General features: G+C 51.3%; 2 protein-coding genes and 1 long non-coding RNA gene across 9 annotated transcripts; 1 reads left to right on the forward strand and 2 right to left on the reverse strand.

Moving 5' to 3' along the window:
- Positions 1–4,826: 4,826 nt before the first annotated feature.
- DLG3 (discs large MAGUK scaffold protein 3) lies at positions 4,827–190,027 on the reverse strand. Of its 7 annotated transcripts, XM_050964919.1 has the most exons (24): positions 189,902–190,027; positions 186,381–186,512; positions 158,598–158,746; positions 152,951–153,109; positions 109,311–109,364; positions 93,127–93,177; positions 86,356–86,480; positions 84,663–84,832; positions 84,070–84,206; positions 81,358–81,502; positions 80,906–81,065; positions 68,016–68,172; positions 62,819–62,921; positions 45,051–45,165; positions 33,330–33,506; positions 31,816–31,891; positions 30,961–31,060; positions 25,898–25,939; positions 24,412–24,462; positions 23,130–23,231; positions 22,752–22,924; positions 22,049–22,158; positions 10,712–10,803; positions 4,827–8,530 (listed from the first exon to the last, which is right to left on the reverse strand). In XM_050964919.1, the coding sequence occupies exons 1-24, from the start codon at positions 189,915–189,917 to the stop codon at positions 8,424–8,426; spliced, it is 2,703 nt and encodes a 900-aa protein (XP_050820876.1). In that variant the 5' UTR covers positions 189,918–190,027; the 3' UTR covers positions 4,827–8,423. The 7 variants fall into 7 exon arrangements, with proteins under 7 accessions (XP_050820876.1, XP_050820875.1, XP_050820877.1 ...); XM_050964918.1 differs by lacking the exons at positions 186,381–186,512; positions 189,902–190,027 and having other exon boundaries at positions 158,598–158,960; XM_050964920.1 differs by lacking the exons at positions 30,961–31,060; positions 152,951–153,109; positions 158,598–158,746; positions 186,381–186,512; positions 189,902–190,027 and adding exons at positions 27,409–27,454; positions 127,533–127,934.
- Positions 190,028–195,037: 5,010 nt separating this feature from the next.
- GDPD2 (glycerophosphodiester phosphodiesterase domain containing 2) lies at positions 195,038–214,414 on the reverse strand. Its single transcript, XM_050964943.1, has 16 exons — positions 213,826–214,414; positions 210,148–210,309; positions 208,542–208,645; positions 208,226–208,319; positions 205,331–205,390; positions 204,196–204,294; positions 203,542–203,635; positions 202,565–202,710; positions 201,711–201,793; positions 199,453–199,603; positions 198,601–198,816; positions 197,199–197,350; positions 196,815–196,962; positions 196,568–196,650; positions 195,956–195,984; positions 195,038–195,481 (listed from the first exon to the last, which is right to left on the reverse strand). Exons 2-16 carry the CDS (start codon positions 210,262–210,264, stop codon positions 195,429–195,431), a joined length of 1,629 nt encoding a protein of 542 aa, XP_050820900.1. The 5' UTR covers positions 210,265–210,309; positions 213,826–214,414; the 3' UTR covers positions 195,038–195,428.
- A 24,002-nt stretch (positions 214,415–238,416) lies between these two features.
- On the forward strand, positions 238,417–246,651 carry LOC127056759 (uncharacterized). The gene is made up of 6 exons (XR_007775903.1): positions 238,417–239,405; positions 240,895–240,977; positions 241,052–241,364; positions 242,958–243,069; positions 244,160–245,092; positions 245,691–246,651. It is a non-coding gene; the product is annotated as an uncharacterized LOC127056759 (long non-coding RNA).
- The last annotated feature ends 39,778 nt before the right edge of the window (positions 246,652–286,429 follow it).

Here is a 286,429-nt window from a genome sequence, read left to right on the forward strand (position 1 = left end):
GGGGAGCCTTTGGGGATACACTGTCAATAGCTTTCAGCCAGGGCTGCCCTATGGTAAGCAGACATGAAGAACAATCAAGTAAATGGGCATTTCATGTGGGGTGGCCCACAGAGTTGTAGCCTCATTTATTTGCCTCCAGTGCAACTGCTCTTCATTATGTTAGGGCCCATTGGGTTGACAAGGGCAGGGGGTAGTTGCAGCACACTGCTATCTCATGCTGAACTAGGAGAGAGGCACTGACACTCAAGTGATCTCAAGATCTCGACCACTACCTCTACCCCAAATGCCCAGGAGGGACAGTAATTTTTTTTCAAGGTAATCTGAGAAAGCATATGGAGTTTAGAGCACTTACTTATAGTAGTGCTATTACCACTTAGAAAAGATCATGCCACCTTTACTGAAGGTTGTCAGTTTTGCTGCTCTTTGGAAGGAAAGGTGATAATCAGTGTCACAGCGCAATACTGGCAGATGACTTAATTCAGCTGTATGTGCACAAGATCAGCAGCTGGTGCTTAACTCCCACACTAGTGCACAATGGGCAGACCACAAGGAAAATGGCCAAGTCCAGGCACCACTGCACCCCCTCCTGCAATTGTTAAGTGCTGTATGAAAGGGCTTTATTAGCAGAGCCCTTGCTCATGGGCAGAGATGCTCCTGAATGTAAAAAGCAGGCTGCAGTGTTATTCTGTATAGTGAAAGTATTATTTCTGTAGGCCTGGCACAACAGGGTGCCTGTTCCCACTCAAACCTTGTTCTTCCCTCACTTCTGTCCCCCAAAAATCATTTAAGCCAAACACACACATTTTGGATTATTTGCCTTCTGATTTTTGAGGCTTAGGTTCACAGTTTCACACTTTTCTCTACAACAATCTGGGCAAAACCAGGTATTCACTTAGCTCCAGAAACTGCTTTCATTTAAAATAAAAAGATTACTGCCAGGAGGGCTTAGCATTTTAGAGAAGCTTAGACATGTGAAGCCTAAAGGCGCAACAAACGGAGGGCAAATTAAAAAGTCAACATTTAAAAATCGTGGCATAAAGCCAAGCTAATGGTTTTGGGGGCCTGATTAATGACCCATCTGCACTGTGACCCCCATCTCCACCGAGCAGCTGGAAGGCAACCCTTATCTAGGCCTCCTCCTGAGGTGTTCTACAGCTGGTAACTAGCTCATTTCATTTCCTGAAGACTGACACAAGCAGATGCCATTGCAGCATTCACAGAACCTGACTTGCGTTATATACATTGCACGAGATGCTTTTCAGTATGGCTCAGGTCAGCAGTGAGAGACTTTGTTTCAATGCTAGTTAGTCAGAATTTAATTGAAGTAGTAGACTTAGAAGAATTACTTACCCTAAAGTAACTGTGATTCTGTGATATGTCGTCAGTATGGATCCCCTCTTTGTATGTGAGATCTGTACAGTATTTCTTTGAATAGCAGTAGTTGGGGGGAGGGGGGACAGCACATGTGCCCTGGGCCACCTCATGCTCCCCTCTGAAGGCAGAAAGGGCAGAGTGACTCTGACCCCCTCATCAGTTCCCTTGCAATTCAAAGCCTGTAGTAGTTGTGAACTTGGAAAAATGACAATGGAGGGTGGGTTGTCGGATCTGCACTGACCTCTTGAAGAATCACAGTTACCTTAGAATAAGGAACCATCCTTGGAGTATGTGTCAACGCGGAGCTTTGGAGCAGTGTTCATTTCGTGCTCCCCATCAGTACCTGGCCCATGCCAAGGAAGCCAATGATCCAATCAGAAGACCAAATTCGGTGATGAATCCTGGTCATGAGGCACATTGTGCATGCACTAAGAAGCAGTGAGGAACTTACTGTTGGGGACTGGCAAACATTCTTCCCTGAATGGTGGGAGTGGCGTTCTAGCCATACCAAACAACAGTTGGAGTACTGCCCTGCCAAATGGGCATTTGCCCAGGTAGCCGTGTCAAGGGCAGTGTTCAACAAAATCCAGTGAGTTACTCCAAGCTGCAGCCTTACCGACCTGAGAGGTTGGACTGTTCCTGAAGCAGGTGGTCAATACACCCTGTGCCCTGCTGGAGAGTGCCTTGATTTTTGATGGGACAGGCTCACCCGTCAGCTACTAGTAGATGGACATGCACTGTAGATTAAGTTGGAGATTCTCTGTGAAATGACTGCATGACTGGAAAAGGCTTGGTCCAGTCAAGGTATTATAGCAAAGCCCTGCCAACATCCAGAGTCTGCAACATCTCCCTCAGTATCAAGAGTACGTCGTGAAGCCTGACGAGCTGAGCGACTGGGTCAGGTGGAAGTCAGACCATCTCAGGGATGAGCTTGGAATGTGTCCTGACCACTACTGTGTCCCAATGGAAGGGCATAACCTAGCTAACCTGAGGGCAAGAATGAAGGAGGACTTTAAGGTATTTAAATACTGTTAGATGAGCAAATGCCTCATGATTGTACCAGTGTGTGGCACACAGATATTGCTGCTAGGTTGATCTTGAGTTTGTTAAAGACGAATCCATCCTGTTTTAATACCAGCATATAATCAAGGATTGTCAATGTATATTCCTGTACTAGGTCCATGTTCTTTTAGACCACCCCTGTGGAAATTTTTTTTCCATTTGAAGAGGTAAATCTTCCTGGTGGATGGACTTCCTGCTTTGGATGAGAATTTTCTGAATGTCTCTCTTTTAGTAGTGGTCAATCAGCCACCCTCAAAGCAGTCAGATGCAGTGACTGCAGGTCCAGGTACAGGAGTTGACCTTAGTTTTCGGATATTACTTCTAGGTTGGCTGGGAGACAGGTTGCCACATGGACAGCTGTAGCAGGTCTGATGGCCAAAGCTGTCTTGGTCACTAAGGGACTATCAGGATGACTGTAGGTTTGTCCTGCCTGATTTTGTATAATAATTTTAGGGATCTGGGCAATTGCTAGAAAAGGAGATATGTATCCTTGAGCCCACCAAAGGAGAAAACGATCTGGCAACAAGCAGGGCTGGCTCTAGCAATTTTGCCACCCCAAGCACAGCGGCCTGCCCCGGGGGGGGCGCTCTGCCGCTCGCCGGTCCCGCGGCTCCGGTGGACCTCCCGCAGGCGTTTCTGCGGAGGGTCCGATGATCCCGCGGCTCCAGTGGACCTCCCGTGGGCGTTTCTGCACAGTCAGCTGGTCCCGCGGCTCCGGTGGATCTGCCGCAGGCGTGTCTGCGGAGGGTCCGATGATCCTGCGGCTCTGGTGGAGCTGCCGCAGGCGTTTCTGCGGAGGGTCCAATGATCCCGCGGCTCCGGTGGACCTGCCGCAGGCGTTTCTGCGGACGGTCAGCTGGTCCCGCGGCTCCGGTGGACCTGCCACAGGCGTTCTGCGGACGGTCAGCTGGTCCCGCGGCTCCGGTGGACCTGCCACAGGCGTTTCTGCGGACGGTCAGCTGGTCCCGCGGCTCCGGTGGACCTGCCGCAGGCGTTTCTGCGGACGGTCAGCTGGTCCCGCGGCTCCGGTGGACCTGCCGCAGGCGTTTCTGCGGACGGTCAGCTGGTCCCGTGGCTCCGGTGGACCTGCCACAGGCGTGTCTGCGGATGCTCCACTGGAGCCGTGGGAGCAGTGGACTGTCCGCAGGGACGCCTGCGGGAGGTCCACTGGAGCTGCCTGCCGCCCTCCCAGCCACCAGCAGTGCCGCCCCAAGGACGCGCTTGGCGCACTGTGGCCTGGAGCTGGCCCTGGCAACAGGACTAAGCTCACCCCTCTGCTTGAGCAGAAGTTTAAAGGACAGTTCCCTCCCACCCTGCCTCTCCCATGACAGACGTTAGCTGCCTGGCAGACCCAGTCAGTAACCATTTGTGAATGGTCACTGCATGTCTGCTTGAGAAATCTGCTCAGTCATTGCTGACTCCTGGTACCTGTAGAACCAGCAGGTTTATCCTGTGTTGGTGACAAGCTCTGGAAGCAGTGATTGCTTCCTGGCAAAGAGGGAATGCTTGAGTGCCTCGTTGTTTGTTTCCATAGTGAAGTGCAGCCCTGTCAATCAGAATTTGCACTGTGGAGTTTTGCAGAACAGGCAGAAATTCTAGCCAGGCTGGGCTGATGGCTCTCACTCTAGGACATTCATGTGTAGCTGTAAATTGTTCTGAAACAATCTCTTGTAGCTGCTTCAGGTGAGTACCCCAGCATGTCCCTGGAGCATCTGCGATAAGTGTCAGTTGGAGTGGGGGCAGAGAAAGGAACCACCTTTCCCTTCATTTACTAGGTCTTGTAGGACTTTAGTGTGACCCTTCTGTTCATGTTGTGTTCAGACGGGAAGACCCTTACACCACAGAGTAATTAAGCTGTGGAGCTTGCAGCCAGATGGTATTTTGGCGACGGAGTATTCAGTACGATTCAAGAAAGGCTTCAACACTTCTATGGTATCTGCGTTTAGAGCAGGCTTGGATATGTCTATGAGCTATGTGACACCCCATGCTTCAGGACATGAGCCAACCACTAAGGGCTCTGACTGAGGAAGAAATCTCTCCCCTGTCATGCTATTTCATTGTCTTTTCTGAAGCTTTTATGCCTGAAGGATCAGGCATATACACCACTGTCAGAAACCAGACTAGAGGGACTATTAATCTTTTCAGTCTGACAATCATTAATATGCTTAACAAAAAATTAAACATGGACTATAACCTGAGAATCATCAGTAAACTACGTTGTGCTTTCTGTTACCTGTTTTTCAAAAGCCACTTTATTCCTGCATCTCCAGCTTCTGAAGGGAAAACTGCAGGGTAAGAGCTTTCAGTCACTCCAACTAAATCAAAACTCATTTATTCAATTACACTTCTAAAGTGTCTGTAATAGAAATAACCATACAGGAAACCGCTTCTTTAAAAAATGGTTTATGAGCGTGTAGAATGGGGAAAGTTCAACTCATCTACATGACCTGGAAACGAGCTCCAACTTTTTATAAGTTTCAATTTAACAAGTTAAACCAACTATTAAATTAGGTCCTTTTTTAAATTAGGCTTTACTTTGAAACACTGATTTCCAGCCCTTTGCTGTGGGAGCTGATTTTTTTTTTTTGGATTCTGAGGCTGGGCCTACTACTGGGATTGTACAGCGATGCACTATTAAAATAGTAGCCTCTCCCCATGAGAGCACATAACCCATTCACACACTCAATGAGTACACTGGGCATTTCAAAAATAGGTTTTAACTACAATAAATTAAGACAACTCCACCACCACTGTTTTACTTTAGTGTAGCTGTGTCATTATAATGTCTGCCCATCAATAGTGTACAAATAGCATGTTTGACTAAGTTAAATTTTAGTATGACCCTCCCCTAGTTTCATATTCCTATCAGTGAAAAACAAGCCACGTCCCCTCCTTTGCAGTACAGGCAGGACCAGATGCAGCAGGGATTTCATAAAGGCACATAATTTCCACTGATAAAAAGTGGTACAGCTAATTCCCCACATTGCTTGCACGCCACAGATTCTCATGTCCTCAAGGGGCTTTGGTCCAACTGTGTATGCCAAATATATTATGATACAGTATTAGGGAAGGCCTGTAACCACAACCCCATCTCAAAGAGCTAGTGGCACTGGTAAAGCTGCAGAGGGGGCCTTCTTCTTGCTATGGTCACTAATCTAAACCCAACAACTGCTCTTCAGGATTGATTTTTAGGGGCCAGCCCCTCCCACCTGGAAACCTAAACATTTTCGGGCTTTGGCATGTTGAGCCTAACCCTTCGGTTCACTGCAGCCCAGCTAGACCCCACTCAGATGCCAGGATCAACCTTCAAATGGCAGGGATCCACTACACAATAAAAGGTTTTTACAAGAAGGTTTCTGAGTCAGAGTTCATTGCAACTCTCTGTTTATTAAAAATATATGTCTCCTTGGAAGAAATACTGGTAACCAACTAGTGTCATGACTGATTGGATACTTTCACTTATGCCATGGAGTACACTGGCCTTTTTCCCCATATGACTAGAAATGAGGGAGACAGGCTCTTAGGAAAAAAATAAAGGAACTGGAACCTTGTGACTAGCATCTTAGGACCTTGCTCCTATTTCACTTATGCCAGCTCTCTAGAGAATGGGGCTTGTGTCATCTGGAACAGAACCAACAGAGCAGGCAGTAGCTATAGCACTGGACATCAGTCCATGTCCAGAATCTACCCTTATTGAGAGAGGCTAGCTCAACAGCAGTCCTCTCTCCTTTAGCTCCACTTAACAGTAGTGGTTCCATCAATGAGCTTTCTGTGTCTCAGGATTGCTAAATCCCTTTTGGTCTCCTGTGACACTTGTCAATCACTGAAGGAATAGCTTCTCACTTACCAGAATGTATCTCTACAAACTTACAGCAGTTCTCACTCATATTTAAAACTGAGACCACTGCACAAAACACACTGACACAAACAGCTATCGATCACCTCAGGGAGTGGACAGTATTAGCATGGTGTTGTCTAGCCGGAAACAGCAGTGGTCTGATCCTATTAGGTTAGGTCAGGAACAGCTTGGTTTCCTTCTGTAATACCCAACTGTCACCACATGGAAGGAAGAAGACATACCTGCTCATATTTTTATGGTGACCTCCTTTGCTCTGGTATACAGGAATGTGGCATGGAGAAAGTTTTTACATTTTTCCTTGCAGAGGAGAGGGCTTTTGCATTAGAATTGGGGGTACTTGAAAAACAAAATCTAGATTGGAAAATCCACAAATCCTTTTGGAAGCTCTTTTCCTGAGGTGGAGCCACATTCAAACACACTTCTCAAAAGCAGCAGCCTCTCAGTCCAAGGAAGACTACATGTCTGTGGTCGTACACTGCTCACCTGGTCATAAGATCTCTCGATTATACAGCATGATGGTACAATTCTGTCTGCATTTCCATACCCAACAGACTGCAAAGCTCCTGAGACTTTCTAAAAGTGGATCCCAAACTTTAGAATAGGCTTTATGCAGACACTTGTCAATAGTAGAAATATTAAACAGAAGAGGTGAACAAGCACTATCTGCCAAGCTCTGAGTCCCAGGGACTCAGGAAGGGGCTCTGCTGCTCTGCATGCACAGCTGCTCCACAGCAAAGGTCCTCACCCCTTGCAGGGGACACAGCAGTTTTCACAGTTACTGGAATTCTGTATTAAAATTCCATTATTCATTTGTGACGTTGTGAGCTTCCATCCCAGGCACAGCTATGGTCTTCTCCCAGCAGCAGAGGGGAATTCCTGTGTGCTTTCATGAGGAAGACTGGAATTCCCTCACCATATCACACACCAGATTCAAATCCAGTCTAAGGTCCCCAGGGAGACCAGATGGATGGCATTTGCTGCATCCACATTGAAGCGTTCTGGCAGCAGCACAGATCAGCTGGCTTGCTCATTCCATATGGGCTGTAGATTATTTCCTAACTGTGACACCCTGGGTCTGGATTCTATTTACAATGTAACCATCTTAAAAAATAAGTTAAAAAACTGGATTTTATACCCATAGGTCATTATTAACATGAGAAAATTCTAATAAAAAAGCTAACACAGCAACACAATATGGTTTTGGTTTAACATCTGCTTAAAAAAATAGAACAAAAAGGAAACCTCTCATGCAAACAGATTAGGTGGTATGTAAAACAATGTGCAATTTAATAACGTCTTATCCATTCTCTCTCACTCTGCAGCCTCCTGCTCAGTCTGGGTCTTCCAGTTTCACTTAGATCAGCTGCTACAGGTTATTCTGGACCCTCGGCCCTCTCTGCACGCACACAGCATCCCAGTTTCTCTGCTTTACCCCAAAGATCTGGGCTTTGGTTCTCAGAAAACTGACCAGATGTGAGAAGCATCTGAAGCACTTGGTACCATTTCAATCTATTCTTGACCAGAGTGGGACTCCCAAGCCCAGTGACTGGGATACAACAAATTTTAAAAAATCCTTGCAATAATATAGTACCGTTTTAGGAGGTCCCTCAGGTTTTCTAGTCCACACATATATAATATATATATATATAATATATATATATATATATTATATATACACATTACATATACAGATAAATAAAATGCTTTCTGTTGCACTGTTCAGAGCTACAAGGCAGTGACACATGCTTGGAGAAATGCCCCCAGGAGCTCCAGTCCTAGCTCATATTAAAAAAAATCCATTATTTCAGTTGTTCTTTACATAAGTCCTCAGCTGCCTCCTCCCATCTTGCTTCTTGGGTTAAATTTTAATAATAATAAAAAAATGACTTGAATGGGATCTCATCTGTCTCTAATGGAGCAGCAGGAAGGTCCATGCAGGAATGGTGGGGACAGTCACGTGGTAAGTGAGATTGATTCATCCCAACAAAAAGAAACAGGACTAGAAAACTCAATCTTGCGACGATCTAAAAAAGGGGGCAGGAGAAGTATTCATGTCCCCCCGCCTTGGGGCATAGGTGAGGGAGGGATTTCAGACATCTGCTCACAAGGAAGTTGATGGGGGAAGTCTTCAGAGTTTCTCAGGGGACGGGACCCAGATGTAGTGCCCAGACTGGTCCTCAATGATCTGTTTGATTTTGTTGTATATCTCTTCCAGAGAGTCTCCTTGTACAATGGCTAAAAAGGGAAAGAAGAAGCCAGTGAGTCAACATCAGGCAACACTGCTCCACACCTGCCCACACCATGCAAAGGTCCCTTGCGCAGCTAGTGAGGCAAAGCAGCCAGAGGGGATGGGAGGGAACGGTGCGGCACAGCTACCAGCAGACCTGAGCAAATCCGGTAAGTAGTTCTGGATCTGCGCTAGGTGAACAGGCAAACCAGGGACATGGGGAGTTAAGGATACAGAGTACCTCCAAGCAGATTAATTCTAGGGAGAGCTCATGCTGATCTCAATGTTGGCATACTCTTTTCACGTGTACAAAGTACCAACTGGTCTCTCAACAAGGGACTGAGAATCAACTTCAGATAATTTCATTAACACACACTAGGTACAGAGCCTTTGGGAGTATTCAGTATTCATTACTTCATCCACCTTTGAGCAGGAGCTGCTGCACTTTCATAAAGACTGGCTCATTACAGCTTCCAGCAGGCCCAGGGACCTAGTTTAATTTCCAACTTCCAAGGGGAGAAGTTCTTGGGGCTTCCTGGGAGAGGATTCCCCAGCCAAGCGCATCTCACTGCCCAAAAGTTTCAAGTTCACACGTTTTCCCTTTTGCAATCCCATCTTATTTTTCCGGTAACACCTTGGGGGATCACAACCCCTTCCTGTTGTTGTCATTGCCTTCACTTAACGGTAGATGATTGGTTTTGTCCTACTGAGTTGGACTCAATGCTTAATGAAGCCAGGCAGATTTGGCTTTCTCTCTCCCCAGAACTCATTTGCTCCAGCCCCCAGATCATTTTGTTGCTTTTTGTTAGATTCCTCACAATTTGTCAAATTTTTCTGGCTCCCACAACACACCAGAGCCCTACAGACAGGCAGTCTATCCCCCCTCCATGATCCATGACACGAGGCCTTTGTACATGACGCCCAGAATCACAGTGGCTCTTTTGCAGCCATTTTACATTGCAAAATCATCCAATCTGTTCCCCCTTATTGCTGCAGGGCTCACTCTGCCATTCCTGCTCCCCCTGGTTTCCCTGCCCAGCAGAATCCCATTCCATTATTTCCTGCCCATGTTTCCAGCCTCCTCCCATTTAGTGTCACCTGGGAATGTTACCCATGTGCAGCTCACCCTGTCTCTATGATCACAAACATGTTAAATAAGGTCTGCCTCACCCCAGCTTCCAAAGAGGTCCCTCTCCCCCCTTGAGATGGTCCCAGTTACCAGCACCCTGTTTATGGGTTTTACCCACATTTTCAGCTCAAAGGAGCCAATTTGAACTTATTTTCCACATGAAACTGTCTGTTGGTAGCAAATAAAGACACAGTGTGCCTCGCCTGTTTCCCCAAGCTGTTGGCGTAAGCGTATCAAAAAGCACTGGGAATTCCTCGGGCTTCTCCTGCTCACCTTTGTGAAAGGACAATATTCTGGGGAGGGTTTTAACCTCCCAGAAACTGGCCCATTCTAGCCTGAACTCCTCTGCCAGGTGTTTTGGCTGGGAAAATTCCTAGGGTAGCAGTCTGGCATTTGAGATGGCAACTGGTGGGATCACTCCTTTCCTTTCAAGCTGGTAACACATTTGCTCCCCTTCAGCCTTGGTGCCTCCAAAGCTGCCCATTATTTTCCAGAATGCTGTGATACAGCATGCCCGCTATTTTCCTTAACGCGTGAGGACACCTGCTGTGCTGGCCAGCTGATATGTGGAGGCACAAGTTGCCAAGTACTCCCTTACCGGCCCTTCAGCAAATGCTGCTTCTCTTCCTAAGCAGCCAAGTGCCCATGCTTTTCTTGAAGACGGACTGTAAAACGCAGTTCAGTCTTCACCCGTCAAGTCACTAATTTCATCCTTGAACTCTTTTAAATGGTCCGTCTCTCTAGTGCTCCCTGCCCTCATGTGCTAAAATCCCTGGTCCCATGCAGCCCTTCAGCAGCATTCGTAAGTCTTGCTTTTCTATTGGCCCCTTTTCTCCTTGCTGCCTTCAGCAATTCAGAAGATCCTGTATGACTGCCTCCCTCTGCGTCTCCAGGGCAGGTTTGCCATTACCTCCGGATAGCTGAAGGGCCCCTGCATGAAGCCACATTGACAGACTCGAATCCATTTCTTGATTGTTTTTGGAGGGGTGGGACAATTTCCCATGACCCTGACCGCTAGGTGGTGCTGAAGGGGTCACTCCTGCCCATCCAGGACTCTTACCTGTAAAATACTCTCCAAACTCCTGCTCCAATTTCATGGCTTTGTCAAAGACCTTGTTGGCTTGTTCATACGTCTGTCTCCGGTTCATCTCCCTGCCAGGTATGGATGAGAACAGTCTGAATGTGTTTTTTTTTTTTTTTTAAACACTTAAAACAACAAGACAAAAGCTACCGCCACCACCAGTGCTGGGAACCCTCCATGCATCAGCGAGCTAGGCCCTGGTGCAACCCCTACAGACTTGTATTGCAAGCGACTGGGTCACATATCTAACTTCACATGCTTTCTTGCTGCCCTGTGCAATACAACTTCAGCTCCAGCAATTCCTTCCAGCACCAACATCTTTCCACTTCACCCAAAGAACAGAGGTGTGCTGGGAAGCCCAGGCAATCCCATGTCTTCTGCTGCAGTCCATGTGACCCCAGAACCTTGTAGTTCAAACTAGCAGAGGGCACAGAGGATTCACAGTTTTACAGAGATTCCATGCATTGGATATAATTCACAAAAGGGTGGAGTCTGAGGTCTCTGCAGAGAGCCAGTAGCCCACTGGTCATCAATCACTGAAATGGATGGATGGATCATATTTAAGAAGTTGCATGTCTATACTGAAAATTATGTTCTTAAGACAGGTAACCAGGAGGTAGCATGTTTCAGACAGGTTCCTTTCAGGCATGGGGTAAAAGATGCTTATCTCCTTATCTGGCCATTATGTAGTGTGTCCGCCAACATAGGCCTATTTTCACACTAAGCCAGATGCTGATTAAGAGATTTCACAATCTACTGGAAAGGAGTGTACAGGGAAAAGACAGCCAGCAGGGGTGTCCTGCTTAGACATAAGGGCAGTGGATTGTTCTATCTGGATGTGCAGACGAGCACCTGGGATCTTTCATCAAGGATGCAAGCGGACAGTGTGACTTATTTAAGAGCCCAAACAAGCCTGAGTATAAAACGCTGGAAGGACTTTGGGTGACCATTGCTCTGTAAGAGAGAAAAGCAGCTAGTGACGCAAGTGTAGGTTCTAGAATGCACATTATGATTTACTTTTATCTACAGCATTTGTTTCCAATACTTCTACTGCGGTCACTTGAATCTGCACTTTGTTAAATAAACTTACTGGTTTTCACTATATACATATAAAAGTGCTAGTTATAAGGGGGGTGGGGGGGGAAGGGGGTCCTCTGCCCCTGCATCCAAAGCTGGTCTTAAGGCTTGCTCCATCATCATCAGTTTAAACTTGGTCTCCCTATTTTTTCAGGATGTACCCTTGGGAAAAAAGTGCAGATCTTGCACTTACAGGGAATATGAGCGTCTCCCAAACAGCAGAGGCATTAAGAACGCCCGTCACTGGTCAGGCGAGCCTCGCAGTGAGAGAAGTGCCTTTTAAATCCCACAGAGCCTGGCATCCCTGAGCAAAATAACCAAAAATAAGGGAAGATTTTATATCTATAAAATACTTTTAAAAAATGGAAAGAAAAAAGGGAACAACTGTTCCAGGAACTATAAAACACTACCAAAGAACTAACCAGATACTAACTAACTGCTAAATTCACCATTAAAGAGAACAGGCATACAGCATACTGCCAGCCTGAAGCTGGCTGAAATGAAACTGATGGTTGTTCGACCATACAGCCCTTTATACTTTCCACCCAGGGCACAAAGGTGTGGGGGCATTGCTACCAAACATCTCTGATCAAAGGTACAGACGCACCTGGAGTGGAGTGCCCACAGGGACACTACTTGAAGGACAGATTTCATGATTCTAAGGAAAGGAAGGAGCGAGAGCAGCAGAATAAGCACATAGGACTTTAAAAAAGCAGACGAACTTAGACAACTGGTAGATAAGGTCCCATGGGAAAAAATAAGGGGACAAAGGAGTTGAGGAGAGCTGGCAGCTTATCAAGGAGACGATATTTAAGGCACAACAGCAGGCTATCCCAATGGGAAGGAAAGATAGAAAAAAAGTAAAAAGGTCATTATGACTCCATCAGGAGCGCCTTAATGACCCGAAAAGAGGAATCCTACAAAAAAAGGAAACACGGATAAATTGCTCTGGAGGAGTACAAAAGAATAGCACAAGCAGGTAGAGACAAAATCAGAAAGGCTAAGGCACAAAATGTGTTACACCTAGCAAGGGACATAAAAGGCAGTAAGGAGAGGTTCTTTAAATATGTTAGGAGCAAGAGAAAGGTGAAGGAAAGTGTAAGTTCTCTACTGAATGAGTAAGAAGAGCTAACCAATGATGATGTGAAGAAAGGCGAGGTATTAATTGCCTATTTTGCTTCACTAAAGAGGTAAATTATAACCAGATACTTAACACCATTAATATTAAAAACAATGGAGAAGGAACACAAGACAAAAAAGGAAAAGATCAGGTTAAAGAATATTTAGATAAGCTAGCTGTATTCAGGTCAGCAGGGCCTGATGAAATTCACCCTAGGGTACTTTAGGAACTAGCTAAAGCAAACTCGGAACCATTTGCAATTATTTTCTAGAATGCCTGGAGCACTTGTGAGATCCCAGATGTCTGGAGAAGGGCAAACGGAGTACCTATCTTTAAAAGGGGAACAAAGAGGACCCAGGGAATTACAGAGTAGTCAACCACCCTATCTTTGATACCGGGGTATATACAGGAAAAAATCAATTTGTAAGCACCTAGACAAAAATAGGTTATATTGTCAAGAACAAATCATGCTAAACCAACCTAATTTCCTTTGACAGAGTACCTGGCCTAGTGGATAGGGGAAAGAAGAAGAAGTAATGTATCTTGACTTTAGTATGGCTTTTGGCAGTGTCTCTCAGATGACATTCTCAAAAGCAAACTAGGGAAATATGGCATAAACAAAATTAAATATAAACTAGGCGTACAACTGGTTGAAACACTGCATTCAGTGGTTCACTGTCAAACTGGGAGGGACATATGTAGTGGAGTCCTGCAAGAAATCAGCCCTGGGTCTGGTACTATTCAATATTTTCATGAATGACTTGGATAATGGAGAGCGGAGTATGCTCATAAAATCTGCAGATGACACCAAGCGTGGAGGGGTTGCAAGCACTTTGACGGACAGGATTAGAATTCAAAAGGACCTTTGCAAATTGGAGAATTGGTCTGAAATCAACAAGAAAAATTCAGTAAAGACAAGTGCAAAGTATTACACTTAGGAAAAACCAAATGGACAACTACAAAATAGTTATAACTGGGTAGGTGGTATAACTGCTGAAAAGGATCTGGGGTTGGATCACTAACTGAACACAAGTCAATGCGATGCGGTTGTGAAAAAAGCCAATATGACATAAGACATGGTAGGCAACTGTCCTGGATTACGTGGCTCTGAAATCTTAACTGGAGTACTCTGCCCAGGTCTGGGCACAATACCTTAAAAAAATGTGGATAAATTAGAGTGTGTGTGTCCAGGGTAGAGCAACAAAATGATAAAAAGGCTAGAAAACCTGATCTGTGAGGAAAGATTAAACAAACTGGGTTTGTTTAATCTTAAGAAAAGATGACTAATGGGGATCCTGGTAACAATCTTCAAATGTGTGAAGGGATATTACAAAGAGGACGGTGATCAGTTGTTCTCCATGTCCATCGGTTAAGAAGTAATGGTCTTAAACGGCAGCAAGGAAAATTTCAGAAAAACTTTCAGAATGTACAAACATAAAGATGGCCGTATTGAGTCAGATCAGTGGTCCATCTAGCCCAGTATCCTGTCTTCTGAGAGTACCAGGTGCCAGATACTTCAGAGGGAATGAACAGAACAGGGCAATTTATTGAGTGGTCCATCCAGTCCCAACTTCTGGGAGTCAGAGACTAGGGACACGCAGACCATGGAGTTGCATCCCTGACCATCTTGGGCTAATAGCCATTGATTGATCTATCCTCCATGAATTTATCCAGTTCTTTTGTGAATTATACAAGTTATAGTTTTGGCCTTCACAACATCCCCTGGCAACGAGTTCCACAGGTTGAGAGTGCTTTGAGTGACGTACTTCCTTATGTTTGTTGTAAACCTGCTGCCTATTAACTCCATTAGTGACCCTTGGTTTGTGTGTTATGAGAAGGAGTAAATAATGCTTCCTGATTCACTTTCTCTACACCACTCATGATTTTATAGACCTCCATCACACCCCTCTTAGCCATCTCATTTCTGAGCTCAACAGTCCCAGTCTTAATCTCTCCTCATATAGAAGCTGTTCTTCTTCGAGTGATTGCTCACATCCATTCCAGTTAGGTGTGCGCGCCGCGCGTGCACGTTCGTCGGAAACTTTTTACCCTAGCAACTCCAGTGGGCCGGCAGGTCGCCCCCTGGAGTGGCGCCGCCATGGCGCCCAATATATATCCCTGCCGGCCCACCCGCTCCTCAGTTCCTTCTTACCGCCGTGTCGGTCGTTGGAACTGTGGAGCGCGGCATAGCTGTCCTCCACGTCCCTAGCTCTCCTTGTTTTTCTATCGTTATCTCTATTGTAGTTGTTAATTAGTCTGTTAGTTAGATAGTAGTAGTTAAGTGTTAAGTAGCTGTAAATAGTTTTTCGCCGGGGGCTTAGCCCTTCCCGGCACCCGGCACCGGGCTCATGCCTGGTTCGCCGGGCTTCAAGCAGTGTGCGGCCTGCAAGAAGCCTATGCCCACGAGCGACCCCCACGACGCGTGCCTGAAGTGCCTGGGGGAATCGCATAGATCCGACAAGTGCCGCATCTGCAAGGCTTTTAAGCCAAGGACTAAGAAGGAGAGGGATCAAAGGCTCCGGACTCTCCTCCTGGAGGCGGCACTTGACCCGGCGGCTTCGCAGGCCGTGATGTCGGCGCCGGCACCGGATCGCACCGGCACCGAGAAGACTCCCCGGCACCGACCTTCTCCGGCACCGGGGACAGAGCCTAGGCCGTCGAAGTCCACTACTCCGGCCAGGCACACCCGAGTGGAGCGCCCGGCCTCAGTATCGGCCGCGGCGCCGCCGGCACCGTCGACTCCGGGCCCGGCGGGTCCGTCGAGTCCGGTGCCGCCAAGCTCCCCCATGACATCTGGGGTTGAGATAGTGGTGCCATCTACACCAGAGGCCTTCGCCTCGGCACGGGACCTCATAGCCCTAACCGAGCCCACGCAGCTACCACCCCCGGTACCTCCGGTGCGGGTTGTGTCCAGAGGCAAGCCTATGATGTCGGCACCGTCCCGGGACTCTCGTTCTCGCTCCAGGTCCCGACGTCGAGGTCGCTCCAGATCCCGCCGCCGCTCGCAGTCCCGGCACCGCTCCCCTCAGCGGTACCGGTCGCACTCGCGGCGCCGGTCGACACCGAGACGATCGCGGTCGGACTCCAGCCGCCGTTACCGGCACCGCGAGTCCAGGAGCCGATCCAGACGTTCGCCGCACCGGTCGACCTCCCGGCGCCGAGCTGGTGGCAGGTCCCGGTCCCGGTCGACCTCCCGGTACCGAACCGGTGGCAGGTCCCGATCCCGGCACCGAAGCGACGCCCGGTACCGCTCCACGCGCGGACCATTACCATCCAGGGTCCGCTCCGCCATGGCCCTCGAGGCAGCCGTCCGTGTCTTCGCTGGCGGACAGTGGCTACGCGCTGGGCACCGGCCGGCAGGCGGAGCTGTTCAGCGAGCCTCCACAGCAGGACGCAGCCCCACAGCAATGGGGTTTCTGGACACCCTGGGCGTATCATCAGGCCCAGGGCCCCCAACAGCTCCCTGCTAGACCGCCGACTGCAGAGCGCAGGGCACCTGAGGCCTCGTTGTCTCGCCCCCCTCCCTCCCCGGATGGGGAGGAAGGATCCAAGCAACAGGACTCCACGTTGGCTCCTGAGGCAGAGGCGAGGGCCGAGGGAGACCCCCCTTTGGACACCCTCTTGCCAGGGGTCTCCTCATCTTCTTCCCCTGATGAAGCGGTGGCTGGGACCTCCTCCAACAGCCCCCCCCCGCTGGACCTCAGGGCACACCAGGACCTCCTCCGGCGAGTAGCCCAAAACCTGAGTCTACAAGCCGAGGAGGTCTCGGAGGTAGAGGACCCTATTGTCACCATCCTCTCCGCAGACGCTCCCACCAGGGTCGCCCTGCCGTTCATACGGACCATCCAGGCCAACGCCAACACCATCTGGCAGTCTCCGGCCTCCATTCCTCCCACTGCGAAGGGCGTCGAGAGGAAGTACATGGCTCCTTCTAAGGGCTACGAGTACCTCCACGTACACCCGACTCCGTGTTCCCTGGTGGTCCAATCTGTCAATGATAAGGAGCGTCATGGCCAGGAGGCTCCAGCCCCCAAATCCAGGGAGGCTAGGCGGATGGACCTCCTCGGCCGTAAGGTGTACTCGGCGGGGGCGCTGCAACTCAGGGTCTCCAACCAACAGGCCCTGTTAAGTAGATACGCCTTTAACTCCTGGGTGGCAGCAGACAAATTCAAGGAGCTGTTGCCACAAGACGCTCGTCAGGAGTTTGCGGCCATCTTAGAGGAAGGCAAGAGGGTCGCACGCACGTCCTTGCAAGCCTCTCTGGACGCTGCGGATTCGGCTGCCCGTACCCTCGCGTCGGGTGTAACGATGCGTCGCCTCTCCTGGCTGCAGGTTTCCGGCCTTCCGCCGGAGCTCCAGCACACAATACAGGACCTTCCTTTTGAAGGCCAAGGGCTGTTTTCGGATAAGACAGACCCTAGACTAAAGAATCTAAAAGACAACCGCGTCATCATGAGGTCACTGGGGATGCACACTCCAGTGACGCAGCGCAGACCCTTCCGGCCGCAGCAACAGCAACAACAGCGAAGGCCGTATCTCCAGTTCCGCCAGCGGCAGGACCTTAACAGGCGCCGCGGCAGGAACGGAAGGCGCAGGCATTCGGGGAACCAGGGGGGCCAAAACCAAGGCTCCTCTAAGCCCCCGCCTGGTCCCAAGCCTTCATTTTGAAGGTGCGCCCGAGGGCGCAGTAACAGTTTCCCCATTGGATCCTTTCCCCCCGTTTTCCAACCGCCTTTCTTTTTTCCTCCCGGCGTGGTCCCTAATAACATCAGACCGCTGGGTTTTACGCACGGTGCAGTCGGGATACCGCCTGCAGTTTGTTTCATTTCCTCCTCCCCGCCCCCCTTCCTCGTCCCTCTTCAGGGACCCCTCTCACGAGCAATTCCTTCGGCAGGAGGTGCAGACGCTCCTCCGCAAAGGGGCTATAGAGGCGGTACCGGAGAACGAGAAAGGCAAGGGGTTTTATTCCCGCTACTTTCTGATCCCCAAGGCCAAGGGAGGCCTCAGGCCCATCCTCGACCTGCGAGAGCTCAACAAGTACCTGGTGAAGTTGAAGTTCCGCATGGTTTCCTTGGGGACCATTATCCCATCCCTGGATCCGGGAGACTGGTACGCCGCCCTCGACATGCAGGACGCGTATTTCCACATTGCTATCTGGCCACCCCACAGACGTTTCCTTCGCTTCCTTGTGGGGTCTCTGCATTACCAATTTGCAGTCCTCCCATTTGGCTTGTCCACGGCCCCGAGAGTGTTTACCAAATGCATGGCAGTTGTTGTGGCGCAGCTTCGACGCAGTCGGATCCACGTGTTCCCGTATCTAGACGATTGGTTGATTCGGGGCACGTCGGAACAACAAGTCTGCAACCATGTCCGTGTGATCACCGACATGTTCGCCACCCTGGGCCTCTTGGTGAACACAGACAAGTCCACCCTGGCCCCCACACAAAGGGTGGAATTCATCGGGGCCGTCCTGGACGCCACTGTGGGCAGGGCCTTGCTGCCATTGCAGCGGTTCCAGGCCTTGTCGGCAATCGTGCAACGACTACAGACAGCCCCCCTGACGTCAGTGAGGACGTGTCTAACCCTGTTAGGCCACATGGCGGCCTGTACTTTCGTGACCAATTACGCTCGGCTCCGCATGAGGCCACTCCAGTTGTGGCTCATCAGTCATTACAGGCCGACAAGACAGCCACTAGATATGTTAATCACGATCCCCCAGAGGGTCTTAGATTCTCTCGGCTGGTGGCTGGACCAGTCAGTGTTGTGTGCGGGTCTCCCCTTCCACCCATCTCAGCCCTCGGTGTCCCTAACAACAGATGCCTCCGATCTCGGCTGGGGGGCCCACGCAGGGACCCTGAGGACGCAGGGCCTGTGGTCCCAGGAGGAGGTGGGGCTACACATCAACATGCGGGAGTTGAGAGCGGTCCGTCTTGCTTGTCAAACGTTCTGTCATCAGCTCCAGGGTCGTTGTGTCGCGGTGTTCACCGACAACACGACGACCATGTATTATATCAACAAGCAGGGCGGCACCAGATCCTCCTCCCTGTGCCACGAGGCGATACGACTCTGGGACTTTTGTGTAGCCCACTCCATTCACCTCATGGCTTCCTTCCTCCCCGGGGTACGGAACACGCTGGCGGATCGATTGAGCAGATCCTTCCTGTCACACGAGTGGTCCCTTCGCCCGGACGTCGCCCTCTCCATCTTCCGGAGGTGGGGTTATCCCCGGGTGGACCTCTTCGCGGCCAAGGGGAACAGGAAGTGCCAAGCGTTCTGCTCCTTTCAGGGCAGGGAACCCGGGTCGATAGCGGATGCCTTCCTCATCCAGTGGTCGACCCACCTGTACTATGCATTTCCCCCATTCCCGTTGGTCCACAGGGTCCTTCTGAAGGTGCGCAGGGACAGGGCTCATGTGATCATGGTAGCCCCGGCGTGGCCCAGACAGCACTGGTACCCCATGCTGCTGGACCTGGCCATAGCCGACCCAGTTCCCCTGCCCCTTCATCCGGACCTGATTACCCAGGAGCACGGGACCCTCTGTCACCCGGACCTGCAGTCGCTGCACCTAGCGGCGTGGCTCCTGCGTGGCTGACTGGCTCTGAGCTGCGCTGTTCCACGCCGGTGAGGGAGGTGCTCTTGGGCAGCAGAAAGCCGTCCACAAGGGCGACATATTTGGCCAAATGGAAGCGATTCTCCTATTGGTGCGTAGAGAGAAATCTCCGCCCTATGGAAGTTTCAGTAGCCAACATCTTAGACTACATTTGGTCCCTCAAAGGGCAAGGTCTGGCCATATCGTCGTTACGAGTCCACCTAGCGGCTATCTCCACCTTTCACCCGGGTGCGGATGGTCACTCTGTTTTTTCCCACCCGACGGTGTCTAGATTCCTTAAGGGGCTGGAACGTTTATACCCTAACGTCCGTCCCCCTGCTCCAACCTGGGATCTTAACCTGGTGTTGTCCCGACTCATGGGGCCCCCCTTTGAGCCGTTAGCTACTTGCTCCCTGCTTTACCTCTCTTGGAAGACGGCCTTTCTAGTAGCTATCACCTCAGCTAGACGGGTGTCGGAACTCCGGGCTCTTGTGGTAGACCCCCCATATACGGTCTTCCACAAGGACAAGGTGCAGCTGAGACCACACCCTGCTTTTCTCCCCAAGGTGGTCTCAGCCTTCCACGTCAACCAAGAGATATTCCTTCCGGTTTTTTTTCCCGAAACCTCACTCCTCAGGCAGGGAGCAGCAGCTCCACTCGCTTGATGTCCGTAGGGCTCTCGCGTTCTACGTGGAGAGGACCAAGCCCTTCCGCAAATCCCCCCAGCTTTTCGTGGCAGTAGCGGACCGCATGAAAGGGCTTCCTATCTCCTCCCAGAGGTTATCCTCTTGGGTAACGTCCTGCATCAGGACCTGCTATGACTTGGCCCACGTCCCTACGGGCCGTGTGACTGCGCATTCTACCAGGGCGCAGGCGTCGTCGCTGGCTTTCCTTGCCCGTGTACCCATCCAGGAAATCTGTCGGGCAGCGACCTGGTCATCGGTCCACACCTTTGCTTCCCACTACGCCCTGGTCCAGCAGTCTAGAGAGGATGCGGCCTTCGGATCTGCTGTGCTCCATGCCGCGACTTCTCGCTCCGACCCCACCGCCTAGGTATGGCTTGGGATTCACCTAACTGGAATGGATGTGAGCAATCACTCGAAGAAGAAAAGACGGTTACTCACCTTTGTAACTGTTGTTCTTCGAGATGTGTTGCTCACATCCATTCCACACCCGCCCTCCTTCCCCACTGTCGGAGTCGCCGGCAAGAAGGAACTGAGGAGCGGGTGGGCCGGCAGGGATATATATTGGGCGCCATGGCGGCGCCACTCCAGGGGGCGACCTGCCGGCCCACTGGAGTTGCTAGGGTAAAAAGTTTCCGACGAACGTGCACGCGCGGCGCGCACACCTAACTGGAATGGATGTGAGCAACACATCTCGAAGAACAACAGTTACAAAGGTGAGTAACCGTCTTTTCCATACCCCTAATCATTTTTGTTGCCCTTCTCTGCACCTTTTCCAATTCTAATATCTCTTTTTTGAGATGGGGCGACCACATCTACATGCAGTATTCAAGGTGTGGGCATACCATGGATTTATATAGAGGCAATATGACATTTTCGTTTTACTATCTATCCCTTTGCTATTGGTTCCTAACATTCTGTTCGCTTTTTTGACTGCCGCTGCACATTGAACCGATGTTTTCAGAGAACTATCCACAATGACTCCATGATCTCTTTCTTTAGACCCCATCATTGTGTATGTGTAATTGGGATCATGTTTCCTATGTGCATTACTTGGCATTTGTCTACACTGAATTTCACCTGCCATTTTGTTGCCCAGTCACCCAGTTCGGAGAGACCTCTTTGTAACGCTTTGCAGTCAGCTTTGAACTTAACTATTTTGAGTAATTTTGTATCATCTGCAAAATTTGCCACTTCATTGTTTACCCCTTTTTTCAGATCATTTATGAGTATGTTGAACAGCACTGGTCCCAGTACAGAACCCTGGGGGACAATGCTATTTACTTCTCTCCAGTGTGAAAAGTTTCTAATTCAGAGGATAGTTAAGTTCCCTTGGGATCCTATTCCAGAAGTCATGGAATCCCCTCATTCGAAATTTTAACAATGGGTTGGACAAACACCTGTTAAGGATGCTCTGAGGCAGGGGTTCTCAAACTGGGGGTCAGGACCCCTCAGGGGGTCACAAGGTTATTACATGGGGGTCACGAGCTGTCAACCTCCACCCCAAACCCCCCTTTGCCTCCAGTATTTATAATGGTGTTAAATATATAAAGTATTTTTAATTTATAAGGAGGGGGCTGAACTCAGAAACTTGCTATGTGAAAGTGGTCACCAGTACAAAAGTTGGAGAGCCGTTGCTCTTAGGTATCTCTGGTCCTGCCTCAGTGCAGGGGGCTGGACTAGACGACCTCTTGTGGTACCTTCCAGCCCAACATTTCTGTGATTCTATGACAGTGACGGTAGCAGCCTTTCCCAAACCTTTTTCTGAATTAGAAGCAGCAGGAGTGCAGGCTCCTGGTCCCTGCAGCTAATGCACCCAAGGGGTAGTTAGAAAAATATGCACTTACATGAGAGCTTCAATGGATTTTGGCTTGATGAAAACGGCAATAGGGTAAAGTTGTGCTTGTTGCAACCTCTTGATGGCATTGCCAGACACGTCTAGGATGCAGTGCTTCCCCTGACAGGGCACAAGAGGGGACCAGCGTCAGTCAATCGCTTTCCCTCTCTGAAAGTAGCCTGGAGCAGGAGGACCAGGGATGGAATATGCCCATCCCAAGATACAAGCCAACCCCCAGCATGGACACCCAACTGGGGCAGGGTGGCAGCACCCAGAAGGGACTGGGGCTTCCTTTCAACGTTCAGGACATTGTTTACAAACCAGCAATGGGTTTCTGCCATGCTCTGAGCACAGAGCATTTCTGTTCTTCTACCCACTGCAAGGAACCTCTGCACCAGCGCTTCTGAAGATAAAGCAGGCACTGGTGCTGCTAATGGTGGCCTTGGTAGCCCAGTGGCTCAGGAGGCCTGAGTTCTGCAGGACTCCTGCCTGGGGAGGGAGGTGGGTTTAGTGGCAGAGCACTGGGCAATCTGGGCTGGGTAATGAGGTTGTGGAACAAGGCCACATGGCTTGGCAGGAATCCCTGTCCGATTGGCTCTTGCTCCACACACAGTTACATGGGCAATAGGTGCAGCCGCGAGAGGCTCAGAAATCATTTGGGTGAGCTGCGGGCTTCCCCGGAGCAGTGTCGCTGCCTCCACATTTACACTCACTCTCTCTGCAACTGCCCGCACTGATTGGATGCTGGTCCCATAGAGATTGTCATTGAACTGCCCAGCCTCTATGAACTTGTTGTCCTGAATATCTTTCTCCATCTGCTCTCGGGATACGACAAAGTGATAGTCCTGCCCATCCACCTCATTCTCACGCCGAGGCCTGGTCGTGTCTGAAAGAGAGGGGCTTCATGAGACAGAGCCCACTGCAACCTGCCAAGCACCTACAGCAACCCTGCCTTGCCTCTCTTTGCCACCACATGGCTCAGATGCAGCAGGCAGGAGAAACAGCGGCCCCTCTCCAGAGCACACCTCTGCCCAGAGCTGCACTGGGTCACTAACTCACAACCTGAGACACACATGAACGCCAACACTTACGTGGCACGCAGGAGCCAAACTTGTGTGGAAACTCGGAGATGAGGTCATCATTGACACGGTCCTTCATTGGCCCCAGGATGATCACTGGCCTCGCATAGTGAACTGGAAACAAGAAAAGCCACAACCCTGAGGCTGAGTCTCTGATCCCAGCAGCTGCTCCCACACCCACTGAAGCCTGAAGTGGGCCACGTGGCTACAGAATACTTGTGGTGAATACATCACGGCCATTCGCACAGCACTCACGCTTGTGGTCTGTGGAAATACTGAAGGCCCTTTTCCTGCAGTGGGGATTAAGCTCAGCAAAGCTCCAAGTCTACCCAAGGACAGAACCCTTCTTGTTCTAGAACAAGGACACCTTTCCCACGCACACGGAAACAGCTTCCAGGGACTTGTCTTTGGGCTCAGCCCACAGAACGCATCAGCAACACTCCCAAAGAGGCAAATGGTGCAGAACACAAGAGTGCTTATTACCTCTTTTTGTGCCTCCACATGCACTTCCTCCGTGAGAGCATCTGAATTATTGCCTCAACACACTCTCTTCCCAAGCCCTTCCACCACAGTCGCTCAGACAAGTGCAGGAGGCTGACCTCCCGGCCTGCAAGCTCCAGGGGAGGAATGCACCTCTTCTCCCCACGCATGCTGCTGGCACTTGCGCTACTCGTGTCTGGAGGATATGACATGTTACTCTCTGGCTGAGGAACCAGCAAACTGGCAGCTCGTAGGTGAATAGCTGCCTTGAGTTGGTACAGATGAAGCACCAACAACGGGCTAGATGCTTGGCCCTCCCAGCCTCTGGCCCCAGGCACTCAACCTGATGCAGTCATGAGGTGCAGTACAGCTGGGGCATGAATCAGACAGAGCGTGTGGGTGGCCTGAGGTGAAGGCGAGTGCTTGCTACAAGAAGGACCCAAGACTGGAAGGGCAGCGCAGAGAGGGCTGGGCTTGAGCAGGGGGTGTTACATTTTTAGCAATGGCGGTTTCACAGCCAGTGTTTCAAGTGTTTGCCATTGACCAAAGAGGCATTTCATGAGCAGTGTCTGCTTGCTTGCCAAGAGTGCCCCTCACGTTTTCATTAAACACGTCGCAACACACGCTGCTCTGGGAGGCCGGGAAAGCAGAGTCCCTGCAGGCCCCCGCCTGCCTGAGGCCAGTTTTAGGTGTTGGTTGGAGATGCAAGGTTTGATTAAGGACTCGCTGTGTGCAGGCACATCTCAAGACCTCCACGCACTGTAGAGCTGGGACTCAAGACCACTGCACGCTCCAGACCCTCTCTCACACTTACTTTCTTGCCGTGTCACTGGTTCATATGACAGGATAGTGTCCTCTTGTCCTTCTGGAATAGAGCCAGGGAGAAGCAGGTGAGTGTTTGCAGGGGCCTCTCCTGCCGCAACCCTTTGCTACCAGAATGCAGCATGAAGGCAATAGCCAGCCAGGAGCTGCCATACACAGAAGTGCCCCAGAGGCCTCTAGGTTGCCCACCCCAGGGTGACAGCGAAGTGCACAGGACAGTCCCAGCCTGGGGTGCTGCTCTGACCAGGCCTGCCTCAGGGCAGTGTTCCTTTCTGACTGTCCCAGGAAGACCCAACACAGTACGTGAGCGAGAGCCATTCCCCTATCATGCTGCCCCTGCAGTCAACCCAAAGGCTAGTCTGTGGCCAGCAGGTGGGCTGCACTCTAAGCCCAGGTGGCCCATGACTTGGTCAGACATTTGCTTCATGGCAGCTTGCCCAGAACACTCGTGCCAAACACCAGAGGGCGCTCTTTCTGCGGGCTATGACCCAGGCTAAAGGTCAAGAGTCCTCCCTTCCCATGGCCCCCCCAGCCCAGAGGGGCAACCTGGCCACTATTTGCTTTGAGGATCCTATGCCGCAGCCTGACTGCTCCTGGGGTTACCGGGCTGAACGACACCTGGAATAGCCACATTCTGGGCTCAAAGACAGGCAGGACCAACTCAGCCATTCATCCTTTCTGGCTAGCTGTATGGAACCCATTCCTCTCTGTGTGTGGGGAGACCGTAAACCCCAGCGCCCATCTGCTCTGTGGGGACACTCCAGAGGTCCTGGATCCCTGGAACCAATTCCCTGCCTGGGCTGGGTGCAGCCTGTTTGAAGCCTTGTGGGAGAAAAGGCGCTGGGGACACTGCCCTCATTACACACACTTTCTGTGCCAGGCCCTTTGAGCTACCTGGCCGGCACCACCAGCGCAGCGCGTGTTTGGTTCAGAGCATCCTGGCAGGGCAGGATCAGTTCCTAGCTGGAAGCGTAAGCTGTGCAGCTGCAGCTTTGTCGCAGGAGGAGAGAGAAGCCTCGGGCAGAATGCGCTTTATTGCTGCGGTAGCTGTTAGTGCCCCTGCAGGGCGTTAGCAGCTGGTAGAGATCTTCCCCTCTGAGCACAAGCTTTCCAAGACCTATGGGGGTGTTATCCCAGGGGCTGGAAGTCAGGACACAGGAGCCACATGGCACCCCAAAGCTAGAGTGCCTTGGGGCAGGACTTTCTGCTGGGACAGGTCAAAGTGACCTCTTAACACCTCATGGCTCCCACGTCACTGCATCCCATCGCTGCCACTAAGGAAACTGCTAACCAGGCCTGGCAAGAAGCTCCCATCCCCTCGAGGGGGCTGGCCACAGCATCTCTAGGGCCTTCAGTTCGAGTGGCCAAAGGAAGCATCGGCCTCCGAACAGGAAACACGATGGGGACAACAGAGGAATGAAAATGCCTAGAACATACACACACAGAGGTGAGAGACAGCAGGAGAGAAAGACACTTACTGGAACTGCTCTCGCTGTCACTGGTGTTTGATGTCACGCCCTCTGCAAACCAACAAGAAAAAGACGCCAATTCAGAACACATGCAGCCAGGAACTTACAAAGGGCACATGGGGTACGAGACAGACAGTCACCCAATGCTAGCGGCCACAGGACACAGGTAGAGGACATGGTCGAGCATAGCCTTGGGGCCCCCACAGCTGATGGCAGCCGATGGACCCAGTGAGATTCCTCTTACAGATTCAGCCCCCATCCCTTCCTCCTGCATTAGAGCTGGCATTTCCAGGTGTAGGGCACCACTGCAGGAGGTTCATTTCAGGGTCCTACAGTCAGTAGCTTCAACAGAGAAATTCAGTTAACTGCGACTGGGCACCTTGCCAAGTGTGAAAGGGGGAAGATGTGAACGCCAGAGGCAGGCCTGTCTCTGTAGCCAGTGGGTTCCCTTTCCACAGGCAGCGTGCATAGGGATGGGAAGCAGCTCTGCCCCTGGCATTAGTAATGGCCTCCCCAGGTAATGCACCAGGCCTCATCCTGCATCATCTCCAAGAGCAGGGAACTGCCCCCCCTTGAAGGGTACAGCATAAACCCGCAGAGAGAGGGGTGAGGTGGGGCACAGAGCAGGGCCCCTGCCAGCTGTCCAGTCACATTTCAGTTTGACTCCCCACTGGGCCAGGTGTCATGCAGGGAAGGGGAGCACAGGAGGGAAACTGCCGCAGCACACGGATACACCAGCACAAACCCTAAAGCAAAGTGCAGTCTGACGAGGGCAAACCAGCCTGGGGGAGGGAGGGGGACTCACAGAGACAAGACACTGACAAGACGGAACAGAGTTCGGGGCCTTGCTTGTTTAGGCCCCTCCGCAGACACTGGGTCGCTCACTCGGCCTGCACCTTCCCCTGGCTGCCTGCTCCCAGGGGCATGGGGCTGTGCTGGTCCCGAAGGCGTGGGCAGCCAGGGGACTGCTTGCACAGAGCTGGCCTCTAAGCAGAAGCTGTGAAGATCATCTCCCCAAAGGGAGTCAAGAAGAGGAGCTGTTCCACAGCTCAGGGTATGTGTGCATGCACCCAGCACGGGGAGCAGGCGATGCAGCTACCTGCTTAGTGAAGTGCCTGCAGCCCAGGTCACTTGCCCCTGATTGGCTGCAGCCATGACGCTAACTCATCTGGGCTGGCGTTAAAGCAGGGAGCCGGCTGGATCCAAGCTCCAACTGTGACCATCAGTCTAACAAGAGGAAACAGAGCTGCTCACCCTGCAATCTGGAGGGAGGGGGCACAGTCACTGCTAGGAAATTCTAACTCGCCATGTGAGCAGCACCAGGGGCTCCCCAGAGCCCAGCCCCCTCCACCTCCACTGACTGGGATTGGAACCCTCAGCCTCAGAAGCAAGAGCAAAGCCTTCAGAGCGACTAGCACTGCCCATCAAGTGCAGCACTAACTCCCAGTCCTGGATCCCAGCCTCCCCCGGCGCAGTGCCAGACATGGAGAGCGAATGATGTGCATTTAAATGAGACTTACTCAGGTTCTTTGCTCCATAATAATCGTCACTTAACCCAGGGAAGTCCTGATTTCACAGACCGCAGGAAGGGGCAGAGAGCCAGAGAGGGCAGTAAGAGACAGAGAGAGGAGAGGAAGAAGACAGAGCCAGGTGAGCATTAGTGACAGGAGTGCAGAACGGCCGAGAGCTGCAATGGCAAGTGAGGTTACAAATTCAGAAGTGTCTCTGCTGGGGCAGGCAATACAGCCAGCCTCGCACTGCTGAGCTGAGCAGTGTCCTCTCGCTCAGCCCATGGCCATCTCTGGGCCTCCAACCAGCCCCCACAGGGCCAAGGGCAGCCATGCCAAAACCACAGCCCAGAGACCAATGGTGCCAGTGTGCCGGACTCCTTCTCCGGCTAACTGCTCATTGAATGCACTCTGGGAAGGCGCTCGCTGAGGAAGAGTTGGCCCCCTGGAGCAGGCTAACACATCCACCCCCGAGCTGCTCCAATTCCAGAGGTGCTGTTGGAAGTTGAGAGGAGGCATTCCCAAGAATGTGCCTCACTCAGCTTTTTGATGGACTGGCAAAGGTCAGGTATGTTGCATCTCCCACTCCAGGTGTCTGAGGGACTGTCCATGCCCCAGAGCCCTCTGTCCACACCCACGCTCTAGTACATCCCAAGCCTGAGCCTTGCAGCTTTCCTGGAAAGGCTGGGGAGCACTTCAAATCCCTCTGCAGGTCTTTGCTTCAGCTCCCCTAATCCCAACATTTCCATATGCAGAGTGTGCAGGAGAAGGACTCTGCTGCCTGACCAGCACTCCACAAGCAGATTTAGTCAAGTGCGGTGAAGCATTTCAAGGGAGGGAGATGGGCTGCAAGTTTCTACCTATACCAGGCACTAGACAGGGAGTGGGGTCCCCACCCCCACACCATGAGCACATGCTACCCTGGGGCTGGCAGAGAATGGGCCTCAAACAAACAGACTTGACAGAGCCTAGAGGCAGGAAGTGAGTCCCCTTTAGTCATGAATTCCATTAGGTTCAGTTGTCCGATGCCACCCTCTAAAAGCAAGCCATCCCCCATCCAATGCTCCCAGACCACAAACCCTTCCAGGAGGGAAAGCAGCAAGCCAAGCCCCTTCCCCAGGGACTCTCCCAGACATGGCTCCCACTCCCCCACAAATCCCTACAACCACTGGTCACGGACATGTTGGTGCACCGTGAGCTGTGCACCCTGAGCAGAGGGAACGCTGGGATTTCACAATTCGCTGGCAGAGCCAAGAGAGGGGGCCTCCCTCCTAAGGAGGATTTGTATATTCATTTAGCCAGTGCAGTTTGGGCCTGTCCTATCTTAGTCATGACACCTGCAGCCACACACATATGCAGATGCATTTAGCAAGTGCACTGGGCAGCCAAATCACCAACCATCCTACGCCACAGGCCCTGGAGTATGCAGATGCACATACAGTTTTTATGGCTGAAGTCAGGCCCAGGAAGGAACAAGAGGTGTGCTGGACTCACCCAGAGCCAGATTTTTAGAAGAGCTCAGCAGGCTGGGTACTGAACTCGTTTGAAAATCGGGCTGCTCTCCCTCCATAAGCACAGCAGATGGAGGTCTGTGCCAGCAAGGCGAGACACTGTGCAGGTAGTGTGTGGACAGGCTCTTGGTCCTGGCCCCAGTTGCACTGAGCCGCAGAGCGGAGACCATTCTGAGCAGTGCCCCATGACATGGGAATACAGCACGGCAGGTGAGTTCGCTCTGCCTGGCTCCACCTCCTCTCCTACCTGTGAGGACCACAGCTATCTACACGGACACTGCCGACAAAGCACCCAATGTGTTACTGAAAGCTGATGATATGTAGCACGTGCAGAGGAAAGGCAGTGCCAGGTGAGCGGCCCTGCCACACAGAACAGAGTAGGAACACCTCCCTCAGTGGCTCCCTGGCCAGCAAACCCCTCTGTAGGAATACTTTGTAGGGGTGTGTCTTGAACCCTTCAGTTCCTCAGAGGAGCACAGTCCACACGCTTCTCTGACTGATCTGAATCGACTGTGCTTCCCTGCGCTGGCGTGCACAGCGCCCAGACTCTCTGCTGTTTTCACCACACTGACAACTTAACACATGCTCAGTTCAGCTGTTACTCTGTGAGAATGTGCTGGGGGGGGGGGGTAGCCTCTGACCGTCCTGGTCTCTCTGCTCCATTTGCCCCACTCTGAAGACCTTCCATTCAACACAGGGGGTTTGCTGGGGGTGTCAGAGCAGAGATCCTTGATCACAGCCATGCACCATCAGAGCATGGCCCCATCCAGGGTTTGTCCTTGTGTGGAGCTTCCTAGCTCCATGTGGGAAGCGGGATGGGTGAGACGCCATGAACAGATCTGACCTTCCAGCAGGGAGAGTGCAATGAGGCTGCTAGCCCGGGGTTCATGCCTTACCGCCCCCTTGGGAAATGGTGCCAGAGTCACTATGGAACGTGCTGCTGTCTCTGCAGGCAGCTGGAATTCCTCCAGAAAGGGAGCCAGGCACAGGACAGCTCTGCGGGCCACAGTGATTCGCCCACAGAGGTGGCTGGATTCACTACTCCTAATTGGTTCATGCAGATGAGCACTGCCAGGTTCTCACTATAGACGGCAACGCAGTTTCCCAATTCCAGGAGTGGGACAAGGGGCTGCAGCCACTCACACCTGCCCATTTACAACATTAAACACAAGCCTTTGAGCACCATATTCCCTCACCTTGTTCTGAGAGTGAAGAAAGGCAGAGCCCCTGGCGCATCAGGGAGAGCAAAGAAAAGCAGAGTAGAGGTTTGAGCATATGCTGAAAGTTGTGAAAGGATGAAAAACACCAAACAGCTGAGTGTGCGCCAGGCAGATCTCCATTGCCCAGAGTCTGGACAGAAATCCTGGGCCATGGCCAGAGGCAGCAGCTGGGAGAGGCAGTTTTGCTGACACAGCACCCGTGGCTGGGAGTCGGACACTAGGGAAGGGATGAGGCAGGTACGAGAGACGTCTCCGTCTCTACAGGCAGGCAGGCAGACCCGCCCGCCAGGGTTGGCTTTCCCCAGTGACACGGATTGTTCTGTGCGATCTCTATAATGCCAGCCATGGCTGTGATGGCCAGAGCCCAGCCTGAGTGCCACTGCCCCTGGAACAGCTTCAGAGGTGAGGGCAAGGCGGAATCTCTGCTTCCACCATTGCTAGGCAGCGGGAGAAGAGGCAACACTCCATCTGAGTCTCCTGAGCTTGGGAAACCATTGCAGGCTCTGGGTCTGTCTCTCAATACGGGTGGGAAGCCACTGGGACACTCAGGGAGGTGCAGCCAGAGCTTGGTAAGCAGTTTCAGAGGGACCCACTGGTCCCACAGCAAGTCCCATCCTGCCTCTATCTCCTTGCTGAACCAGTTCCAACGGAGAAGGTTCCCAGAACAGTTCTCAAAGGGTGGAGTTGTGCCGTTTGCAAGGGGATTCCCAGCTATTCTGAATGCAGGCTCTTTGGCGAGGGAAATGCACTCAGCCCAGCCCGCCACATGGAGCAGGTGCTGGGGTTTGGGTGGGGATTGCACACTTTGCCCTCTCTGGCCTGCGGCTACTTACGTTCCTGTCCGCTGCTCTCCTGGGCCAGGTTCTCTTTGCTCTTGTAAAATGGAAACTTTCGGGAGAGGCGGAAACTCTTTTTACGTTTCGTTTTGATCGACTGTGAAGAACGTGGAGATGGAAGGGAGGACAGAAAAAACAAATGGTGTTTAACGCATGCACGAAAAATTAAAATGAAGAGACAATGAGGATCTGCGGCAAGGCGATCACCCTCAAACGAAATCATGGAGATCACATGGAAACTATAATGCAGGAGAAAAATTAAGTGTAGAGAAGAATGTTTTAGGGATGTTGGAAGGTTGACTACCCAATCCGCTTTCCACCAGAGCGAGGCCGTGTCCCTAAAAGCCCCCTTCTCAGTCGGAAGTGTTGTTTATTAAGCAGCTAGGCTCTGACCTCCGGCCTCCCATCGTAGGGAAGGCTCATGTCCTTGTGCAAGATGGTCTGAGGTCAGCTCCACCCAGCCAGGGTGTTTTGCAATACACCTTTTATTCACAAGTGATCTGGGGCTTGACCACCAGCTTATGGGGTCACACACAGTGTCACAGGGAAGTCCTGCTACAATGTCAAGTGTCTTTGTTGAAATCTCCTGGCTGCCCCAGGCTGCCATCTCTGTAGATTTGTAGCCAAAACCCACATAGCCAGGGAGGGGATCTGCTGTGCAGTTTGAACAGAAGCCGAAGAAGCAGCCGAGCCACACACAACTTGAGTCCAACTGGTCTCAATTGCTCTCTACTCAGGAACACTCTGGCTATCTTCCCAAGTGAGACGCGTTACAACATTAGCCTCAGACGCTCCTTTGCCCCTCTAGCTTCCACCTCAGGCCATTCCGGGCCCCCCTGCTCTGGCACTTACCCTGTTGGACTCAATCATCCCAGTCCGGGCGTGAAACTTCACTGTTTTCAATCTTGCACGCTCCTTCTTTTCCACCCTGATTAAAGTCAAACAAGAGAAAGCCCTAGTTCATGTGTGCAGCTCGCTGCCCTGCCCCGCACCTCTCCACATGGTGCTTGCTGAGCTACATCGGTGGGCAGCAACGGGCAGAGGGTCACCGCCCCATCCATGCAATAAAGCTTCCTCCGGCACCCAACCCGCTGACCATGCCATCTGTGAGGACAGAACACTTGGGGGCGGCTCTGGGCCATTAAGCAGCTTCTGCTCTTAGCAACACTTTGATCAAGCAGCTTGTCATGAGTCTAACCAGCGCCAGGAACCTAGAGGAGAGAGGAGACAGTGGGGAGCCCAGCCCTCAACATGCTGATCAACTGAACAGTGTGCCCAACACGAAGAGCCTTTCAGGGGGAAAGAGGGGGCATGGGGCTGCCCTTTCCCAGGCACTCCCAAGGAAGGAGATGGATGGACAGACATGTTGCAGAGGCAAACAGCAGAACAGCTCACCTCTAGGAAGGATGAGGGTGAGGACACAGAAAGCCTCTCTCCTCCCCTCAGCTGGTCCCCCTGGAACTAGGAATGGGTCACAGCCCTCCCGTGTGCAGAGGCCGTCCAGGGAGCAAGCTCCACTAGAGGCTGAACTCTGCCCAGGCCTTCATGCCGTCGCACTGGAAAGCTGCCAAAAGGACATTCTCTGTCTCTGCAGACCAGGACCCTCCCCTCCCCCACCAGGCGGCTCCGGTTCTGCCAGCAAGAACTGAGTACTGCCCCTGCAGCAAGCAGAGCCCACCTGTACTCGCTGGCACCTGCACGTCCCAACCGCTCTGCCTGATGGCAGAGGGGAGCAAAACGTCGCTTCCATCTCACCCACCCCAGCATCTGTTTCGACATGAAACCCACAGAAACCACAAGCAGAGCTGGTGGTTAGCTGGTTTCTCCTCTCTCTGGGCTCTGTGGTTTCACATTGGATGGGACCTGGCTCACAGGCAAATCCTCGGCGGCACACAAGGCACAGGCTGCATGGCTCTGGCATCAGGGTCCTTGAGCTCCTCAGGGCTAACAGGGCTGGGGACTGCAACTCCCATTTTCAACCATGGCAGGGCCAGACTCTCATCGACTGAACAGGACCAACTGTTCTTCTCATCTCCTCAGCTGATCTTCAGGGAATTCACAGTCCAGGTTGCTTCAGGAGAAAGGGGCTCACTGCAGACCTATCAACAACCCCTGCTTCCTATTCACCCTGACCTTGATGGTGCACAGCCCCGCAGGGGACCAGCGAGAGCCGCCTTCCGGCAGCTGCCCGTGAGGGTGTCACATACACAACTGGGGATGGGAGTCACTGGCATCACCTCCACCAATGGCTCCTAGCAGCTAGAGCAGGTCCGTGCAATGCCACATAGGGGCACAGTCCCTGCGCTTGGCCAGATCCATTGTGGAGAATGCGGAGAGGGGAACAGGGCTGCTGCAGGGACACTCACCTTTTTTTGCTGGGGATGACCCCAATCTGCTCACTTTCTCCGTGGGGGGTCACTAGTCTCGCTTGCCACCACTCATCATCTGAGGCATTGATGACATGCAGAATGTCCCCATAGGAGAAGCTGAGACCCTGGCTTGGCAGGCAGCTGTCCCGGGTCCTGTCATAGTCAAAAAGGGCTCTGCAAAGGAACAGAAGGAGAAGTGAGACTCTCCCCTGCGGACAATGGTACAGGCAACTCCAGCAGGTGAGTCTGCCATAGCCAGTGGCTACTGGACAGCAGGTGGGTCAGACCAGGCGACATCCCATAACCTGCTGGGGCTCAGCTGGGCCCCCCCAAGAGAACCCGAGGCTGAAGTTACACGTTTGGGATCCTCAGTAACCAGTTCATTCCTTATTCACACCTGGCTCTGCTGTGAGGACCTCTCCCAGCTTGAGACATTGACCCACGTGGTGAGGCATTTCCTGGGCAAGTGATACCCCTGCTACTATAAAATTGGAGGCCCTCTTGTCCCACTGTAGCCCAACCCAGCGGGACCCTCTGACCAATGCTGTGTCCCCCTTGCTCAGAGGGAAGGGAGGCCAGAGATGTGAACAGCACATTGAGAAGATAAATTGTAAAAACTCCTGCAAGCTTCCAGGATCTCTGGTTTCCTAGTAACACAGAGCAGGTGGGTTTATTTAACCTGCCAGGGTCTCTCTGACATCCCATAACTTCTTCAAGCAGTTTCAGCCCTGACCAACATTAATGATAAAACATCTGCACTGTCCATACACACCACACTCAGGCTTCCCTCTCCAAGGGAAGATGGAAAAATTCACTGTAGATGGTCACCTATGAGCTCCCCTTGCTGATGAAGTATCATAACAGGCCAGACACCAGAGACTCATGGTGAGGGGTTCTCCTCAATCACAAGAGAAGCCCTCCCAATGTGCTTGTAGAAATGTAAATTGGCTGAAACATGAGAAGAAACTGGAGAAGTAGCGTATATACTCATTCATAAATCGAATATTTTTGGTAAAAAAGTGATGCATCAAAGAGCAGGGGTCAGCTTATAAACAGGTCTACACCAAATTTTGATGATTTTAAATTCTATGGAAACACTGACTACCTAATACACTGTCGTTCTGTTTACCTGGAGCGTTCACAGGCATGGAGCCCCTCGGCTCCCTATGGTCACAGTTCGCCATTCCCAGCCAATAGGAGTTGTGGGAAGTGACGTGCCACTTCCCGCAGCTCCCACTGGCTGGGAACGGCAAACCGTGGACACTGGGAGCTGAGGGCTCCATGCCTGCAGATGCTCCAGGTAAACAAAACGTCCAGGCCCGCTAGCGGCTTACCCTAACGGGCCAGGAGCCAAAGTTTGCCAACCCCTGAGATATAGGGTCAGTTTATGAAGATGTCATACACTTTTTGTTATTTTTACCTAACAATCTTCGGGGGTCAACTTATAAACGAATGGGCTAATGAACGACTATATACGGTAATAACCAGCAAGATGCCACCCTTGCTCTCATTGTTTACCACCACCAGTATCCCTGGATGCAAGAGGAACCTCGAATTGCAGGAGGAGGAGGAGGAAGGGAGAGACTTGAGGCTTTGGCGCTCAGAACACAGTTGCAGAGTACGTGCAGTTTGGGCTTCTTTTGTTTCTTGAGATACCTGAACCATGGACCAAAGATCCCAAATGCTGGCATCAGCCTCGCTGTGAGTGCTCATCCTACGGAGCTGGTTGCCAGCCTGCCTTATTAGACAAGAGGGACACATGTGACTTTTGAAGACACTTCTTTTTTGTAGCTTCTTGAATTAATTGTGTTACAACACTAAGTCGTGCTCCCTGCTCTGGTGATTTAATAGCAGGAGGCTGTACTGAGCTTGTTCTGTCTCAGCCCAGATTTCCTTGATGAAATTACTGATAGAAGAAAGCAGATCATCTCTGATCTCCCTTTCATGGAGACCCACTATCCACAGGTTCCTTCCTCTTGCTCCATCCACCAGGCCTGTCAATTCTTCCTTGAGCCAATCACTTGCATTTGTTTTTTACCGATTCAACCTGTGGCTAGAGATTCTCTGCCTTCAATACCCCCAATCCAGCAGAATTTCTTGAGAAAGTCATGTGCCAAACCAGCTCCAGTTACAGTCACTCTTTCATGCAGTGTCATTTGTTCAGAAGATACATGGGCCTTTTTGCATGTCTATGAACATTTTTTGTATTGCAGCATCAGGGTTTCCATCCTCCCTGCTTGGGGCCCAGAAAGGCTAGGAAGGGCCCATTCCACATCAGAACTGTCTCCCCACACCTGCTTCCCTGCCCTGGGTTTGAAGAAGTTGCCATTTAATATTTTGGATGGGATAAAAGAAGTCCTGAGGGTGCCGTTCCACTCCTAATCAGCTGAGAAGCTAGCAGCTTTCTTCCCCTGGCTCCTCCCCCAGGACCTCTCCTTAGGAAGCTTTAGGCTGGCTACATACAGTATGCGACACAGCAAAAGCCAAATGGCTGTAACCTACATTGTGTGTGCAATTATTAACTGAGAAACTTTACCAGAGCAATAAAGCTGAAGCCAGTGCATGCCAAGGAATGCCACAGTTAAAACATGAGAGAGAAATACTAAATATCACAACACACATTCTAAAAGCAACTCAGCTCTTGCGCTTGCCAACTTCAACCCACCCGTGTCCAAAACCCATTCCTCCTGCATCATAACCCTTCCCAAAATAGGCGACTTCAGTCAGCTGCACTCCACACATAACCCACAGACTGTCCTCCAGTTCCACACCTACTACCGGCCAGGTATACCTACTCTCCATGTAGAGACCGCACAACCCTCTCCTATCCCAACTACCCACTATGATCAAAGAGACCCGCCGTATTCTTCATGTGTATTCCAGAAACAGCTTCCTCCCACACAGAGCAGAAGCCCCAGTCTAGCAGTCAGGACAGGGAGGACAGCAGCAGTGTTCTCTCCTTATTTGCCCTTTGGATGTGAGTCAGATAGCTCTGCACCCATGTACGCTGCAGAACTCAAAGTAGACCTGTTCTCCAAGCCAGGCTGGTACATTGCTCATTGAGCAAGGAGGAGAGAAGGGAATTGTCTTTACTCTGTGGCTCTAGAGCAGAATTAGACTCCAGTAGTTTCCTGCACAGACTCTGGCTCCGGCTTAATCCCAGGCCTCTAACTCATCTCAGAATCACTTCACCTTCTCTCATGCAGAACTGGTCCTACACAGAGCTCCACAGCCTGATGGCCTACACCACACACTAATGACTGTCCTAGTCCCTAATAACTCTGCTCACTGACCAGCTGGGTTGGGCACTAGCTTCCCAGGATGATTAGCCAAGTAGTAATTTGGGCTAGACAGTTTAGACAGCTACAGTGTCAAGTCAGAGTAACAAAACCGTTTGAGTGATTTTCTCCAAACTTCCAAGGAACCTTTCCTCGCCATTATCTTCTGAATTACTGGGGAGCGGTGGGGGCTAAAACCAGAGCTTCTAAGAAAAACTTGAGTTGTTGCTGTCCTTTTAAAGATCTAGTCTTTCTAGTTTTCACATCCAGCCTTCAAGCCCCAGACAACGTTTGTGCATTTACAATCACATTCCTCTATTCTTAATGTGTTCGTCTCTCCCCTGTTGCTGTGAGAGCCCCCCAAGACAAGAGGGGAAGCAGTGACTGGCTAGACACAGCCTACTGTCACACACAGGAAACACGCTGAGGCCAGAGAAACTCTTTTCTTTCTCTAATCACTTTCAGTTCCAGGAACATGAGATGAGGCTTATAACAGTGGAAGGTACAAATGTCTCAGTGTGATTTTTTTACACTGACTGCGTCCTTTAACTAGGGCTCCATGGATCACAAAGCAACAGGCCTGCGGTGTGTCTCAAGTAGCTTTCTCCCAAACCATTCCTTCAAAAACATTTCCCTCCTGTGTATAAAAGGAGTGTCTCATCTCCTTCCCCTGAACACTAACCTGGAGGGGGATCTATTGCGGCAGTGTGGGGAACCCTGTGACAGCGATGAGTCTGGCATGGCTGGGGTCAGGAGAGCAACACTTGTCCCTTGGGTGCACCCCAGCTGGTAACCGCTGACCCAATGACTAAGTCGTGCAGACCCTCTGAACCAGTGCAGTCACTAGAATGTGGCTCCCTCTCTGGTCTCTCACACCTCAATCTCGGCTCCCTGGCTATGTTCTTTCTGTGGGATCTTTATTTCCAATGAGCACGACAAGGTTTCAGCTGGAAAGACCCAGGAAAAACTCAAGGCACTAGCAACTGAGACATGAATGTCTCAATAACCGCAATCCAACCCTGCCTCCACAGTGCCATTCCATTGCCACTCTTCAGAGCAGATCTGGGAGCTCAGGGGCTCACCGTGCCCTTTCAAAATTGGAGCCTGCGCCTTCAGATGCCAGCTCATATATGCAACCTTGAAAGGAAGCCTCATGCTGTGTTTGGAGAGAAATTCCTCAGGATCCACCCCAGAAAAACCCTATGCTCCAAGCACAAGTGCAGGGAAGCCAGGTGGAGAAGCAGAAGTGAGTGAATCAGATGTCCATGCTCTGTACCTAGCCACCGGTGCGATATTCACCCCTGCTCTAGTGGTGCTGCCATCAGGAAAGCCCTTCGGGACACCTGGGATTCCCCGCAGAGCTGGTCACAATGCCCCAGCATCCAGGGAGAGGAAAGAGATTCCCATTTACAGCCCCTTCACACAGCAACTACTACAGCACAACCAGGCTGGGGAGAGTGAGTGATCAGAGCCAGCTGAATGGGCATTTCTGGACTATAGCAGAGGGGATAAGGCACTTCAACATCCCAGACAACTCCTGGAAGCAAAAGCACTTGTCCTATGACTCTGCTACCATCTGACACCATCTACACCAGCGATGTTAAAACTTGGGGGTCCCTGCTGTGAGTGAGACAGGAACCATCTACATTAGAGAGTGGGGGTTGGGAACTTCACAGAAAACCCCAGCAGAGCCGCAGCTTACTGCCTCTGTCCAGTTTTACGCATCCCAGATAATCCAGCCCCAATCTGTCTCCTGGGAGACCATTCCAGGCAACAACAGACAAGCCACATCCGAAAACACACTTCTTTTTTGTTCAGCAGTAAACCTGGGACTAGGAATTCAAGTCAACATGTCAGACGTAACTTCCCCTGCCTCACGCCCTGCACTTAGAGTGAGGGAGCCAACAGCAGAAAATTGCAGGGTCATTTTAGCTAAGAGCACATAACCCCCAGAGAGGTGGAACTTTTGAAGCCAATGGATTAAGGCGGTGTGTGTGGCTGGCAGAGCCTGCTTGGGAGCAGAGTGATTAGAAATATAAAGAAATGTGAGAGCCCAGGAGAACTGGTCAGGCAGGTTCCAGAGTAAACACAGGCCCTTTGAGCATTTCTTCAGTCTCCAAGCTGTGAACTTGCTGCACACACACACACACACACACAGAATGTACATGCAAAAACCACACCATCTCTGCCTTTAAACACAGGGAGCTAGGGAGTTGGCTGGATATATTACTACAGGGTAAATCCAGTGGCTCACAAAGGAATTAACTAAGCTGAGTCCAGCCACCCGATGCTCAGCAGGACAAACATGACCAAAGAACTATTCCTCTCCCGTGAGACCAACACAGGGAGAACAACAGCTAGTGATGCTTACACAGCCAAGGCGCTGAATCCTGGCTACAAGACAGGATCAGTTTAGAGAAAGGCGTTGCTACATTTCTGGCCATACAGCTGTGCACACACTGCTCTGTGAAGGTACGTCTGCACTGCAGTTAGACACCCGGGGCTGGCCAGTGCCAGCTGACGGGCTAATGGACTCAGGCCCTCAGCCCCATGTAAATATTTGGGCTTGGGAGTTCTGGGACCCTCCCACCTCACAGGGTCCTAGAGCCTGGGCTCCAGCTCAAGCCTGAGTATCTACACCACAATTCAACAGTCCCTTAGCCTGAGCCCAAGTCAGTTGGTGGCCAGCCAGGGGTTTTTAACTGCAGCATAGACATACCCACTATGTCCATGTTAGATCATCCAGTGCATGGTCAACAGGGTGCGCCTGGGGGGAGCCAGGCAGTGTTCAGAAGAGCTGTTATGGCTTGAAGAGATGCTCTGTGCAACAGCTCAGCTACCCTCGTGTGTTAGGAGAAACTGCTGATGCCCTGCAGAGCCAAAAGAGATTTGGGAAAAGGGAACTGGGCCCCAGACTGGCTCAAAGAGCAACCCAGCTGTCCGACCTACCTACCTAGGATACTCCCGAGGGGTCTGTCACCTTGCTATCTCAAGGGTTAATTGGTCTGAGCCTGCAGAGGCACCTGGGCAGACCCAAAGGTGGCAAGGTACTAATGAGAATGCCAGCACTCTGGCAACTAGCAGTACAGCAATACTGCTCTGTGGCTGAGGCAGGCATCACTTTGGGGAGGGTCTGAGGACAAAAAGCTGTATACAGGTTTCACTGAGAGCTGCATCTGACCTGCAGAATCTGCATGACCGTGACAAGACAGGAGAAGGAATGCTGCTAGTGGGCCTCAGGGGGAGTTTAACGCTGACAGCTAGAAGGTTGAGTGCCAATCCCAGGCAGGATTCGCAGATCTGATGCAGAACATGGAGCCGCGCTCTAAGGCCTCGCCTACACTAGGTGCGCATTAGTGCCCATCGGCGGCCAACAGAAGCATTCTTAAGTTTACATCAAGACTGGTTGTTGTTCTAACGCATACCGTGTGCAGGCAGAGGATGCCCCAATCTCTGCAGAGTCAGACACCTGAGGGCAGGGAGGAGAAACCGTGGTTCTATGAATCAGTGATACCAGGCTGCGCTGCACTGCCCTCCTCCTCGAGTGCTTTTTTTTTTTTTTGCGGGGGGGTGGGGGGGCCGCCGGCAAACAGACCCCACTCTGGAAATGAGCTGCCTTATGTCTAGGATTAAAGCAAAAAGCAGACCCATGGAGAGCACCCACAACAGGGATCCACAAACGGGCACGACACACTTGATTAATCCTGGATCTCAGCCAGGGCCCCAGACCATACACACAGCACGGCCGAAAGCTGCACGCCACCATTTCCAAAGTGGCTTAGGGATTCTAGGTGCCCTATCTGAGACTCTGCAAGGCCTGATTCTTGGGGGCAGTAGATGGGGTGATCAGTGTTTCCTGACAATCAGATAAAAGTCTTGACCTCAGAATGCACACAAGGCTGCCGTGCTCTGTGAGTGACAGCAATTGTCGGGGGTCTCCAACACCAGCCCTGCGGAAAGGCCAGATGCCCTAGAAGGAAGCCACCCTCTTCAGCTGCATTGCAATTGCCAGGCTGGAGCAGAACTATGGGCATCCAGCTCAGTACCCCAGTACCAGATGTCCCTGGGGCACCTGGGCTTTGGAGCAGGAACAGAAACTAGAGCATTCAACGTAGCAAGAGGGTCAAGGCAGGGGCAGCACAGTGGTTGGTCCCTGGCCTCACTTCCAGTATGTTTTACATCTATTTCCTGGTCCAGGTAAAGCCTTATCCAGTATCTCTGGAGCCAGTTCAGATACACTTTGCCTCTTGGGGCATCACAGGGCTGGCACTGGGGTGTGATGTCCCATGAGTCTATTCATACTGACCTATATCTCACAAGGGGAGGGGGACCCCCAGTGTGCATTAAACTATGGCACAATCACATTATCTTACAGAGAAGTTTAAGGGGTGACTTGATTGCAGTCTAAAAGTACCAACACTGGGAACAAATATTTAATAATGGGCTCTTCAATCTAGCAGAGAAAGGTCTAATGTGATCCAGCGTCTGGAAGTTGAAATCAGACAAATCCAGATGGCAAATTTTGACAGTGAGAGTAATTAACCATTGGAACAGTTTACCAAGGTGCATGATGGATTCTCCATCACTGACAATTTTTAAATCAAGATGGCCTGTTTTCCTAAAAGCTCTGCTCTAGGAACAGTTTTGGGGCAGGCCTCTGGCCTGTGTTATACAGGAGGTCAGACTAGATGATCACAATGGTCCCTTCTGGCCTTGGAATCTATCAGTCCATAAACCAGCTTCAGAGAGAAAGACAGGCACTTGTGCACAGCTCACCAACAGCAGGGGAGGTCTGGGGTATCCACAGCCAGGGAATGCAGGTGTGTTCATTTCAAGAATGGGGGGTTATTTCCTGCTCTGGAAGACAATGGGGTAAGCGTTTCCCCTACTGATGTCATGCCATGTACTGTGGGATTGCCTCGGAGGACTGACTAAGGCAGTTTGGCAGCAAACCTTGTAATTACTGTCCTGTCCACAGCACGACAGCTCAACCAGTTTCATCTAAATCGTGCTCGAAACTACCCCACCCAGAAGGGCTGGGGCAGGGCTCTTCAAGACAGGTGTAAAATGGCTTTGAGAAGTGTGGTCACAAACCACAGGAACCACTGACAGTCTGTGACCGAGTACAGTTTAACCAGACTGCCATTAATGGGTGGTTAGAGATGAACCAGGGGAGGGGCAGGCTGAGGTTAAAAATCATGCCATTTCAGTCACTTAGGCTAGTATGCATCTATGCATCCCAGTAGGAAGGAGTGGAGTGGTCACCTGAACCACATCCCAGGAACAGCCCTTTCCAGAGGGAAGGCAGATGTACACGCCAGCTCCTGTTTGGCCCAAGGGGGACGCTGCACGACCTCCCTGCAAGGCCTGACACCTGGCAGACAGAGAACAGTACAGACTGATGGGAGGCTGACAGCTCCGCACTGGGACGTTCTCTTGTACAGTATCAGAGGAGTAGCCGTGTTAGTTGGGATCTGTAAAAGCAGCAAAGAATCCTGTGGCACCTTATAGACTAACAGACGTTTTGGAGCATGAGCTTTCGTGGGTGCATCCGACGAAGTGGGTATTCACCCACGAAAGCTCATGCTCCAATATGTCTGTTAGTCTATAAGGTGCCACAGGACTCTTTGCTTCTCTTGTACAGGTGTAGCTCCTCTCCTTGCCGCTTCCTCAGGTGCCCCAGGCAGTTTGGGTGAGCAGAGTGAGAGGGAAAGATAATTCTCTCCTGGCTAGTCACCATCACTCAGGGCATGTCTACATTACGCACTGGATCGACGGGCAGCAATCGACCCCTGAATCCTCTCCCATCAACTCTCGTACTCCATCAGGGGGAGAGGCACAGGTGGAGTCGACGGGTGGGTGTCAGCCGTCAACTTACCACAATGAAGACATTGCGGTGAGTAGAGTTAAGTACATCAACTTCAGTTGTGTTATTCACGTAGCTGAAGCTGCGTAACTTGCATTGACCCTCCCCTGCCCCATGTAGACCAGACCTAAGGGAGCCAACCTGCCTTTCCATTTGCTGAGCACGGCGGTGAACTGCCCACCAACCCCCATGCCCTTCCACAGCTCAGCTCCCAGAACCAGACCACGATACTGCACCCACAAGCCACCCCTGGTCACCACCACCTTCAGCACCCAGCACTTTGGTGCGCCAGTCAGCACAGCAGCTCCTGCCGTTTACGATGACATACCCCAGTCCCCACATGCAGCTCAGCTCGGCCTCCCAGGGCTGGACCCGAAAGGAGAGGGTGACAGCATGACCAGGGCCTGGAAATACCAAGGGGTGCATCAAACCACAGCTTATTTAGCACCAGCCCTGCACCTTTTAATTACAAGCCCGAGAGGGAAAATGCCAGTCCTCAGGGAAGCGACTATCAGAGACAGATAACTTACACAGCAGGGCCAGAGTCCCTGCCAGCAGTGGAACCAGCACTCCTGGGAGCTCCACTGGCTCTGCTCTCCCCTGGCTGGAGTGCTACAAGACAGTGAGCAGCTCGCCCAGATAGCCCCACCCAGGACCCTTTCCTGGCAGCCCTCATGGAGCTAAGGTACAGCAGAGACTGTGGACTAGAGCCATCAGGAGAACTGGACCCCCTTGCTTAGTGACTCATCAGTGAGGTCCCCATGCTAGAGGAGGGGAGGTATGGCAGAGCCCTACAGGCATGTCACGCTCTACACAGCTGAAGCAGCCTGTGTCACTCACACAGCCCTGGGCTAAAGAGAAGTGGACATGGCTGGATCCGTGGAAGGGGAGCCCACGGTGCTGCAGCAGGGATCTGGGAGGGGGAGGGATAAAAGGGCTATAGCAGCTGTCACTTAACTCATCTCATTCCAAACTTGGCTCTGACCCATAAGCATGTCCAGGGATCAAAGCGATAATCCAGCTAAGAGCTCCCCTCCCATCCACCCAGATCCTGCCTCAGGGATGTGGTGGGGGTGGGAGGAGTCCCACAGAAAGCATCCTACACCCTGACCACAGCCCCTGGGGGTGCAGCAGCAGTAAGAGCCCCAGCACAGATCTCCAGTCCCTCCCCCTCAGGGTATGAACCCACACCCCCAGCTGCAGCCAGCAGAAATTCCCTTTGCATTGCATGCCAAGGTGAGCTCTGGGGGTTTTACATCTTCCACAGCATCCACTGCAGTCTCTGCCTGAGCAGGGCTCACTGCACCATGGGGTTGGCTTGCTACATGCAGCGAGCTGGGATGTGCACCAACTTCTGAGAGTCACCTGCCTGCCCTCCCTGTCCCAAGTGCCTCCTATGGGAAAATGCAGAGAAGACAGATCTCAGACATCAGGATTCCAGGTCAGTGCTCACTCCAGCCCCTGGCAGCCTCACTTGAATTTCTCCTCCCACTTCCTATTGGTCCTTTTAGTCTCAAGTGGCCCACTCCCTGGAGAGTCAGAGACAACGCTGCCCTGAGCCTGGATCTGCCACAGGCTCTGTGCAAAGAGCCCAGCACCAGGAAGCGGGTGCATCTCAAAAAGGGGGATCTAGAGATTCAATGCAACGCAAAGCCTACCTCAGTGCAACATTAGGGCTTGGTATTATAGGCAGCAAAGTCACAGCTCCCTCAGCAACATGCACTTGGCCTCATGCCTCCCGCGCAGTCTGTATGGAGGGCTATAGTGAGGCAAAGGTTGGACAGCACAGACTCTGCACAGGTACACGGACCTAGCCTGGACTGCTGTGGAAGCCAGAGTGCTGGGTTGAATTGTTAAGCTACAAGGTTGCACTTAGGTTCTATTTCCCCTACGGCCTGGGGACCAGAGACATTTCTAGGAAGACAGGTTCACTTGAGCAGCCAAGCTCCCTCCTCCCTAGGTTAAGGAGGGTGATGAAGCTTACAGCCTGCAGGGCCCTCAGTGGGCTCCAACAGAACTGCATTTGTCAGCCAGCTTCTGCTCAGGTCTGGCCAGAAAGGAGCCCCTTGCTGAGGGCACGTGTGCGCCACGGCAGGGGACTGCCTCTCTGGACTGTAAAAAGCCACCTTGCCCTCTGGTGAGGAGAAAACTCTCCCGGGGGTTCTGCAAGCAAAGGGCAGAGATTCTCCCCAGAGACTGGCCTGGTATAAACACTCAGAAGTGGGGCCTAAGCTGCAATGGCCTCTGCCCAGCAGGAGCTAGTCACTGCAGAGGGCCCCCCCAGTAGGTGACTCCAAAGGGCGGACGGAGCACCCGACACATCACTGCAGCAGGGGTGGGGCACTGCATCAGTCACAACAGCCTCACGCTGCAGTTTACCAAGTGAAGGCTTGGGGTGAAATCCTGGACCAATGAAGTCAATGAGAGTTTTGCCTTTACTTCAGTCGGGCCAGGATTTCACCCTTAGCATCTGAACTAGGTCACCCAAACCTCAGCAGCCCTGGGGTTGGGGGTGAGGGTTCCCTGCAGCCCTCTCCTTGTGAGCCTGGGAAAGGGGGAGGAAGTGCACCTTACCGGACATAGAGAGATCTCTTCTCGCTTGTCCGGAGAGAGCCCGACCCAGAGCTCATGCTGCTGTTCATCATTTGTTCTCTTAAATCGTGGATTTTGGATTCAAAACGGCTGTACTCTGTGGAGAGAAAGGGATGGTTAGTGAAGGGAGGGAGCTGGCCTGTCATACCCCCACCAAACCACCCCGGTCCCTCCCACGGAGAAGGGAGAAACAGAAAGCATGTTCTGAGGTTAAAGCAGCTTCATAGAAAGGGGGCAGCTGCAGCCCAGCTGGAGGGAACACAGCTTCTCTCGGACCCAGGGAGGATGAAACTGCAGCATCAAACCAGATGCATCTCTCTGCTAAGATGTGTGAACACAAAGTGCAGGCACAAGACGCACAGAGCAGGCGCTGCCTCCTTAGCCCCAAATCTAGTCTATCTGCAAAACAGCTATTTCTCTGCATTGGGGAGGGAACCCCACCGCTTGCCATCCTCGAGTGCAGATCCAAGAGCTGAGCAGAGAGCTGCCAGCAGGCATGTGGGCCAGGTGCTCCCAAACTGATCACCTTTCCAGTGCGGGGCCTGACCCACCTGAAGAGAGGGGCATGCTGCACAGAGCACTTCCTGCTGCAGAGAATGGAACCAAGCATCTTAGTGCTGGGCCAGCCAGCTGGTGGCAGGAGCCATTGCACCCTCTGGGGACTGTGCAACAGCCCAGTGTGAGGGGCTCTCATTGCTGCTCCCAAGCCAGCTACTCCCCAGTAGCAGCAGAGACTCATTACCAAAGCATTTCAAAGGAAGGAATGACCAACCTTAGTCACTTAACTCACCCCCGCAGGTGGATAGTATGGAAAGATAACCGCCTAGCTAAGAGAAAGTCCTGCACAGCTCTGGGCTCACAGCCGCACCGGAGCTGGGCTCACTCTCCAGTTCTAAAGGCCTCCCTAGTTTGGGGACCCACTTGGAAGCAGCCCCTCAGCCTGTCCCTCCGCCAGCCGGGTGTCAGTGTACATACAGGCAGCTGGGATGGGGTGACTTGGGAAGAACCAAAGCCAAGCCTCAGCTCTGAGAAGGAAGGAGGATGAACATGACAAATTCACTGCATATCCCCCCACCCCGCCAAGAACCATAGAAGCTGAACAGTAACTCACTGGCTGGGGAGAGCTCCAGAGAAACTGGCAAGACCGTGCAGTGAGCTGCTTGCAACCTCGTTCCTAACACCTGACACTCCTCCCAGCTCCCTCATCAGACGCCAGGCTGACCTACAGCTGGGTGTAAAGGTCAGGGAAGGAAGGCAGAGGGTGGAGACAAGGGTTCTGCTCACCAGAAGCAGCTTAAGAGAAATTTGCTCCTGTGCTGCCACTCACTCTGCTAGGGGATTTCTGAGCATTTGCACAGTGAACAGTGGGACTGAGACCCTGCCCCATGCCACTGTACTCTCCTCTCACTAGCACCATCCCTCAAAGTCTCATTTGGGGGGAGGAGGAAGCTCCCTCAGGGGCAGTAAAGAAAGGAAGCCGCTGATCTAGCCATAGCACAGCAAACACACAAAGTCACTTCCTGCTGGGGATACAAAATCTTAACTTTAGCTACTGGGTCACGGTTATTTTTAGTAAAAGTCATGGACAGGTTGCATCTCAGAAGCCTGCAACTTATCCATGGGGGAGAGAGGGACTGACAGTCTAAGCCCCAACTGGGGTGGGCGGGCGGCTCACAGCTCCTCCGGCCCTGCAGCTGCAGGCAGCAGGGGCTGCAGCAGTCACATAGGTCATGGAATCCATGATGAAATCGTATCCTTTTACCAACAGCCCACAAATCCTATGAGAAAGAGACACCCTCCTGCACCGGCATAGCAGGCACTCCCGGGGAAACATCTGCCCAGGCCATCTGCCAAGCTCAGAAAAGCGGTGTCCTTACCATCGCATATACAGGCCCTTTCTGCCTCTTTCCAGTATGGAGGCACCATTCACATATGTTGAAAACAAAATACAGCCACAGATCCCACCAAGAGATAGATCCAGAGCCCAGCAGCAAAAAGCAGCCTTGGCAAAACCAAGTCTCATTCAGTGCCAAGCTGCCTCGGCTGGGTGGGGAGCACAGCACACAGAGCGTGCTCAGGTCATGTGGGGGTAGGGGAACTCTTATGTTTTAACCATTCTTTGGTTGATTCACAGAGCAGAGCTGCCTCCCAGCCTTCCTCAGTTGGGAGGATCAGTGCAAGAAAAATCCTGAGCAGGGTGAGGAGGAGAGAGAAATGGAACCAGGGAACCTAAAGGTTGTATGTGGGGAGACGACTATACTCCCCAATGCAAGTGCTGCACCGTGGCTTGAATTCTTCCTGCTTTGCAGCCCAGGGCTCCCACAGAGTCTCCTCCTTGGTAACAGGCCTACTGCAGCTACTTAGCAAGTGATGTCCTTTTGTTTTCTTCCTAAAAAGGTGGGGCAGCTGCTGCTAGAGCTGAAGACATCCTTAGAAATGCACTAGGACCTGGAGCACCAAGCAGAGCTACTGCTCTAATAGCTTTAGGGGGACACCATTGTTTCTTGCAATGCAGTTTAGACTCAGCATTTATCTCCCAGACTCTCTCCCTTCTTTTAATGGTCATGTTGCTATTGTGTTCTACCTTTTGCTGCACCAGTTTCCTCCTCACAAAGTACTAACCCAGCCCAAAAACTACAGCCATATAATGGTAGGGCTGAATGGTTAAACATGCAAGAGTCAGCAAACGCCAAAGGAACAGAAGCAACTTGAATCTAGGAGTTTTTTTGTTTTTTTTTTAAACAGACTGAAGAGTCTTTTCAGGTCCTGTGCAAGACCCCAGTCAACCTGAGCCTTTCCAGACACACTTCCCTTCTCTATGATGTTCTCCTCTCCCCTCTCGCTGTGAGATCTCCACACAGACAACAGGGGAAGCAGAGACACTGACCAGACACATCATGCTGTCACACACAGGAAACACATGGAGGACAGAGAAATATTGGTCCTCTTCTTTAAGTTTTCGTGCCCCCTGATGTTAACATGTTTTCGTTAAAAGTATTAGGGGAAAATTCAGTCACTGTATGGTGTGTAAGCTGATGGCGTGCCTTTAATTTTGTCCCCTGTGCAGGTACATTGATAGTTTACATGGTCATGCACTCTCTCAAATACATCAGCACAACAGTTTTTACTAACCTTAGACACATACCTACGTTAGAGCATGAGACACTTCGTACCCTTGTAATTTCATGCGATTTCTGTCAGAATGGTTCAACCTTATCTTTACTGGCAGACTTTTTTAGACAAGCCCTCTTCGCTATAAGGTAGCTATGGTAATTACGTGTTACTTATTTTCTTGTTAAGCCAGCAGCACAGCCATCCTTGCATGCAGTTCAGGAGCTGAGAGAGGTTGTTAGCTGCAGAGCTAAGTTCATAGCTGAGACTCGTGGAATTTCAGTGACCTGCGTATGGGCGAACGGTGTCGTGTCAGCACAGCCCCACTGAAGTCAATGGGGCTCTGTACAGGACCAGGGCCTACCTACACCACAGAACTTTGACCATGAGTATGTTGTAACTTCTGTCATACACTGTACATAAACAGCGTTCTCTGTACTACTTCTTCACAAAGCTTTCATGAATTGATTGCCTGGCATACACAACTACAAGATACTGCACATGTATAGCAAAGCTGTACAAAAAGATGCGTATTACGTGGCATCTGAATAACAGTATGCAACAACATAATTAAAGACTACCATATCAACACCAATGCACAAAGGGGGCGGGGTTAGGGTTATGCAACCTGAACTCTTGGCATTTCCTGACTTTCCACCCACTTAACTGCGCAGTGGCGGCATTCCTGGAACAACCTTTTTATACTGAACTGCCAGAGTGAGGCTAAAAAACAAAGGGTCTGAGCTGGAGATGCACAGAACAGGCCTCTGAAGCTCTGCTGGGTTGCACGACACCCCAAAGCTACACGATATTCAAAAGAAGGTCATAAGGATTTTATAAAGTCAAGAAAGTCCCCCAGCCAACTCCTCAGGAAGTAAACTTGTTTTGCCCAAACAAGGGAAAATGGGCTTCCACGGGATGACTGGGGGAGCCTGGGCTAGTTCTCTCTCTTCCCCTACCTCGGAGCTGCAGGAGCTCCTTTGCCATGTGGTGTCCCCAGAAAGGGAACTTAGGCTGCTGGGTCTGGCTTGCCCCCTCCTCGCCCCACACTTGCTATAGGTGAGCTGAAAGCTCCAAAGTATTGCCAGCATAGCATGTGTTGCTGCTCCAGTAGCAGCTGGAGTCCTGCCTTACAGTGTTCATGTTAAGTTATTCTGACAGGCTGCCACAGTTTTCCTAAGGAACAGAAAAGTAAAAAGGAAACTGGCAATTTTTTTAACACTCTACTTCAGCAAAAGCTGAACAGAATGTCATGAGACAAAGACAAGACACTACTCCAGCCATAGGGCATCCCCTTCTCTAGAGAAGCGTTATTCACTAGGTTTCATTACAAGTGTTTTAAATCAAAGAGAGAGCCTGGAAAGGCAGATCTCCACTGCCTTTCACCAAATGGAATTTATAGGCAGCAGGTTTAAAACAAATACAAGGAAGTTATTCACGGAGCACACAGTCATCCTGTGGAACTCCTTACCTGAGGAGTTGTGAAGGCTGGGACTATAACAGCATTTAAAAGGGAACTGGATAAATTCATGGAGGTTAAGTCCATTAATGGCTATTAGCCAGGATGGGTAGGAATGGTGTCCCTAGCCTCTGTTTGTCAGAGGATGGAGATGGATGGCAGGAGAGAGATCACTTGATCATTGCCTGTTAGGTTCACTCCCTCTGGGGCACCTGGCATTGGCCACTGTCGGTAGACAGGATACTGGGCTGGATGGACCTTTGGTCAGACCCGGTACGGCCGTTCTTATGTATATGCTGACAAGAGGCCAGGATAGTCATTTGCTGCGAGAACACTCGAACTCCATCATCTGCTTTTTAATCAGGAAGTTGATTTTTTGCAAATTTCAGTTAAAGTCAAAGAGCCACATACAGGCTGACACCAAACAGCCCAGTACAACCCAGTTGGTTATTTTGGTTTCAGTTACCCAAATCTAAGGGGAAGCCTTCTGGTTTTGCCCTCAGAAGATGAAGCAGCAGTTTGGGGCCCAGCAATTGCCTTTTTATGTAAGTGGAACTAGTCACCATTGAGTTTCCCGGGACAGTAGATGTCTGTCTGTCCCTTCGGGGAGAGGCTAACAAGCAATGTTGGCGATCCAGCCAGCTGCTGCAGTGTTCCTAGTGAAATGACAGACCAAGACTCCAAGACCCAGCACTTACTGCCCATGCCTATAACAGGCTAGAACATTATCTGTGGGTCACACATGGCTTCCTACCCCAGAATCCCCATCAGATGCCCCCTCTGCTTAGCTCGGTCTTGCCACTGTTGGAGGAGCCAGATGAAACATGGCATCCCCCCATTTCAGAGAAGCACCACCCTGCACATACCCCCAAGCACTCCACTGGGTCACAGCGTGTCTCCCACGTCACTAGAGGAAGGAGTCCAACTCCCTGCCTTTCCCACAAGCTGTCCTGAGTTGATCAGGGACCTCCCAGCCCTTGTTACACACAAACCCTCTCTGCCTGCTGACAGATGAACCTAACTCCTGCCAGAGAAAGCCAATGGCTTGGTTTAGAAGGAGTCAAACAGCTGGAAAGGGGCAGGGGCAGGTTTAATATTAACTAGAAGCAGGATCAGTGTGGAACAGCTCACTAGCAGGGATTGGGGGGGGAGGGGAGTACTCCAGCTCCCAACTCCCTCTCTCCCTGCTGCTGCCAGCCAGGTAACCATTAGCCACAGCAAAGGCCAAGGAGCTGAGCAGTGTCCACAGACACACCCCTGCACTAGAGCAGACTAGACCAGCGTTTGCTCAGGACCGCAGGCAATGACTGGCTCTCCAGCTGCCTAGAGAGGCAGTAAAGATGTTGGTTCTGGAAAGAGCCCAGGTTACCAAGGTGCTCTGACCCTGCACCTCCAACCCACCACTCAGAGCTCTCTTTCCTGCAAAGTCCTGCATTCCTGATATGTCAGCTCCGCCACTCCCATTCGCAGTGCACTGCATAGCTTCCAAGCCCCGCACCAGGGTCAAAGAGCCCAAAGCCGAGTGGAGGTAAAACAGAGAGCCCGAGGCAGCCGGGGGCTGGTACTGGTTTGGAGCAAGTGGGAGCCAGACAGATAAGCAAGGAGGGCGCTACAATACCTGCAGCCACCCTAGTTCAGCAACACTGGTTTTATTTTGAGCAGCTAGCTAAGAATAGCACATATTGAGCCCAGTGAAGGCCCCGGATCCCCAGCCAGGCTGCCCATCACAGCCTGGGAGGGAACAGCTGGGCAGGGCCTGGGTCTCTCCTGCAGGGGCTCCCACTCGCCTGACACACTTGCTCGACAAGCAGTGCAGTAGCAAAGCCCTCTTCTCCATGCTCAGCCCTTCTCAGAGAGGGTGCCAAGTGACCAGGGTGGGAACACCCTGTAACATACGTAAAAACAGCACACTAGGCAGGGGCATAGAGCGCGGGAAAAGAACAGAGGAGAAGAAAGGCCAGCCCAGGAAGGAACGGGTGGCTGGCCAGCAAGTCGAGGCCTGATTGGAGGAGTCAGAGCTGTGGTTCCATTGTGAGGAGGGTGTATGGCTGGTGGGAAAGGCCCAGGATGCACTCACTCAAGTGCATGTGCTCTCGGACCCAGCTTCAATTGGTATGTCATTGGCTGAGGACCTCATGGGACTGTCAGATCAACCTTTGCTCAGTGGCTAGGTAGCTGGGGAGTGACCTGCTCATGGCCTGGGAGCTGAGAGGCTACCAGCATGAACTGGACACTGCAAGCTAGACCCCAACACACCTGTGAGGAGCAGGAGACTTACTGTGGTTCCCCATCCATCCCAGGCTCTCATGCAGGCTGTTAGAGAACACACACATCATCTGACAAAATGGTAACTGGAAAGATTGCCTCTCCATTTAAATGTCGCTGTTGTACACAAAGTCTCACTAGGGAGCTGAGCCAGGGAATTAGGGGCACTAAGCCCTGCATTAAGAGAGGGGGAGGATTTATTGTTTCTACTTCACACCTTGGTAAAGAGCCTGTAGAGCCATTCCTCTGCCAGGCAGGCTTACATGAAGTAGAGATCTGTCCCTTGAGGTCGCAGGGCAACGCTACCCCCACACCCACCCTGGAGAAATCTCTGTGCTCGGAATTCTTCCCACAGCAAGCCTGAAAGGACTGAAACTCCCCAAACCATGCTGCTCTAGGATTAGAAATCCATTGGACTATTGTCTGCATCTCTCTCTGCCTCTCCACCCCTACAGCGGAATAATGAGCCTGGGTGTTAATGGCCTTAGTTACAATTCCATGTGGGCTCCTGTTTATTGTGAACGTAGCACTCCTTCCCCTACAGGACTGTTGTTTCTATGGTAAACACATAGAGGCCATGTCTACATCTAAAGTTTTGCAGCGCTGGTTGTTACAGCTGTATTAGTACAGCTGTATAGGGCCAGCGCTGCAGAGTGGCCACACTTACAGCAACCAGCGCTGCAAGTGGTGTTAGATGTGGCCACACTGCAGCGCTGTTGGGCGGCTTCAAGGGGGGTTCCGGGAACGCGAGAGCAAACCGGGAAAGGAGACCCGCTTCGCCGCGGTTTGCTCTCTCGTTCCCGGAGCCACCCAGCAAACCGCAGGGAAGGAGACCTGCTTGCTCTGGGCTCCGGGAACGAGAGAGCAAACCGGGAAAGGAGACCCGCTTCGCCGCGGTTTGCTCTCTCGTTCCCGGAGCCACCCAGCAAACCGCAGGGAAGGAGACCTGCTTGCTCTGGGCTCCGGGAACGAGAGAGCAAACCGAGAAAGGAGACCCGCTTCGCCGCGGTTTGCTCTCTCGTTCCCGGAGCCACCCAGCAAACCGCAGGGAAGGAGACCTGCTTGCTCGGGGCTCCGGGAACGAGAGAGCAAACCGGGAAAGGAGACCCGCTTCGCCGCGGTTTGCTCTCGCGTTCCCGGAGCCACCCAGCAAACCGCAGGGAAGGAGACCTGCTTGCTCGGGGCTCCGGGAACGAGAGAGCAAACCGGGAAAGGAGACCCGCTTCGCCGCGGTTTGCTCTCGCGTTCCCGGAGCCACCCAGCAAACCGCAGGGAAGGAGACCTGCTTGCTCGGGGCTCCGGGAACGAGAGAGCAAACCGGGAAAGGAGACCCGCTTCGCCGCGGTTTGCTCTCGCGTTCCCGGAGCCACCCAGCAAACCGCAGGGAAGGAGACCTGCTTGCTCTGGGCTCCGGGAACGAGAGAGCAAACCGGGAAAGGAGACCAGCTTGATTACCAGAGGCTTCCTCCTTCCACGGAGGTCAAGAAAAGCGCTGGTAAGTGTCTACATTGGATTACCAGCGCTGGATCACCAGCGCTGGATCCTCTACACCCGAGACAAAACGGGAGTACGGCCAGCGCTGCAAACAGGGAGTTGCAGCGCTGGTGGTGCCCTGCAGATGTGTACACCTTCAAAGTTGCAGCGCTGTAACTCCCTCACCAGCGCTGCAACTTTCTGATGTAGACAAGCCCTCAGTGAGCGAAGTGAAAACAGCGAAGCAGTTAGGTGTTAACTCAACAGCCCCCAGAAAAAGCAATCCCCCAGGACACAACTGCCACTCATCAGTGCCAGAGTTGTGGCTGAAGCAGGACTTGCCAGGAGTCCCATAAGTGTGCAAGAGCAGTACAGGGCCTCCCGTATCATGTGGGCTGTGATGATTTAGTATGGATCTGTTGAGATCAGGGGCTGGGACCGCCTGCCAAACATCTGGGTTTAAGTTAGATCAGGGGTTCTCAACCTGGGGTCAGGACCCCTCAGGGGGTCAAGAGGTTATTACATGGTGGTCGTGAGCTGTCAGCCTCCACTCCAAACCCCAATTTGCCTCCTGCCTTTATAATGGTGTTAAATATATAAAAAAGTGTTTTAAATTTATAAGGGCGGCTACACTCAGAGGCTTGCTGTGTGAAAGAGATCATCAATACAAAAGTCTGAGAACCATGGAGTTAGATCTTCATGTCTGTTTGCAGTTTCCTGCAGTTCTGTGCAACCTGCAGCCGAACTGCAAGTAAGCAGCTTCCTGTACTGAGCAGCAAAGCCCTGCATGTCAACCTGAGCAAGTGACTGGGCCCAGAATCTCCCTCCCACTAAATGTCACTTCATGAAGAATGTTGCACCCTGCAGACTGTGGGTCTCTGGCCCAGTATAAAAGGGCTCTCTTGGATTTCAGCTACTATGACACTGGACCCTTAGCTGGTGATACTAAATTACACATACACCCCCCAGATTACCAACCTAGGCTTCTCCACTGACTCCCAAAGGGAACTTGTCAACAGCACTCACTGAACAGCTTTCTAGGACACCAGGAAACAGTGAAAAGGGAGGAAATGAAAGCCATCAAGGAGCCATGTGAGCAAAGAGAAGAAGAGTCTCAGTAAGGCGACAGTAAAAGCTGGGAAGGAGCCCCTCCTGAGGATACAAGGAGCCCTGCACATGGGAGTTGTGCTCAGAGCCAACCAACAACCCAAAAGACCGAAGACACAGTGGGCAAGGAAGTGACTGTGAATCATACCTAGAGTCGCAAAACTCAACAGGACCCATAATGACTATTTCTAGCAGGAAGTGCTGGCCAGGATGGATGAACCTCAGCAGGGCACGGGCCGGCTACATCTGCCTGCAAAGCCAGAGAAGGGACACGGCACTCCGAGGAGATGTGGGAAGGCTTGCTAAGTACGTTGCCACAGCCTCAAACCCCACAGAACAGGTCTGTTTGTTCTGGGACCCCATACATGTGCAGCCTCATTGCAGAGGGAAGAAAGGGTCCCTTGCTTTCACTTACGGAACCTGTGACTTGCCTTGTGCTAAAGTTAGTCAGTGATTTTTTTCTGCTTTAAAAGTTACTTATTTTATTGCTGTTACTTTTTCTCCCTTTGAACTTCGGGGTTAATGCATTAATTTCCCCTGACTGCATCCAGCATGCACCTCTGGCACTGACCACTCGGTATGTTTGGAGGAGAGGGACTGAGCATGATGCTGAGAAATGCCATGTGACTTTCTAAAAAAACGTCATCACTGTACCGACTCCATGGTTTCCCGTTCTCTTCTGAAGTCAGCTGCAGGAAGAGTCACCACAGCAAAGTTCTTAAATTTGAAAAATGAAGGGCACACCTGGCATGGGTTACATGCCTGACAATAACTCCTTCATGGATATTTATGGCATTGTCAAAATCTTGGCTTTTGTGCCCATGGAACACAAAGCTGACAGGAAGAGATACAAAACATGAGAGGGCTTCTTTTAGAATTGCAACACCGAACAGCACATAGAAGTGGCTTTTTCTTTTAGAAGACTTGAGGTAACCTCCAAAGGCACCAAGCTCCCATCTCTATGCACAGCTGCTTAGAAGACAGAAGTAACTTGCCTCACCACGATTTTATCTTTGATCTGTTTGTTTGGGGTGAGGAGAAACAGAATACCTGGCATTAAGAAGATGCCCAAATCCCAACAATTTGTGTAAGTGACTAAGTGTCAATACTAATCCAGAATTTCTGTGTCTAAGCTCTGGCATTCATAAGCATGGGCAAGGGTGCATTCACTTACCACAGCCCTGAACAAGCACCCCAAGCCTCTCCTGCAGTCATACAGGGTTTGGAGGGGATAAGTTTGCAGATCCTGGATCTCTGCTGATAAGGGTAAGTTTCTGCCAGCTCCTTCCTATGGGCCTGCATTGCGAGGCTCTGAATAGGGGCAGTTCATATCCACTGCTTTCTAAATGCCTGTGTCTTGTGTCCATGCCCATTGCAATCATGGGTTCACATCTGCTCCTTGGTTTACTGTTCCCTTTTATTTGTGCATAAGCAGGGACCACTGTTGCTACCAGTGCCATTCTGACTGGTTTCTCCTTCTCTAGGGTTGTCCTTAGGGTCCCAATTCTGAGCTCTCAGTCTATCATCTGTAATGCTGATGTGATTTTGTTGAATGTCTGGACATATTATTTTGCATTTCCTTTAACTTATTGCCATCCCTAGGAGGAGGCATTGGGATACTCACTACATCAGCCTATCCACGTTAGCAGCTTACTACTCTTAGCTTTGATCTGTTGCCTTCTAACTGTTCTCAAAGGATGGCCTCCCTGCACCTCCCATGAGTTAAACAGATCCTAACTGCCTCAGAAAGCCAGGTCTTCCATTTTTGGTTTTAGTTATAGGCAGGATCCCACACACCCAAATACTAAACTGTCCTCTCTGCCTAGGCTGGATTGAAAGCAACAAAGCACAAGCAGATTCTGATCCAGAGGAAGTCCATGGGTCACGGAGCCATTCAGAATCTGGCCTCAGCAGCCTAGGGCTTCGCTTACCTCTTCAATACCTAATATTTTTCTAGAGATATCATTGCTTTTCTCCATGCAGACAACAGATCATTCTAATGGTCTTTAATGCAAGTGTGTGCCTGAGGCCAACATATTATGACACTTGACACATAACATACAGTACATGAAGGCCATGGGCTACAGACCCCAACAACATATAGCCTTGTGACCAGCTGCTTATTTTAAAATCTCACTCTGCCTTTTCCTACATTTAAGAAACGCTCAGCCCACACCTGCTTGTTTCTTTGCCAAATCTCACTTTGCAAACTGAACCTGAAATACAGGAGCACAAAGTGCTTCCTGAAACACCACCACATGCCATACTCCTTGGGCTGCACAAAATGCTCCTCTCTGGGGAGAGCCTCTGCACCTCAATTCACAGATGGGCTTTGTGGCAGAAGAAGGAATCACATGAACATTTCCCCAAACCACCTGCTTTGGAAATGAGAGAGAAGAAACAGAAGGAAAGGCAACAAAAATGATCAATGACCTGGAAAGCCTTCCATAGGAAGAGAAAAGGAATAAAGAGGTCAGAGAGGACAAAAACTAAGAGGGGGTGTGATAGAAATGTATAGAAGAATGGCAAAGAAGGGAGATTGGGTGCCCCTATTACACCCATAACACAAGAATAAGGGCACAATGAAATCAAAGGGAATCGTTTAAAACTGACAAGAAAATCCGTATTTTAAAGCCACAATACATGGAACATGGAACTCACTGTGACCAAATATCATGGCGGCCAAAAGCTCAGCAGGATTGAACAAAGCATTAGCCATTTGTATGGCTAATGAGGACATTCAGTTACAAGCATCCTGTGTCTGTTGGTGCCCAGACAGGATGGTCCACAGTTCTGACATAGGGCAGCTGTCCTTATTCTTTCCAGCGGGTCAGTAGATAACTAACAGCTGCCTTGCCCAGCAACATGCAAAGTCAGGTGTCAGAACCCAACTGTTCCCTTTTTTCAGGGACAGTTCGGATTAATTGCCTTGCTAAATAGCTGCCACTCAGCCTGGCACAGGCAGCACCACTTGGCTGCTAACACCTTTGTAAAGGGATTAAAGGCAAATCTGTTAATTTTAAAAACAATGTTTAATTAGCATCTTTTAAAGAGAGATTCCTACCACCTGCTCAAGCTTCACAAGGATCCAGCCCCTGAGCACAGACCTCCAGCCTCTTTTGGACTTTTCAGAACCAACTGCTTTCATATTAAAAACTGACTAATATATTAAGAGCTGTCCCCCTGTGGCAGCAGCCAGGAGAGAAACAACCTAGCCCAGCATGCTCAGGGACAGCTTATTCCGTGGCCTACAGCAGCTACAAGGTTAGCACATTACTAAGTAGGGATGAGAGCCACATACTTAGCAGGATCAGCTCTTCCTCTTCTGTGCCCAATCTCCTGGGCAGTCGGCAAGCTTCGCCTTGCCACAGGATCTCATGGGAGTTCTCCTCAGCATCACCGTGGCACTATATTTACTGTTCCTGTCACAGAAACAAAACATCTGCACCCCCACTCAGTCTCCCCGACAAACTCTGCTTCCAGTAAACAGAGAAAGAACCAACAGTATTGACTCCCAAACAGCACAGAGATTCCAGATTTCACCAAGCAGCACCAGCTGTGGCATCAGAGAGTATCTCTTCACTGTTGACACAGCCACTCCAGCACCTGCTTCAGAGACAGGAATAGCCCCAGTGCTCCCCAGAAATGGCAGCTCTGCGTACATCCCCAGATGTCAAAAGAGCCCTCTAAGGAAGTACAACTATTCAATGTGTTTGTAAAGCCCATTACGTCCCCATCCTCTTTCAAAGCCATGCTGAGCATCAGCAAGGGGCACTAGTAGCAGTCTTCAGGGGTCAGAAGAGCTCATGTCACTTAACCATCCCCTCGCCCTGCACCCATCACCCCCACACGCAGGAGAAAGACAGTAGGCTAAACCCAAAGAGCTCAGAAATTACACTATTGCAGGATACCCAAAGGTTTCTGCCAGGTTACAAGACATGCCCAATAGAGACTGGGATACAGTGCTCACTTCAGGACACGCTGAAATCTACTTGTGCCTTGTCTCCATTAGGATTTTACGGCAGGATAGCTACCGCAAGTTAGATTACTTTTATTTTTATTTTTTTTACAGGGAGATCACTTGTTTTTGGCAGTGAAGATACTGCATAAACTGGAAGAGCTAAAGCCTAGCGCATCCCAGGCTACAATACAACCAGCTAACGCACCTTTAAATGTCACTTATTGGCATGATTTTTTAAATGACATTTATGTACCTGCACAATCATTCCAGACACAGTTATACTAACAACACATGCTGCTACTGGCAGCTTATTTTGTTTAGGGAACCAGTAGAAGCTATACTGGCAAAAACACTGTTTCACTGGTACAAACTGCATTTTATTAAGAGCATCTATGCTCTGCTACAAAAATGAACTATCATCAAATGCTGGACTTTAGAACTTGCCTACACTTGAAAGTTCATTCAGATCAAGGTAGGGTGAGAGTTTAAAGTGCAACAGCTATTCCTGAATTCCGAAGAAGTGTCCACATATGGAGTTGAGTGTGCTTTATTCCAGTTTAACTTAATCCAGTGGATTAAGCTAATCTATCAGACAATGGCAGGAGGAGATCCAATGACAGAAAGAAGTTAAAACAAAAATCAGAACAAATAAAATGTAAATTTTTCACATCAAGAAAAACTAACTATTGGATCAATTTACCTTGGGACAGTGTGTATTCCCCATCTATACACGTTTTTAATCAAACCTGGATGTCTTTCTAAAAGATACAGTCCAACTCAACTAGCAGATGTGGGTTTGACGCAGAAACCATTGAGTGAAATGCTATGGCCTTGTTACCCAGGAAATCACCAGGGCCCTTAAACCCCACACATCTGTGCTGGCCAGTCAGTGTCCGGAAGTGATGCTTGTGGGACATCCAGACCAGCAGGCAAAGAGCTGCTAGAGACGTCTGTTAGTCTATAAGGTGCCACAGGATTCTTTGGTGCCTCTGCTAGAGACTGTCAGTTCACTGGCAATCAGCTCATTCCTACAGACACAGCCCAACCGTGCCAGGCCAGCTAGGGGGACAAGAGAGCCCAGCCCGTGGAAGGAGAGAGTGGTTACAGGCCAGGCAGGTGGGCTCTGAGGTGCAGCCCCCTGGAATGGGCTGCGGGGGGAGGGAGGCTCAACGCAACAGGGGGCCACAGGCTGTACCCCCCAGGGTGGGGTGGGGGGGAAACAAGAAGGGGTGGGGCCCAGGCCAACCCGGTGAAGCGGCCTGAGAGGGTGAAGGGGAGGGGCCCAAGCCGAGCCTCCCAAGGTGAGGGGGGGCTGAGCGGGGGGAGGGGCCCGGGTCCAGGGGGAGGCCTGCGGGGGGAGGGGCCCGGGCGAGCCTCCCAAGGTGAGGGGGGCTGAGGGGGGGGCCCAGGGGGAGCCTCCCAAGGTGAGGGGGGCTGAGGGGCGGGGCCAGGGGGAGCCTCCCAAGGTGAGGGGGGCTGAGGGGGGCAAGGACTAGGGGATCCCCGCGGGGGGAGGGGCCCAGGGGAAGTCGCCCAGGGGGAGCCCCGCGGGGGGAAGGGCCCGGCCCAGCTCACCTAGCAGACGGGATCCCAGGCGGCCCCGAGCCCCATGGCAGCCCAGCCCGGCTCCCGAGTCCCAGCCCCGGACACAAAGCCGCGTGGGCGGGAGGCTGCGGTGGCGGCTCCGCCCCCAGACCAGACTCGCTCCAATCAGCATCCGCTCACTACCTCGGCCCCGCCCCATCCAAGCCCCGCCCCACGGGCTCGGCCTATCACCGACATTGTCTTTTACATACGACGCCCCGCCCATACCGCAGGCGGCGCGAGGCGTCTCGCCGGCCCGGCGCTGCCCTCCCCCCCGCAGCGCGCCGGGCGGATCCTCCGCGCGCCGACCCCGCCCCCGAGCCGGCGGCGCTTGGGGAGGCGGTTCCAGCGCCGCACCGCAGGCCCCGCCCCCCGGGCTCGTGCTCCGGCGGGGGAGCAGGGGGGCGGGGTCCGGCCGGGCGTTCACACGCAGACTGGCGCCACAGGAACTAAATCGGTGCGAGGCCGCGCTCGCGCTGCTGTCACAGCCGGGGGGGCCGGGCCGGGCCGGGCGAGCGGGCCGCTCTCACACGCCGCGCAGCAGCCCCCGGCTGGCACGGGGCAGCTCAGGGGAGCGAGCGGCTCAGCCGGCAGCTCGGGCAGTAACACTTCCCCGCGGGCGGGCGGGCGAGTCCCGGAAAGTTGGGCTCCAGCGCCACGGGGACTTGCCAGTCGTTCCCCCGCAGCAGAGGGACTGTCCGCTGCCACAGCCGCTGTCCGGGCCCTTCCCGCAAGAGGCGCCGTTTCCTTACACGGCGCTGCCTGGTGTCCGGGCCCCGTTCCCCCCGGGCGCAGTCCAGCCTCGGCCAGTTGCCCGGAGGCTGACGGACTCGGCGCTGCTGGTGCTGATTGCGGACCAGGATGGCCCTGGTCCCCAAAGCTCCACAGCCCGTGAGCAGCCCGGAGAGCGGAGCTGCGAGACGAGCAGGCTGCAGGGCACAGAGGACAAACCCGCTGCGAGTGGGCACAGTCAGTGAAGGGCCCTTGAGGTGTCAGTTAATTGCAGGGTGCAGAGTATAGAGCTGTCTAGTGACTTGGAGCAAAACTAAGTTATTACATGAGAAATGACACAGGAATGTCTGTTTTGTTGAACCTTCCCTTCCCTTCCCAGAACAGGCTGCTGCCCCTGGCAGAAGAGTTTACAGCTGGGAATGAGACAAACTCCAGCTAGTGAAGCTTTAGCTAGACCGCGTGCTACAAAGGGCAGTGTGCACAGTGCTGCCTGGCCTGCAGCTTGGCTCTCAGGCCTAAGCAGTCAGATGATCTTGGGAGCCCAAAGTGCAATGTCCATGCTGCCATTTTTAGCACACTAGCTTCAGCCCCAATACCTTGAGTCTGTCTAACTAGGCTGGATGGGTCACTCCCAGCTGCAACGTAGACATACTCAGTATGGCCTGCTGGGACTGTAGGATTTTAGATTGGCTGTAAATGAGAGTTATTCAGAATTTCTCCTCTGGCTCCAATTTCACCCCTAATCTACTCCATGGCCCCTTGCTTCACCTGGCAGGGGCTGCTCCAATAGATTTTCCGAACACATGAAGTCCTGCTACTTTGCAGGGACTCTGGATTACCCTGAGCAGGATGAGGGTTCCCAGTTGTAACAAGTTATTAAACACCAGTATTTCAGGCCAGTGAGCCATGCTGACCTGGAGAGAAGACACTGCTACTTGCTCTATTAAACACCTGAATCTCTCTCAAAAACATCTGACTACTTCCCCAGGACTCCACTGTGCCAGATATAACAAGGGATGGTAAAGCAGTTGAGTCACTTTCCCACGTTCCCACAAATTTGAAAGTTCCCTGCAGACTGTAAATAGTCTGTGAACATGCTACCAATCTTAAGGCTGAGGGAATCAGGAATGATACATGAGGTGAGTGTCCTTGTCTGGCCTAGGACCACTGCCATGTCATTGTCCTCTGAGGATACCTTAAGTAGAGGCTAGCCCAACATCTGCAGTATAATCTAAGCTGGCACCCGCTGACTGCTGAATCCCTGTGGGCAGTGTAGGTAGGCGGGCTCATCATTCTAGGCCTTCCACACTGATTCAGAGTTGGGCTTATAGGCAGTTTTGGAAGAGAGGCCGGTCTTGATGTGAGGAATCTGCACCAGGATCTGACACCTCAAAGTGACAACTTAGGAGTGGATGGCACACCAAGAAGGGCAGGGGTGGCGGGTGCAATAAAAGCACCACTCTTAGCCATCAGTGGTGGACACTCTCCAGTTGCACTCAGGATGGTTCTACACCTCTGACTAGAGGATGATAGGGGACTGCAAACCCAAACGACCTTGTGACTTCAGCTGAACCATAGCATCAGCCAGATGTGATGGCAAGAAAAACAAGCATGTCAGGGACACAGTGTGTCCTGGTCTCTATACACAGTCTAAGCCTGACCTCTAGAACATGGAGAAATGTAAACTTCACAGACTACTTGAGAGCCAGGAACGTCTGCCAAAGTCACCACTAGGCGTAGCTGCCAGTGCTTCCAATTCCATACATGGACAAAAAGGAGGGGCCGCTGGAATATCAGTGCAAGGAGGAACATATGTTTCCTGACAGAGGTGGGCCAATGACAACACTGGGCAGCATCCATCGAGTGGGGAGCAATTTCAGCTGAAGAGCCTTTAGACTTAGCATTCCAGCCCCATATCTAATAGCCAGGGTGACATAGCCACAGACTATGGATCACCTTGGAGCTGGGGCCCTTGATTTGATTGGCTGGGGCTAGTCTATAAGGAAGGGGGCCCTCAGCCAGGCCTTAAGCGGGTGTCAGCACTCAGCAATTTCCTACCTTCAGGTCTGTACTGAGCGATGATGGTCACTGTCTGCCCCGCCCGTTTCAGAGCTGCTGCCGCCTGCTCGTGAGTTGCATTCCGGAGATTTACACCATTTACCTGACCAAACACAAATGAGGGAATCCAGTTAGTTATTGATAGGGCAGCTGAGTGCCACAGTGCCTTGAACTGTCCTCAGCACACCAACTGAGACACGCTTCTCTCCCTCCTCTCAAGTCTGCTCAGAAGCCCTTTCCAAAAATAACCCCCTTAGCTAACGTCTCCCTGAGATGCTAAGCAAGCGATCCAACTGTTGATCAGTGACCAAGTTCCTTCTCTGACCCCTCTGCAATACCACTAGAAACCCCCCATTTATAGCTTGACCCCAGACTCGAGTCCTAGCCAGCAATACACCTGCACAGCTCTCTCTCTCTCGCTACAGGTTGCAGTTTGGCTACCACAAGTAGATTGCTGGTTGAGAATAGTGCAGAGGGAAGATGGCTTCACTCACCCCCTATACAGCCCAGGGAAGGTGCTCACTTCCCCCATTCGGGGTTCTATATCCACACAGTGCTACTGCCCCTGTTTGCACCTTAGGACTCCTCACTCTTGGAAGGAGGGAGTTGTCCTGTGAATATACCCATTTTCCCCTGGCCTGCCTGCTGGTGAACTGAAAGAAACCTGTGAGGGAGCTGACAGCTCTGAAGGTAAAGGTGACAGTTGTCAGCGTTGACATTCCTCTGTGCCAGCAAGATGTTCTGGGTTGATTGAAACTGCAGTGATTGAAACTCGGTTGGTGGTCACCTCTACAAATTCTGGGTTAACTTGCAGTGACTGCTACACCCCAGCAACCGACTGAAATATTTCTGTGTGTGGATGCAAAATGCATTTCAGTTGGCTGAGGGGAAGGGACAATTTCTCCCATGCAGGTCAGGCCAATATCTGCAACCTACCAGTAACAAATTCACATGCATTAGAGAAAAAGGGTTTTCCCCATCACTAAGGCCTTATCTACAGGGAAAAGATTTACTGGTTAGACTGATCTAGTTCTACAATCCCTCTGTGTGGGCACATATTCCAGTATAAGAGTGGCTTTCTTAAACCCCTTCCCAAGCATAAGCTACATGACGTGCATCCAACTAAGCGGACATTCATCCACGAAAGCTCATACATCTGTTAGTCTATAAGGTGCCACAGAACGCTTTGCCGCTTTTATAGAACCAGAGTAACACGGCTACCCCTTTGATACATGTAAAAAGTTACTCTTATATCTGTATAGTGTGTCCACATGGGGAAGGTGGAGTATACCAGTATAACTAGACCAGTTTGAATTCACACCTTAGCTCATACTGGAAACACTGTCCTGTGTAGACAAGGACTAGCAATCCAAACTACAGGCTGAGTAAAAGCAACAGCTGATAGGAACGGTACACGCCCATTTCAGCGGCCAAACAGGAAACCATTACAAATAACACACACACACACTGACCCCTCTCCAAAACGGCTCTAGATAAAATCACAGAGTCTCAGATCAAACTAGAGTCCTTCTTCATCCAGATGATTGAGAGTCCCTGCCCCACCCCATGCACTGCCCAGGAGGGGACACCAGGGCATTCCTCCCCAGACAGTACACTCCTACTAGCTCGCTCAGGGCCAAACTCTCAGCTGCATCTGGGGATCTTTTCAGCTCGAAGTCCAACTCCCAACTGAACCCCATTAGAGTAAATGCCTCGGAATCTGGCATGCCTGGGTTCCAGGGGACTAATGTCTTCCCTAGCAACGCAGAACTCCAGCAGCACTAGAAAACTCCTTAGAGCTAGGGGTAGTGGAGGCAAGGGCTGTGCAAGCTTCCTACTCACTGGTTTGCCAAGGCACCTCTGGCTAGTCCCATCCTGGACTTCCAGCCACGCCTCCGCAGTCGCGATTTCAGCCCAGGCCAGTTACGCCAAGTACTGTTGTTTTATGATGTGAACAAAGGCATCTTGGAGATTTCATTCCAAACTCCCTTGAGACCCCCCGTGTCCGAACCAAGGTCTCTAGAAGCGTAGCCGTGGTCCCATGGGTGAGCTGAGTACACACCTAGGTCCCTGGGGCCTGGGCTCTGGTTGCTGGCCCGTGTCACTGCACCTGCACTACTCTTGTTGCCTGCACTAGCACGCGTGGGTATGCCTCCCTGCTCTATGATCACATCTTCGCTTGCTGTGCAGACACACCCGGAGAGAATCATTCCCCTCCCAAGCATTGTGGCAATCTGCATTTCTGCCTCAGGGCTCAGCTGTAATTCCTAGCCTCAGCCTCTCCCTCCCTGGCCTGGCAAAGCTTGGACAGTGGTGCTAGGAACAACAGGGTCAGGCTGAGATGGGGAATTCGAACCTTGCTCTACAGCGTTCGCTGCTGCTCAGTTTTGGAGTCATATCTGTGGTCGGTCCCTGTGAGGTAAGGGCATAAATTGGTGGGGCTCTTTAAACGCCAGGGAATGGAGGAAAATCTGGCCCCCCCCAAGATCTGCTCTGGCCTCATCTGCATGGAATCAATACACTCACCCCAGTGGCAGGGACCAAACAGAGATGGAATGGACCCGACCAGGCCAGGCCAAGCTCAGAACCCCCCTAAAGAATCCCTCTGGTGTGTGGCTGAAAGGATGGTTTTTAGGCAGCATCCACACACAGCTACCCACCCTGAGCACACAGTGCCACTGCCCCCATCTGCACCTTGGGGCTCCTCACTCTTTGAGGGAGGGAATCTGGGTTTTGTTGGCCAAACTGCTCAGTTTTCATATTGCAAAGCTCCCCATGCACACTGAGAGCTGGGGAATGAAAACACACGTGTCTGTGACTGAACTGCAGCAGGACTGCATATATTACTGTCTGGACTCATAGAAAGAGCAAATAGAAAGGAGCACAAACACTGCCAACTTAAGTGCAAGAGTGTAATAAGAAAAGCCAAAGAGGAGTTTGAAGAACAGCTAGCCAAAAACTCCAAACGTAATAACAAAATGTTTTTTAAGTACATCAGAAGCAGGAAGCCTGCTAAACAACCAGTGGGGCCCCTTGACAATCAAAATACAAAAGGAGCGCTTAAAGACATAAAGTCATTGCGGAGAAACTAAATGGATTCTTTGCTTCAATCTTCACGGCTGAGGATGTTAGGGAGATTCCCAAACCTGAGCCAGCTTTTGTAGGTGACAAATCTGAGGAACTGTCACAGACTGACGTGTCACTAGAGGAGGTTTTGGAATTAATTGATAAACTCAACATTAACAAGTCACCGGGACCGGAGGGCATTCACCCAAGAGTTCTGAGAGAACTCAAATGTGAAGTTGCGGAACTATTAACTAAGGTTTGTAACCTGTCCTTTAAATCGGCTTCGGTACCCAATGACTGGAAGTTAGCTAATGTAACACCAATATTTAAAAAGGGCTCTAGAGGTGATCCCGGCAATTACAGACCGGTAAGTCTAACGTCGGTACCGGGCAAATTAGTCGAAACAATAGTTAAGAATAAAATTGTCAGACATATAGAAAAACACAAACTGTTGAGCAATAGTCAACATGGTTTCTGTAAAGGGAAATCATGTCTTACTAATCTATTAGAGTTCTTTGAAGGGGTCAACAAACATGTGGACAAGGGGGGGCTAGTGGACGTAGTGTACTTAGATTTCCAGAAAGCCTTTGACAAGGTCCCTCACCAAAGGCTCTTACGTAAATTAAGCTGTCATGGGATAAAGGGGAAGGTCCTTTCATGGATTGAGAACTGGTTAAAAGACAGGGAACAAAGGGTAGAAATAAATGGTAAATTCTCAGAATGGAGAGGGGTAACTAGTGGTGTTCCCCAGGGGTCAGTCCTAGGACCAATCTATTCAACTTATTCCTAAATGATCTGGAGAAAGGGGTAAATAGTGAGGTGGCAAAGTTTGCAGATGATACTAAACTACTCAAGATAGTTAAGACCAAAGCAGATTGTGAAGAACTTCAAAAAGATCTCACAAAACTAAGTGATTGGGCAACAAAATGGCAAATGAAATTTAATGTGGATAAATGTAAAGTAATGCACACTGGAAAAAATAACCCCAACTATACATCCAATATGATGGGGGCTCATTTAGCTACAACGAGTCAGGAAAAAGATCTTAGCGTCATCGTAGATAGTTCTCTGAAGATGTCCATGCAGTGCGCAGAGGTGGTCAAAAAAGCGAACAGGATGTTAGGAATCATTAAAAAGGGGATAGAGAATAAGACAGAGAATATCTTATTGCCCTTATATAAATCCATGATACGCCCACATCTCGAATACTGCGTACAGATGTGGTCTCCTCACCTCAAAAAAGATCTTCTAGCACTAGAAAAGTTTCAGAAAAGGGCAACTAAAATGATTAGGGGTTTGGAGAGGGTCTCATATGAGGAAAGATTAAAGAGGCCAGGACTTTTCAGCTTGGAAAAGAGGAGACTAAGGGGGGATATGATAGAGGTATGTAAAATCATGAGTGATGTGGAGAAAGTGGATAAGGACAAGTTATTTACTTATTCCCATAATATAAGAACTAGGGGTCACCAAATGAAATTAATGGGCAGCAGGTTTAAAACAAATAAAAGGAAGTTCTTCACACAGCGCACAGTCAACTTGTGGAACTCCTTGCCTGAGGAGGTTGTGAAGGCTGAGAATATAACAATGTTTAAAAAGGAACTGGATAAATTCATGGTGGCTAAGTCCATACATGGCTATTAGCCAGGATGGGTAAGGAATGGTGTCCCTAGCCTCTGTTCATCAGAGGATGGAGATGGATGGCAGGAGAGAGATCACTTGATCATTGCTTGTTAGCTTCACTCCCTCTGGGGCACCTGGCATTGGCCACTGTTGGTAGACAGATACTGGGCTAGATGGACCTTTGGTCTGACCCAGTATGGCCGTTCTTATGTTCTTATGACTCCGCCGCTGAGACTCTAATCGGGGGCCTGGTGTTCAGGCCTTGCTCTCCCAGCTTTGCCCGGGCAGCCTCATTTTGCTGTGGAAAGGGTCAGGTGGATTTGTGTCTGCACTGCTGAGAATTATAACTAGGGATGCAAAACACAAGGAGCTCAAATGAGCTGCTAGAGGCCAGAGGACAGGCACTCTGTAAATGCCTGAGGTAGGAGAGACAGGCAGACTGCTAGACATAATGCAGCTATAACAGCGAGAGCAGCTCTCGGCCTCTCTTGGCAGCAGTGACAGGACTCACCGACAAGATGCGGTCTCCTCTCCGCAGCTCCCCACTGAGGTCGGCGGGGCCGCCAGCCAAGATGAAAGAGACGAAGATCCCCTCTCCATCCTCTCCCCCGACGATGTTGAAGCCCAGTCCGGTGGAGCCTTTGTGCAGGATGATTTTTCGGGGCTCTCTATGTGAACAGACATCAGACATTTAGAGAAAGGAGGGCACAACTGCCAACAAAGTCAACTGCAGTGCCCTGGGATCTGGTGCTTCCAGCTGTGCAGAAAGAAGGCAAGCCACTGAGCACAGCAGGACGAGAGCTTCCTGACACACCTGGAATCCAGCAGGGCTGAAGTCTCCCCTGCACCCAAGCTCAGCCTCTTGCGACTCATCAGCCAGCAATGAGGAGGCTGGCAAATCACAGAGCAGGTGCTGGGAGTTGCACCATCCAACAGGCTGGTGCCAAGGGCTCCTGTCAGTCACAGGATCTGGGCCAAGGGCTGGAGGCGTTTGGAGCTCAGCAGCTGGCTGAACAGGCCTCTGTACCCAGAGGAAAGGAGCTGGGGAAAGGAAGGACTGACTCTTGGGACTATAATGGGGCTCCAGAAAAGCTGCAGCCTGGGCAATACGCCACCAGGCTATGGCTGCCTGGCAGTGAGCTGGGAGGCAGTTTATGCCAGCCAGACTTTCACCCTGAGAATAGCCAAAGAGCACTTGACTGGCCAAACCCACTCCTTGTCAACGGAATGGACTTTTCAAAATCATTTCTGTCGCGATTCACTCTGAAACATCTTCAAGTGCTACTGAAGGCTAACACAAATAATTAACTTTATCAAGGCTTTATAGCAGAGTGCAGGTCGCCCAGGTGAAATAAATGCAGATGTGAGTGAATGGTTTAACACAGAACCTGGTGTCAAGCATGGATGTGTTCTGTCATCTCTCCTGTTTGGCTTTGCCATTGACTACCTTATAGACAAATCCAACACAGGCAACACATGGCTCAGCAACAGTACCCTAGTGTGGATGACATAGTCCTTCTAAGTGATAGTTCACCCAGACTGTCCAGCATCACAAAACAAATGGGATTAATAGTTAATTATGAAAAAACAAATCAAACAAGAACCCCAGCAGTTACCAACTCAAGCATTTCTTTGGAAGGCAAAGGAAGAAAGAAGCGAGTCAATTCATGTATCTTGGCAGTAACATGCAAGCTAATGGGAATGTCCAGAAAGCAGTAATGTCACAAATTGGCAAGGCAGCAGCTGCAGTTACCACAAAGATTCTCAAACTCTTTTTGCTGGGACCCCCTTTGAAAATATTTCAGGCTCTGATGACCCCCTCCCTCCATACCATGCCACCATTACTTCTGTGCTGCTGCTGGTGACAGCGCTGCCTTCGGAGCTGATCGCCCGGCCAATAGCCGCCACTCTCTGGCCGCCCAGCTCTGAAGGCAGCACAGAAGTAAGGGTGGCAATACCATGACCCCTCTACAAAGGCTTGTGACCCCCTTTTGGGTCAAGACCCCCAGTTTGAGAAATGCTGATTTACTAGCCAATACAAGATTTGGTCATTGAAAATCTAATTATACAAATTACAAATCTTGAGCCCAAATGTTATTTCTATCTTAACATACGGATGTGAAAGCTGGAAATCCACCAAAGGTACAGAGAGACAGACATTTAAGTGCCTTAGAAGCAAATGCCTCAGGAAAATACTAAGCATTCAGTGGAACAAATTTATACCATAACGCTGAGATTCATCAGAGAGTTTAACAACACTTTATCTCTAAAGTTACCCAGGAAGATGATGGAAATACCCAGGACATGTGCTAAGAATGAAGCCAGAGCATCTGCTGTGGAGGAACATGTTAAAGTGGCAGTAATCCCTCTGCAGGACACTACTCAGAGAAGTAAAACATATGGAATGTAACCACCCTGAGGCCATGCAAAGAGCAGCCCAGGCCAGACATGGAGAGTGGAACCCTGTTCATGGCCTACGTCAAGTTCGGTTGTGCAGGAAAGGTTCAGATTCTGTCAGGGGACTGAACAGGCCCCTCTGCGCACAGAGGAAAGGAGCTGGGACAGGGAAGGACTTCGACTCTGGGTACTACAATGGAGCTCCAGAAAAGCTACAGCCTGGGCAATACGCTGCCAGGCTGCAGGGGAGCCTTTTCCATGAGTCCCACGGGACAGACATAGGCTCCACTATCATGAGCTGTGAGGGAGATTTCTCCCCCTTCACTGACATACTCATCCTGGCAGCAGGATTTACGGCGAGGGACACCGGGAGGGAGCCCAGAGCCAGGGTCACTTGGAGACAGTTACGGGAAGAGAGGGAGAGCAAGAGAAGGAAGGAAAGAAGGAAGAATAGGATGTATAAGGAGGGCTTAGGCCTGGGCTGGAGCCTCTCGCCCAGGCCCGCATAGGCCCCATGGTGTGAGCAGGACAGGGACGGGGGGGAGGGAGGAGGCACTAGGAGGAATGTGATAGAATTAAGGAAAAAGGAAGGCAGAGTCTCAAGCCAAGCCCTGACGAGGAACGAGAGCCAGCTATGGAATTGTCTCCAGGGGAAGGGGTGGGGGTCCCACTGCTCATGACACTATGCTAGTAAATGTTCAATAGAGAACAACCCTGCCCTGGCCCCTAGGAGATGGACTTGATGGGACCTCTGGACCTCACTTCATAGGCTGCCCCCTCCTGCCCCGAAAGCTGTCATCTCTGTGGCTCATGGGCAGCAGCCCTTAAACCATTGTGGCATTTCTGCAGGGAAGGGGGTCAGGCTGGCACCCATGGGCTCTCAGCTGGCCTTGTTCTCTGTGACCCTAGGAACTCTCAGACAGCGGGGACAGCGGTTTGTTTGGCTGCGGCATCTAAACCACTGTGTCCAACCTGGAGTGTTTAGTCTTCTGCTTACAGAATCTGGAGTCTGTAAGTCCCAGTGCCCTGCAGTCTTGCTGACAGACCGACCCCCCTGCCCCACTGCAGGGAGGGGTTGTTTCAGTGGAGTAAACTTCAGTACAAACCTCCGTCCACCACTGCTCAAAACCACAGACACTGAGGGCTCCCGTTCCCCCAATACAAACCCCTAACTCCAGTTCTGTGTCTGTGTCTGCGTTACATCCAGCTGATGTTAACCAGGGCTGCACGCACGCCTGTCTGCCTTCCAGGACAAGCATCGTTAACTCCTAGGTTATACCAAGGCTTGGCACAAGCAGAAATGCCCGGCATGGAACAGCTAGGACTTTTCGGTCAGTTCCGGTATCATCCCAGCCAGGCACCGCACCCTGTGCCCAGAAATCTCTCCCAGATGCTCCTCGCTGCCTGGGCAATGGTCCCACTCCCCTTCCCTGCATCAGTTCAGACTAAGTGGTATTACAGAACAGTACCTTTGGTCCCATTTCTTCCTGTGGCCTGGCTGCTGCCGGGAGGGAGAGAGAGATGGGGGTCCCGCATAGGACATGGATGATGAGACGTTAACAGTGAACATTGGTGTGCTGTGCGTGCTGCCTGCGGTTTCCCTGCCTGGTTCTTGCTCCTCGAGTGAGCGTGCGAGGAACAGGAATGTTCTGAATGCTCTCAGCTCTCAACCCCCTGCTCTGTTTATCTCTGCCTTCTCTCTCCTGGGGCTGCTGCAGGACACGCGTCTTCTTCAGCCGCACTCAGCTATTGAGAGGACACAGACTTCAGCACTTACTTCACTCTCCTTAGACCTTATGGACTTAACCCATTCTTGCCCTCGCAGGCAAAGCCAGTATCATCCAAGCCGAGGTGTGGAACAAAGGATAAGCTGGCAAGTTTACTTTGTATACTTGGAATATTCTCCAATAACAGATCCTGGCCCGTGTTAACCTCTCCCACCAGCACTGACACTATGCCCGCAGTAGCACCTTCCCCTAGAATACAGAAGTGCAATGGCATCAAAATGCCAATCAAACCCTATGCAGCTGGGGCCAAATCAGCATGCAGTAACAGAGTGCAAGGGGCAGCACACTGCTCACTGACACAGGCAAAACCACCGGTTTCATGTCAACCATCAGCTGTACCAACAGCCTCTGACTTTTCACCTAGAGCAGTGCTCACACAGTCAGCTAACGGGGCAACTAACAGAGCTCTGACACTGATGGGAGGACTGGCTGCTGCCTGTCCAGGCAGATCAGGAGACCAGACAACACAATTCTATTTGCTGCCCTAGCACAGAGCTGTGTGCACAAGAGGATCAGTGCGCAGAGAAGCCTCACACCCCATCACCAATGCAAGAACCCTGCATTAGAAGAACCCATCAGATTAAAGTGATCGTATTCAGACCCTACCATGTCTCTGGACGTCTGACAAAAGAGAACATTACCCTCATGTGGTGACCCCAAAACCCTCTTAGTCTAAACTGCCACGCCAACATGCCTCTCTCCCCAATCCCCACCCTAAACAATCCTCCTCAGTACTGCTCTCCCAGCCTAATCTGGTGAGATGGGGGCAGATGGTGGAGCTCTGGAGGAAGATGGGGGTGCTGCTCTGGCCAGGCTAACTTTGTGCTGCCCGTGCGACTGGAAATTCCAAGAGTGGAATGTGGGGGACCTTGTCGGTACAGGGCAGCGGAGCGGCCGGATGCGCGGCTGGCGAGTCGAGTGGGGGCGGCAGTGGAGCCAGCTGACGGTTGGGATGGAAAGTTGGACACAGAACATGGAAAGTAGGTTATCATGAACAAGGGCCTGCCCTGAATAAATCCTGCAGGCACAGAGTTAAGCTCCCAGACACCCAGGTCCTGAGGCTTTGGCTGATTTTTCTCTCTCTAGCTTCCACTCTGAACACTGGGTTTGTCTGGTAACAAGGGACTGAAGTGCCCGTGCAGAGGCCTTGCCCCTGGCAGTGTCTCACACGGCAGCCTGAGACCAAGAGCTCCCTGAATGCTGGGTAGGACCGTTGTTTTCCTGGTCATGCCCCAGCCAGCATTTGCTCAGCTGTCCACTCAGTTCAGTCAGTGTCCTCCCTAGCCTTCCTGAGGGACAGGAATGGCCCCTGCCACACTTCCCCACTGGGTGAGGCTGCAGGGCTGGAAACCAGGCAAAAGCACCAGTGCTCACTACAAACAGCCTGTGTTACTGGCTTTGAATCGGGGCGTTAGGAGCTCAGATGTTCTCTCCTCCTTCCTGCAGGCTGCATCATACTCCTGAAGGGAGGCTGACCTCTCCCGAAGTGAGGCCATTTATACAGCACCTCTCCCCCCACAGTGCTTCCACACCCCGATTAACAGACAGGGTCGCTATGGAGACGAGTAACCCTCCCACCGGAGGGGGGAGACAGAAACAGTCCCTGCCCCAGGAGGCGGACAGGCTAGTCCGGGCCCAGACTGCCCCATTCAGAGAGAGGCAGGCAGGGTATGACTGCGGAGGGGAGGCTGTGAGGAGGGGGCAGTGTGAGGGGGAGTATAAACCCCACAGTGGTAAGAAGGGGTTAATAGAGACCTCTATTAGCCCAGCGTGTTCCAGCTGGAGATCTGTCAGACTAGGGCACAGTCCAGAGGAAGGTGTTCACAGCGGTGGGGAGGAGACCCAGGGGAGAGGTGGGCTGGAGTCCCTGCTCTGGCAGGAGTCAGGCAGAGAGGGAACCATGGCAAAGCTGCAGGGGTGGAGATAGCACCTGTGCTGAACCTTGACAAAGGAGCAGAGCTCCAGGGCGTCGCCCTGTGGGCTGATGTTCTGCAGAAGAGCGGGGAACAGGGGAGAGCCTAAGGTGGGCTAAAGGCTCCAGCCTGACACAGGTAGAAGTTGCTGAGTACGTATTTTGTCTGATGCTGGGGGTTTGCTGAGCCACTCCAGGGAGAAGCCCTGGGAGCTGCTGCTCTGGAGGAAGAGGGAGACAAAAGAGGAATCCAGATGTACCGGAGGATGTTCTGTTGATTACTCTTATTTTGTTGGACATTATTTGTTTGGGAGATTGATACCCCAGAAGGGGTGGAACTATCCTGGGGCCTGGCCAGAGGCCAAGTCTTCACCATACTAGGCCACTGAAATCCTGAGGAAGAGCTGCTGAAATGCCGGGCCATGCCATAAGTTGCTTGGATGGTGATTCTATGGCTGGCCGATGATGTGAAATTCCAAGTCCGGGCCCACTCTATCCTGGGCTCAGGGAACTGGGGAGGCTGCAAACCGTGGAGTGTCTCTTGCTACTGCACAACTTCTGGGAATAACACTTGGTTATTAGCGTCTCAGCTCTTGGCACACCATGGCCTCTTCTGCACGGAGTGACTCACCCACGTGGGACTGGAATGAGACAGCACCAAAATCATGGCCCCTTTTGTTCCAGTCAGGACTTGCCCCGAATACCCTGCCTTGTGCTAGTCCTGCATGGCTGGACTCGTGTGCTCTGTGTCCAGCGTCTCTCTCTGGACTGTCTATATTAGGCTAGGACTCAAGGAAAGGAACCAGGTTTTAATCTGGTTTAGCACAGGTTCACCCAAAGAGGTTTCTAACGTGGTCTGGGCAGCCAGTGTTTAACCACACCTCAGACTAGACAGGACTCAACTAGATGAGGCTAGCAGTGTTCTGACATGGTGTGGCCCCATCCCCACTGCCTGGCCAGAGCAGAGCAGCACCTTTAACCCTGCTTCCTTAGCTGTATTTGAACCACTCTGTGGATGCGGGTCTGGGTGCATTTCCTCTCAGTTGCTCCCTTTCCCTCTTGGCTTTGGAAGCCACATCTGAAGTGTCTGCCTGGAGTAATGGATGGCAGCTGCCTAATGTAAATGCTTCGTCCCTGCAAAGGCACAGGCACAGAGTGATCTCAGCTTAGTCCTATGGAAAGTCCATAAATGGCTATTAGCCAGGAAGGGTAAGGAATGGTGTCCCTAGCCTCTGTTTGTCAGAGGATGGAGATGGATGGCAGGAGAGAGCTTACTTGATCATTGCCTGTTAGCTTCACTCCCTCAGGAGCACCTGGCATTGGCCACTGTCAGTAGACAGATACTGGGCTGGATGGACCTTTGGTCTGACCCAGTACGGCCGTTCTTATATTCTTATGTTCTTTGAAACGTCACGTGGCTGGCAGCACAGGCGACTGGAGGGGTTAGTTTGTAAATAGGCGAATGACTTGGCCAAGAGCTCCAGGAGCAGATCCCCACCCCAAAAGGGGACATCACTCACTCGCAGCTGGGGTCCATGGTAAAGCAGGCTGCAGGTGGCGTGAGCTCACTTCAGCATACCTCCATGGCAGACAGGAGCTCACTGCCAGCCCCTGACACACAGATTTCCCTTGCAGAGCGTGCTGAAGTCCCCCACCCTATGGCAGCCAGAAGCAGGCAGACAGCTCTCCTCTGTTTCATCCAGATTTTAAATGAAAGAAAACAATGGCCCAGCCCCAGAGCAGCTGAGTGGTTCCTGGGCTCCTTCCTCCAGTCACAATCAGACCGTGTTGAGGGCCTCTCCTCGGGCATGACAAACAGCCTGGGCTGCAGTCACGTTCCAGGGCAGAAGGAGGTGGCTATGCAGCCCACACAGACTCCTAACTTTCTCCAGCTGGTGTCCCACTCTAGGCAGCCCTTTCCTCTCCAGGATCAAATGCACAAGAAGAACTATTCTCCATACCAGCACACAAGTGTGTCCCCTGCACCATAATAACCTGCTACTCACATGCACCATGCCTTAAGGGTGTCAGGACACAGTAGTGTCTGGAAGTGCCTTTGCTCCTCATGACAGACCATGGTCTTTCACAGCTGGAGTATCCCCATGTGTCTCCTGTATTACAATGCAAGGAAGACCTTGGCCCGGACCCTCAAGCTGGACTTAAGCATTTTTGCAACAACAGCTACAAGGGAGTTGATCCTATTATCTGAGGCAGGTTTGCTAAGGAGTTCATGCTACAGCTGCTGCTGTTGTTGAAGAAAGCTGCAATGTCACTACAGTCTGATCTTGTTTTCTTGTTCACCAACATCAGCGAGAAAAACCATCCAGGACTTTCCAGTTGTATCAGAGACCTGCTCTGCTTCCTTGAGCCTTGGCAAGGCCTCTCCATACTACTCCTTTGTGGGCCCCAGCGCTCGCACATCTACACACAGCTTGACCTCCTGGAATCACAATGGCCACTGCTATAGCAGGGCAGCACTGGTGGCCTGGAGGTTTGATCCACCATTGAGCCCAGCCAGTGAGTTCTGTCCACAGTGAAAAGTCCTTGGCTCTCTGGCTTTGCAAAGAGAACAGAAGGCACGCAATGCTGGGTCTGAAAGCTGTGCCTATACAGAGGTGATCTCCTGGGCTTCGTACAGCTCTCCTTTTGTTGTCTCCAATGCAAAACAGAAGGAAAACACAAGACCATAGACACAGGCATTCTGCATCAGCCCAGTGCTCCAATCAGTCCAGTATCCTGTCTCCAACGGTGACCAGCCCCAGATGATTCAGAGAATGACAGAACAACAAGATCCCACCAAAGGGCACTCTGTAAGAACCTGGAGCGATAGATAGGAAGAATAGGATAAAGCCCCGAAGAACTAAGTCTCGTATCCATCCAACAGATCTCAGTGATGATTCACACCCTTCTCTTCTCTTACGCTTACATGAGAGTAGGATGCAGTTAGTGAGGAGCACATTGCCGCATTAATGCCCCAACCCTCATATCAAACAAAATGCAGTGGGGTCTTTAATGACTACAGAGAGGCCAGGACTTTGGTTTTATGCCTTACACCACCCCACCCACCAAAAACCCACCAAAAAACCCCAGCTGCCTTCAGCAGTCCAGCACCCTCTAGCAGCACGGTGGGCACTGGGGTCTGTGCTAACTGTAGGCTCTTCCTGAACCAACACTACGCCCTGCGGTGCCACCCCAGGCAGGGACAGGGGCTAAGTGCTGACTCAGTGGACAGCTGGCTACCAGAGCTCTTGTGACATCAGAAGGAAAGACCCCTCGCTGCCCTCCGGGCTAGAGGTGACTGCTGGTCATGCAGCAGTAAAACGCATGTGGAGACTGCACTGGCTTCTGCTCAGGGCCCAGAGTGCATCAAGGTGGTTTTGCTGCACATGGTACACGAGGATGAGTTGCTATTTAGTGTCTACTCAGATAGAACTTCTCCAGTGAACAATTCCCTCACATCCCCTGGCCTAACAAGTGCCTAGGTTTCCGTTACCACTATCTTCCCTTCTGGCCTGAGTGGGTGAGAGGGAAGCCGCTTGCACAATGAGCCAGAGCAGGGGCACGGCATGGGCACTGTCTGCCATGGGAGGTGAGCGCAGGGCTGGCTGCGGAGAACGCAAGTGCTGGAGGCAGCTCACTGAGATGCAGTGTGAAGCTGGCATAGCTGAGGAAGGCAGCGCGCTCAGGCAGAGCCCACCACACAACATATCAAAGCCTGCAGAATACTGCAGCAGCCGGCAATGGCCTGTTAGACGGCTCCCCCCAGCCTCTGCCTTGATGGCTCCTGGGCAGTCTTTTGCAGCATGCAGTAGCATCCTCTAGTGACCAGTCACTGGCACGGCACCACAAACGGCCCAGTCACTGCTGCTTCACGCCTAGTCTATGCTAAGGGTCTGGAGGGAGAGGAGGGGCTGCTTTAACCATGTCTGTCCCCATGAATGCGTCTCTGACACAGAAAAGCCCGTCGGTAATGGGCCCAACATGAATGATACATTATAGCCTCCAGTCATAGCCCCCAGTGTTAGGGCTCCCAGGGGAGCTGGAGCCGCAGGACCTTTAAATCAATCAGGGGCTCCCAGCTGCAGAGGTGGCTGGGAGCCCCCTGGGGATCAGGGGCAAATTAAAGGGCCCGGAGCTCCTGCCGCTGCAGGGAGCTCTGAGCCCTTTAAATCCCAGCCCCAGCCCGGCCGCCGGAGCTATGGGCGGGATTTAAAGGGCTCAGAGCTCCCAGGGCTACAGGCAGCCCAGAGCCCTTTAAATCCCTGCCGCAGAAGCTGGTGCGGTCTGGCACGGCGTACTGGTTCTTGCCGGTATGCCAGACCGGACCGGCTTACTTTCACCTCTGGTACGGGGGCACACGTGCATGTTCAGGGCAAGGTGAAGGGACTAAGCTGCTTGACTACATTTGAACTGCCCTGGACACGCAGGAGCTCCTGTTCAGGGAGAGAAATTAAAGCAGGGACAGAGCCCAGCCACCTGGACCTGAGTGACGGGGCCCAGTGGCAGCACAGGGCTGCAAAGGGGGCCCCAAGCTCTGGTGGGGCTCGGGACCAAATGCAATGCAAAACGCTGACACTACGCATAGGAGCTCCGCCATTCCCTGCTGAAACAGCTAATCGGCTGCTGTATCCACACCGTGTGTGCTCATCTCCCATTGCCAAGGAAACACAACCCTCACCTCGCACATCAGTCCAACCCCAGTGTGCCCTCGGATCGCCTTTCACACAACGCGGAGCACCCTAATCACTGATGCTGGGAGACCAGCATGTCATGATGTGATGCTGCTGCCACAGTGCAACAGCACCAGGCTGTGACACGAAGCGGACACGCGAGGACAATTTACAGTTCTTGATTATTTATATCTGGGACCCAATAACGTGCTCCAAGGCTGGGCAACCCCACCCCGAGCCAGTCCTAACCCTTCCCGTCCCCCCGACCTCCATCCCGAGCTGGTCCTAACCCTTTCCGTCCCCCCGACCTCCATCCCGAGCTGGTCCTAACCCTTCCCGTCCCCCCGAGCCGGTTCTAACCCTGCCATCCCCCCGACTCCCACCTCGAGCCGGTCCTAACCCTTCCCGTCCCCCCGACCCCCACCCCAAGCTGGTCCTAACCCTTTCCGTCCCCCTGACCTCCATCCCGAGCTGGTCCTAACCCTTCCCATCCCCCCGAGCTGGTTCTAACCCTGCCATCCCCCCGACTCCCACCTCGAGCCGGTCCTAACCCTTCCCGTCCCCCCGACCCCCACCCCAAGCTGGTCCTAACCCTTTCCGTCCCCCTGACCTCCATCCCGAGCTGGTCCTAACCCTTCCCATCCCCCCGAGCCGGTTCTAACCCTGCCATCCCCCCGACTCCCACCCCGAGCCTGTCCTAACCCTTCTCGTTCCCCCCGACCCCCACCCCGAGCCAGTCCTAACCCTTCCCGTCCCCCCGACCCCCACCCAGAGCTGGTCCTAACCCTTCTCATCCCCCCAAGCCGGTCCTAACCCTGCCGTCCCCCCGACTCCCACCCCGAGCCGGTCCTAACCCTGCCGTCCCCCCAACTCCCACCCCGAGCCGGTCCTAACCCTGCTGTCCCCCCGACTCCCACCCCGAGCCTGTCCTAACCCTTCCCGTCCCCCCCAATCCCCACCCCGAGCGGTCCTAACCCTTCCCATCCCCCCAACCCGAACTGGTCCTAACCCTTCCCGTCCCCCCGACCTCCACCCCGAGCTGGTCCTAACCCTTCCCGTCCCCCCAAGCCAGTCCTAACCCTGCTATCCCCCCGACTCCCACCCTGAGCCAGTCCTAACCCTTCCTGTCCCCACGACCCCCACCCCGAGCTAGTCCTAACCCTTCCCTTCCCCCCAACCCGAGCCGGTCCTAACCCTTCCCATCCCCCAGACCCCCACCCCAGGCTGGTCCTAACCCTTCCTGTCCCCCCAAACCGGTCCTAACCCTGCCGTCCCCCTGACTCCCACCCCGAGCCAGTCCTAACCCTTCCCGTCCCCACGACCCCCATCCCGAGCTGGTCCTAACCCTTCCCATCCCCCCGAGCCGGTCCTAACCCTTCCCGTCCCCCCAATTCCCACCCCGAGCCCTGCCGTTCCCCCAAGCTGGTCCTAACCCTGCCATCCCCCTGACTCCCACCCCGAGCCAGTCCTAACCCTTCCTGTCCCCATGACCCCCACCCCGAGCTAGTCCTAACCCTTCCCGTCCCCCCGATTCCCACCCCGAGCCGGTCCTAACCCTGCCATCCCTCCTGACCCCCACCCCAAGCTGGTCCTAACCCTGCCATCATCACCCCAACCCTAAAGCCAATTGTAGCCCTGCTGTTACCAAACACTAAAGTCAGTTCTAACCCTGAACCAACACCAGCTGTATGATGAAAACAGAGTAGCCAATCACAGTAACAGTGACTAAATCCCTTTGTCTTTCTCTGCCTCAAAGAGCTTTGCCTCCTACTTCAAACTCACCCAAAACCCATTTCTGCTCCCTGCTCCACCAAGAGAGAGGCAAGAGCTGGCACCATTTGGAACCAAGTTGAATTGCTCTGTGTATGATGTTAATGATGAGGAGGAACCTGAGAGTGACATGCAGGAAGCAGGAGAGCTCAGAGCATTAGCAGAATCCCTGCTGCATGAACAGTTTGAAATGAACAGTTGGCAGAGGAGCCCTCTGAAGACCCAGGACTCTCAGAGCAGAAACGCATGCGTGGCCCAGGGTGAAGAGTTGTACTTGGGCTGCCAACATTTTTACATCACTATCATCCCGAAGGTCCTCAGCATCATCTCCAGAGGTTTCAGTGCACTGGTGGGGAGCGTCCCTGGGCTCTGAGCCGGGGAACGGCCTGAATTGCCTGTGTGGGATTCCACCGTAAATGTGATTTGCATTTACAGGATTTTAATGAGCAAAGGAAACGAAAGCCAAAGAATCAGAAACATAGAAGCACTTAAGTCTCAAAAGAGTTCAAAGAGAAACAGAGGGGGCAAAGGGGAATGGGAGGGACATGGAGAATGGGGTCAGAGCCACTGAAACAATCTCTGTAGCTTGGTGCTTATCTCTCAGCATTTCCACAGGCCCAAGGAAGCAGAATCTGCCCCAGGGACTTTTAAAGAATGCTAAACCCACTGAGAAATAGGGGTTTTGTGCTGGCACCTGCTGCAAGGAAGCTCAGCACCTGTGGCCCTAGGCCTGGGGACGGATTCACTGGGTCAATAAATATTGTCACTCCACCCACAGATTCCTTGGAAAAGAAGAGAGGGAGGGAGGGGGAGAGCTCCCGGAGCTTTTTCTCTGAGCTGTCTCTACCCTCAGGTCCTTGCTCACCTGGTGAAGTCTTCCTCCCCAATCATATGTCGAGGGATGGGTGAGTACCTAGATGGGGTCGCCTGTGCAGGGGCTGGGTAGGTGGGTTTGTTTTCCACACTGCCGAGGTAACCCAGACTGGCGTTATGGCTTATGTGGTTATCGGCCAAGGCTGAGAAGGCTGCAGAGAAGGAAAAGATAAAATCAGGAGCAGAAGTCCTGGGCCCGGCTGCTCTGGTATACAACGGGGTGGAAGAGCCCTGTGCTCTCATTGCTAGTGCACATTTTTCTACAGTGCCCCAAGCCCCTCCCATTCCCTTTCACATTCTCACATGCCCCTCTCCCTTCGGCCCTGCTGTTCCCCCCCACATCCTTCCCGAAGGGTTCTTGTGGCCTTCCCCTGCGGCCGCTGGCGCGGTGGCACAGCTGTGTTCTCCTGGGAGCCGGGCTGAGGCTGAGGCTGGCGTACGTACTGCTGGCATAGTCGGGGGGCGCGTACATGTCGCTGAGGTGGACGTTGCCAGGCTTGGCCACTTTCAGGTACACCATGTCGGAGCTGTTCTTCAGAGAGGCCACTGCCTCCTCGTGCCGCACGTCCTGCAGGTTTGTGTTGTTCACCTGCGAGAGAGAACAGGCCCTGGCGGTGAGGGAGACGGAGGAAACAGACGGAAAGGCATGAGAGGCAGATGAGAGGTCGGGGAGGAGAGAAAGGGCTGGGTTCAAATGATCCCGGCTTTGTTTCATTAATACATCCCCGGTGAAGTGGGATACGACATGTCTCCAAGTGGTGTTTCAATAGCATGTGCTGGGTTGCGTCTCAGCTGCAGAAACAGCTAGAGTCTGTTTCCCAGGCAGCATGCAGCAAGGTCAGGCATTCACCGGGCCTTTCAAACACTGCTTCTTTGCAGCCGCGTTGGTCCCAGGTATCTCTTATGGGACTGACTTCCGTTGGAGGGAGAGACAAGCTTTCGAGCTTCACAGAGCTCTTCCTCAGGTCTGGAGAAGGCAACCAGCATGTCCAAGCTAACCGCAAGGTGGGACAGATTGTTAAGCATAAGAGGCTCACACATGCTGTAGGAGACCACTTAAAGTGAAGTGGGCAATTAAGGGTTAGCGGGCAGAAGGGTGTGTTAAAATGGTTGTAATGAGCCATAACACCAGTTTCTCTGTTAAGACCATGGTTCTTAGTGTCCAGCCGAGTTCTGAATGGAAGTTCCCAGCCTTGTCTCTAGAAGGTGTTGTGCAGATTTCCCGTGAGGACGAGGGCTGGGGGATCGATACCAAGTGATCCCTTTTCAGGAAAGTATTCACCCACAGGTGACAGGGTGTTCTTGTCTTAGGACTGCCTAAGCCTTTCTTTTGGATATCATCAAATAATTACAACTCAAACTTGATGGGGACCACATCCTTAAAAAAGTCTTTTCCAAATCCCCTTTTCTGGCCTCCAAACAACCCCCAGGCTCGCCCGGCTCATCATCAGAAGCAAGCTCTACACAGACCAGGAGACGCCAACTCAAAGCAGCACCAGACCCTGCCAGAACAACAGATGCAAAACTGCAGATACATCCCTGCTGATACAATGATCAACACCCCCCACAACGCACCTTTCAGAATCCATGGGCCCTACACAAGCCTATCGCAACGTGTGCTGTACCTCATCCAGTGCGCTCAACGCCCCAATGACAACTATGTGGGTGAAACCCAACAATCACTGCACTCCCGAATGAACTCACAAGAAAAATAAGACAAAAACACCCTGTCACCTGTGGGTGAACACTCTTCTCAAAGGGATCACTTGGTATCTGACCTCCCAGTCCTCGTCCTCACAGGAAACCTGCACAACACCTTCTAGAGACGAGGCTGGGAACTTCCATTCAGAACTCGGCTGGACACTAAGGGTATGTCTATACTACCCGCCGGACCGCCTGGTAGTGTTCGATGGATTGGGGATCGACACCCGTACTCCACCATGCCAGGAGGACTATGCGCAGTTGACGGGGGCATCGCGGCAGTCGACTCGCCACCATGAGGACGGCCAGGTAAGTCGAACTAAGATACTTCGACTTCAGCTATGCTATTTGTGTAGCTGAAGTTGCGTGTCTTAGTTCAAAACCCCTAGCTAGTGTAGCCCAGGACTTAGAACCATGGTCTTAACAGAGACACTGGTGTTATGGCTCATTACAACTATTTTAACACACCCTTCTGCCCGCTAACCCTTAGTTGCGCACTTCACTTTAAGTGGTCTCCTACAGCATGTGTGAGCCTCTTATGCTTAACAATCTGTCCCACCTTGCGGTTAGTTTGGACATGCTGGTTGCCTTTTCCAGACCTGAGGAAGAGCTCTGTGAAGCTTCACAGCTTGTCCCTTCCTCTAACAGAAGTCGGGCTACTTACCTTGTTCCTCTTTTACACACTGGGTATTTGTTTATCTTCATGACACAGAAAGTTTTCCTTACAGTGCCAGTTGTACCTGCTCCGGGTCTGCATGCTGCTCATCTCACTGCCCCACCCAGCCACTATCCCAAAATACAGGCACACGATCATTCTCCAGCTACCCTTTGTTCATTCAGTGCCCGGAGTGCGGTCCCTTCCCCGCCACAGGGAGCTGTAGGGATCACTGACTTCGGTGCACAGCAAATCTCAGGCACGTCATTAATGTCATGTTTGGGAATTCGCTCAGGGCCCCTGGCCCCAGCCCTGCCAGGACATTCACCTTGTCAGCAAACAGTGATAGTAACAACCAGAAACAATCCTACATCCCGCAGGCCACATTCACCAGCTGCTCTGTGTCATCCTGGCGATGCAAAGCAGCCACTACCCACAGGTCTGTTCTGTGACAAGCTCTCCCCTGTCCCTTCTCCATTGCCCTGATGGGGATCCAGCTGGTGGGACTTTGTCATTATGGCAATCTAATGATCAGTGAGTACAAATGAACAACTCCTGCTCATTGCCCACTGGGGCACACCGATGTAACCCCAGGCGCTCAGGCCTTGGGAAGGAGAGCTTGTGCTCTTCTGGTGGGGAGAAAGGGGCTTTGGAGCAATGGAAAACCCAGGCTATATATGGAGTAAGAGCCAGTGCTAGGAAGAGAGGGCTTTAGAGCAGATACCTCACATAGACATCCCCTGGCATCCCTGCCTCCCTCTGTCCGTCTCCAGAGCCCAGAGGAAGGTGCGTGCACTCACCGCCAGCAGTCGGTCCCCAATCTGCAGCCGGCCATCCTTCTGGGCAGCCCCTCCCTCAATGATCTTGGTGATGTAGATGCTGTTGTCTCCTGGGATGTGCTGGTTTCCGATTCCACCTGCGATGCTGAAGCCTAGTCCTGAAGGGAACACAAGAGGCAATGAGAGGAGACTGAAGAGTCAGTAGATGGTGAGTGGAAAACGCCTGCCAGGGGACATGGGGCATTTACAGTGCCAATGGGCTCGCTCCCCTTGGTGCCTCCATCCAGGCTTTCATGCCGCTCCTCCTGTTGGTGCCCTGTTACTTGGGCTTGGCTAAGCACATGGAGCAGATGGAGAGGATGGTGGGCTCTGGTCCCTGAGCAAACGGGGACGTATGGAGAGGCCAGTACGCTCTGACTACCAAGTGCTGCTATACCCACACTTCTGTTCAACTGGCGCAGGGAAAACTGTGCAGCACAGATCCTGAACTGTGATTTCCCAGGCCCCACACAGCTTGTTGCTGCCCCTCAGTCCTGACCCACAGCCCCCAAGGCCATTTCTGTCCAGGTGACAGGGGCTGGGTTAGGCTACTGCGGCCATTTAAGAGATTTCACCTTTGGGTCCTTTCATCAGGTTAACTTCCATGATAGTCTCAGGTGGGGGCTGCCTCCGACGCACCACAAGTCGAACCACCGGGCCTGCTTCCTTCAGCGCCTCCACTGCCTTGCTGTGCACCACCTCCGAGACATCCACTTCATTTACCCGCAGGACGCAGTCGTTCACCCTGCAAGCAGCACATTCATCACTGGCTGGACCCTGGATGCTCTCATCACAGTGTTTAGACAGCTCTTGCCTCAAATCTCTGAAGAATCTCCTGGGAGTTCCCCTGCATCCACTGACCTCCAATCTCCTCTGACCACTCCACACCTTGGCCAAGGCTACAGATCTCCATCCAGACCCCCGGGAACTCCACTGAAAACACAGTTCTCTCTCTTTCCATCCGACTGAGCCCCAGAGATGCTGAATCAGGACACTGGGCTTGTGGACAGGACTACAGTACGGACACTCTCATGCCAAGCACAGCCGCTGAGCAGGAGGTGGATGGAGAGCGGCCTGTGATGGGGTGTTCACCCCACACTTGCTCCAAAGGGGTTAATGGAAGACAGGTGGGCCAATTAACCTATCAGGCTGAGAAGAAAGCCCTAATTAGGGGAAGCTCACCTGTGTGGGAGCAGGTGGGGCTTCTAGAAAGCCAGGGAGCTGATAGCAGAGAGGGGCTGCAGGGAAGCAGTCTGCAGTTACTCCCCGGGAGGAGGGAGTTAGGGCTGGCAGACCTGGTGGGGGGAGCCAGAAGGAGCAGGAAAGTCTCAGGGAAAAGGCAGCAAGGTTCAGGCAGACCTTGACTGCTGATCAGATGGTCCCTGAGCTGGAATCCGGAGCAGAGGGCAGGCCCGGGTTCCGCTGGGGAAGTGGCACCATGGGGCAGTGAATGGGAAGACTGCCTAAGCCTGCTGGAGAGAGCGGCTGCAGGATGTGGAATGAGCAGCAGAAGGGGGCCTTGGACCTGGAAAGAGCTAATCCTCAGAGTGGCCAGGAGGAGGCGCCACCTGCGGTGAGTGGGGGATCCTGCCGGAAGGATCCTTCAGCATGACAGAGGGGTGAGAGAGATGCCTCAGCTGGGGGACAGGGAAGCATGGCAGATCCCTGACACAGAGAGCGGGGACAGGGGGTCTGATGACTCATTGGTGGTAAAGGGGGAGATAAAGAGAATAGGCAAAGAAAGCAGTCCCCAAATTCTCTTGTCCCAAATCACCCTCGACTGCAGCCCATTACCCCATTCTGCCTGCAAGGAATTCAGCCCCTCTCCTTGTACTGCCAGCACCACCCTGCTACTCAAAAGCTCCACACACACAGACCTCTGCCGACGCCTCCCAGTTTCAACCTGCAGCTCCCGGCTATCCCAGCTCTGGGCTCGCCCACAGCACCACAGAGTGCTGCTGAGCCCCCGGTCCTGACCCTAGGCTCCCTGCTCCTCCTGGCAGGGGTCTCCTGTCAGGAGAAGCTGCCAAATGTACCAAGCCATGTGAACAAATTCTCTGACAGAGCTGAGACTCGCCAGCTCATTGCATAGGGGAGCCTGTTCCGCACTGCTGGAAACCCCTGCGCACTAACCCTGGGCTTCAAGTCTGCCTATCCGCTGGGCCTGGGAAAGCACCGACCTGTGCAGCATTAAAGTCATAACGAGCTGCTGCCAAGTGACCCCAGTGCATCGTGCTCAGGCCAGGACAGCAGTTTTCAGGTACTCACCCCAGGCGGCCATCCATAGCTGCAGCTCCACCAGGGATGATTTTCGTGATAAAAATCCCTGGGTCATCAGGAACATGGGGATTGTCAATTCCCCCTGCAATGCTGAAGCCAAGGCCAGAGTTACCCTGGGGAAAAGCAGAACACAGGGAGCCTTTCTGAAGAGGGAACTTGTTACCCCCCGGGGCCAGAGGCTGAATTAGGGCACCACCCTCCCCTCTTTGATGGTGCCATGCCAGTGAAACCCGCTCAGACCAGCAACTCTCAGGATGGCACAGTAGTGCTTGCAGAATCTGGGTTCATCTGGGTCTCCCTGGCTCTCAGGCAGGCTGAGAGGAAAGTGGTTTACAGAGGCTCACCACGCGGCCTGAGGTGCTCTGATACTCTAGCAAGGCGTGCTGAAAAGGTGCAGCAGCAGAATGGGAGACGCTAAGAGCCAGAGCTTTCCCTTCCAGGAGCCACGTCTCTGCTGACAGCCTGAGCCGGGGTAAAGCTACCACCAGTGCCAGCTTCCAAGGAGGAGATCCCAATGTCTGCCAGGGGAGAGAGCCACGGCTTGTGCTGGTACCAACATGTCTGCTCCGATGACACGGGGAATCTCCTGTGCCTCCCAGGAGAGAACATCTGCACAGGGGCTCAGCACAGAGCCAGTGTGAGGCAAGGAGGGTTTTAGAGAAGAAACCTCACAGAGACCTCCCCTGGCATCCCCACCTCCCTCTGTCGGTCTCTAGAGCCCAGGGGAAAGTGTGTGCGCTCCCCGAAAAACTCCAGAAATGTGGTATTTGGATTCTGATTCTCTCAGATGCACCAGTTTACACTGGGGTCTAACTACTGACTTTGGCAGAGTTATTCCTGAGGCACGCTGGTGTGAATGGGTGGAGAACAGGCCCCCGGTCTCTGTGTTGGAGTACGAATGACAGAACTCTGGAATGGCCAGGTGTACACACAGCTCTGTTATGGGCCTGGGGCAAGAACAGGGACAATGCAGAATCACGTTCTGCAGGGTCCTCCTTTCTGACACTGAAACCAAGTGACCTGGGCATTGTCCTTTCTTGGTGAGAAACCATGTGGGTGGTGCTGAACGTCCAGCTGGGGTTCTTATGCTGCACTCCTCCCTGCCATATCCTAGTGCCTAAGGGATCTGCTGCCCACACCCCATCTCTCTGTGTCGCAAGCCCAGCAGCACGGTTCTTGCTTGCAGCAGCCTCGGTTAGTGACAGGCCTTCGGATTAAGTTTCCATTCTCCTACATGGGGTTGGAGTGGACAAGACCACCTTGGTTTGCTGTTCTGCCTTGGAAAAGCATATTTTCTCCTTGTCTCCTCATACAGAAACGCCGACAGCTTGTTGTCTCGCCCCCCTCATGACTTTCTCACAAGGGAGACCTCGGGCTCTGGGTCACCTCTGTGGCCCAGGACCCTAGAGAACTTGGCTGATCAATGCAGTGATTGTGTGCTCAGCCCCTCAGACGGAGCCCATCAATGTCAGACAAGCACTGGCATTGTCTGCTAGAGGTCTCCCCTTAAACAGCTGGGCTTGGAGAATCACTTGTGAAGAGACCTGGTGAGATGGACAGGAACACTCAGAGGACTAGATATATCCTTAGCTGGGGGATGCCAATAAGCCAAGGAATGTAAGTGGAACAGTGCCCAGGTTTTGAAAACAACCCCAGAGCCTGGAGATTCCATGTGAGTTGTACCAGCTGCTCTTTGGTTTTCATGATGTGGGTCCTGAGACTCTCCTTCTTCTCCCCACTCTGAACAACTGGGTTCATCCCATGTATCAGCTCTTCAGACACGCAGTGAACACTTCTCTGACATTACAACAAACCCATCATATGGCTTGTTTCGTCTGCAGAAGAGAAGAGTGAGGGCGGATTTGATAGCTGCTTTCAACTACCTGAAAGGGGGTTCCAAAGAGGATGGAGCTCGGCTGTTCTCAGTGGTGGCAGATGACAGAACAAAGAGCAATGGTCTCAAGTTGCAATGGGGGAGGTCTAGGTTGGATATCAGGAAACCCTATTTCACTAGGAGGGTGGTGAAGCACTGGAATTGGTTATCTAAGGAGGTGGTGGAATCTCCTTCCTTACAGGTTTTTAAAGTCAGGCTTGACAAAGCCCTGGCTGGGATGATTTAGTTGGGGATTGGTCCTGCTTTGAGCAGGGGGTTGGACTAGATACCTCCTGAGGTCTCTTCAAACCCTGATATTCTATGATTCTTCTATGATTCTACATGCTCAAAGCACTATATAGGCATTGTGTCATAACAGCCCTGAGGTAAGTAGCCATACCATGACTACCCCATTTCCGAGATGAAGAAACTGAGGCATCAAGAAAAAGTGATTTGACCAAGCTCACAAAGAGAATCTGTTTGAAAACTACACAAGATGCTGGAGAAAAACCAAAAGCAATGATTGCTGCTAGAAGGAATCCAACATGAGTTGGCTGGATTGAGGTATGAAATCTATGAACGACAGGTGATCTAGTAGTCTCGTGGATTATAAAATTGAGATTTTTCATAAAATTTGGCTTTTCTTAGCCCATCCGCCTGAGAGAGATCAATCCAAAACTGAACAAATTCCTCTTGTTCATTTGGGTATCATCCTACACTGAGAATAGAAGCTGCAAAATCTGTTACCCTGGAAAATGGTTAATCTCTTTCATACATGGTAGATTTTCTAGACCAATTTAAAAGGCACTCTTTTCCCCTTGGCTTGCAGAGAGATGGTGGGGGAAGAGCAGCTGAATTCTATACGATAGCATTTGCATATGATTTTCAATTATTTGTAGGATGTCAAGGTAGTGCAGGAGGTGTTGAAATGTTCCTCCCTGCTGTGCTCTGAAAGGCTCCTGGTTGCTGTTCTGTGGGCTGGAAACTGGCTCTGACAAGCAGGCACATGACAGGTAACCTTTGGTTCCAGTATAATAAAAGCTGCTTCTCCTGCTCTGGGGTTACCCTCCCTCCTTTTGGCTGACTTCCAGCAGCTTTATGGTCAGTCTTGGGAAAGCTGCAGAGAGCTTTACTAGCCCCTGGAGCCTCCTTCATTGCTGTCTTGAGTCCATTCCCCAGGGAAGTTGTGCTAGTAAAGGAGAAGGTTGCACTAAGATATAGGATCATTGTCCTAGGACTTGACCCATTAATTGTCTAACTATGATGGGGCAACCCATACTGTGAGTTGAGACCTTAGGTCAGATAACATATCAGAGTCCGTTCACTTTCCTTTGGCAGCCTAGACAACGGCAAGTGCCGAGAACTCTCCAGCCTGCCCCAGGGCTGCTCCAGGTGAGAGCACAAGGGCTGTGGCTCTCCAAAGGCTGCAGGCTCATTGTTTAGAGAGATTTTTAATCTTACTAAACAAACTCCTTGAGAGCCCCAGTCCTTCCTGCTTGGGAAGAACTACTGTGGCTATTGCTGGAGTGGCAGCGCCCACCACAGGGGCTCATGCCGCCTTGTGTCAGGGACTTCATGAGAACAGGACTGAGCAATACTCAGTAAATCCTGCGCAACCCCAGGGCAGGATCTGCCTTTTGCTCTCTAGAACCTCTAGAGCAACTCACCTCCTGCTGTGTTCTGACCTGGCTGCAGCTTTTGAAGCAGCCAGACTAGTACTAGAGTAGCTTAGAATGACAGCGCTCAGCATGTGAGGTCAGGAATACGTTGAGCCCTGGGGCTAGGGTCAAATCTGGCAGAACAGGGCAGTCTTCTTGCTAACTACGGGTGGCAAGGGCTGCTCGTCACACCCTGGGTTATCTGGGTTTCCAGCTGCAGTGCAGGTCCAGGTGGCTGTGGACTGTCTTCACGATGGGAGGGTGGGTGGATGGCTCACTGGAGGATAACACTGTAGAGGCAGAGAGCTCCATGTACCCCACTCCCCCGACCAGCAGCACCCATGTGCCTCCAGGACTAAGCTTCAGCCAGCTGCTGACCTCACCAGGCCCTGGGAGGTAGGGTTATTTCTCTGGTGCGAAGGAGATGTAAAACTGCTGTTGCCTCTGTGTGGCTGGCACCTCAGTCCACACTGTTCATAATCTCCTCAAGTGTCTTCTCACAGCTGTTGGAAAGACAGAAGGATCCTTGTGGGGCTCCATGGGTGGGGGCTCAGGAGATGTAGGAGCAGGTGCCCTTCATGACCTCCTGTGCAGTTGGAGAGGAAAAAGCAACCTGATCTCAGTGCAACCCTGCTAGCCCCTGCATGTTTCCAGGGACAACTGTGTTGAATGCTATGGAGAGGCTCCACAATGCATGGGGGTCTGCCCCCTGCTTTGAGCTCAGCCTAGAGTGGGCAGCAGTCAGCCCAGGAAAAGGGGGGGTTTCTTGTGTGCCATATAGCTACATCCAGACTGACACCCTGACAAAAATGGCATGCAGAGTGTTAACACCTGCTGATCTGTGCGAGGGCTCGCGTGCCCCAGGGGCGGCTAAACTGCGCTGGGCTCTTAGGGGCCTGCTTGTCTGTCGTTCCTGCCAGTGAGAAAGGCGCTTCCTAGATTTGTGCAATGGAGAGTTCCCAGGCAGAGATTTCTGCAGTGGCTGAGAAGGGGGGAAATCACCGCAGACCTGTCCTACTTACTGTAATGTGGCTCCACTTTGGAGCCTAATTCCAGTGTAATAGGAAGTGCCAGTACCTACATCCACGCAGCTCGCTCCCGAGCCATAAAGCGCTGCGGAAGGGCACGTGGATGGAGACTCTGTCCCTGTACAACCCACCAAGATAGAAAGTTGAGGAGAAGAGGGAGACGGCGGTAGGCCAAGAAAAGCAGAGTTACAAGGTATGTCTTCCTCTGCTGTGGAATCATGGGGGTGTAGCTCTGTAACACAGGAAACTGATCGCTGCCGTGGTCAACCCTAAAATAGTCTCTGGCCTTGCTGGATCTACAAGCTAACGAGACTAATACAAGTTCTCCAAGGTGATTATGTTTCCAGAGGACTCAAAATGGGATTTGCCTTGGCACTTGTGCAAATTAGTGTCCCTCTGCTCATGTTAGTGTGCCCCTGTACGCATCCCTCGTGAGAAGCGGTGGAGCAGGGAAGTCAGGGTCCCTACAAGAGAATAACCAGAAAGTATCCCTTTACCCTGGAGTGAGCTGGATACCCACCTGCAAGAAAATCTCACTATCCTCTCACTAGTGAGGTGTGAGCCCCTGCCAAGCCTAGACACAGTTCACTGTGGCTGCCTGGGCCCACGGGCTGAAACCCACATTGCTGCTGTTGCCAGTAGCTGATGTACAAATGAAATAATGGCCAAAAAACTGCTGCTATCCTGGCCAGCTTGAGCCTTGTCTGGCCTTCACCAGCTTTACCCCAGAGCCAGGAGTGGCTTCCCACTTTGTGTGGTGACGTCCTGATGCGATGTCCTATGCATTCCTGATTTACCTGGTATTGGAATGCCAGTATATCCCCTCAGGCCATGCCATGCCGTAAAAACTGGGCAAAACGCAGGGACCCCTGGGCAAACGGTGGTGGGAAGAAAGGGGATTAGCTGGTATCCTGAAGTATCAGAACATTTTGTCATTGGTCTGTGGTGCAGAGACCTGCACAGGCTGGCACCCTGGCCACCTCAGTGCCAAAAGCACCGTCAAAATAAGCCACTTGCTTTCTCTCATGCAACCTATCAGTGTGCCAGGGGAGGCGGGGGCTCCGCCCTTATCCCTATGCTCCTAGCAGGGCTGGCTCCAGGAGGGAAGGACCCGCCACCGAATTGCCGCTGAAGAATAAAGCGGCGGCAAAGCTGCCGCCCAAGTGCCGCCAATAGCGGCTTTCCCCCCCCCGCCACCGCTTGGGGCAGCAAAAATGCTGGTGCTGGCCCTGGAGCCTGGGGTGAGCCTCTCATGGTGCAGGAAGGAGGTGGTTTCATACAACCATGCTATAGAGCTCAGCATTCTGGCCTTGGTGTGCAGATCCCATGGCCTTCAGCAGAGCTGCCTGTACGTCTGAGAGCAGATTCTGGCCCTTTGTTTGACACTCTAGCGAGCTGAGAAAACCGGTCCCCCTTGAGCCTGCCCAGCCCTCTTCCTGCCTTGCCCAAGGACAGCCTCTCTTCTCTCTTCAATGTCACTGCTCATCTGGAGTCACAGGGAAAGTCACCGCGGCACGGGCTCCAGGACGGAGTACTTGCCCTCCCACGCAGGACCTGTAGCAATGCCTGACTCACCCGCCCAGAGGATGTAAGGAATTAATGTGCAGCAGAGATAGATACACGTTCTGCTGAAAGTCCCAGCTCATCCTAGTACAAGCTCCTGTGTGGGAGCTAATTTTAGCTCTCGTCTGTACAGTATATGCCATCAGCCCTGCCTCATCAGTAGCTCACAGAGAGACAAGGAGAAGGCCCAGGCAGAAATTCCCCCCGTTCCAACCCAGTTTACTAGAAAACCTGTTTCTGCTGTTTAATATCCCCGTGATTAATACCTTGAAGTGACACTCAACGAGCTGACAGGGCAGAAGAGGATACGGCTGACTTCATGTGCCTGTTTGCTGATTTCTGACCCTAGCTACTCTCCATCTTGTGTGTGTGAGAGACAGACTCCACATACTTGTGTGTGAGCAGACGTGTGTGAGAGACCCCATGCATCCTATGTGCTGCATGTGCCAGGTGGCCAGCGGGGTGAGCAGGTGGGAGATTGCCGGCGGGGACCTGTGGTGCACAGGAAAATCCTGCTTTTCAACCTGGGAGTGATCAGCCTGTGCTGGTGCTCTGCTCTCCTGCATCAGCAAACCCACATGGTGACCCACAGAGCTCAGAGTGATACCACCTTGGAAAGCACCAGCATCGCACTTACCCTTTCCAGGACAATCTCCTCATATTTAAACATGCCATCGCTGCCGTTTACCTGGGGAAAGAGAGACAGTGTGTTACACCCCCAGCCAGCTCACAGAGATTCATCCCTTGCTTTAGACAGGTGCCAGCTTTCCCTGCAACATCTTAACAGGACCGGATTTCCAATTAGGCACAGTAGGCCCGTGCCTAGGGGTGCCGGTGTTCTAGGGATGCCTTACCTCTCCAAAACTGTGTGTAGGGGAGCGCTCAAGATGTTGTGCCTAGAGGCGCATAAGGTGTAAATCCAGCCCTGCATCTTACTATTGAGAATCAGGCCCCATATCTGTGGCTCTGAAGCTGAAAATCACAAACATAATCCCCTCCCTAAAATTAAGCCAAACACTTCTTTCTTTGGGCCTGATCCAAAGCCTAGAGTTCCTTTGTCCTCTTGGTTCTCTCTTCTGTGACTTTAATGGCAGTGCATTTCAAACAACAAAAAAGCAATTTGTTTTGTTCTGCCACATACAACTAACCCCTGGAACTCACTGCTGCAGGATATTATTGAGGTAAATAAAGTGGATTTATACATAACATTTAGCTTGCACCTTACCCTTCCAAATGGTTTACTAACATAAACTAGTTAATATGGTGGAGTAAATAATTCAGAGAGTAATTTATTCCACTAATTTAGCTGGTCAAAAGAGATGTTAGGAAGCATAGGGAATGGATGGAGACTGGAGAAAGTATTATAATGCCATTACATAAAACTGAATGTTACTCCTTCACCTGGACAGCGTGTGCAGTGTTGGTCACCCCACTCAGAAGGATACAGCAGAATTAGAGGGGCAGGGGGGGAAGGATGGGAGGGGTTAGAGAAGGATAGATTGGAAAGACTGCAGTTGTTTAGCTAGCCAGGAGACTAATAAGAGGGACATGACAGAAGCATATAAAATAATAAATAGTCTAGAGAAGGAAGATTGGAAGATTTTTGTTCTTCCTGTCTCCTAATAAAAAAACAAGGGGACAGTCAATTAAACCAAAAGGGGGTAAATTCAAAACTGATACAAAGAAATACCTATTCACACAATGTGTAATTAGACAGTGGAACTCAGGGCCACAGGATGTTATTGAGACCAATTACCTCGTAAGATTCATAAAGCAACTGGACATTTATATGGATCACAAGAATATCCAGAGTTGTCATTAATTATAACAAAAAGTGTGGAAGGGATACTAGACTCCAAGCTTCAGGGTTAAGCCAGTATCTTACTATTGGAGACCAGAATGAGACCTGTGAGGGGACCAGTTTACCCACATCTGTTACTGTGGGGTTCCTATGCTTTTCCTCTTAAGCATCTTGTGCTGGCTGTTGTCAGAGATAAAATACTGGACTAGATGGACCTCAGGTCCGATTTAAAAGTGGCAATTCCTATGTTCCTAGACTCTGTTGTTGCTGTTGTTCAGAAACGGCCTGCAAGCAGTTTACATACTTTTTGTTTTTTATTTTTTATTGACAGCCCATAGATTGTGTGCAAGCAGCTTGCTGCAAATACTTCAGATCCAAAATCGGAGAGGTGTTGGTTATTTTTGATTGGATTCACAGGTCACATTTTATTGATTCTGTTCCCTGATTGGATGAACATGAATCGCTGGGTTCAAGGTTAAAAATTCACACCCTGTGACTATTCTCTCAGATGCCCCGTTTCTGTGACGTTCTTGCCAATAAAGTTGCTCAACACAAGGTTCATGGAAAGCAAACACAAAAGGGATATGAATGCAGCCAAAACAAATTTACTAAAAGATGCAACCAAGTAGCCACAGGATTGTTCAGCAGGAGCTGCCCAGCTCTGTGATTTGACCGGAGTAAGAACAGCATGTGTTTCCAGAGAGACACACTCTCCAGCATCCCGAAGCACCTTATTAGCTCAGTTTTAAGGTAATAAAATTACTAAAATCTGAAACCCGGAATCCTGAGCATTCAGAGGCCGTGGTAAATGTTATTTACATGGGGAAGAAAACTTCACATCATTCCTATTTCCTTCTGGGTTCATTTTCTTATCTGCCATGTTTCAGACCCTCGTCACCATGTTCTGCCTAGTGTCTGGGCCATGGCAAGTTGAGAGGCACGAGCCCATGTGCTGGTGGACAGGAGGAGAATGGCTGTGATGGTAGAAGGGAAAGGAGCAGGGTCTGACTGCTGTCACCACTCAGTACTGCTCTAGCAGATAGTGATTGTGATTGCCTGGTACCAGCAATGCTGGAGCGTAAAGGAAGCAGGGGGTAATTTACTCTAACAGAGCTGCAGATTCACAGAAGCAAAACCTCATTTTCATTTGCTTGGCATCCTTCTTTAAATCTCCTCTGTGGGGATGATGCAGTGCTCATGGCTCATTCCCTGTGGCTGGCTCCTCCTTCTCGTGGTGCGACAAGGGAGTGAGGGTAAAACTCCCTTCTACACCTCTAGTTCCTTTTAACGTAAGGGCTTTTCAGACATGTCCCGGGCAGTGCCTGGGAGGCTCCATCACTATCCCCTGAGCTGCCATGTCTCACTCACTGGAAATAAGAATGGGTGCACCTCTTTTCTTGGGGGAGGGAGACTCATGAGAATTCCCTGATGTGTGACGATTCATTTATGCAGATGATCTTTGCATCGCTACCCAATCAGAAAGGTTTGAAGACACTGAGCACGTTCTAACTGGTTCCCTGAGTATATTTGGAAAATATTATCTCACATAGTTCCTGAATGCCAACCCTAGCAAGACCCAAGTATGTGCCTTCCACCTGAAACACATCAGGCCAAGCAAAAACTCTAGATATCATGGAACGGTACACTAGGAATATCCACTGTACCTAGGAGTCACATTAGATGGAACGTTGACATTCAAGAGCACATCAAGAAGTTGAAAAAGAAAGTGAGCTCTAGGAATTGTGTGCTCCAGAAAGTGGCCAATACAAAATGAGGAGCTGACCCCAAAACACCTGTGAAATGAGTCTTGTCATGTGTTACTCAATTGCTGAGTGCCCCCATTATGGCCACACTCAATCAGTCCTGTAGGATCATCACAGGGGACTTTGCAACTGACTCCCATGCAGTCACTGCACTGTCTCAGAGGGATGGCACCACCACCATCCATGAGGCAAGATGCCTTCAGTAAAAAGAAGAGAGAAAAACAGGTGCATGATCCAAATCATCCACAGCGTGGAAACATTCCATCAGCCAAGAGGCTGACGTCCAGAAAGAGAAAATCCCTTACCTCAAATTACCACTGCGGAGGGCTATAGAGTAACAAAATAGCAGGCATCTTGGGGAACCTGGCTGCTTCAGAACCGCTCCCTCCGGGGCCTGACTTCGAACAAAAATGCTGTTTTCTAAATTGGGCGGGAGCTGGGCTGGCAAAGGCTGGTGACAGTAGGACCATGTGGAAATTGAGGAATGATCCCAGATGTGAATGCGGAGATCAAAGGCAGAGACTTGAAGACTGCTTGATGCAGTGCCCCTGTCAGTGTCTCCCAAGGAGCTCCTGGCGCTAAGCGACACCACCAGGTTTTGGAACAGGAAGCTGTGATCATGGCACAGAATGGACCCAGCAGATTCCTGTGCCCTCGGAGGCCTGTGTGCTTCTCTGCACTCTGCTCAGTCTATGATCGATTTGGGCTGGAAACAGTAACTTCAGTTCCCATTACTTGGAGCTCTGATCACATCTGTACAGGGCTCCGGAAGTGACATTTCAAAGCCTCGCAGGTGTCATGTCTTTCAAGCCTAGTTTTGCAGCCTATTTACATAAGTCCCACTGCTCAGACTCATTAACCTTTCCAACTCTTTCCAGGGCAATATTCACACAGGAGCATCTAGCACCTGTGGGTGGTCCCATCTTGTTCAGGTACTGCTGATAGTGTCTTGGATGTCCTGCCTGTGTCACCAGTGGCAATTCTGGGCACAGTCAGGGAAAATAAGGAGGCAGTTTCACAGGCTATTAAAACACGTCTTGCCATGGAATTGGACTACAAGATGAGCTGTAATCATTTCACATCAGCAGCACATCTCCTTTGGGATGTGTTAGAAAAAACTCTCGTCTCTGAGCAGAAGCAGCAGGGTCTGGCTCTCCCACTCCGTCTCTATATATCTGAGGAGGTGCCTGTGCCATGCCTTCTTTATGCTGCCTTCTGCAACTCTACCTGCAACTCTACCTGCAAGCTGCCCTAAACTTATCTGGCTCCTTGATCTACCGCCAAGATGTTCAGCCACCACACAGGGACTATTATCTCCTCCGCACAGCACAGCAGTCTTGGGTTTGATCAGTACTTGGACTGGAGACTTCTAAGGACAAAATTAGACTTCTACGGGAAGTAGCGGTGCTAGACCCATGTCCCAGCTACACTCTGGCTCAGATAATTACATTCTTTACTGTTACTCCAAATTCCCTGTGAACGTTCAGTTGAACACAGGGTATGTATGGCTCCAAGCAGCTGTGCTGCATTGCTGTGCAGCTGTTAAACATCTGTTTCCTTCCATCACAGGTGATGAACTGATTCGTGTGCACGGAGTAAAGCCCTTTGGTGGGGCTAAAGGCTCTGTCTTAAGGGTCTCATCTCCCTTACTCTGCACTCTCCCACTGACATGGATTTACTCATCTCCTCCTCCCTCTCCCATCACACGGACCTATACAAAACTCAGAAACCTGGTTCAGCTCTTTGCTCTGCCCCTCCTTCACATGCCTCCCTCTCTCCAAAGTCCTGGGGTATCAGCTGGAAGCAACAGAGAAGGAGAAAGACCTGGGTGCATTGGTGGATCACAGCATGAGTATGAGCTGCCCATCTCATGTGTCCATGAAAAAACGGTAATTGACTCCTAGGGTGCATCAGGTGAGCTATTTCCAGTAGAGATAGAGATGGGCTATTATCATTATATGAAGCACTGGTGAGACCTCATCTGGAATATTGTGGGCAATTCTGCTCTCCCATGTTTAAGAAAGAAGAATTCCAACTGGAACAGGTACAGAGAAGGGCTGCTAGGATGATCAGAGGAATGGAAAACCTACTGTGATACAGCATGGCCAGAGGGCAGCAGGAGAGTGTTAGCAGGGAGCCTTATTCCCTGCAAGGGGAGGAAGGTTTGCTATAGATTAACTAGAGCACCTGAAGCCAATTAGAGCACCAGCAGTCAGCCATGTGATAAAAACCCCTGCTTCAGTCAGACAGTGCGGGAGTTGGAGCAGGATGGTTTGGTTGGAGCAGAGAGCAGTTTGAAGGAGTTGGAGCAGAGAACAGTATTGAAGAGAGACAAAAGGAAAGTTTGGAGGAGTGCTGCGGTGGGCTGAGAAATCCAAAAGAAACCCTAGGTAAGGGGCACCTGGCTTGTGTAGAAGGAGGGCAAGAAGCCCCTTCCCAAGCTGAAGGGCAGGAGAGGGAAGTAGCCCAGGGGAAGGAACCGCTAGTTCAAGTGGTTCACCACAAACCTCAGGGCCCCTGGGTTGGGACCTGGAGAAGAGGGCGGGCCCAGGTCCCTCCATCTTCACGGACGCTAGTGGGGTAATTAAAATACCGGTTCAGAGGCAAGCAATGGCACCCTGAACCTTCCCCAAAGAAGAGAAAGTGCGAGACCCAGCATAGCAGTACCGGCAATTTGCCACACTATCTTATGAGAGAAGACTTAAGGAACTTGGCTTGTTTAGCCTAACCAAACGCAGGCTGAGGGAAGATATGATTGTGCTCTATAAATACATCAGAGGGATAACTACCAGGGAGGGAGAGAAGTTATGTAAGTTAAGGGCCAATGTTGGCACAGGAACAAATGGATATAAACTGGCCATCAAGTTTAGGCCTGAAGTTAGATAAAGGTTTCTAACTATTAGAAAAAGTTCTGGAACAGCCTTCCAAAGGGAGCAGTGGAGGCAAAACACCTAACTTGTTTCAAGGACTGAGCTTGATAAGTTTATGGAGAGGATGGTAGAGTGAGACTGCCTACAATGGTTTATGGTCCTTCCACACCTGCTATTAGCCAATATCTTTGATAGCCAGAGAGGGGACACTAGAGGGGGCAGGCTCTGAGTTACTACAGAGAACTCATTCCCAGGTGTCTGCCTGGTGGGTCTCATGCCCATGCTCAGGGTCTCACTGACTGCCATATTTACGGGTGGGAAGGAATTTTCCTTCAGGTCAGAAGGGCAGAGACCCTGGGGAGGGGTTGCGCTTTCTACTCCAGCGGGGGGCATAGTCACTTGCTGGTTTAAACTGCTGTAAATGGTGGATTCTCTGTAACTGAAAGTCTTTAATGATTTGAGGACATCAGTAAGTCAGCCAGAGATTATGGGTCTGTTACAGGAGCGGGTGGGTGAGGCTCCGTGACCTGCGATGTGCAGGAGGTCAGACTAGATGATCACGCTGGTCCCTTCTGACCTGAAGGTCTGTGAGTCTAAGAATAAGCAGGGCATACTAGTTATGCAACAGACGCACACTGCAAGGCCCTGGCCTCCGTGACAGGGCACACAGCCCATCAGTGATCAGAGAGCCTGGAGCGCTGGGCCAGAGGCCTGAACCAGCCAGCAAAAAGCCAGGCTCTGAGTAAATGGCAGCCACTGTCATAAAGCAGACACTTGCTTACAAGTTTGCTGGCCGGCACATGAACTTGGCAGAGGCATGGCAAGCGTCACTAAGACACAGGTACCCCTAAGTACCAGGTATCCATGTAAACACATTCCTGGGGATTGTACAGCAACACACCAACTCCGAGAAAGATGAGGACGGGAGGACAGACTAATGGATATAGATGTTTTATTCGAATCCACAGATACCAGGTGTAGGTCGGTAATTAATCACGACAGGAGTGTGGTACGTAAGTTATTTGTATCTATGTATAAGAAAGAAGCCACCGGAGGAGCAGCTCTGTCTGGCCGGAAGGGCAGCAGGACGTTTGGCTGCTGACAGGAGCCAGGCCTACATGTGTTAGCGTACCTGTAACCACTGAGCCAGGCGCTAGGACTGGACTTCGTTGACAATAAACCCGTCCGAGCCTTCGCCACCCAGCTGAGTCTGTGCTCGTCCTGAGTGAGGCTGCTGGGCCAGCTGTCAGCAGCGAGCGGGCGCAGCACATGGCAGAACATGCACGCATACCCACGGTGCTGGGTGCAAAGGCACCTCTACATTGCAAAAAAAGACCAGTGGCCCGGCTGCGGCTCGCCCGGATCAGCTGAGCTGCAGGGCTATAAAATTGCACTGTGGAGTCTGGGCTCGGATTGGAGCCCAGCCTTGGAGACCCTGCGGTGGAGGGAGGGTCTCAGAGCTCAGGCTCCAGCCTGAGCCCAAAGGTCTACACTGAAATTTGACAGCCCCGAAGCCCGAGCCACACAAGCCTGGGTCAGCTGACCCACAGGGACAGGTGCCATGATAAAGGCAGCCCCTTACAGAGCGCGGTCTCAGGCCTGGTGCCAGGCAGAGGGGCCGGGAGCACAGATATTCTTCTACAGTGGATCTCACTGCTGTCAAAACCTAGGAAGGTGTGAGCAGGGCAACAAAGAACAAACGAAGCATGATACTATGGTATCCTGGTAAAATGCAGGGTGATCAAATCAGAGGTGAAACTGTCAATATTCAGACTGTGGAATATGTGCTTTGTTGGCTATCCAGCGATTCAGAGGGGGTGAAATCTGGCCCCGCACACTACCAGGCATTCCAACACCTTAAGCCTGCCTTCGACTGGCCCTCTGAACGGGGAAGAAATTATTAGCCCCATTCTTTATCCCCTAGTACCACATTACAGTATTCCTTTCCCTCCTTGGTTAGCATGCCACTGATTCGGTTGTCTACATGACACTGACTGAGAGCCAGATTCGTCCTGGGGTCAGCAATATTGTTTACCCTGTACCATGATCAGCGGAACTGGAGTCAGAGGGCCATGTTCCCTAGAGGGCTGTTATGGAGGGGCCATCAGGAGAGCATGTGCGTGAGGAGCCAGGCTGCAAGCAAGGCAGCTGCACCCACAGAGCAGTGCACAGGGTTTAATGAAGTCCCACTATTCAGCTTAACATGCATCCAGCTTCCCTCTTCGCTAATGCAACCCCCGGGGCGGAGGGCAGTGGGGCTGCTCTTCTCTGGTTAGGGGCTGCTGGTTCCACCCCCTGAGCAGCAATTACAACACACAAGCACTGCCCCTGCCACTCCCCTTCTCACCCTCACCTGCTCCCAAATGCCTGCTACAGGGGGACCGCTGCATTCCCCAGAGGGGCCTTTCTGGTATGTCTACACTGCAGCTGAGAGCGTGTCTGGCACTGGCAGTGGCTCAGGCTAGCCACCCATGCTTGGATCCAGAGGTCGGGCGGGCTTGGACTTGGGTGCCACAACGTCCACACAGGTGTTTTTAGCCTGCTAGCTCAAGTAGAGGTAGTGCAAGTCTGTCTACCCGAGCTGGGAAGCTCTCTCCGAGCTGCAGCGTAAACATGCCTATAGGTCCCAGAGCATGGGGATTCCTCCCGTTAACCTCGCTCCTCAAATCAATCCCTCTCTAATCAGCTTTGCTGCTCCGCTCTGAGGGCTTGTCTTCATATACAGTGCTATGGCGGCAGTGCTGCTGCAGGGCCACTGGAGCACTTCCGGGAAGATGGGAGAGCGTCTCCTGTCAGCGTAGTTAATCCTCCGCCCTGAGAGGTGGTAGCTTAGGAGGGAGGAAGCTCTCCCCGCAACATAGTGCTGTCTACATGGGGGTAACTACGTCACGCAATGGGGTGGATTTTTCACACCACTGAGCACAGATATAAGTCTGTATCGTAGACCTGGCCTGAGCTCACTTCAGTTTATCAGTATATTTCAGACACCACTCTCCAGGTGCAATCACACCACAGGCGTGCAGGGAGGGACTACTCCCTCTTCTTGTCCCATGATGTGATGCATCTGCATTTTCAGACCAAACGTTTGCTGGCCTACTGAACTGCCATCTCATGTCTGATATGCTGTTTATTTTCACTCCTCAGTCTCTTTCAACTTTACAGTTTCCCAGGAGACAGGCCTCCTGGGTTATTGTTCTGCCACTGACTTGCTGTGCAATGCAGGCATACCTCCCTGTGCTTCAGCTTCCCCCTATGTAAGATGGGGATTCGCCATCCCTGACACGTCTTAAATCAAGATCAGACATTCTTCAAAAATCTCTGCTCTAGGAATTTGTCTGAGGCAGTTCCATGGCTTGTGCTATAGAGGTGGTCAGGCTGGGTGATGACGGTGTCCCTTCTGGTTTTGGAATCTATGAAAATGCAGATAGTGATATTTACTTATGAAACAAGCATGTTGTAAGGCTTAGTTAGTTGTTCCCAGTGATCTATCCTGATCAGCAGTCAAGGTGGAGGGGGGAAAAGTTGTGGTACTTCCCCAAGGTCCTCCCACAAATTAAGTCCTGCCTCTCTGAGAAACTCACGTGAGATTGTGTAATTTTTCAGAATATGCTCATCCCTCTCTGGCATGTTTTGATCAGCAGTCACATAGTTAACAACGGTGACATTTAAATGATTGTCACAGTGCCAGAGTGAGCTCAATGGGACAGCACATTCCTTCCAGAGCCATTGCAGGCTGTCTGCACACTCTGGCAGGCATCGCTTGGGCAGTTATACTTGGATCCCATTTTGCAAGGTTTTCTTAGCAACTACCAGAGCTGGAGGCTGAGTTTTGTAAAACGGATGTTCAGATTTAGGAGCAGATCAGACTGTAAGTACCAGCTCCCTAAGCTACAACGAGCTAGCCCATTTCAACCCCAGATCCTGATCTCTGCTCAGCCATGGCCTCTTCTGAGCAAGGGAGTGAAACTGTAGGTTCTTAGCCCAAAGTGTGGAGTAATTTTTCGATGTGGGCAAGTATCTAGATTGAAAAGATCAGCCTCGTTTCAGAGTAGTCAGGTAACGATGCTTTCTACTAGGGGGTTGGCTAAAATGCTGCAGTGACACAGCTGTCATGTTGCAGCTGAGCGACTGTAGCGCTTCAGTGAAGATACCCCCTATGCAGACAGCAGAGGTTCGCCTGTTGGCGTAGGTAATGCACCTCCTCAAGAGATGGTAGCTGGGTTGATGGGAGAATTCTCCTGTCGATCTCGTGCTGTCTACACCAGGGGTTAGGTTGGTTTAACTGCATCGCCCTGGGGATGGATTTTTCCCACCCCTGAGTGACGTCGTTATACTGACCTAATTTCGTAGCAGACCAGGCCTGAGTCTGGAAGTCTGAATCCAATGAAGCATGTGGCCAGGCTGAATTTTTCTGGTTTGAGGCCAAAACCAGGATATTTAGAATTACCATTAATCAGACACCTGTCTGTCTCTGTAACTTGAGATGTGGTGAATGTTGGCACATGAAAACACTCACTGAGGAAATTAACATGCTATAAACACAGGTCATTTTAGTATGACAAAGGGCAACTTTGCAGTGTTTTTACACAAAGCACAGGGACTGGCTTTCTGTCAATGGTGGCATGTACAGAGTCTAATCAGTGATCAAAAACAGCCTGTCTCTAACCCTGTTTCTAAACAGAATGTGAGCTGCTGCCTCCGCCTCATTCCCTGGAACACACGGGGGGTGCTTAAACCAATCCCTGGGGCAGCCATGCCATGCCCTCAAGATCTGCCCTTCCTTATAATGCTGCCGAGACAGGATACAATTGTCCAGGTGTAGGGTTTTGCTTTGGTTTGGTTTGAAGAGGGAGGGGAGAGCTAAGGACCAGCACACAAGCCTGCCTGGATGCTTTATGCCCCATCAGTCTATTGTGGAAGAGATAGGTTTGTGGCCTGGGCCATCCAGAATTTGCTGTCTGAAACAGAGGGGTACAAAGATTGAAGAAGCCAGAAAAGGGCCTTTACGTACCCCAAGTGATCCTTCTCTGAACTGAGACCAGCAGGGGGGATCCCTGGGACAAGATTCTTTACAGTAAGCCCCAGAGCAGAGGAGGGGGCATATTGGGGGTTAGCAAGGGGACCCGTACGGCGTTAGCCTGAAGATGGCAGGGGGTCCCATGGACAACAGGTAGTATTGTCGCTTGCCTGTTCTTTGACACTATACTTCCTGCTGTGTTACCAAAACCTAGTGATTCATTTTCAGGCATGTCCACTTTTATGCTGCATGTTTTGCACACCATGGTTGACAATGTACACAGCGCAGATAAATAATACGTGCTCGCCTTCTTTCACTGCTCCAGCAAGGGCCTGCTGTGCTCACTCAGCTCAGAGTGCCACAGGGCATTCATTATGGGCCAGTGTGTTTGCTCTTCCCTAGCTGGGACAACAGGAGAGTGTTTGAATCGCAGTCCTACTCCTCTGAGACAAGTCACAGAGGCTGAGCTGCTGGATGTACTCCTGGGGTACGCCTACACAGGAAAGAGAAACTCGTGGCTGGCAGAACCGGCGCTAGGGGTTTGAGTGCCCTAGGCAGACGGCAAGTTCGCCGCCCCGCGCGCTGGTCCCGCAGCTCCGGTGGAGCTGCCGCAGTGGTGCCTGCGGAGGGGCCGGTGCTCCGCGGCTCCGGTGGAGCTGTGGCAGTGGTGCCTGCGGAGGGTCCGGTGCTCCGTGGCTCCGGTGGAGTTGCCGCAGTCGTGCCTGCAGGCGGTCCACCGGAACCGTGCGAGCAGCCGACCGTCCGCAGGCACCACTGCGGCAGCTCCACCGGAGCCGCCTGCCACCCCCTCTGGCAAAACGGTGCCCACCAATTATTCTGGTGCCCTAGGCGATTGCCTACGCTGCCTAAATGGTAGCGCCGGCCCTGGTGGCTGGCCTGCACCAGCTGACATGGGCTCGCAGGGCTTGGGCTGTTTCATTGCTGTGTAGACTTCGGGGCTTGGGCTCAAGCCTGGGCTCTAGGAGCCTCCTACCTTGCAGGGTCCTAGAGCCCGGGCTCCAGCCTGAGCCTGAATGTCTACACAGCAATGAAACAGCCCTGCAGGCCGAGCCAGCTGGCATGGGCCAGCCCTGGGTTTTTCTTTGCTGTGTAGACCGACCCTTGGCTCCCTGCTACAAGTTTGTGATGGTGTCATGAAGGTGGGCATGGAATGGTCGCAGGAGTGTGGTAGCTAGGGCTGGACACCGTGAGTGCTGCAGCCAGTAGACTCTCAGTAGGCAAAAAGTGAGGGTATTACCCATCGGCGGAAACGTGTTTGGCTATCCAGGCTCACAACACAAGTCCAAAGAGGCCGTGGCAAAGTCAGCAGTGGCCATGCAGCATACAGTTTCCATCCTCAGAGTCAGGAGTTCCCCAATGTTTGTTGAGTGTGGACCACATCCCAACAAAGCAATTGTCTTGTAGCCACTGTTGCGCCAGTCAGTCACACTCTAGGACCGTCCTTGTGGCTACTACAGGGCAATTGCTTACATGGAACAGTACCACTGGGAAAGTATTTCAGGGACTGTATTTAGAGCTGTCTTCCAGTGTAAACAAGGAGCCACAGCTAGCAGCATGTGACCCACCAGCTCTCTACAGGGTACCAGGCAAGTGCTCCATGGACCATAGTCTGGGTCTGGCAACCATCAGAAGAAGTTTGCAATGCTTTGGAGTCGCTTTTCATGCTGATTTCTTGGAACGGCCATCAAAGACATTGTATCATCTGAGAGCAAAGGGAGGTTTCCTCAGTCCCTGGGGACACCTCTGACACACTCAGCACCCTCTGCAAGGCAGATATGCTTTTAATAACCCACACTCTGTGCTGGCTAAAAACCCCTATATGTGAAAATCTATTATGCTAATGCACAAAAAAACCCACCAACCCAGGGCCGGTGCAAGGATGTTTCGTGCCCTAGGCAAAACTTCCACCTTGTGCCCCACCCCCCATGCCCTCGCCCTGAGGCGCCCCCAGTCCCTCATGGCAGCTCCACCCCTCTGCCCTGAGGTGCCCCCCTTGCGGCAGCTCACTCCTGCCCCACCTCCTCCCCGAGCACACCGTGGCTGCTTCATTTCTCCCTCCTCCCAGGCTTGCGGCACCAATCAGCTTAGGCGCTGCAAGCCTGAGAGGTGGGAAAAGTTGAAGCAGCCATGGTGTGCTCGGGGAGGAGGCGGGGCAGGGGTGAACTGGGGCAGAGAGTTCCCTGTGTGCCATCCCCCACCCTTACTTGCTGCACGTGGCCCTCCCCGCGCTCCCCTGCCCCAGCTACCTCCACCTAAATGCCAGTGGCAACCGGGGCGGACAAAGATCCAGCCGCCGTGGTCACTGCTGAAGAAAATGGCGCCCCCCAAATCCCAGTGCCCTAGGCGACCGCCTAGGTCACCTAAATGGTTGCACCAGCCCTGCACCAACCCTATACAGGGTGCATGGACTGTGTCTTAGCACAGACAGAGTCCCCTATGCACACTGAACCTACTGGCTACAGGACGTGTTGAATGATACTTCTGTTTGGAGACAGTTCTTCCAGAGGGGACTTGGGTTACACTGGAAGGACATTGCTGTCTGAGTGGCATTTGTCCCCAGTGGCTCTCTCTGAAAGGATTACGGACAGGCTGGAGAGGACATTTGGAAGCCATTGATGGAGAATGTGCAGAAATTCAGACTCACATTTAGGCACAGAACTGGCCCACGAGGGGGATTATCCTCTAAGGGATTCTTTAATTTAGGTGCTCAGATTGTAGGCCGATAAGCATGGGATAAAAACCTACACAGAACAGAATTTAAAGCACTCGGGAACTGGGTCTGGAGCGCTGGGTTTTGTTAGATTAAATTCTATGGTGGATGCTGGGTTCTATACAAAACACAGAGATCCCTGCCCCCAAATGGTGCCAGTCAAAGGTGATAAGACAAAATGCACCAGGTCTCTAAACCCAAGGCCACCCCTGGATTTACAGCCAGTAAGATCCACAGAATAGGTCCCCAGGCACAGCCACTTGTGGTGGTATCCATAGCCCTGGGTACAGCTGATTTTCTGGACACATTTCTGGGTGCCTGGATCAGATCCCCAGGATCAGCCTCTAGAGATGATTGGGATAATTTGCCAGCTGTCTCCATGGTGATTAGTGTGCTCTAATAATCTAATCAAACGCACCAGAACAGGGCAAGAGGAACAGACCTCAAATCATAGAGAGGCAAGACAGGGCTCCCACCAAGAAGCTGGGAGTGGGGGAGGAGGACAGAGACAGAAAGCTACCAGGATGGAGGGAGAAGGAAACAAGACAAAGAGAAGGAAGAAAAGTGAGGGGTTATCTTGAGCCTCTAAGGCCCAGCTTGTGCTTCTGGAGAACTGGGGCTCAGGCAGGGACTCAATGACAGGAAGGCTGAAGCCACTGTCTCCATATATGGGTCTGTGTGGAGTTGGGGGGCCATGGCCAAGGCCCCCTGGAGAAGCCCAGTATTGGTTGTGACGTCAGTCTCACAGGTCCTTGTCATCCCTGCGTGTGGGTCGTAGGGAACCTTTCACCTCAGCCATCAGCATCCCAGACTGCACTGAAGCATGGGGCGGCGCCCCTGCATCAGGACTCTGCGTCAACGCGTACTGGAGCAAGCTGGGGCTGAGAACAAGGCCAGATCTTGGCAGCTCAGGAGGGTCAGACGCATGAGCTAGCAAGGAGTGAGAGGAGACACACCTAGGCGGGAGAGGAGACGGTGGTGGAGGTAGCCCTGGGTTGAGATTTAAGACAAAGGTAAGTGGATGCATCAAATAGTGGGGAGGATTCAGTTGCTGTTCTCCCTCTCTCCGACTCAGCACTGACCTACCTGCCAGCATGGTGCTGGCCCGTCCTGGGCTGCGTGCGGAACTGGCGTTTGTGTCAGATCTAAAATGCTTTGCTACAGAGGTGCCACATGGGGACTACTGACCCAGCGTGCAATACTCCATCCTGATGCAGAAGACAAAGCAAAGCCTGGCACAAGGCATCTCCAGAGCTGCCCCCGTGTTAAAGAGGAGGGTGGCTGCCATATGCTGCCTCCTAAGACAAATAGGTGCAGCTGGCAGAGACCTGGCACACTGTCAATGCGTCTCTCAACGAGGTAAAGTCTGAGTGCCCCATGGCTATGCAGCTAGTGCTGCAGGAACCACGTATTCATCCCAGCCACTGTCCACTGTTCTTCCTCTCTGCCCTGTGTAGAGACACTGCTAAGGGTTCTGGCCAAACCCTTCCGCTGAACGGCGGGGGCAGGGCTGAAGTGGGTCAGTGAGGAGGTGGTCTCATGGGTCACCAGGTTAAAACTCCTGTCCAGTAAGATTAGCCTCTCTCGTTCCCCCACCACCAAGTATCTCTTCCCTTCCCTGAATCCACCCCCAGAGTCCATTCCACACTCTTCTACCCCTGCCCCCCACCAGGCTCCCTCCTCCACCCCTGCCTTCCTGCTGTTAACACCCAGAGACAGCTTCCTTGCTTTCCTCCTGGGGGCTGGTGAATTCGCTAATCGCTCTGATCAGAGCTTTGCTTTCAGGTAATAACTCCCCTAGTGATGCTGAGAAATGCCACATGGGGTGGGTGGATAGAAGCAGCACTAAAATGGCCTTCCCTCAGCAAAGGAGCTGGGAACAGCTGGTGTGAGGTGTGAGCAGAGGAGCAGCTCTAGAGAGGCCACCCTCAGCCCCCTGATAATAGCCATGCTAGGATGGAGCCGTACCCCCTGGACCCAGGCACGCAGGTGGGCCCAGGCAGGCAGGCAGGGGATCCCAGGGAGCCGTATGCCCCGGGCCCAGGCAGGCAGGCAGGGGATCCCAGGGAGCCGTATCCCCTGGGCCCAGGCAGGCAGGCAGGCAGGGGATCCCAGGGAGCCGTATCCTCCGGGCCCACGCAGGCAGGCAGGCAGGGGATCCCAGGGAGCCGTATCCTCCGGGCCCACGCAGGCAGGCAGGCAGGGGATCCCAGGGAGCCGTATCCTCCGGGCCCAGGCAGGCAGGCAGGGGATCCCAGGGAGCCGTATGCCCTGGGCCCAGGCAGGCAGGCAGGGGATCCCAGGGAGCCGTATCTCCAGGGCCCGGGCAGGCAGGGGATCCCAGGGAGCTGTATCCTCCGGGCCCAGGCAGGCAGGCAGGGGATCCCAGGGAGCCGTATCTCCAGGGCCCGGGCAGGCAGGGGATCCCAGGGAGCCGTATCTCCAGGGCCCGGGCAGGCAGGGGATCCCAGGGAGCTGTATCCTCCGGGCCCAGGCCAAGGCAGGGGATCCCAGGGAGCCATATCCCCAGGGTCTGGGCAGGCAGAGGATCCCAGGGAGCCATATCCCCAGGGTCCGGGCAGCAATGGTTAACATGTTATTTCTATAGAAAAAAATGAAAATCCAAGCAGGAGACTTACAGAGATCCCTGGTTCCAAGGAGTCTGTGTTCACGATAATGGGAGCAGGGTTAGCCTGTTAGAGACGGAGACAAAACCCAGAGTATCACAACGCTGAGCTATGGGTCCCAGTGCACCAAGCCCCCAGCCACTCTCTCCATGACTTGCCCACCAGACACACAATCACATGGTTCTTAGCAGAAGAGCAAGCCATGAAAACAAGGCAGTGTTCTCTGGCACTCTCCCTCTCAGATACCCCACCCAGGCTGCGTCTCCATTTGGGCAAGGCCCCCTCCAGTCAGACCTGGCAAGATTCTGACAGGCTTTCCAGGCGCCGCAATCAATCCAGTAGCGTTCCTGTCCCTGGGGAGCCCTGGTGCTGCGGCACAGGAAAGGAAGGAAAGAGATCACACCCCTAGCCTCTATTCCAGCTCCAGAACAGATCGTACCCGAATCCCTGGCTATTGGGAGCCTGGCAGCTGGGGAGAGGGAAAAAAGGTACTTCCAGTCGACGTGGAGAGGCACTAGTGGACTCAGCTCAGGGGCAGGAGCTGGGAACGGCCAAGTTCCAGTCCCCATTCTGCAGCAGATGCACCTGTGACCTTGGGTGAGTCCCTTCTCTTCCCCTCCTGGAGGGGGCGGTGGGAATGGACTCAGTAATATGTGCACAGCACATAGGAGCACACAGCCTGGCCAACGTGCTCAGGGGAGCGACAATTGCAGAAACTCTGGGGTCAACATTCATTTCACAACTTCCAATCCTGCCTGTTAAGGGCATGTGAGCCTCTAATCCGGAGCCACAGGTTCCCGTGCAGCCCTCAGACCCAGGCACCACTGGACAGCTCACCCAGAACTACTGGACGTGAGGGGCTAGCAGAACTCTCACCCTCCCAAAGGCCCCAGCCACAAGGACCCTGACTGGCCATACCACATTACTCAGGAGGAGGCCCGGGAAGTTGTCTGAGCAATGGAGAGACTTTCTGAGTGGCTGCTGCACTGTGCTTGACTCTTGTTTGAGCCTTGGCTTCTGATTCTGGCTCTGACCTCTGGCTTGGACTCTGGTTCTGACCATCTGGCCTGAGCACTCCTGCTCCGATCACTGGGCCAGCCTGTCCACGTCCCAGTCCTGACACTGCCTCCCTGGGTTTTCAGCTTCCTTGGAACAGCCAACCAGCTGCTGACCCAGCACTCAAAGATGAACACCGTCGAATGCCCCGGGATGGGCCATGGCTTTCAGTGATTTGGAGACAATGGAGAGGAGCTTCCATTTCTTCAGACCACCTGAGCTGTCCATAACTCCTCCTGGGCACCACGTATACATCCCCCAAAGCACCACCCGCCCCGGCACTCGACAGCTCTCCTCCCAAAGCACCACACAGACTCCTGGGCAGTCTGGGGGAAAGTCCTTCTCCTCCCCTCAGCACCAGGTGGATTTCCCCCTCCCCACAGTCTGGGCTGTTCCCTGTTAGCGCAGCTGATCTGTGACCTCGAGGCTGATACTTGGTGACTTTCCAGGCATTAGGGATCCTCTCTGCCCTAGACAATGAGCTTCTCCAGTTGCTGCAGCTCCCCTCCCTGGGTCTCCTCTGCTTCTGGAGCTGTGTTTGACAGAGGAGATCTACACCTGTGCTGGAGGAAGGAGGCGGAGCAGGCCTGAGTGCTCCTGAGGCCAGGTGAGAGGGAGGGTGGTGATGAGAGGTAGCCACAGGTGCAGGAATGTCTTTGTGTATCAATGACTTGGAGCATAGGCAGGTAGGGAAGCACATTTCCTGACACAAAGTCAGGCCGGGTGGGCAATGACATTCAGAATGAGAATGGAGGCTGGGAAAGGACAGGTCCAGCCCCTGAGGGTGGGAGGGGGATACAGCAATCACCCAATGGCAGAAGGTGAGCAGCAAGGTGAGCGAGCCGGGAGATAAGCACTGGAGAGGTGGAGAAGAGCATGTGATAAAGCCCCAACTGCTTGTGTGGTTAGAGTGAGAGCTGTACTGAGAGATTCAAACGTTCCATCAGGCGCTTTGCATCCCCTCGAGACACATTAGGCAGGAGCTTTTTATCCCTTTTCTGTGCTTTGGGTGTCAGGGAATCACCAGCTTCCAGCCCTTTGCTTTGGCTCAGAGTCTGGAATGAGTGCAGGTGAGACACAAAATGTGAAAATGGAACAAATCACACGACACAGCTACTGAGGTATCATGGGACCTGCTGCCCTAGCCCTGGTGCTGATTCTATGTTCAGCCCTGCTGGGAAGCCATCCAGCAAGAGATCCTCCTGAAGGATAGCACCCAGGCAGAACCTGCTACTGCCCCGGGCTCATCCTCCCCACAAACCGGTCTAGAGAGAAATGCAAGAATCAATTGAACTGAGAGTGGCAGGAGGCACCGAGCGTATCCTGGCCACTGCAGGCCCTCTGCAGCTCTGGGAATACACATGTACAATTGTTCCAAACACTTAGTGAACAATGAACACGGCTTCACCTGGGCAAAACCATTATGCCCATTAACTGGTTGATAACATTGAAATCCTTCCCATGGCTGAGCTGAATGATCTAGAGACAGAATCATGCCCTGAAACACAGGGATCAAAGGCTGGCTGCTCAACTCACTATTTCTCTCCACAGTCAGGGCTGATGTGGAGACAGCATGCTCCTCCCCACCCTTGAAATGATGCATCACTTGAATTGCCATCACCGGCCATAACTGTCCACCACAAGGTTTTCTCCTTGGAAGCATCTGGATAGATGGTCTGATTTGGTGAGGCAGTTCCTTCCTTAGAGGTTTTTGAGGCCTGGCTTGACAAAACCCTGGCTGGGATGATTTAGTGGGGGATTGGTCCTGTTCTGAGCAGGGGGTTGGACTAGATACCTCCTGAGGTCCCGTCCAACCCTGATATTCTATGATTCCTATGTTCCAGCCAGAAGCAGCACAGATGTGTTCCCAAGAAAGCCACATTCAGCCCTCTGCCACCAGAAAGAAGCTGGGTTGACTAGACTTGCAAGGCAGTAAAGGGGAATATCTCACAAGATCACTCACCCTCCAACACAGTATGGAAAGTTCCTGTGCACATTTGTGCCCCACCTAGGCCCCCTCCCTTCCTGACACCTCCAGCACAGAAGAACAAAGCTACCGTACCAGATTCCCCCCCTCTGCCTCTTCCAACACAGCTCCTAACCAGCTGTGTTCTACCTGCTGCTGCTTGGTAACCTCCTCCTCCTCACTCCCCATAAACAGGGCTCCCAAGGATGCGCCTCCTTCCGCTCCACTTCTTCCAAGCAGGTTCAGTAAGAACAGATGTTATCTTCCACCATAATTAATAAAAGTATTCAAAATAATGAATGGCCTAGAGAAGGAAGATTGGGAACCCATTTTCATACCATCTATAGTGGTGGTTTTCAACCTAATTTATTATTGTGGGCCAGGCGGCAGCCCCAACCCTGGACCTCTGCCTTGCAGGGCCAGCCAGTGACCTTGACCCCAGACTGTGTGGGGTTGGGCAGCAGCCCTGGACCCCAGACCCGCTTCTATGGGGGGGGGCGGGCAATTACTCCAGACCCTGCGGGGATGGCTGGCAACCCTGATCCCAAACCCCATAGGGCCAGCTGGCAGCCCCAGACTCCCGCTGCACCAGGCACCCAGGAACTTGGACCCCACCACAGCTGGGCTGCAGCTGTGTGCTAACTGGGCTGCATGAGGCCCACGGGCTGTGGGTTGAGAACAGCTGATCTATAGTCTCCCTTTCTCATAAAAGACAGACAAGTGCAAAGTACTACTTTTAGGAAGGGAAAATCAAATACCCCACTATAAAATGGTGACTAACTGGCTAGGCAGCCTGTGACGAAGCAGAGCAACTGCCAGCCAGCACAGCAGGGGGTTAAAGAGAGACTCTGCTCTGCCCCTGCCCAGCTAGCCCTGTTATACCTCCAGCTAATGCCAGGCCTGGAGGGGAAGAAAAGGAAAGAGCTGGTCTCAGTTCAGGGCTGACTGGCACAGGGGCAGGAGCAAGCCCCCTCTCTAAGTGAGGGGGAAGGATCACTAACCTGCCCACCCAGGCAGCCACCAGGGAGGAAGCCCTGTGCCTCCAGCCATGGGAAACTCTGGAGGAGACCTAGGAACCTCCAGCTCCAAAGGCAACTGAGTGGGTGAAGCCCAGTGATATTGTGGAGCTTGGACTCACCATTGACAGAGTCTAGGACCATGATGAGGTGCCACTCCACACCCAAGGGAAGGAGCCTACAGGAACAGGCCATCCAACTAAGGGGGTTTGTACGCCCCAAACCGAACAGACTGGTAGGAAGTAGCCCAGGGCAGCGAATTTAGACTCCTTGCCGGGAGGGCTAACAAACACAGGAACCTTGGTTGGGACCCAGGGGAGAGGGAGGGCCTGGGACTCTCTCTACCTCCCCACCAGCCTTAGAGACTGAGGCCTCACAGCCAAGTAGGGAGTTGGGAGCCATGCACTCTAAGCACTAGGCTGTCCATCCCTCCAGGCTGGCTGTTACGCAGCCGTACTGCAGAAAAGTATCTGGGGGGATTACAGCAGATCAAAGTGAAAATGAGTCAACAATGTAATTCTGTTGCAGAAAAGGCAAATGAACTTATGGGATGTGTTAACAGAAGTCTCTTATGTAAGACCTGGGAGGTAATTGTTCCACTCTATGCAGCACCAGCAAGGCCTCAGCTGGAGTACTCTGTCCAGTTTTGGGCAACACATGTTAAGAAAGATGTGGACAAACTTGAGTGAGTCCAGAAAAGAGCAACAAAAATGATAAAATGTTTAGAAGTCCTGATCTGTGAGGAAAAGTTGAAAGAATTTGACATGTATATTCTAGAGAAGAGAAGACCGAGGACATGATAAGAGTCTTCAAATACGTTAAGGGTTGTTACAAAGAGGACAGTGATCAGTTGTTCTCCATGTCCACTGAGGGTAGGGCAAGAAGTAATCTGCTCAATTTGCAGCAAGGGAGATTTAGGGTTGATTTAGGGTTGAATTAGGAAAAACTTTCAAACTTTAAGAGTAGTTATGTACTGGAACAAGTTACCTAGGTAGGTTGTGGAATTCCCATCGCTGGAATCTTTAAGAAAGGGGTAGGCAAGAACGTGTCAGGGATGGTCTAGGTATACTTAATCCTGCTTCAGTGCAAGGGGTTGGACTAGATGACTTCCTGAGGTCACTTCCAGCCCTACATTTCTGTGGCTCTATAACAGAAGAACAAGAGGACACTGAATGACTTTTGAAAAGTGGCAAACTAAGACAAGGAAATACTTTCCACACAGTGCACAATCATATGGAATTCATTGCCACAAGGTAGCACCAAGACTAAGAGTTTAGCAGAATTCCAAAAATGTTGCATGTTTGTATGGATAAAAAAACCTGCCAGAGTTGGAATAAATAAATATTAAAAAAAAAGAGTTTTGGAAGGGATATAAACCCTTCTACTTCAGGTCATCAGAAAGCCTCTAAGTAGTGGAGAGTAGGAGAAATTTCAAACTTATGAGCTTGATGCAGGAATTACTGGATGAGTTTCTCTAGCCTGTGTTATGCAGGAAGTCAGGCTAGATGATCCTACTAGACCTTTCTGGTGTTAAAACCTATTAAGCTATAAACCTTGCCCTGGTGACAGATTATCCCATTACTACCTACTACTGGGTTTCTGAAACCTCTGGTCCCAGCCACTGGCAGAGAGGACCACGAGTGTGATCCAGCATTGCCAATTTTGATTTGTTCATGTCTGAGCTGTTTGAATTTCTGAACATTTAACTGTCCTTACACTGTAGGTGGGGGAACTGGGAATCAACAAGCTGGGAGTTCCGGTCTTACTCGGAAAGATTCTGATGACAGAATGGAGCAGGAGATGGTTAATTTGATGAATTCACGGATGCATTCTCATCTCTCCTGCCGCCATAACTACAGGTTACAAAAGGATAGATTTGGATGATGGGTAATTCTCCTTTAGCTCAGGCAAACACAACCGCTTCCAAATGCTCCTGCCGAACTCCACCCACACATAAAGCAGTGTCACACTTAAGCTGCAATGTCTTGAACTAGCAAGTGCCATGTCCCCACTGCAAAGCTCCCCTTTCTGGCACTACGGAGTGCTCATATCTGACCCTGCTAAATTGTGAGGTGGAGTATCTTAAATCTGACACTGGGCCAGGTCTGAATATTGCATGCCCGTGGTCCCAGACCAGTACAATTCTGGGAGAAAATTCCACATTTCACAGTAAAAAGAAAACATTTTTATAGCTGGTGGTTAAAAAACAATGGTGGTTCAGAGGTTTGAAATGCTAGAGGCCATCTCAGAGGAGATGGATTGGCGGCAGAGTGCAGAGGAACTGGTTAAAGGTAAATGCAATTTATCGCATGGCCCCCTGAGGTATTGCATGGCTATTACTACCACCTTGGTGCTTTGTGACCCTTCTGCAGGACAGGTGCTCTCAATGGTAAAGTCACAGAAGCTTTTACATCCCAGCCGATATCCCCTGGTATGCCCCATCACTAATCCCACAATCATTGCCTCTCTGTGCATTGCTACACGTTGTCTCGCCTGCTCACCGTGTCCTGCTCTCCATGCACTGAGCATCTGTCCCAGTCATTCCACGCGATCGCTTTTTACATTTGAAAATACTGCTAGGAGCGCAATTTCCCACATGGGACCCAGGAGAACAGTAATGTAAGTGGCTGCTTAAAACAAAGCCACAGCCCGGCAAAAGGAATTCAGACTAGGAAATCCCTGTTTGTCTCCTGTTGGGAGCTACTCCAGGAAGCCGAGTATTATGGGAGAGGCATTTAGATACTAGTCCCTAGTGACTTTGCACTTACAGGGATCCCTACGTTTGTACCTTGCCCGTGTTTTTCGGAAAGTCTGACAAGCCCAAGAGAGGGTTTATAGATGAACTGATTCCCCCATCACACAGACACTGGGCTTCTGGCAGCAGCAGGAGGGGCAGGAATGTCATTATTGTTTGCTGGGCAGCAAGAAGATGCTGGCGTATTGACTTTGACATTGTCTGCGTGGAGTTGTAAGTAATTTATGCCCAAGGGTGAGCCGCGTGGTCCCACGCAGACGGGAGAGGGAACGAGAGCAGTGCACTTAGATCACATTCAATGGGGCTGTCAGAGCTTTTCCATTAAAAACACTCAATCACATTCTTATTGTTTACCGAGCCCTGCCACCGTGCTTGGGGTGCTACAAATGGAAGAAGTGGCTCTGGCCCTACAAAGCTCACCAGCTTGGGCAGGCGCAAAGCAGGCAGTATAGACCCACAAATCCCACTAAAATCCACGGGAGCTGTAGGTGCTCAGCACCCCTGGCTATCAGGCCAAGAACGTGTGTCCATTGCCGGCCTGAGCCTGAAGTGCTGCAGGAGTCTCACGGGGATCACTGCAGGGCTTCATGGGAAGTGTGGGGGCGGAGGTCGCCCGACGCGAGAAGAGTCTGTCCCAAGCTAAAGGAAAGCCAGCACAGAGCCAGCATGGGCGAAGGCTGCAGAGGCAGAGGGGCTTGGACAGAGCAAAGGAAACGAGCGGGGAAACCAACAGCTGTGCAGGGTCTGGAAGGTGACCTGCGTGGAGGGATTCAGGGGGCACTGATGTGGTCGGAGTGAAGGTGAGGAAAACAAGGACCGGCGGGGAGCGCAGGGAGGCCGGAAAGCAGGCGGTTACAGCAGTCAAAGCGAGGAGCCAAGGCACGAACAAGCTTTGGGCAGTCAGGATGCAGAGGAAAGGCCAGACTTCCATGCCACCTGAGCTCCAGCAGGAGTATGCTGCCAGCAGCCATGGCAGTCTGTGGTGCGGGGGGGGGGGGGGAGATCTGCACACTGTGCCGTCCAGAGCACCAAACATTGGCACTGATTGGTCTGCTGGTCCCGTGGATTTGGTGGAAATTTGGCGGCGGGTACACCAAAGCTGCGGGACCGGGGACCTCCTGCAGGCAAGCCACACTTGGGACAGCAAAAAAAGCTAGAGCCGCCCGTCAGTACCTGAGCCAAAATTCAGCATATGTAAAAACAGGCTTTTCCAAAGCCTTAGGCCCACAGAAATGCTCCAGTCACAAGAAATGCTGGTTTTTAAAAAATAAACCAATGACTCTTCCCTTCCAGTGTGGTTTAATGGCTGCCATCTTGGCTGAGAGACTGGAGGCTGAACAGTCTTTCCAGGCTCATGCCCTGTGGCTCAGCCACAGAATGACACACATGCGCACTGGCCGAGGGCCACATCTGTAGCTTTGTGCTAGTGCATGAGAAACAAGAAGTTACACCGACTCGCCTATTTTCATTTGGTAGTTTCTGCATCTCCCTCCATTTGCATGAACCACATACAGAGGGAAAAGCCAACTGGACTTTTCAGTGCCTTTACTTTGTAAAGGGGTTACTAGTAACAGAGACAATGAAATGGTTTTTCAAATATCTGATGACGAAGCGCTGTGCCCGTTCAAAGTGTGATGCCTGGAATCTCAGAGTGGGGAGAGAAAGGCTCAGTGACAGTTCCATCCACGGTGAGGAACGTGCCACAAGCAATCCTCTGGCGCTCACTGCCACAGGACGAGCGTCTACACAAATGTACAAACTTTTCATAAACTGCCAGCCTGAAAGGCCCCAGACTGTCAGACACTAACTGGGAAATGGACAGGCAACTGCACTGGAGTGTCAGCACCACAGGGTGTACAGAAAGCACAGATTCATGGAAACCCTGTTCTGTTGGCAGGTCACCTCCACAGAAGCGGTGTCCTACTATAGGTGGGGAAGTTTCTCACTATTTAAATTAATTAATTTCCCAGGAGTGAGCCCCTGTCTCTGTGCAACAGCAAACCAAGCTGGCTTACCTTTAGCAGGATTCACCCTAGTACATACGAAGTTGCTCATCTGTTTCTCTCCAGCCTCTGCTGAAGCTTTTCATGGAGAATTCTTTTCCCACCACCTGATCTGCCTGCTGCGCTATGAATGAGTTCCTTAGGATGCCAAGAAGCATATGCTCTGATTGTGCCTGGGATGAAGACATTCCTCCCTGGGGAACTGAGAGAGCCAGGAAGGTGTGACTTGCAAATCAGAAGGCAGAACAACAAACCCTCCAGCTCCTTCCTCTGGAGCATATAGATGTGCAGTTATTTTGCGTCTATAATTTGAACTTTTGGGGCAGAGCTAACCCAGGTCCTGCTTCTCTTTACACCAGAGATACATTTACCTGGAACTGATCTATGACTTGGGACCTCTGGGAGGGCTTGTCTAGATCCATTAGTCCCCTTTCTAAGTAAAGTGAAATGCCTCCTATCATTAGTTAGGGAAGTGATGCTGCTACCTTCAGGTCAGAGGCCTGGAGTTTGAATGTGGAAGGGGCTATATGTCTCTGTGTATAATCAATGAGGTGTCCTTGTGACACCTTAGAGACTAACAAATGTATTTGGGCATAAGCTTTCATGGGCTAAAACCCACTTCATCAGATGCATGGAGTGGAAAACACAGTAGGAAGATATTTATACACACACACAAAAAGATGGGAGTTGCCTTACCAAGTAGGAGGGTCAGTTCTAACGAGACCATTCAATTAAAGTGGGCTATTATCAATAGGAGGAAGAATCACTTTTGTAGTGGTAATCAGGGTGGCCTATTTCAAACAGTTGACAAGAAGGCGTGAGTAAACAGGAGGGGGAAATTAGCATGGGGAAATTAGTTTTTAGTTTTTGTAGTGACCCATCCACTCCCAGTCTTTATTCAGGCCTAATTTCATGGTGTCCAGTCTGCAAATTAATTCCAGTTCTGCAGTTTCTCATTGGAGTCTGTTTTTGAAGTTTTTTTTGTTGAAGAGGTGCCACTTTTAAGTCTGTTATTGAGTGACCAGGGAGGTTGAATTGTTCTCTGACTGGTTTCTGAATGTTATAATTCTTGATGTCTGATTTGTGTCCATTTATTCTTTTACGTAGAGACTGTCCGGTTTGGCCAATGTACATGGCAGAGGGGCATTGCTGGCACACGATGGCATATATCACATTGGTAGATGTGCAGGTGAACGAGCCCCTAATGGTGTGGTTCCTTGTTGTTTTTGCTAATACAGACTATCACGGTACCACTCTGAAATCTGTGTATAATAAAGCCCGTGATAGCATAATCCTCAGTGTTCTAATTCAGTTTGCACTGATGTTCTCTCCATGTCTCTGATTGTCACTCTGTGTATCAGAAGAATTGATTCTGGTCTCTCCCTCCTGCACTGGGCTCTGTGTCGAAGGGATTCCAAGTTGTCCTGGTTCAGCCTTTTTGGAGCACTCCAAAGCCTGGTCACCGTGCCTTACCATCAAAGGTCTGGCAGGATTCTCACTTGCCACATCCAATGTGACAGAGCAGATTTGCTTCCTCTTTCTAATCCCAGGAGATTGCAGAAGAAAAAGAGAAATCTGTGGGTACGTCTACACTACAGGATTATTCCGATTTTACATAAACTGGTTTTGTAAAACAGATTGTATAAAGTCGAGTGCACGCGGCCACACAAAGCACAATAATTTGGTGGTGTGCGTCCATGTACCGAGGATAGCAGTAGAAAGGTCAGGCAGCCATGTCCATGGGTGTGGGCTGGTTTGATGTCTGTGGGGAGTTGCTAAGGAAAGGTTAGTTGACCACTGAAAGTATCATTTGCTTTAATTTCTCCCTTCAGTTGGGAGAACTGACGTGGTGTTTTTGGCACAATTGCGGCAGGCGTGTAAAAAGGTAGCACTTGGTCTGCAAGGGCCGACCGGCTGTTTTTGGCAAGGATTAGGACGTTGGCATTCTGAGACCCCAGGGGATAAGGGGTTGGAACCAGGATGACAGAGCACCAAGAATCCAGAGAACTACCCGACATTTGGGAAGGAGGAAATGGTTTTTAACGTCACAGGGAGCACTGGGGCTCAGAAGGACAAGGAGAGGAGTGAGCCAGGCTTCACAGCACTGTGACAGGGGAAGAAGCCCATCTGGAGATGGTCTCAGGTGCTGGTGTGAGAGGGGTTGCTTAGGTAGGTGACCTCCGAGATGTTGCTGGGTAAGGGGAGGTTGATGTGGGTCTGTATCTGAAAAAGAGAAGATGTAGGGAAAATTTCTGAGATGAGAGTGTGGATATTGGTCTTCAGAATATCAGAGAAGACAAGTGGGCTAGTGAGCAGTGAACGGACGATTACTGTGAAGGGCAAGATTAGCAAGCAGGATGTACACGGAGAGGGAATAGGCTGGAAGCCAGAGATGATGCCTCGCTGGTTTCCAGAAGAGGTGGAGGGGATGGTGAACAAGAAAAGGGAGATGGGGACATGGAGATATACAAGGTGGTAAGGTCGGCAGGCTGATGTTGCTATGGCTACTTACATTCTATTCATGGAAGAAATTAGCTAAATCTTTGTACTTGAAGATGGAGGAGGAGGGAGTTCTCGGCATTTCGGGGAGAGAGAGAAGCCAAAGCAGGAAAGGGGTAAATTATCCTTCCAACTCCATTCCTGGTGTGTGGAGAAGTAATTCTATAAAGCGTGAAATTCTGGCCTGTCCAGGCCAGGGAAAGTGAAGGAAGGTGAGAATTTACAAACCAGAATTAAGGCACAGTAGCGGCTGAGTCTCCAAGGCACACAGTGAGCCTGTTAGCTGCCTCCACCGGGATTGATACATTCCAGAAGGAGTGGGGAACTGCCCATGGCAAGCCATACTGGAACATGCCAGGCCGGCCTTTTCGTGGAAGGAGCAAGCTCAGCTGCACGTCAGGAGGGATTTGCTGCACATCAAGACTTGGTTTTAATTAAAGATTTCAAACCCTGTGAAAGCTATTTTTAGCAGTTTAGACAGAGATAAAACAATAGCAAAATCCTCCCTTAGCCTCTCCTCTCCCCTTGCTGTTTCAGGGGCTGAATACAGTGCAAAAGAGGATGCATTGATCCTGCTCCTATGTATGTTCCCCTCCTTCTCCCATTGCTGTCCCCTCCTGGTTTTCCTGTCACCTCTCTGACCATTCCCAAGGTGTCTTTCGCTGGGTTAGCCTCACCTCTACCCTTCCTCTCTCCTTGGTTGTGGGAGTCCTGGGGCTGCTGCCCGGGGCCTTCCTCTTTCTCTCACTTGACACTCTCTCTTCTGTTCGCCTACATTCATTTACCACCTCTTTGCTGCTGATGTGTAAATCTGTGTAGCTGCTTTGGCCGTGTCTCCTTCCATCCAACCCTACGTGTGAGCTAGGGTCTTCACAGTGCTTCCTGGCTGTCTTGCCATCCGCTGGCTGAACAGGAGCAGTTCCGTTTCTGGTCATCTTCCTTCCCAGACCTTTGCCACTTCCCCTTGGACAAATACTCCTTCCCGTCACTCATGGCCAAACCCTAGTAACCTTCTTCAGCTCCTCCCACGCCCATGTCCTACACATGCAGGCTGTGTCCAAATCCTGCAGCTGCTCCCGGAAAAATGTCTGAAAAGTCTGTTCCTTTCCCTCTCTATGCCTACAGGGAAACGCTCAGTCAGTCCCTTGTCATCTTGATTATTGTAACCTCTTCCTCTCTAGCCTTCCTGACACCCCGGCACCCCCTCCAGTCCACACAAAACGCTGCCACCAAGATAATCTTCCCACTTGTTTGATAGGACCAGTCTCACACACCCTTCAAATCCTGCACTGCTTCCACCCCATCTGTTTCCAGCATCTTCTGTGCTTAAGTCATATTGGGCCAGATCCTCAGCTGTTTGTAACCCAGCCAAGCTCCATTGACTTCAGTGGCATTTTGCTACTTTATGCCATCTGAGCACCTGGCCCATCAAGGCCCATTAACTTGATGGTAGGATATCCCTGAGAAACTGTCAGTGAGAGGGCCTGAAATGTTGCATTAGACAGAAAGAGGCCAGGGGTGGAGAGGTAAATTTTGTGAATTATTGGCATAAAGATGGTAGTTGAAACCATGTGAGCAGAGAGATCACCCAAGAATAAGGTGCAAAGGGAGAAAAGGGGGGTGAAATCCATGAGACCCCACGAAAAGAGAGAAGGAAGGGGACCTGGTTTCTTGTCTAATTAAGACATGGACCAACAATTCAGGAGAGGGGAGATGTGGAGAATTTAATGGCGACGGTTCCAAGGCAGGAAAGATTTTGTAAGATGCAAGTTTCAGGAGAGATGGTGCTTTACGAAGAAGATTGTCATGCCAGAAAGATTGTTGCCTTGTGAGAGTTATCAGGTTGTGTTACCTTCACACACCAAGGCAGGGCGTGCTCAGCGTCGCATCCCATGTGCTTTTTGACATGGAGCAATGACTCCTCTGGTCTGCAGTAGAACTGGTCACTGCTATTCGTTGTCTAGTGTCCTCCCTGTGCTTCCTATGGGAGGTGACCTAGGAGCTATTTCTGGTGAGCACAGAAATTCAGATCAGGGACTGTTCTCCCACAGGGCCAATGGGCATTTCTCCAAGTAAAACCTGGGTAAGCGATGTCCCGCCAGAGCTGACACTGCAAGGTGCTGAGAATTGGGGGCACTCCTAATCTCTCAGGAGTGAACCCTAAATGATCAGTGATAACTCCATTCAAAAGCAAGTCTCCTGCCACAGTACTGTTGGCCCTTTGACATATGACCCCATGACACATGGTGAGACAGATGGGTATAACGCCATTGGAAGTATTGAGCCAAGTCCTGCCATGGAGTTGCAGAAAGGATAAATAACCCACATGTGTACGTCTTTTTCAAGAGTGTCAATCCAAGCTGGATCCCATGGTACAAAGCCTGCCGACTGAGGAAGGCGTGAGTCCCACACACTGGTGGGTGGCTGGCTGGCACAACGTGATTGACAAGCTCAGAGGGTGGCCCAGCTTGGCTTGCAGAAGCTGCACACTGACACAGCACAGAGTCCTTGTAACAGGCAGGCAGCTAAACCCAGGGCAACCAAGCAAGAAAGAGAAAAGCCAGCCCTCCCAGCTGCTCAGATCGCTGCAGACAGGAACCACCCAGAGAGCCAGGGCCATCATGGCTCCCACATGGCAAAGGAGAAGCATCCAAAAATGTAGTGAAATAGACTCTTACCCCTGAAAGTGGGCTTTAAATAGAAGAAGTGAATGTTTTTATAAAAAGTAAAATATACAGCATGTATGATAACTCATGGCCATGTGTTTAGCCACACCTCAGGGAAGGGAGTCAGTGTGTTTGAGCGGATAAGGCAGTGGACTAGGAGGATGGAATGCTTGGATGCTTTTATAGCACCCAAGAAATGCTTCTTAATGTTCAGTAACTATTCAACATACAGCACAAAGCAAAACAGAAAAGAGACTGTAATATCTGAAACTCCAAAGATCAAAAAAATCATCCTTTAAACAACCTCCCATATTCCCTCTTTCTTTCTGTATCTGTCTTTGTTTTTAAGGGAGAAACCCTTGCGTGAGTGCATCAGATGACACTAAATGTTCTTGTTGTGGGAATGAGAGTCAATTTTAGGGGGTAACTGTCAGGACAAAAGTATCTGTGAGTACATAGCACCTATAAAAATTGGGTTTAGAGGCTTGAATATGGAGCAAGGCACCTAACTTTCATGTTCAAACTTAATTGCCTTAATTGTTTTTAAATGAAAATTTAGAGGCTTCAGAAGCTGACTGCTTTTGCCTGGAAGGAGACAGTGGGAGAACTCTGCTGTGCTGGATACTTTATTCAGTAATGGGCATTTCACATCAAGCAGGGACAGCGAAGCTGAGGCAGCCTCAAGAAATACAGGACTTTTGCTACTAGGATGGTTAGTGACCAGCTTAAAGTATGGCTACGCTCCCTGCTGGACCCCAGAAGTTCTGCCCATGTGGCAATTCTCCATCTGTCACTGGAAATTCTTAGTGTCCCAGAACAACGTTCTGAAACTTGGATGCCTCAGTTTGTCTCTGTCTAACCATTGGGGCTCCCCTTCACAGTGACCAGAACCCCACTGTGTTTTGGGCTCTTGTGGGTGGAGAGGAGGCCCTTCGGCTGAGCCTGGTTCTGAAGATTGTTCCGGGGTGGGGTGGGAAAGGGTCTGGTTCCTGCCTGCTCTGCTAGTGATTGTGCCATGCTTATGGAGTGCAAACATTGGCATCCATGTCCTAGAACCTCAGTGCAAGGGATAAACAAAAATAGGCTTCAGCACAACATGTCAGTGCAGACTTAGATGGACGTACTGGGAATTTCGAAATGCTTCTCTCCCCTGGAAAGCCTGGAGCATCAATGTGAAGGAGAGGGGAGGGGCTTCTGGCACTTAGTTCCTCTAGCCACTGCAGCTCAGTGATGCTGCCCGACAGGATAATGTTGCTCTCTGCCTTTCTTCCCTTTCTCTAGGAAAGGGTTAGCGCTGATTCCTCTGCTCACCCACGCCCGGCCCCGCTTCCCAGTGTGCTGACAGGAGGGAAGTGGAAAAACAGAACAAGTGAGGAACAAGAGAGAGAAAAAGAGATGGTGAAAGAAAAAGTGGAGGAGAAGAAAGGACCAAATTAATAAGAGGAAAAGAGATGACGGGGGGATCTGAGAGAAGAGAAGGAAGAGAGTTAGAAAAGGAGAGGGAGTCGGGGATAAAAAGAAAAGAGAGGAGAGAAAGGAGTGAGAAGCCATTCTGAGCCCTCTGCCCTTCCTGGAATTGAGCATAGGGGTTTCTCGATTGCCAGCATAAGGCAATTTGTGGGAGGAGGAGGGGAAAAAGCCAGGCCATGAGAGGTGGGAGGAGGTGTGTGTTAATGTTTCTGATTATATGGTGTGCTTTTGTGCAAGGCAGCATGTGTGGGCACGTAATGTAAGCCTTTGTGTGGGTCATACAGTACATGTGTTTATAGGTGGTAAATGAACATGTACCATATGGGAGTGAATACTGTATGCATGACCATCTCTTGTGTGTGTCACAGTATACTGCATGCCTGCAAGCATCTGAGCAGACACTGCACACGTGCCTGCTTGTACGTGAGGGAGAGAGAACAGGTTGCAACGGAGGAAGAGAGAGGTGCAGAGCCCACAGCGAAACGAGTGGGTCCCTCCTCTCACCGTGCAGTCCCCCAGCCCCCTCTTCCTCCTCCAGCTCTGTCTGCACATTCCTTTTCATCTCAGGTTTGGAAGTGGTTCCAGGAACACTTACGCCATTTAAAGGGACAGCCCCATGTAAGAGCAAGCTTGGCTTTATCCCTAGTGTGACACAGTGCCGTGGTGTTTGTTCCACATGCCCTCCAGAACAATTACCTTTAGCATTTGCAGCCCCCATCACACTCCCACTTGATCATGAAAGCCCTTTCAGCCTCACAGATCCAATCGCTTTTACTGCTAGACTGGCCAGGCACAGCTGTTTCTACTTGCCCACCATTTGTCCCTCTGCCTGTCCACAACTGGACGGTGAAGAACATTGATTCCTAAGGCTCAGACATCTTGCACTTTCATAGCAGAATGGGAACATTGCCGAGGCATTTGCTGCACAGCTTTACTCAGTGCATAAATTTGCTACACACCAGGGAGCAATTCTGCCTTCTCTGATACATTCTGTGTTCATACCACACACAGACACAGACACACACACCATATGATACATGCAGAGCCTTGCTAGGCACATGTAAGCTTGCACACCGGCAAGGCATCACTCCATCTATACCTTGCACTGCTGGGAGATGGATTTGCTTTTTTCCCCTTTAGCAATGGTAGTACCTAATAAAGCATTCTCCAATCTGCAGACATTCAAGCCAAACCAAACTCTAACACTCAGTGGTAGCATCACAAAGAGAAAATGACTCCTGTTCTACTGTTGCAAAATATGAAGGATTCCTGCATCTCTAAGCATGGCCCCTTCTGCCCAACCCAGCTCGGCTGATGACACTGATCAAACAGACATTTCTCTCTCTCTGTCACCGTTTGCAATCATCTTAACAGGACCCTGGTCCATCCCAGCACCCATCTCTGCCAGGGTTGGGGGCGGGGAGGAGAAATGAAGGAATAACAGGCACTGGCTGCTTTGACATCCCTGTGCCTATCTCGCCTCTCGAGCTCCATGCATTGGATGGAGCTACAGCACAGAAGGAATGGAGCCAGCTTGCCAGGAGCCAGCAGGAAAGCTAGATACAGATTTAGGTGAAGAGACAAATGAAAAGAAACCATCCTCCTAGGAGGACGTTTGGTTTTGGGGCACTTTCTGTAAACACTCCTCTGGGAGTTTCATTTCAGAACCAGATTATTTCAGACACACGCAGGGATTCAGCCAGTAATCAAGAAGGACGTAGAGGGGAGAGAACAGGGTTTGGAGGGGAGCGTTTCCGACTGATTGTTGTTGTCGGTTCATGTACAGCTCTTAAAACGATAATTAGAAGAATCAATAAAAAGTCCAATGTAAGGTTTGAAGCTAATGAGTGAGAGAAGCAGGAGAGAGGTAAATGCTGACTTACATTAAAGCAAGGTAAATTCTTTCTCAGCCTGGGTCCAGCCTCCATTTTACGGCTTTGCAAACAGACTCCATCCATTTTCTATGCTGGCTGATGGGTTCAAAATAAGGATGGTCTCTCCACGTAGAAAAGACGAGAGAGACAGCCTGGCAATTGCTCCTTAAGGAGACCAGTAATCAGATGGGAAGAAATAAAGGCAGTGAAATGAGGCAGAAAGCACACGGCATGCCAGAGACCAGAAGAGGGTTATATAATTATCCATGAGGATGGAAAGCTAGGAATAATGAATGGGGAACAGGCTCCCAAACCCAATGGAAGGTGGGAAACTAGTTTGGTGAGTGCTGGCCATTGGCACCAACAGCCTCAGAGACTGCCCTGTGAGCAGTATGCCTGGTGCCTCGCACACAAGGTGTGATGGGACACTTGGCATCACCGAGAGTTCATGCAATGGCATCCTAAGCAAAGAGAACCTGGGGTGGAGTGCCAATGACCACCGGTACTTGTGCCAAGCAGAAGTCAGACATGTCTTAGCAGCTAAGGCCTCAGGAGACTGTTCCTAGCCCAGAGCAGAACAAGAGAAGAGAAGAGAAGAGAGAGAGTGCACAGCCTCAATGCTGGCCTGGAAAGTCCTGGCCCATCCAGCCAACTCCAATAGCCAAGCAGTGCCGAAATGTGCTACAGGACACCACCTTCTTGCTAACACGTGCCTCTTTTCGAATGACTTACCCACTTTCTGCAGAATCCAGGGGTCCTTCCAGCCACCTGCCCCATCCACAGGTACCTGTCCCCCTCCATCCCCCCATTTACTCTAGACACAAGGAGGCAGAACGAGTGCTTAGGAAGCCTGGGGAGTGGTAACAAGTCCTGTAATAAAAGCCCCCTCTCCCCCCGTTGGCCATGGGGAGCCAACCTGTGTCCCATACCTGTTCATACCAGTCGCGATTCGAACATGTGCATTCTGGCCACCAGTTTGTGCTGTTCCCGTTCATCTTGGGGGTGCTCTTCCCCTGCCCCTGCTTCAGGGGAGCAGGGACATTGTCCCGGGAGGTGGGGATGAGTTTGCTCTTACTCCTAGAGGTGGGGGTGGCTCCCCCCTGGGATGGCAGGGTCTGTGAGCCATAGCCCCCGTAGCCGTACTGCTCATGCTGCCACTCGCCGTAGGATGGAGGCTCCATGCGACGCAGGGCCGCCATCCGTGTCACTTCGTAGCACTCTGGGCACTTACAACAGTGATGGTGCTTGTGCATATTTGATTTCATAATATACACACAACCAAGAACAAAAGGGAAAAAAGGCAAGAGATGGAGAAAAGGACCCCCCCTCCCCGAGCAGCAAATGCGCCCGCCTCCTCTCCCTCTATGCACCCCCTCCCCCTCTTGTAGTCAGAGATGGTCCAGAGTCTTCTGTACAAAACCCAGAATTACAAATCTATTATCTCCAAAGGATAGCCACACAATAAAAAAGGTTTCTGTTGTTCTGCATTGCCGGCCATTCAAATGCTAGCATGTCAGCCTGCCCCTCAGGCCCTGGAGAGCTGCTGGCATGGGGGGCTCGATGCGATCAGCCCTCTGCTTTGCTTCATTGATCTGCTCTGCTGCTTCCCCAGTCCGTGGCACAGCAGTCTCTGGCCCCTGGCAGCCGTGTGCGCAGTCAGGCTCCCTCAGTGGGTATGTGCAGGGGGGTGGGGAGAAGGCAGCTTGCTTCACCTGCAGGGCTTGGGCTGGAGGATTCTGCTGTTTCTGGTCCCTGGACAAGAAGGGAGAAGGCGAGAGCATCTATCTCCAGCCTCCCCGTTCTCCCGGCCCTCAGCCAATCACTGCACAGGGCAGCATCAGCAGCGGCAGTGAGAATGTTAAACAGCAGGCCCTTAAAGACACAGTTGCCTCATTCCTACCCCTGGAGCCTGCTGCACCATTCAGCCCCCTCATGGAGCCAGCTGCCAATCACAGCGCTCGAAATAAGGGGCAAAAACCTGTCCCGGCTGAAATGACTCAGAAATCCCACAAAATCCACAGGCCCACAGAAGTTACCTGTGGAAAAGGCCCAGGAGGTCGCTAAGAGAAGCAAGGGATAAGCTTGTCATTCTGCAGCCTCCACAGACAATCCCCTTTTGATCTGGCATTTGGGTGCCATGTACAGTGGTCACCTTTCAGAACTGTAGTTAACATAACCACATATAAAGTGCCCTCACTACTTGCAATGCTCCCGGGACACCGGACAGGGAACAGCTAGAGAATAGCGAATGCGCTGAAGCAATAGTAATTATCGAAAGCAAAAACTGGAAGATGTATCAGGGTAACCACTGCACCATAAATCCAGAATCTACATAAAACAAACTCAGGAGGCCTCTTCCCTCACGGCCGGGAATTCCCAGGGAAGGCTGCCTGCTCATTTGCTTTCCAAACAGCAAGAGGCCTATTGCTCTGTACCCCATGTGCTGCAACACCTAGGCACAATGGAGGGAACGAAGAATAGAGGGAAATCATTAAATCCTTATGTTCCTGCTATTGGGCCCTCTCCCATTGACTGGGAATGAGAATCCCCCGATTTTTCTCTTTTAGCATAAGCAGGGAGGATAACACGTTTTCAGTGGGTAGACTCAGTGCTGGGATCAAAGGTAGCACAGGCAGATGCTGGACTACCTTCCACAACACAACTCTGCAAACACATTTCAGTCTTGACATGTAGCCCCCCTTTCCAGTGCAGTCCTGTCCCCATCCGGACATGCAAACTTCCTGGTCACTTCAGCCTTGGGCCCTGCACAGCACTAGCAAGAATCTGAGTCCTGACCTGCAGCTCCCACTGTTATTCCAGGGCTCCCCACAGGCAGCTCTGCTGACACCCTTCAGACCCACCCTGCTGCCGCCTGCTATTCCAGTCCACATGCACACCATAACGCTCTTCTGTGCCAACCCCACCCTGCTATTACAGGCCTAGAGCAGAGATGGACAGTCCTGATTCGTGCAGTGGTTTTGTGATAGGCACAAATTGGTGTCAGGATGAGACTAAATTCAAGGTCACCATAGGACGGTACAAGAAGCTTGGGCAGGTAGAGGGCAGTGCTCTGTGCACAGATCCCTAGGTTTCAAGGCCAGAAGGGACACGTGATCACACAGTCTGATCTCCTGCAGAACACAGGCTCTAGAACTGCCCCAGGATAATTCCGAGAGCAGAGCTGTTAGAAAAACGTCCAAGCCTGATTTAAACATTGTCCGCGATGGAGACTCCATTACGACCCTCCGTAAGCTGTTCCAATGGTTAATTACCTGACTATTAAAAACTGACACCTTATCTCTAGTGTGAAATTGTCCAGCTTCACCTTCAGCCAGGGAGTCATGTTAAATCTTTCTCTCCTACGCTGAGGCGCCCACTGTTCAGTATTTGTTCCCCACGCAGGTACTTGCAGATGACCCCTGGAATACAGGTCACCTCTGCACTAGGAAGAAAGCGAAGGAGTGAATTGGAAGGGGTTCAGAGAAGAGCCACTAAAATGATCAGATGCTGAGCTATGAGGGACAATCACAGGAATCTGTTTAGTTAGGTCACGCTCCTGCTAAGTGGGAAACTGAAAACAGCCTGTAAGTATCTGAAGGGTTAATCCGCACCCAGGTGGGAGAGGAATTGTTTAGAGCAGTAGTACAGGCATATGCAGCCAGGAGCAATGGATTGAGAACAGAGTCTAGAACCTAGATAACCAGATTAGATGCCAACGAACAGTGAAAACATGCAACACTGAGACAAGTGCCCTGACACTGAAGGATCTGTTAGCCTGCGGAAGAAGGGAGGAACCTGCCTCCTGCTGGAAGAAGGGAGGAACCACCACTCGGGATATTTAAAACTAGACTGGATAAGGCCCTGGAGACCACTGAGGAGAATAGTCCTGCCCCAGCTCCCGGGGCCTGGACTAGACAGAGCCTAGCTGTGATCATTTCTGTGCTAGGATTCTGTACAATGAAAGAGTTGCTGGGACTAGCTCAGTGTATCTCCAGGTAACAAACCCAAGCACAGATGGAAAGACTAAGAGCACGAGAAATTCCCTCTTAGTACGCAGCTTCCCCGCGGACTGCTAAGTGTGAGAGAAGGGTGAATAATGAATATACCTTTCTTCCCTGGCCCAGAGCCCAGGGAGCTGCTCCCACCCATCAGACAAAGCTCGGAACCAGTGCAATTGGGTGTTAAGAGATGCTGAGAAATCCAAATGGCTCAATTTTTACCCAATTTAATCCCCATCTTCCATGCTCCTTTGGGACACATCAGCGCTGCTCCTTGATTGCAGACAGTGCTGGTCCATGGAGCATCTCCTGGGGGTGTGCACAGTCCTGCTGCTCACATCGTTGTGTCTCCTCTTGACTCCGGCTGCAGTATTATGAGGCAGGGACTGTCGCTTGCTATGTGTTTGTACGTCAACTAGTACCAGGGGTCCTGATACTGACTGGGGTTTCTGGCTGGCCGTGCAACACAAATGAACAATACGAACGGCACTGGCTTCTCTGCCTGGTTTCCAGCTGTTAAACAGCAACAAAGAGCTAAAAATACAGAAATATTTTCCCAATGTCACTTCCCCCATGAGCAATTGCTGGAGTCGCTACAAGGATGTTATGCGATCGCAGCAGGAGGGGAGATGGACACCAACACTCTCTTGATTAAGATGTGGTGCACACAGGGACTCCAAGAACCAACCCCAGGCCCCAGCTGAGATGTGTGAAGCCCCCACTGTATGTCGCTGACGTGGGGTTGAGCAGTAGAATGAAGTTTCCAGTCATCTGCGGAGCCCCTCACTTGTTTAACCCCAAGGGGCTGTGGCACAGGTTTCTAGGGGGCTCATGTGTGTTCAGGTGAAAATGACACACGCTACCAAGTTACAAACATTCATAATGCTACCTCTGCCCCACAGGCTTTTCGAGAGCACCCAGCCCCCACCCAAGTCAGCACAAACAGAAGCCAAATAAAATTCCAAGCCCAGGAAAGCCCAAAGTTCTCTGGAAACCAGTACATAAATCAGCTCTTCTCGTTTAATAATGGCTGTTGTGTCTGCCAGCCCTGCAAGGGGGTGTCATAGACGTAGTCTTAACCCTGTAGTGGGGTTCCTCATTCCATACCAGGATTCACGGAAAAAGCCAATCTAAGCAGTTAGGCTAATTGTGCATTGAGTGAAAGGAAATCCTTTTACAGGCAACACATATTAGATTGTGGAACACACTGCCACAGGATGTTGTTGAGGCCAGGAATTTAGTAAATCAAAGAGGGATTGGACATGTATATGGATAATAAGAATACCAATCCCTAATTCTTACGGATTAGGATGCAACTTTTCTGGGGGGCAGATTATCCCCCATCTGCCAGTTGCAGATTTTCTTGCATTGTTTTCTGAGGGATCTGGTGCTGACCACAGCAGGAGACAGGATACTGAACTAGATGGACCCCAGCTCTGATCCAGTCTGGCAATCACTGTGACGCTGCACCTCTTAAGCAGCCGATGTGCCAGGGCCAGGAGTAGCAGAGTAAAATGAGATGGAAGGGGCAAGAGCCTTGTGTGGAGGCTGGCACGGGCAGGGGCATTAAAGAAATTGGTGCTCTCCCTTCTGCCTGAGAGGATTCTCACACTTACAGCACCAAGCAGAGCAGCAAGTTGTGAGCTGGAGACAGCCAGCAGCAACTGCAGAACGAAGCAGAAGTCCTGTCTCGTCCAGCTAGTTACACCACCATTTGGACTGGGTAAGCTCTCCTCAGCTATATACCTCGCCTCACACATCACCAGGAGATTCTTCATTGGCATTGTAAAATACTGACATGAATTGTTGCTCCAAAACCAAAAGGTCAGAAGTTAAAGATCCCCCCAAAGCAGCAGGGTGATAATGCTGGGACGGGAGATGAACAGGCCTGACCTGATGCTAGCAGGGCAATGAGGAGGCCCATTTCATTTACTAGTCTGTGTATATTAGAGAGCTCTTTCTAGGGGGTGGGGTGACATCGGACCTGGAGGTCCACCTCATGGAGGGACTGGACTGATCTTAAAGGAAGGAACATTAAAACCACACTTGGGGGAAATCCACTGCTTTATACAAACAGCTGCCTCCTCTCATTGGCTGGGGCTGTCCCAGGCACCTTCTCCTGCTACGACTACTTTTATTTTGGTAATGTTTTCCCCTTTGCTGCTCCTCAGCCCTGCACTGAAGTCAGACATGCATAAGTGACATGACAGTCTAACTAGAAAGGACTAGGGGGAACGGAGGCAGAGGAAATGGCCAAGGAGGAGGATTATGACCGAGGGAACTTTGGTAACAAGTGAGTGTGTTAGAAACAATCAAGAGAAGCATTAGGATCTTTGTTTTCCATCAGCAGATTTGAACATGGCCTTCTAGAATAGGCGTTTCTCTTCACTAGCATCCAGTCTTCCACACTGCCCACTCCATCTCCATGGAACTCCTCAAACATGAGAGCCATGTAGCATCCTCAGGTGGAATCCTCTCCATGCCAGGTCTCCAGCGTGGATACCGCTCCCCTTAACTCAACTTTCCTTCCCTCAAAGGCTAGAAAACTTGGAGGCATCCATGACTCAAACCTCCATTTTTCTCCCACATCTCTCTTATCTGCAAGCTACTTATCACCATTACTGAATGGTCAGAATACATCCTAACCTTGCATCCATCTCTTCTGAATCTCTTACTGGTGCTTTTGTCATTCACTCCGTCTCATCTCTTGTGCGAGGATTTGGAGACTACATCTGCTCTAGCACCCCGGTACAGTAATCTCCGCACAATTTGTTGCTTATTTCCTGCTTTTCTACAGCTAGCCGCATTTGTCTCCTGCTGGTCTCATTGCTCAAAAGGTTCATATCCATTGCACAGGAGTTGCACTGCTCTTTTCCGTTGCCCTCATGTTTTCATGGCAGCCAGTCTCACCCACACAGGTAAGCTATGCACAATAAAAGGGTTGCAAACATTTGTCTCAGCAACACTTTGCACAGAGTAGAAAATACTCCCCAACTCTTACAGAAAACAGACCACATAATAATAGTTCTTTGCACACCCAAATCTCAAAGCACTTTGCAAACATCAATCAATCTTCACAACACCTTCAGCAAAGTGATCCTGGTTTTCACCCAAAGAAACTTCAGCATAAAGAAGCGAGGTGACTTAGCCAAGGTTGTACAGCAATCTGATGGCAGGGCAAGGAGTATAATGTTGGAGTCCTGATCCCCACAGCTCTTTGACCAGCCATATCCCTGTGCTCCATCAAAGGCTGGTGGCAACAGTCTTGATTCACTCACTCATACCATGAAAAATAAAACTTGTTTAAAAAGCAGAATAATCCTAATAAAAAAGGTGACTGGATTCTTCAATAGGGAGCCACTGATGAGAGCAGCACTGGGACGATGTGTTCATGGAGGTCAGAATTGCCTGGCTGGAGGGGTGGGACTCTTGAAGAAAGGACTTGGAGGTAGAATACTTGTCCAAAATAACAACGCTGCAGCCCCTTAGGGTGCGTCTACACTGCAGCTGGCTGTAGGCCCCAGAGTCCAAGCTGCAATCTCCACACTGCTATTTTTACTGCACTAGCTCCAGCTCTGCTAGTGCTGGGTTGGGAGGCTCGCTGCCAGCAGCTGTGTAGACGTACCCTCAGCGGTGGGACAGGAGTGGGGTGGGGGAACAGCATCAAACACTGCAGAAAGACTAAGCAAGAGAAATGCGGACGGCTTCCCTTTGTCTCTGGGATGAGGAAGTCATCCCCCAGAGCAACGCATGCTGCTTCTTTCGGTACTGTGCCCGGGCCTGATGCCTGGCTGAGAGGGATCCAGAACACTGACAGCTAACACAGGACGCTGGAGAGACTGGCTTTTGCAAGCTTCTTGATTAGCTGCCCCGAGAAACTAGGCAGCGACACTGGGCTGCAAGCCACGTCTGTCAAATGTAGCGACGATTTCTCTAGGACTGGTTGGACTTTGGCTTGTTTTACAGTGTGCAGCAGATTCCCCTTGTCACAGATGCTGACAGTCCTTGGCAGTTGGGCTCCCAGGGCTTCTGTGCTCCTGTGCAACCCCCAGTGGGAAGTACCGTGTTCTAGAACTGAGTGGGGACAACCTGGGCTTACTCTTCTGGGATAAACCTTTGGACAGTTTTACCCTGGGTGTATCTCTGAGAGCTGCAACATCCCAGAGCCCAAAAACAATGAGGAGTCCGGTGGCACCTTCAAGACTAACACATGCATTTGATAAATAAATAATCTGTTAGTCTTGAAGGTGCCACCGGACTTCTCGTTGGTTTTGTGGATACAGACTAACACGGCTACCCCCTGATACTTGCAACCTAGAGCAGGTGCTGAAAGCCCAGCATTCTGAGGGTTAGGAACTCTGATATCTCCCACATACTCTCCAGCCACAGAGAAGTGAGGAATCGGGGACAGCGGAGTCTGCAGCCATTAACCCAACAGATGGGGGCACACAGGAGGTAAAGTTTCCAGTGAGACTAGGTCGAAAGCAAGGGAGTGGGAGAGGAGGTAATGCAATGGTCTGAATGCTGGGCTCCTTGTGCTGACTCCCTAGAACGACAGTCTCCCAACCAGGGCCGGCTCCAGGCACCAGCGCAGCAAGCAGGTGCCTGGGGAGGCCAATGGGAAGGGGCAGCATGTCCAGCTCTTCGGCGGCAATTCGGCAGCTGGTCTCAGTCCCTCTCGGAGAGAAGGACCTGCCGCCGAAGGATAAAGCAGCAATTGTGGCTTCTTTTTTTTTTTTGGACACTTGGGGCGGCAAAAATGATGGAGCCGGCCCTGCTCCCAACTCAGCAAGGTTGATTCGCAATTTACTGTGTGTGGGTTGTTCAGCTGTCTACTCTGCAAGGAGGTTAAAGAGCCCAGGTTGTGGGAGGAGCAGACAAACAGGATCAAGGCTAGTGTGACATGGGTGAGGGGTGCACATGACAAGGTCCGAAGAGGCAAGAACAATAAATGTTAAATGCTGAGTCTGGGTTTCCCCACAACAACCCTGGAGTAATTAATGCAGGTCTAAGTACAAAGAGGGATAATAATGATTGGACACCCCAGGGAACTGGTTGCACACAGCACCCCAAGGTGCTACTGCCAAACAGATTACTGCTCCCCAAGCCAAAACCACCTTCATTTTATGTGATGATTCCTGACGTGTTACCCACAGCAGTTCCTCAGGCTTTACTCCCAGAATCAATGAGTGAGGCTCCACACTAAGCACCCACAGTTCAAACCAAATGTATGCTGCGGTTGTGACCACAGGAGGAGGGGGATTGATGCATTATCCTCTTTGCCGGGGAACTCAGCGGCAGACTCCACAAAGAGAGTCCAAGTCTTCCCTCTGTAAAGGAGACCTCAGACCCACTTAACTGTCACTTGCTAGGGACTCTATTTTTTGCTAGGTTTCAGAGTAGCAGCCGTGTTAGTCTGTATCCGCAAAAAGAACAAGAATACTTGTGGCACCTTAGAGACTAATAAATTTATTTCAGCATGAGCTTTTGTGAGCTACAGCTCACTTCTTCAGATGCATCCGAAGAAGTGAGCTGTAGCTCACGAAAGTTCATGCTGAAATAAATTTGTTAGTCTCTAAGGTGCAACAAGTACTCTTGTTATTTTTTGCTACAATATCATGAGACCCCCAGGGTCCCATTCCCTAAGGTCCCAGGACAGGGGCTCCCGCTACAATCCTTTAAAAAAAAAAAAAAAAAAAAGGAATTTAGATAAACAAGAAGAAGAAAGGAAACCATAGCAACTACCCTGCAGAGAAATTCCCTCTTCCAGCTATCTGGACCAGAGACCCTCCCTGGAGCCAGTCTCTGTGACTGTCTAGGCTCTTTTCCACAGCAAGTCAGCAAGCTATATGCTCCCTGAGGGGTTCATTGGCAGAGTAATTAAAGACCTCTGTCAAGTCAATCCAATTGTTTAACCCCTGTGGATGCTGCATACGGCACTGCAAGGGATACAGGGGTAATATGTTTTCTCTCCAGAGACCTGTTGGGGGCAGGGTGCTACCAACAGAGAAGGGATCTCTCATCCCACATGGCCACTAAACCCTGACATATTGCACAGAAGTCAGAAAAAAACACTCATGGCTTGGTACAGTTTGCCATGAGAGCAGGCTCTGCCAGCAGGTCTAGAGTGAGCTCACAGCACTATGAGATCGCTGCCTGTTCTGAGACCCCCTTTCTCAGGGAGTGCGTCACAGCAATACCTAACTGGAATGTGGTGAGAGAAAGACGTGGCGTGGACCTTGCCTCAGAATTTCCAGGGGCTTGCACGGCTATTAGTAGCTAAAGTGTCTTTCTACCCTGAACAAGGATTGCCAATTAAATCATTTAGCATCTCCCCTTGACATCCAATCAAATATGCTCAATTTACAAGTCAAATGACGTTTATTTCTGACTGCCAGTACCACGAGCACCCCCAGAGCTCTCAGAATCAGGCTGGACTTTTCCTTCCTCCTCCTCCTTAGTAATAAAGGTTCTGCAGGACAAATGTTACCTTCAGTGACACCTGTGCAAACCTATTGGCTTCCAGTGAAGTTGCACAAGTGTAACTGATGAGAACTTAGTAAGAAGAACTCTGCGTTGCTTCAAAAACTTCTCTCTTTTTGTCAACGGCATTTGGTTCAATGAAAGATGTTACCTCACCCACCTTGTCTCTCAGAGCTTAGGAAGCAATTCAGTTGATGATGCACAAGCAGGAACAGAACTTGGCCCCCTCTCTGTACCTGCACTGGTTCTGTAGTGCCAACAGAAAGAAAAAGAAGGGAATACTAATTTTTCTCACTAAAGCCAGCAGCATCTCTGCTACCAAGATATGCGAGCATGAGAAAACAGCTCTGCATCAGTCTGGTACTAGTCAGTATCTTCATTAATGACTTTGATAATGGAGTGGAGAGTATGCTTATGCAATCTGCAGATGACCCCTTGCTGGGAGGAGTTGCAGGCACTTCGGAGGCCAGGATTGGAATTCAAAACAACCTGGACAATTTGGAGAAATGGTCTGAATTCAACAAGATGAAATTCAGTAAAACACTTCACTTGAAAAATCAAATGCACAACTGCACAACAGGGAATAATTGGCTAAGTGGTAATACTGCTGAAAAGGGTCAGCGAGTGACAGTGGATCACAAATTGAATGAGTCAACAACATGATGCAGCTGCGAAAAAAGCTAATATCCTCCTGTGTGTATTAACAAGAGTGTTGTTTGTCAGACACAGGAGGTAGCTGTCCAGTTCTGCTTGGCACGGGACTCAGCTGGAGTTCTGTGTCCAATTCTGGGCACCTCAGCTTAGGAAAGATGTGGACAAACTGAAGAGTGTCCAGAGAAGAGGTACAAAAATGATAAAAGGTTAAAGAAAACCTGAGGAAAGGTTTAAAAACTGGGCAAGTTTAGTCTCGGGGTCCCTTCCAGCCTGACAATGCTATGGTTGTATGTGTCATGGGAGCAGCTTTGTTAACTCAGGAGCCCATTTCTGCAGATTCACATTTCAGAACAGACCTGCACTTTAAGCACCAAGGACACTGTCGTGTCATACAAGACACACGGATAAAAAAAGCCCTTATTCCCAAAGGGTCACATTAACACGACTTGATCATTGCATTACAGTGTTGTCAACTCTCAAGATTTTTTCACGAGTCTCATGATATTTGGTGTTTTTCTTAAAGACCCAGTGCCTGGGCTCATAATTACATGAGAATCTCTATTTCATTACAAAAAGGGGACGTTTCCAGCCCCCACTGCAGAGAAACGCTTGAAAACATGACCCAAGCGCAGCCTCAAGGCTCAAAAGCCAGAAAACAAAGGAAAAGAGCTATTTTTTACAATCTTGTGATTTTGAAGCAAATCTCATAATTTTTTGGTCCTGACTCTTGATTTTTGAATTGGTGATGCTGCATTCAGTGCTCCATTTCCTTTCACTCACTCTTCACCAGTCCCATGCAGGTATCAGACACGTTCACACATTCAGCCTTAGCAGGAATTGACAACAGAAGTAATGAGGGGGTTTGAATACGTAGACAATATTGTGACAGAACTGCTAATTTTCAGACTTCAGTAACTTAATCATTCCTAATTTGGGGGGGACCTTGGGAGATGGTCTCTAAGGTCCCTTATTTTATCTCCTCCTACCTGCCCAGCCAGTTCTTTCAGCCAAAGCAAGCAGCTCCCTCTGGAACACATCAGTGCTAAGCCTGAGTCAGCAAGATCACCTAAGAGCCAGGGGCCTGACCCCAAACCCATTGAAATCAAGAGAAAGATTCACACTGATCTCAGTGGGCTTTGTGCAGGCTTCATGGGATTTGCCCCCTGGTCCCAGTGCCTGAGTTACGCTGCCTCTGAAGCATTCCCCAATCAGACCAATCAGTTCCTAGGCTCACAGGAACTGAGCTCTGTGGCAAAGGGAAAGAAATACAGAGTCCCCTTTCAGGTCTTCCTGCTTGCAGCAAAATCGGCCGTTTCCAAGCAAGAGCTCCCAAAGGCCGGCCTGAGAGCAGCTTCCAGTTAGGATCTGTAGGAGCTGCAATCCACAACTGGTTTCCTGGGGTTTAACTATTGCTGCTTTCATTCCCACTGGCCAGGCTCCTGGGCCTGGACCTGCGGTGTGTGCTCAGCACGACCAAGCCTGAGACCTGTTTGCTTTCTGGACTGACGGGGCTTGGAAGCAGGCGGGTGCAGAGCATACTCAGCCTCTGAGGAGGGGGCAACTGCTGCCAGCTGCTCTAGAAGCCTGGATGACAAAGGAATCCCCTCTGACCCTCCTCCACAGAAGGGAGGTTGCAACTTGTAGGGCCCTGAGGGAGTAGGGGAGCTGTCTGCAGATAAGAGAAAACAGGTAAAGGCTCCCTGTAGGGCACAAAAGGAGAACAGGATATGGAGGCTTCCAAGTTGCACACCAAGGGACCATCCTGTGAGGTGCTGAGCGCCTTCACCTCCCACTCAGCACACCGCAGAATCAGGCCCCACCTCCCACCCAAGGCGATTTGAAATGGTAACGACACAAAAACTCGAGAGAATCAAACCAAAACATCAGCTGAGCCTTCACAATCACTGGTCAGGAGCTGTGTCATCACATCCCAGCCCAGAAAATATCCCTGCTCAGACCAGGAATGTGGTCTGCTCTGAACCAAGGGCGGCTCCAGGAATTGCGCCACCTCAAGCACGGCAGGCAGGCTGCCTTCTGCGGCTTCCCTGCGGACAGCCCACCCACCGCCCTCGCGGCACCGGTACAGCAGCCCCCGCGGCTTGCCACCCTAAGCACGCGCTCGGCGTGCTGGGGCCTGGAGCCGCCCCTACTCTGAACAGGCCAGACTGGATAACCAGAAACCCTGGGTGCTGCTGGACGGATTGAAATACATCACTCATTGTTTGTTTACTGCCACTTTCCCTGGCGCCTCAGCCTCTGAAATTCTGATACTGTTTGTCCCTGCAGCAGCTAATAAACGATCTGGAGTTCATTCCAAACGCTTCTGTTGAATGGACTCAGGCCTCCTTACTGGATTGGAACTACATAAAAGTGCTGTCAGTGGGAGCCTGGGGAACCCAGCAGGAGATACCAGGATCCCGAGAAACACCCAGTGGAAGGGAGGGTCAGGAGTCTCATGTTTCACAGACTGGGGTAGAAAGTCAGGATGTTCCTTCAGCCACCCTCCCCTTTTCTGTCCCCTTTAAACAAGGCAGTAATGCAGGAAATTTCTGAATGGCTGCCCCCTCCTTCAGCCTGCATGCTAGTTTCTCAGCCAATCAGGTGGCATGCTGAAGCTGCAGCAGCCAGATTATTTGTCTCTCTTAAAGGTACACTGTGCTTAGCAACCATTTCAGTTCCCCTGTCCTCAAAGACAAGGACAGATGGGTTGTTTGGACATAAATTCTGTGTTTTTCTATTACACTAGAGTTTTGATGTGATTCATTCATGTGGCCACCACTGAAATAAGTTTAAGGGTCCCCAGACAGCCTAACCCACACTAAGCTATGGATTGCTTGTGTTTAGCTTCAGTAGCCAAAGGTCTCTGGAAAATAGAGAGAACTTTTACAGTGTAAATCACATTTTCTTATTCTTCGTGCATCGCCCATTCCCCAGGAAGAAGCAGAGGATTCCCTGTTCCAGCAACAGCAAACCTTTAAACCTTCGCAAGTGTAACCACCCTCCCTATAAATTATTAGCAAGGATTAAAAACAAGACCTTGAGCACCAAACCACACAGGCTTCTACTATCTGAAGAATAACTTAATTAGCTGGTAACAATAGCAGGCTGTTTTCCTCTGTGTAGAACAGCTACCGGAAGGGAACACAATACATCCCTTACACTTTACAGAAGCACAAGAAACAGCTGCATAAATTCTCAGTGCTGAAAATAAATATTGGCCATTATCTTTGAAAACTCATGGCGATCGGAGGAGGTCCCAGGTGACTGGAAAAAGGCTAATGTAGTCCCCATCTTTAAAAAAGGGAAGAAGGAGGATCCAGGGAACTACAGGCCAGTCAGCCTCATCTCAGTCCCTGGAAAAATCATGGACCAGGTCCTCAAGTAATCAATTCTGAAGCACTTAGAGGAGAGGAAAGTGATCAGGAACAGTCAGCATAGATTCACCAAGGGCAAGTCATGTCTGACTAACCTAATTGCCTTCTATGAGGAGATAACTGGGTCTGTGGATGAGGGGAAAGCAGTGGATGTGTTATTCCTTGACTTTAGCAAAGCTTTTGATATGGCCTGCAAGAATACTGTGGGAGACAAGTTAATAATAATTGGAGATACACCAATCTCGTAGAACTAGAAAGGACCTTGAAAGGTCATTGAGTCCAGCCCCCTGCCTTCACTAGCAGGACCAATTTTTGCCCCAGATCCCTAAGTGCCCCCTCAAGGATTGAACTCACAACCCTGGGTTTAGCAGGCCAATGCTCAAACCATTGAGCTATCCCTCTCCCCTAGAAGTATGGGCTGGATGAATGGACTATAAGGTGGATAAAAAGCTGGCTCGATCGTTGGCTCAACAGTTAGTGATCAAAGGCTACATGTCTAGTTAGCAGCTGGTTTCAAGCAGAATGCCCCAAGGGTCAGTCCTGGGGCTGGTTTTGTTCAATATCTTCATTAATGATCTGGAGGAGGGCGTGAACTGCACCATCAGCAAGTCTGCAGATGACACTCAACTAGAAGGAGTGATACATACACTGGAGGGCAGGGATAGGATACAGAGGGACCTAGACAAATTAGAAGATTGAGCCAAAAGAAACCTAATGAGGTTCAACAAGGACAAGTGCAGAGTTCTGCCCTTAGGACGGAAGAATCCCATGTACTGCTACAGACTAAGGACCGAGTGGTTAGGCAGAAGTTCTCCAGAAAAGGACCTAGGGGTTACAGTGGATGAGGGGGCAGCACCCCAGATAACGGGGCACCAATCTCTGGTTTCCTGCCCAGCTGTACCAGGCAAAGGCAGCACAGGACCATGCCATGATCCTGCGTGGGAACATGAGTGGGAGGGGCACAGCGGTGCAGGATGCGCTGCTGTAGCTGAATGTGCAAACAAGGCACAGGTGCAGCAGATACAAAATGGGGCTGCCTGTCTCCTCCACAGTTTAGGCCACTGCGAAAACAGCCAGCCTGTCAGCCAGTCCCTGCCCTGGCCCCGAGTCTACCAGTGATGCCAGTTCAAGGCCTTGGTCCTCATCTTCAGAGCAGTTACTGGATTAAATCCCAGCTACATTAAGGAGCGAATGTGGACAGATGAACCACCTGACAGCTGTGCTGCTCTGGGAAAGAGCAGACCTCAGCACGGAGCACCGGGGGGCTGGATGCAGCGTTCTGGGCCCAGGAGATGTGGCTTCAGAGAGACCCTGCAGAGGAGACGGGATGAATCCAGGGTCTGGCTGTCCTCAGGGACCACTGAGAAACCTACCACTTTGAATAGGCCTTTCCACCACCACAGGAGTCACACGCGCACCGCTGGCACCCCCCCCTGCCCTTAACACTGACCCTCTTACCCTAATACCCCCTCCTGTCCCTCCCCTAACACTGACAACCCCCTCTTGCCCCTCACATCCCCTCCTGCTCCTAACCCTGACACACCTTTTCTACCTGTCTTCCCTACCACAAAATAAAATAAACCCCCAAACCAACAAAATTAGATCTGAAACTAACAAACAAATGACCCGACCAAGCAACAAATAAATAACCCTTCCTCAGGCAGAGTTTTGATACTTGGAAATGGAGAAGTGCCAGAGAATCCAAGCAGTCCACTAGGGACTTCACTATTGCTACTGATTTTACATGGACGGTGCTCAGATACTGTGGTGATGGGCAGCAGTAGGTGATTAGATTAGATTAGATTAATCTACCGGACTTTTTCTACTCTCTACTGAAGCCGTTGACACATCTCCCTTGCCTTCCTGTTCATTCCTGGGGTAGGAATAGCTAGAGCCTCTAGTAAAACTGGAGCCAGTCAACCCCAAAATGTCCAGGGACATGAGTTCACACTGACACATTCAGTGCTGAAATCCCCTCTAACAGCAGCATCCTCTGGACACAGGCAGATGAGACACCAAGTCTTGTTTCGATTGTTATATGAAGCAGTTTGAATAATTCACTTAGACCAGAGCTTGTGCCGAAGACAAAATATTTACCTGAACCCCAACTGTTCTGGCTTCTGCACTTGTGCTCTCAACTGAAAACCATAAACTGCTGAAGAGCTTCTAAATTCCAGCGGCTGGAACTAATCGACCCCAGCAAGAGCTGCTCTCCGGGCCCCTGGGCAGTGGGTCAGTTTTCCTTCTCTTCCTACTCAGCGATGGGCAATAGCTGCTCGGCATTTCTAAAAATAAACACGAGGGAACAGGGAGGACTTACTCTCCCTCTGATGCTCCGGGGGCCTCTCTTCTCCCCTCTTTATTATTAGCAATTCCCAGGGTCTTTGATGTCACTAGGCTGGTGCTGGCACTGGTCAGCTGGCCGCCTCCAAATAAGGCAGCAGGAAGTTCATTCTGTAATGACAGTGCAGCATGGCCAAGGGCAGGAGCCATCCTTTGACAAGGCTACGCATCTCACTCAGTGGGGAAATGCATGAACAGCAGAGCACATGCAACACAGCCATGCAGTGATGCATTGTGCACTTTGTATTCTTTGCCAGCAGCCTGACTGGACTTTCATGTGTATCAGGGCCATTTCTGTAGCAACAGACCTTTATTCATCGGTATTAAAATCTCAGAAGCAGGGACCTGGGCCCTTGTTTGGTTAGCAAGCAGCTGCTTCATGTTCACCTGCTAATTCCTTCTCTGTTTTGTTCTGGGGGACCAGAAAAACAGGGATTTCAATTCCCTCCCTCCCTCCCATCACCTCGCATGAGTTATATATTCAGAGCTGCATGATGGATGTTGGTTATACAACAGCCTTTTCTGTAGAGCACGACAGGTCAGAACACCTAACTGTCTGCAGGCCAGACCGGAGCTCCCCAAACACACCCAGCTGTTTGATCTTGGGAGTATGTGGCAACAAGAGCCAGGGCCGGCTTTAGGCCGATTCGCCTGATTCCCAGGAATCTGGCCCCGCGCCTTAGACTTTTTTTTTTAAACTTACTCTGGGTCCCTGGCTGTGATCTGCTCAGGGGTCTTCCGTGGTCCCGCTCCCTTGAGCAAAGTGCAGGCGGGAGCGCGGTAAGCCCCGCGACCCCGGCTGGAGCCCCAGCTGGAGCACAGCAAGCCCTGCGGCCCCGCTCTCCCAGCTGGAGCCCCAGTCGGAGCGCGGCAAGCCCCGCTTTCCTGGCTGGAGCCCCAGCCGGAGCGCGGCAAGCCCCGCGGCCCTGCTCTCCTGGCTGGAGCTCCGGGCCTTTAAATAGCCTTCAGAGCCCTGGGGCAGTGAGGGTCTCCGGGGGCTATTTAAAGGGTCAGGACTCCAGTTGCCTGCCTCTGCCACCTCGGGCCTTTAAATAGCTGCCAGAGCCCCGCCACCCCCATGCATTCCCCAGGGCTCCCGCGGCTATTTAAAAGGTCCAGGGCAGGGTAGAAGCGGGGGAGCCCCGGGCCCTTTAAATAGCCCCCAAAGCCCTGAGATAGCAGGGAGCTTGGGGGCTATTTAAAGGGCTAGGACTCCAGCTGTCTCTGCTGCACCCCCTGCCCTGCCCACACCAGCCCCACTCCCCCTGCCTGCAGCCAGCTCTGCACCCCGTGCCCACAGCCAGTCCCTGTCAAACCCCCTGCCGTGTCTCCAGTCAACCCCTGCCATACACCCCTGTGGCCCTGCCCAAAGCCAGCCAGCCCCACACACACTGCTGCCCGCACCAGCCCTGCACACCCTGCCCTGTCTCCAGCCAACCCCTGCTGCACCCCCCTGCCTGAAGCCAGCCAGTCTCACACTCCTCTGTCTCCAGCCCTGCCACCCCCTGCTGCATCCCCCCACGGCCCTGCCTGAAGCCAGCCCGCCCCACGCACCCCCTATCTCCAACCAGCCCCACACCCCTTGCCCTGCCTGCAGCCAGCCCCATGTCCACTTGTGCCCTGCAGTTCCCAGGGCAGTAACCCTGCACACCGGCTTCAATGAGGGGGGCAGGGAGTAGCTGGGACCCACACATGTGAAACAGCAGTCATTAATAACCAACCAACAGCATATATGATGCAATGTACATAATATATAATTTTATTATTTATATAGTTACGGAAAGTAAATAATACATGAAAGAAATGAAAGGCTTTTTTTTCCACTTTTTTTTTAAGTCATCCCTGCCAGGACCCCGTCAAAAATGTTCGAATTGGACCCCGCACTTCCTAAAGCCGGCCCTGACAACAGCCTACAGCTATGTGGCCTGCACCCACTCCTGCCCCAGAAGCAAGCTTTGTGTGGGACCTTTAACTGTTTGAGTGTGGAGAAATCAGAGCGTGGGGAAAATCGCTCAAATATAAAAGAGGCAATAAAGACAAAAGAGTCACCAGCACTGCCGCACAACTCAGCTTCATGCTTTAAATTCCCTTTAAATGCCTCCAGGTTCCTATTTCAGCTCTGGGACTGAGCCCCATCGCTTTGAGTAGGGTGGGACGAGAGAGGCTGGCTGCAGAGTGAGGAGCTCCAAGCCCGTCGGGGCTACGTGCCTGGCACTGGCAGCACACCTGGACCAGGCGGCCTGAGGGTGGATGCGTGACATTGGACCAATGAACTAAAGCCAAGAAGTTACACATGCTGCTCTTCCCCACGGCCCCTCTCACAACCAGCGGATCTGCACACCTTGCTTTGCTTTCCATGTGGCTGTTTTCTATTTAAAGAGACCTCAGGAGGAGTATTAGTGTATCTGTCCCCAGTGCCAGTCAGTACCTAAGTGCAAGGGAGGGGAAGAGACACATGGAGGCAGGTCCCCGACTAGGAGAAGGGGTTTCCCCTGATTTATAGGGCCATCAGGCCTCCCTCTCACACAGCCATGTGTACTGGACTGAACACTGCAATACACCACAGCTCCCAGGGGGCCGAGGGGATATGCAGTTACACTCTGTGCTCATTTCTTAGTACACAGTTTACTTTTACAGCAATTTCCCCACTGTTTTGCACCTGATAAAATACTGGCCAGTTCTGCAAGGGGGACAGTTTGCCCTCAGTTCTGCTGGCACAGGGAAAACTGCTCCTGCCATTACCCCTGCTGGGCCCAGAGCAAGCTATAGCGTAACACCCAGGTCTGTGCTGTGCATTCAGCAATGCCCTTGCTCACCCACATACTGCCAGTAAGGCAGGATCTCCATACATGGAGGTTTCCTATTTATAGGCTGCATATAGAATCAGCAGATGTTACAGCCGCCCAACCCAAACTGGGCAGGCTGACAAAACCCTGCAATTTCGGAGCACTCAGGAAATGCGCTCTCTGAAATAGTCTCTCTGTGTCCCCTTGTTACGACGGTCCTAGAGCGATAGCAGCACAGATCTAGGAAGTTCAACTGGCTGGAAGGGCTGGAGCCAACACCTCACTGACGGTGTGCTCAGAACAGAGGACTGTGGAAGGGGATGGACCACAGCAGCAGGTGCACAGAGACGAGGTCTGAGTCGGTTCAGAGTCACGTGGGAAACAGAGATGTACGGCAGGGGGAGAGCACCGTTTGCCTGGTGTGCCGAGCATCTGCTCATCAGCATTATTGTTCCTCTTTAATTTTATCTCCACAGCTGCCTGCACTCTGCTCCCTGGACAGGAAGGGGAGAAAGAGCAGCTTTTAGGAAGGGATAAAATGTCAGTGCAGGCCCAGATCAGAGCAAAAACGGTCATAAGTAGGAATGAAGCCTGGGGAGCCAATATGCTTGCAGCAGTACAGACTGCGTGTGGATGCGCTTATACCAGGATACGAATGTTTATCCCACCTGTAAACCGAGCAGGCGAAGTGTGACGGGGCACGACTCACCGCTGCGGCACCTCCTGCTGGCTGTCTTGGGAATTAGCTCTGCGCCCTCTTCTGGTGGTGTCTCTGCTCCTGGACCCATGTCACTCCCAGGACCGCGGCATCCTCTTCATGACACTGCCCTCTGCTCTCATGGGGCATGCTGCTCCCCTCAGGTGGATGCAGATTTAAACCCTGCTAGGCCCCAGCAACTCCCCCTTCAGAAGCCGCAGCGGCTCTTTCAGTGGCCCCCTCATTTTAGGACAGAGCGAACCAACCATCTAGCTCTCAGACTTCCTCCTCCCCACTCTGTGGGCTTCTGTGAAAGGCAGCAGGAGATCCCAGTTGCTGATGAGGCAGCTCTCAGCATCTCCAGCTCCAGCAAGTCTCACAACCAGCTCTCTCCCGCAGGGTGAAATTCACTCCCTCGTCCTCCTGCTGCCCAGTCCCTCCACAGACTGAGAACCAGCTGGAGTGAGTCATCACTCCTCTTCACTCTTACTAGCAGAAGCAGTTTCCCTTGCTCCCTGTCCCTTCCACCTCTGCAGTAGAGGAGGCGGCTGCATGGCTCAGGCACTGGGAATGCAAGAATCATCCAGAACGAGCCCAAAGCAGATGGAGATTTTCACCTCTAGGTCCCTGCTTCACATTCAGCTACAGTCTGCAGTCACCAGAGGGTCGGTTTATTTTTTTGCTATCCAGCAAGGGGCTCCTGCATGCAGTGAGCTGGTAGGTCTCTTGTTCCAGCTGGAACAACATGTTCCACATCAGAGCTTGCCCCTGTATCGGTAGCCTCAGCAGAGCCCCAGGCAGACTGAATTCCATCTCCCCTAGAGGAGGACTGAGGAATAGTGGTGAGGGGCTGGGCACGTGGAAAGCCTGTACTGCCTGTGGCAAATGTCCTGGGGGAATAACTTCAGGGCTTCAGATTCCAGGACTGGCAATCGAAAATTAAAATGTAAACGTAAAGCAGATTCCTATATTACACACCAGTCCAAATCCAATGCCCATCACATGGTTCTTTTCTACTGAGAAGGGACCGCTGGTTGGCCTGGAAAGCAGCGACTCTGATAAGGACCTGGGGCATAGTGGATAATGAACTGAACCTGAGCCCCCATGGCAATGAAGTGGCTAAGAGAGCTACTGTGAGCCTCGGATGTATAAGGAGGAAATACTGAGCACCAGCAGAGAGGTGATATTACCAGTGCAGATGGCATTAGTGGGGCCATTAGTGCATACTGTGCCCAGATCTGCTGTCTACATGTCAAAATGATGTTGAAAAACTGGAAAGGTCAAAAAAAAAATGACAAGAAAGAATTCAGGGCTGGAAAACCTGCCTTGGAGTGAGAAACTAAAGAAGCACAATCCATTTAGTTTAACAAAGAAAGAGCTAAGAACGGGCTTGGTCATAGTCTACAAATATAGACATGGGGAGAAGATTTCTGGGGGCTCTTTAATCGCACCAACAAAGATGGAACAAGATCCAGTGGCCAGAGCACATTTTTAACAGTGAAGTAATTAACCATTGGAACAACTTCCTAAGGGAGCGGTGTATTGAAGTATTTACATTAGGATGGACTGCCTCGTTTGAAAGATCTGCTCTAGCTCAGCCAGAAGTTATGAGTTTGATCCAGGAATCACTTGGTGAAATTTTCCAGCTTGCGCAATGCATGAGATCAGACTACTGGTCCCTTCTGACCTTGCACGTTATGAATCTCTAACGGATTCCTCATCAGTCAGCAGGCTGGCAGGACTTTGCCCCCAAAGATTTGATATTTTAAACTGATGGAAAACAAGAGTGAATCAGTCAATTGCCAGGAGAAGATCCAGGGAGAGCGACTGCTCTGCTCTGTGCAGGCTCCTTTGTCAGCATCGTCATCCACTGCCTGAGGTGTGCTATTAATGAGCCATCTGCAGGGATTACACTGGATCATTCATAGCAGACAGACTCAGAAGGGGAAGTGACACAGAAATGTTGGGAAGGGGACTAAAGGAACCAGAATAAGACAGTGGCTGACAGGATGTAAAATGGGGGATTCAAAAAGAGGAGATCAGAAAATCCAGGCTGCATGGGGAGTGGAAAACAACTCTACAGCACTGCCAGGACCTCCTCCGCGCCTCACGCTGCAACTTCAGCCACAAACACTGACTGAGCCAGAACGGAGACTCTCCGACGTTTCCAGCAGGAGAAATTCTGTTACTGCTTAGGCTCAAGAGGGACTCGTGGTACTTTACAAATAGAAAGGCTACATTCCTGTGCTGCAGGACTTCCCGCTTAGCACCAGTTCCCTTCCTCCTCCCCCCATCCCGGTGCCCCTGGCCAGCATTCTGCTCCAGTGCTAACCCCATACCTCCACCACCCAAGGGCACGCACATTACCTCTCCCGCTGAAGCACCTATGAAAGGCCTGGTTTGGGCTCCCCCACAATAAAGTATAAACCAGACTGACACTTGCAAGCACGGTCCATGTGAGAATCCCAGACAGCATGGTTTGCTCACAGATTATACACTAGTCATACATGGAAGACTCCTAGGACACACCAGCTGTTGACAAGAAGTGACAGATACAGTTCCCCTTATTCCCTCTCATTCCCCAGGGGTCTAGCTACTGTTTTGTAATAGATACTGGAGACAGTTTGGTGCTGCCTATATGCTGGCACCCAAACAATTTTCAACCCCAGTGGAGAGAACATAATCAGTCATTTTGGGTCTCATCCAGGATCCATCTAGCCCAGTATCTTGTCTGACAGTGACCAGCACCAGATGCTTCAGACACAGATGCAAGAAACCCACAATAACAGATACAAGATGATCTGACTCCCACATTACATATCCTAATCCCTGGTTTATACCTGGAACCATGAGGTTTAACAGCTCTTCCAAAATGCGTTAGTATTAACTACAAAAATTCTGGATATTCTTGAGATCCATATAAATGTCCAATCCCTTCTGAATCTTTTTAAATTCTTGGCCTCAGTGACAACCTGTGATAATGAGTTCCACAGTTTAATTATATGTTGTGTGAAAAAGTATTCCCTTTGATTTGTTTTGAATTTGCCACCTTAAAATTTCACTGAATGTTCCCTTGTTATTTTGTTATGAGACAGGGAGATCAGAAGCTCTCAGTGTATCTTCTCCGGACCAGCCATTTCAGATACTTTTCTCATGTCCCCTTCTTAGCTGTCTCCCTTCTAAGCAAACAATCCCAGTCTTTTCAATCTCTCCTCACATAAGAGCTTTTCTAGGTTCCTCGTCATTCTCGTCTTCCTGCTCTGAACTCTCCTTTAATTTGGCAAAATCCTTTGAGAGGAGGTGACCAGTACTGCCCACTGTGTTCTAGGTGAGGCCCTACTATTGATGGCTATAAAGGCATTATCATATTTTCCATATTATTCCCTTAGCATCTTGACGTCTTGTTTGCTTTCTTTGACCACCACTCCACACGAAGCAGAGATCTTCACTGAACTGTCTACAGTGATGCCCAGGTCCCTTTCCTTAGTGAATACAATTAACTCAGCTGCCTGTAGGTGTAAGAATAGTTTCAAAATTTCCCTCCAATGTACATTACTTTGTATTTATCGACAATGAACTCCATCTGCCATAGGGTTAACCATTCACCTAGCTTGGATGGGTCCCTCTGAAGAGCTCTACCATCCTCTTTGGACTTGACTAACCTAAATTAGAGAGACCAGGAGATTCATGATTGACTCCCACTTTCAGTGGATAATTTTCCTAGTGAAGATTGCATGTTTTCCTTTGCTTTTATTGGCTCTGTTTACAGTGAAGACTATAAGAAGAGAAAACTGATGCAGATTCTGTGTCCATATAGAGTGAACTGAGAGTAAAATCTCTGGAAGGAGCAGAACCTGAACTGGATTTCTGTTCCCATCTGTAAAGGACTCATTACCCTCTGTTCCTTCCTCAGATCTATATATTGACTCTCTCAGTCTTCTCAGGGACACAACTGTGCACGTAGAGACAGGTGATCTACCTACCTGCCTAGATGTTTATAAAGCAACCACTCAGGAGGTAACCAAATGCCAGGAGATCACATTGTGTAGATTATAAGCTAACAAGCTGCCCACGGAAATGGACTTGGAAAGACACATCCTCAGTTTACCGGCTGTGAATTTTTGAAGAGAGACAAAGTGGGTGAGGTAATGTCTTTCATTGGACCAATTTGTTTTGGTGAAAGAGACAAAGCTTTGGAGATTCTGTAGAGTTCTTCTTCAGATCTCAAAAACGTGCTCGCTCACCAACAGAAGTTGGTCCAGTAAAAGATATTACCTCATCCACCTTGTCTCTCTAATGTCCTGTGACCAACATGACTACAATACTGCAATAAACTTGTGAATGCAGATACATGAATCTAGAGGCTTGTCTACACACAGGTTTGACTATAATCCTGGTTTGAAACCAGTACAGGTACAGCAGTGTAACACAAAGTGAAACAGCAGCCAATAGCTAATGCACATGTGCAGACTGGCTGCTTGGGTTGCTAGGCTGCATTTTGTTTCTCCATTTTTTTTGACTGGCTCTACTCACCTCACTCACTTTAACCTATGGAAAAAGGCATCACATGTTTTCTCTTATTAATGCCTAAAACTAGATTATATTCTCAGCCATCAGGTTATATTAGAGTAGCGACTGAGGAAACCAAACCAAACCATTTACTCAGTGTGCAATGTGAAACCTTGGAGTGTGCAAGAGTCAAACATGTGGTGACACAAACTCTGGACTTCACTGTTTTCAAAGTTCAGTGGAAAACAGGAATACTGCAAAGGTGTGGGGAAGGATTTTCAGCTTCTTTATTTCTACCTCATATTTCTTTATGTCCCAGAGGACTGACACCACGATAAGGCTGGAGTTTTTTAAACAACCTGGTTTTTGGTGTCAAGTATCAGAGGGGCAGCCGTGTTAGTCTGGATCTGTGAAAGCAGCAAAGAATCCTGTGGCACCGTATAGACTAACAGACGTATTGGAGCATGAGCTTTTGTGGGTGAATACCCACTTCGTTGGATCACATGCATCTGACGAAGTGGGTATTCACCCACGAAAGCTCATGCTCCAATACGTCTGTTAGTCTATAAGGTGTCACAAGACTCTTTGCTGGTTTTTGGTGTTACCCAGGCACAAGAAAAGCATCTGCTACATTTCTTATATCTGCTCCTCCCCATTCCCAGATGCCTCCAAAACACCCGTATGGAAAGGTACCGAACTTTGCCAAAGAATCGCTCTCAGCCCGGAGGATAATTCGTTTGAAAAGGGATCAGGAATACAAGTGCCTTCCCAGCCCTTACACGTGATTTGCTATGGAGACACTACAGCAGCACTGAACTCGCACTCCAAGCTCTTGGGCAAACTCCCAGGAAGTTGCCTTCGAGAGCTGGAGTCCGTAGGGACCCTGGGATAGACTCAGGCTCAGCTGAATTGCACGAGAGAAACAGCAGTCTTAGTTTTCTCAGTAAAAATCTGGAGTCAGCATCGTTTCGTGGTGAGAGTCTGTAAACAGCAATTCAACAGGAAAAGAAGACATGGGGAGCCAGCACCCTTTCATGCCCTTCACCATTATGTCATTGTACACCTTGTGCTCACAAGACTGCATACAAGAAACAGATGTGCTGGTCCAGTGACAAGCATTGCAGCCAGGAGGGGAAGGCAAGCAGCCCATAAGAACAGATAAACTATCCAGCACCGCATACCAGGAAGAGAAGAACCAGAACTGGGTTTTTATGTCTGTTTGGAATGGGATCTGGCTGCAGCCCTGGGAAGCAGAGAATTGGAACTGGATTTCTACACACTCCTGCATTGTGGCTCTGCTGTGTCTGGTGCAGTCCCAAATCAGCTGAAAGGGGCTTGACCATGCAGTCCAGGCTCCCCCTTTTCTTAGAGCTTGTCTACACTTTTTGTTTTGCTGCTTCAACTCTACCAGCCTGGTCAAAGGCCTTGCGCCCACAGTTACACCAATGAAAAGTCCCTGTGAAGCCCTGAGCATCAAAGGCCAGATCCAGCCTGGAGACTCACCTTGGGTAGCGTGCTGTGGGCACAAACCACCAGACTGCAAACACTGGCTGGCGACTCCAGGCTGCTCACAGTCACTCTCACCAGCTGTGGCTGCTGCCCCAACATGCTGCTTCCCTGGGCCCCTTGAGTCGGTCTCTGCTCAGCATCCAGAGGAGTGTCCTGCAATTGAACACCGAGATGGGTGGGTACGGAGCCAATGGAAGCAAAAGAAAACACAGGAGGGACCGAGAGGTGGCTGTGGAGGGGCCCGGATCCCCCAGTGAGGGGGCATCAGACAAGCCGAGATGGATAAAACACATCTCTCTCGGCTGAGGGAGCCGTGCCAATGGAAGCCAGCCTTGCTCGTCAGTGGTGTTACCACAGCCAAGAAGTAGTTGGTGGAGAGGAACCAGGGTGGGGTGCATTAATCCCACAGCCATGCTGAGGGTGAGGTTCCTAGACGGGGACAAGCCCCCATCCCCGTCCCCATGGTTGTGCCCATCCACTGGTCCCGTCTAGGCATGTAGGAGAATCCTTTCTAGGGTCCCTTCTGTTCCCAGTGCCGGTTGACTGGATCCTGTCAGTGCGCTATTGCCCCCTGCTGGATGGTTGAGTAGTGCACCGCAACCTAGTGTACCCCTCCGGCTGAGAGAACGCAATTCTATGCCGCTCACCAGAGTAGAAGATTGTGGCTTTGGCACTGTTCAGTTTCAGGCACTTGCTTCTGATGCCACTGCATTCCTAAAGAACCGTCGCCCCCGCGACACTGACAGTCCAGTGCCAGCAGCCTGTACTAAGAGTTCTCAGTGAGAGATGCTACACAGGGATCCCCGGGGTTCTGCGCCCCAGAGACATCCCGGGGCTCTGTCTGCTGCCAATACACAAATACCCAGGTTACTGCTATCCTGAACTTGAGGAACTGGTGTTAGGTAGAGTCTCACTGGCACAGAAAGGGAGAAATCGCCCATCCAAGTTAGTGCCAGAGATTGTGCCGTAGGCCCCTGAAACCTGCACAAAAGGGACTATTCTTCAGTGAGTTCAGCAACACACTAGGATTGCTAAAGACTCGCTCAGTATCTCTTCCATACACCTCACCAGTGAGCCAAAACCCCAGGTCTCCCTTAATAAGCTCAGGTGGCAACGGCCACTCCTGTGTTTGCTGTGCAAGCCATGTGCTCAGCTTACCTTCCTCTGCAAGCCAGAGAGATGGGGAACAGGAAGGCATGGAGTGGGGCCAGGAAGCACAGCTCACATGGGTACAGGCTGTTGCAGTTGTGAAAAGGAGGACTAGAAACTCAGCCTGTCTCCAGCAGCATGAGACACTCATGCGCCCTGGGTGGAGGAGAGAGTGATGCAGGAGCCTGCAGGCACAAGTGAAGCGAATGTGCCTGCTATCGAGTGAGGAAAAGCAGCTCTGAGTGGCTGCGCCACCCTCCCACAAACCTAGCCAGGTTGGGGGGACAAGCAAGAGGCTGGTGTGCACCCCTGGGGCGCTGACTGGCAGAGAAGAGCACAGCTCGTGGGGAAGGGATTACTGCTCTCTGGGGCGTGGATTCTACGGCCCCACTGTGACCGGTGCTGTAGGCATACGCAGTAATTGTAGCCAAAAGGCCAGCCTTCCTCCTTCCCAAAGAGAATTACACTGGGAACCAGCTTCCGACCCGTTGTCTCAGCTCGGGGCCATATAACAGGGCAGGCTGACCAGCCTGGCACAGCCTGCTGGCATCACAGCATCTCGCTGCCCAGGAACACACACCCTCTGGCCTCCAAGCTCTGCCAAAGAGGAAGGTGCCTTTTCTGCCCCCTGGTGGCCATGTTTTGAACAGGTTATAAATAAATTAACAAGGACAGATGAACTCTCTCATGCATTCATAGACTCTGGGTCCCTTGGGAGGGCATAGTCCACCCGGGTGAGATTCAGACCGCAGCAGGGATTAACTCTTTACTGTCTGCCAGAGTCTTCAGTGCAGAACAGTGGTCACAGGCTCCATAGGAAGGGGGACTCCTCAGGGGGAAGAGGGAGGGGCTACAGGAAATCCCCCTCCTCTCTGCTAGGCTGAGCAGGAACCATTGTTTGGTTCTGTTTGCCAGCACTTAACTCTTTTACACTAGGAATCCTTCAGATGTAAAGCAAACACATGTTTGAGGAAACAAAAACATGGAGTTGCAGGAGAAATTTTAAGCTTTTGGAAAATGGGAAGCAGAGCAGGATGGGAGAGAATTCAGGGCTGGGGAGGCCCAGAGGTCTCTGCTATCCCATTCCCCAGCCCTGCTATTCGTACAACCACCAACTGATTAAAGAAAGTACATGCAGCTGTTCCTTCCCTTCCAACACTCAACCAAGAATGTTTAAAATCCTGCCTATCTGAGGAAGTCCAACTCAATGGGGCCCTGGGGTGTAACAGGTCTTATCACTTGAGCAAGCGCTGGCTGCCAGCTAAGATGCTAATGTAAACATTCCTCCCACTCTACTGTTCCCCCCAGTTCTGGTTTCCCATTTGTTTCCACATGCCTTTACTGATTATCAGAGCTCCTCAGAGAGAGGTGCATTGGCTCATTCCCAGCTGCTGGTACCCCACACCAGCCAGCGGCTGACCACATATAAGGCTGCTAAGATCTAAAGATTCTCTGGAGCAGCATTTCTCAATCACAGCGTCACAACTAGACCTGGGCAAAAAAATTTCAGCGAATGGCAAATTTGCTGAAAAATGCCTTTTTCAGGGCACCAAAAGTAGTCATGACTTCAGGTAGAATTCAGCAAATAGTTTCAGATTAAAAAAACCTGAAAATCATTTCATGATTTCAGAATGAAATTTGTCAACTTTTTGTTTCAAAACAGTGTTTCATTTTAAAATTTATTTAATTTAAAAAAACAGGTGAAACACACCTGAAAATTTTTTACCCAAAATATTTTTGTGGCAGAGGGAGAGGTTTGTTAAGGTGAAAAAAAGCCCAACAAAATTCAGTTTTGGTTTGAACCAAGCCAAAATTTTTTTTTTTTTCAGATTTTTCAGTTCAGCCCTCAAACCAAAAAATCCACGATTCACTGTTTTAGTCCCGACCCTAACAGATGTCACTAAAGGCAGGTGGAGAGGGTGTGTGTGTGTGTGAGAGGCATAGACTTTTTTACAAACTAATGCAGGGAAAATTTTGCACACCCTTATGTTTCAAGATTATATATTCTCTGTCAGTCTCTTGAAACACATACACAAATAAATGATTTAGGCTTAGCATTTATACATGTTCCACCCTTACTTACAGAGAAAATGGAGGGGCTACAGAAATTTTTGACTTAAAATAAGGTGTTGCCAATCTGAAAAGGTTGGGAACCGCTACTCTAGAAAATACCCCACAGAGAGTCGAAGCATTCCTGTGTCCACTACAGGTTTCTTTGCATTACTGTCTATCCTTTTCTACCTCTCAAGTGAACTTCATTTAAAGGGACATCACTTCTTTCAGCTCCAAAGTTCTCTATACTCCATACTGATCTGGAGTTCCCTCTCTGGCATAATTGAAAATTATGTAAAACTGAAATGCAGAATCATTAAGCTGAAAGATTTTAATCCTTAAATCATTAAAGTCATAGAAAGAGTTATTTAATTAAAGGGAGGATTCCTGCAGCATTTTATGTTTCCACTATGATTACATTTTTTGTGTCCGTCACACATTGTGTCCCATATTTAGGCCGTGGCAGGCTGAGAAGCATCATTCACAGTGATGAACTCTTGGGGGTGAATGGATGTGTGGCCAGGTTCTCTTGTCAGAGGCCTGGGCTCCAGAGTTTGAATCTGGAAAAGGGGGAGGAGGTTTTCCCTCTGCACATAGTACTGGTGAGACCACTACTAGAATACTATAAAATTAAAGTGAGCTCTCTTTGCAAGATGGGAGCAAATATGGGGTGCTAAGGGTCTCTCTAATCTAGTGGAGAAAGAGAGAACAAGAACCAATGTTGGGAAGCTGAAGGCAGACAAGTTCAAATTAGAAATACAGGACAAATTTTTAACCCTGATGGAGATTAACCATTTGAACAAACTGTTAAGGGAAGTGATGCCTCAGATGTCTTCAAACAAATCCTGGATACCTTTTGGGATGTTATGCTTTAACCAGCAAGTTACTGGGCTCAACACAGGGGTTACTGGGTGAAATTTAACAGCCTGCGATATACAGGAGGTCAGACTAGCAGGTTTAATGATCCCATCTAGGCTTAAACTGTATGAATCTAGGTATTTATTTCCCATTTGCAGCCTTCTGAAGCTAAAGTTAGGCAGCTTTTTAGGACATCTGTTCTGTCCACCTTTTTAGACAACAGTGGAGTAAATACCCATGGGTGGTGAGTGCAAGGGTTGGGTTTGTGGCAAATGATTTTCATTTTTGTACTTGTACTTAGATATTGCCTGTGAGGCAAGACAAACTGACAGACAAGAGGCTAGCTTGGGAACTAGGTTATATTGGCACTTGGTGTTGAGGCTATCGGTTCAGTATCCCTGCATGAGGTGGGAAGGAAGTCAAGCACCCATAACCCAAGGACCAGAAAAACCTCCCACCTTTGCTCTTTCTGCCCTGAGCACTTGTTCTAGCCAAGACAGTAGTGTGAATTACAATCCAGTAATGGCCCTTGAAACTATCCTTCCATCTGTGCTAGGAAAGAGGTCCACTGCTGACAGCTAGACCCTGGAGTCCCAACAAGGTAAGTTCTCCCTGATCCTAGTCAACACTTACATGGAGACAGCAGGTGAACTGGACTCAGCTGCCAGCATATAAAGGTGACACACAGCTTTATCTGTCATTCACCCCATCTGACCACACCACTACCCCCATAGGCTCGCATAGCTGCATCTGCAAGTAATGCTTTCTGCCATCTCCCGCTGGCTAGGAGGTTCCATTCCATCCTGATGAACAACCACCTGGCCTCTGTTAGACACATCTTAGTTACCTCCAGTCTGGATTACAGCAATGCAGTATTCTTGAGCACAAGGCCCTCAACCCTGGAGAGTCAGACTAGTACAGAATGGCACAGCATGACTCCTCAGGGACATGGGCTATCCTGAGCACATCACACCTGTCCTCTGCTCCCTGTACTCACTTCTCAACAAATACAGAGTTTTGGTCAAAGGTCCCGGTCCTCCTCTTCAATGCGCTCACTGGCCAGGACCCAGAAGCGTATCTAAAAGAGTGCCTGATACACGTGGCTGAGGCATCTGGCCCACAGCTGCACGCCCCTGGCACAATGGAACTTTCTATTGTCGGGATAAACGTCATCTGTGCAGACAGAACTTCCTCGTGGACTGACCCCAGACTATGAAATGAACTCCCACCTTCCCAAACCTTCCATGTCAAGTGCAAGGTGAGGAGCGGATGGGAGAGAGGACAAGCCACACACAACAGATGCTACTCGCATCGTTTGATGTATTACTGGAAGGTGCTCAGATACCGCAGTGAGGATGGTTTAAGAATATGTCTTGAATAGAATAAAAGTGTCAGCATCGGCTACCCCATGCCTGTGTTGATAATAGATTGTCTGCCTATATAGGGGGAACAAACCCATTTGCTGCACAGTTACAGATTTCCCCTCACTTGACTTGTATCTATGTAACTGATGTAGAACAAAGTGGGGAGGATCTGGGTTTTCATGCAGCTTGGCACAGAAAGTGGGAGTCATCCTTCTTACCTCCAGAGTACATTGGGGATCTCCAAGGCTATCAGGTGAGCCCAGCTTTCCAGCATCATGCTGATTCTCAGATATACAGGGGGCTGGATCTGGGATCTGATGCTGCAGGTGTGCAGAAAGTAAGCTCAGCTTATAGAATTCCTGAATATCTGCAAAACAGTATAAGAAACATCCATAGAAGTGGGGAATCCAAACTGAACAATAGAGAGGGCCCTGCCCAGTGAGCCACAAATAGACCTCCACTCTCTCTGCATTCCCTTCATGTTTAATGGCTGAGAGACCTGGTGTAGATAAACATCTGCCTTGATAACTGGTACGGGATTCCTCTGCCTCCCACAGGACAGCCATCCTATCCTATACACACTCACTCTATTGCAGGCTGTTGCCGTGAATTCAGTGCTTCCGCAGGCTACCAGACATCTGTGTACTGTGAGCTCAGCGGCACATGCTGGACATGGTTCCCCCGCCCACACCCCGCACTAGGCTCTTCAGGTGCTAGCCCTCAGGGGGTCCCTACAAACACTTAAGCATCTCTAGTAAGTAACAGATGATTGATTTCCTGGGACTGGCAGGAAATCAGAAGGTGCGAATACCCCAGTTCCAATGCAAACAGCACCAGTCATTCTGAACTCAGCCCCAAGGGGCACTTCAGTAGAGCTGTGTCAGGGTAACCACCGTGTCCCATTGGGGCCCCATCAACCCCATCCTCCCACCACCCCCATGTCCTGCTTGCTGGCTGCTGCCTGGTATCCTCCTGCTGCTGCTTCAGAGCCCCCAGCCAACCAGAGGCACGTGTGCTGCCTGCTGCATGGCCTTCCTTCCACAGCCAGAGTCCAGGCTACTCCAGCCTGCTGCTCCTGCTCGCAGGCAGTCTCCGGCTCCCTCCCGCACCTGGTGCCTGTAGGGTTCTACTTCCCTTCCCTAGCCCCTCTCAGGCCGGAGTCTGCACTGGCTAGCTGCTGCGCTGGCTACTTCCCTTCCCGAGTCCCTCTCAGGCCAGAGTCTGCACTGGCTAGCTGCTGCGCTGGCTACTTCCCTTCCCTAGCCCCTCTCAGGCCAGAGCCTGCCCTAGCTAGCTGCTGAGCTGGCTAATGGTGAAGGTCAAGGGGCGTGGGAAAGCACCAGCAATGAGCAGCAAATACGTTCCATCCGAGTTAGCCAGCCAGCAGCTGCTACTGGATTACTGTCAGTTCCCTCCTCCCCCAGGGAATTCTGCTGCAGGTGTCCAGAGGGCCTCGTGCCATTTAACCCTGAATTTGATACCAAACACTGGCTGCCCCAGAGGTGGAAGAGGTGTAAGCGCATTATCAATTGCCTGTCAACACACAGCAGGCACAGCGCAGACATCCAGGGCCTGGGTTCCAGGAGATTTGAATCAACTGCTAAAAATAAACCATGTAACAAACCCAAGCATAATAAAACAGGGATGTTTCCATCGCTGGGTTTGTCCCAACTGTCTCTCCAGCATCAAGCAATAAAGGACGTCATGGGAGGTTCAGTGTTAGGTCACCTCTGGTCCAGGCCTTCTCCCCTGCTGGAGGCAGTGCAGTGATGGTCCCTGCGAGTTTTCCCAGGAGGCTGCTTAATCCATCCGTAATTATTATAAGAGGCCACACCTTCTACTCCCAGAGCTACCCACTCCCTTCCGGGGCAACAGAGGCTGGGCATGGCAGGGCCTCACCGGCTCTGCCTGGAGGAAGGAAAGCCAGAACCACATGCTGGACAGCAGAGAGGGCAGTTGCCAGAGGCACAGAATTCCCCCCAGTTCTAGTTTAATGCTGCTTTGTTTTTTACTGAGACTATATCGGCATTCAACCCCTCTCCTCTACAGTGCGGTCCCAAGAGCAAGATGCTGACTCTCAGCCAAAGGAAACCAGGACAGCCAGGGGTGAAATTCACCCCATCGGGAAGGTGTTTGGGCCCTAGGCTAGCTCCCGCTGGAGAAAGAGGGCACCATGCCACCTGCACAGGGACAGCCTACTTGGTGGGACAGGAGCAGATCACACCTGCACTGAGCCCTTTTCAGAATGAGGCAGTTTGTGCCCATCCCTGGCCAGGCAGCCCAGGGCTACTTCTTCTCCACCTGCTGCAGCTACCCCAGCCACTGGCTGTGGGAGAGCAGAGCCGTTCAGGTGAAAGGCCAGGCTAGTCAGTCTGGACAAGGAATTCCCTCCATTACAGCCACATTCACCTGTTCCAACAGTCGCTCACAGGCAGACACCTCAGGAAGCTGCTTCACCTGTGAGTGGGGGAGGCACTGCTCCCAGCTCAGGCGCCCGCACCACCTACGGGGAGCAACATGCTCGGGAGCGGCTCTGGCTGCAGGCCGCAGGGATGGGAACGCACTTGGAAATGGTTCTGGTCGCGGGGATGGGAACGTGCTCAGGAACGGCTCTGGCTGCAGGCCGCAGGGATGGGAACGCGCTCGGGAGCGGCTCTGGCCGCAGGCCGCAGGGATGGGAACGCGCTCGGGAGCGGCTCTGGCTGCGGGGACGGGAACGCGCTCGGGAGCGGCTCTGGCTGCGGGGACGGGAACGCGCTCGGGAGCGGCTCTGGCCGCAGGCCATGGGAACGTGCTCGGGATCAGCTCTGGCCTCAGGCCGTGGGGATGGGAATGTGCTCGGGAGTGGCTCTGGCCGCAGGCCATGGGAACGCTCTTGGGAGCAGCTCTGGCCTCAGGCCGCAGGGATGGGAACGCGCTCGGGAGTGGCTCTGGCTGCAGGGACGAGAATGCGCTCGGGTGCGGCTCTTTCCAAGTTTGCAGCACTGGGCACCCCCGGCATGGTGAGAGGAGAACAGCCACAAGGCCCTCTGCGATTTTGGTTACCAGTAGGTGGGTTTCCAGAGCAGCTGGGGGCAGGTGCACAGCGAGGTGTTCTGGGGACCTAGGGGGCGTGGCAGTAGGAGGCATTGACAGGGCTCTGGTACCCACCAGGGGCCATGCGATCTAGCAGGTGAAGCATCTACAGTAATTATGTGACCCAACGTCGAGCCGCAAGCCCTGTTTCACACTCTTCAATTATTTCTACAGCCCTTTGGTGCACCCAGGAGGCAAACCCATGCACAGCCTAGTAAACCGCCTTTCCGTCCCAACAGCTGCTGGACAGACAGGAGACAAGAATGGCTGAGGCCAGGGAGTCAGCAATGGACAGCAACAGTGGGTTTCAAGGAGATACTCCTGGGGGAATTCTGCATCAAAAAATTGAAAATTCTGCGCACACTATTTTAAAATTCTGCAGGGGCCCAATGGAAAGATCCAGAGGGCCTGGGGTGAGGGATGGGCAGGGAGCACCCTCTCGCAAGACCCACTCGAGGTTGACCCAAGAAACAGGCAGTAAGGCAGTCTCCATCTTCTGAAGTACGTGCCGGGGGGTCCAAAGGATGGAGAACCCCATGCGCCAGCCTAGCACCAGGGGATCCACCCAGTGCTCCCAGTCACAGTCCAGAAGGTCCCCGATCCTGGTGGCTTCTGCCAGGACCAACCTCTGGCACACCAAGGGGGACTCTGCCACGTGCACATGAAACTGAAGATTGTGCAGGAGATCTACTCCATCAGTGGCTGCCATGGACCTGGTCGCCGAGACCAGAGTCCGAGTCCGGAAGAGGTCAGCTCAGAAAGGTCTCGCGGAAGACCTCTTGGATGGAGATAAAAGAGCTGCCAGTCATATCAGAGCCCTCGGAGGCGGCAGAGGAAGGCATGCACCAGCACGCTCCACAGTGAGCTACCTGCATAATAAACGAGTCTCTGCGTGGCCTGGAGGCAGAAGACATGGATCTGAGTGCATAAGCACTTCAGGCCCTGTCCTCTCCCCTCCAGTGGAAGATGTAAAACCCCCGCAGAGACCCAATGCAGTCCTGGTCAAAGAACTCCCAAACCAGCTTCTGGATATCAGCCAGGAAACCCGGGGCCGGGACCAGGGTGTTGAGCTGATGCCAGAGAATGGACAGCACTAGCTGGTTGAGCACCAGTGCCCTCCCCGGCAGACAGAGGCACCGGAGTAGTCCGATCCACCTCCGCAGCTGCTCAGACACCCTGCCCTCCAACCCTAGCCAGTTCTCTGGTGGAGAAGGATGCGTGGCGGAAAGGTAGACGTTAAGATAGAGCAGTGGACACGTACTCCACCAGATGAGTTGAAGCGCAAGTGGGAGGGAGCTCGCCTGCCACACGTCCCCGACCATCAGGCCAGGCTCTTTACTCGGTGGCCTCCTCTGCCTGGGTCAACTGGGTCATGAGCTCTGGCCTTTCACACAGTGCAGTCAACCTGTGGAACTCCTTCCCAGAGGTTGCTGTGAAGGCCAAGCCAATAACAGCGTTCAAAAAAGAATTAGATAAATTTCATGGAGGGCAGGTCCATCAATGGCGATTAGCCAGGATGGGCAGGAATGGTGTTTCCCAGAAGCTGGGAATGAGCGACTGAGAATGGATCACTTGATGATTCCCTGTTCTGTTCATTCCCTCTGGCGCACCTGGCATTGGTGTCACGGAGTGTGGGGAGTCCGGCCCTGCACCCCTCTTCCTGGGACCCACAGTGACTCTTAGCCAGACAGTAAAACAGAAGGTTTATTGGACAACAGGAACACAGGTTACAGCAGAGCTTGCAGGCACAGTCAGGACCTCTCCACCGAGTCCTTCTGGGCTTTCAGGGTGCTTGGATCCTAGCTAGGATCCCCTGAATTCCGCCCATCCAGCCCCAAGCCCAAACTCAAACTGCTTCCCTCCTGCCACTCCCTTCCTTTGTCCCCTTCCCGGGCAAAAGGTGTTGACCTTTCCCCTCCCTTACCTAGCTCAGGTTACAGGCCCTGGCATCGTCCATCCCCTAAAGTCCTCCCCTGCTCTCCCATTCCCCACACAGACAGCCCCTACCCCATCATATCTCTCCCCCCTTCAAGACTGAACTGAGCGGGGTCACTCTGCCCAGTGACCTGGGGAAGTTCAGGGCCCCCTCTCCGGGACAACGCATCCGCTGTCAGGTTGGCACTTCCCTTCTCATGGACCACGTCCATGTCATAGTCCTGCAGGAGCAGGCTCCACCTCAGGAGCTTGGCGTTGGCTCCTTTCATCCCGTGCAGCCAGGTCAGGGGAGAGTGGTCGGTGTACACGGTGAAGTGTCGCCCAAAGAGATATGGCTCTAGCTTCTTAAGGGCCCACACCATGGCCAGGCATTCCTTCTCGATGGCCGCGTAGCTTTGTTCCCGGGGTAGCAGCTTCTTACTCAGGTACACAATGGGGTGTCTCTCCCCCTTTTCATCCTCCTGCATTAACACCGCCCCCAGTCCCGTGTCTGAGGCATCGGTGAACACCATAAAGAGTTGGTCAAAATCTGGGTTTGCCAGAACTGGGCCACTAACCAGAGCCTCCTTCAGCGCCCGGAAAGCCTCCTGGCACTGCTCAGTCCAGATCACCTTGTCTGGCTTCCCCTTTTTGCAGAGTTCGGTGATGGGGCCGGCTATGGCACTAAAGTGGGGCACGAACCTTCGTAGTACCCCGCCATCCCAATAAAAGCCTGGACCTGCTTTTTGGTTTGGGGAGCAGGCCAGTCTCTGATCACCTCCACCTTGGCTGGTTCTGGCTTCAGGCAGCCACTCCCCACCCGATGGCCCAGGTAAGATACTTCAGCCATCCCCACCTTGCACTTCTCAGCCTTTACGGTTAACCCAGCCTTTCGGAGTCGGTCCAGGACTTGTTTAACCTGGGACACGTGGTCCTCCCAGGTCTGGCTGAAGACGCAGATGTCAATATACGCCACGGCAAAACTCTCCATCCCCCTCAGTAGCTGATCCACCAGGCGCTGGAAGGTGGCTGGTGCTCCCTTGAGGCCGAAGGGCAGGGTCAGAAACTCGTAGAGCCCCAGAGGGGTGATAAAGGCCGATTTCAGCCTGGCATCTGTGTCAGGCGGCACTTGCCAGTAGCCCTTTGTAAGATCCATAGTGGTGAGGTACCGAGCGCCTCCCAGCTTGTCTAGGAGCTCGTCAGGCCTGGGCATGGGGTAGGCATCAGATACGGTGATGGCATTGAGCTTTCGATAGTCCACACAGAACCGGATTGACCCATCCTTCTTGGGGACCAGCACCACTGGCGAGACCCAAGGGCTGGAAGACAGCTGGATCACCCCCAAAGCCAGCATGTCCCTGACCTCTCTTTCAAGATCCTGGGCAGTTTTACCAGTGACCCGAAAAGGGGAGCATCTTATAGGGGGATGTGACCCGGTCTCCACCCAGTGGACAGTCAAATTAGTGCGTCCAGGCTGGTTGGAAAACAGCTGTCGGTATAGATGCAGCACCCCTCTGATCTCAGCGTGCTGGCCCAGGGTCAGCTGATCAGAGAGGGGAATTGCCTCCAGGGGGGAACCAGCTTTTGTCCCAGGGAATCGATCCACTAAAGGGTCATCTCCCTGCCCCTCCCAATGTCCACACACAGCCAACACCACATTCCTCCTGTCATAGTATGGTTTCATCATGTTCACATGGTACACCCGACGGTGATGTGCCCGGTTTGACAGCTCCACCACATAGTTTACCTCATTCAGTTGCTTGATAACCTTGAAGGGCCCTTCCCAGGCGGCCTGGAGTTTGTTTCTCCTCACGGGGATGAGAACCATCACCTGATCCCCGGTGGCGAAGGCACGGGCCCGTGCCGTGCGGTCATACCAGACCTTCTGCCTCCTCTGGGCTCGGGCCAGATTCTCCCTGGCCAGGCCCATGAGCTCGGCCAGTCTTTCCCGGAAGGTCAGGACATACTCCACCACTGATTCTCCCTCGGGAGCGGCCTTCCCCTCCCATTCGTCCCTCATCAGGTCTAGGGGCCCCCTTACCCGCCTTCCATACAACAGTTCGAAAGGTGAAAACCCGGTAGATTCCTGGGGTACCTCCCTGTACGCGAACAGCAAGTGAGGTAAGTACTTGTCCCAATCCTGCGGGTGCTGGTTCATAAATGGTTTTAGCATCATCTTCAGCGTCCCGTTGAACCTTTCTACCAGCCCGTTGGACTGGGGGTGATACGCTGAGGCCCAGTTGTGCTGGACCCCACATTTCTGCCATAAGGACCGGAGCAGGGCCGACATGAAGTTGGACCCCTGATCCGTTAAGACCTCCTTGGGGAACCCCAACCCGGCTGAAAATTGTCAGCAGCGCATCTGCCACTGTGTCTGCTTTGATAGAGGACAAGGCCACTGCCTCAGGGTAGCGAGTGGCAAAATCCACCACCACCAGGATGTATTTCTTTTCTGACCGGGTCGTCTTGCTGAGGGGTCCCACTATGTCCATGGCCACCTTCTGGAAAGGTTCTTCTATGATGGGTAAAGGCTCAAAGCCGCTTTCCCCTTGTCCTGGGCCTTCCCCACCCTCTGGCAGGGGTCACAGGATTGGCAGTACTGTCGGACCTGGGTAAAGACCCCAGGCCAGTAAAAGTTCTGTAGCAGCCTCTGCCTGGTGCGCCGGATTCCCTGGTGCCCTGTGAGAGGGATGTCATGGGCCAGGTACAGCAGCTTGTGGCGAAACTTCTGGGGGACCACCAGCTGCCTCCTGATCCCCCATGACTCTACTTCCCCTGGGGGAGCCCATTCTCGGTACAGGAACCCCTTCTCCCACAGGAACCTCTCCTTGCAACCTCTCCTCATGGTCTGTACTGCACTGAGGTCAGCCCGGTCCCTGGGCTTCTGCAAGGATGGATCTTTCTGCAACTCGGCCTGGAACTCAGCAGCTGGGACAGGGATGGGGACCGGCTCTCTCTTGCTGGCTGGGTCTGAGGCCGCAGCCTCTCTGAACCGTGCCCCTGGGCGTTCCCCACTCCCTGGGTTAGGGTCCTGCACCTCGGGTCGAGTACCTTCCCCGTTGTTGGGGTGCAGTGCCCTTCGCCGATTCTGACTACGGAGTCACGACCAGGGCACTCTGGGTGTTACTAGGCCAGTCCTCGAGGTCCCCTCCCATCAACACGTCCGTGGGCAAATATCGGTGTACCCCCACATCCTTGGGGCCCTCCTTGGCCCCCTACTTCAGGTGTACCCTTGCCACGGGCACCTTGAATGGGGTCCCGCCCACGCCCATCAGGGTCAGGTAGGTGTCGGGCACCATCCGATCTGAGGCCACTACCTCGGGCCGGGCCAGCGTCACCTCTGCGCCCGTGTCCCAGTACCCAGTGACCTTCCTCCCATCTACCTCCAGGGAAACAATGCACTTTTTCACCGGAGGAGCAGCCCCGCGCCCACCCGGTAAACCACAAACCCAGAGCCTGGAGCATCCACAGGTGGTATGTTGCCAGCCCCCCTTTCCTGGGAATGTAGCCCCTCCTCCAATTCGGTTTTTACCCAGTCCACCCTCTGCGGGTTGGGTCTGCTTGGTCTGTCCCTGAGCTTGGGGCACTGGGCCCGTATGTGGCCTCGTTGGCCACAGCGATAGCAGCCCATGGATCGTGGGTCCCCTTGAGTGGGTCAGAGGGACCTGACGCTGGATGTTCCCCTTTTGGGGGGGTTCTCCATAGGCCCCTTTTGGGAGGTCCCATGATGACTCTCTCTGTGCATTGAGGCAGGCCTGCTCCTTCGAGACTCCTCCCTGCCATCCCCTGCCCGACTGTCCACAAATTGGTCGGCCAGCTGGCCTGCGTGCTGTGGGTTCTCCGGCTTCTGGTCCATCAACCACAGCCTCAAGTCGAACGGGCACTGCTCGTACAGGTGCTCCAGTATGAATAGGTCAAGCAGGTCCTCTTTAGTTTGGGCCCCAGCTGTCCACTTGCGGGCATACCCCTGCGCCCGGTGGACCAGTTGTAGGTATGTGACCTCACGGGTTTTACGCTGGCTCCGGAACTTTTTCCGGTACATCTCAGGAGTCAGCCCAAACTCGCGGAGCAGGGCCTGTTTGAACAGTTCATAGTCCCCTGCCTCCGCCCCTTTCAGTCTGCTGTACACCTCCACGGCTGTGGAGTCCAGTAAGGGGGTGAGAACTGCGATCCTGTCTGCAGGGTCAACCCTGTGCAGCTCGCAGGCATTCTCAAAGGCCGTCAGGAAGGTATCTATGTCCTCCCCCTCCTTACGCCGGGGCAGCAAGTGCTTATCAAAGCTCTTTGTAGGCTTGGGTCCCCCCTCACTCACCGCAGCCGGGGCCTCACTGCTCCTCAGCTGGGCCAGGTCCAGCTCATGTTTACGCTGTTTCTCCTTCTCCTCCCGCTCGCGTTGGTTCTCCTCATGTTTATGCTGTTTCACCTTCTCCTCCAGCTCTCGCCTCTAACTCGAGCTTCTCCCGTTTCAGCTCCCTTTCATATTCCAGCCGCATCCGCTCCATGGATGCCAAGCGTTGCCGGGAGGCTCCCCTGCTGGGGGGTGAGCTTCGCCGGGAGGCTCCCCTGCTGGGGGGTGAGCTTCGCCGGGAGGCTCCCCTGCTGGGGGGTGAGCTTCGCCGGGAGGCTCCCCTGCTGGCCGGGGGGGTCATGGTACCCTCACTGGGCTCCTCCTCGCCCTTCCCCTAGGCCTAGGAAGGGGGGGTCTCGGGAAGCCCTCGTCCGCCGGCTGACCAGTCCCAGCGGGGACAGACACTGGTGCCTGCGCTGCATCTGCCCGGCTGCTTCCCTCAGAGACAGGGCTCCGTTCATTCATGCGGTCTCCCTCCTCCAGCTGGGCAATCAGCTGGTCCTTGCTGAGCCTCCCCAAGCGCAGCCCCCTCTGCTTGCACAGCTCCAGCAGGTCGCACTTGCACTGCTTGGCATACATCTTCCTGCTGGCCACTCACAGGCCGGGTGCTCGCCGCTCCCCACGGTTTCCAGGGGGACCCCTAGTGCACCAGCCCTTCTTGAGGTCACCACCTCTCTGCCAGGGTTGAGCTGCAGATTCCTCCGCCCCTGGGACCGCTTGCTGCAATCCCCCGGGGGACCCTGTTACTGCAAAGTCCTTCTCACTGGGCACACACTCCCAGGGGTTAACCACCCCTTCGTTTTACTGCTCCCCAGTCACTTACTACAGGAAGCATCGTCCATGGGGTGCAGTATCTCCCGCCGCTGCCACCAGTTGTCACGGAGTGTGGAGGAGTCCGGTCCTGCACCCTTCTTCCTGGGACCCACAGTGACTCTCAGCCAGCCGGTAAAACAGAAGGTTTATTGGACAACAGGAACACAGGTTACAGCAGAGCTTGCAGGCACAGTCAGGACCCCTCCACCGAGTCCTTCTGGGCTTTCAGGGTGCTTGGATCCTAGCTAGGATACCCTGAATTCCGCCCATCCAGCCCCAAGCCCAAACTCAAACTGCTTCCCTCCTGCCGCTCCCTTCCTTTGTCCCCTTCCCGGGTAAAGGTGTTGACCTTTCCCCTCCCCTTACCTAGCTCAGGTTACAGGCTCCGGTATCGTCCATCCCCTAAAGTCCTCCCCTGCTCTCCCATTCCCCACACAGACAGCCCCTACCCCGTTCATTCCCTCTGGGTCACCTGGCATTGGCCACTGTCAGAAGACAGGATACTGGGCTAGATGGACCTTTGGTCTGACCCAGTATGGCTGTTCTTATGTTCTTAAAGCCACCTTCCCTCCCCGGACCCCACAGCCCCTTCCTGGGCCATGGCATATGTGCGTTATCTCCTGAAAGGTGCAGAACAGAATCTGGCTGTAAGCATCCAGAAGAGAAAGTGGGGCAGCTAACAATACCAGGTATAAGGGGAACCTGGGACTCGTCCTTCCTGGATCCCAGCAGCATCATCAGTATATGCCACATATCCTAAAAGGGCCAGAAAGCAACCACCCAAGGAGCCCAGTTAGCTCAGACATAAGATCATAGTAACCAGTCACTACCAAGCAACACAAACAGGACTTTGTTTTAGTGAGAAAACATCTAGTCCTCTGTTACATAATGATTATTTTTATAACAGAGAAGTATTGGCTCCTCTCTGTTAAATTATTCTCGGCAACTGACTGGAATGCGCTAAACTTTATGAAAATAGGATTAAAAATAAAAAACCTTCTCCCCAGCGTGTTACCAAACAATCCAGTCTCTGGATTTAGGTAAGTACAACTGAGCTCTCATGGCATACCAGTGGAATGGAGCCCGGGGTTGTGAGTGCTGAAGAATCACAAGTACATGAGGCACTTCCCAGAGCAAATACGAAGGTTCCTGCCCCAAAGCAGTGGATCTGTGCAAGAGAACCCCTGAGTCCATGTAGGCCATTTGCAGGATCAGGGACTCATTTTAGACAGAATGCAGTAGATGGAAGTAAGAAATAGTAGAGAAGGGCAGGACAGAGAAGAAGGCAGGTTACAGCAGCATCACAAGTGTCTCGGTTAGGGGAGGTGCACAGCTTCGTGGTTAAATTCACTGATTTCTCATGGGCATCAGGAAATGCACATTTGTTTCTCCCATACATTTGGTTACACAGAATTATTACACAAAAACAACAGTAAGAGAATGTCATAGCTGCACAAGACAGGAAATACCATGGTTAAGGTTGCATGTTCAACTTTAAGGGCCAAATTCTCTACTGTGACATTGGTGTGAATCCAAAGTAACTCCACTGAAGTGACTAAGAGTCACTAGGGATTTACACGGGATAACAGAGATCAGAATTTGGCGATGTGAATATTATTATTATTTAACAGCTTTACTGCAGCAGTATCTAGAGGCCAAGAGGCTGAGCACCCGCATGCCAGATGCTGTACAAACATAGAAAATGACAATCCATGCCCCAGAAAGCATCCAGTTTAATTACATGATTAGAGACTTGCTCAGAATAGACATCGTTCCCATCCCCTCAGATTACACAGGTGCAGCACTTCGAAATAACTGGGGATTCTTGCCTGCAGCACCGATGCTACATTCATGATCATATCAGCCCATTTTGGGAAACTGTTACTCTCTGGTGTGTTCCACCCCAGAGGTGTCTGTGGTAGGAGAAGCATTGTTCCATGAGCCGGTGAAGGGCTTTGGAATCCCTGGATCAGCAGCATACGGCCACCAGCCTGCAAAGAAAGTGCCACTGTAGAACAGATGCTCTCATCTCTAGGGAAATGGACACTGATGCCACAGCCCCAGGCTGGGGTGCACTATCCCCTCCCCAGGGCATGTGAACATTTGGGGGCAATATAAAGATCCCTTTCAGCATGGCAGGCCCATGTCCCCACTCTCCTTAGGGTACTGCAGGGACACTGTGGCAGGAGGTTTGCTGCATGAATTGGAAGGGGATGAGGTAGGGGCCAGAAGGGAGTTAACTGGCTGGGCGGCAGCCTCCCTCGGAGAAGCTGCAGGGAGCTGGATCAGCTCCTGCTCTCAGCACAGGACTTTTGGCTGCCTCACCGCCCCAGCCAGCTCACGGGTGTTTCCAACAGGACTCCAGCCCTGGAGGAAGAAAGGGGAAGGCTTTGTCCATTATGTGGCTGCCTGCTTGTCGGGGTGCTGCCTCGGGTGGATTTGGGCAGGGAGTGCCTGCAGCAGATCTGTCTCTGCTCCCCCTGCTTAGATTTTCCAGCCTCCACAGATGACAACAGCTCCTTTCAGCCACAGGCCTCTTTTCGGGGAGTGAAATGTCCAGGGCACATTCTAATGAAGGATGTGGTTTCCTCTCGGCCCCACATCAGGCAACTCCCCCAGGCTGGCCCTTCTCTGGTGCCTGATGTCCTAAGACCAAAGCTCCCTTCAGCTTCTTCCCTAGGTGTAGCACAAATGACTTGAGTTGGAAACCTATGAGCCAAGCCTTGCCCCCTTCCTGGGCTCTACTCCCACTTGACAGTCACATACCACCTCTCCTTCTCCACCACAGACTGACTCACCCTCATTCATTCCATACCCCTAGTTGCTATCACTTCCACCCCACTGCTCTCTGCCCCTCGCTCGCTTTCACCACCCAGCCCACACTTCCTCGCCCTCACGTTCAGTCTGTGGGGTTGCCACCACAGGTAGATACACCTGCATGAGCCGCAGTGGTAGTGAGCATGTGGCAGTGCAGGCGTTGGTGCATGCTAGCCACCCAGGACTCTGAATGTATGTGGGTCCTGCACCCTGCTGGGGTCCATGCTGGCACACCTTCACTGCCACTGTTACCCCTGGTAGCTACAATAAAGCTAGCTCAGCTAGTCTTAACAGACTCCAAGAACTGCTAGGTGAGGTCCCATGAGAAGAAAACTTAAGGGGAAAAGGAGTTCAGGAGAAGTGGCAGTTTCTCAAGGAGACAATATTAAAGGCACAACTGCAAACCATCCCAATGCAAAGGGAAGCTGAGAAGACTAGTAAGGCCAATATGCCTCCATCAGCAGTTCTTTAATGATCTGAAAATCAAAAGGAATCCTACAAAAACCAGAAACATGGATGACTTGCTAAGGAGGAGAACAAAAGAATAGCACAAGCCTGTAGGGACAAAATCAGAAAGGGTAAGGCATATGATGAGTTACACCTAGCAAGGGACATAAGGCAACAAGAAGAGGTTATTTAAATACATTGGAGCAAGAGAAAAATGAAGGGAAGTGTAGGTCCTCTGTTTAGTGAGGAAGGGTAACTGATGACATCAAGGAGGCTAAGGTGTCTAATGCCTATTTTGATTCAGTCTTCACTAAAAAGGTTAATGGGGACCAGATACTCAACACAATTAATATTAACAAGGGGGAAGGAACGCAAGCCAAAGCAGGGAAAGAGCAAGTTCAAGAATAGTTAGATAAATTGGATGTATTCAAGTGAGCGGGATCTGATGAAATTCATCCTTGGATACTTAAGGAACTAGCAGAAGCAATATGAGAACCATTAGCAATTATCTTCAAGAACTCATGAAGGACAGGGAAGGTACCAGATGACTGGAGAATGACAAATATAAGGGGAACAAAGAGAATCCAGGGAATTAAAGACCAATCAGCCTAACTTGATACCTGGAAAGATCCTGGAACAATTATTAGACAATCAACCTGTAAGCATCTAGATAAGGTTATAAGGAACAGCCAGCATGGATTTGTCAAGAACAAATCATGCCAAAACAACTTGATTTCCTTCTTTGACAGGGTTACTGGCCTCGTGGATGGGGGAAGCAGTATACTATCTTGATTTTAGTAAAGTTTTTGACACAGTCCTGCATGACATTCTCATAAGCAAACTGGGGAAATGCGGTCTAGATGAAACTACTGCAAGGGGGGTGCACAACTGGTTGAAAGACTGTGCTCAGAGTAGTGCTCAATGGTTCGCTGTCAAACTGGGAGGGTGTATCTAGTGGGGTCCTGCAGGGATCAGTCTTGGGTCTGGTACTATTCAATATTTTCATTAATGACTTGGAAAATGGAGAGGAGAGGTTGCTTCTAAAATCTGCAGATGACAACAAGCTGGGAGGGGTTGCAAGCACTTTGGAAGACAATATTCTTCAAAAAAAGAACTAGATACGTTTATGGAGGATAGGTCCTTCAATGGCTATTAGCCAGGGTGGGCAGGGATGGTGTCCCTAGCCTCTGTTTGCCAGAAGCTGGGAATGAGTGACAGGGGATGGGTCACTTGATTCCCTGTTCTGTTCATTCCCTCTGAGGTGCCTGGCATTGGCCACTGTCGGAAGACAGGATACTGGGCTAGATGGACCCTTGGTCTGACCCAGTATGGCTGTTCTGATGTTATGATTAGAATTAAAAATGAATTTACCCAATTGGAGAATTGGTCTGAATTCAACAAGATGAAATTCAATAAAGACAAGTCCAAAATACTTCACTTAGGAAGGAAAAATCAAATGTACAAATACAAAATGGGGAATAATCTGCTATGTGGTAGTGCTGCAGAAAAGGATCTAGTGGTTATAGTGGATCACAAAACAGAATGAGTCAACAGTGTGATGCAGCTATGAAAAAGGCTGATTATCACTCTGGAGTGTATTAACAGGAGTTTGGTATGTAAGACCTGGGAGGTAATTGTCCCACTCTACTCAGCACTGGTGAGGCATCAGCTGGAGAACTGTGTCCAATTCTGGGCGTCTCACTTTAGGAAAGATGTGGACAAAATGGAAAGTGTCCAGAGTAAAACAACAAAAATGACCAAAGGTTTAGAAAACCTGATCTGTGAGGAAAGGTAAATAAAACCGGGCATGTTTAGTCTTGAGAAAAGAATATGCAGGGGGGAGGAGAGGGACCTGATCTCTTCCAATATGTTAAGGGCTATTAGAAAGATAACAGTGATCAATTGTTCTCCACATCCACTGAAGGTAGCACAAGAAGTAATGGGCTTAATCCGCAGCAAGGGAAATTCAGGTTAGATGTTAGGAAAAACCTTCCTAACTCTCAGGATAGTTAAGCTCTGGACTAGGCTTCCAAGGGAGGTTGTGGAATCCCCAACATTGGAGGTTTTTAAGATCAGGTTGGACAAACCCCTGTCAGGGCTAGTCTAGCTTTACTTGGTCCAGCCTCAGCGCAGGGGTTGGAGTAGATGACTTCTCCAGGTCCCTTCCAGCCCAACACATCTATGATCCCACCCAAACTTCGAATACACCTGGATCTGTGGTACTTTGGATGTGCTCATGTGAGAAAGAAAAGTCAGGAGAAGGGAGGGGCAGGGGGGAACGGGAGCTGAGTGACAATGGAGGCAGCCAGAGGAAGGAAGGGGGAGCCCAGGACTACCCCCCCCACACACATACCTCTTGCCCTGCAACACCACAGGGCAGCATCCCTCCAAGGCAGGTTTGTATCTGTGAACGGTGCCTTGCAGCAAAGCATTGCAAGCAGGCCATTCAGTACTCCATACGGATCAGTGAAAACCCCCTGATCAGATACAAGCCGGTTTTCAAGCAAGAATCCTGCAGAGGCTCAGATACTGAGACACACACAGAGGATTCTGTTCCATGAACACCACGCTCTGAGGGTGTCCCCTCTGGCGTACTCCTTGTACTGTGCCCGTTGTGGAGAGGTCACTGTATCCAGCCCACCCACCCACAACCCAGCAGAGGTCAGGTTATCCAGGGAGAGACTCATCCTCCCATTAGACAGTGCTTACAGCAGCAGCAGCAGGAGTTGCTGTCGGTTTCCGAGGAGACAGGACACCAGCGAATCCACAGCAGTGCTCTTGCTGGAGAGGAAGAAAAGGGCTATGTAAGGCACTGATCCTCAGCAGCATCTGCAATGATGCAGGGTAGCACGTGGCAGCTCTGACTGGTTTGCGATGATTTCATAGGGATCACGTCCAGCATACAGGACATACAAGGGGAGCAGAGGGCACACAGCAGGAAGCTGGGTCAGTACACCAGGTGTGGGAGGGGAATCTGCAGATAGGGTAGGGCCTGCAGTAATGGAGATCAGGCTTCTAGGGAGCCCAGCAAATCCTCCAGCCCTAACTGCTCCACCAACGTGACCGCATGTGTCCCATGGGCCTTGCAGGCTGCATCTCAGTAACCAGCCTGCGAAGGAGCTGTCAGGGGCTGCTTCCTGTGCCACCTTTGCTGTGAACATGAGAGAGGACGATTCCCAAGAGATCCATGGAATCAGGCTCCCCACGCAGCCACTGGAAGGAGGCTGAGCAGCCTCAGGATCACCAGCCCCAAACATTCAAACTGCATGAGATGGGACCAAACAGCAGGACACTTTTTGTAGACGAGATTGGGTTTTTGGGGCTGTCTTCTCATTTCTGCATTCCCCTGTCCGTAGAACAAGCGCGGGGCTGCTGCTCTGCCAGATGGACGGGAGTAAGGCACCGTGGTCCCCTGCCAGAGGCCCCAGCTGATATCAGGGCTCTGCTGTGCTAGGCGCTGCACAAACACACAGCAGAGACCCTCCCTGCCCCTGCACCTTACAGTCTAATGCACTGGGAGCCAGCATGTGACATGGGAACTGGAACAGGGACCAAACGAATTCCCTCTCGGGTCCATCCACCAGCCGATGGCCGGGAACGACTTTTAATCTCTGCTGAGCTGGACAAAATTCCAAGCTGTGATTAACTGGTGGAAGATACCCCAGCCCCGCCCGTTAGCAATGCTCCAAGACAGCCAGTCCCCCAGGAGCACTAATGCTGCACCTTGGGGAATGAAGCAGCTGTTTGGAGAGACCAGGTTATTTAATCCAGTTCTTACCTTTCTGGAGCTCAGACACACAGGCCCCCCTGAGTCTCTAACATACCGGCCTGCCACACCCTGTTCCGGTTCCTAGAGGGACAGCTATCCCTCAGACACACACAGCTAATAAAAAGGCAACAACAAAACAATTAGCAGATCTACTTTTACGTCTACATACAATGTCGTTCAGACTAAAATACTCCCACAAGGTCTCAGGGCCCTTATGCTAACATTGGTGCAGAGAAAAAGGGAAATAAAAAACAACCCAGGAAACTACAGACCAGTTAGTTTAACTTCTGTGCCAGGGAAGATAATGGAGCAGGTAATCAAAGAAATCATCTGCAAACACTTGGAAGGTGGTAAGGTGATAGGAAATAGCCAGCATGGATTTGTAAAGAACAAATCGTGTCAAACTAATCTGATAGCGTTCTTTGATAGGATAACGAGCCTTGTGGATAAGGGAGAAGCGGTGGATGTGATATACCTAGACTTTAGTAAGGCATTTGACACGGTCTCGCATGATATTCTTATAGATAAACTAGGAAAGTACAATTTAGATGGGGCTACTATAAGGTGGGTGCATAACTGGCTGGATAACCGTACTCAGAGAGTAGTTGTTAATGGCTCCCAATCCTGCTGGAAAGGTATAAGAAGTGGGGTTCCGCAGGGGTCTGTTTTGGGACCGGTTCTGTTCAATATCTTCATCAATGATTTAGATGTTGGCATAGAAAGTACACTTATTAAGTTTGCGGACGATACCAAACTGGGAGGGATTGCAACTGCTTTGGAGGACAGGGTCAAAATTCAAAATGATCTGGACAAATTGGAGAAATGGTCTGAGGTAAACAGGATGAAGTTCAATAAAGATAAATGCAAAGTGCTCCACCTAGGAAGGAACAATCAGTTTCACACATACAGAATGGGAAGAGACTGTCTAGGAAGGAGTATGGCAGAAAGATCTAGGGGTCATAGTAGACCACAAGCTTAATAGGAGTCAACAGTGTGATACTGTTGCAAAAAAAGCAAACGTGATTCTGGGATGCATTAACAGGTGTGTTGTAAACAAGACACGAGAAGTCATTCTTCCGCTTTACTCTGCGCTGGTTAGGCCTCAACTGGAGTATTGTGTCCAGTTCTGGGCACCGCATTTCAAGAAGGATGTGGAGAAATTGGAGAGGGTCCAGAGAAGAGCAACAAGAATGATTAAAGGTCTTGAGAACATGACCTGTGAAGGAAGGCTGAAGGAATTGGGTTTGTTTAGTTTGGAAAAGAGAAGACTGAGAGGGGACATGATAGCAGTTTTCAGGTATCTAAAAGGGTGTCATCAGGAGGAGGGAAAAAACTTGTTCACCTTCGCCTCCAATGATAGAACAAGAAGCAATGGGCTTAAACTGCAGCAAGGGAGATTTAGGTTGGACATTAGGAAAAAGTTCCTAACTGTCAGGGTAGTTAAACACTGGAATAGATTGCCTAGGGAAGTTGTGGAATCTCCATCTCTGGAGATATTTAAGAGTAGGTTAGATAAATGTCTATCAGGGATGGTCTAGACAGTATTTGGTCCTGCCATGAGGGCAGGGGACTGGACTCGATGACCTCTCGAGGTCCCTTCCAGTCCTAGAGTCTATGAGATGTAGTCGTTTGCACCCACACCCTTCAGATGGAGAGCACAGACCTGTCCTGCTTCCCCAATAGCTCTTCCCCACACTTCAGTGAAGACACTGCCCATGTGGACAGGAGGGATTCTCTCCTTGGTGTAGGCAGCCAGGTTGACAGAAGAATTCTTCTGTCAACCTAGCGCCGTCAACACTGGTGGTTAGGCCAGTTTAACTGTGGTGCTCGGGGGGTGGATTTTACATACCCCTGAGCGACATCCTTATACCAACCCAAGCTCCTAGCATAGACCGGGCCTAAGAAACTGCTATGCTCTGTGCAAGTCAGTCCAAATGGAGCCAGCGTGTACACACCAGTGGTTACACAAGTATTTGTGAGACAGCACTGAGACACTGAGCACTAGCATTCTTGGTTCTTCTTGGCTAAGGTTACAAACATCGCAGCCAAATGTGACCAAGCCTTTCTTTGGGTTGTCTGCAGGGACTGACCCTGGGATCTTTGGTTGTAAGCTAAAGCAGATTTCTAAGAGTCTACACTGCAGTTAGATACCAGCAGCTGACCTGGGCTGATGAGGCTCACCCTAAGGGGCTGTTAACTGCAGTGTAGACGTTTGGGCTCAGGCTGGAACCTGGGCTCTAGGACTCTGCCATCTGGGAGGGTCTCAGTGCTTGGGTTGCAGCCTGAGTCCGAAGAACTACACCACAATTAAACAGCCCTGTGACCCTGAGCCCCCCCAAGCCCTAGTCAGCTGGCACAGGCCAGTCACGGGAGTATAACTGCAGTGTAGAGGTACCCTTAGTCTACAAACACTAAGTCATAAACCGCAATAGTCTAGAGAGTGACACAGAGCCACTCTTGTAGCGTAAATGTAGCATGATCCCTCTGAAAGGCCATATGGCAAGGTGGCATCTGGTGTGTTAGAAACCTGATTTCTGTTCCTAGTTCTGCCTAACGTGCAAGTACAACGACCTTCTTTATAAAACTGGGGAATAATAGTTATCCCCAGCGGACTGAAACCCTGCCTCGTACTAAGGATTGCAAATGTCACAGCCATACGAAGAGCAGCTAGAAGAAGAGCTAGGTCTCGGATGTATGGTCTCTGGGATAGCAGTTTAGTGCACCTTCCCTATACCCCATGGCACTTTGGGGAAGTCTCTTCCTCCCCACACAAAATCACATACAGGCTGCAGTTTTTGAATCATGAGACTCCTGAAGCATGTTGGTGAGAGCTGGCTGTTTCCATGGTCCCCATGGCCCCCGAGTGCCTGAACAGTTCCCTGGGCAGTTTCACTACAAATCACAAAACCTGCTCACCAGCAGGCAAAGGCCTCAAAACACATTAAGAAAAAGGCCAGGAGGCAAGAGGCAGCAAATCCTGTTTTCGCTGCTCATGGCCAGATAATTTCTTTTGTGCCTGAGCCCAGTGCTCATGCATTCCTGAGCAGCAGCAGCAGCAGCAGCAGCACTCTGTCCGGAAATAACCACCCTCTCACACAGTGTGTCTAAGCCAAGCACGGCCTGTTCCCAGCGCAGAGCCGGACACAACTCCGCCCCCACCAGTCGCTCCCCAAAGCAAGCAGCCCCGTCCTAGCCCTAGCCCGGTAACAACACACAGTCCCTGAGGAGGCCTGTTCGCTGGGATGCACTAGAAGAGGAAGGCAGGTGCCACCCAGGTCCTCCAGGAGTGTGAGTGCCCCAGTTCTGAAGACAGACAGATGCTTTTGGGTCCCCCCAGGGCACACAGGGGCCTAAAGAAAGCAGCCACCTCATTCCTGAAAGCACGCCAAGTGACAGATCTCCTCCTCAGCCCAGCACTGTCTGAGCCAGGGCAGGTGCCCTTCTGTGAGGCTGCACAGAGCCCAGCAAGTGGGGCTGCCAAGCTGGCTGGGTACTCACCAAACAAAGAATAATGCCACTCCTCCCTTGGGTTAGCTCCCCACCAACCCCAGGGATTTACGCACGTTGGGCTCCAAGCTGGAGAAACTCCACCCCAGCGGGAAAGTGAGCAGAGAGACAGCAAACCGACTGAGACTGAAACTGCCTCATCTCTCCCAGAGCCACACAGCCCCACTGGCTGCCGCCACCACCACCACCACCACCACGGGCAATAAAGCCACACGCAACAAGGGGATTCCACCCAGGCTGAGCGCCATTTTCATAGGTTAATGTTATCATGAGCCCTCCCCAGAGTCACTTTCTACTGTGCTAGCCCCTTGGTGCCCTGGGTGGAGCTCAGGACCCAGTTATGCTAGGCGATCTTCACACCTATAGTAGGAAGACAGGTCATAGACTGAAAGACCTTATAATCTATGCATGTGATGAGACAACAGCTGGTGGATAAAACAAATACGTGGAGTGGAGGAGAAGGTACCCAGCAAAGCTGCCCTGGATTAGCAGCATCTGCACACATACACCTGCGTGTCACATGGTTTGTCTGTCCTGTGGAGTGTAGGAGCTGCACTCCTGCTCACAGGGACTCACTGACCCATCACTGGATTTTGTTTATTCCAAACCAACTAGACCCTCAGAGAGGACCCGGGAAATCTGGCTCGTGAACAGACATTGCGGATTTCAAATGTATTTGATATGGAAATTCCAGCTAACTGGCCAGGGCCTCCCTGCTGGACTCAGCCTCTCCCCCAGATTAGCCTGTTTTGAGCCAGATGACACAGGAATGTAGCTGAACTCCACTCCTGCTCTAACAAAACACCACCAGCCAGTTTATCTTTACGCCTCCTGCTGACACCAGGGTGCCCCCTGACCAGCTGCTGCATGTTCTGCTGAGGACGAGGTCCTCTGCAAAGCCACGGAACAGCTCTGTCATTGTTTGCAGAATGATCATTCATAGCTCCTGTCTCTCAGGGAGGGAAGACAGAGCTCCTGGAACCCGGCAGAAAAGGGAAGAAGGAGCAGAATGCAAGGAGTCAGTGGGGCAGGAGAGGCGAGACTAAGTGGAAAAGATGCGAACAGCCTAAGTCATATGGTGATGTGAACCTTAGAAATGCCTGAAAGAGAACTGGTTGGCATTAATTACCATGATAGGGTGTACTGAGAATGGATAGATGGATCCTCCAGGCTCTCACTACCTGGCCAGAACGAACCAGATGCTCTTGAGCTCTCACTTGCAGCACTGTTTACTCAGAAGATTTCATACGAGCTTGAGACACATCTCTGAGATCTGGGAGAACAGCAGAGCTGGGGAACTTCTTCTCTTTCCAAGGGACTGGGGAATCAGACATCCCTTTAAGAGACGTCTGAAGACACTTTGGAATTGCTGCACATTTCCCTTGAGGTCTGGAGTCTCTAGGCAACTGGCAGGTGGAATCCAAGGAGAAGAGTTCCGATAAGGAGCTCCTGTGTCTCGTTTAAGATTATTTCTGCTGTAAATTGTTCCCTGGTATTGTCTTTATATTTTTGTATCTTAAGAGACACTCATAACTAGTTCCTGCCCAGAATTTATCCTGATCTGTACAGCACAAAGCAGAGCAGCCTCTGGGTTCCAGATGTTAAATTATTTCTATTTTTTAAAAAAAATCCTTCACCAAGGTGTAACATTTTTAAATGGCCTCGTTTTTATGTAACCCAAAAAATTATTATATATTTGTTATTCTCTCTGCTGGCTCCACACACAACTAAAATTAATGGTAGCTTGGGTACAAGTGATCATGACTTGATCACATCTATAATGTGCAAAGAGAATAAAATTAAGACAAGATATATACTTGGCAGATTAACAGGTCCAATTTCACAAAGCTGAAAATAATTATGAGCCAAATTGGCCGTGAGGAAGAATTTGTTCAGAAAAATCTGAAAGATAATTGGAAATAACTTAAGGACACCTTACGAGATGCCCCAAAAGCCACAATCAAGCAGAAGACTGTACTGGTTCAAAAAAAGACCTGTTTTAGAGGGGAAGTGAATGCAGCTATAAAAAATACACACACGAAAATGTAACAAATGAAAGAAAGGGGAAGTTGATAGCAATTAATATAAATGAGAAGTTAGGAATGGTAGAAAATTGATAAGGAAAGAAAATGGGACACAAAGAGAAATCTATGGCCAGCATAGGTAAGGACACTAAGAAGAAGTTTTTAAAATGTATTATGAACAAAAAGAATCCTGACAATGGTGTTGGTCTACTTCTAGATGGAAATAGTAAAATTATCAATAATATCCAGAAGAGGCAGAAGTGTTCAACAAATATTTATTTTCTGTAGTTCAGGGAAAAACAGAGGATATAGTCTCATCACATGGTGATAACACTCCTTCCATGCCACTAGTATCTCTGGAGGATGTTAAACAGAAGCTATTAAAGTTAGACATTTTTAAATCAGCAGGTCCAGATAACTCGCAGCCAAGAGTTTTAAAAGAGCTGGCTAAGGAGCTTGCTGGACTGGTAAAGGGTGATTTTCAATAAGTCTTGGAGCATTAGAGAAGTTCCAGAAGACTGGAAGAGAACTAATGTGGTGCCAAATGAGATGACCCAGGCAATTATAGGCCTACCACCCTGACATAAATCCTGGGCAGGATAATGGAGTAGATGATATGAGACTCGCTGAATAAAGAATTAAAGGGGAGGGTAATGTAATTAATGCAAATCAACATGGGTGTATGGAAAATAGATCCTGTCAAACTAACCTGGTATCTTCTTTTTGATAAGTTTACTAGTTTGGCTGATAAAAGTAATAGTGTTGATTTAATGTCCTTAGACTTCTCAAAGGCATTTGACTTGGTACCATGCGACATTTTGATTGCCCGACTAGAATGATATAAAATTACCATATTGTTGTATGCAGTGTTGTGCCCGCGTTAGTTCCAGGATATTAGGGGGACAAGGTGTGTGGACCAACTTCTGTTGATGAGAGGGATAAGCTTTCGAGCTACACAAAGCTCTTCTTTAGGTCTGGGAAACGTACTCAGAGTGTCACAGCTAAATACAAGGTGGAACAGTTTGTTTAGCATAAGCAAATATAAATGTGTACAACTAGGAACAAAGGATGTGGTCCACACTTACAGGATGAGGGACTCTACCTTGGGAAGCAGTGATTGAGAAAGATGTTGGGGTCATGATAGATAATCACCTGAACATGTGACGCTGTGCCCAAAAGAATAATGCAATCCTAGGATGCATAAACAGGGGGATATTGAGTGGGAGTAGAGAGGTTATGTTACCTCTGTATTTGGCATTGGTGCGACCACTGCCGGAGCACTGTGTCCAGGTGTGGTGACCACAATCCAAAATGATGTTGATAAATCAGCCACAGTTTAGAAAAGAGCCATAAGGATGAGAAAGAATTAGAAAACATGCTTTATAGTATAGTCTGTACTCAAGGATCTCAATCTATTTAGCTTAACAAACAGAAGGTTAAAGGATGACTTGATTACAGTCTGTAAGTACCAACATGGAAACAAACATTTAATAATGGGCTCTTCAATCTAGCAGAGAAAGATCTAACATGATCCAATGGCTGGAAGGTGAAGCTAGACAAATTCAGACTGGAAATCAGGTGCAAATTTTTAGCAGTGAGAATAATGTAACTATTGGAACAATTTACCAAGGGTCCTGGTGGATTCTCCATCACTGACAATTTTTACCTCAAGATGGGATGTTTTTCTCAAAGCTCTGCTCTAGGAATGATTATGGGACAGTTCTGTGACCCATGTTATGCAGGAGGTCAGATTAGATGATCACAATGGTCCCTTTTGGCCTTGGAATCTGAGTCTATGAAAACAGAACACTCTTTTTAGATGGTTATAAATTTGGTATCAAACAGCTAACTCTTCGTTTTAATGCCCAGATAATTAACATGTGTCCCCACTGAGCAAGCCACAATAGTTTTAGCAGAGATCCTGCCCAATCAGAAAACCCCTCTACTGTCATAAACAGATAGCTAAGGGTTAATGTTCTTTTACCTGTAAAGGGTTAACACAGAGAACCAAACACCTGACCAGAAGACCAATCAGGAAACAAGACTTTTTCAAATCTGGGTGGAGGGAAGTTTTGGGTGTGAGTTCTTTTGTCTTGGGTCTGACCCTCTCGGCTCTGAGAGTGATTTTTCTATCTCCAGGCTTTCTAATCTTCTGTTTCCAAGTTGTAAGTACAAGGATAGTAAGACAATAAGTTTATATTGTTTTCTTTTGTATTTACATGTGTGTAGTTGCTGGAATGTGTTAAATTGTATTCTTTTTGGATAAGGCTGTTTATTCACTTTTTTTCTTAAGCAATTGACCCTGTATATTGTCATCTTATTACAGAGACCATTTTATGTCCTTTTTTCATTCTTTTTAAGACCTGTTGGAGTTTTTCTTTAGTGGGGACTCCAGGGAACTGAGAGTCTGCAGCTCACCAGGGAATTGGTGGGAGGAAGAAGTCAGGGGGAAAATCTCTTTGTGTTAGATTTACTAAGCCTGACTTTGCATACCCTCTGGGTGAGGAGGGAAGAGAGATTAGCTCTCTGTACTTGTGTTTCCAGGACTGGAAGCAGGGAATCTCCTAGGGTCATCCAGGGAGGGGAGCCTGGGAGGAAGTAACAAGGAAACAAGGGGAGGGGGTTATTTCCCTTTGTTGTAAGACTCAAGGCATCTGAGTCTGGGGGTCCCCCAGGGAAGGTTTTGGGGAGACCACAGTGAGCTAGGCACTGTATAATTCTTAGCTGGTGGCAGCGATACCAGGTCCAAGCTGGTAACTAAGCTTGGAGGTTTTCATGCTAACACCCATATTTTGGACGCTAAGGTCCAGATCTGGGAAAAAATGTTATGACATCTACAAGGATCAGTTTATCAGAGGAAAAGACAGCAGTAGGGAGTGATTTCCCTAGCCCATTCTGAAGGAGAATCATCTATAGCAGCAGTTCTCAAACTGTAGGTCATGACCCTGTTTTAATGGGGTCACCAGGGCAGGCATTAGCCTTGTTTGGGCCTGGGATTGAGGCCAAAGCTGAAGCCCAAGCCCCACTGCCCAGGGCCAAAGCCTGAGGGCTTAAGGTTATAGGCCCCCTGCCCGGCTTTGGCCCCCATGCCGCTGGCGGCGGGGCTTGTGGGGGTTCAGGCTTCACCCAGTCCTGGAGTCGTGTAGTAATTTTTGTTGTCAGAAGGGGGTTGCAGTCCACTGAAGTTTGAGAACCCCAGATGTACAGTCTGGTGGGATATGGTTAGAGATGCCATCCAAATAAATTATACTACTCAGGCCTGGAAACGGGAAGTGGAAAGACATTACTGGCCACTGAGTTCTCTCTCTGTTCAAAACACCTGTTCTTCTCTATAGCCTGAGCCCACATGACTCAGCAAATGGAGCCACACAGCAGCCCATGAGCCATTGCACCTGAGCGCTGACAAGCTTCTGCCTATGCTGTGCCCACATGGAGTGGGAGCGAGTGAGGCAGCAGCATGGCCCGGAGCATGCCAACAGAGCATCCATCCAGCAGGAAAGGAGGTGGGAGCCAGCATCCTAGAAATACCCATCCTGCCTCACCAGCTTCAAACGTGCTGTCATTAACTATTCATAGTCATTCATTTAGCAAGACAGGAGTTGGAGTGTTAGGTTGTGTCTCAAGACACAATTCCCTGCTCTCCCACAGACTTCATATATGACCTAGGCTTAGGCAAATCACTTAGCTTCTCTGTGCCTCCATTCTCCTGTGTCCCATGGGGAGGCTAGCACTTCCCTGCCTCGCCAGGTGTTTGCGGGACATGCATTAAAGATCATGAGGATCTCAGGTACTGGGATGATAGGGGCCATACAAGTACCTTAGGGAGAGGCCAAGTTAATTTCATTTAGGTGTTCACAGATGATGGTGGTTCTCACACATGTATTCATTATTTTAGCTTATTAGCAGACTAATTCCCGCAGATACCTTTTTGTCTCTGGCTTGTTGGAGCATTCAAGATTGGACTGGTGTTAATGTTGATTGGACACATAAGTCACATGGTAGGGTTTGTGCACTTCAAGGGTTACTGTTAAAAGCAGGTTTCTGCCGGGAATTCTGCCAGTCCTGAACTCAGGGTTTCGTTTAGTGAATAGTCTGTAGTAATCACTTAAAATTTGCTGCTTCCAGGAACAGTCCTGGCCATTAATTTGTTTGCTAGAAAATTCATGGGAAGTGAACAGGAAAGGGGCATGAAAGTAGGAAGTTGGTGTGTTTAAAAATTCAACAAGATAGTGTGGGAGTTTCTCTCACTGTATTTGTCTAGTTTCTAATAAGACTCCAACTGCGCTGATGTAATTTCAGGGGGTTGCTGTGCTGTGATCCAAGGCATTTTCAGAACTCTGACCTGCAAGATGGGGTCGCCTATTATGACCATTTCTCGCATATAGTTCTTTTCCCTCAACACATTGTATTCCTTGCAAATACTCCAGGTTTGGAGTTCCTGAAAGACAGGGCTGCATTGGGAGCTGCTTTCCCAAACCTGTGAAATATGATCTGCAACAGGAAGCAAGTGGAGAAAAACCTCCTTCTCCCCAAGGGATGGTAATAAGAATAGAGAGAAGCAATGCCGGACACAAGCAGGCTTTGTGTGGCAGGGCCAGGAGGGGAAGGTGCATAAAGCTCCATCACACAATCCATAGCTGATGGGCCACAAAACACCATCACGTTTGAACACTGCAAGCAAGGACTGCTTTATAAAACTTCAAGGCCCCTTAATGTGCACTGGCCTGGGCATCCCAGGGGTGAAAAAATCCACATTGTCCCACAAATCTGCAGTGAAAAAGGAAGACTGAGGCGTCAGTTAGAAGGTTAAGACGAGTCGGTGAGAGGAGCATTCTGGGAATCGTAGTCCACAGGACCTATGCATGACCCGCTTTGCCTTTCACTATTACAGTTACGATCTGCCAGGTTAAGCCATTTAACAGCTCCAGCTGCACTGAAGCTTTGCGCTCTTTCACATGCTTTGAATGCAATCGTTCTGTGCCACTGTGCAGCCACACTAGGAGCTGGGTATTGAGCTCAGGTCGCTGACTCCCGCGGACAAAGTGGGGTTCCAGGGCTCTTCCCTGGCCCCAGACAGAGTGTAGAAAAGCCTTGACACACAGGCTGCAGAAAGTTCCTTAGAACTCACTCCCCCGAGAAGCTGGGCTCCTGACGCAGACACTAGGAGATCAGAACCCGGGTCCTCTGCTCCTCACCCTGAGAGGGGAGGATTATGCGTGTGTGTCAGCCACAGAGTGGCTGTTCAGTGCGAAGCCAGCAGTCAGCTCACTAGGCGGAAGGCACTTACCCAGCAGGGCCTGAAAGAGGTCACTTCGGAAGATGTGCGAGACCTTTCCGATTGAGGCCTTCAACTGCTGCTCCTCTGGAGCCCTCAGCGTGGTTTGGTACCTGGTCAGAATCGCCACTGCCCGTTGAGTGTCTGGGGAGACAGCACAGGAGAACCCTCAGACAGCATCAGAGCATCACGTAACACATTGCATCACCCACGTCACCACCCATCACTGCCCCGTGGCACTTCTCCGTACCCACACCAGGAAGGGGTCTGCTACCCACCAGATCAATCCCTGCCACCGGGGACCCCTCAGGCACACCAGTGAAAGTGGGCCAGACCCTGCACCGCTGATTTACCAGGCAGTGAAAGACGAAGGGTCACTGCTGAAGCCAGGCACAAATTATGGAACTAGTGGTTCTGTGGGTCTGATTCCTCTGATCCTGAAGGTAAGAGACCGGACAGACTGTACCCACCTAGCCCCAAATATGCTGGAATTACACTGCAACCCCCACCCTCAGCATCTGGCCCTAAGGCAAGGCAAACAGGCCAATCCAGGGGATGCACCCAGCTGCACTGCATGCTGGGATCCCATGTCTCCACAGGAGCATGGCGGTTAGTGCCACTGGAGGGAGGGGAAAGGTTTCTGGCTGCATTGCATCCTGGGAATCATGGTCTCCATGTGAGGCCACTCTCCGGCAGGGGAGAGCAGCCACAAGCTAGGGCAGTTATGCACAATGGGTGTTGCCCACTGGCTCCCCCCGGGCCACGGCTGGCTCTTAGTGGGGCTGGGTTTGGACAGCCCCCTGCTCCCCAAGCTGGTCTTTGGCGGACAGGAGCCACGTCCGCTCTGAGCTGCCTGATAGTGCCGGCCCTGGAGGTAGCCTACCATTTAGGCAGCCTAGGCAATCGCCTAGGGCGCCAGAATAAATGGTGGGCGCCGTTTTGCCGGAGGGGGCGGCAGGCAGCTCCGTTCGAGCTGCCGCAGTCGTGCCTGCGGGCGGGCAGACGGTCGGCTGCTCCCGCGGCTCTGGTGGACCGCTCGCCGGCACCACTGCAGCAGCTCCACCAGAGCCGCGGAGCACCGGACCCTCCGCAGGCACCACTGCAGCAGCTCCACCGGAGCCACGGGACCAGCGCGCGGGGCAGTGAAATTGCCGGCCGCCTAGGGCGCTCAAACCTCTAGCGCCGGTCCTGGCTACCTCACATTATGGACATGCTGCCTTCACCAAAAGAAAGAGAGGCTGTAATGGCAAGGTTGGCTTGGGTCCAGGCTGGGGCTGGGGGCTGGGACTGAAGCACACAGATGGGCTTGGGAGCCAAGGGCTGGGACAGCAGGGGCCTGACCCATTTCCATCCGGAGAGCTGAATGTTTCTCTGGATGAGCTCAGCTCTATAGCCCGACGCAGGCCAGCTCCTGTAGCTCAGCAGCAGCCCCTTGTCCTAGCAGAGCAACGGATCTCACATAAACAAGAACGTTTTGCACAGACCTTGGGCTGGTCCCATCCCTGTCAGCAAATGTTTCCCTTTGTTATGGAGGCAGCAGGAAAAACAAGGGACTTGTGTGGGGGAGGAGGGAGGTCAGGGCACATCTCTGGACCTAGGAACTCACGCAAAAGGGTTGATCTGCCTTGCTAGTCCTGCAGCATCCAGCACTCACAGCAGGGGACAGAGCACAGAAGAAGGGGATCTGTGTCCCTCAGAGCCTAGACTCAGGCCACCTGGGGTCCCTGTTCCCATTCTCTGAGCCTGGGGATTTCTGCAGGGACATGGTCCTGGCAGGGAGACAGAAACCCCCCAATCTCCTCTTGGCTGGAAGAGGAAGGTGGTTTTGTCTGTGTCACCTTTCCACACTGGTGTATTGCAGGCCCCAGAATGGAAAGAGGAAGCAGGTGAAGCATGAATAAGCCTGAATACAAACAAACAGAGTCTGTTCCCTCCAGAGCGGGTGAGAGGCTGGGATCTCCTGGGACGCCAGCTGGATTCACTGGGTTTGCTGGGGATTCCAGGCTCTTGCTAGCCCTGGAACGTAAAGCCCCTCTGCCTACAGAACCTGTTCAGCCCGGGCAGCGGCTGCCCCGGCTTCGCACACACGCTGCTCAGCTCACCCTTCCCCGGCCAGAGGGTCAGTCTTGTAGCCTGTTCACTCTGTGGCCTGGCCCCTGAGACTAACAGAGCGGAGCCAGCAAGGGCCCGTGTGAGGAGGCTGGCTGCCCCCAAACGGACAGAAAACCAAAACTCACGCTGCTTCGGCTGTGGAAAGCGCATGAGCCCAGGGGAGCACGAGACACATCCCTCCCCTGCGAGGCTGCACAGAGGGGGTCCGGTACTGTCTGGGCGTGACAGATACAGTGCACTGAACCCCACACAGGCCCACCCCACAGGTGCTGGGGGGTAGGAGGGTCTGCCCAATCTTCATCCCACAAAACAGAACCTCTGCAAGTGCCCCAGAATCGCCTCCTGCTGTAACAATTGGGTTCCACCTTGGCCTCACTCCCAGCTGGTCCCATACAATCAGAAGTGAACACAGCCTGAAGCTGCGGGGTGGGCTCTCACCACACCAGACCTGGAGGAGGGGAGGGCCGTGTCCCCTGGCCTACGACTACAGACAAAACTGGACTCCAGGGAAACACGTCACACGACAACCCCATGAGGCCTGGTGGATGCAGCAGTGACTGAAGAGAGCCTGAGCCCAGGTGCTCCCGCCTGCTACCAAAGGGCTAAAGGCCCGAGGGACCAGCACAGGGGGGTGAGCACACAGCTGACCCCCAGGCACAGATGCCAGCTCAGGCCCTCAGCACACTGAGACCAGCAGGACCCTGCCAGTGCCAGCACCCGTGGCCCAGTCCGTGCCCAGGGGCTCTGGGCCTCGCTCACGCTATGCCACGGCTAGCTGCAGCTTCTCCTGGAGCTGGCTGGCAGAGATGCCCTGGTGGACACGCCTAGGGGAGCTGCTGGGCTTTTTCCAGTCAGGTGTGGCCTGGCAGGCACCTGGGCATTAGCCCCGCGCAGGGGCTCGTGGCAGTCAGGGTGCTTTTGTGCCCGTGCTGGGCAGAGCTGGGAACTGCGGGACCAGCAGGATGGGGAGGGGGCTGCTACTGCAGCAGGAACTGCAGAGGCACCTCTGGGCAGAGCACCACAGGGCAGGGCAGCTCCTCTGGTTTCCTACCCAGCAGTGCCCCGAACTCACCCACACTCTGGGAGCCCAGTGGGGTTGGCACTGGACAGAGCTGCTCTGCAGCCAGAGCCCATCCTCACTCCCAGGTGTCGCTGGGCCCCCTTCGGTCCTGGGGACAAGGAGCCAGCTCTGCCCAGCCCAGGGGAGCTGGGAAAACTGGCTTTACTTGCACCTGGCCCTGACGGCTCAAAGCCAAAGCCAGCTGTCTAGTCAAAGCTCCTTCTCTCTGGGTCTGGGGCACTGCCAAGGCAGCTCTGGGCTGGGCTGTTTGAGGCTCTGCGCCTCCCTGGCTGGCCCCAGTGCCAGGTGTCTCCTGCCCTCGCCCCAGCAGCCTGGCCAGGGCTCGGGCTCCAGTCCTTACCTTGCCTACTGATCATCTCTCCGCTTGGCAGAGCTGTGGGTCCCTTGGCAGCTGCTTCCTCCAGTGCTTGTGGCCCCAGGTGCCTGCCCTCATGTCAGCCCCTCAGGCCGGTCCCTGGAGGGAGCAAGCTGCCCTGGGAAAGCGATACAAGGAACTGGCAGCCTCCTTCCCCAGCCGCAAAGGCTCCTGCAGTCTGGGAACCGGCCCTCTCCCCCTAGTTACTGCCCAGCCTGGCCAGTGCTGGGACCGTGCCCCAGGGCAGCCCCAGGCGAGCCCCTCAGGCCAGGCCCACGCCAACTCTGCCAGGCCAGGGAAGCAGTGAGCTCCCTGCTGTCGCCCTGGGCTGTGTGGAGTGCAGGGGCTGGGCTGGCTCAGGGGCGGGCCCAGCCATGGAGGAGGGCTGGCCTGCACTGCTGGCAGCAGGGGAAGGGGGGCCTGGCCCTGCACAGTCCCTTGGACCCGGGCCTGGCCCAGCCCTGCCGCCTGTGTCAGCACTTCAGGGCTTGGTTCTAAGGCAGTGCTGGGCCGGGCCGGACATTAACCCTGGCACTGCCAGAGGAGAGGGACGCCAGGCCCAGCAGCCAGGGGGGTGGGACTTTGGGGGACCAGCCCCTCCCCAATATTAGGGGCTTTGCATACATAGACACCTGTCACACCCTCCCGCAGAAAAATAGTGTCCCAATTTTTCACACTTGTCCCCTGGTCACCCTCATGCTGTGCCGCCCCACCTCCATTACCCCTGTCCATGCCCCTCCCCCTGAGCCAGGGCTGGGAGTGGGGCTGCAGGTCTGGGGGGTTGGAGGGAGGGACACAGGCAGGGGTAAGAGGCTGGGGCCACAGTTGGGGGCAGGGCTGAAAGCAGAGCTGGGTAGCACTCCCCCCATCCCCTTGTGGGGGCTGCCCAAGGCCCCAGGTGCTTCCCCCTCCAAACATTCCTCTGTGCTCTCCAGGGGAGCGCACCCCACAGGCCGGTGGCCTTTGCCCTAATAGGACTTCAAATTATGTGAAGTGATTTTGCTGACCTCACCAGAACTACTGCACGCTGGTCTGGGAATTAAGGGGGTGTGTGTGCACGTGCGCTGAGGGCCGTTAGGAGAGCTGGGGGAAGCTTACAGCTGGGATAAGGGGCGGGAAGGAGCAGCATGGCACTGGCAGAGCTCTGGCCAGGGGAGTCCAGGGTTGAAGGTCAGGATCAAGGGGTGAAAGGGAGGGCAGAACAAGGGGTGCTGGAACAATGTGTACAAGGGGGTGCTGAGAGCTATTGAACCAAGCTGTAAACCCTGGATATAATGGAAACCGCTTCAGGCCTGGGGGTGTGGCAGCCCCCCGCAGCATCCCTTGCTAGAGCACCTAGGGGCTGAACTGGGAGGGGAGGATGGACAGTGTGATGACTGAGCAGCAGCTCCGTTTCCTACCACGAGCCTGGTTAATACACAGTTCAAGGGTCTGGGGAGGGAGAGAGAGAACTCAAAAAGGTAGGGCAGCAGGAAGCCAGGGATGAAGACTCAAGGGTGCCATCATCACAGCGTTTAGCTAGAGGCCCCAGCAGGAGGCATGGAGGGAGAGTAGGCTGCCAAAGTTAAGTGCTGCAGTCTGGGACACTAAGACTCCACAAGCTAGGCTGAGGTAGCAGGACACCACCGCTATGGAGAGGGCAGCAGTAGGACTGGAATGGGATCGAGAGCTGCAGCTTAGAGTACAACAGAGCAAAGTAGCTGCCCGGGGTTCCTAAGCACGCTGGTTCTTAGAACAGACCTGGGCAGTGCCCTAGGGTTGCAGGAAGGAAAGCCCAGGATGGATCCAGTCAGGGCCACCCCAAGGATTCGGGGGGCCTGGGGCAAAGCAGGGGAGCAGACATAAAAAAGGCACCACCCACTGTGGCGCTTGTACTCACCGGGCAGCGCTCCAAGTCTTCGGTGGCGGCAGGTCCTTCACTTGTGCTCGCACTGAAGGACCTGCCGCTGAAGACCCGGAGCGAATGAAGGGCCAGCCGTCAAAGTGCCACTGAAGACCCGGACTGCTGCCGGGTGAGTAAAAATTAAAAAAGGTGCCTCTAGCTAGGGAAGGCATTTTTCGGCCAGGGTTCACAGGGCCCAGGGCAAATTGCCCCACTTGCCCCCCGGCAGCCCTGGATCCAGCAAGGAGGTATTTTTCCTCCCCCACCCCCACACTACAGCCTCTGCTAACAGGGCCGGCTCCAGCTTTTTTGCCACCCCAAGCAGCGAAGAAAGAAAAGAAAGAAAAACCTGATTGAGCTGCTGCCGAAATGCTGCTGAAGAGGAAGAGAGGGAGTAAAGGACCCACTGCCAAATTGCCGCCAAAGACCTGGCCGTGCTGTCCCAATCACGGACAGAGTGCCACCCCTTTCTATTGACTGCCCTGGGCCCCTGCTTCCTTCGCTGGTGCCTGGAGCCAGCCCTGTCTAAAAACTGTCCCTCACAGTGTTCACCTCTCCTCTGTTCCAAGCTGCAGCAACTGAGAACAAGATTGTTGCTGAACCTTCCTACAAAGAGAGGGTGCTTAGACATCGAAAGGCGCAGTACATAGAAAACAGAAGGCATCAGAACTTCAGACACTCGAGAAGAGATGAAGGAGAGCCAGCTCCTAGGCCTGTGCACCCTCCCCAGTGCAGAGAGCATTTTACAGGGAGGACAGCAGGAACCCAGAGTATTTGGAAAGTTGCTTGTATAGGTTGGAAAGTGTTCTGCGGACCAGCCCATTCACAACTTCAGCTTCTGAGGTGCACACTCAGTACCTCTGCCCACTGCTAAATTCAGCCCCATTTTCCCTGGAGCTGTGCTATGACTAGTCACACAGACTCCCATACCTGGAGCAAGGGGGCAGTTTGACAGGGAACCTAGAGATTTTGCTGTCAGGGGAATCCTCCGTTCCCTCCTCCTGCTCACATGCCCCAAAGGCCAGTTGATTTGGGCAGAGGTCCAAGGCTCAGCTCCAGCCCCCACCCTGCACGCTGAGCCCCACTGCAGTCACAGCTTGTACTGAAAACAACTTGAAAACTGACACTTGTCACTGCTGGGCCTGATCCCGCTCCATTTGCCATCCCCCAGCTTGGAGTGTTTTATCCATAGCGGGTGAGGGAATCTCTCTTATTGGACCAACTTCTGGTGGTGAGACACAAAACTTTGGGTCTCAAGCAAGCTCTTGTCCAGGCCTGGGAAAGGAACTCCCTGGTACTGAGCTGGGACGCGGAGAACAGGTAACTCCGTACGCTAAGCTAGCGCACGTTCTAAGGCACCAGACAAGGTACAGGGCCTGTTAACACCCCACGGTCACAGGACCAAGAGGGGAGTTAGTGGGTTAAAGATCATTGTAATGAGCCATAACTCCAGTGTCTGTTCAGTCCATGATTTTTAGGGTCTAGCCAAGTTATGAATTTAAGCTCCCTGGCTCGTCTGTTGATGGTCATGCACAGGCTTCCTTTGAGGATGAGGACTGGTCTCCAAAGCTTGTCTCTCACTAACAGCAGTTGGGCCAATAATATATTGCCTCACCCACCTTGTCTCTCGCTGTCCTGGGATGACCTGGCTACAACGCCGCAGTAACAAGAGGTGCCAGTTCCTTGTTTCGACACTAGGTGGTGGTGACAGAACACAGATAGCACAGCTCGCATGTTTGCTTTTTGCATCCTTACCCACAGAAAGGTCCAGTTTTCCAAAAGCACACCTCTACCTCGATATAACGCCGTCCTTGGAAGCCAAAAAAATCTTACTGCGTTATAGGTGAAACTGTGTTATATTGAACCTGCTTTGATCCACCGGAGTGCACAGCCCCACTCCCCAGAGCGCTGCTTTACTGCGTTATATCCAAATTCATTTTATACCGGGTAGCATTATATCGAGGGAGCAGTGTAGTTCCTAATGCTGATGCTCACCTCAGGCTGATCCGCAGACATACCAAGCTCCTACAGATTCTGATGGGAATCAGGCCCTAGGTGGGTACCCACAGTCAGGGCACTGCTCAGTGAGAGCACGTGTGTGTTGGCGCTGTTGTGAGCACTCTGTCCCTGCTGAGCACACTGCTCAGGACAGCCACTGGTGACTTGGCACATCCCAGCCAAGGCGGCACTTGACCAGCCACCATAAACTAATCCTTCCAGCCCGCTGCAGCTTCCGGCTCTTACAGATGGGGAAAGCAGAGCACAGAGCAGGATGGGAGTAGCCCAGGCCCCCAGCAGGCCCAGTGAAGAGCTGGGATTTCCCTGTTCACGCTCTCAGTGCGGTGAGGCCCTCGCTCAGAGCTGTTGCTTGACACTCTGACCTCACTAGTATACACAGGGATGCCTCATCTCCAGCACCCCTGCTGGGCCAGAGGCTTTCCAGACAGACCAGAGACATGGCCTGCCCCCGAAGAGCTGATGGATGTCAGCTCCTAGAGCCAGGGGTCCCTTTAGGAGAGTTTAGAATCAGCTCAGACCTGCTAGTCGTTTGGTTTTTTAAATCCAATTGGATCAGTTTATTAACATACATAATTAAGAACAAGTAAAACAGACATGCGGCTGAGACCCCTGCAGCAAAGAGGCCGCACTGCTTCATGCCCCAGCACACCCCCTGACCCCAGCACCAGCAGGATAGCTTCACACCCAGTCCAGGGATGGTGCTTCAGGGGCCTTCACCCAGCACCTGTGTTCTGTATGGACAGACAGCCCCCCACACGATCCCCTCCATCCAAAGCCAAACCCCATCTCTTCCACTAGACAAGCAGAGTCGGGGTCCCATGGCTCTGGGCCTACGGTTACATCCCACACACATGCCTAGCAGTCAGTGTCAAAGCCTCAAGGAGGATAATGGGCTTCCTCTGCTCAGTGAGGGACCCTTCATTTCCATCCTGCTGCACTAGGATGCCCACACTGCAGCCCAGCTGCCTGGGCCTATGATGCGCTCCTGCCCCTTTCCCCAGACACAGCTCAAAGCAATCTAGTCCTAGGCTCCCCTATGGCACAAGGCCAGGAGCACTTTAAACCTGGCTCCCTGTAAACGAAACCCTTCAGGCTCCCCTCCCACCTCTAGCAGCCTCTCTGCGGCCACGCTTCAGGAGCTAGTAAAAGCCAGTTCACAGCAGCAGCAGCTGCACCAGTCCCTGCTGTGGTAACCTGCTGTGCAGGGGGCATTTATACAACCAAGGAGAATCCCAGCTGGTTGAGTGAGGAGTCTCCAGACAGTATCTGCTCCCACAGCCCCAGGAGGCTGCAAGGCCAAGATCTGTGTCCAACCCCAGCTCTGCCCCCATGGAGAGGTGAACACATGCCTGTCTACTGTAGGACACAGACCCATCACCCAGGGGGTTTCTGCACAGGCCCCTGACCTGCAGGGGAGATGTGCCCATGGGGGCAGGATAAACCCGGCCCCAGCCCACTGCAGGACAGGGCAGAGACTGAGGGTTTCTGGAAAGGGCCCTGCAGAGGAAAGGACATTCAAGGCTGGCAGGAGCAAGTCTGGGCACTTCCTGCTAAACACCACCTGTGCCCCGCTCAAACCCCTCCACCACCAGGCACTGCGGGGGCTGGGCGTCATTCCTGCATGAGGCTGTTGATCTTCGTTAGCAGCACATCTGTCTTGGACCCTGGGGAACCAAATGGGAGAAAGGGTCATTCCAGGAGCCTCTGCCCTCCCCACGGCTGCCCCATCCCAGCAACAACCGTGGGGTGGGAGGCAGCTGCTGCGGCAGAAGGCACTGCCTGGCCCCCCTGATCTCAGGGAGTTGCACTTGCTAGGGAAGCAGGCAGGCAGGATGGGAGCTCCCTTGGCGGGGCTCCCTCCCCTTTTCCCCACAGGGCTGGGTGTGTGTGTGCGTGGGTCCCTCTGTCAGGAGAGTTAGGCTCTGGGCCCAGGCTGTCCTGCTGGCAGAGCCCCCTGAAAGCTCCCCAGCCTGGGGTGAGGAGAGCCCCTGGGAGCTAAGCTCTGGCAAGGGCCTGGCCCTGCAGGTGAGCAGAGAGACAGTGATCGGAGAGGAAGAGGGAGGGGAAGACCAGCAGCAAGAGGGCGTGGAGAGGAGAGAGACTTAAAGGGGAGTGGGGCAGGGAGCAGGGGCCATTACCTGCTGATTCTTTTCTCCTGGAGCATTTCCTGGAAAGCAAACAGGATTGAAATTCACTCAGGAGAGCGAGTCAGCATTCAGGCCCTGCCTCAGGGAGATCAGCCCACTCCCAGGGCTCCCCCAGGGCTCTGCCCCATCACTTGGCCACCCTGGTTTGAACACAAGAGTTGGTTGAGGCCTTTCTGCCATGGCTGGAACAGGACAGGAGCTCCTGCAAACCGTAATGAGCCATGGAGGGTTCCAGGGCAATGGAGTCACTTGAGTCCCCTTGGAGGGCTCCCATACCAGGCCCACCTTGCTCAGCTTATAGGTGGGGCCAATTAGCTGTGAGCAAGTCCCAAAGCAGTGGGCTGGAGCGGCTCAGGGCCAGGCTCACAGCAGAGGCCAGGGAGGAAAGCTCCCCCTAAGCCTGCTGTGTCCCAGGTTAGTGCAGTGCAAGGCAGAAGAAGTGGGTTCTCAGCGCTGCAGAGCAGCTCCCCAAGATCCAGAGGGTGGATGGGTGACTGCAGCAGCACCTGGCCAGGCAGACCCCACAGCTCACCCAGAGGGAAGCAGACGCGGGGCCTCCAATGCCATGGACAGCTACGGGAGCCCAGAAGAGGCTGAACTTACTGCAGCAGGAGGAAGGCCGAGAGGATCAGGAGGAAGGAGACGCAGTCGGTCACAATCCAGACCATCACGTAGGTGCTGTGGGGCTGCAAGGCAACAAGACAGGATGAGTAGCTCAATGGGGACCCCGGCAGAACAGGCCCTGGCAGCTCCCCCTGACCCCCTTGCTAGGGTGTGGCAGTGCTGATGGGCCAAGGGGGCCCAGGGCATGCAGGCATCTGCCAGCGCCACCCAGGGTAGGTTCACTTACGAGCAGCCAGAGGGGACGCTTCATCTCCTTCAGCACCTGGCAGGCGTTGGTGGTGACGGAGCCAGCCCCTGCGCACCACAGCACGGAAAAGAGCCAGGGCTCATTGACCACGTACAGATTGACGGAGATGTTGTCCTGGCGATACCGGCTGCGGAAGGGAAGGAGCCTCATCAGTGTGACACAGGCCAGCAGGACCTGGGAAATCTTGGCCCCCACCAAGCGCTCCCCATGCTCAGGGGTGAGACCTGTGTGTTTGGGTTCGAGCCCTACTGCCAGCTGTGGCGTCAGGGTGTGTACGTGGCCACAGTGGGGGCTAGACTCGCCTCTGCAGGGCTGAGGAGGTGCCATTGCTCTGTGCTCTGCACCCCGACAAGGGGCTCTCACCCAATTTGCTCTGTGCTGATGTCCTGGTACGGCAGGTTCACTTGCAGCGGAGACTCTGTTTCATTCCAGCTGCTCTTCAGACTGTAGATTTGCTGAAATCCTGGTGCCTGCTGTCTGACCTGTTCCCTGAACCCGTCGGGCAGCCAGAGAATCTGGGGGGTGGGGGAAAATCAGGCCTGGTGTGAGCTTGGAGACCAGGGGGCACTCGCTGTGCTCTGGGACCCAGGCTGCAGGGCCAGCCACACGGATATGCACATCCAAGTGGAAGCTGTTACCCAGCCCCATCTCTGTGCGCCCATCCGGTGCTTGGCCCCAGCAGAGTCCCCATCAGGCTACCTGCCATGGGAGTCTCCCCCAGCAGGTCTGGGAGTGACAGACCTGGACGAGGCATGATGGCGGCCAGCTAGGACCAGCCAAGATGTGCCCGGGAGTTCGGGCTGGCTCAGAGCCCTAACAACCCCTTCAGAGCCCCTGCACCCAGCGAGTCCTGGGCACAGGTGCTGGTACTAGGGCTGCAGCACCCCCGGCTTGGCGTGCTTTCCCTCATATGCAAGGTTTACAGTTTGGTTCAATGGCTCTCAGCCCCTCCCACTGCACACATTGTTCCAGTGCCCTAGTCATGGGCAGAGGGCACCCACTGGGCAGAGAGCCCATAGGCCCCTTACTCCAGGGCATGTTGTGTCTGCAAAGTAAACACTAAACAGAGCATTGTATGAATAATTCCTCCCCTAACTGGTGAGCAGGAGCAGGAAGGGGCAGCAAAGCCAGATGCCAGGCTGGTCTCGGCAGGGCCATGTACATCCAGTGCCCAGGGCTGGGGCTAGTGGTGGAGGGAATGAGTGAGGCTGTAGTGTCAGGCAGCCATGGAGCTGCAGGGTGTGGTAGCAGCAGGGGTACGAAGGTGGCAGCTTGTTAGTTGATTTTCCTGCTTCCTCACCAGCTTGGCTCACTGCCACAGCTCTCCTGGGTCCCTGTTTACACATGGGGGAGGGGCACTTGAGCAGGGAGTTCCCAGCAGGTTTACACCTCTTCCTGCACAGTAACCATACTGCAAAGCACCCCAGGCCACTAGGAACTGGCACAGGGCAGCAGCTCAGCCGGCAGCCTATCATGGACCTGCAATAGGTGAGGACCTGCCCAGGCATCGCGTGTGTGACGTGTGGGGTGTTGTGCCACAGAGAGCCCATGCTGGGGCACTCAGGGACCATGGCAAGGGCAGATGCTGAGCATGCTCAGGGAGACTAGACTAGAGCACAGATGGGTCTGATCTGCCCCATGGGGAGGGGAGCTCACTGCTGGTGAAGGGCAGGCTCAGGGACCCCCGTGGGAGGACATCTGGCCCTGATACTCAGCTATTCCCTGCTCCAGCTGCCTCAGACTCCAGGGGCAGCACCAGGCTCACCAGCTGCGGCGGGATGCCCGACCGGAGGATGGTCTCCACGGTGACGTTAACAAAGCTCTGGTAGTCCGTGTGGTTCTCGGGCCGGAGGTCGAACATGATGGAGACGTTGTGCTGCTTGGCCTCCTGCAGCACCTGCTGCAGGGACGGGATCTTCTGTGCCCGCACTTGGACTCGCGCCTCGCTGGAGAGGCCCTGCGCCGAGCGGAATGGATTCCTCTGAAAGGGACAGGCCAGAGTCAGTGGCTACCCTGCGTGGGGGGCAGTGCTCACAGCTGGTCCCAGGGCCCTGGCCTCCCACACTAGCCCTTCAACACCATCTCCCAGCTCTCCCTCGCACCCACAGCACCCTCCAGTGCTCACTGCCCCTCACTAGCACGGCAGAGCAGCTGCTCAGACCCCAGAGCGAGGGCACAGAGGGAGAACAGCTCATCCTGCCACCTGCATGAGACCAGAGCAGCTCAGCAGTTAGGGGTGAACCAAAGCGTCACTGTGTAGGCAGGCACTGAGCCCAGCCAAACAGCACAGCCAGGGAACAGCTCACCCCATCCTGCTGCTCAAGGAGCCCGATCCCTCCCAGCCAGCCTTCCCCATGCCTCTGGACGGTCACCACCTTCGAGAGCTGGGAGCTGTAACCCCCACTCCCACCCCCACCCCACGGAGAGAGGCACTATAGTCTGCAGAGGCAAAAAAAACTCTCCAGGGCCTGGGAACCCCGGGAGGGCTCTGAGCGGCTGGCCCCAGGGCTCTGCCAAGAGCAGCCTGGATCAGTGCAGCAGGGCAGAGTCCTCTGCAGGGTATCGCAGGGCCAGGACATGCAGCAGCCCTACCACGCCCCGAAGAGGGGGGCCTGACCTCCAGGAACCAGCTGCCGGCGTCGAGTTGCTGGAGATCAGTCCAGTTGAAGGCTGTGCCGTTCATGGTGGCCCGGGCAGGGAACACCTCTTGCACGTTGGTGGTCCGGGTGAGTGTCTCGTCGTGCATGAGGAAGGGGATCCCATCAGCACTGGCAAGGGGCAGGGGGTGGGGTAGTTAGGATCTTGCTTAATGCAGCATCATGGGCTGTTCGCACTCCTCCGCCCCCAGCCTGAGCACCCTGGCACCTCTGCCAGGGATCAGCCTAGCAGCCCCCCCCCTCTGCCATGCAATGTCCCAGTACATGGGCCATAGGGGAGTCCACTCCCCAACGCCTGCGTTTGGGACTGATCCCTCATGGGGCGGAGAGCCAGAGACAGACATAGCTGGAGTCAGTGCTGGGTGCTGCAGGGTGACATGGTCCTGCAACGGCAGCAGCTGGTCACTCACAGACTCTTCCCCAGGTCCCACCCTCACTCCATTCACAGCTGGCCCGAGGGCCCTGGCCTCCCACACTAGCCCTTCAACACCATCTCCCAGCTCTCCCTCGCACCTACAGCACCCTCCAGTGCTCACTGCCCGTCACTAGCATGGCAGAGCAGCTGCTCAGACCCCAGAGCGAGGGCACAGAGGAGAACAGGGCGCCAGGATTATTGGGGGGCGGCATTTTGCCGGGGGGGGGTGGAGGGGCTGGCAGGCAGCTCCGGTTGACCTGCCGCAGTTGTGCCTGCAGACGGTCGGCTGCTCGCGTGGCTCCGGTGGACCTCCCGCAGTCACGACTGCAGCAGCTCCACCGGAGCCGCTGACCAGGGGACCCTCTGCAGGCACGACTGCGGCAGGTTACCACCGGAGCCGCGGGACCAGCACGCAGGGCGGAGAAATGGCCGTGCACCTAGAGCGCTAAAAATACTAGCGCCAGTCCTGGCGGCAGCAGGGATCCAGCCTGGGAGCCGAGACCCCACGGGGCCCTAGAGAGCCGGCCCTGGCGCAGGGAAGGAACTACATTTCCCAGCATTCCCTTGGCAGCTAGCCACAGGAAGGGAGGGGAAGGGATTGGAGAAGCAGAGACCCCATGTACTGCAGCTGGCTGCTAGAAGGGGGTGACCCTGTGAATGGGGAACAAGTGTGCTCAAGGAGTAGAAGTAGGGTGACCAGACAGCAAGTGTGAAAAAGCGGGACGGGGGTGGGGGTGCGGGTGCAGTAATAGGAGCCTGTATAAGAAAGACCTAAAAATTGTGACTGTCCCTATAAAATCAGGACATCTGGTCACCCTAAGTAGAAGCTAGCACCCTCAGAGGACTTCCCCAGACTGGATTAGGGATACTGGCGTGACCTCGCCTGGCAGCCTCCAGAGAAGGAGCTGGGTGGAATGAATGGACAGTGCATCTTTATCTGAAGCCTAGCAAGGGAGGTATGTGGACCCCACTAGGAGACGTTAAAATGAAAAGTAAGGAGGGGAGGCTCTACTGGATCTGGGCAGCTTTAGATGCAGTACCAGGCACGTAGGAGGATTTCCACTCCTGAGCCATGGAAGCAGAAATTGACTTTTCCTTTCCAGATATAGCTAATATTCAGAAAGGGAATCTAGCACCTGCCTTCCAGATTTCAACACCTCAAAATTCAGGAGTGCTCAAGCTCAATTTGGGGAGCTGTTATTTCATTTCTCCCAAATCAAATATACTGATCCACTGTAACTTGCTGTAGGAAAAAGTAGAATAAAATTGAGCAGCAAATGCTGGGGTCTTCCCAGTGCTAACTAGGACTGGAATTGCTATTTTCAGTAGCCATTCTTTTTTTAAGTTTTGTTTCTTTAAAAGGAAGCACCAGACCAGAAGTCTTATGAAAATGCAGCTAACGGAAAGGATCCGAAAAACACAATGAAATTTTCACACTAGTGAACAATGACTGCATGGGGGCCCACAAATATGTTTGGCCCCGGGGCCCACAAAAGATTAATCTGGCCCTGAAGGCCAAGGAGGGGAGCCCCATGTCTCTCCCCAAGAAGTGGGGACTGAGCAGTGTGAGGCACAAGGCCAAAGCACCAGGCAGCTGGGCTCAGCTTCCTTTGGGGGAGATAGGCGAGGGGTTGGGAGAGGAGGGACTCGCAAAGCCCAGGCTGGGGCCTGGAGACACCTCCCCTAGCATGGAGCTGTCCCCTTCATCCCAGAAGGGGCAGCGAGCAGAGGCCTGGGGCTCAGGGAGCTGGGGCAGCTGAGCCGAGCACACGTTCCCCTTGGAGACCCCGGGTGTTGCTTTACCTCACCATGACATCAGTCTCAAACACACGCACGTCACAGCCCACTGACTTCTGGAATGACATCAGGGTGTTCTCTGGAGCCAGCTAGACAAGGGAGAGATGGCACATGCAAACCAAGCTGGGGAGGGACAGGGGTGCAACACATCAGGTGCTTGCCCCACTGTGCTGAGTCCTGGGTTCGAATTTTGTGGACTCGAACATGCAGTGACTTTGCTGGACTTGATCGAAGGCAGTGGTGGGATTTCAGGAAGTAGCTGAATCCACAGATCTGCCTAGGAGAGACCCAGGGCTGGGATAGCAGGAGGCTGCAGGGCAGGATTGAGGGGCATAGGCAGGAGTCGGGGTGGGGGGCAGTGCTGGCAAGTAGAGGGACTGCAGGTTGGGATTGAGGGGGTATTGCAGGGGGCAGGAGCCCAGGGCTGGGGTTAAGTTCTACCCAGAAGAAACACGTCTCAATTAGCTCTGGCCCCATGTGAGAGACCTCAATCCCGAGGGCTGCCTCAACCCCTCCCAACCATGCCCAACACCCTGTCCAGCCTGGCTATCCACAGGGCAGGCTGCAAGGACTCCACTCCCCGCGCTGGTCTGTGGAGACTGGAGATGGCTCTCTGGGGGTTACCTGCTTCTTGTATTGGAAGTGTGAGCAGGGGACGCTGCTCTCTGGGACCCAGGGCAGGGGCATGCCCCCCCAACACACACACACACACCAGCCACCTGCGCTGAGGGCTGTAACCTGTCCCTCCCAAGCACAGCGCTTGCGGGCAGCTGGTGCTTCCCAGGCCGAGCAGGGAGGGCTCATGCCCACTGTAGGCAGGGGGGAAGATGGGCAGCTGCCCTTGGGCACAGGTTACTCACCATGGGGGCCCCACGGTGCCCAGACAGCGCTGGTTTGGGGGGCAGCTGGTTGTCCTCTATGAGGCAGGGCGAGGAGATCATCAGGGGAGCCAGGTACAGTGCAGTTGTCACACCAAAATACACCAGCAGTAGCAGCACCTTGGGGGCTGCAGACAGACACACGGACATGGCAGATCTCGGTCAGGGACAGCCTCACCGCAGGCACTTGGAGGTGGGGAGGGATTAGCCAGGGCTGCTCCCCCTGCAGTGTGTTGGGGGGGCTCTCCACCCCTGCCCAAGAATAGGGAGCGACAGGTCCCCCCTCTTCCCCCTGCAGACCAGCCCTTAGTCAGGGGCTCTGAGGTGCCTCTGGCCACCATGCACTGTGCCAAGCCGCCTGATTAGGCATGGCCAGCCCCAGCCTGGAGAGGCTCTGGGCACCAAGCAGCGCTGCACAGCTGGGCCTGCACAGACCCTTCCTGCCATGGCGCTTTCCACATAGCCCCTGCCTAGATGGTCGCTAGCGTTTGGGGCTCCCAACTGTCACGCCACAGCCGCCCCAGCCCTGCAGACCTCCCAGTATAAAAGGGCTGACCCATGGAGGTCCTGGCTAGGAAGCGTGTGCATGTACTAAAGGGGAGGGGAACCCCCTGCCGTGTGTCCTAGACCCTGCATGGCTCAGAACAAAGGGAGAGCTGCCTCCCAGCCTAGGTTTTCAGGGCAAATGCTGGGCACTAGCCCATCCTCAGGTGATGCAGTGCAGGGACAGGTCTGGGGTCCTGTTGGGACAGTGTTTACAGCCCATCTCTGGGTACAGCCCTGGGGAGCAGGCACCACAGCTCAGCAGGGCTATGGCATCAGGGCAGCTGCATGCCAGGGGCAGGATGCAGATAAGCCTTTGCTCAGCACAGAGGGGAGGCATGGGGGAGGGCGAAGTGACCCAAAAGCTGAGTCCCCATGGCCCCACCCCTGCTCAGCACCCCGGGGCCTAGGAGTACCTGCACGGCGAGTACGATAGAAGCAGTCGGCCATGGGCCAGGCAAGCAGCGTCACACCTGCCACGGCTCCAATGTGCAGGAAGGGGCCAGTCGCCTGTGGGGCAGACACACCAGCACCACTCAGTGCCCAGCTACAAACCCCGGTTCCACACTCCCAGACACATCGACCCTGAGCCTTAGGCTCCCAGCAGCCCACCCCGCGCATAAGGCTTCCCTGCAGCTGCCAGGAACAGCCAGCCCCCCAGGGCTCCCCCTTGCTGGGCTGGGCCTGGCCCTGGCCCTCTGGACTGCCCAGCAGCTGGCATCGCTGGGTTTGAGGTCACCACACCAAGAGAAGTGAATGGAGGAGGGACAGGTTCTGGGAGGTGGTTGAGCCAGGCGGCTTTGCCTCAGGGCTCTGGGAGTGGCTATTTATTCTCATTGGAGCCATGCAGCACCTGGCGCTCAGTGTGAGCCCCTGGAGGGCCCTAGCCTGGACCAACACAGGGCCCGTTGTGGAGGGGAGCTGCAGGAGACAGACAGGCCTGTCGAGAGAATCAGCCAAACCTCACCAGGGCTGGGGCTAACCACAGGGTGGCAAGGCCAGGGGATCCCCTCCCCCTTGCCATAGGAAGCGCCTTTGGGTCACGGGAAGGGCTCTGCCTCTGCTCTCACCTGCAGAGAGATGCGCGCGCTCTGCCACTGCTCAGCCCACTTCACATCGAGTGCGACGAAGCCTGCGGCCACGACCAGGGCAGTGAGGATCAGCAGGCACTGAGGGGGCAGGGCATGGGACAGTTAGCACCAGGTGCCTCTTTGACACCACAGAGCAGCCAGGGACCCTGCTGGGGCCTACCGCCCCTGGACAGGGTGAGCCAACCCCTGCAGCTGGGGTCCCTGCTCCTGCCGTCACCCTGCATATGCTGGGCCCCTCCCCCCTTGGAGCCCGGCTGCCCTGGGTTAAACACTGAGCTTGACTCCCTGTGGCAGAGGAATGTTCTGTAATATTATTGTGAATACGGTGTGCCTCGGTTTCCCCTATTTCATATTGTTACCCAGTGCGAGAGGGGTTGGGGGCAGGACTCTTGACTCTCAGAGCAGGCTAAGAGACAGCAGGATGAATATCACCTGGTTGTCTGACCTGGGATGCCTCAGTGGAAAAAGACTGACTGAGGCCGACCCCGCATTAGTGGGGAGTCGGAGAAGATGACAGCGAACCCCGTCTCCAGGACATAGATGTGTAGCGACACAGGGAGAGGATTTCCCCACCTCTCCATGCCATCCCCCAGCAAAAGGGCCTAGGGAGAGAAGAGCTGGGGCCTGGAAGGAGTTGGGTCTGGATTAGCCTGGATGGGCTGGGCTTTAGCCCTCAGCTCTGCACTGACCTTGGGCCTGCCCATGTGTTCCAGCTGGCCCCACTTGGAGCGTCACTAAGGATCCTGGCTGAGTGTGTTGACCCCTGCAGAAGGTCCCAGTCTCTCCCAGGAGTGTGTCTCAGCGGCACTGGCTGACCAGACCTCACAGTGTGAAGCAGGAGGGCTAGAGCCACAGGGGTTGGGCCTAAGGGGCCAGTGAAGCCTCATGGATCACGCTGGAGGAAAAGTGAGATCTCTGGGGGGGGTCTGGTCCACTGCAGGGGGCCTCCCAGGTCTGACCCCTGGAGCAGCTATCACCCCCCCGAGAGGAGAAACAAACCCCGTCCCTATGGATGTGGAGGCGCTGGAGCAGGGCTTGGATGCTTGGTTGGGGGAGCAGGATGGATGGTGCAGGATGCACTGAGTGTCAGGGGCAGGAGCCAGCTGGCCCTTACCTTGTGCAGACAATGCAATTTCAAGGGCTGGCCACAGAGCTGCAGGCACAGAGCGAGAACCTGCAAGAGGAACAAGGGAGATGCTGGAGCTGGAATACATGGAGAAGGGTTGGAATTTGGGGGGAGCATGAGCTGTTAGAGCAGGGATAAAGGAGAGAAGACAGAACTGGGACGGGGGGGGAAATCAAATCGGTATTTGACATGTCTGTGTACTAATGTGAGAAGTATGGGGAATAAGCAGGAAGAACTCGAAATGCTAGTTGTGTTTGTTTACTATGGCATAGCTGGCACCACAGAGACTTGGTAGGGTAATACAGGACTAGAATATTGGTATAGATGTGTACAACTTGCTCAGGAAGGACAGGCACAGAAAAAAGGGAGGAGGTGTTAAAAATGTATACACTTGGCCTGAGGTTGTGATGGAAATGGGAGACAGACTTGTTGAAAGTCTCTGGGTAAGGATAAAAGGGATAAAAAAACAAGGGTGATGTCATGGTAGGGGTCAACTACAGACCACCTAATCAGGTGGAAGAGGTGGATGAGACTTTTTTTAAACAACTAACAAAATCATCCAAAGCTCAGGACTTGGTGGTGATGGGGGACTTCAACTACCCAGACATCGGTTGGGAAAAACACAGCAGGGCACAGATTATCCAACAATTTTTTATTTCAGAAGGTAGAGAAAGCTACTGGGGGGAGGCTGTTCTAGATTTGATTTTGACAAAAAGGGAGGAACTAGTTGAGAATTTGAAAGTGGAAGGCAGCTTGGGTGAAAGTGATCATGAAATGGTGGAGTTCATGATTCTAAGGAACGGTAGAGGGAGAATAGCACAATAAAGACAATGGATTTCAAGAAGGTGACTTTAGCAAACTCAGGGAGTTGGTAGGTAAAATCCCAGGGAGATTTACTAGCTGGAGACACAAAGGATAACAAGAAAACATTCTACCAGATACATTATAAGCAAGAGGAAGAGCAAGGACAGGGCAGGCTGGTTACTCAACGAGGTAGCAGGGAGGGAAATAACAGAAAATGTGGAATTGGCAGAGCTGCTTAATGACGACTTTGTTTTGGTTTTCACCAAGCAGGTTGGTGACGATTGGACAGCTAACGTAGTGAATGAGTTAGGATCAGAGGCTAAAATAGGAAAAAAGTTAAAAATTACAAGTTAGATGTCTTTAAGTCACCAGGGCCTGATGAAATGCACTCTAGAATACTCAAGGAGTTGACTGAGGAGATATTGGAGCCATTAGCAATGATCTTTAAAAATTCAAAGAGGGAGAGATTCCAGATGACTGGAAAAGAGCAAAGGACAACCCGGAGAATTACAGACCTGTCAGTTTAACCTCTGTACCCGGAAAGATAATGGAGCAAATAAATAAGAATCAATTTGCAAACACTTAGAAGATAAGGTGATAAGTAACAGTCAGCATGGATTTGTCAAGAACAAATTGTGTCAAACCAACCTGATACCCTGTCAAAGAAAGCTAACAAGCCTTGTAGATGGTGGGGAAGCAGTAGATGTGGTATAGCTTGACTTTAGTATGGCTTTTGATACTATCTCGCATGACCATCTCAAACAAAACTAGGGAAATACAACCTAGATGGAGCTACTATAAGGTGGGTGCATAACTGGTTGGAAAATCGTTCCCAGACAGTAGTTATTAAGTGGTTCACAGTCATGCTGGAAGGGCATAATGAGTGGGGTCCTGCAAGAATCAGTTCTGGGTTCGGTTCTGTTCAATAGCTTCATAAATGATTTAGATAATGGCATAGAGAGTACACTTATAAAGTTTGTGGACAATACCAAACTGGGAGGGGTTGCAAGTGCTTTGGAAGATTAGGATTAAAATTCAGAAGTGATCTGGAACAAACTGGAGAAATGGTCTGATGTAAATAGGATGAAATTCAGTAAGGACAAATGGGAAGGAACAGTCAGTTGCACACATACAAAATGGGAAATGACCGCCTAGGAAGGAGCACTGTGGAACGGGATCTGGGTGTCAGAATGGACTACAAGCTAAATATGAGTCAACAGTGTAATGCTGTTGCAGAAAAGCAAACATTCTGGGCTGTATTAGCAGGAGTATTGTCAGCAAGACACGAGAAGTAATTCTTCTGCTGTATTCCATGCTGATTAGGCCTCAACTGGAATATTGTGTCCAATTCTGGGCGCCACATTTCAGGAAGAATGTGGATAAATTGGAGAAAGTCTAGAGAAGAGCAACACAAATGATTAAAGGCATAGAAAATATGACCCATGAGGGAAGATTGAAAAAAAAAAACTGAGCTTGTTTAGTCTGGGAGAAGACAAGACAGAGGGGACATGATAACAGTTTTCAAGTACATAAAAGGTTGTTACAAGGAGGAGGGAGGTAAATTGCTTTTCTTACCCTCTGAGGATAGGACAAGAAGCAAGGGGCTTAAATTGCAGCAAGGGAGGTTTAGGTTGGACATCAGGAAAAACTTCCTGTCAGGGTAGTTAAGCACTGGAATAGATTGCCTAGGGAGGTTGTGGAATCTCCGTCTCTGGAGATTTAAGAGCAGGTTAGACAAACACCTGTCAGGGATGGTCTAGGTAATCCTTGGTCCTGCCATGAGTGCAAGGAACTGGGCTAGATGACCTCTCAAGGTCCGTTCCACTCCTATGATTCTAGGATAACCTCTCCGGCTTCCTGCAAGGACAGCTCCTGAGCCCCTGCCCAGCAGCCCTCCTGGAACACTCTGATCCCAGAGAGCAGGGCCCCGCTCAGACTGCCAGGGCCCCAGCTCCCGGGCCAGTCGGGTTGTTCAGAAGCTTCCAAACGCAGAGGACCTGAGCAAGCTCAGCACAGCAGATCTGGAGCAGTGTCTCCAGCAGGCAGGATTCAGCAAGGGCCCCAGAGAGCAGGACCTACCAGCAGCAGGGCCGAATATGTGACCAGCAGCACCGTGACTCCGAGCAGGGGCAGGGACCAGTCTACCCACCACTGCGTCTGTCTGAAGAAGAACCTGCCAAGCAGAGGGGACAGTCAGACGAGGCTGGGTGCTGGGGGCACGAGGGGCAGGCACAGACTGGGGACGGGAGGTTCCATGCGCTGGGTGGGAAGGGAGGTGCCATGCACTGGGTGGGGAGGAAGACGGTGGGGGGTGGGGAAGGGAGGCGCGGAAAGGAGGTGCCAGGCGCTGGGGGAGGGAGGAGACAGACAGTGGGGGGCAGGGAGGGGTACTCACTCATTGAAGTTGTGGAAGTCATTGAGGATGATGAGGGCATGGTAGAGCCATACGAGTGCGAAGAGGCAGACGCAGAAGAGGAAGAAGAACCAGCTACAGTCGCACTGAAAACCAAAGAGGCCACATAAGAGACTGCAGGGCTCCTACCAGCCATGCCCTGGCCCCTCCAGCACAGCTATCAGCCACTCGAGCATGCAGCATGTCTGCAAGAAAGCCCAGGGCAGCCTGGCCCCATGCCTATCTGCCAGGGTGTCAGCCATCGTGTGCCAGAGGCCATCACAGCTGCTTCCCTGGCTCTGTGCTCTGCTCTCCCTGCTCCCACGCACAGCGGGAAGAGGCACCAGGACCTCCCCCAAGCCCGGAAAGAGGGTGGTGATCACCACCCGCAGGATGCCATGCTTTACCCACGTTGGGGACAGGCCGGAGCAGGACAGGATGGAGCCACGGCCCCGAATGGAGCAGGCACAGACACAGGAGTCCCATAAGAACCAGTGGGGGTTCAAACAACTTAGTGTTGGAATAGTCCTTACAGCAGGGGCCAGGACTCCTGGGTTCTATTCTCAGCCCCTCCCTGACTCACTGTGTGACCTTGGGCCAGTCTTTCCCCTCCCTGCTGCCTCAGCGCCCTGTGCAACGGAAGAGGGGCTGGGGCTCAAGTAAGTTTTTTACATTCATAACTGATGCCCCTGGCCTCCCCAGGGCTCACTGCTCAGAACCGGCCCGGCCCAATACAAATTGTGCGGCTGCCAGGTACGTTACACCCTGGGTGGAAGCACAGAGCTTCCGGTGCTGTTACTAGGTACATGTGGGCGTGCTGGCAGCCTGGGTGCCCTAGCCAAGCAGTGTAAGCAGGGACCGACCCAGAGAAGGTGTCCTCTGGGCTCAGGCCAGCCCCTCGTGCCCCATGCCCAGGGAGCTGCTGCTGCCAAGCGGGGCACATTTCAAATCAGGGTTTGCTCTCAAATTCCTAACAAGATGGGACAAGCTGCTACTCAGCCCCACCCATGGGAGCTAGAGGCCTCAGAGGCTCCCAGGCCCCCCTGTGAGCCTGCAAAGCTCCTGGAATCTCCCTGCCCCACAGGACTGCAGGGCCTTGGGGACCCTCGCACACGCAGGAGGCTGTGGGCTGTCTGCAGTGCGGGGTGGGTGCAGGAGCCCAGCAGGGCTGGGAGCAAGTCTGACATCACCACTGCTCCCAGGAAATGCAGCCATACTGGAGGAGCCTTGACCCCCTGGCTCCAGTGCATGGGATGGGCCATGCGCCCCCGGCCCAGCGTTTGGCGATGCTCCCAGCCCTGGCAGGGCTCCATGCCTTGAGCAGAGGGGAATGTCTGAGTGCCCCCCTTGGGGCAATGCACCTGCTGCCCTGTGCCCCACTGAGAGCTGCCCATGGGCGTGAGGACAGGTGTGCTTGCTGCCCAGCGCCCACAGCCTGGGCCACGAGGGCCTGCCCAGCCCCTGCCCCACACCTGCCGCACTGCAGTGGCCAGGGAGATGCAGTCCCCCCCTCACCCCGAGATGAGCAGGAGGCTGAGGCTCTCCCCATCTGACACGGTGGGAGGGGCAGGCCAAGGGCCCAACCTCAGCTCTGCTCCCACCCGCTCACCTTGGTGGTTCTCAGGCCTTTCCTTTTGTTCTTGGCCCAGCGGCAGCTGTACAGGCCGAGCAGGCAGGTGGCACAGCCCTGGCAGCAGCCAGGGCAGCAGCCGGGGCTCTTCGCCATGCGGCAGGTCTGTGTCCCCAGTACTGCACTGGGGGGTCAGGACTCCTGCAGGGGAAGAGAGCACATGGGAGGGTGGGACCGGGCAGCCTGGCGCTTGGGGGCCTGCATGGCCCCAGTGACTGGGCATCGCTGCGGGGCTCAGCCAGCCAGCTGCCCCAGGTGCATGGCAGAAACGCAGAGGATGGGCGCCAGGCCAAAAGGCAAACAGGAACGTACCCAGTGCAGCCTAACCAGCTCAGCAGGCTGCCCCTCCCGCCCCCCACGCTCAGCAAGCCCAAGCCAGCTGCACAGCATGGAGCCGTGCCCACCCCATGCCCGGGGGGAGCGGAGAGCTTTATGCGTCAGCCGCGGTAGGGAGGATCTCATGGGGAGTGAGAGGAAGGCCGAAGCACCCCTGCCTGGGCCCAGGCTGGATCTTCCTGGGGATGACTGAACCTCCCCGCCTCCACCCCCGCAGGGTCTGTCTGCAGGGCCCCTGCCAGCACTGCCTTGGGCTCAGTGCGCTCACAGGGCACATGCCCATGTGCGCAAATGCCTTGGCCCTCGGACACGCCAAGGCCCCTGCCATTCCCCTTGGCTCTCCCACAACAGTCACAGCTCCCTGCATGTCACCAGGGGGCTCTGGCAGCCACCCTGCATGCTCACCAACCCCCCCCGACCCAAAGAGGGACACTCACAGCGGCCCCATCAGCTGCCCCAATGTCCCACTTCCCAGCCAGCAGCTGCCGTTCCCAGCTGCCTTGAGCACTGGGGCAGGGCTGCCTGGGAGGGCCTGGCATCTCTGCCTTGGCGGTTCATTCTGTGCAAGTGAAGGGAGCTGGGATCCCCTCAGGCCCCAACGCCTGCTCCTCCTTCCTCAGCTCTGCAGGGCACTGGGAGCCAGCTGGATATAGCCACGTGCCACCCAGCTGCCAGGGTGCCCCATGAACTTGCTGGGCTCCCTGCACCAGGAGGTGGGTGCTGCAGGCGCCTGGGCTCAGGGACAGTGGCAGGGAAGCTGTGGGGCTGTCCTGGGCCAAGTCCCTGCTGCCCACCCTTTGTTAATGAAGGACAGGAAGGGGGTAGGGCGGCGAGGGAGCCTGGGGGGCTGGCGAGCAGCTGGAGCTGTAGGAAGGAGGATCCCAAGAGGCACAGCTCCCATGCAGCACCATGTCCCAGGGCAGGGGAAATCGCCCCTGTCCTGCACCAGGAGGATTGCTCTGGCCACGAGGCAGGGGAAGGGAGGTTGCTGGTGGAAGCGCACAGCCTGAGCCATAGGGCATGGTGCTGGTTTCAGGGTGGGAGGCCCTCCCCACCCCATCAGTGCTGGCCAGTGTTTGCCATGGGAGCAGGGATCCTGCTGCACAGCTGGAGGAAGCTGTCAGGGAATCCTAGCTGCTGACTTGCTGCACAGAGCTAACCCACCTGCAAGACCTGTGCTCAGAGCGTCTCCCCAGCCTTTCAGGCATTCCTGCCTGGCCCCTCACAGCCCCCTCTGCAGGGCTACCCCTTTGTGCAGGAAGGAAAGTGAGGCACGGAGGCTTCAAGTGATTCTCCACTGGTCACAGAGGGACTTGGGGCAGAGATGGACTCCCATTCCTTCCCACTCTAACCTCTAGACCCCAGCCAGAGCAGAGACTAGAACCCAGGAGTCCTGACCCCATCCCCTGCCCAAATGAGACAGACCCACTGGCCTCCAGCATGGCTCCTGCCAGCAGGCTGCTCCAGGAGCAGGGGCTGAGGACACAGGCTGCTGTCACGTGCATTAGCCCAGCAGGTACTCTGGCAGGCTCAGGGCTGAGCAGAGAGGGACTGAGAGGGCTAGGGGCTCCCTACTCCACCCTGTCCCTGCTGCTGCTCTGCACCCCCAGCCCCCACAGCCAGGGCTCATTCAGCCAGCAGCAACCCAATAGCCAAGGGATCTTGTGCCAGGTAGCCACAGCCCTGAGCAGCCTCTGCCTTGGCCAGTCCCAGGTGCCCTCCGGCCGCTCAAGCCCCAGTTCTGCAGGCTGCTGTATAGGCCAGAGCTTTGAAACGGCAGCCGACGTCTCCAAGAGGCTGTCACAAGAGGGCACAACCAAGCAGACCCAGGGCTGGATGCTCAGGGCAAGGGGCAGGAGCAGAGGTGGGGTGCAGCCCATCCCAGGAGTGGGGTGCATGGCAGAGCAGTGGTGGGGGAGGCTGCAGAGGCTGGCTGGGCCCTCGCTGAGGACTCTCTCCCACCTTGTTAAATCCCAGCTGCTCTCGCTGGAGACCCATGCAGCGATCTGGCCCAGAGCCACGCTGCCATGGTCTTTGCAGCCTATGAGTACCAAGCGCTGCTTCACACCGGGGCATCCTTGACACCATCAGTGGCTCGGCCCTTCCCCACAGGCCAAAGGGTAGTGAGCGCAGCTGGCTGCAGGGACACCAGGCCTGCCTGGCTGCAGTGTGCTCACTGGGGCAGTGCCCAACCCACCGACGCCAGGGAAAGGGGACCGCATGAGCTACTACCCCTGCCCAGTGCCCCTGCTTGAGAGCTCGGCAGAAGCGCTGCGCAGCAGGGGAGCTACGCCCTGGTGTCGGAAATGCTCCGAGGGTTGTTAGCCAAGGTGGCATTTCTCTGTCCTCTGCAGCCCAGGCAGCAGCAGGAAAATGCTCTGAGCCCCCGGCCACTTTCATGGAGATCAGGGATCTTAGCCGTGTCCTCCACGCACTTCCCAGCACAGCCCGAAGGACGTGCGCCAGAGTGTAGCAGAGCACGCAGGAGTCCCTGTCCCAGCACCACGGCTCAGGAGCACACAGCGCACTAGGGGGTTAGTCACAGCCCAACAGGCCCCTACTGGACACCCCAGATTCAGCTGGGATGCGTCACCCTTGCTGTGCAGAGGCACCAGGATAAGAGCCCTGAATCCAAGCCCAGTGGAGTCCCCCCAAGCCCCAGCAGCCAAGGGGCCGCTAGCACAGTCTCCAACTTGGCAGCATCCTGCTCACAGACATGCTGGAGCTGGGGCGGGGGTCTCACTACTGGAGCTGGCTGTCCTGGGGCATGGTCCACCCCGGCTGGCAGAGATCTGGGACTGGGGCCACATGCGGGTGGAGGGTGTGAAGCTCCCCAGCACCTGGCTCTTGTGAGGAGCCCCAGGCATGTCACAGGGCTGGGCAGCCACAGCCCCCGGCTGACACACTCCCTGGAGAGGATGCCAGGGGCCACGCACGGTGCCAAGGATGGGCTGGATACATGTGCAGTCTGTGCTGATCAGAGCCCCCCAGGAAGCCGTTACTGTGGGGGGTCAGGCAGGCTGCTCCAGTCACCCCTCATTTGGGCTGATGCCAGGCACTGCCCACAGGTCCCCACCCACCTGTGCCTTGAGCTCCCTGCCCGGCTGGCACAGCACAGCTCTGGCGCTCAGCCAGTGCCCTGCTCCCACCTGCCCACATTGAGTGAAGGTGGTGCTCATCTGCCCCAAATCCATGCCCCAGCCCCAGTCCTGCTCCTCCTCTCTCCCTAGGAACCTACCCCCACTGCAGGGGAAGCCCCTTATTGCTCATGCCCATGCCCCCCAGGACAGTGCACCCCCTCCTCTCGGCATGGGGCAATACCTGCTCTGGCCTTCTCTCTCCCTGCTGGAGGTGGGGCCTGCTGGGACTCAGGTCTGTCCCTTGTTCTCCCTGCTCCGGAGCCCTGGGATCCCTGCCTCCTCTCGCCTGCACCAAGGTGTGCAGCTCTCCCAGGCAGTGCCACCTCCAGGGCTGCTCCCAGCTGACTCACAGGCCGGGGCAAGCAGCCAGGCTGCCTGGGGGAGGAGGGGGAGGGGAAGCAGTGGTGCAGTTAGGACTCAAGCTTGAGGGGGCAGCAGGGCTGGGGAGAATGCCTTTGTCCCATCCCCGGGCCTGTCACTCACTCCCAGGGCTGCCGGCCAAGGGGCCCCAGGGGGAGCGGGACAAGCCCCAGCACTCAGGAGTTTGCAGGCAGCCCACGCTCCCGCCAGATTAAATGCCAGGAGGGCCGGGGGAAGTGGTAGAGGCAGGCTCAGACTAATGGCTCTAGGCTGAGCCCTCTTCAGGAAACAGGGGCACCAGCTGGGGCTGCACTAGGCTCTTTACTTGCATCCCCCCCCCCAGCTCAGTTCTGTGGAGGGACAGGGGAGGGCAGCGGGGGGACCAGCGCAGAGGCCAAGGCAATCCAGAAACGGCCCCCTCTGTCTGCACTAACGCTGCCATTCCATGGAGGGGCCTTGGCCAAGACTCAGTTTCTGTACCTCCTGTCTCCCCACTCCCTGGGACTGCCTCCCACCCAGGTGGGCTCTGCTGACATGGCCATGCAGGGAGCCCATGGCTCATGCTGGTCCCTGCTGCTGTCCTTGGAGACAAGTGCTCAGCGTAGGCACTCCGCAGGGCCGGCTCTAGCAATTTCGCTGCCCAAGCACAGCGGCACGCCGCGGGGGGTGCTCTGCTGCTCACTGGTCCCGCGGCTCCGGTGGACCTCCCGCAGGCTTCCCTGCGGGGGGTCCGGTGGTCCCACGGCTCTGGTGGATCTCCCGCGGGTGTGCCTGCGGATGCTCCACCGGAGCGGTGGGACTAGCAGACCCTCCACAGGCACGCCACGGGAGGTCCACCGGAGCTGCCTGCCGCCCTCCCGGAAACCGGCAGAGCACCCCCCACGGCAAGCCACCCCAAGCACGTGCTTGGCGCGCTGGAGCCGGCCCTGGCACTCCAGTGCTGCTGGCTCTCGAGGCTCACACCAACAGTTGGCGCTTTTCGAAAAGCGCCAGCACCTGGGGTCATGTGACTGCAGAAGAACACAGCTTGGGTTTGTAAAAAAATTGTTTCTAGCTCTTTTGAAAAGAGGAGGAAAAGAGATTGAAATTGGGCCCTGCGTGCAGCCTATAGGCTCAGAAACCCGGAGGCAAAGAAAGAACCCAGCTGGATTCCCCGCAGCTCTGCCCCCAACCCCCCACCATACAGAGTGAATGTGAACAGCTTCCCTCTGCTCTGGGGCTTTCACACCCACTTTGTGCAGATGTGAATGGCTGGGAGAGCCAGGCCAGGCCATGCTCTTGGGGAGGAACTAGTAGAAGGAGGGAAGGGAGTTCACCCATTAACTACAGACTGTTACTGGCCCTGCCAGGCAATGCACTGAACAACCGATGTCTCTTCAGGCCGCTGAGCAGCGGCTGTTACCACAGCCCCCCTGCAGCCTTGAGTAATCCTGGCGGCAGGCACCGCTGCCTTTACCAGACAGGTCAGGAATGGATCTCCTAGGGCAGCTCAACTGTAGGACTACCTGCACTAGCAGCCTCAGGGAAGCAGCCTGTCCCCATTGCATAGTGACAGGAAGTCACCTGTTTACACACACTGGGTTTTCAGGCTGGGAATCCAGGCGCTCCCAGGCCTGCACGGCTCTCTCCCACCATTGCCAGTCACTGTCCCTGTCTGCATGGACACAGGCTCACCCCCATACCCCTAGTGCACCCAGAGGCCAGAGCTCACAAAAGCGGGTCACCAGCACCCATCTGATGAGAAGTATCAGGGGGTAGCCAGGTTAGTCTGTATCCACAAAAACACTGAGGAGTCTGGTGGCACCTTGAAGACTAACAGATTTATTTGGGCATAAGCTTTTATGGGTAAAAAAGCCACTTGTACAGATGCATGGAGTGAAAAGTACAGCAGCAGGCGTTATTATACCCACACATGCAGAGACGGGAGTCGTATCTGTATAATAATGCCTGCATCTGTACAAGTGGGTTTTTTACCCATGAAAGCTTATGCCCAAATAAATCTGTACGTCCTTGAGGTGCCACCGGACTCCTCACTTTTCATCTGAAGAGAGCGAAGCTGCATGCCCAGATAAGCCAGCCCCTGGAGCTGGGTGGTGCTGCCTGGGGTGTGCAGCCAGGAATCCAGCCTACCCACCCAGAGCTACCCCTGCGGTTACAAAGGGAAGACAGCTGCGGGGAGCGGCTGAGCTGCAGTGACGCACGCCAGCCACGAGAGGGTGCGCGCCCAACCCTCTTCAGCTCTATGGCTCTTTCCTGCTAAAGGGACTGCTCTGGGGTTACTCTGCCCGCGCCCCTTTTACTCTATGGTTTATTGCATGAGGGCCCCTCCTAGGGCGCCAGAGCAACTGCCTGGCCATAAAACTCGGGCGGTTCAGGCGCCTGGGAGAAAGGCCTGGAGCTCGGTCACCCCGGGGAAGGCCGTTCTACAGCGTGTCAGCCGGCTCCTCACGGAGCGCTGGCGGCAGCCATCTTCCCTGAGGCCGGCCTGGCTTCAGCCCCCTAGGAGCGGCGGGAGATGGAGACCATTTTTCCTGGGGGCAGCCTCAGTGCCGTGCGCAGAGCCTTCTGGGACTGGCAGCCATCTTGACTGAGGGCAGCCTGTAGCCTCAGTCCCCGTGTCAGAGGGCAGCAGCGGCCATTTCGAATAAGGGCAAAGCGAGGACGGTAGCAGAACCGGGAGCCCGTGAGACGCAAAACCTCGCCGAGCCAGTCTCGCGATAGTCACGAGTCACAATGGCGCACGGCCTGAGAGCCGGGCTTCCCGCCGGCGCCGCCCCCAGCCCCAAGCTGCCGCGCCTCGCCCCGGCCATGGCTCCTCCCCCTCGCGGTAGCCGCGGGCGCTGCCGCTCGGGCTGGCGGAGGGGCAGCGCGGGGGTCCCGGGACAGGGAGAGAGGCGGGGCCGAGCGCGCAGGGCTCAGCGCGGCGGGGCCCCTCCCGCTGCCCGTGTTTGATGGACAGAGCGGGGGCCTGGGCCAGGGGAGGGGCACGTGTGCGCGAGCTGCCCCCAGCGCTGCCCGGCCGCTCCCAGCCGCCCTTGGAACGTGCCAGGCCGGGGTGTTCGCCCGCTCAGCCGCCTGCCTCTGTCCTGTCTGCGTCCCCTGTGCCCCGGCGGGGGGACAGACCCCCCCCGCCAGGGAGCCCACTCCCAGGGCTCCCGCCTGGCTTTGCTCTGCCGCCTCCTTTGCTCACAAGCGCCTAGCAACACAGAGTATCAGGGTTGGGCGGGACCTCGGGAGGGATCCAGTCCAATCCCCTGCTCAAAGCAGGATCAATCCCCACTAAATCATCCCAGGCAGGGCTTTGTCAAGCCTGACCTCAAAAACCTCTAAGGAAGGAGATTCCACCACCTCCCTAGGTAACCCATTCCAGTGCTTCACCACCCTGCTAGTGAAATAGTGTTTCCTGATATCCAACCTAGACCTCCTGCACTGCAACTTGAGACCATTACTCCTTGTTCTGTCATCAGCTACCACTGAGAACAGTCCAGATCCATCCTCTTTGGAACCCCCTTCAGGTAGTTGAAAGCAGCTATCAAATCCCTCCTCACTCTTCTCTTCTGCAGACTAAATAATCCCAGTTCCCCCAGCCTCTCCTTGTAAGTCATGTGCCCCAGACCTCTAAACATTTCCTTTGCCCTCTGCTGGACTCTCCAATTTTTTGACATCCTTCTTGTAGTGTGGGGCCCAAAACTGGACACAGTACTCCAGATGAGCCTCACCCATGTCCCTCAATCTGCTGGCAATGACCCTATTTATGCAGCCCAAAATGCCTTTAGTCTTCTTGGCAACAAGGGCACACTGTTGACTCATAGCCAGCTTCTTGTCCACTGTAAGCGCTATGTCCTTTTCTGCAGAACAGCTGCCTAGCCAGTCGGTCCCTAGTCTGTAGCAGTGCATGGGATTCTTCCATCCCAAGTGCTGGACTCTGCACTTGTCCTTGTTGAGCCTCATCAGATCTCTTTTGGCCTAATCTTCTGAATTTGTCTAGTTCCCTCTGTATCCTATCCCTACTCTCCAGCACATTTACCACTTCTCCCAGTTTAGTGTCATCTGCCAACTTGCTGATGGTGCAGTCCACACCCTTCTCCAGATCAGTGGTCCCCAACCTTTTCTGGATGGCAGGCACTGAATGACAAGCCACCAAGGACTGTCGCCAGCAGATAAGCATCTGCCAAAATGCCACCAAAAAGCAGCAACGTCAAGAGGCGTCGTTGCTGAAATGCCACTGAAAATCAGCAGCATTTTGGCAGCGATGCCTCTTTTTGGTGGCATTTCAGCAGCTGCTGGTCCACTGGCCAGTACTCAGGTGCACGTAGATGCCCTAGCAGGCACCATGGCACCCACAGGCACCGTGTTGGGGACCACTGCTCCAGATCATTAACAAAAAGATACTGAACAAAGCCAGCCCGAGGACCAACGCTGGGGGCACTCTGCCTGATACCAGCTGCCAACTAGACATGGAGCCATTGATGACTACCCATTGAGCCCAACAATCTAGCCAGCTTTCTATCTGCCTTATTGTCCATTCACTGAGCCCATACTACTTTAACTTGCCAGCAAGAATACTGTGGGAGACCATACAAAAGCTTTGCTAAAGTCAAGGAATAACACATCCACTGCTTTCCCCTCATCCACAGAGCCAGTTATCCCCTCATAGAAGGCAATTAGGTTAGTCAGACATGACTTGCCCTTGGTGAATCCATGCTGACTGTTCCTGATCACTTTCCTGTCCTCTAAGTGCTTCAGAATTGATTCCTTGAGGACCTGGTCCATGATTTTTCCAGCGACTGAGGTGAGGCTGACTGGCCTGTAGTTCCCTGAATCATCCTCCCCCACCCCCCCGCCTTTTTTTTTTTTTTTTTTTAAAAAGAGGGGACTACATTAGCCTTTTTCCAGTCATCTGGGACTGCCACTGATCACTATGGGTTTTCAAAGATAATGGCTCTGCAATCACACCCACCAGCTCCTTTAGCACCCTCAGATGCAGGGCACCTGGCCCCATGCAGAAGGTACCTAATCAAAATCAGTAAACTTAGGAATTAAAAAAAAAAGTCAGTCACAGGTTTTTTGATAAAAATCAAACTTCAGGGTATGTTTGCAAAAACTTTGTAGTAAGGGCAAGTCATCTGTCCTGCTGAATACAACCAGGGGCGGCTCCAGGCCCCAGCAAGCCAAGCCCTTGCTTGGGGCGGCAGGCGGCTCCGGTGGACCTCCTGCAGGCGTGGCAGAGTGCTTCCCGCTGCATGCCGCCGTGCTTGGGGCGGCGAAATGGCTAGAGCTGCCCCTGAATACAACATTAAATATGGAATGCGTGATGCAGCTCTTCTGTGTTTTACATTTTCTTAATCAGTATTTCTAAGCTGATTTTAAAATGGACTCAAGCCTTCATAAAGTAATCATTCCAGATTACATGTTTAACTCACTGAAACAGACATTTTAAATTAGTCAGATGTTTAGTGTTCATAACAATGTTCATTGCTTTTAGAAAAAGGGAACACCAATTTACTTTGTGTGATTCCGTAACAATAGACATGTTTATGAAGTTTCACCAACTTTAAAGAATGTTTCCAAATATTTTAGGCATAACAAAGGATTTTGTATCTTACTATGGTACTGATTTTGCTGGAGGGTTCTCTTAAAACTAGTTCATCAAATAGTCAGAAGTAAAGAAAGCTGGACAAATGAGTTTCTCTATCTGGAAGAAAAGGGGTGTGTTCCCTTTAAGGATCTCTTCAACAGGGGGGGTGAAGGGAAAAAGGGATGGACAGAAAGACTTTGGAAGCAAGCTTTTTGTACTTAGTATGCACAACTCTGTGTCAGTAAATTCAGGCCCTGTCTACATTGGCAAGTTTCTGTGCAGTAAAGCAGCTTTCTGCACTGTAACTCCTGAGGTGCACACTGCCAAGCCACTTAGTGCGCAGAAACTGCGCAGTTGTAGTGCTTTAAAAAGCCACCCTGACAAGAGGTGTACAGTGGTGCCAGTGTAGATACTGTGGTCAATTACAGTACAGTGCCTGTTCCCACCTCTCTGGTCATTGGTTTGAACTCTACTGCCCTGCCCTCAGGTAAACAACCATCAGCTCCACCCCATAAATTCCTTTGGAATTTTGAAAGTCCCCTTCCTGTTTGCTTAATGTTGCGTGCAGTGGACTCAGTGCATCTTTCCAGGTGACCGTACCTACTCCATGCACCAGGTGATCCCCAGCTTGGAGCAGTGCCGAACTGCTGGACCAGCATTTGGGGAGAGGAGGCTGTCCAGTCCCAGCTGCGCACCAGCCATAGGAATTATGATACTGACAGACAGACTTCACAATGCATGACAGAAAGGCACCATGACCAGGACACATTGCAGTGCAGGGTCAAAGTGAAGGAGCAGGAGGCAGAACTGCCACTCCGGTGCTGCATCCACAAGCTGCTAGTTCTACAGAGAGCTAGATGTGATTCTCGGCAGTGAGCCAGTCGAGAGTGGACCGAGCTAGGAGGAGGAAATCTTAGATGACGATGTGGAGTAGGGGACCCAGAGGCAGAGGATGACTCAGAGGCCAGAGATGCATGCAGCCAGGAGCTCTTTTCTACCCTAGAGGAGCCTAGCCAGTCATAGCAGTCAGATGTTGGTGAAGCACAAACAGGAGAGGAGGTCCCTGGTAAGTGGATCTGATTTTGGGAATTGCTGAAGTGAGTTGCTGGGGGCAGGAGGGTTGCAGAAAGCAGGCTTATCTCCCACCCAATGCCTAGTCTGAGTGGCGGAACAGGCTGTTGACTGACTCCCTCACTTCATAGAAATCTCCCTCAGATCTCCAGGAAACACTTATGAAGATACTGGGTAATCTGCTGCCACAGGTTCTTCAACAGAGTTGCTTTGTTTCTTGCCTTTTTAATGGTAACTTCCCCCCCCCCCCATGGCAGCACAGTGGCATGGGAAAGAGACACCATTGCTGCAAAGGTGAGCTGCATAGGGGCCAAGGCAGAAGCCAGTCTTGGAGAAAACCCTCTCTTGATTCCCTGCTCACCCTCAGCAGCGAGATATCTTCCATAATGATCACATCTTGTAGAAAGTGGTGGGGACAGGAATGATTACCAGGCCCCCCCTACAGTGCTGGTTCTCTCCAAGAGCCACATGCCCAGTGTACAGCAGGGTCCAGGAAGAGTGATTTTCCCTACCCCTGCAGCTACTCACCATTTTGGGGGTCTTGTGGCTCATGTGTGCTTGCTTGGGGTCAGCCAGTTAGTGACAGGTGAGAAAGTATTGGCAGTGTTTTAAATCACTGAATCAGTGTTTGTGTTGCTAACAAACAATACTGCTTCTGTAAAATGTTGCGTTTGAACTTCAGAGATGATCTTGGGAACCCAGCCTCCCTCTTCGTTATTGGGGGCTGAACGGCTGTGCAGAATTAGAAAGTGGCCAAGAAGAACTAAGGAGGACTGTGTGTGATATGATGCACGACACCACTGAGAAACAGGAATTTAAGGAGTGATGGGACAGCGAGAAGAGGGACCAAAAGGAGAACGTGGCATGCCAGATTGAAGCCACGGAGCAGCTCTTAAAGGTTATGGAGCACCAAGCAGACATGCTCCAGGCAATACTAGCTCTTCAAACTGAGCAGCTCTGTGCCCACCCTCCCCTGCAGCCCTGGTCACAAGACTCTTTCCCATGGACCCCTTTCCCCCAGACACTGCCACCACACTCTTATCAACCTCCTGGCTCCAGTCTATACCCATGGCATTCCACTCCTCTCTCCTCAAAGTTCAGCACTGCAGGCTCCTGCTACCCACTGCACTCCACACCCATCCCTCTGCAGTTTGGCTCTGCTGAAGTACAGTACCTATTGCAACGTACTCCCAAGGAGAAGGTTGGATATGATCCCTGGACAGACACAAATCTTTAGCCATTCCAGGACCCCTCCTCCTCCTGGGACCTTCTATTCCCCCATCCCCCTCACTGCTGCTGGGTTGTTTTTTTTTTGTTTGACTCTCTCCTCCAATTGTTTAATAAAATAATTTTGTTAGTTTGAAAGCAGTCTTTATTCTATTAATTTATAAACCTTTATTCTATTAATTGAAAGCAAAAAGAACTGCAAAGCAACATACAATTATGTTAACCCACATATTGCATCATGTGCACCAATCACCTCCTAGCATTACAAGCACTGCTTTCCTGAGCAGATCAACAAATCAGTGGCTTTCAGCTTCAAAATTGCTGCCTCAAGGCATCCCTGATCCTTATGGCCCTGCACTGCACCCCTCTAATAGCCCTGGTCTCTGGCTGTTCGAACCTAGCCTCCAGGCCCTGAGCGTCTGTGGTCAACCCTGAGTGAAGCTTTCACCCTTCCCTTCATAAATATGGAGTGTACAGCATGCAGCTATAGGCATAGAAATATTGTCATCGGCCAGATCCAGCTTCCCATATAGGCAGCACCAGTGGGCTTTTAAATGGCCAAAAGCACACTCAGTCATCCTGCACTTGCTCAGCCTGTTGAACTGCTCCTTGCTGCTGTCAAGTTGCCCCGTGCATCACTTCATAAGCCACAGCATTAAGGGGTAGGCAGGATCTCCCAGGACCACAATGGGCATTTTGACTTCCCCTACGATGATCTTCTGGTCCAAGAAGAAAGTCCCTGCTTGCAGCTTCCTGAACAGGCCATTGTTCCGAAGTGTGTGTGCGCGTCATGCACCTTTTTGGACCAGCCTGTGTTAATGTCTGTGAAATGTCCATTGTGATCCACAAGTGCCTGGACAACCATTGAGAAATACCCCTTCTGATTAATGTACTTGGTGCCTAGGTGGTGTGGTGCCAGAATTGGAATATGTGTGCCATCCATCGCCTCTCCACAGTTAGGGAAGCCCATTTGTGCAAAGTCTTTTGGAGCAGAATGCGATTAATGGCCCTGCACACTTCTGTCAACATGAGTCCAGTGGCTGACTTTCCCACTCCCAACTGGTTAGTGACCAATCAGTAGCAGTCTGGAGTAGCCAGCTTCCACATTGCAATCACCACGTGCTTCTCCAACAGCAGGACAGTTCTCATTCTTGTGTCCTTGCGCTGCAGGACTGGGGTGATCTCATCACAGTCCCATGAATGTGATTTTCCCTCATCCAAAAGTTCTGCAGCCACTGCTCATCATCCCAGACATGCATGACATTGTGATCCCACCACTCAGTGCTTGTTTCCCCAAGTCCAACAGTGGCGTTCTACTGTGGTCAGCACCTCCGTGAATGACACAGGCAAGCTTGTGTCATAGTTACTATGTGTGGTGAGATCAATGTCGCACTTCTCTTGCCTTTGTAGTTTAAGGAATAACTCCACTGCCACTCATGACATGTTAGTCAGGACAAACAGCATATTGGTCAACAGTTCAGGATCCATTCCTGCAGCCTGAAGAGGCAGGGTGTGCAGCACACAAACTGTTGAAAGATGGCACCAAATGTGGATGGAAGCACAGGGATTGCTGGGATGCGAAGCAATGCATCACAGGTTATTGGGACAGGACCTAGGATGCCCCATGACTCCCTCTGCCTTCCCACAACTCTTAGCAGCAGAAGAGGAAGAGGTGCTCTGTGGGATAGCTGCCCAGAATGCACCACTCCGAATACTGCTGCAAGTGTGAATGTTATTATTGCACAGGTAGCCGACAGTGTGAACACACAACAGCTGTTTCCCTTCAGCGCTCTGAGCGATGCTGTAACTCTGCCAGTGTAGACATGCCCCAAATTGCAGTTCACACATACTCATTTCAGACTTTAAAGTTTGCCAGTTAAATGCCCAAAGATTTTGCCTGCAGTGGGCATGCTCCAGCCTGAGGCTGAGTAGGATTTTCCCTGTAATTGCAGCTTTGAGCTGCTGCAGGTTGTGCTGGGGTCTGAGACCTGAACTGAGAGCAGGGAGCTTCTCTCCTAAGCACTAAATGCCCCCCTGCTGGGCCCAGGTGGCATGGAGGAGGCAGCTGCTTGATTCAAATGGAGAGGGGGGAAAAGCTGGATTGCAGGGGGAATAGGAAATAGATTACAACAAATAGCTGGTGGGGGGAAGACACTGGACTGAGGGCTGGTGGCAAGGTAGGGAGGGAAAGACTGGGAGTTGGGATGGGGGTGGTACTGGGTGGACAAAGAGCTTGGAAGGGGAAGTGTGGGGAGACTGGGTGGAAGACTGACTGGCAGGGAAGGAAACTGGTACTGAGACTCGGGTGGCTGGGAGGGGAGATCTGATGAGAACTGGGACTGGCTGTGCAGAGACTGGGACAAGGTGCAGGGGGTGGAAACTGAGCAGGGAGACTGGGATGAGAAGCCTGTTGAGTGGAGACTGGGATTGTGTAGGCGAGGAGATGGGTTAAATAGAGGAGCTAGAGTGGAGAAGAGGTAGGACAGGGACACATTGGAGAGAACAGGGCAGGAAGGTCACACTTTGGGGTGGAGGGAATGGGCAGAAGAGTTTTGCCCCCTAGAGCACACTGCCCTGGAGAGCTGGGAATGGAGGCCACGGTTTGAGTCTCACCATTCCTCTGCTGAGAGAAAATATCTGAAACTCACTCAGAATGAATCATCTCCCTCTAGTGTTGGTCCACTGAGGAGGACGGCCTACTACTGCTCTCAGTTATTGCATTAGTTCAAGTAGATCTAAAGATCGCAACCCTTACTGACGATCTATGTCAGTGTCTATATGCTGCCATATGACTGAATAAATAGAGTTCTTTCAGTTTGTTTTTTGAATATCCTAGGATATTCCACATCAGAACAGCCATACTGGGTCATACCAAAGATCCATCTAGCCCTGTATCCTGTCTTCTGACAGTGGCCAATGCCAGGTGCCTCAGAGAGAGTGAGCAGAACAGGTAATCACTAAGTGATCCATCCCATGTTGCCCATTCACAGTTTCTGGCAAACAGGCTAGGGACACCATCCCTTTCCATCCTACCTAATACCCATTGATGGACCTATCCTCCATGAACTTATCTAATTCTTTTTGAACCCTGTTAGTCTTGCCTTCACAACATCCTCTGGCAAAGAGTTCCACAGATTGACTGCGTGTGATGTGCACAAATACTTCCTTTTGTTGTAAACCTGCTGCATATTAATTTAATTTGGCAACTCCTAGTTCTTGTGTTATGAGAAGGAGTAGATAACACCACTTCTTTATTTACTTTCTCCACACCTGTCTTGATTTTATAGTCCTCTTTCAAACTCCTTTAGTCGTCTCTTTCCACACATTACTAAGACTGCAAAGTCAAACACAACTTTTACAAAATACCAGAATTAAGGCTTCCTGTGCACTTGCATTATGATACAGTCTGTAACTATGTGATCCCATGCTATGTTTCCACAGGTGTATACAGCTAGCTGAATGCCCCCTAGAGAATTGGACTTGGCAGAAGTAGGGATACAGAATTTCTATGGGATGCTGGGCAAGTCACTTAAATCCAAGCTTGCCACCTCTGTAAGTAAAGTCTGTAGCATAATGCATATCCACAAGAAGGCTGAATTAAGGTTACATAGGAAATATTAACTGGGGCATTTCTTAACTTGAGTGTGCTTGACTTTGCAGTCTTTCAATCCTTAACTTCATATTTTCAAGTTTTCCATGGTTTAGTTTGATTAAAGCAGCCATAACTAATGTCAAACAAAGTGTTTGTGAATTTATGTGTGTCATAGCAGTGCTTAGAGGCCCTAGCCCCCCATTATGTAGGGTATGGTACAGATATATACCAAAAAGATTGCCCCTGCCTCAGAGAGCTTATAGTCAAACTACAAGTCTAAGGATTTTATAGTTATTTGTGGATCTGACCTTCAGGGCTTCTTGTTCCCCTATGAAGGTCATGAATTCAGATCTGGAACAGGGCTCTATAGAGGATTATAAATTCAGAGTACATAAAGGGTGATATTCTGGCATCAGCTGCGCATGTGTGTGTGTGGGGAGCTCACAAGAGGCCAGAGTTTGGCCTGTAGTTTTAATTGGTTGTACTAATTTTTATGCTCCCAACTCAAGAGTTGAGGTATTTTGCACGCAGTTTAGTGGTTGTTGACTGGAAAGGATGCATGATGGCCTACCATAATATCTCTGCAACCAGTGTTCACGTGTAATGGTCGTTAAGCTGTTATAACACTTCCTTTTGAAGTGTGTTCTTTAACTATCTGTTCTTTTCTTAAAGGAGATTCTTAGTCTTGAGACTCACAGCTGGACACCACTGAAATCAGCCTTACTCAGGAAGCCCCAGTGTGCGCATTTTGCTGGCTTTCAGGGTAATTATTCAAATCCATATCTGATGGAAGAATGTCAATGGCAGCATAGCACAAATGCTGTTTAGTTTGCTTTTGCCCTTATTTTAAGCACTGTCACAGCTGATCCTCAGGCACTAGGAATCAATAGCAATGCATTGCTGCTTTTGGAACGGCATGCAGCAGAGAGCATCTGTAGGGTTCTGTCCTTGTACAGTTGTATGTTAATTCCATTTAAACTATTTGTTTCAGCATGAATATCACCGAATGAATTTCAGGTCCCTCCATTCTGTACATGGGACTGATTTGTACATGTTAGACATATTCTGCTCTCATTTTCCAATGAAATCCATGGGAGTTGCTAGCAATGAAAGAGACGCAAGGTTTGACACAGTGTCTTTGCTTGTTCCTGTGGCTCTTTGTTCTGAAACTGGAGTTCTGTCTATACATAATGTTACTTTAATGGGAGTAGAGAAAAGATACACTGGAATTTGTTCTGAGTGGGTATGGAGGTTTATATTGGTATATCACAATGGTGAGTGGAGTTGCTTAAATCCTATGGCCAGGGACAAGAAGTTATATTCAGACATGCTGGAGTGAGCCCTAGATTTATATTACTCACTGAGAAATCAAGTCCTACTTCATCAACTTGGCTAGATCTTAAGCCAGTCAATTTACAACACAAGTTTAACACATTTTTATGTTAACAGCAACAGCCTGCTGTTTCATTCTGCCTCTTGTTGTTTCTATTACATATAAGCTGCTTATAGGATTGGGTGTTTTTCTTGGAATATGGTCCATTAATTTAAGTTTTCATGTGCCACACATTACTGAATTGGTTTAAGATGTGATTTGAAACTGGGAAAGACCAATATCTAGTTTTAAACAAACTGTATTGAAACTTTTAAATGACTGAATCAAACTACGTTTATCATCTTCCCTCCCACCATTATCAAAGGGACAGAAACTATTTTGATCAATTTTGTTGTAATATTTCAGCCCTAAAGCAAGAGATACTTATTTAGAGAAAGGATTAGTGTTTCTGACAGTCATCCACATATTACTGCTGATACAAACATCTTGTATAGCCTGATACTGTCTCTAGGTGTAAAAATGAAGGTAACATGTTAAGTTTTGATTTAGAGGTTTTAAAATAGTTTCAGCTACTATCATGAAGTCAGGACTCATGCTATTTAATGAGAATGATCTTATATGTATATATGACCTTTCATAGCTTAAACAGGTTTATAAACACTGAAGTCAGTGGGAGATTTTCCTGAAGAGAGTGCTGGGAGGAGAAGGAGGGAACGGAGTGACTTGACTTGAATGCAGAGGGGAGAGGAACAGGAGTCAGGAGGACAGAAGATGGAGGGAGGAAGAAGTGGATGGGGAAGGGCAGGAGCAGAGGGCAGGAGTTAGGGGACAGAGTCTGTAGCTTCCCTACAGAACCTGGAACTGAACCCAGGAGTCCCAAGTCTCCTCATTCCTCTAATGTCAGCAAACAGCTGAGAAATCCACTGGCAAAGCCTGCATCTCATTCCCTTGTACTGGCAGGTCCATGTGGATAACCACCGTCTATTGCTACCAGTTACACAGTTAGTTCTGATGGCAGAGGCCTGTGCTGTGAATCTAAAGATCTGAACCTTGATGACCTGCATGGGGAAGGTCAATACTGCATGGCAATTTTTTTTTTAAATTTGAGTTAATAAAATATATTAAATGAACATTGAGGTCACAAAGCTAACCACTCAAAAGTTAGGAAACACTAAAATTAAGGCTGCCTATGCAACCCTAATTGAGCACACTTGTGCATATGCATTATGTTACAGTCCTTAATTACATGGTCACATGCTTTTTTCCACAGGAACTGGCCTCATTCAGTGCACAGGCTGGACCTGCCCTGGGAATGAATCAGGACTGTGTAGTGAAGGAGGCTGTTGTCTGCAGGACCCTGCCTCATTTGTTGCAGAAGTTGGAAGGTGTGTAAGTGAATGGTGTTGAGGACAATAGGAAGAAAAAGAGTTCTCATAGTTAAGGCGGTTGAATGCTGCCTTCGAAAACTGGATTCTATTCCTGCCTCTGCCACAGAGTTTCTATGTGATGTTGGGCAAGTCACTTAAACCAAATGGTATGAGTTATCACTAATTGTGTGCCTCATTATTTGGGTGTCCAGCCTGAGATACCAGGGGTCTGATTGTCAGCATAGCTGTGAGTGCTCAGCAATAACTGGGGGGTAAACGGACACCAAGCTTTGAACAAACTCAAAAAAACTCCAACCCCCCAAAAAACACTCAGGCCCTTTGGCTTTTGAAGGAGACACCCAAAATTAGGTCACACTTTTTAAACACTGTCTTTTAATCTATGCCTCAGTTCCCTGCATGTAAATTTATGCTGAAAGCACACAAGGAATTACTAAATAACTATCTATGCTGTACACTAAGTGAGGCAGTAGGCCTGTGGAAGACAGTCTTTAATTACATGTTCATATTCTATCATAATGCACATGTATGAGGGAGCCACCATTTTATTCTTAAGAGTATTTGCTGTGTGCAGAACAGCCCTGTGCTTGACTCTGAAAGGAGACACACCAGGCTCAAATCTTTCCTGCCAGAAGCATATGCCTGAGTTCACTGGTGAGTTCTAACAGATCACAAGGATTGTTTTCCTTTAGAGGAGGATTTGTTGTGTGAAGAATTTATGACTAAAAACTTCAAAGTGTTTATTGTTCGCCATTTCCTAATGGACTTATTAGCAATTAACTGTTCAATATGAAGAGATTTGAAACAAGCATATTAAAAAGCAAGAGGTGCTGGTAAGATACGATATGGAATAATTCACTTTGATTTAGAAGAGTACATAGTTCTCTTTGGGCTTGCCTACATGGGAAAAACTGACCAGCATAGCTATAGCAGAATAATTATTATTAGGTTATTCCACTCTAGCTGTGCCAGTCAATTTCCTCATGTAGACAATCCCTAAGTAAGGCTAATTAGCCTAGCAAGAGGTAATTTGTTGAAAGAGGCATACTGAAGTTCTACCTAGCTTAATCTGCTCTGAATTTGAACACATTCAGAACAGTGACAGACTGGCCTATAAGATGCCTCTGCCTGATAATGAAGTTTTCCAGGAACAGTGCAGCCTCTCTTTTCAATAAGCACATACACCTCTCATCTGCCCCTTCCCTGTGCACCTTTCTGCTAAAAAGACTCTGGCATTCAGACGTCTTTATTTTTTGCCAACTGTTAAAATATACCATTATTTTAGCACTGAAAACAAACCCTTGTAATAGGATGTTTGCTTTCCACTGTTGGCAGGCCTGTAATTTGTGCTCAGAATTACTGTTACCACAGAATTACACTTTCCTGTGGATGATAGGAGGCTGGCTGAGAGGTCAGCACATTAACAAATATTGTGAAATGAAAAGCCGTTTGCTGCATGAACCAGCTTCTCTTTATTCCTAGTTTCTATTTCAGAATTCTGCCGTGCACTGGTTTTAGTGGCTGCCTATGCTGGTAAACCATGATCTCAGTTATAGCATCAATGAGGAATTAACCAACTCACAGAAATAGCAGTGTTCTAGCCATAGCATGCAGCACAGGGCCTAGAAATCACAAGGCACAGAGACAGCGGTTGACCTTGGACACATCCCATTAGCATTGTTGTGCCCAAGTGCCAATTTCAGCACCCAAACATAGAACTAGGTGCCTTAACAAAGATGTTTGGGCATCGGTACAGACTATTGCACCATCACAACTGTGAGAAGTACTTACTGGCCACTAGTTGGGCCATACAGCTTTCCTAATTGGCCTCAGCCTAATCATCTTATACTCATTCCACACACCCGTTCAGTGTCTGCTATCTAATCGGGTTAAAGATGGGCAAGTTTCCAACACCCACATAGCCCATTAGGCTTTATTGTTACATGGGAAGGATATTATAGTAAAACTGGTTAGGATGCCATCTTTGCTGCCCAGAACCTTACTAGATCAAGGCTTGTTCTGGGAGAACCAGTCAGCCACACCATGCAAATGGTTTTTCCCTCTGCTCTGTAGCTCTGGGAGAGAAGACCAGAGCCCTCAAAAGGAAGCCACCCCCCTTATATATAACTTGTTATCACCTTCAGGGAACCAGCAGCACACCCTGACCAGCTCTGTGTCCTTACACTCCCCAAGGCCCATAGGCTGGTCTAGTCAACCAGACCACCATTTTTCAATTATAAAGGGCTACTAGATAGGGCTAGTACCCTTCCTCCCAATCCCTGCAGACTATCTGAGGAGGAGCTTTGCTAGCATAGTGTGACACACCTGTTTATTTTGAGGTAAACTTTTACTTCCTTTCAGAGTGATGCTATCATTTGATTTTCCTAATTATTTACTAGCCACATTGTAACAGCTCTTTTCAGGTCTAACTAACTGAGCCTCAGCACTTCTAGGAGACAGGAAAGCAGGATAACTAACCCACTTCTCAATAAAGCAAAGGGAAAAATAATAGCAGGTACTTACCAGCTGAAAGAGCCAGGAAATGCTACTACTTGCAAAACCTCTCCTGCAAGCCTGCAGCTGTTGGGTTGTGCCAATTTAAGGGGCTGGCCACCACAAAGGCATGCTGGGGAAAATGTCTATAAAAGGGGACTCTTGCAGTATACTGAGGATGACTTTAGGAAAGGAACAGTGTTACTAGAGCACTGGTATGTAGGTTAGTATGGTAAATAAGTATTATTTTTATTCTCATCTTTCAGAGGGGAAGAACTGATAGAACAGCATGGTCACAGTGGAGTTAGGAGTAATAATACCTAGTTCTTATACAGTGCTTTTCCTCACTAGATCTCAAAGTGCTAGAACTTGTAAAGTCTGGAATCACAGGCCTGCACTTAAATCATTGGACTTGAAACTTCCCCTTCTCTACATACACCCTCTTCTTCCTGATCCTTTGGCTCCTAACTGTATGGTGCAAGGGGTCTATGTAAGACTTTATCAGTAATCAAGTAGGCCCTTTAGGTAAGGGAGTTCAGCTGGTTAGTTAGTGTAAACTACAGAGGCTTAGGAAGTGCTAAACAATCCTAGTTCTGCCTGTGCTCTCTGTTCCCAGTCTGGGAGTACAAACCTGCCTGTGATAAGTCCCCATGGTGCCTGTCTTGGGATAAAGTCTATGCACCTCTTCCTGAGTTCTGCACGATCACAGGCAGGTGCAGGGGGTTCTTTGGGAAATGGCAGCCAGTCAGCTGCGTTTCTAGTCTTCCCTTTATATGTTGTTAATCCTGCTGTGTAATCAGCAACACTGGAGTTTGGGGCCTGTTTCTTTTGGCTCTCAGGGTATGGCTACACTTGAAATTCAGCAGCGCTTTGAAGTGTGAGTGTGGTCGGAGCGGCAGCGCTGGGAGAGAGCTCCCCCAGTGCTGCACGTAAACCACATCCCTTACGGGTGTAGCTTGCAGCGCTGGGAGCCGTGCTGCCAGCGCTGCAGCACTGATTACACTGAGGCTTTACTGCGCTGTATCTTGCAGCACTCGGGGGGGTGTTTTTTCACACCCCTGAGCGCGAAAGTTGCAGCGCTGTAAAGTGCCAGTGTAGCCATGGCCTTTGTGCTTATTTGGAGACACTTTACTGCTAATCTTGGGAGCAAAGTGTCTGTCTGTCCTCAGACTACAGGGAGAGCTCAGGGTCCTGTGGTAAGGTGGGTCCCTCCAGGTCTGAGCTGGCGGAAGAGGAAAGGCCCTGAATCTTGCAGAAGGGGAAGCACAGATGTGAATTCATGTGTGCATGGGGGAGGGGACGTTTAGAGGGGAGCTGATGGTGTGGGTGAAGGAGTTTGGGAGGCATTAGTGAGGAGTTGATGCTGTGTATGTCTGCGTGAGTGTTGGAGGGGAGCTGATGGGGTGTTGGAGGTTCAAGAGGGTGTTAGAGGAAGGCTGATGGTGTGTGTGTTTTGGGGGGAATTGGAAGAGCTGATGGGGTGCAGGGGAGGTTTGGGGGTGCTGGAAGGGAGCTGATGGTGGGTTTGTGTGTGTGGTTGATGTTGGATGTTCACACTTTACATTGCTTGGCTCATGTACTGTGGGGTTTTAGGGTTCGTGGGTGTTGGAGAGGAGCTGATGGGGTATGGGGACTCGGGGGTTGTTGGAGGGGAGCTGATGGGTGTGTAGGGGGTTTGGGGGGTGTTGAAGGGGAGCTGATGGGGTATGGGGGTTGTGGGGGTGTTGGAGGGGAGCTGATGGGCTGTGGAGGACTTGGGGGGCATTGGAGGGGAGCTGATGGGTGTGTAGGGGGCTTGGGAGCGTTGGAGGGGAGCTGATGGGTGTGTAGGGGGCTTGGGGGGTGTTGGAGGGGAGCTGATGGGAGTGTAGGGGACTCAGAGGCTGTTGGAGGGGAGCTGATGGGGTATGGGGGACTTGGGGGGCATTGGAGGGGAGCTGATGGATGTGTAGGGGGCTCGGGGGCATTGGAGGGGAGCTGATAGGGTGTGAGGGACTTGGGGGTGTTGGAGGGGAGCTGATGGGGTATGGGGGTTGGGGGGAATTGGAGGGGAGCTGATGGGCTGTGGGGACTCGGAAGGGTGTTGGAGGGGAGCTGATGGGGTGCAGGGGAGGTTTGGGGGTGCTGGAAGGGAGCTGATGGTGGGTTTGTGTGTGTGATTGATGCTGGATGTTCACACTTTACATTGTTTGGCTCATGTACTGTGGGGTTTTAGGGTTCAGGGTGTTGGAGAGGAGCTGATGGGGTGTGGGGACTCGGAAGGGTGTTGGAGAGGAGCTGATGGGGTGTGTAGGGGACTCGGAAGGGTGTTGGAGGGGGGCTGATGGGGTGTGTAGGGGGCTCGGGGGTGTTGGAGGGGGGCTGATGGGGTGTGTAGGGGACTCGGGGGGTGTTGGAGAGGGGCTGACTGGGTGTGTAGGGGGCTCGGGGGGTGTTGGAGGGGGGCTGACGGGGTGTGTAGGGGGCTCGGGGGGTGTTGGAGGGGGGCTGACGGGGTGTGTAGGGGGCTCGGGGGGTGTTGGAGGGGGGCTGATGGGGTGTATTGTGTTGTTGATGCTGGATGTTCACACTTTACAGAGTTCTCTTGACCCATGTAGTGCGGGGGGTTTGGGGCTCGGGGCTCGGGTTAGAGGGGAGTTGATGCTGTGCATGTGTGTGGGGAGCTGATGGTGTTTTTTCTCTGGACATCTCTGCTGGAGAGATTTTTTAAGCCTGAGGCTGTCTCTGGGAACGTGTCAGTAGAAGGCTGGATTCTGGCAGTCCTCACAGCACAACCTCACTGGTAACTGGGAGACCAACTGCAAATGACTGAATGCAGTCAGGCCCCTAGCGGCAAGGTTGTCTGCACAGATGGATTCCATTAAAGTGAAAGGGGTGCTGCACAGACACTAACCTCAGCAAATGTGGAGTAGTTTGTAAGACTGGGACCTTAGAAAGCAGATGACCACACAGAATACAAAAGCCAAGAGAGCACATCATGGGAAGAACTTCATTTATTCTGGAACTGACACATATAATTTAATTTCAATTGGGGTATATTCAGGGCCGGTGCAACCATTTAGGCGGACTAGGCGGTTGCCTAGGGCGCCGAGATTTGGGGGCGCCAAAAAGCACCCCTCAATTTTTTTTTAAATGGTTGCGCAGCCGCTGCTGCTAGGACAGAGAGGGAGTCTGAGCTGCCAGTGGCAGCCTGCAGCCCAGGGGGTCCCCCGGGTCAGGGCGCCGCCGCAGCAGCCCGCAGCCCAGGGCTTCCTCTGGGTCAGCGCGCCAGCAGGGCCGCCCAGAGAGGGAGGCAAGAGGGACAATTTGCCCCAGGCCGCACAGGGGCACCCACGAGAGTTTTTCGAGGCCCCTGGAGCGGGGTCCTTCACTTGCTCCGGGAGCCCCAGAAAACTCTCGCGGGGCCTGGGCCCCTGGAGCTTCTTCTGCTCCCGGTCCTCGCTGGCGGGGGGGTCCTTCCGCTCCGAGGCGGAAGGACCCCCCGCCGGTGAATTACCACTGAAGCGGGACCCGCTGCTGACATGCAACCTGGTCTTCGGCGGTAATTTGGCAGCGGGGGCCCTTCCGCTCTGGGACCAGTCGCCGAAGTGCTCCAGAGACCCGCGGCGGGGCCCTCCGCCACAGAATTACCACTGAAGACCCAGCTGCACTTTGGCAGCTGGTCCCGCTTCGGCGGCAATTCGGCGGTGGGGGGGCCCCGCGGCGCGTCTCCGGAGCACTTGAAGAGATTTTCAAGTAACCATGAATACAGTTTTGTTTTTCTAAACATTACTATCAAAGTCAGGCTCCTGGGAAAGCCTATCAGTTTGTGAATAGAGCTGTATTTCCGTAGCCCTAATGGTAAAGGTAATGACAAAACTTTGCTTTGTAATCTTACAGCACCAGAAATATGGACAACTGCTTTGGATGAAATAGAGCTTCACAATTTCAAGTCACTTTATGTTTTGGAATGAATGGAACATTGGAGACAATTGCACAAAACTTAGATACTGATCAGACAGGAAAAATATTAATTTCAAGAGCTGGATAGGATAATGGTACTTAGAAATTGTACATGTCTTAGTAATTAACTCAGCAGATTCAACCAGTTCAATATTTGTGGATATGCTGAATTGGGGGAGAGCAGAATCTGGGATGCTGATAGTACGTTCCTGCTGCAGATGTAACCCACACACCTCCTGGTGCTCTGTCCCCTCTAGTGGTACTGAGACCATTTAGAGATTAATGAATCTGCTACAGTCTTAGCCAAGAACCATATGGCTTTTAGCTCATACAGTAGAGGCTCATACACTAAGCTCCAGAGATCCCAGGTTTGATCCCACCCGCTGACAGGGTCTATCCATTAATCTTCTAGTATATTTTTTTCTATAATTTTATTTAAAAATACTTTAATTTTGCAGACAAATAACAATACTCTGAGGAAAGTTTTGTAAGCTGGCTCTTGATTCCAAGTTTACTGTCAGTTATAGAATTAAACTTCTTTGACAAAGAGAAAAAATGATCAATATTGAATAATACAGTGCAAGTGCATCCCAGTCCAGAGAGTCCAACTGCCTTCAGGTGGCAGCCTGTCCTTCCGAGGGGTCAGTAACCTTCTCTCCCAACCCCACTCCATTGCACCTGGCCTCTGCACTCTTACCCGGCCTCTACCTCTCTTCGTTCTCTCTCTGAGCAGAGTTGACCCTGTATGCTCCAGCTGAGTATTTCAAAATGTAAGATTCTAAAACCAGATAAAGAGGTCACTGACTAGTGTAAACCCATAGTCACTCTGTTTGAGGCCTGTGAGTGACTCCTGACTTGCACTGGGGCCTCAGACAGCAGAGTCACCCTGCAATGGATAGGAAGACATCTCTGTGCTACTTGTTCAAAAATTTTGGATAATAAAAGTGAAGGGGGTGTGAACATCAGTGTGGTAGTGGCGCCTGGTAACTGCAGGGACTCCCGTGAAATTACTTACACACGCACATTTAACTTAAACCGTCATTTCCCCACAAGTGAGCACTCATCCACAGTAACTCAGCTGTATTATCTGGGTTCTGAATACAGGCAGAAATTAGCTTTTATCCACTAACTTCCCTCTTTAATCCTTTTTTCAATTATCTTTTTGATAACGTTACCCATTTCTACCTCACTTCATGCTTTCAGCCATATTGGAATTCTCTCACTCACTCCCTGGCTGTCTGGTTTATCAGCTGTTCACTCTAATTCTCCATTTAGCTTGGTTTTGGACAGAGACAGGTTTTGCCTTTCGATCTGCTTGATATATTTTGATGTTGTCTCTAAGTAACCTGGACCTTTTGTCATCAAGCCATTCCCAATCTAGCATACTTGTTTTTCTTCTCCTTTTGTATCTCTCCTAAATGGCTTCAGTCCTTGTTTTCTCCAACTAAGTTATTTTTATTTGTCACATGAGAAGTTGATCAGCCTAACTTGTACAATCACTTCTTTGTTCTAAATTAACTGTAACCACTTTAGAAATAGGCTTGGGGTGAATGTCATCGTGGGTAGCTCAATGGAAATGCCATCAGTAGTCAAAGTGCCGAACAATATTAGGCTACATGATAGATTAATAACCCTTAAAACCTGATGGGGCCATTCTGATAATCTATCCTGACCTCCCACACAGCAAACTAGAGAATTTCACCTGATCATTGCTGCAGCAAACCCATAACTTTGGGCTAAGTTAGACCAGGGTATTTAGAAAGAGACGGCTTGTTTTGATTTATACATTTCAGGTCCATCACATCCCTAGGTCAGGTGCTCCAGCGGTTAATTGCCCTCCCTGTTAACAATTTGGGGAAAGGAATGGGCTAGAAACGATGATAACGCTATTATGTACGTTGGTGGTAGGCCCTCACTTTCTGTGTTCTGCTCAGATCTTGACTTATTTTTATGCCATAGTTAAAAGGCTACAAGTAGGTGCCTATTTGATTGGCCTTCGATGAACAAAACCCAAATTATGAAGATGAGGTTTTATTTGGCATTTCTGTTTGTGAGGGGGCATTTCATTTCATTTATGCAGCTTTCCACAGGGCAATTTATAAATTGTGATACAATTTAAAAGTAATTTTATCATAGGAATCTTTACAGAGATCAAAGGCAAAGGTTCAGTCATAAAATGTATTTTACAAATTCAGGGTTCACATTTTACTTTTCCAGTGCAAACTAGGACTGCAAAACTCTGGATAAAGTCTGTGTCGCAAGACTCCTCAGTCTTCTTAAAATTTTCCAGGCATTCTAGCTCACGTGCAGGAAGGTATAAATTGCCACCTAACAAACCAAACTCTCCTCCACAATGTAATAAAACACTATAATTGCTTCCTGAAAGCTCACCCAAGTGGCTTGTCCCTCCTGGCTTCCTCTCCGCATCCATCAGATAAAACATTGACACCAAGATCCCTTCTGCATGAGCTGTTCACAAAGCTCTCTGTTCTGTTTATACTCCATTACCTATTAGAAGGGTGCCTGTGTGAAGACTCTGATTGCAGCGCTATCCTCTGGCTGAATTCTGGTCCATGTTTAGGTTGGAGAAAAAGAAACTGGCTCAGAATCTGCCAATTTGGTGAGGCGCAGGCTGTGCCTTCTCAACTGCTGTAGAATGGTGCATAAGTGCTTGGAGGGGATGCAGATTGTTCAGCCATGCTGCTTGGTTCTCCCAAGTGCTAGAGTCAAGGAGAAGGTTTCAGCCACAAGGGATTGGTGCTCAGGTGTTGCCCTTTTACTGGGTGACAGGAGCATAAGAGGCAGAATGTCTCTCTTTTCCTTGAATAAAGCCTATGGTTTGGACACTGCCAGTTCAGAGGAGAACAGGATACTTCACAGCACCGCGTGTGCCTCTTTCCCAGGAGGCTGTTTCGCAGCTCTGTATGACATGGCTCTGGGCCAGCAGTGACAGGCAGAATGCCAGCTGCTGGCACAGCGTTCTAAAGAACTGCTCTTAAGCTGCACTGCCCATTCTCTGCGATGTTCCCTGACCTTATCTTGCAAGGTAGTTATGGAAAAAAGTAACGTTTGTATTCAATTGTATTAACATTCAATTAATGTTATTGACTTGAAATATGTAGTGACAGAGACCAGGAACCTCTTGCATATCTAGGTGTCAAACTCCCTTCGATTCCAATGGGAGTTAACCAACTAATAACTCTGAGGGTCTGGGCCTAATTTTTGTCTAAAGAAATGCAGAGTGCAACAGTGTGTCTGATCAAGTATCCAGTAAACACAACCCTGCATATATTAGTGTGACACATGGCTAGAAAGGGTTAAACATCCTGTAAAATAAATAACCCTCAAAAGACGTGGGGAGATACTGTTTGTGGTTTTGTGTATTTACATACGTATGAGTAAGGCCGACAATGTAATCAGCAGTCCCTGTCTATGCTGTATTCTGATAATTGAGAGGTCAAAAGAACATCCTAGCATTTAAATGAATTGTAAACACAGGATATCTCTGTATTCATCTCTCTTTGAAATGTATAGCAAATAATCTGTGAATGGTGGAGGAAAAAGCAAACGGCCTATGTTAATTCTATAGCTAAGTATCGGTGATGAACCTCCTTCAAAGTCATCGTAATGACCTTTTGTTCCCTGAGGAACTCCAACTTGTCAAAAAGACATGAAATTGTATAAAAGATCCTTGGATCCTGATTCTGTCATCTCAGATCTGCTTAGGCTTCATCGGGGGAAGTTTGAGTCACAAGACTGATGTCCCAGTTATGCTAGTATGCCCGAACTATGAACTATTTCTGAAAGAACTCTTTGCAACTACAAAGCTCACCATCTCTGCTGTGAATCAGCTCCTCGATGAATTGAACTCATGTCTCTATGTAAATTGATCTTTTAACCATATTCTCTTTTTTTGTGTTTTAAAATTTTTTTAGTTTAGTTAATAAGAATTGGCTGTAGCGCGTATTTGAGTAAGATCTGAAACATTCATTAACCTGGGAGGTAATGTGTCCAATCCTTTGGGATTGGTAGAACCTTTATATAATAATGATGAAACAAGATTTACAGAAATTTTCATCATATTTGATCTGGTACCTGGATGGAGGTCTGAGGCTGGATCACTTTAAGGGATCTGTGTTGTTTGGGCTTCTGAGTAACCAGCAAGGTAAGAAAGATGCTGTTTTATGCTGGTTTGGTGAATCTAAGTATTGGAATATCCACCACCTTTATGGGGATTGTCTGCCCCATTCTTTGCAGTTCACCTCAATTGAGTGACCACAGCCAGCTTCCCACTAGGACCCTGGTCCCAGTGGCGTAGTCATGCTTAGACACACATTACCATAGGTTAATTGAGTTTTTGGATCAGAACCACAAGCTTGTCAAAATTTAATTTTGATAATGCAGAGTTAACTGATTTTTAATCCTTAATAGTGAGCAACCCATGATCAAGATCCTGACAGAAAAAGCCTGGAAGAATCGTGCTTACAGAGAGGGTTGTATTTTAAGCAAAAGGCCCCAGAGCAGAAACTGAAAAATGTGTTAATTTCCCATAATAAGGAAGCAGACCCAGCAAAAATGCTTGCAGTGAGAAACCAGCAGCTAGAACTTGACCAAAACCAAAAAATATCTGATATGGAAGGAGAAGCTGCTGAATAAGAGTGCCTGTTTTGCACATGAACAGCGAATGACATATATTTGATTGCAGAAACTGAAAGCTAAGGCCTGAGGCTGGATCACTTTAATGGAACTGTGTTGTTTGGACTTCTGAGTAACCAGTAAGGTAATAGAGAAGCTGTTTTATGCTGGCCTGGTGAATCTAAGGCCTGGTCTACACTGGGTGGGGGGATCGATCTAAGTTACGCAACTTCAGCTACGTGAATAACGTATCTGAAGTCGATGTACTTAGATCAACTTACCATGCAGGGGCGACTCCAGGCCCCAGCATGCCAAGCGCATGCTTGGGGCGGCAAGCTGCAGGGGGCGCTCTGCCGGCACCGCGAGGGTGGCAGGCAGGCTGCCTTCGGCGGCTTGTCTGTGGAGGGTCCACTGGTCCTGCGCCTGCGGGAGGTCCTCCGAAGCTGCGGGACCAGCAGACCCTCCGCAGACAAGCCGCCAAAGGCAGCCTGCCTGCCGTGCTTGGGGCGGCAAAATACCTAGAGCCGCCCCGGTTACCGTGATGTCTTCACTTTGGTGAGTCAACTGCTGCTGCTTCCTCGTCAACTCCCATTTGCACCTCTCGAAGCGGTGGAGTACAGGAGTCGATGGGAGAGAGCTTGGGGGTCGATTAATCGTGTCTAGACTAGACGTGATAAATTGACCCTTGCTGGATCATACCTTACCCTAAATATTGGAGTATCCACCAGCTTTATGGGGATTGTCTGCTCCATTCTTTGCAGTTCACCCTCATTGAGTGACCACAGCTGGCTCCCCACTAGGTCCCCGGTCAAAACTAGCCACAGCCAAATAAAGAATAATGCACAAGGTAAGCACCAAGTATTAGGGAAGGCAAAATCAGTGGTACTTCTAATGCGCACAGACTGAGGGATTGCCCAAGTACTGGTGTGACTCATCGGTAATGTCATCTTACACAATGAGTTTGTCAGTGTAAAAGCCCAGAATGAGCCCCTGCATCTGTACACGTCAGTTCAAAGACTTGTTACCTTCATTCTCCCTGGGTGTGGAAGGTATGAGAGTCACCACACACCATCTGAGACCTACTCAGTCTAGGGCAGTGGTCCCTAAACTGAGGGGTATGCCCCCCTGGGGGGGCCGGAGGAACGTTCCAGGGAGCGTGGTGGGGCCCAGGCCAACCCCCCGGGAAGGAGCACCACCCAGCCCCACTTTGCCCCCACCTCTGCTCTGGCCCTGCCCCCAGCCGCAATTCTGGTCCAGCTCCCAGCCACCAACTTGTGGCCTCAGCTGCAGTTCTGGCCCAGCCTCTGGCTGTGGGCCCACTCCCAGCCACAGCTCCCAACTGTGGCTCCTGGTGGGGGCAGAAGGACCAGGTAAGGAGGGGGGGAGCATGACCAAATATGTTTGGGGACCACTGGTCTAGGGCATTCTTCACAGAAGGGCAGGCTGTGTCTCTCAGCAATGACCTGAAAGCATTGGTTATTTGCACCACCTTTCTCTTTAGAATTTGGAGACAAAAAGACAAATGGATGCTATTTCAGTTATAGATGGGGCTGGTAAGGTTGCCTGACACTTCCCATTAATAGACCTTGTTTTCAGTTGCTTATAACTTTGCCAAACTTTATCTGTTTGGGCAGAAACTTGTGAGAGCACAAGAAGGACCGGCTGTCGGGATGAATCAGAGTTGTGTACTGAAGGAGGCTGTTGCAAAAGTTGGAAGGTGTGTACTTTCTGTAATACTGGGGCAGGCTGGTCCAGGCCTGCCCATAACTAATGCATACCATTTCAATTAAGGGGGAAGAACCACTAAGTCCAGGCTACTATTGATTTCTGAGGACAACAAATGAAAAAACAGGAGTGGGAGAGAGGTCAGAGATAAAGAATGAGGGATCCAGAGGGGAACGCCAAGCAGAAACCCCCCAAGAGCGCCCACTATTCCTGAAAGGCATGCTGGGAGCTGCTGCCAAGAAGAACTCTGCCCCAAGGTGTGATCGGATAAGGCACAGGAAATAGGTCCCAGAGTCAGAGCTTCCTCCTCCTGGAATGATGGATGGCTGTCTTGGTCTCTCAACTTAGTGGGGCCATGGATGGGGTGTGCAAAAATCAGGTGAGGGGATAAGCGCAGCCAGAACTTCAGTAAGAGGCTCTGGAGGCGCTGGAAGATGGGCTACAACCTGATGCACTCTATGTAGATGTGCACCAGGATCTCCGTCTTGCTGCAAAAGGAAAGGTGTCAGGGGAGTTCGTGAACCCTGGCAGGTACATGCCCGTGCTCATAGGGCTGCTGAGAGTGGGTTGGGGCCCTGGTGAAAACAATTTTTCAGGCCCCCCAGCAAGGGCAAACCAGCTAAACAGGGCTGGGGAAGCTGGACCCCAGGCCCGCTTCTGGACTGTCGGGCCCTGGTAATTTGTACCAGCTTCCCCCCACCTCTCGTCAGCCCTGGTGCTCACAGCTCCATGTAGGAGGCGACAACTAATATCCCTTGTGGACTGTGGGACCAGAGTGGAGTACTGGCTGCTCCTTCAGGTTCCTTGCCCTCCTCAGGTGGCTGCAAGTCCCACCAGTTGGTTGTCAGCTGGGACATGAGGGCAAGGAAGTAAATAGAATAGAAGACGATAAGGTGATAAATAACAGTCAGCATGGATTTGTCAAGAACAACCTGACGGCTTTCGTTGACAGGGTAACAAGCCTTGTGGATATGGGGAAGCGGTAGATGTGGTATAGTTTGACTGTAGTAAGGCTTCTGATACTGTCTCACATGACCGTCTGATAAACAAACTAGGGAAATACAACCAGGAGTGAGAAGTGGGCATGGAGCACCCTTAAGGAAAGAGAGAGAAGCAGGAGGCAAGGCTGCCTTCGTCCCCTGGAGCATATGACAGGGGATGAGTGGGTTGGACCGCTTCATGCACTGGCTAAATGACACAGGGTCACCTAGTCCCACCGATTGTAGTCCAGGAGGTCTCCCAGTCTGGTGGTACCAGCCAGGACCAACCTCTGACACACCATGGGGACTCCACCACCGACACATGGAAATGGGGTATGGAAGGTATGTAGTAAGTGAGGCAGTGCATTGCCGGAAGAGAGAGAATGGTCTTATGGTTAATGCAATTGAATTGTCTTCCTCAAAAGGGGAAAAAGCCTGTTACATTTTAACCAAATTCTACAGTATTTTATCAAGTCTGTTGCATTGTTTTATTGTAGCATAGCAACTATTCATGCAACCCTTATCGGGCAGCCTTAAACTCTGAAATATAGTGGAGCTTGTTGGTATATTACAAAGAAAACACAGCTGGGCTCCACGCCAGGGCATGGAGAAGGCAATGGTCTTGTTTACTGCCTTGGCCAGGGCCTCACTTATATGCTGGGCACTACTGCAACTTTCCTTTGAGGGCTACTGTTCCTGGGTTCACATCAGAAGGCGTTATTTCTACAGTGCAGTAATGAGTTAGAGCCACGTGTTCTCTAGAGAAGAGGTACAAGATAATGATCCAAAACTCATTCGACTACACTAATTCCCAGTGTAACTCCATTGACATCAGTGGTGTTACATTGTATCTCGGTATGGCCCATCTCTCCATTAAAAACAAAGGTGCATCTCCCTTCTGTTCAGATCCCCCTGTATACCATGTGTTAGCTCTGAATGTGCCAGCTTGGTAATGCCGCAATACCACCGTTCTCATGTTTAATTTGTTGCAGAATTCCACTTGAAAATAATCCATTCAGCACCTGCAGCTCCTGGGATGAGGAGTGGCTTCTGTGTCTTGCTCAAAGATGCTCTCTACATCTTTGGTCAAGCAGAATGCTACAAGTAAGGTTAATACTCAAACTGTGATAGCAGCCAACATCTACATGTAGTAATCTTCTGTTGAATTGGTTTGAAATTAACATCTAAAGTTCCTATATACTTTCTACTTGCTGTGAGGTTACCAGCTAGATACTAACTGCACTGGAGTCTACTCAGTGCCTTTCAGAAGGAAACCACCAGTATTTTCATTTCACTGTGCAAAGACTAATGTTCAGTTACCATTGTGACACTAGTGCTGCACACACGATGACACACACTGCAGTCCCTGCAGGTTGTTTTACTAAATACTGGAAGTGGCTTGGCAGACATAGCTACCTCTAATAAAGCTATTACTCCAGGCCCTCACTGGGATCAGACATTTATTTTATGTTACCAAACAACTCATTTCTAATGACATGCAAAGCCAGGCAGCTAGAAGCCATTAAAACTTGTCTTCTAGCCACAACATGCTGTCCCCACTTCCATGTCACGTTGTGGAAAGTAGGGAAACACTGACTTTATAATGGTAGCTGCTGTATGTGTTTGGATAGCAAACTTCTTCATGCTTCTCCTGGAGAATATGTCCTCAAAGCTCAAGAGAAGTGTGTGTAAAATCCTAATTCAGGCCCAAGTACTGTTGTCTTACCAATACTGCAGAGTCTTCCTGTCTCCAGGCTCTCTGGACAGACACTTGGGTTTGTCTGCACTTGAATACTTTCTTGTGTCTTTACACATGAATTTACAGGATTATAAATCCTATTACAGACACTAAACAAACCTTGGTTGTTAGTTGTTTCACCCTAAGCTGCTAAAGGCCTGTTGTGTAACATATCAAAACTTGACTCAAAATTCAATTGCAGACAAGCCCTTCTAGAGTTGCATAGGAGTATACTATGACTCTGGTGGGTTCTTACATACCCACATCCAGTGTAAAGCTAACATTGTTAAAATTCCCCACCTTTTGGAGCCATCATCCAAGGATTATGAAGGTTTTACTATTAATAATTGAGGGAAGAAGTAGAAAAGGCCCTGTGATCCCAGCCAGTCTTTAATAGTTTTAAAGTTAGAATTCTATTCCAAATACAGTATCTAATACGTGTCACTTTTCTGGTAGGAATTATCTTGCTTAAGGTAGTACAACGTTGGAAAACCAGATGACCCCCACCTCCTGCAGCATGCTTTGCTCTTGTATAAAACCTGCTAGTAACTCTCCATGTATGAAGAGTTCTGGAGCATGCCAACTTCTGAGAGGGGGAAGGTAACTCCATATACTATCTAGCTCCCCCAAGGATCTCAACAAGCATTGCAATATTGCAAAGCTGAACATGAAATGTTACATATTTCAAGGGACCAATTCTTCCTTCATGTGCACTGTGTAACCCCTGGTCAATGGGTTGCAGAAGGTGTAAATGGCTGCTGACAGCTGGAACATCCAAAGTACCATCTTAATATTAGAAACAAGCAACTGCAGAAGCACTGTCAGCAATGATGGCTAGATTCATTCAGATCTTCACTGCCTCAGCTGCATCCTTTTGCTTTACACGAGTGAGCTCAATATAGCAATTTAAAAATCATGCCGTTAGGGATGGCAGAGCTTGTTTCCGAAGAGCCTGTGTGTCAGAAAAGCAGCAGTCACTTAAAGCAGAGAAAGCCTGTCTGCCCAAGCATTCCTCTGACCTTGAGAAAATCTGTTTGCTCAGTAGGGGAGCCCATCAAATGTGCTAAGCAGCAGAGTGAAGTCATCTTTTTTGCATGTTTCATTCTTTATTTTAACATTATCTTGTAAATTCTGATTGATCAAGCAAAAGTGACAGTCCCCTCCAATCTGTCATATTGACTTTTGTAATTCGCTGGTTAACTGTTTGCATATGTGAATTATCAGCATGGAAGGTCATGTGTGCCTTTGATTGCTTCACCTTGTTTGGCAACCAGACTTTTTTTGTTTTATGCCAAAGAACAGCTCCCAGCTGAGAGCATCTGCAGGGTGTTCACAACCAGCCGATGCCACAATCATCTAGGCTGGTATCCACCGACGCAGGAGATGATGGTGAGAATAAATAATCTCTACAGATTTTATAAAACCTTAGGCCAGTGCTTTCCAAGGTATGAAGCTGGCTTCCTTGAGGAGGCTAAACTAGTTGACACTTCACCTAGAAGTGGGAACTAGTGGCTAGAGTAGGGAACTGGCATCTGGGACTCCTGAGTTCTGTTCTTTGGTCTAGTCTGCTGTGAAACAGGACAAGTGGCTTAATCACTCCATGTCTACATCTGTGTAAATTAGAGGTTAAGATACTTGCCTTCCAGACAGGGGCTTAATGGTGAGGTTTAATGAATCAATGTTTGCAAACCGCTATGGGCTGTTTAGGTGAAATATGATATAAAATGCTAAATATGATTGTTTAGCCTTCCCACGGATTTGATCAAATCACAGGCAGATGGCCACATGAGGCGGGGAAAGAACCTTCTGTTCCCAGTATTCTCATGTCCTAAGAAGAGTTCAGTAATGAACTCTTAATACTTGGGAGATACTATCTGCTTTGCTTAGCAAGAGGTGGAAATGCCTGACATAGGAACAGGGCCTTCTCTGCACTCTGTGGGCACTAAAACCTACTCTCGAAGTACTTATTTCAATATTTTCCTTGCAGATTATTTACCTGTGTTGCAGTGGCGCCCAACAGCCTCCCTAGCCTGGGAGCACATTGTGCTGAATGCCGTACGAACACGTCACCAGAGCTTACAGCCTAACGCAGAGGAGATGGAACGAATGTATGTTGCATGGGGTAGGGGGAAGATGGAAGCCAAGGTGATGGTGAGGAGATCCTATGGTCTCTTAGGCCAACAACCTGCCTGATTTGATGGCTCTGATAGTTCTCTGTCCTTTTAACCCTCTGCCAATTTACAATTACACAAAATGACCGCTTTCCCAGAGAGACTAAACTAAACATTTGCTCATGACTCCTGTCCTGCAGCCTTCTACCAGGTGCATCCTCATGGCAGCCATGGAGCAGAGAGCCACAGCGATAGGGTGACCATATTTCCCAAAGAAAAAACAGGACACCTCCAGCCCTCGCCCGAGGCCCCTACCATCAGACTGTTGCCTGTGGCTAGAACCCTGTGGGGGGCCCCCTCTGGAGGCTGCTGGGCCCCTCGCTGGAACCCTGCTGGGGGGCCCTCAGGAGGCTGCCGAGCCCCTAACTAGAACCCTGCGGGGTGGTGGGAGGGGCTCAGGAGGCTGTCAGCCGCTTGCTGGAACCCTGCCGCTGGGGTGGGGAGGGAGGAATAAACATGGGGAAATACACTAAAACTAAAATAATTTTACTATTTCCCCATGTTTATTCCCCCCCCCCCACTGTTCCTCACAACTTTTTGTCAACTGCTGCAAATGGACCATTTTGATTACCACTACAAAAAGTTTTTTTCTCTCCTGCTGGTAACAGCTCACTTTAACTGATCACTCTCATTAGAGTATGTATGGTAACACCCATTGTTTCATGTTCTGTCTATCTATCTATCTATCTACTGTATTTTCCACTGCATGCATCCGATGAAGTGAGCTGTAGTCCATGAAAGTTTATGCTCAAATAAATTTGTTAGGTCTCTAAGGTGGCACAAGTACTCCAGTTCTTTTTGTTCTGTCTGTTACTACTTGAAACCACTTAATATACTTTTTATACTTAATAAAATCACTTTTGTTTATTAATGAACCCAGAGTAAGTGATTAGGGTTTGGATCCTATTGGGAGCTGGGTGTCTGGATGCTGGAAATTGAAAACCACTCAGCAGGTTACCTGTTAATTCTGCAGCTTTGGGGGTGTGGACCAAACTCTGGGTCTGTGCTGCAGCAGGCTAGCGTGTCTGGCTCAACAAGGCAGGGTTTTAGAGCCCCAAGCTGGCAGGGAAAACGGGCTCAGAGGTAATTCCAGCATGTCTTTTGACAGTCCCAAGGGGGTCTCTGTGACCAAACCTGTCACAGATCCCTGTAGTCCTTATCCAGAAGAGCTGCTGCTAAGATGTGGGCTTGCTAAATTTGCATTGCTATACATCTTATGGGCAGTGTTCCCTCTAATTTTTCCCACTTACGTGGGGAATGAATTTTGTTATGTGAACCAACATGAAGGTGATGAATGATACAAGACCTTCATATTGGTGCACATAACAAAATTCATGTGGTGGGCGTGGGACTGGGGCAGAGGGTTGGGCTGCAGGCATGTGAGAGCTCTGGCTGGGGGTGCGGGCTTTGGAGTGGGGCCAGGGCTGAGGGTTGGGCTGGGAGTGGTGAGGGGGGCTCCAGCTGCAGATGAGGGGCTCAGGGCTGGGGCAGAGGGTTAGGGTGGGGGGATGAGGGCTCCAGCTGGGGGTGCAGGCTCTGGAGTGGGGCTAGGGATGAGGGATTGCGGGTGCAGGAGGGTGCTCAGGGAGGGAGGGAGGACTCCTCCAGTTGGGTTTGGGCCATGCCAGCTGGGGCTAGGGGCACCCTGGCCGTGCCCGGCCACACCAGGTTGGGGGCCAGGCTAGGTTGGGGCCAGGGGCACCCCTCCCCCGACCACTCCTGGGCTGGTTCTTTGAGCGCCTGCATGGCACTAAATAGGCTGTGGCACAGCTGCACAGCTTACAGGGAACTTAGTTTATGTTGACAGGTTTCATTTATAAAGTTGTGTGTTGTTATGTCTCCAATAGTTGCTATAATCATAAAATAATGTATAAAGCAAGGGAGCCCTGTACACCAAAGGAACAGGAATAGTGCTAGAGCTGACTGATAAAAGAGTCTTCAATTTTAAATGCCTCAATAAGCACAATAAATCTTGGTAAGATAGTCTTTACTTTTCTGCATCATAATAGGAAACTGAGATTTAGTCTCTAACCCTATAAGGAAAATTCTTTCACAGCCTGCTAGGAAGAGGATGCGGGTCTTTGCGTTACAAAGCAAAAACTTCTAACACTATTTTTTAATAGTGCAGAGAAATAGTTGTCATATTAGTGCTGAAATATGTTTCCTTTGGAACATAAACCCCATTCCAGGCACAAAGATGATTAGTTCAGAAGAGATTGGTGGTTTGGTTTGGTTTTTAACAGAAGACAAAGCTTATCCCTGGAGTTATGCATCTGGATGGCAGGCTGGCAGTACAGTCAGCACCAGAGGACAGGCCGCTAGAAGAACCACTAGCAGGAATAGAACCACTCTGATGTCACTAGGAAATTGTAACATTCAGGAGAAAAGGAAATGCCTGGAGCAGGTGTGCAATACTGTGAGTCCAGCCACCTGCTCCTGTGGGAGGGAACATCCTGTTCTCAGCATCCCCAGCTCTGAATAGGCTGTTGCAGTGGGTGATTGTGTCTTCCTGGCAACTGACAGTGCTGCCGAATAAGCAGCAGAAAGTGCTTCCAGGAAAGGCCCCTGGAATAAGAGGAGTCTTTGCCACAGCACCTCTGGCCGGCTCTGGGCGCACGCTAATTAAATTAAACAGCAATGACAGCATTACATCTGGCTCTGCCATGACTGCCACTGACAGTAGCACAGTCTTGGCAGCTCCTCTGGCCTTAGGGTCTGACTAGTTTGACAGGAGCAGGACTCCTACAGGGTGTAGCTGGGAGACCTTGCCCCACGTCCTCTGCAGCTGCAAGCCCCACACCAGAGCCTGGCAGCTGCGCCACAACGCCATCCAAGACCGACTGGTGAAGGCCATCGCCCCGCACCTGGGTGAGATCACAGTTAACCGCACCGTCCCCAACACTGACAGCCTGCTGCTCCCGGACATCGTCGTCACGGATGAGGATCGGAAAAAGATCATCCTCGTCGACGTGAAGATCCCGTTCAAGAACAGTACCCCGGCCTTTCGCGAAGCCCAAGCCCATAAACTCAAAAAATACGCCCCCTTGGCTGACACCCTGCGGACAAGGGCTATGAGGTCTAACCGACGCCCTGATCATTGGGCCACTGGGTGCCTGGGACCCCTGTAATGAATGCGTACTTAAGACCTGTGGGGTGGGCTGTCCCTACACGTGGCTCATGAGACACCAAATGGTCTCGGACACTATTCGATGGTCTAGAGACATTTACACAGAGCACATCACAAGCCAGCGCCAATACCAAGAGTGAGCCGGCGTGACTTCGTGCACCCGCAAGGGGGAAGAGACCTGTTAACCCCCCCTGCTGGACTATATCCCCTGAGCCCTGAACCAACCGAACTGAACTCCACCATGTGAGGGTCACTCTATCCCCATTACCCGGCCCGCTTGCTTATACCCACGACTGTCTGTGACTTTTTGTATGAGTGATGTGCCCTCACTGCTTCCTGACTGTATCTTGATCTCACCCACTGTACACCCCGCACTGGGGACATTGCAGACTGTATATGTTATGTGCTGTCCAATACCAAAATACTAGCGTCCCCCTGTACTCTGTATGTTACCCCCGATGACCAATAACTGACGTTTTAAACGCTCTGTACCACCTATTTTTAAACATTTTCTAATAAACTTTTCAATCTGTAAGTACTGGGAGTTTGTTTTCTGTGTCCTGCCCCTGGGAAGCCAAGGAGGCCCCTCTGCAGAGGGGGCTGTGATGCCGGGCTCAGGTGCGGTCTGTGGCTGACACACACACACATGGTTCTCTCTTGGAGTCTTGTCCTTGGGGCTGTCTTTTATTCTCTGGCTGCCCTTCCTGTATGTATGTTTCATTTTTGTATATCAAGTTAGGAATACTGACTATACATCTGTACTACAAAAGTGTTTTGCACCTGGGGAATGCCCACCAGACAGAATGCAACCAGTCTGGCGGGCTAGCTGGGAACAAGTCAATGGACCATTAGGGAGAACAATAGGTCTTTGAAGATGCTAATCTCCCACCTTCCTGAGAAGCTTTCCTGGGAGTCTACAAACAGCCTTTCACTCATGGCTGCTTTAACACTGCAGGGTCATGTGATCAAGTCACCTAGTGCTGGACTCCATGATAGAATACTTGTATTTTTCCACTGAGGGAAGGAGGTGGGAACCACACTGGAAAACAAAGGATTCCCACCATATGTAAACCCTATTTAAGGCAGGGAAGTAACATAATTAGGGGTCATTCTTCACTGAATCCCTGCCCAGGATGACTGCTTGTGGATCACCTTGGGCATTTCATGGACATTAATGCAGGCTGGTCCGGAAAGGTGCATGATGCATGCATCTTTCAGAATGGCCTGTTCAGAAAGCTGCAAGCGGAGACTTTCTTCCAAGACTAGAAGATCACCGTAGGGGAAGTCAAAATGCCCATTCTGATCCTGGGAGACCCTGCCTACCTCTTAATGCTGTGACTTATGAAGCCATACACTTGGCACCTTGACAGCAGCAAGGAGCAATTCAACAACAGGCTGAGCAAGTGCAGAATGGCTGTTGTGTGCTTTTGGCTGGTTAAAGGCCTGCTGGGGCTGCCTCTATGGAAAGCTGGACCTGGCCGATGATAATAATCCTAACTTATAGCTGCGAGCTGTACGCTCCATAATATTTGTGAAGGGAAGTGGGGCAGGCATGAAGCTGCTCGGTTTGCAGTGCTAATAGTGCCTAGAGTGTGTCCACTTGGAGCTTCATAACGTTTTAAGAGCCGCTCCGTGGCTTCGTTCTGGCGCACTGCATTCTCCTTTCAGTCCCTCTTCTCGCTGTCCCACCACTCCTTCAATTCCTGTTTCTCAGCGGCTGTGTGCATCATGACCTCACGCAGAAAGTCCTCTTTAGTTCTTCGTGACCACTTTCTAATTCTGCGCAGCCATTCAGCTGACGATAACAAAGAGGGAGGCTGGGCTCCCAAGGTCATGTCTGTGAAGCTAAGACACAACATTTTACAGAAGCAGGATTGTTTGCAACACACAGACCACTGATTCAGTGATTTAAAACACAGCCACTATTCACATACCTGTCACTAACTGGCTGACCCCAGGCAAGCACACGTGAGCCACAAGATCACCAAAATGGTGAGTAGCCACAGAGGCAGGTGAGATTAGTGTTCCAGGACCGTACTGTACACTGGGCACGTGGCTCCTGGGGAGAGCCAGCACTGTAGGGGGGGCCTGGTGATCATTCCTGTCCCCACACGTTCCACAGGATGTGACCATTATGGAAGATATCTCGCTGCTGAGGGCGAGCAGGGAATCAAAGGAGGGTTTTCTTCAAGACTGCAGCTTCCGCCCTGGCCCCTGTGCGGCTCACCTGTGGGCAGCAATGGTCTCCTCCCTGCAGTGATGGCAGAGTGGCATGGGGAAATTACCCTTAGTGGGGCAAGGAACAAAGCAGTTCTGCCAAAGAATCTGTGGCAGCGGATTGCCCAGTATCTCCACGAGAGTTTCATGGAGATTTCGAGTCAGATTCCAGTGAAGTGATGGAGAGAGGCCAAAAATCAAAAGTCTAAAAGTTAGAATCAAGAGTCTCATTACTAGGCTGAACAGAATTGACATCAAGCCATCAATCTATTGTGTCTAGTCTTGATTTTGTTTAGGGTTCTTTTCATGCTGCTTCTGTGGATGGGTTACAAACTTGTATATAGAAAATAGTGTGTGTGTGAGAGACAGAGATCCCTGTTCCTGACTGGCTAAGAACTGTGCTCATCCTAGGATTTGTATTACCTCATCCTGGTCCCCTTGTTTGTCGTCTCCACCTGTCATGCCTTGTCTCTGAGACGCTTGACTCTTTTGGGCAGGGATTGTCATGGATTGTTTATTTTTTTACAGCACGCAGTGCAGTGGGGCTCTGATCCCCTGGTAAAGCTCTAGGTGCTACCGCAATATTAATTAATTAATAATTAAAATTGCACAGAGGCTTAATTGAGAGTGAGTATTTAAATTAAATGCTAGTTATTTGAGATCAAGGTGCTAAATCCTGTTTAGGTTTAAGAAGTGAAGGAAAGATAAATATTCTCAGCCCCAGTCTCTCGGTGTAACACTAACAGGAGCTGGGGGTAGCTGCACACCATTGCCTGTGGGATGTGATTCTGTGCTTTTGGAGGGGTTTTTGTAATGTTGTCGTGTGTTGATGAGAAAATTAGAAACAAAGCCAGGAGCTGCACCAGAGCTGCTGATTGCTCTTCCAAGTGTCAGCAGCACTCTCCCTTCCTGACTTACCAGAGCATGGCCTGAGCAGCCGGCCTGAAGTACCCCTGTGAGTTGGAGCCTGGCTTTCATTGGCCCCGGGAGTGGGAGCCAAGGGAACAATAGCGGTTGTGTGCAGTGGGAGCTATAAAGGACCCTCAGGGCCCAACACGGCATCTGGGTTCCATTTCTAACATGATTATTCAAGACTTGTAGCAGGATTCTCCTGTCTGCTAAGTCTGCTCTGCTTCACAAAGTGGACATACATTGACCAGAGGTGGCTGGAGACTCTCCCCCTATGCTGACTGGTGGAATGATGGCAGAGGACACTCCGTGGTCCCAGTGTAGGGGAGGAGGGTGTCCTAGGGACATGGCAAAGGGGAGTGCTGACGCCTGCTCCACCACTGGCATGAGGCCTTCAGCAGGACTCATGCAGTTCAGAGTCCTTTGCCTTTGCCGTGTTGTGTGTGTACAGTGGCACCTGCTGTGCTCGGGCTCGCACAAACAATCGGATCCCTGGACAAATGTTTGGGCAGCATCCAGACTGGCCTGGACGACAGTGTTGAATCCTCTCAAGTGGAGAGGAGAGGTTGTTCATGAAGGATTCTGAGATTCTGCTTTGAGCAGAGCCCAGCACTGGGCCCAGGCACCACTGAGCTCCCACTTCCGACAACACTGTGGTGTTATTTCTAAGCCACATGCAAACCCCACTGCTCTCAGGGGACATCCTGCCTAAAGAAGTACTGTGGGGTGGGGTTCCTCCTTCCCTGGACACTTCAAACAGTGTGGCCTCCTTCCCGGCACCATTCACCCCCCAGACCCGAGCTACCATAGTGCAGCTGGTTCTGGGAAAGAAACTCCCTCGATATGATTTCAGAGACAGGTTTAATTTCCTACCAAATGGTTTTGATTTGAACCCCAGAGACCTTTTTCCTTTCTTTATGTGAAACTGTTTTCCAAATTCAAAGCCAGTATGACACTATTCTTTCATTTAGAAAAAAAATCTTGGAAAGCAATCTAAGCTGTGTTGAGGGGCAAATACAATATCGGACACCATAATTTTATGTCAACCAAGCTAACGACCATTTGTAATCATCAGAAGGCCATATTCTCATCCTTACTCTGCGTGATTGTTTTCAATGGCACCATAAATAATCACTGCTCCTGATTTCTCAGTGTGCTGAGAAACTGCTGAGATGACACTTGTGGAGCAGAGAATTGGACAGTCACAAGCCCTGGTTAGCTGGTAGCACTTCATAGATGTTCCTTTTGTAATAGAAGGAGCAATACAGCTCATTTAAGCAATAAGCTAGCCTCCAGGGCTACTACAATCTGTGCAGATGCCCTTAAACATTTCCCTAAAACAGTTAGTTGCATTTCCATGTGATTGTTTTTGCTGTTGAACTAAATCACTTGTCTGGGGAAACAGCTCTAAATTTGCTAATGCATTTCATTACTGTACTCCTGATGCAGCCTCAATGGCCATTTATATTGGACTTCCGTGTGATTGTCATAATATCGAAAGCAAAATCTTGGAGGACACTAGATTTAAATTCCTACCCCACAAATACATTCCACGGAGAAATATTTTCCTTTGCTGGCTGCTACTGGCTGCCAGGACAGAGGACGAATGACCATCTTGTGCAATATTTGAGCAGGGATACAGCCATGAGTAGCCTCTGTCTGTGTTTTCCAAACACAGACCAGGTATGTAAAAATTCAATCCTCGAGCCAACTAGATGGCAAAATAATTCAGGACCGTGACTTCCTCTCCCTTAGTGCTGGGGAGATCTGGTCCTGATTTGGGCCTCTGGGCTCTACAATAATGCAAATAACTAGCAACAGAGTGCGATCTCATCTACACCACTGTATATCTGGAGTAAGTCTGGATTTACTGTGCTGTGAAAGAGATCAGAATCCGACCCTCAGACTTTAGAGTGAAAAACCATGTGCTTCCTGGAGATTAAATGTATCCTAGATTGCTGACTGCCTCTACATAGGTGTGGCTGTACTTAGACCTTGAGCTGCGATTAGGTGACAAATGTGGGGCGCAAGGGGCCATTCTTACTGCTGGTCTTCACACAGGAGTTGAGCTGATTTAACTTGGTTTAAATCCCAAATTAGTTAAACAGGTGCTAACCCTTGTGTGGACCTACTTGTATCAGTATAAAATTGGCTCTCTCAGTTTGGCTTGCCAGGTGTAAATTTGTAAACCAGGTGTAAATGAGTTTTACAGAGTCCACACACAAAGTTACAGCAGTTAAATTAAACTGGTGTAAAATTGTACCTCTATTTAAACCAGTGCATCTTGTGTGTAGGCCAGGCCCGGGCAGCGTGTAAACATACCATTCAGTACTCCAACCACTAGTCAGGATTAGCTGTGTAATCTCTGTGGGCACCTGCGTAAAGACTGTGTTCAGTCCTAGACCCACCGAAGAGCAAGCATGAGTGGGGGCTCATGGTCATGACCACTTAAAGTGCTCAGGGCGGAATCTGGCGCTTCAGTGCATTGCTTTCATAGAATTGTAGAAATGTCGGCCAGAATGGGAGCTGCAGAACTTCTCAACTCCAGCCCCCAGCATCGCAGGGATGCAAGAGAGAGAGACCTGCGCTGAAGTCATGTTTGACATCCCATCATCACAACATTATTCAGAGGGCTCTACCAAATTCACGGTCCATTTTGGTCAAATTCATGGTCATAGGATTTTAAAAATAATAAATGCCATGATTTCAGCTATTTAAATCTGAAATTTCACGGTGGTGTAATTGTGGGGGTCCTGATCAAAAAATGAGTTGTGTATGTGTGTGGGGGGGTTCACAAGGTTATTGCGGGGGGGTTGTGGTACTGCTACCCTTACTTCTGCGCTGCTGCTGGCGGTGACACTGCCTTCAGAGCTGGAGAGCGGTGGCTGCTGGCTGGGAGTCCAGCTCTGAAGTCAGAGCTGCCGCCAGCAGCAGCGCAGAAGTGTGGATGGCCACAATATTGCCACAATTACTTCTGCGCTGTGGCCTGCAGAGCTGGGCCTTCAGTCAGCAGCCGCAGCTCTCTGGCCACCCAGCTCTGAAGGCAGCACAGAAGTAAGGGTGGCAATACTGTGACCCCCTTCAAATAATCTTTAAACCCCCCTGCAACTCCCTTTTGGGTCAGGGCCCCCAATTTAAGAAACATTGATCTTCTCTCTAGAATTTTATATAATATAGGGTAAAAGCACAAAAGACCAGATTTCACAGTTGGGAGACCAGACTTCATGGTCTGTGATGCTTTTTTCATGGCCATGAATTCGGTAGGGCCCTAATTATTCAGTTTAACAGGAAAAACTGTAGTGATCTGAGCATTTTACAAAGGGAAAATGGTAGCTGCAATTTATGAAGAAAGGGTTGAAGATTGAGCCATCCTTGCCTATAGCACTGAATGACCGGCCTTGTAGCCTCACGCTCAGTGTGTGAAGTCATGTGCTGTTTGTGATGCAGTAGGGACTGTCTGTGTGGAGAGTGGGAGAGCAGGGGAGGACTTTAGGGGATGGACGATACCGGAGCCTGTAACCTGAGCTATGTTCCTGTTGTCCAATAAACCTTCTGTTTTACTGGCTGGCTGAGAGTCACTGTGGGTCCCAGGAAGAGGGGTTCGAGTGATCATGAGCTGATTCAGTTCAAACTAGATGGAAGGATAAACAAATGTAGATCTGCGATTAGGGTTTTTGACTTCTCGAGGGCTAATTTTAAAGAGTTAAGGAAATTAGTTAGGGAAGTGGATTGGACGGAGGAATTAGTGGATTTAAATGTGGAGGAGGCCTGGAATTACTTTAAGTCACAGCTGCGGAGACTGTCGGAAACCTGCATCCCGAGAAAGGGGAAAAGAACCATGGGCAGGAGTTGCAGGCCAAACTGGATGAGCAAGCAACTCAGAGAGGGGATTAGACAAAAGCAGAAAGCTTACAGGGAGTGGAAGGAAGGCAGGATCAGTAAAGAAAGCTACCTTGCCGAGGTCAGAACATGTAGGGATAAAGTGAGGAAGGCTAAAAGCCGCATTGAACTGGAACTTGCAAAGGGAATCAAAACCAATAGTAAAAAGTTCTACAGCCACATAAATAAGAAGAAAACAAAGAAAGAAGAAGTGGGGCCGCTATACACTGAGGATGGAATGGAGGTTAAGGATAACCTAGGCATGGCCCAACATCTAAACAAGTACTTTGCCTCGGTTTTTAATAAGACTAGTGAGGAACCTTGCGATGATGGAGGGATGATAAACGGGAATGTGGATATGGAAGTGGATATTACTGCAACTGAGGTAGAGGCCGTACTTGAACAACTTGATGGGTCGAAGTCGGAGGGCCCGGATAATCTCCACCCGAGGATATTAAAGGAACTGGCGCGTGAAATTGCGAGCCCGTTAGCGAGAATTTTTAAGCAATCGATAATCTCGGGTGTTGTGCCGTATGACTGGAGGATTGCTAATGTAGTTCCTATTTTTAAGAAAGGGAAAAAGAGTGATCCGGGTAATTATAGGCCTGTTAGCTTGACGTCTGTAGTATGTAAGGTCTTGGAAAAAATTTTAAGGGAGAAAGTAGTTAAGGACATAGAGGTCAATGGTAATTGGGACGAATTGCAACACGGATTTACTAAAGGTAGATCGTGCCAAACCAATCTGATCTCCTTCTTTGAGAAGGTGACGGATTACTTAGATAAAGGAAATGCGGTAGATATAATTTACCTAGATTTCAGTAAGGTGTTCGACACGGTTCCGCACGGGGAGCTGTTAGTTAAATTGGAAAAGCTGGGAGTGAATATGAAAGTTGTAAGGTGGATAAGGAACTGGTTAAAGGGGAGACTCCAGAGGGTCGTATTGAAAGGTGAACTGTCGGACTGGAAGGAGGTCACCAGTGGAGTCCCTCAAGGATCGGTTTTGGGACCGATCTTATTTAACCTTTTTATTACTGACCTTGGCACAAAGAGCGGGAATGTGCTAATAAAGTTCGCGGATGACACGAAGCTGGGGGGTATTGCTAACACGGAGAAGGACAGGGATACTATTCAAGAAGATCTGAACCACCTTGTAAACTGGAGTAATAGGAATAGGATGAAATACAACAGTGAAAAGTGCAAGGTCATGCATTTAGGAATTAATAATAAGAATTTTGGATATACGTTGGGGGCGCATCAGTTGGAAGCGACGGAGGAAGAGAAGGACCTTGGGGTACTGGTTGATAGCAGGATGACTATGAGTCGCCAATGTGATACGGCTGTTAAAAAAGCAAATGCGATTTTGGGATGCATCAGGCGGGGTATTTCCTGCAAGGATAAGGAGGTGTTAGTACCGTTGTATACGGCGTTGGTGAGACCCCATCTGGAATACTGTGTGCAGTTCTGGTGTCCCATGTTCAAGAAGGATGAATTCAAACTGGAACAGGTTCAGAGACGGGCTACGAGGATGATCCGAGGAATGGAAAAACTGCCTTATGAAAGGAGACTCAAAGAGCTTGGCTTGTTTAGCCTGGCCAAAAGAAGGCTGAGGGGGGATATGCTCGCACTATATAAATATATCAAGGGGGTTAACGTTAGGGAGGGAGAGGAATTATTTAAGCTTAGTACTAATGTAGCCACGAGGACGAATGGGTATAAACTGGATATTAGGAAGTTTAGACTTGAAATTAGACGAAGGTTTCTGACCATTAGGGGAGTGAAGTTCTGGAATAGCCTTCCGAGGGAAGTAGTAGGGGCAAAAGACTTTCCTGGCTTTAAGACAAAGCTTGATAAGTATATGGAGGGGATGTTATGATAGGATCGTTAATTTGGACAATTGATCTTGAATTACCACCAGACAGGTCTGCTCAGTGGTCTGCGGGGAGATGTTGCATGCGATGGGTACTGAGTTGCTGCGGAGAACTCCTTCTTGGGTGCTGGCTGGTGACTCTTGCCCACATGCTCTGGGTTTAGCTGATCGCCATATTTGGGGTCGGGAAGGAATTTTCCTCCAGGGCGGATTGGCAGGTGCCCTGGAGGTTTTTCGCCTTCCCCTGCAGCGTGGGGCACGGGTCGCTTGCTGGTGGTGTCTCTGCAGCTTGAGGTCTTCAAACCATTTTTGAGGATTTCAATAACTCGGTCCTGGGATAGGAGTTGTATAAAATTGGATGGGTGGGGTTCTGTGGCCTGCCTTGTGCAGGAGGTCAGACTAGATGATCAGATTGGTCCCTTCTGACCTATGAGTCTATGAGTCTATGAGTCTATGGGTGCAGGACTGGACTCCCCCACACTCCGTGACAACTGGTGGCAGCGGTGGGATATACTGCACCCCGTGAATGGCGCTTCCTGCAGTAAGTGACTGGGGAGCAGTAAAACGAAGGGGTGGTTAACCCCTGGGAGTGTGTGCCCAGTGAGAAGGACTTTGCAGTAACAGGGTCCCCCGGGGGATTGCAGCGAGCGGTCCCAGGGGCGGAGGAGTCTGCAGCTCAACCCTGGCAGAGAGATGGTGACCTCAAGAAGGGCTGGTGCACTAGGGGTCCCCCTGGAAACTGTGGGGAGCGGCGAGCACCCCGGCCTGTGAGTGGTCAGCAGGAAGATGTATGCCAAGCAGTGCAAGTGTGACCTGCTGGAGCTGTGCAAGCAGAGGGGGCTGCGCCCAGGGAGGCTCAGCAAGGACCAGCTGATTGCCCAGCTGGAGGAGGGAGACCGCATGAATGAACGGAGTCCTGTCTCTGAGGGAAGCAGCCGGGCAGATGCAGCGCAGGCACCAGTGTCTGTCCCCACTGGGACTGGTCAGCCGGCAGACGAGGGCTTCCCGAGACCCCCCCTTCCTAGGCCTAGGGGAAGGGCGAGGAGGAGCCCAGTGAGGGTACCATGACCCCCCCAGCCAGCAGGGGAGCCTCCCGGCGAAGCTCACCCCCCAGCAGGGGAGCCTCCCGGCGAAGCTCACCCCCCAGCAGGGGAGCCTCCCGGCGAAGCTCACCCCCCAGCAGGGGATCCTCCCGGCAACGCTTGGCATCCGTGGAGCGGATGCGGCTGGAATATGAAAAGGAGCTGAAACAGGAGGAGCAAGAGTTAGAGGCGAGAGCTGGAGGAGAAGGTGAAACAGCATAAACATGAGGAGAACCAGCGCCAGCGTGAGCGGGAGGAGAAGGAGAACCAGCGTAAACATGAGCGGGAGGAGAAGGAGAAACAGCGTAAACATGAGCTGGACCTGGCCCAGCTGAGGAGCAGTGAGGCCCCGGCTGCGGTGAGTGAGGGGGGACCCAAGCCTACAAAGAGCTTTGATAAGCACTTGCTGCCCCGGCGTAAGGAGGGGGAGGACATAGATACCTTCCTGACGGCCTTTGAGAATGCCTGCGAGCTGCACAGGGTTGACCCTGCAGACAGGATCGCAGTTCTCACCCCCTTACTGGACTCCACAGCCGTGGAGGTGTACAGCCGACTGAAAGGGGCGGAGGCAGGGGACTACGAACTGTTCAAACAGGCCCTGCTCCGCGAGTTTGGGCTGACTCCTGAGATGTACCGGAAAAAGTTCCGGAGCCAGCGTAAAACCCGTGAGGTCACATATCTACAACTGGTCAACCGGGCGCAGGGGTATGCCCGCAAGTGGACAGCTGGGGCCCAAACTAAAGAGGACTTGCTTGACCTATTCATACTGGAGCACCTGTACGAGCAGTGCCCGTCCGACTTGAGGCTGTGGTTGATGGACCAGAAGCCGGAGAACCCACAGCACGCAGGCCAGCTGGCCGACCAATTTGTGGACAGTCAGGCAGGGGATGGCAGGGAGGAGTCTCGAAGGAGCAGGCCTGCCTCAACGCAGAGAGAGAGTCATCATGGGACCTCCCAAAGGGGGCCTATGGAGAACCCCCCCAAAAGGGGAACATCCAGCGTCAGGTCCCTCCGACCCACTCAAGGGGACCCACGAGACATGGGCTGCTATCGCTGTGGCCAACGAGGTCACATACGGGCCCAGTGCCCCAAGCTCAGGGACAGACCAAGAAGACCCAACCCGCAGAGGGTAGACTGGGTAAAAACCGAATCGGAGGAGGGGCTACATTCCCAGGAAAGGGGGGCTGGCAACATACCACCTGTGGATGCTCCAGGCTCCGGGTTTTTGGTTTACCGGGTGGGCGCGGGGCTGCCCCTCCGGGGAAAAAGTGCATTGTTTCCCTGGAGGTAGATGGGAGGAAGGTCACTGGGTACTGGGACACGGGCGCAGAGGTGACGCTGGCCCGGCCCGAGGTGGTGGCCTCAGATCGGATGGTGCCCGACACCTACCTGACCCTGATGGGCGTGGGCGGGACCCCATTCAAGGTGCCCGTGGCAAGGGTACACCTGAAATGGGGGGCCAAGGAGGACCCCAAGGATGTGGGGGTACACCGATATTTGCCCACTGACGTGTTAATGGGAGGGGACCTCGAGGACTGGCCTAGTAACACCCAGAGTGCCCTGGTCGTGACTCGTAGTCAGGGTCGGCAAAGGGCACTGCACCCCGACAACGGGGAAGGTACTCGACCCGAGGTGCAGGACCCTAACCCAGGGAGCGGGGAACGCCCAGGGGCACGGTTCAGAGAGGCTGCAGCCTCAGACCCAGCCAGCAAGAGAGAGCCGGTCCCCATTCCTGTCCCAGCTGCTGAGTTCCAGGCCGAGTTGCAGAAAGATCCCTCCTTGCGGAAGCACAGGGACCGGGCTGACCTTAGTGCGGTACAGACCATGAGGAGAGGTTGCAAGGAGAGGTTCCTGTGGGAGAAGGGGTTCCTGTACCGAGAATGGGCTCCCCCAGGGGAAGTAGAGTCATGGGGGATCAGGAAGCAGCTGGTGGTCCCCCAGAAGTTTCGCCACAAGCTGCTGTACCTGGCCCATGACATCCCTCTCACAGGGCACCAGGGAATCCAGCGCACCAGGCAGAGGCTGCTACAGAACTTTTACTGGCCTGGGGTCTTTACCCATGTCCGACAGTACTGCCAATCCTGTGACCCCTGCCAGAGGGTGGGGAAGGCCCAGGACAAGGGGAAAGCGGCTTTGAGGCCTTTACCCATCATAGAAGAACCTTTCCAGAAGGTGGCCATGGACATAGTGGGACCCCTCAGCAAGACAACCCGGTCAGGGAAGAAATACATCCTGGTGGTGGTGGATTTTGCCACTCGCTACCCCGAGGCGGTGGCCTTGTCCTGTATCGAAGCAGACACAGTGGCAGATTCGCTGCTGACAATTTTCTGCCGGGTTGGGGTTCCCCAAGGAGGTCTTAACGGACCAGGGGTCCAACTTCATGTTGGCCCTGCTCCGGTCCTTATGGCAGAAATGTGGGGTCCAGCACAACTGGGCCTCAGCGTATCACCCCCAGTCCAACGGGCTGGTAGAAAGGTTCAACGGGACGCTGAAGATGATGCTAAAAACATTTATGAACCAGCATCCGCAAGATTGGGACAAGTACTTACCTCACCTGCTGTTTGCGTACAGGGAGGTACCGCAGGAATCTACCGGGTTTTCACCTTTCGAACTGTTGTATGGAAGGCGGGTGAGGGGGCCCCTAGACCTGATGAGGGACGAATGGGAGGGGAAGGCCGCTCCCGAGGGAGAGTCAGTGGTGGAGTATGTCCTGACCTTCCGGGAAAGACTGGCCTAGCTCATGGGCCTGGCCAGGGAGAATCTGGCCCGAGCCCAGAGGAGGCAGAAGGTCTGGTATGACCGCACGGCACGGGCCCGTGCCTTCGCCACCAGGGATCAGGTGATGGTTCTCATCCCCGTGAGGAGAAACAAACTCCAGGCCGCCTGGGAAGGGCCCTTCAAGGTTATCAAGCAACTGAATGAGGTAAACTATGTGGTGGAGCTGTCAAACCGGGCACATCACCGTCGGGTGTACCATGTGAACATGATGAAACCATATTATGACAGGGGGAATGTGGTGTTGGCCGTGTGTGGACATTGGGAGGGGCAGGGAGATGACCCCTTAGTAGATCAATTCCCTGGGACAAAAGCTGGTTCCCCCCTGGAGGCGATTCCCCTCTCTGATCAGCTGACCCCGGGCCAGCACGCTGAGATCAGGGGGGTGCTGCATCTATACCGACAGCTGTTTTCCAACCAGCCTGGACGCACTAATTTGACTGTCCACCGGGTGGAGACTGGGTCACATCCCCCTATAAGATGCTCCCCTTTTCGGATCACTGGTAAAACTGCCCAGGATCTTGAAAGAGAGGTCAGGGACATGCTGGCTTTGGGGGTGATCCAGCCGTCTTCCAGCCCTTGGGCCTCGCCAGTGGTGCTGGTCCCCAAGAAGGATGGGTCAATCCGGTTCTGTGTGGACTATCGAAAGCTCAATGCCATCACCGTATCTGATGCCTACCCTATGCCCAGGCCTGACGAGCTCCTAGACAAGCTGGGAGGTGCTCGGTACCTCACCACTATGGATCTTACCAAAGGCTACTGGCAAGTGCCGCTGGATGCAGATGCCAGGCTGAAATCGGCCTTTATCACCCCTCTGGGACTCTATGAGTTTCTGACCCTGCCCTTCTGCCTCAAGGGAGCGCCGGCCACCTTCCAGCGCCTGGTGGATCAGCTACTGAGGGGGATGGAGAGTTTTGCCGTGGCGTATATTGACGACATCTGCGTCTTCAGCCAGACCTGGGAGGACCACATGTCCCAGGTTAAACAAGTCCTGGACCGACTCCAAAAGGCTGGGTTAACAGTAAAGGCTGAGAAGTGCAAGGTGGGGATGGCTGAAGTATCTTACCTGGGCCATCGGGTGGGGAGCGGCTGCCTGAAGCCGGAACCAGCCAAGGTGGAGGTGATCAGAGACTGGCCTGCTCCCCAAACCAAAAAGCAGGTCCAGGCCTTTATTGGGATGGCGGGGTACTATCGAAGGTTCGTGCCCCACTTTAGTGCCATAGCCGGCCCCATCACCGAACTGTGCAAAAAGGGGAAGCCAGGCAAGGTGATCTGGATTGAGCAGTGCCAGGAGGCTTTCCGGGCACTGGAGGAGGCTCTGGTTAGCGACCCAGTTCTGGCAAACCCAGATTTTGACAAACCCTTTATGGTGTTCACCGACGCCTCAGACACGGGACTGGGGGCGGTGTTAGTGCAGGAGGATGAAAAGGGGGAGAGACACCTCATCGTGTACCTGAGTAAGAAGCTGCTACCCCGGGAACAAAGCTACGTGGCCATCGAGAAGGAATGCCTGGCCATGGTGTGGGCCCTTAAGAAGCTAGAGCCATATCTCTTTGGGCGACACTTCACCGTGTACACCGACCACTCTCCCCTGACCTGGCTGCACCAGATGAAAGGAGCCAACGCCAAGCTCCTGAGGTGGAGCCTGCTCCTGCAGGACTATGACATGGACGTGGTCCATGTGAAGGGAAGTGCCAACCTGACAGCGGACGCGTTGTCCCGGAGAGGGGGCCCTGAACTTCCCCAGGTCACTGGGCAGAGTGACCCCGCTCAGTTCAGTCTCGAAGGGGGGAGAGATGTGATGGGGTAGGGGCTGTCTGTGTGGGGAGTGGGAGAGCAGGGGAGGACTTTAGGGGATGGACGATGCCAGGGCCTGTAACCTGAGCTAGGTAAGGGAGGGGAAAGGTCAACACCTTTGCCCGGGAAGGGGGACAAAGGAAGGGAGTGGCAGGAGGGAAGCAGTTTGAGTTTGGGCTTGGGGCTGTGTGGGCGGAATTCAGGGGATCCTAGCTAGGATCCAAGCACCCTGAAAGCCCAGAAGGACTCGGTGGAGGGGTCCTGACTGTGCCTGCAAGCTCTGCTGTAACCTGTGTTCCTGTTGTCCAATAAACCTTCTGTTTTACTGGCTGGCTGAGAGTCACTGTGGGTCCCAGGAAGAGGGGTGCAGGGCCGGACTCCCCACACTCCGTGACATATGGGCCTAAAAATCTGACTATATCACAGTGCACTAAAGTCCACTGTGAACTGGTAATTTCCTAGTGGGTAGAAATGACCTGGGAATAGATGGAAGGTGAATGAAAGTTTTAGCTGTCAACTGTATGGATTGACCGCCTGGGAGGGCAGGTGGGCTGGGAGCTGGTGTGAATCTCTCTGGATTTCTTCCATGCCATGGAAATAGTCTCTCTTTCTGACAATAAAAATTAAGCACTTTGTTGAGGAAATCGAAGTGGATACTCTGTGATTCTTCTGTACACACCACAGTACATGCAGATAAGGTTACCAGATGATGAAATACAAACTCCTATAGATCCAAGCAAAATAAGTGAAACATCTCATGTAGGACGAGAGATAACAAGAACTAATACTTATTATGCATTCTTTCGCAGTGATAGAGCATTCAGAGGAAATGACAGATTCAAGCCTAACCTATCACGTCTGACAGAGAGGTGCTAAGATCTCACTGCTTGTTAGAACGTCGGTCCTAGAGTATTTCGTTTTTCAATTCAGCATTAAACAATGTTAATAAGGCAGTTCTTCACTTGCAAGTACTGTAGCTCCCATCTACCCCTTGAATAGCAGTTCTTTAGACAGAGACATGGAAAGAAAATTTCAGAGGCAAAACTGGGAAGATGTGTGGCAATACAAAGGAGCGTAAATCATTCTGGAAAGTTGCCAGTGCCTTAAATTAAAGAGATTAAAGAACTAAAAGATCTTGATGAGACTCTTATTCCCCAGGCACCAGCACAGCATCAAAAGGCAGATTACGTTGATTCTTCTGACTTTGAGAAAACATTTGTTCCTAACGATGGAAGTGAGAATTTTTTATTCAGAGATGTCTGTACTCTAACAAGCAACTTACATTATCTCTTGATTGCACTTGTCAGGAAATTAACAAGTTGAAATCATTTAAAGTTATGAGTACCATAGGCTACTCACACAGTCTGGCTATATTATCAAGATAATTATTTGTGAAGGAGTGGGGTAATCCAATGCCAAATTAGTGCTTTTTAGCTCGGTGGGTTGGTGAATAAGCCCCAGCAGGGTTTCAATTAATACAGATTTTGAAGTTTTCTTTAAAAGAATTGTGAGTAATTGCAAAACAACATATTTGCTAGTTTACTCCTTCACACTAGTTAAATCCCCTACAACTAAACATTACCGTGACTGAGTTCTTGCCAGGCCTGGGGTTGGGATCTGCAGGGCTTACGTTACGTATTACCAGAAACCCGGGGAGATGATTGCTCCCATCTTGTGTCCACAAGGGAATGATTAGCGTGGATTATTAATGGCACTAATTACCCTGTGCTGAGCTCTGATACTGGTGCTACAGGGCCAGAGCAGAGTGCACTCTGCAGTTACTCTCTTATTACTGTGGTAGCAGCAGAACAGCGAGGTGTGCCAGCAGTGTACGAGCGCTGACAAAGAGACTGAAGATCACGGCAGTGCACAATAAAAGGAGCAATGACTACCTGTTCCGCTCCTTGGATTTGCTGCAGGGGAGTGATGAAGTCTGGTTGGCAATCGCTGCTTTGAGCTATCATCATACAGCTACAGCACAGTTTTTCTCCTCTCCTTGTCTCGTCATTATGGATACCAAGGAGGCCCTGCTATTAAATGCCACCTGTGAACTGCTGCCCAACTTATCTGGCCTTCTGCAAAATCATCCGAGTTGCACTGAAACTGTTAATTCAGTCAGTGCACCTGGCTAAGGAAGCCCCTTGTTCTTTCTGAGCTTTCAGCTGTAAAAGTGGGTTGGTTTACTGTGGGAATGGCAGCATTGGTCTGTACGGGAGAGCAAGACTTTTACCTTTGTGCTATTAAGTCAGCAGAGACTGTCTGCTTAAACAGACAAGCCCACATCCCAGAACTTCTCAAGAGCTGGACTCAGGTGTTCTGCTAGAACACTAACGAGGCCAGCTGCAGATGAGGTCTCTGTGATGCCTTTTCCAGGATGTGTGAGAAATATGGGGGCAGACATATAACAGTCCTTCTCTTATAGTGTATTATACACATATGCTGCACTGCCTTCAATCCATGAATCTCAAAGTGCCTTAGAAACAGTAACGGGGCACAGAGCCAAATTCCAGTCTTATTTATATGCACACAACCCCATTTCAGTTCATGGGGTTTGCATGGGTTATTTTTTATTAATTGAGTCCTATATCAGCCTCTCCATTATCTTGCCTAGAATCGATGTCAGGCTGACAGGCCTATAGTTATCTGGGTCATCCCGTTTATTCTTTCACCATATTAGCTTTCTTTCAACCTGCTGGAGCTTCTCCACTCCACCAAGACCTATTGAAAATCTGTGTTTACTGTCCAGAAAGCTCCTCAGCCAGCTCTTTGAAAACTCTTGGATGCAAATTATCTGGATCTGCTGATTTAAAAATGTCTACATTAGTCGTTTCTGATTAACATCCCCCAGAGATACTAGTGGAATAGAAAAAGTGTTATCAACATATGATGAGACTGCATCATCTGTTTCTTCCCCAAACACAGAACAAAAATATTTATTGAATACTTCTGTCTTTTCTGCACTGTTATTGATAATTCTACCACTTCCATCAAGAAATGGACCAATACCATTGTCAGAATTCTTTTTGTTTCTCTATATTTAAAAAAAAAACCTTCCTACTGTCCTTAACTCTGCTGGCCATAGATTTCTACTTGTGTACCTTGGCTTCCCTTATCAGTTTTCTGCAATTTCTAACTTCTGATTTATATTCATTACTATTAATGACCCCTTTCTTCCATTTATTATATATTTATTTTTTAGAGCTGTCTTCACTTCCCTCTCAACCAGGTTAGTTTTTTAACCAGCACAGCCTTCGGCCACAGTTGTGGGTTTTTGGCTTTTTGGACATCTAGTGAGGTGTTCTTAAATGATTCCCAATTATTTACATTTTTTTTTAATTAAATTTGTTCTCCTAGCTGATTTGGCTGATAATTGTTTTCAGTTTTGTGAAATTGGCCCTGTTAAAGCACCAAGTATATGTATTACTGGAGGGAGTGTTTCTTTTTCATGATGCTGCACAAGAGGCTGCCAGGAGTTGGTGGCAGGGGTTTCAGAATCTCTTTTGGGGCCAGAGACAATGGAGACAGCACCTTGTCAATATCTTTTAAAGGGTAGGTAAGAGCATAAGAATGGCCAGACTGGGTCAGACCAAAGGTCCATCCAGCCAAGTATCCTGTCTACTGACAGTGGCCAATGCCAAGTGCCACAGCAGGAGTGAACCTAACAGGCAATGATCAAGTGATCTCTCTCCTGCCATCCATCTCCACCCTCTGACAAACAGAGGCTAGGGACACCATTCCTTACCCGTCCTGGCTAATAGCCATTAATGGACTTAACCTCCATGAATTCATCTAGTTCTCTTTTAAACTCTGTAATAGTCCTAGCCTTCACAACCTCCCCAGGGCAAGGAGTTCCACAGGTTGATTGTGCGCTGCATGAAGAAGAACTTCCTTGTATTTGTTTTAAACCTGCTGGCCATTAATTTCATTTGATGGCCCCTAGTTCTTATATTATGGGAACAAGAAAATAACTTTTCCTTATACACTTTCTCCACACCACTCATGATTTTAAATACTTCTATCACATCCCTCCTTAGTCTCCTCTTTTCCAAGCTGAAAAGTCCTTTTATCTCTTTAATCTCTCCTCATATGGGATCCATTCTAAACCCCTAATCATTTTAGTTGCCCTTCTCAGAACCTTTTCCAATACTAGCATATCTTTTTTGAGATGAGGAGACCACATCTGTATGCAGTATTCAAGATGTGGGAGCACCATGGATTTATATAAGGGCAATAAGATATTCTCTGTCTTATTCTCTATCCCTTTTTGAATGATTCCTAACATCCTGTTTACTTTTTTGACTGCCGCTGCACATTGCTTCAGAGAACTATCCACGATGACTCCAAGATCTCTTTCTTGATAAGTTGTAGCTAAATTAGCCCCCATCATATTGGATGTATAGTTGGGGTTATTTTTTCCCAATGTGCATTACTTTACATTTATCCACACTAAATTTCATTTGCCATTTTGTTGCCCAATCTTTTAGTTTTGTGAGATCTTTTTGAAGTTCTACACAGTCTGCTTTGGTCTTAACTATCTTGAGCAGTTTAGTATCATCTGCAAACTTTGCCACCTCACTGTTTACCCCTTTCTCAAGATCATTTATGAATAAGTTGAATAGATTGGTCCTAGGACTGACCCTTGGGGAACACCACTAGTTACCCCTCTCCATTCTGAGAATTTACCATTAATTCCTACCCTTTGTTCCCTGTCTTTTAACCAGTTCTCAATCCATGAAAGGACCTTCCCTCTTATCCCATGACAGCTTAATTTACATAAGAGCCTTTGGTGCGGGATCTTGTCAAAGGCTTTCTGGAAATCTAAGTACACTATGTCCACTGGATCCCCCTTGTCCACATGCTTGTTGACCCCTTCAAAGAACTCTAATAGATTAGTAAGACAAGATTTCCCTTTACAGAAACCATGTTGACTATTGCTCAACAGTTTATGTTTTTCTCTGTGTCTGACAATTTTATTCTTTACTATTGTTTCGACTAATTTGCCCGTTACTGACGTTAGATTTACTGGTCTGTAATTGCCAGGATCACCTCTAGAGCCCTTTTTAAATATTGGCGTTACATTAGCTAACTTCCAGTCACTGGGTACAGAAGTTGATTTAAAGGACAGGTTACAAACTGTAGTTGATAATTCCACAACTTCACATTTGAGTTCTTTCAGAACTCTTGGGTGAATGCCCTCCGGTCCCGGTGACTTGTTAATGTTGAGTTTATCAATTAATTCCAAAACCTCCTCTAGTGACACTTCAAACTGGGACAGTTCCTCAGATTTGTCACCTACAAAAGCCGACTCAGGTTTGGGAATCTCTCTAACACCCTCAGCCATGAAGACTGAAGCAAAGAATCTATTTAGTTTCTCCGCAATGACTTTATCGTCTTTAAGCGCTCCTTTTGTATCTCGATCGTCAAGGGGCCCACTGGTTGTTCAGCACGCTTCCTGTTTCTGATGTACTTAAAAAACATTTTGCTATTGCCTTTTGAGTTTGTGGCTAGCCATTCTTCAAACTCCTTTTTGGCTTTTCTTATTACATTTTTACACTTAATTTGGCAGTTTATGCTCCTTTCTATTTACCTCACTAGGATTTGACTTTTAAAAGGTGACTTTATATCTCTCACTGCTTCTTCTACATGGTTGTTAAGCCATGGTGGCTCTTTTTTAGTTCTTTTACTGTGTTTTTTGATTTGGGGTAGACATTTAAGTTGGGCCTCTATTATGGTGTCTTTGAAAAGTGTCCATGCAGCTTGCAGGGATTTCACTCTAGTCACTATATCTTTTAACTTCTGTTTAACTAACCTCATTTTTGCATGTCTTGGCATTTAGCCACCAATGCCATGAGGTGGTGTGCCTCAGTTTCCCCTTCCACACAGCAGTCTAGATTGGTTATGCTTTCTCTGCTGTGCCAAGCTCTAAGCCTGTCAACAGGTACTAGTTGAGAAGCAGTATTCTCATAGGACTTTCTTGTTACCACTCCCAGTTTGTACCAAAGATTTTTCCAAAAATCATTCATGTGACATATTTTTAAAGTATTTACCACCAGTAGCAAATTCTTTGTCTTAACCCACAGTGTGTGTAGTAAGAGACATAAAATTACCAGCACATTCACGACAGAGAGGCTTCTAAGTATGATTATCATGCCACGCCTTCTGTCTAAACAGATCAAGTGATGTATTAGAGAGTCTTTACATATTAGCGTCTTTGCTCAATCCTAATTAGAGACTAATTTAGCTGGCAGGTAGCGGCTCTGATACAGCTCACCAGAGTAGCTTCCTCACTAAAGCTCTGATCTGCCGGATGAATGGTGAAGTCACAGGCTCTGTAGCCATCAGAGCACACCTGCGTGGAGTCTTCTAGGTTGCAGATCCTTGTCTTGGTTCCGTGGGTCTGTGAGATCACTGCAGGAAGTCAATATGCTCATCAATACCTGGGAAACTTCCCCTAGCTGAAAATGCTGGCTCCACCGATCGTCACTATTATTGACTGGATTGTCTCGCATGCTCAGATCCCAGTGCGGTTCTCAGGCGGCATGTCGCCAAGCCCAGCAGAGAAGCTGCTGTACAGCTATATCCAGCTGTTCTGGATTTCAGGCTGAAGTGAATTGAGGTTTGTGGGAAAAAAAAGAGGCATCCTTGTGGCACCTTAGAGACTAACAGATAAATGTATTTGTTAGTCTCTACGGTGCCACAAGGACTCCTCGTTGTTTTTGCTGATACAGACTAACACGCCTGCCACTGAAAGCTGAGGTTTGTGAAAGGAGCCTGATTGTCAGCGCTAGGGACGTACGCTCCAGCCTGTCCCCAGGACAGGCACATCATGGGCAGGGCAGACTTTCCACATTTTCCTCTCCAGTGGGTGCCATCAGCATTGCCCTCCTCCCCGGGCTGGGCACAAGAGCTATTCACAGGCAGCAGCTGACGGCAGGGGGGCGGGAAGAGCTCTGACAAAGGCAGGCTGTGGAGTTTGGAAATCCATGCAAGGGCAGCCTGGCACAGAACAGCCAGAGCAGGGAGCATCTTTAGCAGTCGAGGGTGGGGCGTGACAGTGGCGGCATATCATTACTAGCAATTAAAACAGGCCTCCCACCTCTGGCATTGGCTTTATTGACCTTTCTCCACACAATTGTCTGCCCTTTCATTCTAATTCATTCGCTCAGAGACCTGCATTGCTGAAAGGTGAGGCACAGCATGACAATTCTGCTAGAGCAATCAGTGTCACGGTTCCTGTAGCAGCAGGGCTTAGAGGTGGCTGGCACATTGCTCCTGGTGTGTTTGGTTGCGCTCTGTGTCTGTAGGGACTTGCACATGGGAGGCATCTCTAGAATTTTGGTGAGAGGTTTCCCGTGAAGGAGACATGCGTATGAATCAGGCACTTGCTGCAATGAAAGCACAGCCTGAGGTTTCAGAACTCTCTTTTTCATACCTATAGATAGGCTTGGAAGGATTAGATTTTTGTTGATAAACGTTGATTTCATTGAACACCCAGAAACAGACCCCCAAAAAATCTCCATTGATGATAATTGACATTTATAGAATCATAGAACATTAGGGTTGGAATAGACCTCAGGAAGTCATCTAGTCCAATCCCTTGCTCAAAGCAGGATCAACCCCAACATCCCAGCCAGGGCTTTGTCAAGCCGGGCCTTAAAAACCTCTAAGGAAGGAGATTTCACCACCTCCCTAGGTAACCCATTCCAGTGCTTCACCACCCTGCTAGTGAAATAGTGTTTCCTGATGTAAGCAGAGTCAGGATAAGCTCTACCCTGACATCTGGTGGAAAGAATGTCAGGGAGTGTATTTGCATAGGCACGCCTACCCTATCCCAGACTGCTGAGCGGTGGAACTGCTTGGTGATAAATGACTCACCCTCAGTTGGGTGGTACTTGCTAGACAAGGGACATGGGTTCCAAAACCCAGTGAAGTAGAGAAGCTGGGGACAGGTATCTGTGCCTGGTGGGGCAGTCTCCTGGTGGAGCCAGAAGCACCAGTTGCACCCCCTCCTCTCTCCACTGTGGAATGTCAGAGTTGATTTTTTTTTATTCCCTCAAGAATCTAAGTACAGGTTACTGAGCTGAATGCACTTTGGGCTAATGGTGCACTAGCGCTGGGGCTCCCCCACTAAGAGCTGAGATCACTAAGAGCTGAAATCACAAAAAAGCTGAAATGACTGAGCTGAGAGCACTGAGTACTGTGCTAACTAGTGGGGGAGCCTGAAGATATGCTGTGGAACAGAGCAGCTGGCGGAGTGGAGCAGTTGCGGGGACGGCTGGAGCGGATCACGGGACAGCTGGTGGAGTGGAGCAATTGTGGGGACGGCTGGAGCGGATCACGGGACAGCTGGTGGCAGCAGAGTGGCTGGCAGAGCGGAGTAGCTATGGGACGGGTGGAGCGGCCCACAGAGTGAGCGGAGCCGAGCAGTTTTGCAGAGCAGCTCATGGAGCAGAGCAGCTGGTGGAGCGGAGCAGTTCCTGAGGACGGCTGGAGGAGCAGAGTGGAGCAGCTGGTAAAGCGGAGCAGTTCGTGGAGAAGGTGGAAGCAGAACCCACGGAGAGGCAGGGCAGTTGGCCCTGGACCACGTAAGGTGCCCCTTTCTACCCAGGCTGGGGGGAGGGACCTCTACAGATAGACTCTCGAACTCTGGGGTGGCATTGACCAGAGACTTTTGGGTTGTTGGACTTTGGGGTGATTGGACTTAAAACCCTAAGCGGAAAAAGGACAGTGCCAAACGTACTTGGAGGTGGGTTTTTGTTTATGGTTTGTGTTATAACCCTGTTTGTGGTGTTTCTCCAATGGGATGCCGCAATGATTCCTTCCTTTATTAAAAAAGATTTTGCTACACTCAGACTCCGTGCTTGCGAGAGGGGAAGTATTGCCTCCTAGAGGCGCCCAGGGGGGTGTGGTATGTGAGTGTCCCAGGTCACTGGGTGGGGGCTCGAGCCGGTTATGCATTGTGTTACTGAAACGGAACCCCTGGATACTGAACCCGGCCCTTGTTGCTGCCAACTAGAGGGGCAGAAGGGTTACACTGATATCCAACCTAGACCTCCTGCACTGCAACTTGAGACCATTACTCCTTGTTCTGTCATCAGCTACCACTGAGAACAGTCTAGATCCATCCTCTTTGGAACCCCCTTTCAGGTAGTTGAAAGCAGCTATCAAATCCCCCCTCATTCTTCTCTTCTGCAGACTAAACAATCCCAGTTCCCTCAGCCTCTCCTCATAAGTCATGTGCTCCAGCCCCCTAATCATTTTTGTTGCCCTTCACTGGGCTCTTTCCAATTTTTCCACATGCTTCTTGTAGTGGGGGACCCAAAACTGGACACAGTACTCCAGGTGAGGCCTCACCAATGTCAAATAGAGGGGAATGATCACGTCCCTCGATCTGCTGGCAATGCCCCTACTTATACAGCCCAAAATGCTGTTAGCCTTCTTGGCAACAAGGGCACACTGTTGACTCATTTCCAGCTTCTTGTCCACTGTAACCCCTAGGTCCTTTTCTGCAGAACTGCTGCCTAGCCACTCGGTCCCTAGTCTGTAGCAGTGCATGGGATTCTTCCGTCCTAAGTGCAGGTCTCTGCACTTGTCCTTGTTGAACCTCATGAGATTTCTTTTGGCCCAATTTTCCAGTTTGTCTAGGTCACTCTGGACCCTATCCCTACCCTCCAGCGTATCTACCTCTCCTTTCAACGTTTTCTTACTTTGCCTAAGATCCCTCAATCAAACTCTATGTCAGTGGTCCTCAAAGTTTTGTACTGGTGGCCCCTGTGGCACAGGAGGCCTCAGAGTGCGACCTCGCTTATAAATTAAAAACACTTTTAAATATATTTAACACCATTATAAATGCTGGAGGCAAAGTGGGGTTTGGGGTGGAGGCTGACAGCTCACGACCCCCCATGTAATAACCTCGTGACCCCTTGAGGGAACCCCTGCGCTATGTTATTTACTTTGTATATTTTTTACGTGAGATGTTGACAATTTGTGTTTTGATGGTTGTAAAGCTTTAATTTCTTTGAATTTCAATGTCTACTGTCATTAAATAATTGTTGTCTGATCCCCTCCATAATTTCCAGCAACTGTGAAAATGTGACTAGATAAAATTTTTTAAAATGCTTAAAAATAAACATCAGTATTGTCTGTCAACACGGTAAAACAATAAACACAGCATTCTGCCTATCTGAACTAGAGAAGTTTTGGGATTAGCATCTGCACTGGGCACCCATGTGGGAAGGTGCATCAGCTAAATAAATACATGGGGTTCCATCTGGATAGGAGAAACTGGTTAAAATATTTTCTCTATTGACCTTTTGATGCATTTGGTACAATAGGCAATAGATGTGCACTTCTCTAAGCACGCTTAGCTCCCAGGGGAGCTGATTGGTGGGAATCTTAATTACTGCCAGGGCAGACCAGCCCAGCAACCCATCCTGGCCAGGCCTGTCTCTTCCAGGGCTGGATGCTTCAGGGAAGGAGCAGGAAGCTCTACAGTGAACACAGGGAGAGCGGTTCTTCCCCACTCCCTCTGTAAGAGATTGATTCATGCCTAGATGCTCCGCCATTGGAAGCTTTGCTAAAGTGTTCCCACCCTCCTCATGAATGTTCAGTGCTTTGCTGAATCCAGTTGGGCTCTTGGCCTCATTCCAGCACAGGCAGAGCTTTACGCTGATGGGGTTTTCGCACTGGTGTAACTGTGTGCACAGCTCAGACCTTTCTTTCCTGTCCTTATCACCTTTAGAGCTGCTCCCTAGCACTTTCCATCCAGACCCATCTGCCTGCCCCGGAGCCCATCAGCCCGTCTCCACTCAGGCTTTCAGCTGCATCCCACCCTCTTGGCTTCCTCTCAAACTCATAGGCCCCGTCCGTGCTACAACTTTTATCTCTTCTTTTAACTGTCCAGAGATCCAGTCACCTTAACTGGCTCCAAGTCTCACGGGGGACTTTGAAGGGCCAGACACAGTTTCTCCAGAGCAGCGAGCCCAGCTGGGATGTCGTACAGGGTACTTCACACCAGGATTAATCATCTTGTGTGTGACACTGAGAAAGTACCATACAGAAAATACTCACCACACGTGCTGTGCCAGATGAGTTCTGTGAAGCGTGGTGGCTGGAGGAGCCGACAGCCGAGGGAAGCGACTTCAGCTGTATTTAACATCCAGAGCAGCTCCGAGGTGGAAAACAAATGATTTGTTATGTATCTGGAGCTGCTCCAGGCCCAGAAATGGTTTGAACAATTAGATCCTTTCCAGTGATTGGAAAAGCAGTTTCTTAGGAAGCATAATGACACGCACATACAATGTGATATCTTTAATAATCAATGCTTCTGGTATGTGTCCCACTGCGGTGCTAGGCTCTCCCGTGATACTGCTCCTTTCTCCAAAGGGTGGCGTTAGAGCTCACTCCCTGATGCCTGCAGGGTTGTGCCAGTCTGTGAAGCATTCATTTGAATGCTGTCTCTTGCAGAGGAGTGTAGGAGCTGGGGTGGGTTTTGGGAGGAAGGGGGCATGGCACAGATGATGGGTGTACAGGCAGGGAGCTGGAAGCGTGGGTGGCAGTTAGGACCTGAGAGCACCTGTGTCCTGTAAAAGGAATGGTTGGTACTATGTCCATGGGAGTGGTGGGGTGTGGCAGCATTGTGCTTTGCCACACGGAAGCCCCGGGTTTGACTAGGAAGCCTGGCCTCCCCATGCATGGCTCAGGGTGCTGCTGTAGCCTGCTCCTTTCCCTGGCTGGGGCGGAAGCCCAGTCTGAGCTCCGAGGCACCAGCGAGTGCTGCTGGGCAGCGGCATTGGCGCTTGGGAAAGGGCCATTCACATATCGATGAACATTTAACGCTAAACTTCACATTCGGTGTCTACAGAAGATGAATGTTCACATACATCCCATAGTGCCCTTGTCCTGAGGGCATGGCAGACTCTGTCCCAGGACTGTCAGAGAGAGGGTCAGCACCCCTCCCTCTCCCCTTGATGCAGATTGGCCACTTGGCTCTCCTCCAGGCAGAGGTTGCCAGGGAACGTGGTTGTGCTCAGCAGGGAATGGTGGCTGCATAAGGCTTAAATTCAGATTTCTATGCAACTTCTGGTAGTTGTGAAAGCACACTTGCCTTTCTGTTAATTTTCTGCAGTACTTGCTGTTTCAGTGACCATTTCTGTGGGCAAACTCGCTGGCTAGGACATTCATGGAAAGCATCACGGTGGTGCTGGAGACAGAGTTGGTCAATTTTCTTTTAAAATTAGAACAAAGGCATGGACACTTTTTCGAGTGTTCACCCACCACTAGTAGTAGTTACACAGGCTGTGATCGTGCCCTGAACACTGCATGGGCAGCCCCTAGGGCAAGAAAACCATTGCAGGATTGGGGCCATATTAAGGTCCCTTTCTGGTGAAGTTCTTGAGCATATGGTTGCCTTTCAGAGTGTGTGTGATTCCATCCCCATTCAGCAAAAGGTATTGGATGCCAAACTCCCAGTTGTGTCATAAGAACATAAGAACGGCCATACTGGGTCAGACCAAAGGTCTACTTAGCCTTGTACCCTGTCTTCCGACAGTGGCCAGTGCCAGGCACCCCAGAGGGAATGAACAGAACAGGGAATCACCAAGTGATCCATCTCCTGTCGCCCATTCCCAGTTTCTGGCAAACAGAAGCTAGGGACACCATCCCTGCCCATCCTGGCTAATAGTAATTGATAGACCTGTCCTCCAAGAACTTATCTAGTTCTTCTTTGAACCCTGTTATAGTCTTGGCCTTCACAACATCCTCTGGCAAGGAGTTCCACAGGTTCACTGTGCATAAGAAATACTTCCTTTTGTTTGTTTTAAACCTGATGCCTATTAATTTCATTTGGTGACCACTAGTTCCTGCAGTACGAGAAGGAATAAATAGCACTTCCTTATTTACTTTCTCCATATCAGTCATGATTTAACAGCCCTCTATCATATCCCCCCTTAGTCGTCTCTTTTCCAAGCTGAAAAGTCCCAGTCGTATTAATCTCTCCTCATACGGAAGTTGTTCCATACCCCTAATCATTGTTGCCCTTTTCTGAACCTTTCCCAATTCCAATATATCTTTTGTGAGATGGGGCGACCGCATCTCTGAAACTCTCTCAGTGAGTGATTGGCAGAGCAGGGCTGGGATTACTCACATATGTAAAGTTAAGCAGGTGCTGAAATGTTTTGCTGTGTTGAGGCCCTAGAGGCCACTTTTGAAACCTGAGTCTTCAGGGCACCAGACTCATATTTGGGCATCTCCACTGGGACAGAGGGTGCCCGAATACTACTGGCTGTTTAAAGTTAAGCCCTGTTTGAACTGCTCTGACAAAGTCAAAGCTGAACTAAACTCTTCACCAGAGGCTGAAAAAGGATGAAGAAGATTTAATGTCATTTACCAAATGCTTCAATTACTATTAAAAGTAAAAAGAGGCAATAAAAGATGATTGTCAACAGCATCTGGCCAGGGCGGGATGCTGCTGACTCTTCTGCAGCAGGAGATGATAATGTCTGTCCCAGTCCCAGGACTTTTGAGACTATATAAAATGAAGCCTGTAATACAGCTACTCTGAGCCAGGCTATTCCTCCCTGCTGTCTCATTAAGCACAGTTTAAGCCACCTGAAGAATCATTTTGGAGCCAATGTGGCTCACTCTGTGACTCCGTGACATCCTTTCAAAAGATTTTTTACAAAAGATGAGAACTGCAAAACTCTGCTGCAGTCTGAGCTGTGTGCGTGTGCCCAAGGGTGGCAGGTGGAGCCCCCTTCGGGGAGGCTCCACCCTTCTGCTCGCGTGCCCCCACCCCCTCAGCCAGAGGAGCCCTGAGCTGGCCACAGCTCCCCAGACCCCAAGCCACCCAGGAAAAGGCGCAGTGGGACAGCGTCTCTTCCCGGAGAAGAACCTGAGCTTTTGCTATGCCCCAGGCAGGTTCTGGGGCGGCTGAGGAGTGGTATATGTTACTCAGCTTCCTGGATCCATCAGTCATTGCTCTGGAGTCCAGGAAGATTACTGCTGAAACCAGGAAGCTGAATAGCACATATCATCTCCTCAGCTGCCCCAGAACCTGCATGGGGCACAATAAAGGAAAAACTTCCCCTGCCAAACCCAGAACGGGGCATCTGGCAGAGCCTCCCCTGGCCTATTATACCCGCCACCCACCTGCGTGCTCAACCCTGCACCTACCACCGCGCTCATCCTCATGCACTCTCCCTGCAAGCCGTGCACCTGCCACCACGGAAGAGAGGAGGGAAGATCGCACAGTGCTGCTCACACGTGCCTGGCTGAGGCCTGGAGCAGGTGTGGACTTAGCTACGCTCTTTCTCCCCTGGGTGCTGCTGTGCTGGAGGTATTGTGCTGGCAGGAGGTTTCCCTATAAGGCGTAGTGAAGACAAGTCTCTTGAGAGCGGCCTGAAAAGGTTAAAGTAAGAGACCAGTGTAGGAAAGGCAGAAAGGAACAGAAGGGAGAAGTCTGAGCAGAGATTAGTGCAATGAATGCGAGGGGACAAGGCCCTACAGGCAATGGACCATGCTCTGGCATTTCCTAGTTAGCTGTGGCTGGGATTTCTTTTCTCTGCAGAGAGTCCCAGTATCCTGGGACCAGAGAGTGGATCCTGAGAAGGGGAGGGCTCCACACAAGGCTGCAGCAGCCTAGCAGGCAAGTGCCAAAAGGTTTTAGATTCCCCAGGCCAGGAGGGAGATTATCCTTGCTCCATCGAAGGGAAATGTGCTTGTTCAAAGGCCTGTGCTGAATGCTCCCCAGCCACTATTGCTGCTGCATTAGACACACCTGGAGAATTAGTACAATTAACATCCCTTCCAGGGCTTGGTTGAGGCAATCCACTGCCCTAGGCCCACCATGCCCCAGGGCAGCCTGTGGAATTGCCCTGTGACCGTGCACCCTTGCTTAGAGGGACTGTGGAAAGGCAAGAGTGGGCGCCTCTCTGGGCCGCAACTGCTCCTCTGGCCATACGGGGACAGCAGATGTGTCTGCCTCTGTGCCCCATTCCCCATCCTCAGTGTGATGCTGTTGCAAAAAAAGCAAATGTGATTCTGGGATGCATAAACAGGTGTGTTGTGAGCAAGACACGAGAAGTCATACTTCCGCTCTACTCTGCACTGGTTAGGCCTCAACTGGAGTATTGTGTCCAGGTCTGGGCACCGCATTTCAAGAAAAATGTGGAGAAATTGGAGAGGGTCCAGAGAAGAGCAACAAGAATGATTAAAGGGCTAGAGAACATGACCTATGAAGGAAGGCTGAAGGAATTGGGTTTGTTTAGTTTGGAAAAGAGAAGACTGAGAGGGGACATGATAGCAGTTTTCAGGTATCTAAAAGGGTGTCATCAGGAGGAGGGAGAAAACTTGTTCACCTTAGCCTCCAATGATAGAACAAGAAGCAATGGGCTTAAACTGCAGCAAGGGAGATTTAGGTTGGACATTAGGAAAAAGTTCCTAACTGTCAGGGTAGTTAAACACTGGAATAGATTGCCTAGGGAAGTTGTGGAATCTCCATCTCTGGAGATATTTAAGAGTAGGTTAGATAAATGTCTATCAGGGATGGTCTAGACAGTATTTGGTCCTGCCATGAGGGCAGGGGACTGGACTCAATGACCTCTCGAGGTCCCTTCCAGTCCTAGAGTCTATGAGTCTATGAGCGTGCAATCCCTCTGCACCCTGGGCCGCTGACCTGCTCAGATGTAGCAGGAGGAGCTCACCGACCTGGAACCCAGGAAACTGGCAGCTTTTCAGATGTGGTTTCATTTTGCACCCCTAGTTTTGTATCATTGAGGCCATGTCAGCTGCTAAATAATTGACTGCATCTGCCAGTCACCCTGCTGTCTGACTGCTGCCAATTGCACTCACATTTTTGCTTACAAAACTGCACCTGCAAAATTGGGGTGGGGAGCTGGCAAAATTGACCCCTTAAAGGGAAAAGTTGTTTAAACATAAAAACTGCAAGTCCTTCCTTGGCCAGGTAACACGGCCCGTCTCACTCACTGCTCATGAGACGTCATCAGGCCTTCCTCTCTTGGCAGGTTGTAAGGCAAGGCACTGAAGTATCTCGGCTGCCTACAATTCAGGGGTAGTTTGACATGTTTAGCCCAGTGAGTGGGGAGTTAGCCATACAGCTGATGTCATGTGGCTAAATCCCCGGGTCCCTCTCTGAAAATGGACCCCTCCAGTAGGCACATAATTAAGCACTGTGTTTGGTCCAATAATTCATTTTGAATGCTGTGACCACACAAATCTTGGTCTGAGCAACTAAGTTTTCTATCAGAGAGGTAGCTGTGTTAGTCTGTATCAGCAAAAAGAACGAGGAGTCCTTGAGGCACCTTAGAGACTAACATATTTATTTCGGCATAAGCTTTCGTGGGCTACAGCCCACTTCATCCACTTCAAACTTCTAGTGTTTCTTGTTGTTGTAGAATTCTCCGGGTCCAGCTAGTCTTTATCAATTCAATTACGGCAGGTGAAATCGGGACGCATTTCTGATAAAATTAAAGCTGACATCAAAAGCTCACCAGGCAGATATGTTGTACTGCCAGCCATTACACCGTGGGGAGCTGCATCCTTCTTGGAATGGTTTGGTTTCAGTTGCAGGTATTTTGCAAAAAGCCATTTCCAGCTTTTGACCTGTGTGACGGGGCAGAGCAGCCCCACACTGGTACAGCAGGGGTTAACCCTTCCTTCCTAGCAGAGGAAGCCACACCCCGGAAGCTCTTCTGAGCATGCTCCAACTGGAGAACAGGTATAAAAGCCTGCAGATCTGCTCAGTCTGGGCCGGCCACTGGAGGAGAAGGATGCATGCTCCCAGCTCCTGAAGAGGGACAGCTTGCATGCCAGGAGTCAGCCAAGCTGAGGCACTACCTAGGACCCTGACAGAGGATGTCACAGGGGAGAAACAGACCAGAGGACCCCTTCCCCAGATGAACTGGTATCCCTGGTAGGAAGTGACCCAGGGGAACTTAAGAGACAAGCAGTGTTAGAGCGGTGGTGATGCTTGGCGTGTTGCGGGTGGATCCCTGCTGAGCAAGGGGCAAGGACAGCTTGCCACTAACAGGGCCCTGGGTTGGGGCTCGGTGGAGAGAGTGGGCCTGAGTCCCCTTATCCCCTCACTGTGAGGGATCTTGAATACACTGTGCTACCCTGTTTGTAAGGGGGTTTATATGGACTCTGGCCTCTAGGCCATGCTACCCTGTTCATAAGGGGGTTTATATGGACTCTGGCTGCTAGGCTGCACTAGTCTGCTTGTAGGGGGGATGTATATGGACTCTGGCTGTTAGGCCACACTACTGCACTTGGCAGGGGTGACAGTGGGGAGGAAGGCCAAGAGGCTGTCATTGACTGCCTGCAGAGAGGTGGATGCAGTGACTCGAGAGTGGTGAGATGTTGGCATCCCAGTCTACCGCTGCCACACAGGGGCACTCTGGTGCCCGTCCTGCCACAACCTGCACAATCTGCTTTCAGTGAAATAAAAGGAGGCAGGATTTGGGTGTGTTTTCAAGCATGGTTATTAACTAAGACTGTGTTTGTTTAAATACAGAGCATAGTGTTCTTTAAACTCTCCCCCAGCAGCTAAGCACACAGCTGTAGCTGAAGTGTGCTGCATCTTCAGCATTGGGGTTGTGTAAACTTGTGGGATTTGCTGCATGCAGCAAACACTTTCCTTCTACCTGTAAACCAGGGGTAGGCAACTTGTGGCACACGAGCTGATTTTCAGTGGCACTCGCACTGCCTGGGTCCTGGCCACCCGTCTGGGGGGCTCAACATTTTAATTTAATTTTAAATGAAGCTTCTTAAACATTTTAAAAACCTTATTTACTTTACATACAACAATAGTTTAGTTATATATTATAGACTTACGGAAAGAGACCTTCTAAAAACATTAAAATGTTTTACTGGCACATGAAACCTTAAATTAGAGTGAATACATGAAGACTTGGCACACCACTCTGAAAGGTTGCCGACCCCTGCTGTAAACTAAGCCTTAGCCAGTGGGAAATGATGTGGAAGGCTTCCATGAGCCCAGTGTGGAGAGAGGAGCAGGCAGCAGGACACCCCCGGCCCCACTCCAGATTCACCAGTGTCAAGAGAGGCTGCACTGGGCTCGTTCTGTTGGCTTTCCTTCTCATATGATAGAACTTTACTCCCCACTGCAAAGGGCAAAGAGTTCTCAAGATCTCACTCCTCACTGTGCTGACCTTATTTCTAAAGGAAGATTTAATTGCGTTTTTCCCAGCAGACAAGCAAGGAGGCTGAGCGATCTGGCACTGAAAGGGACTGACTGTCCCATCTAGGTTTGATGCTGGCCCAGACTCTGTTTTCTATCCCAGGCTTCCTCAAGTACGCATGTAGAATTCGAAGGGTGATTTGTTGTGACCTCTCCTGGAGCAGAAAGTGCTACTTTGGGTGTCTAAGTCTCTATTTTGGAGTTTTGCATACATTAGACACTAATAGATTCCTTAGCAAATGGGTTATGGCTCTATATTGCTTCCCCCAGGCTTCTGTGACAGCTAATAATGTTTCTTTCAATATGTTTTGTCTGTGTTGGGAGTTCACATCAGGCACATTCTTTGCTGCCATGATCATTTGTGTCTGTTGACTTGCTCATATCTGCATAATCTGACTAGTGATTCTGGCATGAAGAGTCTGTTACATGCAAAACCCTTGGACAAGTGAATATCATTCTCTTCTTCCTACTCCTCATCGCCTAATGCACACGGTTTCTGTCAGTCCCAGGGACAGGTCCAAGGCGCACGCAGCATGAGGTCAGATTCGGGGTGATGTAACACTCATCTTGGCATCCCCCCAGTCGCAGGTCACTGTGTTTGCTATGAAGGTCACTGTACTGGTGTCAGCCTACCACTGAAACCATTCCGTGCTGGCACTCCCTGGGCCATCTGCCCCGGAGAGGACAGCTGATCACGCTGCCTCCTACAGGCCCCCAGCAGTTTTACATTCCAACTGCTGGATGCAGCCTGCTCTCCCCCACGTCAGAGAGCGCAGGCGGTTGCTCCAGGGAGAGTTTCTGCGGCTGGGAGCCCACAGTCTAGGTCTGGCCGCTCGTGCCAGTGAAATATGAGGGTGGAACCATTGTGTAGCGGGTCATAATATTTTTGATAAATTATTTCATAAAAATGAGACTTAGCTGAAAAACTGGACTCTGAATACCAGCCAGAGGCTCCCACGCCTCTTGGCCAGCCTTCTCTTTTCACTGTTCTAAAAGCAGAATTAAGGCTGAGATTCCCATCTTCGCTGCTTGTTAGTCTAACCAGTGAACAGTGGGTAGAGGTTCAAGGATTGTTACAAATGTCCCCTTATAGAAATCTGATTAAAAAAAGATGTGAGAAGGAGACAGACTGAGTTAGTAGAAACTTCTGTTTCAGTCCATTCAAGGACTGTGTTAAGATTATGACTGTTAAACAAGAGGATCAGAAATCAATGAACCAAAATTAGTGTGCCAGAAATCAGTTGGTGGACAAAATAATGAGAGAATGGATTATTCCACCCATCAATTTTTTTGGGGGCCCTTAAATAAAGAGGAGAGAATTATTTTACCGTCACTGTGGCTGTGGTGGAAGGATTGTGGCTGTGACACCAGACCTTGATACTCCAATGGGAATTCTTGACCATTATCACTACACGGGTGAGGACCCCAACCTGGTTCATGTAAGATCCTGCTCTGTTTTCCCCTCCCTTGTGTGTCCTCCTTTCTGTCCCCTTCTGCCCAAACTTCCTCCTGTCCTGGCTCTTGCTCAGATTTTTGCCTGATCCTGAAATTAACAATACTGCGTGGCCCTCGCACGGTGAGATGAGACAGCCCATCCAGCTCTGCTTGGCTTGATAGGCCCCTATTAAAACAACCAATGATGTGAGCCAGGGCCTAAGACAACTGCTGGTATGGCCAACCCGCCAGCCCAAAGGATCTGCCCAGGACTGAGCAGCCACCCTCCATCTTCAGAACATCAACAAAAACCACATTTCCCTTCCCAGCCCATCTCATCCCTCTCTCTGGCTGGCTGGCTGTTTTCTCTAAAGCGGGAAAGTGACTGCCATTCTCAACTCAGAACTGAGCATCAGAACTTTCCCACCAAGGACTGTTTGACTAACTAAGAGACTTAACTAATATTCTCTGTCTCCAGAAAGGGACTTGGATAGATTTTGATTTGTTTTTCCTAATCAATTAATTTTAGATTCAGTGCTCTCTCATTTTGAGTCTTTCCCTTTTGTGTGCTTCAATCAAGACAGTTCTGACCTTTGGCATCAGATTTATAATCTGATTGCTATGGTTGGACTTTTTATACCAAACCCCGACCCTGGCTTACCATGGTTTCCTGTTGGACAGTGACTGCATTATGTTAACACTTTTATCTCTTTGGGCCTCTTGCTTCCATATCAGTCAATACTCACCCCAATTTTTCTATTGTAGAGAACAATTTGGTGGCAAACTACAATTGCTTTTTCAGCTAAAGAGCTGTGCAAGCATTTGCATTTGACCCTTAGCCCTTGTGCTATGCAAGGTTACATTAATGTATGGGTGCTGTGTAATGCTTGCAGATCCCGCTCGTGGATGGGCCAAGGTATAAGGGTTCAGGGAGAATAGCTTGATTTAGAATGGAGAGAACATTTATTACCAGATTAACTGTTTTTAGTTTAAATTCACCGCTCCGATTGAAGCCCTTTTTTCTGTGTGAATCAGGGTGCACTCCAGAGAGTGTCCTGCATAGCTCCTACGCCAACAGAAGGGGATTTGCTGTTGGGGGAGGACTCCCCTCCCCAGGCAACATTAGGTATGTCGCTGGAAGCATTCTTCTGCTGAGCCTACACTGGGGTCTCGTTGGCACAGATCCGTAGGTCTGGGGATGTGTGTATTTCCCATCCCCGGACTGATGTAGCTATGCAGATATAACTCAAAGGCAGACCAAGCCTTGGTATTCGTACTCTGCCCTTGCAGAGTCAGTAAAACAGCCACCAGAGGGAGTGCAAGAAAAGGAACATCAGGTTAGTTCCCAATTTCACATCGCTTTGCTGGGTCTTCTAATTCTTTTATTTCAATACAAATTATTTAGGGGAAAATCCCCATGATCAGCTCGGTCTCAATGAGCCTCCTCACAATAAGAAAGCAACAAGCAGCTTCAGTTTCTTAGGGTGGCTGCAAACAGTAAGCTGAAAAGACATTTTAAAATGAAAGAAACTACTGCCTGTCTTTATGAACTAGCCCACCCTTTCTAGGAGGCCAGTCACTGCAGATGGCAAAGATCTTGTCACTAGCTCCCATGCTGTTGAGTGGGAGAGACTGGGTCCAGCTGAAATTATTTGCACTGTCCTTGAATTTAGTTAAGTTCTCAACTGTGTTGACCTCACCAGGGAGGCTAATGGGAATTATGGGAATGAGCAAATGTAACCCACACATCTCCTGGGTGTGGTGCCCCCAGACGACTTAGATTAATGAGTCTGCTACAGTCACAGCGAAGAGCCATGTGGCTTTTAGCTCAGCCAGTAGAGGCTCATACACTAAGCTCCAGAAGTCCCAGGTTCGGTGCCGCCAGCCGACGACCGGGGTCTCTTGGCCTTACATGAGGCAAAGTCATGGTGCTTTGTGCAGCATGAGGATGTGATGGTCTAGCAAAAAACAGCTAACAGATGCAGACACTGGATATGTTTTCAGTTTTTTTTAAACCAAAAGGACAAACGCTAGAACTCTGGGTGGTCTACATTCCTGGAAAAGGAACGTTCCACAGCAGGAAAAGATCTTGTTCAATACTGAGAGGCTCTGACAGGCAGTGCTTTTGACAGCACAAAATTGAGTGTCTTTAAATACTGGTGAGCTCAAGATGTTACAGTATCTCTTCAGGCAGAACTTCTTACAGCTTGAGCCCTATTGATTTTTAGCACGTTGATTTGTTGTTGCAGATTTTCCCCTAGCTTTAAATCTATTTGCAGGTGTATGATTCTGAGTCAGTGACTTAAACAATTCTGAATTTATCCACAATACTAAGTTTTACCTTATGGGTGTTAGTGAAACAGTGTCTGGGTTTTGCATTCTTTCACTTGTTTCTTAGCCGTTAATTTGACGAGTACTACTCCTCTACTCCTGTACATGTCTGAATATGGACGACTGCTGGGGGGGATCAAATACTTGGCATCTAAAGAGTACATATTTGCTGATGTGCTGTGAAATCTAATAACTGCACATCTACAAGCTCTACTGCCTTCACTGCCCTTTCAGACAGATATCTGACACAGGGTGTAGATTTGTGGTGGTGCAATCCAAGTGATAAACTTGGGAGCCATGCAGTACATCTTAAAACAAATATGTGGGTCTTTTGAAGCCAAGTATTCGATAAGTTGCACAAGTCTGTGCAATTTATCACACATCTATTGCCTGCTCACTAATCTCTCTCTCTCAAAGATTTAGTGACACATGAAGCCAACTCCCTCAGACGCTGTCATTCACAAAACATAATCATCTTGCCAGGGGAATGTTTCCTCCTTCCACCTCACATGTGGAATCCCTTCTTCTCTCCCCACCCCACAATTACCACTAGCTGAGACAAGAAGAGGTGAGAATTTTTTCCTCCACCCCTGCAGGGTGCTGATGCTGGTAAAAACTCACGAATACCCCCCACACCAGCATGTCATCTGTTATCACATGTAATCTGATTCCACATGTGTGTAGCGTGTGTGTGTGGGCACACACACAGAATACTCCATAGAGAAATATCACATCTACAAACTCCAAATTCCAAGAAACCCTCCCCAACTTGCCCACCCACATTCTCCCCCCCCCTTACCTGACCCATGGCTCTGTTCATACTGGTAGGTCTCCTGGGCTTAGATGCTTCCTTCTCTTGAGGGTGCAGGGATGCTGCTTTTCCTCTGACAGTTCTTCAAATCCTTGCAGGAGGACTGGCT

Source organism: Gopherus flavomarginatus, chromosome 8, assembly GCF_025201925.1.
Source record: "Gopherus flavomarginatus isolate rGopFla2 chromosome 8, rGopFla2.mat.asm, whole genome shotgun sequence".
NCBI classification, from domain to species: domain Eukaryota; kingdom Metazoa; phylum Chordata; order Testudines; family Testudinidae; genus Gopherus; species Gopherus flavomarginatus.

Bases quoted from the DNA above. Each gene is read 5' to 3' on its own strand.
- DLG3 (XM_050964918.1), bottom strand. From the start codon at position 158,945: ATGGCTGTCCTGTGGGAGGCAGAGGAATCCCGTACCAGTTATCAAGGC. The intron at 153,110-158,597 runs GTAAGAAGGATG...GTTCAATTGCAG, and splicing joins ATCCCCAATGTACTCTGGAG to GACACTCCTCTGGATGCTGA. The intron at 31,892-33,329 runs GTGAGTGTCCCT...GACTTTAATCAG, and splicing joins GTCATCCCCAGCAAAAAAAG to GGTGGAAAAGAAGGAGCGTG.
- GDPD2 (XM_050964943.1), bottom strand. From the start codon at position 210,264: ATGGCGAAGAGCCCCGGCTGCTGCCCTGGCTGCTGCCAGGGCTGTGCC. The intron at 203,636-204,195 runs GTGAGAGCAGAG...TCTGCCCCACAG, and splicing joins GCGCGCGCATCTCTCTGCAG to GCGACTGGCCCCTTCCTGCA. The intron at 196,651-196,814 runs GTAAGTGAACCT...GTTGCCTTGCAG, and splicing joins AGCGTCCCCTCTGGCTGCTC to CCCCACAGCACCTACGTGAT.